This window comes from Tachypleus tridentatus, chromosome 13 (assembly GCF_004210375.1).
Source record: "Tachypleus tridentatus isolate NWPU-2018 chromosome 13, ASM421037v1, whole genome shotgun sequence".
Classification (NCBI taxonomy): domain Eukaryota; kingdom Metazoa; phylum Arthropoda; class Merostomata; order Xiphosura; family Limulidae; genus Tachypleus; species Tachypleus tridentatus.
The window spans coordinates 53041945-53316196 of NC_134837.1; the positions used below are offsets into that span (position 1 = coordinate 53041945).

A 274252-nucleotide genomic window follows, 5' to 3' on the forward strand; every position below is an offset into this window, starting at 1 on the left:
AAGTTTATACTCCGACCACCGCCATAAGACTGTTATGAAGAGCCATTTCTCGAGTTATACCTATTTCCTACTTTGATATGTGACCTTTAACTTCAGCCTCTAACACTTTTTTTTTTGTGTGTGGCCTATGATCGTAAATTAATTACTTGAGAGCTGTATGTCGAAAGGGTCGCTACGATTTTTTTATTTTATTTTGCTACATCTTCCTACAAAATCACCCAAACCATGGCACAGTATATATTATGTTATAAGTATATACATTGAATTCTTAAAGCTTATACAACTCTTTTGGTCGAGTGATAATACGTTATTTTTAAACCACATTAGTTAGGATGTTTGTGTTATTTATCATAGTAACCACTCCCTTCTCGTCAACTGTCTTCCGTAACAGGGGACTAATGAAAGCCACGGATAATTCCGGACGATTATAAAACCCATATTCGATATCCGGTATTATTATTATTTTATTTTTTTTTAGAAAATGCATGCTAACTATTCTGTTTAGTTTATAAATAAAATACAAGTTAATTTCAAAGGTAAGCAGACAATGGCTATCAAATCTGTTTTAGACAACAAAGATACGTTTATACTCTTTATATAAACATTTTGCCCACAACACAGTGAGGTCATTTGTTCCTGTTTGACGCATTCACGCGTTAATATAGCAATAGCGATTATGGTTTTTGTATTATAATTCGTTTCGGATGAGTCTCCAATTTATTATGTTATGCACGTTACATATTACCATTTCAAATTGCTGGAAATTTTAATATGAGTTCAAAAGTTAATTGAATATCGATATGTATTAAATTTATGACATTTGCCAACGAGATCGTTACACACAATTTTTTCTCATCACAAATATATTTTAATATACAAATAATACAATAGATATTGGCGATTACTACAGGTAATGGTTTATATACAAGTTTTACATATTATACTGATCTAGAACTGAATATTTTATCGACAGTACAGGCCCACGACAAGCGAATCAGTAATGTTTCATGCAACAGCTATAGGCGCCCACAGACATATTTTAGGAGAAGGGCAAAACACGTGTGTAGGGAATTAGCTTTTACAGTGCAAGTCAACAGGCTAAAATAATGTTTCATGTGCTTAATCCCAAACATAAATTTACAGTTGTGGTAAAAATAACTAGAAATACATTTTTTAAAGCACATTTTGGCCATGTTTACCAGTCTTATCTTTATAATAATAATAGTTAGAGTACCCGTCCGTTGGACAGGGCGAAATAAAAACTCACTCATAAAAAAATGATAGGAAATTGTACTTTTATTTTTTTCATAAACATTATAAGTGCCATATTAAACAGAAAGACACGCTGTTTCCAAGAATTTTATCAATATGAAATTAGATGGAGGTCCAACCCTCTCTCGCGTCATCTTGTATCAAGTTGGGTGCTGATTGATAGAAAAATATGAAAATAGATACATACGTACATATTGATAGTTATTTACATAGATAGGGAGTAAAACATCTTTCATATATTATCCTGTGTAACTGTGTAAAGTTTGGTATTGATTGATCTACAAACGTGGAATCGTATAAAGAACAGATGGCTGAAAGACGCGAACAAACAAACTTAGCTGTATATTATATTAGTGACATCCAAGCCTATTTATAATTTGACTAAGTTATAATGTGCAAATGTGTGATATGCATAGTTTCTGAGAAAATGAACAGGAAGAGACAGATTTAATAAACGTTACAATATTTTAATATAACCTTTCGAAATCAAATAGAATAATATATGACATTATAATGAATTTCAGAAATTTGGAAAATATTTTTCCGTGCAGTCGTGGCCGAGTGGTTAAAGCGATGGACTCGAAATCCACTGGGGTCTCCCACACACAGGTTCGAATCCTGTCGACTGCGAAAAAGAGCAACTTTTACGCATATTCCACCTTACTTTCTACGAGTTTTTGAAAAAAAGCTACCATTCGACTTATTTTATATTGGCTGATTCTGCCATCTATCGGATATATTTTGCGAAAGGTGTATACAACTGTATTTCCGGTCCCCGAAAGTACATTTAAAAAAAAGAAAGAAAATGAAACAGAAATTAAGAGTAACAAATATTTTTATCTCTAGCTTTTGAAGTTCATAAGTTATGGTGTGTTCTGGCCTACAGGGTGCATAATTCTTCTCGTGATTCATAGCATGTGCTCGTTTTATTACAAATTCCAATGTTAAGCGTTTAAGTGACGTCATTTTACAGTCTATGGACTGACTGACATCCAACACACTATTGTATGGTTGTGCAAGTGGTCAGAACAGGTGACTCCCTCCAAGCGATTTTCGACCTTCTTTTAATCAGATAGTTTTCTACCTATTATATATTTGTTTCTGCATTAAGTATAGTAAACAAGAACTACTAATATTTATAGTGATAGTAATTTATTGCATAGCCAAATATCATACAATAAAGATACCAACACATCGCTATACTTTGTTAAACTTAAACTGTACCTGCTAGGGAACAAAAATTGAAGGCACTTATAAGAAAACGAATGCAAATACAACACAAATGTAAGCTATAAAAGTTTCGAGATTGGGTTTATGTCTAAAATTATGATGTACACATCGATACACGTGTCACTTTTTATTCAACAGTAAGTTTGAATAGCACATTCACTTATATCATTAGTTGCATAAATACATCTACACAAAGTTCACTCTTTTCCTACATTATATATGACTTTACATTATAAATTATTAGGTAATTAAATATCATAACTTAAAAGTTTAAGTGTAAATGAAAGATTTTTTCATTACGTTGGTGATAGTTTCTGTTGGTTCTTTCCATCAGGGTCTGCCAATAAGAAGTGCTAAACATAATCCTATGCTATGACTTGTTTCATTGCTAACATATTTCAACACGTCATATCTTTGTACAATGTCCACATTGTGGTACACGTTTTTAAAATACAAAGGTTGCCTAAAATCACAAACATAATCTAAACATTTACATTAGTAAACTCTAAATACAACTGAACAATAAACTTTCACAACTTTAAACATCATATCTCACAATAAAATTATGGAATATAAATTTCATGTAATAAGCACACATTCTGCATATTTAAAAATAAAGAGTATATTTCCATGTTAACTCTTACAAGTAAGATGGAAATCACATACCTTACTCTTCTTTTATTCTTTAACCTTTATTAACATGTTTGAATTAAAAACAATTTAAGAGTCTAGATTTCATATGCAAAGCTTAATTCAAAGTAAAATAAATTACAAAAATGGTGAAATTTCTAAACAAGATATCTAAAATGATGATTCAACAATACTGAATGATAATTCCATTTAAAAAACAGTCTAGCAACATGACAAAGTTCATCTGAAACTTTTAAGTTTGAGAAAATATATCACAGGATCCAGGTCTACAAACATCAAGCATGTCATAACTGTTTCTCTATTCTATTGGACGGAATGTTCAGGTTAAAAAAAAAAAAAAAACAGAATAAGGAAGCTCACCACCATTTCACTATTCCCTTCAAACAAACCTCTGACATTTAAGAACTTACTCGCATATTTTCTGATTACTATGTAAAGCTCAAAAGTACTCCTATGTACAATAATCTCACATTGGAAGTAATGATACTTCATAGAAAGCTGCTATGACAGACAAGTGTAAAATTGATAATGAGATGTACACATCTGCAAAATATGTTTCAACATGTGGTGTGAAGTGAATAATAACCATATTTTTAGTTTTGCTTTTACTAATGCTTGTATAGCATGTGAGCTTCAATAAAAAATATTTCATTCCCTCTCCATTCATATATCCTTATTACGGTAACTGTTTTGATACCAGATGATGCCAAGTTAACTCTGCTGATAGATGGAAATTGCTTTTGGTACCTCTTTATATTCCAACTTTAGCTGACTTTTTTTTCATTTCTAAAGTTGATAGGATATCTATTTATATACTGTGGTATATTATTTATCTCCACACAATCATTTATGGATCATTTCTATAGTAATAAAGAATGTATTCAGATACATAAGAAACAGAAAATAAAAATTGTATTTTACATTTATCAACAGTACAACCAAAACAACTTTTATAAGACCATGTAGTGCAAGATGGTTGGTGTAATTAATCTACACAAGTTAACAGAAGCAACCTTTTGTAACTGTGTAGAAAATTTACAGAAAGTAAACAAAAATTTGGGGGATATTTTTGTCAATCACTGAAAATGAAATACAGTATATAACATGACATTTAAAGTAAATGCAAATCTACTTAATTTAGATCTATTTGGCTGACAATACATTCAAATTGCAGTTTTGAACCAATAAATCACATAACAAAATTTTAAATATTCATTCTACTTTCAACTAATGGCTTTCTTTCATATAAATGAACCAGATTCTATATTACCACCTTCTGTATGCTATAACACATCATTTCAAAACTGCTAACAGAGATAAACAACAAAACTAACAACTTAGTTTCAAACAAATCTTTTCAATGAAGTTTAATTCCAAGTTACCATTTCTGATGAAACCTTTTAAAATGTAAATAATAAATATTTAGCATTAACACAAATACTGATTTGTTTCACATCCATGATTCTAAGAAAATCTTTTGAGAATCCTTAGCTTTTATAGTAAAAGCAGGATAACAATTACAAAAATTATTTGCAAAATGAAAATATATAATTAATGATAATTTTATCTTAGAAAACAATGCAAAAACTCAGAAAAGAAAGCATGACCTCACTGGTATTTACACCAGAATAAAAACACAAATAAAATTGTTAAAAAGTTGCAGAATTCCAGGAGGTTTTTCAGTGAGTTGCTGACACCATTTAGTTTTTATTCTTACATTAATACTTTATTCATGCTCAGCCACCACTACATCACATGCATACCTACATGAAGTGCTTAATAATATATATAGGCTAATGTCTGTCTGTCCACAAAATTTCTCCCACAGTTTCAGCCCAATTTTGATAAAACTTAAAAAATTAAAAAATATTCAACATCATATGTGGAAGTTCTTAACAGTTTCACTATAATTGGGTCTCATATAAAAACATTTATATACTGCATATGTGTATATATATTCTTGACATGAAGAAATACTTCAACCAAAAGCTGATGGCATCTAGAACTGCAAATCAGGTCTACAGTGAGAAGGATGTAATCCATCTACATGATACTAATCATGACCAGACCATCTCCAACCAAAACAAGACCTACTGGGAATGTACACTCATGGGATGGTAGGAAGAAGGAATGCTACAACAGAAAAAAAAAAAAAAAGGTCAGATACACAGACAGATATGGCATAGTACTACAACCAAAACCTGGCAGCATCTGGAATTGTACATCACATTTGCAGTAAAAAGTCAGATACATCAGCAATACCTGCAGAAGGTGGTATGATTCATCATTCAGAAGAACAGGTCTCTATGGTTCACCACCCCAATGGCTAGAAACTGGCAAGTGGTAAGAACTCCCATATTCCAAAAAAAAAAAAAAAAAAAAAGAGAGAGAAAATGCAGTGGAAAGTCCAAAGGAGTGCATCACTGGAGACAGTGCAATAGGTGACCATAATACTCTATTTTGAAGCCAATAAACCAAAACCTAAGAAGACCTGGAATTATACATTAGGTCCACTGTGGGAAGTCTCAATACCATGGAGGATCAGCAGTCTGTCTACTTTCTCATATTAGTCCATAAGCATAAGTCCTAGACAAACATTCTGGATGTCTTTATGGTCCAAAAAATGCAATTTTGGCATTAACATTTTAGAAATGGTTTTCACAACTTTCCAATACCTGTACATAAACAAAAAATCTTCAGACATCAATTCATTACTCATCATGTTAAAGCTCCTCAGCTCTGGATCACTGAGCTTAGAAAAGCAGGAGTGGTAAATTAAAAATTAAATATGTTAATCATCAAATCACTAGTTTTCAACATTTCAATGCTTTCAACAGAAGTACTTTAGGCAATTATAGGGCAAAATATAAACACTGTTGAATATCAATTTCTGCTACAGAAATGACTAAGTCAAACTTCCTTAAGTATCTAATGGTAACAATATTTTTCTCTAGTAAATATTTCCTTTTGGTATTAATGAAGATTATTTACACTGATGCAATAAAATATTATTTACCATCAATCCATCATATTGTTTTTGATATTTATTTCAGGCTTCACTGTAATGATTACAGACTGATTGTCAGACTTGTTATAATGTTAGTCATATTAACTGCTATTTCTTCAGAGAAAACATTTGCATGTTTATGATACTATCAACAAAACAGGCTGATCATATCAAGCTAACAAACCTGAATTACCTTCCTTTGTATCCAAACAACAAAATCCTACAAAAAAATGGCAGTCTTAAAATCCAAGTCAACAACCAGCCATCACAGAGGCTACAGTCACATCACTGCCAAGGGTTTAGTGCCCCTTTAACTGTTGTCAGTAATGCATTTTTATAACTTAGCATCACAGAGCCTCATCATACCTGCCTTCATGGAAGCATCTTAGTACGTCTATTCATCAACAGCATAACAATCGCTGCTGAAATCTTAGCTCTCCTTTCCCAAGCATCTGAGATTTGTCTCACCATGAACATATAGATAAATCAACAAATGAGATACTTCCTTGAAATGACTACACACTTGATGTCAATATATGAAATATAGTGTTGACTTGTCAACATTTTCATGGATTACATCCTGCTGAAGATATGAAACACTATGAGAATGTTGTCACATAATTTGGCATTCAGTGTAAGGTGTCATGTTGTTATAGACCATGCCCCAAATATGATCTTTTGAGCTGACCAACACAGATGATGTAAATGATGGTAATGGAAATGAAGAATTACACCCAGTGTCAGTCAGCCTTGAAACTAAACTTTCTTTCAAATCAGCTCATTTTAGCAGCTTTGCTGTTAATAATGCTGATTCTGGTGTCCCATGTGAACCACTCCACTCATGCAACTGATCTATTTGAAGATGAGGTATGTCTCCAATCAGTCAATGCAACCTGACGAAAATCTCAGCTTGAGATATTTAGATCACTCCTCAAAATGTCTGAATATACTATGCAGAAACTTAATTTCAGTGGAAAAATCAACATATATAAAACCAACATGGCTAAGATGCTGAAATTCTGACTTTCTGAATGAGCCACAGGTATGACTCAAAAAGAAAAAGTTGCATCCAGCATTGTACTCCATTATATCTGTAGGCTTCAAAATGAAAACTGGAGCAGTCCTCAGAGTACAGCAGTATGATATAGATCAGCAGCTACCTAAGTTTAACACACTAATATTCAAAGTTAATGCCACTCTCCATCTGAAATGAAAGTTGTCTGGTGTACTCCTGAAGAGGTGCAGGAAGTGAGAGCAGCTGTGCTAGCCAACATAATTGCTGTGAACAATGAAACTACCACAACTTCAAACTCTGATTGTGACAATACTACACCACCACTTAGTTCATGAAGGATGTGTCTCAACAACCAATAAATATAGAACCAAGACAAAGGCCAGATTCTGACACCAAAGTTTCAGAATATTTCAGTAGCCCATGTTTGCCTGAAGAAGCTGATCCATTAGTATTTTGTAAAGAGCAAGTAGATCACCACAATAATGAAGATGTGGCAAGAGCTACTTGTTTAAGCCTTTAGATTCCATCCTCTAGTACCTCTGTTGAATTACTTTTCTCTATTGTGGACAAAGCCTTCAAACCAAAAAGATGCAACACAACTGTACAACTGATGTTTACTCAATGCAACAGTTGCAGGAATAAAAATTCATATTTAAACTATTTTATGATCACTTTAATGATATGTAATTAATCTGTTAACTTATTGTAAAGTTTAATGAACAAAAAGATAGTTTGATATTAATATTTGATTTTCTGCTTTTCTTCCTTAAAAATGTAATCATAATCAAATATTGCAATTATGTTGTCATCATAATCAAACATTTGCATTCAACCCCACATCAGGGTCAGGTACTATTTGCCACAGAGTAGGATCCTCAATACACTAGTAAGAAGTCCCTGAAAAAATAAAAAAAGTTAAGAAAAAAAAAGCAATTTTTTACAGTATTAAACTGTGAAAATTGAAATAAATAGTAAAAAACAAAGTCAGTAGTGTAATGGAAAACACTGACAGATCCATGAGCAAAAAGAATGGTACATCTGTACAGTACTTTTGCCAACTGAGAAGTGATTAATGAGTGCAGATATGAATACAGCACTGGTATTATAGAAATGGTGTTGTGTTCCTATTGGGGAAGAGCTGCTGCATGATCACTTGCATGTGGATGTGCATAAGTGAGAGATAGAATGCTAGTGGCATGCACTGAAAATTTGTGTTGATAGAAGGCAGTGCTAGTTGAGAAAAGCTATTTTGTGAAGATTGGGAAAACATATATCAGAAGTAATAACCTCTTTAAAACTGAGAACACAGTATGCTACTGTTTATTTTTCTTAAGGTTATAACCTTTTCTAATCTAGGTACAAAATCTGTAATTGATGATTTTTTGTCCAAAGCTATAATTCCTTTATAACTGGATACATAAACCATAGATGTTGGTCTTCATACAAAGTCATTCCTGCATTATTCTCCACAATTGTTAGTTTTTCTTCAAAATAATTATTCTTGCCTTATTCCCTACACAATTTTCAGGTACTAATTTTTTATCTAAAGTCATTATTACCCTAATTATCTTCTAGCTATTGGTTCTTATTCAAAACAGAAGCATTGTTAAGCACTAGTGCATGGGCCTGTTTATATTTCAATTTGACAGTGCCTGAACCTTCAGTTGGAGTCTTAAGAAATCAGGATAAAAACCCATGAACAATATCATGCTCAAAAACTGAAAATTCACATAGCTATGGGCCAGAGCCATGAATCTTTAGTACCTAACAAAACCTCTGATTAAAAGTCATTACTCCTGCCTCATTCCCTCTAAAATCTGTAGATGATAATTATTACATAAAGCCATTATTCTTGCCTCATTCCCTACACAATCTTAAGATGCTAGTGTTTACATATAGCCATTATTCCTGTTTCATTCCCTACACAGTCTTTAGATGTCAGTGTTTACATAAAGGCATATGTTAGTGTTTACATATAGCCATTATTCTTCTCATTCCCTACACAGTCTTAAGATGCTAGTGTTTACATATAGCCATTATTCCTGTCTCATTCCCTACACAGTCTTTAGATGTCACTGTTTACATAAAGTCATTATTCCAGTCTTATTTCCTACACAGTCTTCAGATACCAGTGCTGATTCAAAGCCATTTCTGTCTCATTCCCTACATATACTTCAGCGTCATTTCCCAAGTAGTTTTTGGCTGTTGGTTTTTGTTCAAAGCTATTACCCTTGTTATTTCTTACAGTCTATAGTTGCTGGATTTTGTTCAAAGCCATAATTCCCATCATCTGCTTGGCTTTGGTCAAAGCTTTTATTTCTGCCTAACCAATAAATATTTAAGTTTTAGTTTGTTTTCTATATTTGATCTATATCAAATATTACACTAAGCAATAAGTTTGTTTTTTATAAATTTTAACATGCATATGGGAAAAGCTAAAAAAAAAGATTCACTTCTCAAAACAGAAAGAAAGAAACTACTATTACAATAAATGAAGCAATAATTATTCACAATCATTCCTTACCATGCTTCTCACGTGGTGCTTGCTTTAGATACTGTTACTAAGAAAAATAAAACATCAAGTACTTGGAAAAATGCATTAGACACCTAGTTTGAAGGGGTAAAAATTAAGGTCAAATATTTCTTAACATAATTTAATAATTGTAGATTGAAAAAAACTTGCACTGCAAGAAACATGTATTTAATGTTTCAAAGAAGCATTTACCATATTTTGCTAATTACTTTAAATTTGTAATAACCCCTTCTAAATTAGCTAGATGTACTTCATGTTCAGCTTCTGTTTATTATCAAGGACTAAAAAATAAGTTATTTAACAGTAAAATTGCTGTGTAAAACTTAATAAATCACCTTTTATTGTAATTCCATGATATCAAACTTTTACTTGCATTTTAATTTCATTTAGGCAGTTTAACAAATGGTAAGGAAGAAGTACAAACCACATTACAAGAGACAGAAGTAACAAAGAATAAGAAATAACCTGGGTGTAAATATGTTACAATGTGACAACACTATTGTCAGTATTCATGATTTCTTCATTAACTTCTTCAGTGGATAACACAATAGAGTGATCTCTGATTTCATCTTCATCATACTGGTCATCATCACTAGCTAATGATGTATTTGATGGTTGAGACTCATGGGAAAGTTGTGAAGATCGACCAAAAGAGCCTCGCCTTGGAAGAGACACACAACTCTGGTTTGCTGGCCTGCTAGTGATGATTAAATTGGATGAGTTAGCCACCATCATGTCTGTTACTTGATCTAACGTTTTTCCTGCAACTTCAATACCATTTACTTCCAATACCTCATCATTAACTGCAAGTAAGCCTGTACTTTCTGCAAGCCCCCAGGGACCAATCGAGAGATGAAAATACCAGGAACTTTCTCAAGACCCTGGGGTGTAACCCGCACACTTGTGCCATCTCGGATGTAAAACCCCAGTGGTTTGTCAGACCCGTGTTTAACCAGTCTTACTCGACGGCATGTCTCTGGAACAATGTCCACATCAATGATGGAAGAAACTTGACGGAAGTCTTCTGGAAGACTGATTGAAAGTTGTGGTCTGGATTTTGGAGTAGATGGGAGAAGATATTGACTTAAAAAGTTGCGCTTTCTGTTGGCATTTCTATAACCATTAAGTTGTTCCCAACTCTCTCCTACAAACATAAATTAGTACTAATTACAACTTTAATACTAAACACACTGAAGCATCACACATAATGCAAATCACAACTACTTTAATATTATACATACACAGAATTGTTATTAAGAAGATTAACCACAACCTAACATGCTTCACAAAGAATAATGATTATAAATTTAATATTAAACACTGAATGTGTCACAAACAATACTAACCATAATTTTAATACCATACACACACAAACATACCCTAAACAATACCAACTACAGTATTCGCTAATAAATTAACCCTATGTACTGGGATGGGATCAAAGTACATAAGCCACAACCCTTCACAGAATGCTGTTCAACATGGTATTATGTATGAAAGTTTTTAGAATGGATAGTAATTGCCTGTTGTGGAGACACAAGTGTAGAGGACGACGTTTTGAAGACAACTTTAAGATGAAAGGTGGAAGACTTTCAAGCATCATCCTCTACACTTGTGTCTCCACAACAGGCAGTTGCCATCCATTCTAAAAAGTTTCATCATGAATACTCTGTCTGAACAATCCATCAAAGAATGGTATGTATTTGATGCCAGTTATTAACTAGTCACTTTACCCTAAATTACGAATTTAGTAAAAGATGGTGGTAAATACCAGATGCAATACACAAGAATACTGAAAAAACTGAAGATATGTAGAGATTCTAGAGGTTATGTAAACTGTACAATGCACAAAAGTAACCTTATTCTCAACATGGACATCACTTCATACTCTGGCTTATCAGTGTCTGGGTTGGTTAGTCTTATACCTTGAGCATAAATAACTTTGTAATTCATGTGATTTATTGTGTTCAAAAGACATTTGACTAAAAGCTAGAGTTTCTGTAGATACATCCAGTTAATCAATGATCCTATTAATTAATTAGTAGTGCCCTCAAATCATGGTACCTACAAACTAAAATAGGTTGGTGGCAAATTATGGCAACCAGTTGCCTTCCCTCTAGTCAGCAGTTCTAAATAAAGATAACAGACTGCCTTTATAGATTTTCCATAAGGAAGACAAGGATAGCAAATTTGAATTATGCTTTGACTACCTGGATAGTTGGAACAATAATAAACTGGAATCTCTAATTTTGACAAGTTTATTATTTTTGGGATAACTGAGAAACACAATTCTGATTAACTGATTAGTAGGTAATCAGTTATATTGATCAAGTTGCCCAGCTCTAATATAAACCATGACTTTTAACATATATTGAAACTCAAAAACAATTACAACTACAATAGCATATACTGTGTCACAAAACAAATTACTGCTTATAATCATATTATGAATGTGTTACAAGACATACAAATCAATACTTCACAAGCATTTGTTACCTGTGTCACAAAGAATTTAAATAACTACTATGGCTAATTTGAACAAATTAACAAGTGGTATAACCTAGACAATCACTTTAAATGATAAAACTTACAGAAATATTTATTCTTAAAAACAAAGAAAAATTCTTAAATAATTTAAAGTAAGTGTTACTTAGCCTTTGAATTTAATTATTGTGAAGTTAGATGCATATTCTGGACAACATTCTATATAATTAGTGGTTAGGCATGTGCTCACATTACAGCCTCATTAGGTGAACACAATAAAATTATAAAATGAGAATGAACTGGATTACAGCTACTATGAAGAGCAGAGAGCTTTTAAAATCATTGTCTTGTCCATAAACAGTTTTGTAATTGAGACTACACTGTTCAATAAAAGCATGAGGTTGTAATGAACAAAGATTACGGAAATTTTGTAATGTATGCAATATTGGACTACATTTCCACTTCAGAATTAGTTAAATGGGGAACAATTTCATTCAGACTTTGGACAATTTGAAAACTTAGTCATATAAAGGTTGTTGTATGTTATATTAAAATGATTTTAGGGCCTCACTATGTTAGTCCATATTTCCATGTCCAGAAATGACCTACCTGATGACTGTGCATTATGAAAATAGCCTTGCAGCACAGTTTGGCAAATGCTTCATTGCAAGGTTACCATGTGCAAAGCACACAACTTCTATTTGCATGCTTTCCACATCTATTAAGTGTTTGAAGATGCTGGTTTCCAAGTTTAAGCAGTCAAGAAATACACAGACACTGCATTCAGCAACTTGATCAGTATGCCTTTGTGCAGAATAGAATTAATACCTATTTTCTTCTACACATGCTTGAGTTATGCAACAGTTGAATAAATAGCTTGGAGAAGCAGCTTGAGTACATGACTTGTGTTGTTTTTTAGACAATCTTTCTTGATCATATTATTTACCACTACTTTAGTTTGTTTGTTTTTCTTATAGCAAAGCCACATCGGGCTATCTGCTGAGCCCACCGAGGGAATTCGAACCCCTGATTTTAGCGATGTAAATCCGGAGACTTACCGCTGTACTAGCGGGAGGCACCACTACTTTAGAAATTTGAATGGTATCTATCACCAACCCTTGTATTTGTAGATTTTTATCCTGCACTTTATTTACCATGACTGAGATACAAATTGTTGCAGGTATTTCTCTGGATGATTTTTGTGCCCCAAGCTGGTCCTTATTTTATTTTCCAATGGCATCAAGTAAAAGGGGACATCTTGTATTGGAAGTACTAAATTTAAAAACTGAACATACTTTTATGGCATTAATTGTATAATATTTTTTAATGGAAAATATTACATACACCTCTCCCAAAAGTGATCCTTCAAGTTGAGCATAAAACAAAAACCAAAAAAAGTTTTATGTTGCACTCTCTGAAAGTGCACCTTCAGTTACATGCATAATAAATGCAGCAGAAGTAAAGAAATATATTAACTGTTTCAACATCATAACTTTACTTAAGAATAATAGAAATGTGTGAAAATTAACACAAGCTGTTTAGGAACATCTTCATAACTTAAATTAAAAATTTTCTGCAACATTAATGAGCTAGGTACAATTACTTTTAATTAATGCTTTTGTTAGGAACAATTAGATTCATAAGAGGATAATTGGTAAAGATTGTTAAATTGATTGATTGATTTAGTGTTTTATGACACAAAGCAGCTAAGCCATCTGTGCCAAACATCCAGTAGAAAGGTAAAATTAAAGTAAATTTAGTGAAATTCATAAGAGGAAATTAAGGTAAAACAAAACAGTTTAAAAAACACAAATAGCACAAAACTAATGTTTACATTAGTTTACAATGTTAAGAGAAAAACTACAGTAACAGAAATCGTAAAGAACTTTCTGTAGCATAATTGTAATTATACAGGTAAGTACAAAAACCACTGTCAGTCACTGAAGTTGGCCTTTCCAGGCCTGGTTCCGAGTTATTTGACGTTATGGTCATTTTTAAAAAGTAAAGTAACAAAAGTTTTAAAAGACGTGTTGCAAAATTTTAATAAGAACTCGTCAGGATGACTTATGGGTAGTTCAATCAGCAGCGTTAGTCACTTAAAGTTGGCCTTTCCAGTCCTGGTTTTGAGTTATTTAACGATACAGCCATTCTATAATTTCAAATTGAACTAGTTGTACTTTGATTCTTAAAAGGGAACCAAAAAAATAAAATGTGGCTTAATGTGATCCGAATGTTACACAGACTATACACTGGTGCATCAGTTCCAGATAAAAGAAAACAATGAGTTAAAAAACTGTGACCAATGCATAGTCTAGTTAAAAGAACTTCCTTTTCCAATCCTTACAGAAGCAAGACAGCCAAAGTTCAATATAGGGTTTTATTTGGAAAACCTTGTTTTCATGTTGCTCACTCCAAGTGGACTGCCAGCTGGTACAGTGCCCAGCCTTGAAAACAGGACCATAGTCCATGTATAGGACAGGCACAGCAGTGATAGTGCCAGAGCAGACAGACTTAGCTGCAGTGTCGGCGAGCTCGTTCCTGTGAATACCAATGTGGCCTGGCATCCAGAAAAACTGGATAGAAGTAGATGTTAAAGAGAAATGGGCCAGTCAGTTTTGAATATCAGTGAGAACAGGGTGTGAACCAACGTGAAGAGATTCATGGGCCAGTAGAGAACTAAGCAAGTCAGTATAAATAGTGCAGTGTGAATATTGTTGGCCTTTCCAGTCCTGGTTTTGAGTTATTTAACGTTGCGGCCATTTTCTAATTTCAAATTGAACTAGTTGTACTTTGTCTCTTAAAAGAGAACCACATTAAAAAAGGTTTAATGTATAAATTAAAAAACTTAAATGGCATTAAAAAGATTAATGGCCTTTAAAAACTAAAAACTTTACCAAGGTGGGCAGTGTCACCATCACCAATAACACTGTCTAATATTATGGACAAACCTTGGGACAGAACATGTTTAAAACAGTGCCATCGTTGAAAGTCGTAACGACGGCAAGAAAGTAAAATGTGGCTTGATGTGATCTAAATGTTACACAGACTATACACTGGTGCATCAGCTCCAGATAAAAGAAAACAATGAGTTAAAAACTGTAACCAATACATAGTCTAGTTAGAACTTCCTCTTTCCAATCCTTATGGAAGCAAGACGGCCAAAGTCCAATATGAGGTTTTGTTTGGAAAAGCTTGTTTTTGTGTTGCTCACTCCAAGTTGACTGCCAGCTGTCATGGAGCCAAGCCTTAATTACAGGATCATAGTCCATATATGGAACAGACACAGCAGTGATAGTGCCAGAGCAGATAGATTTAGCTGCAGTGTTAGCAAGCTCATTCCCGTGAATACTAACGTGATCTGGTATACAGAAAAACTGGATAGAAGTAGGTGTTAAAGAGAAATGGACTGGTCAGTTTTAATATTGGTGAGAACAGAGTGTGAACTAAAGAAGTGATTCCAGGGCCAATAGAGGACTAAGCGAGTCAGTATAAATAGTGCAGTGTGAATACTGCTCAGCTTCTATGTGGATCCAGGGCAAGAGAAATAGCATATAGTTCAGCACTGAACACAGAAAATGTAGAGGGGATTCTGCATACAACTACCAAACCACAACAAACCATGGCAGAGCCTACACAGTCACCTGATTTTGAATGATCCATATAAATAGGAATGGAAAGATGGTTCAAAAGATATTCAGCAAATAAAAGACTACTTTCAATTTGGAGTATCTGCTTTTCTCAGATGACTTAAAGAAAGGTAACATTTGGGGACTGTAATAAGCCATGGTGGGGATGGGCTGACCGGTGGATACAGCAATGTTATCCAAGTACAGACTCAATTCATCCAACTGCACCTGGATACGAAGGCCAAAAGGAGCAAAGGCAGACCATCTGTTCTGAAAATGTTTGATCCACCGAGGAAGGAAAACGCAACCCCAGGTGGGATACTTTGGTAAGGAATGAAGTTTCGGAGCATATAGTAAAGATAGTTGCAAACAGCAGAGGTGCAAAGAAGGTTCATGAGACTATGTATAAGCTCTGCACTGGGGAAGTGCAGAAAGCCCCAGTGCAAAGCCAAAGTCCTTGATGAAGAATGGAGTCCAGCATCATTAAGGCCGAGGGTCTGGCAGAGCCATAGACCACTGATCCGAGGAAGGAAAACATAACCCCAGGTGGGATACTTTGGTAAGGAATGAAGTTTCAGAGCATATAGTAACGACAGTTGCAAACAGCAGAGGTGCAAAGAAGGTTCATGAAACTATGTATAAGCTCTGAACTGGGGAAGTGCAGAAAGCCCCAATGTAGAGCCGAAGTCCTTGATGAAGAATGGAGTCCAGCATCATTAAGACCGAGGGTCTGGCAGAGCCATAGACCACTGATCCATAGTCGAATTTCAATCGAATAAGAGCACAATATATCTTTAGCATAGAACATTGATCTGCTCCCCAAGTGGTGGTAGAGGGGACACAGAGGATGTTTAGTGCTCTCGTACATTTGACTTGTAGCTGCTTGACATGTGGTATAATGGTCAGCTTATAGTCAAAGATAAGCCCCAAGAACTTTGTCTCAGGGACCACAGGCAGCACAACTTCACTGATACGGAGTTCAGGGTCAGGGTGAATACCCTGTTGGCAACAAAAGTGTATGCAAACAGTTTTAGAGAGAGAGAAATTAAAGCCATTTGCTGTGGTCCACTTCAGTAAACAACTGAGGGCATTCTGTAGCTGCCACTCAATATACCTCATGTTTGATGACTGATATGAGATGTGAAAGTTGTTGACATTGAGCCCATTTGCAACAGTGGGGGAGTTGTTTAGTGATGGCATTAATTTTTAAACTGAAAAATGTAACACTCAAAACACAGCCCTGAGGGACTCCAAGTTCCTGCAGAAAAGAACGGGAAAGTGTCTAACCCATATGAACACTGAATCTCCTGTATATTAAAAAGTTTTAATAAAAATGGGGCAAATGGCCACGTAATCCATATATACGAAGGTCTTGCAAAATGCCAAACCTGTTGTATCATGAGCCTTCTCAATGCCAAAATATATTGATACAAGATGTTGTCGTTTGAGAAAGTCTTCTCTGATTGATGTTTCAAGTCGAATCAGGTGGTCCATGGTGAAGTGTTGTCATCGGAACACACACTGGGTGGGCAAGAGCAGGTTGTTTAATTCAAGGAACCAAACAAGACAAGCATTAACCATCATCTCTAAGGTCTTACAGAGACAAGTCGTCAAAGCAATTGGACGGCAGTTTGAAGGAATCTTGGGATCCTTCCCAGACTTAGAGAAAGGTAGGACAATAGCATGGTGCCAGGCATCAGGAAAAACATGCTCCTGCAAGATCTGGTTAAAAACAATCAGAAGAATAGAAAAAGAAGCAAGAGATAGATGGCACAGCATGTCATAGTGTACATCATCAGGTCCAACCGATGTACTGCCAGACCGACGAAGGGACAGTTTGAGTTTCACCAGTGTAAAGGAACAATAATAGTCATAGAGACAATCAGCTAGAAAGAAAAGAGGTGATTGCTCTGCCCGAGTCTTGATGGCTAAGAAGGTGAAGAAAGAAGCAGAAGTGCTAGATACCCAGCAAAAGCTTTCATCTAGAGTATTGGAGATGCTCCTGGTATCAGCTACTTCCTGGCCATCAAAGAGTAAAATCGAGAGTGGGACAGAATTATATTGCCCACTGACCTTTCAAATCTTGTCCCATATGACTTTGGAACTAGTGGTAGAAGATATGCTGGTTGTGAACTTAATCCAAGATTCCTTCTGGTTTTGACGTCTTACCCACCAAGCATGTGCATGGGCCTGCTAGAAAGCGATGAGGTTTGAGAATGTGGGATACCTCAATAGGTATATCCCCAGTTGCCTTTGAATTCAAGAAGAGTTCACTGTGTTGAGATGTGGATGTTTCCACCAATGTCAACAGATCGAAGCTTCTTTACTGACTTTTTTTTGGAGAGCCAGCAAGTCCTTCTAGTCACTTCTGAATAAAAAAGGGGAACATTTGCTCTAAAGGTTTGTCTGAAAGAGAAAGTAGAATAAGAAAATGAGGTACAACAGGTGCTACAGATGTTAAATATTGCTGCTCAGAAACTGGACCACCCCAAGGCTGCCCATCTACAGGAATTCAAGGCCAAAGTGGTGTGTGAGGGTTGGACCTCTCAACCACCAGGATCCTATCCTCCCCTTCACGGGTCACCACGCATGACAAACATGTGGGTGGATGTTTAGATCCCAGAGGAGGTAAACTGGAAGAACAAGAATCTTCCCTGGAAGGTCTCCTCACCATGTACAGGAATCCACACAAAGGGGAGATTGTTAAATAATAAAACATTCAAGCTATAGCAAAATGTTATATCAGCAAGTGATAAATTTCGTGTTGATTTTGGTTTTCATGGTTGAAGTTATAATATTAACTTTAGACTGGGGCCACAAACTTACTCAAATGATCTAAGATGTTTTTACAGTTCCCTTTAATTTGTCGACACAATTCTCAACTAATAAACAAAATTATTTGTGTATATACACACAACTTTATATAAATATGTAATAAAACCCAGACATTAATTTTACAGTTTACCTTTCCTTTGTATTATAATTCTGAGTAGTGGTTTTGCAGCTGATACTGCTCTCACAAAGTTGTCATCATTGTTGATTGGTAGCAGGTCACCATGAATAGGATCGGAATAACAAAGTGTAAACGGCAGATCATATAGTCTATGTAGTCGCTCAATCTTTTTATAAAACTCTTCATACTTTGTCAGCTTATTGCGCTCCAAAGAAAACCTTCGAAACTCTGCCTCAAACTGTTGAATGAAGGAGTACAATTAGGTTCTTTGTTACAGTTGTATGGGAATAATTCACTTCAATTTATGTAGTTAACACTAAAATAATTTTCAAACACAAGGTTTAATCTGATGTAGCTGTTCAATATTTCAGTTAATATGATTTTTTTAGTGATGGGTCAAAGAAAGAAATGATTGAAGAGAATATTCTCACAATCAGTAGCATAGAAAATAGATTTATGTTTTTTATCTACAGTTCTCCATTATCCAATAATATTGTCCTCATTATCAGCTTACCACTTCCTGAAGCACACAGATCAATGATACACAATACTAAAAGGGTCATTCCATGTCAAATCATCCAAACTTTGGAAAATTTTCCAGGTGACCTGACCCCCTCAGAATGCCTTGAAAAAATTCACATGTGCTCATCTACCCACATAATGAAAATTGCCAAAGATTAGATCAATATCTCTAATAGTTTCTGATTAACAGCCCTGTAAGATTTAATTAATTTTGTTTTATTTTTGGCAAATTCATTTTTAGGCAACTTTGGCTGCTTAAAACTGCAAGAGTAATGGTGGTAGAAGGCTGAAATTTGCTACACTGACTGAATTAATCTTGCAGAATTAAAAAATGGTCTCAAACCAAGTTTATCTCTCTTAGGATTTTCATAGTGAGGCTGTAAAATCACCTGAAAACCCAAAATTGTAAAAAAAACATTGGTTTATTTAATAAGCCATAGCTGTAAGACTTAATGTGTTACAAAAGCTGAATTTTGTTTTTAAATTTCCTATAACATCAGTTGATAAATCAGCAATTGTTGCAATTAAAAGCCTATTAGATCTATAAAAAACTGTAGTTGCATGCAACTTATGATTTAGCTAAAAATAGCCCTACTTCAGGCCACAGTTTGACCATAACACCAGTTATTCAGCCTTTTCAGATTTTTACCATATATTCTTACATCTCTGAATATGATCTACAAGAAAATCAGGATGGTGTTCAACCTACTTTTTAAGTTATAATTTGTTAAAGTATCCTCTGACCATGCATTGTTTACTTGAAAAACTTCAATTCAGGTGTGTTACAGTGTGCAAATATATCCATACAATTTTGAAATAATTTATGAATCCCATTGAAATATTCTAATCAGCCTTTACCATATATTCTTACATCTCTGAACATGATCTTCAAAAAATTCAAGGTTGTGTAAAATGATAAATTATCAAATTTTAAGTGTCTCTAATATGTACCATTGGGCAAAGGACCACATTCAGGGCATTCAGTTCTTTCTTGTCAATCAGGAATCAGTCCTGCAGAATTGTGTAAAGTTTGATCTACTTGAGTGCTATGAAAAATACAAAACTGTGGCAAGTATTAGGCCACATCATAGCTTTATTCTACCAACAAATTGTATATGAGAAGGCTATCAGATGATGATGTGTACACAGTTGTAACTGTTGGTAGTAGCAGTGAAAGTGATGCTGCAGCAGCTCAAATAGGGTCTAATGATAGCAATGACAATTATCAGCAAGGGAAATATGTGGCATGCATATACGATCATGAATGGTATGTGGGAAACATAAAAGATAGATCAGATGAACATTCCAATGTGTTGGTGTCATTTATGAAAAAATCAGGAAACGAACTGTTCTGATGGCCTGCAAGATCACGTAAAGATGAAAGCTGGTTTCCTTTCCAACATATTCTTTGTCTGACAAGTGCACCTACCGTGCAAGGCAGTAGTGCTCACCACTATGTTCTAAGTCAAAGTGGTCTCAACATAAATTCAAATTTCAAAAATGTATTCAAGCTGTATGAACAAAACAATGTTTATTTGATGTTGTTAAGGCTAATTTATCACCAAAACAGTTTTTGAAACATTTCATTGTCATGAGTATTGCAGTTTGGTGTGACTATAATCTTTCTCAGTTATCCCCTGTTGTAGCATTGTGCTTTTTGTGTCTGATTTACCTTTGTATTTATTATATTATAAATCTTAAACTCAGCCATATCTGCATAACTGTAATGCTTACACAATATATACTCTTCAAAAAAAAAAAACGCAAAAGGCAAAATATGAGACAAATTGTTAACAAGTTTATTCCGGGTAGTTCTGTATGACATGTGTGAAACTTTGCACATTCACTGCTGAACAACCAAAGTCTGCAAAGGCGAAGTCCACGCTCACTAGTTGAAGTTTAACGTCACTCAACGTCAATAACGAGTATGACCCCCGTGAGCATCAATAACTGCTTGGCATCTCCTGCCCATGGAAGCGATGAGATGACGAATCACATCCTGTGGAATGGCTGTCCACTCAGCCTGCAAAGCTGAGGTAGAGTCTGCGGTTGAGGTTGTCGCCGTCGCAGACGTCTGTCCAACTCGTCCCAAAGATGTTCGATGGGGTTTAAATCTGGTGATCTGGAGGGCCAGGGAAGAACGTTGATGTTGTGGTGTCTCAAGAAGACAGTGGTGAGTCGGGCTGTGTGAGGACGGGCGTTGTCATGTTGAAAAACGTCGTTGACGTTCACCATGATGGGTTGCACATGGGGCCTAAGAATCTCGTTGATGTATCGTTGAGCCGTAAGATTCCCTCGAATGTGCAAAGTGTCTGTTTTGGCATTGTAGGCGATGGCAGCCCACATCATGACGTTGCCACCACCATATCTGTCAACATCCTGCACACAGTTTGCTGCAAAACATTCACCTCGGCAACGGTAAACACGGGTCCTTCCATCCTGCCTACGAAGCATAAAACGTGATTCATCGCTGAACCAAACATGCCCCCATCGTTGATGAAGCCACACCCGATGTGCCTGAGTCCACTGCAGCCGTGCTTGACGATGTTGCTGGGTGAGGATGACGCCTCTGACTGGACGTCGAGGTCGGATTCCTGCATCTCGTAGACGGTTGTGTACGGTCTGATCGGAAATCCTACACAGCCCTAGTATGGTTAAGGCAGTAGACGTTGCAGTGGTGGTCCTATCCCAAAAGTGATGCAACCGAATGTAGCGATCTTGTGCAGGCGTGGTCACACGAGGTCTGCCAGATGGTGGATGGTCACGAGTTGATCCATGTTGTTGGTGACAATTCCATAGCCTTGTGATGGTGCTTGGGTGGACATTCAGAGCTCTGGCAGCATCTGATCGAGATTCGCCTGCTTCCAAGCGACCAATGGCATTGTTGTGTTGTGCTTCAGTCAATATTGACGTAACTGTATTGCGTGTCGGTGGCTTAACACTGAGCTATGGAAACCGAGAACCCATCACTTTTATAGGAATTTTGCACATGTTGCACTTGTAGAACATACAGATCTCTCAAACAAATTTATTGGACACGCATGCATTTTGGTGAAAAATCCGATGTTTTCCTCCGATTTCAAAGTGCACAACTTTTATTGTCATTTTGGTCTGACAATCAGTGCCTTAACACGTGTAACATCACATACTCTGAGCTTGTAACATTATTACATATATTTCTCTTTAAAATAAAAAAGATATCCCTTTTGCGTTTCTTGTTTTGAATAGTATATTTGCATTGGCATGTGATTAACTAGTTATGCCAATAAACTTGTTCAGAAATGAATTACTTAGAATATTTTATTGGGATTCATAACATTCTGACAAGTATTTTTCAAAATTGCATGGATATATTTGCACACAGTAACACACCTGAACTGAATTTTTTTAAAAAATATAAAATGTATGATCAGAGAATACTTTGAAAAATGATAACTCCTTGTTTTAAACACCATCCTGATTTTTTTTGTAGATCATATTTAGAGACATAAGAATATATGGTAAAAATCTGAAAAGGCTGAATATCTGATGACATGGTCAAACTGTGGCCTGAAGTAGGGCTATTTTTAGCTAAATCATAAAAAAGTGCATACAGCTAAATTTTTTTACAGGAGATCTAACAGACTTTTAATTACAACAATTTCTGATTTATCAACTGATATGTTATAGGAAATTTGAAAACACAATTCAGCTTTGTATCAAGTCTCAGAGCTATGGCTTATTAAATAAACCAATGTTTTTTTATGATTTTACAACCTCATTATGCAAATCATAAGAGAGATAAACTTGGTTTAAGACCATTTTTGAATTCTGCGAGATTAATTCAGGTAGTGTAGCACATTTCAGCCTTCTACCACCATTACTCTTGCAGTTTTAAGCAGCCAAAGTTGCCCAGAAATGAATTTGCCAAAAATAAAACAAAATTAATTAAATTTTACAGGCTGTAAACCAGAAACTATTAGAGGTATTGATCTAATCTTTGGCAATTTTTCATTATATGGGTAGATGAGCACGTGAACTTTTTCAAGGAATTCTGTGGGGGTCACCTGCAGCCCCCTGGATGATTTGACATGGAATGACCCAAAACCATGTTACACAATTCAAAACCAAAATAATTCTACCAATACCTAATTATCTGTTTATATTTTAATATCAGACATTCACATTAATCTCTGTATACGCACGTAAATACACACAAATGTATATGCTGAGTAATATCTCAGGGATATGCTCCAAAAGGAATCATTTTACATTATTGTTAGTTCAAAATTCTGACATGAGAAAAGCCTTCTGGTTTTAATTAATAAGGTCCCATCTTTAACATGCATGTTCAAGTTTGAAGTTATCTTATCTCACTTGTATTCACAGCAATATATACAAATTTCTCCCAGGTTTGTTATTTCAATTATGGAGAAGCCTTTATGCAGAATTATAAGCAATCTTTTATCAAGGTTATGTTACTGGTTTAGACTTTAATGACATTTTCTCTGTTTCTATATAATAATTGAGTAACATTAATTTTTATTTCTACAAGACATGAAAGTAACTTCTAAACTATGTGATGTACTCGTCCAATAAATAGTAATCTTTTCAGTTTACTTGTATAAAAGGTTTCACCAACTGCTTCATAAATACAAAAATAAAAACTTAAGACTTAAAAGCATCTTATTCTCTGTGCCTTGTCTCTTCTATAGTATATTAATGCTCATCTGTGGAATAAAATTACATCTCATGTTTTTATGTCAAAAACAAAAAGTTGTGAATAAGTATTCATATTTGAAGATTGAAGATCAATTCTCTGAAGATGATTTAAAGTTGAATTCAATTTATATAAGACAGATCCAAAACAATCAGTTTACAGACTTTTTGACAAAAACAAATGAGACAGTGAACAAAATATTTTATTTCCCTCTTGTTTTGTAAAGCAAAGATATTTTTTCCTGCATTATTGACTGACTTTTAGTAATTTGAGCTAATACTGGGGTTTTGCTGCAACCCATAAATTTCTTTCAACATTTAAATATATATATATATATATATAAAATCATGAGCTTTATAAGGAAGTTTCTACATTGAAAAGTGAATATTTCCTCTAACCATTAAAGCAAGCATATACAGCATTACTGTACAATTTGTATGTTTATTCTAATGTGATAAATATTTAGTATCTGGAATTTTATTTACATCTAACTTAACTGTATAAATGTTTAAAACTTTTAAAAACAAATTCAGAGCCTTAGTCTTAGGCTGACTAAAATTTCATAATATTGCAAATAAATTTTTTCCACTACATTTTTAAAAAGTAAAATATTGAGTGCTAAATTACGCTTCACTCCCCCCTAAAGTTATATAATAATAATAAATACACCCACTGCCAGGAAAGGAAATAACTCATTTCAGCTAATTTTTTCTCTCATCGTAGACTCTGCATGCTAATTCGGTGGTTTGGTCGTCATGCTCTCACTGGTACTGGCACTCACTCGTCCATGAAGGTAGCAATTATTTTACTTTTATTTTTAAACCAAATCAGCGACTGTGCGCGATTTTTTCAAGTTCTATTCTTCCACTAACTTTTAAAGTTTTATTGTTATTCAATTTTGATACTTACTTAATACTACTAAAAGCTGAAGTAATATTGGTATAATAATAAAATACTTCTTAATATTAGACGTTCTATTGCTATAAATTGATTCCATTTATTAACACTAGTAATAACATTAAGTGATAGTGTGAATGTGATTAAGCCTTTGTCAAATTCAAAATCAAATCAACCTACCTACCTTACTTTTAATTTCCACCAAGTTCCTATTTGAATCATCGTTAGCTTTTTGACAAACTTTCGAACTTCTTAACATTTTTATGTAACAAAGTCTACTAATTCATCAGTTTTTAGATTTCCGTATGTTTAAAGTTAAATAAATTTATTTAATCCATGCGTTCAAGACACGCCATTGTACATGTAGAACTTGTCTACAACTCTCGAAGCAGTGGTTCACTAGTACAACATGAAATGTTACCACGTGACACGGGGTTACAAAAATATAATAAATAATTGTTAAAGGGGTGGTTAAAAAATTGCAAGAAATATATGTGTATTTAGTATTACGAAAATCAGCTTAATAACAAAATTTGTTTTAGGCTATTGTTAATTAATTATAATATATTTCTGTTTATTGCATGCATAAACAAAATCTAATAATAAACAGTAGAACGATGGCAGCTATACGAACTTTTGAACTTTTCATCTTTGCTGACGTATCTCTTTGTTACTGTGAGCGTTCTTGGTTAAACATGTGTCACCCAGAATACGAACCAACTCCATATAAAAGGTAAGTGATACGTTAATACTCTTTTAAAGCTCTAGTCACATTAAACAATTGTTGGGTGAAACATATTGTTGGCGTGAGCCTGCTTTGTAGTCATCATGAGAAAAACCTATACATTGGATTTCACCTATGAAAGAAAAAGTGAAGAAAAAGGGCTGTTGACCATCATTCTGCTCTTCACATTATATAACCACATAACCTCAGATATAATAAATCAACTTAGCATTCTGAAAATGATCAAAAGAACTACAGTAGTAACAACGAACATTTGATACATGTGTGTACAGTAACAAATATTTAACTCTTAAACGTTTGGAAATATATATATGGTTTCTTCACCAAGCTGTATTAAACATGGTACATTATCAAGTATAATACTTATTATCATTATAAAAGTATAAAACACAGAATAAAAGAATAAAGTAAATTAAAAAAGAATCAAATAAATAAAAATAGGATAATGAAACAATATTATGTAAATATTTAGAAATGATTTCATTGTAGCGAAGTTGTGTTAGTATTTAAAGCTGGAAGTTCGTTTACAATGGAAAACTTTGTTTAATTAAAAGGCTAATATAGGATGGTCGAGATGAGATGACTTTGAAATTTGTAATTAAGACGGGGTATTTGGTGTTTTCACAAATTCATCACTATTTTCACCACTAATCAAGAATTCCAAAGTTATCTCACCAGAATCATCCAATATTGAACATTTAGTTAAAGAAAATATATCCATTCTAAACGAACTCCCAACTTTAAATAATAACACAACTTCACTACAATTACGTCTCTTCTGAATATTTTTATAATATTATTTCATTATGCTATTCTTTATTTATTTGGTTGTCTTTCAATTTATTTCATCCTTTTATTCGATATTTTAATTACCTATTTCATAAAATATTATTTTTAAAATAAATTTTTGTGCTTCATAATTTACCATGTTCAGTATACCTTATAGAAAATGGAATATGTATATTCAGAAATGTTCAGTAATTAATTGTTTTTACTGTACAAACACGTGCCAAATGTTCGTTGTTGCTGCCGTCGTTCCACTGTTCATCATTAATATTCGATTTTCATCGAATAAGTCTGTTGCTAATATGAAGATTATTTGAAACAGTAACCAAATAACAAACAATAAACACACTATTTTTTTTCATCATTGCTGTAACGGAAGCCAATGAAAAATATAGGGCTACTGTTTTTTACTAAACAATCTTCTATGTAGTCTTTTCAAACTTTTAACATGAAAACTTTTGAATTTCTTAACATAGTTTATAAACTAAAACAATTAATATTTGTACGTTAGGGCAAAACATAGAAAAAATCCAAGGTAACAGAAAAATATCCAGCCTATCCACCGAGATAAAAACAAACAAAAAATAAATCAGTCAGCTGCAATATACCTCACAGTCATAAAATGTTCGAACAAGCTATCAATTCTCGCCATATCATCTAAAAAAACGTGTTTTTTCGTTTAAATTTTAGCCCTTTAAGTTATTTTTATAGGCACAGACTCTGGCCATAGTTTATCTATGTAGCATATTGAAAGTTTTTATTTTTTATACGTAGATGAGAGCACCAATGTTCACGTTTCAATGGATTTTCTGTTTTCAGATATGCTTAAAAACTTAAATTACGTTAAACAGTTTATTTATTTACTCATCAGTTCACAAATTCACTCACCTACTTACTCAAACATATACGAAACTGATCTGTTTAGTCATTTACTTATGAAACATTAAAACTGATGACATCGGATCACTCATACAACATATTTTCGATTTACGAAGCACAGAAAACCTTTACTTAACATTACAACTTTTCAATATAGGTTCGATTCAATAATCAAAATCTTAAACTACAACTCAGTCTATCTACAACTACAACTTACCTACCAACACGGTAGTTATACACTAATCAGTGAAACCAAATCATTCATCAAACATTCTATTTACTCAGTCCGCTGTTTTCCCCCTTTTTTTTTTTTTTTTGTAATTCGCCTAGCCATTATCTATCTTATCAAGCTATAAACTAACAGGCATTATAGCCAGTGTACCCATAATTATATTCAGTTACGAGGTTCTCTATAAACATGTCTTTATCTTTTATGCTTCGATTATTCATTAAAGCTACCAAAGAGCATAAAATTTACAGAAAAGCACGATCGATAAATTTCCAAAGGCCTTATTGAAGATCAGTTCTAACGTGTCAAGTCACAGGACCCACAAAAAATAATGAAAAATATCTGTCTTTATTTACTGTGCTATTTACTCTAGTGATAAGACTAGAGGGAAGGCAACTAGTCATCACCACCCACCGCCAACTTTTGGGCTACCCTTTTACCAACGAATAGTGGGATTGACTGTCACATTATAATGCCCCTACGGCTGAAAGGGCGAGCATGTTTGGTGCGATGGGGATTCGAACGTCGTAACCCACTTTGCCATGCCAGGCAGTAAATGTGTGTAATTAATCGTTGTCATGAAATGATAATTTTTATTTTCGTTACTTCATTCATGTAAACCTTTATATATACAGCTAATGCAAAGAACGAGGAAATAAAACTGTAAAATGTATTGAGCTTCTTTCAAAAATCTAGTGGAATATAGTCTTCAGTTTTGGTCTTTCTGTCATGGAAAATATGAAATTACTGAGATAATTCAGAAAGAGGACTCAAATGAGGATTCCAGAAGTGGAGATTCATGTGATGATAGGTTGATAACGCTTAACTTACTCTTTATAAAAAGAGAAAATTGAGGAAGATCTATCTGAATTATTCCAATTTATTATGGGAATTGATAAAGATGCATCACCTTTTGTCATGATAAGAGAAAAACAGGAGTTCACACTTTGAAATACCTGACACTTCCCCATTATATATTGTTTTATTTTTCCAAAAGAATGATGAATCTATGAAACAAACTGCCATTTAGAATGACAAAGTCTGCAAGTTTACAGGAAAGATTTGATAAATATTTGGAAGAACATGACCGCATTTAGTGGTTAGTTTGTTTGTTTTTAAGGGGTGTTGGGGGTCATGACATTCTTGATGGTCCGACAATGCCATTGCTCAATCATAATTTATTGTTGTTATTAAAACTTTGTAGTAGGGGTTCAAACCAAACTGTTTTATTATAATTGTTGATATTAACTTATATTTCATTGTTCTGTGATTTCTCCTTATATAATTTCAAAAAATGGCTAATACCGATAGAGGGTACAAATGGAAATGATTCATCAGCCAATGTTCCATGAAAACCAATTGGAGAGACCATTGAAAAATAGAAATGAAATATTTTGATGTCTTAGAATGTAGGTATATATTTTACATGTCCTTATAAAATTAATATAACAAAATATTCAAACAATAATACTACTTTAGCTACAATCAAGTTCATAAATACTTCAATGTACGGCCAATCTGCAATATCATTCAAGATAACCATTCAAGAACTTGTCTAATTATATTGTCTGTTGAATACAACAGAGTCGTTATTGAAGATTTTGTGTTATTATTTTACCTATTTGACAGCAAAGGATAATTATTAAAGAAGGTGTCTAAGAATGTTGCATGTAATAAAGCCCATCATTAAGGGAATTTGATGGAGCCTGCTCTGAATGGTGAAGTATTTTGTTTGTCAAGATAAAACTACCTACATCACATAAGTTAGTGCTACATCATTTAATTATGTTACTAAATATAAATAATTGCTTAGCACCACCACTGACTGAAAATAACTTACTTTGTTTGTTAAGTTACTCAATACTTTAGCGTAAGGCCTGGCATGGCCTAGCGCGTTAAGGCGTGTGCTTCGTAATCTGAGGGTCGCGGGTTCGCGCCCGAGTCGCGCCAAACATGCTCGCCCTCCCAGCCGTGGGGGCGTTATAATGTGACGGTCAATCCCACTTTTCGTTGGTAAAGAGTAGCCCAAGAGTTGGCGGTGGGTGGTGATGACTAGCTGCCTTCCCTCTAGTCTTACACTGCTAAATTAGGGACGGCTAGCACAGATAGCCCTCGAGTAGCTTTGTGCGAAATTCCAAAAACAACAACAACAACAACTTTAGCGTATTCTTGATGCTGAGAAACCCACTTGAAATAAAAATGTATCTCAGAACGGCTGGTATGGGTACTAATACTTTTACTAGTAAAGCAGAGAACAACGTTTCGACCTCCCTCGGACATCTTTAGGTTAACAGCTTACTGTTTGAGTCCTCTTGGCCTTACGATGGGCCCTGCATGGCTAGGTGGGTTTAAGTGTTCGACTCGTAATCTGAGAGTTGCTGGTTCGAGTCTCGGTCGCACCAGACATGCGTGTAAGGCTAGAGGGAAGGCAGCTAGCTAGTCATCACCACTGAATGCCAACTCTTGGTCTACTCTTTCATCAACGAATAGAGAGATTGACCTTCACATTATAACCCCAACAGCTGACAGGGCGAGCATGTTTGATGTGTTAGGGATTCGAACCCGCGAATTACGAGTCGAGTGCTTTAACCACCTGGTCACGCCTGGCCAATTGAAAAAAGAACTTCGCTGGGTATGGGTGCTTTTTGCTTTGGTGCTAATGACATTTATATGAAAAAAAACAAAAAAATAATCATCAGTGAACCTGACGATGACCGAAGAAGGTCGAAACGTTGTTCGCTCCTCTACATAAAATAAATTCTCAACCCAAACGAGCCGTTTTTACATATATAAAAAATAATCAGGTCAGCTTAAAGCCTGATGGTGTACTCTATCATTAACAAAGTTATCCCAGAGATACAGGCGGTTTCCCTAGAATCAAAAATTGTACACGTAAACCTGGGAGCATGGACAAGCTCTTGTCACACACTTCTGTTATCTAACAAACAGACGAAGCTTTTCCTGCCTCACCTATATGCAGTTTCTACAGTAATTTTCCTCATGGTGATTGAATGTGTTAAGCTATGTGGTAATGTCGATTTTATAAAAAAAACAAACAAAAGACACTTACACTAAAGCAACACTATATCAGCTAGTCAAAGAAGTAAAATTTGTATATTTTATTAAGCGGATAGAGAGAGCCACCATCTACTTGCTTGCATAGTAGGAAAGCGTTTCCTTATTTTGTTTGTTTTGTTTTTGAATTTCGCACAAAGCTACTCGAGGTTTGTTTGTTTGTTTTGGAATTTCGCACAAAGCTACTCGAGGGCTATCTATGCTAGCCGTCCCTAATTTAGCAGTGTAAGACTAGAGGGAAGGCAGCTAGTCATCACCACCCACCGCCAACTCTTGGGCTACTCTTTTTACCAACGAATAGTGGGATTGACCGTCACATTATAACGCCCCCACAGCTGGGAGGGCGAGCATGTTTGGCGCGACGTGGGCGCGAACCCGCGACCCTCGGATTACGAGTCGCACGCCTTACGCGCTTGGCCATGCCGGGCCGTTTCCTTATTATTAGACTGATAGACCTAGTTATATTAAAGTATACAGCTCTGAAGGTTTTCTTGCATTTATATACTTTTTTATTTTACCTTTATAACGCTTCGGGTCAGAATAAAATTTCGAAAGTTTGAAAGCCCACAATCTTGTGTCAGACATTTTGTAGAAATAAACTAAATTCTAGTTAGTAACTGTATAAAAAAGTGGCAGTAGTTATTTTCCTTTGAGAATTTATCTTTGAAATAACATTCTTTGAAAAATAAATTAATTCAGTAGTTCGGCCTAATAATTTTTTCAAACTTAATATAATTAAAACGATTGGTTGAAAATCGCCCTCTTTTTCTCACGATAAACGTATTTAGAAGCATGATAAAAGTCAAAGTCCAACAAGAAAGTGTGTGTGTGTGTCTAGTTCCTTATAGCAAAGTCACACCGGGCTGTTTGCTGAGTCCACCGAGGCGTATCGAACCCTTGCCAATAAGAAAGAAAAGACCACTCAACATATGTTAAGAAAACATTATTAGGGTGTCGTTGCGTATCCCTTTTTGTAATTACGTCTCACTTCCATTTTTACATTTATTTTGTAATTACAGTTAATACAGGTATTTATTTTACGAATATTTTAAAGTCATAACTGCCGCTGGGTACCCTTAAATTTGAATTAAACAAGGTTTGTTATATTATTTCGTAATGATACAGTTATTTATCGAGCCTGGTTTTAAGTTCTCGAAAAATTAAATATACGCAGTAATTGATCAAAAATGTTAAATATATTTTTTAAATTCTTAAAGTGGCTAAGGCAATCTGCCGCTAACCCTAAATTTGAACTGATGCCTGGTCAACAGCACATTATGACCCACCATCTACATTCCACGCTAATATCTAGATGCATCTCTTACCGCGTACCTTCAGCAGTGTGGGAAATATTTTGTGATAACGCACACATTTATATCAGGTTTGTCAGGTCCGAAATTCAGAGTTTACAACAGGGGCAACTTTAGCCTAGGACGTTTAAGATAAACATCTTGATGTAAATATAGGGTCATTCAAAAATATTTCAACATAAAATCGATTCATAGTGTATACAGAATTAGATGAAGTAATATATAGTAAGCTTGGATTTCGAATTAGCAATATTACAACTTGAACACGAGTGAAAGAAAACGATCAACATATTTTGTACGTGTGCATATAAGGACAAAATATTAAAATTTGACCTGAACAGGAATGAAACCAACGCCTTACAAGAATTCACAAAGAAAACATTCCTTACAGAACTTATGTATTTATCATAGGCTCACCATTACAAAACTTTGATAAATTCGTAGCTAAGAGATTAAACTATTCACTTGAAACAACCCCATATTTTCTCAAATATTGTCTGTATTTTGCAGTGGCTGCGTCAAGGGGGGCTTGAGCCCCCCAATGAGCCAAGCCTCCCTCAGCCCCCCAAATATTGTTACCTACATATATTCATAAAAATATGGAAAAAACAATCGTCGTTGTTGCTTAACAATTAACATCAAAGAGACATAGATCTGTAGAATTCAACGTCTTTATTAAGATGAAAGATAGTTAGCCTGATAGTGACCTTACTTTTCCTCAGAGTGTATTAACTTCACATAGGATAATTCGTTTCTGCTATGTAAACTATGTCTTTATGTTATATTTCTTTTGATTTGTAGCTTTACTCTTAATGGTATATTAAATGTTCAATCTAAGCTAATCTTGATTTTTTTTATTATTATGTATGTATTAACTTGGGTGGAATTTAGGTGACCTCCCTCTTTTACATATTTTCATAAACATATTATTTCTAATTTGTAATATTGAATTATTAATCAGAGTATGAGTTTTCAACGAAAACTGCATTAAAAACGCAGTTCAAAATAGCACACCTTTCTGAAATGTACTTTTGTATTTACATTATTATAATTTACCATCTATACTTCATATTGATGGGGCCTGGCATGGCCTAGCCCGTTAAGGTGGCGCTTCGTAATCTGAGGGTCGCGGGTTCGCGCCCGAGTCGCGCCAAACATGCTCGCCCTCCCAGCCGTGGGGGCGTTATAATGTGACGGTCAATCCCACTTTTCGTTGGTAAAAGAGTAGCCCAAGAGTTGGCGGTGGGTGGTGATGACTAGCTGCCTTCCCTCTAGTCTTACACTGCTAAATTAGGGACAGCTAGCACAGATAGCCCTCGAGTAGCTTTGTGCGAAATTCCAAAACAAACAAACAAACAATCATATTGATGGCATTTTGGGAAGACCCTCCACAGTTTACCTCAACCCCCCTCAGCCCCTCCAACGATAATATCCTGGCGCCGCCACTGGTATTTTGTAAATAGAATAAAGAAAATTCCAAAATAAGTCAAGAAATTATGTTGGTATCATACGATATAAAGTATTTATTTACTTCAATACTTGTTGAACAAACCTTATACTGTCTGAAAGAAAAACTAGGGAAGAATCCTATAAATATTAACTTATGAACTTCACGAAAAATCGCTTAAACAAAAATTATTTTACAAATGAAGGCCAGTTAAAAAAAAGGAGTAGCCATAGGATGATCTTTTTTCCTCTATTTAGTGGTCTCTACATGCCCGTTTCGGAAGAACTGTTTGGAAACAAATTCATACACACCAAGAAACCTAAAACATGGTTAAGGTACGCAGATATCTTCAAGATATGTTGACACGGAAAAGAGACACTACTGAATTTTATTCAATTCTTGAACACATTAAGACTCAATGTCATAATTTTCACACATGAAATGGAATCCAACAGTTATCTTCCCTTTTAGATGTGAATGTAAAAAGGGAAACTAATAAAATCATCACCACTATATACAGGAAGCCACATTCTAATTACCACCTATTACGAAAAAATATCTTCCTACTTCACCTATGTAAATCGTGTTATGCAACATTGCACCTTAAAAAAGCATACTTATTCAATTGAACTACCTAAAGAACAAAATACCTGAATTAAGGTTTCAATCCCAATGTCATAGATAGGCAGGGCCGCATTAACTGTGGCGCAGTTGCGCCAGAGCCCCAAGCGGTGAGGGATCTCTACTGACGATCCGGATCGTCAGTTTAACTTCCTCTCTTTTTATATACGAATCTTCACATTTTATCTATTATTTGTTGTATTGTTACCCAATACAGACTATGTCAATTTGACTGACCTCGTAACCACTATAAAAATACAAAATAAATTAAAATTGCAATTTTTCCTTCTAGAATTACTTCAAATTGTAGCTGGAAACATGTTTTAGTGTAAACAGTTTACAACTTCTTAACCTTAAACAGCTGTTTATTATTAAATGTTATTGGCTTAGTACTTTTTAACTGATTTTTAGAATTCTTGCTACAAAAAAGTGTCAAAATATGCGGTAATACGAAGCAAACGTTTTACATTCGTGCTACTTGCTTGCTGTTAGTTGTAGTGAGTGTACTTCAAAGAAATATTTTATTATTATTTTCATTATATTTATTTATATTACGTAATTAAACATTATCTAGTTTAAAACTCTCTAAGTTTTACATTTTTAGTTACTTTATTATAATAAAGAAAAGATAAGAAAAATAAGAAATGCATCACTGCAAGAAATCTATATTAAAAGAAGAAAAAAAGACAGGACATAAACAGTGTCCCATGTGAATGTGAAAAAAGGACAAGTGTCATGTTTCTTAGTAGCGAGATGTGAAGAACGCCAAGGTCATACGCGTAGAGGTGAATTCGAGATATCTGGCTTAACATGCCATCAATACGAAAGAGATTACAAGATAGGTTAGGACGAAATTCTTCTTGCACACCAACCTAAAACTAAAAAGAAAGAAACTGTTTCCACAAGTTTACACATCATTTCATGAAATTTATTCCTAATCTCAAATGCAATTGAAAATATATAATACAATAAAATTTGTTGATACAATCAATAACGCATTAGATACTTGTCATGAATTAGAATCTCTTTCAGATCAGACTAGTTCTAGGGTTAAGCATTCCCAGTTTATTACGTGTGATAGCTGTAACGAATGGGTTTTATTTGAGAACTCTAAACTACTATGCAGTTTTAAGGAAGCTAGTAGTGAGGATGGTCAATTTATATATAGAATTTGCAAGTTGAAGGAAGAATTGGAGACTATTCTAACTACACTTGGGGTAATGGATACAGATAAATATAAACTGTGTGTTTGTTTGTTTTTAATTTCGTGCTAACTCTTCTTAATTTATCAGTGTAAGACTAGAGGGAAGGCAGCTAGTCATCACCACCCACCACCAACTCTTGGGCTACTCTTTTACCAACGAATAGGGGACTGATCGTCACATTATAACGTTCTCACAGCTTAAAGGAGAAGCATATTTGATGTTTCGGTGATTCAAACCCGCGACCCTCAGATTACTAGTCGAGCTCCCTAATCACCTGCCCATACCGGGCATATAAAGTGTGGGAAATGACAGCAGGACTTCGAGAGAAGCTTAAGCTTTTACATCATCTTAGATGAACAATGACATTCACGAAGTTAGAAAGGGCAGTATTATGATTTAAATAAGTGAATTTAATTGTAAAGATCATATTCTCGTGAGCAATAGAATTCAGCCCTTGGCTTATGTAGACAAGGGACTATTGGAGGGTGAGAAAACACAATGAATAGAGAAAAATACAGATAATGAACTTAAAGAGGTTACAATTATAATTATCAATGATTCGTTGACACGGTATGTGGCTACAATAGCCTGCGGGGTAAACAGGGAGAAATAAGATTATGCTATTCTGGGGCCAAGACGGAAGAATAACTGACAGAACAAGAGATACAATGAAGGGGACTGGCAAGGACGCAGTCTTTGTTGTGCATGTAAAGGCTAATGATATAAAAAAAGAGGAAGTCAGAGAAGCAAATTAATAAACACAAGGGATTAATAAAAACATTTAAAGCTAAAGAACATAAATTAACTGTGTCAAGGATAGAGCCAAGAATTAATTGTGGAGACGAAATTTTGTTAAGTCAGTAGGGTTAAACACTAGCTTGAAATTAATGGGCAAGCGTGGTCAGGTTAGGAAGTTGGACTTTTGGGATCAGTTTAGTGGGAGAAGGGAACCTTTTTGGAATAGATGGTTTACACGTAAGTAGAAAAGGTCCTGGTGTGTTTGTAAGAGCTATTAACTCAGTTGTAAGGGAAGTTTTAAACTAGGACTAGAGAGTAGTAAGGACAAAGACACACTAAATTAAACAAAACTGAGATGTATAGGAAAATTTAGGATAGGAAATCAGTATAAATGTAGTTATAAGACTAGGCTTAATTATTACTATTATAATGCTAGAAGTATAAGAAACAAAACAGATTACCTTAGAGCACTGGTAGGAATAGATAATTGTGATATAATGGGAATAACTGAAACATGATCAACTGTAGATGATTATGACGGCAGAAATTTCCTTAAAATACGTAGTTATGTGTTATTTAATAAAAAGAGAGTAGAAAGAAAGGGGAGGAGTCGTTCAATAGGTAAAGTGTGAGTTAAATTTTAGAATATTAAGGTTAATAGCAAGGAGTTGGAATCCATTTGGGTTTCTGTTAGTGGATATATAAAAAAAAGCTCTTAGTAGGAGTTTGTTACAGACTTCCAAAAGAAAGCGATGAAATTAGTGAGAAACCTTACAGTGAGATTAAGGTTTCAGCTGTTAATAAAGTTATAATTATGGGCAATTTTAATTTCAAACATATTGATTGGGGAATGCTAGAGTCAAACTATAGAGGAGGAAGGTTTCTGGAAGCTGTTCATGATGGATTTCTTCACCAATTGGTCAAGGAACCTTGTAGGAGTAATGCTGTTTTGGATTTATTGTTAACTTCTAATACAGAAATGGTTGAGAGGGTAGAAATTGGGGAACACCTTGATACGAGTGCTGTATTAGGTTTGATGTTTTGCTGCAAATGGAACTTAGGAATGGTGATATTTTGATTCCAAATTTTTTAAAAAGCAAATTTTGAAGTGATGCAACAAGAATTATCTGTTATGAAATGGACAGCTGAGTTGTTTGGAGACTTTGAGCAAATATGGGAATTTTTCAATATTCAAAATAAATACATTTCATACAGAAATAAAAAGGTAGATACAAATAAAAAACAGGTTGACTCACAAAAGGTATAAAAGATAAAATTAAAGAAAAGTGTTACATATTTAAAAAATTTAAATTGATTTGTATCATGAAAATTATAGAAGATGAAGAAAGATAGTCAAACAGGAACTTAGGAATCCAAAACGAGCGTGGCATGGCCAAGCGCGTAAGGCGTGCGCTTCGTAATCTGAGGGTCGCGGGTTCGCGCCTGCGTCGCGCTAAACATGCTCGCCCTCCCAGCCGTGGGGGTGTATAATGTGACGGTCAATCCTACTATTTCGTTGGTAAAAGAGTAGCCCAAGAGTTGGCGGTGGGTGGTGATGACTAGCTGCCTTCCCTCTAGTCTTACACTGCTAAATTAGGGACGGCTAGCACAGATAGCCCTCAAGTAGCTTTGTGCGAAATTCCCAAACAAAGACATCCAAAAGGATGTATGAAAAATTTGGTTAAAAACATAAAAAATAACATTATCTATTTTACAAAGTAAATTGGGGGTAAACAGATGTTAGGATGAGGATACAAACCTTGAAGAATGATAAAGGAAGGTTTTTATCTGATTATTATGAAATGGCTAAATTATTAAATTCTACTTCCTCTTCTGTTTTTATTAATAAAAGTTAAGCAGTATTCCTCATTTTGAGCAACTGATAGATGAAAACAGTGTTGAAAAAAACAGTTGGATAAATTCTAAAGTTTAAAGAATGGTAAGGCTCCTGGGCCAGATAATATTTCTCACAGAGTTTTAAAGGAGGTCAAGGACTGGATTTATTGTAAGTCCTTTAATAGTGGACACGTACCAGAGGATTAAAAGTTAGCTAATGTAACTACTCTTTACAAAGGTGGTGATTAGAAATTGTCCCAGTAATTATAGACCTATTAGTCTTGAATCAATTGTGGGAAAAGTTTTGAAAATTCTGTTTATAGATGCTTTGCAAATTCATTTAATAAAGTTTCGAATTTTATCGAATAGTTAACATGGATTCACTAAGGGAAAATCTTGACTTATAAACCTTTTGACATGCTTTGAAAATGTTGCTGCATATGTAGATGGGGATAAGGGTGTGGATTTGGTGTATCTGGATTTTCAGAAAGTGTTTGGGAAGGTGCAAAAACTCATTTCCATAGGTGTGGGAGATAAGTTGGCAAATTGGATAAAAGAGCAACTGGATGGAAGAAAGTAGAGAGTTGTTATAAGTGAAGTTCAGTCAAACTGGATTAATATTGCAAGTGCCGTACCTGAGGGATCAGCCCTAGGACCATTGCTCTTATTGATTTACATTAACGACATAGAAGAAGGAATGGCCATTACATTATTAGCATGATAGTGATAATATCAAGGTCTTGAGTGTTGCCGGCTGTAAAGAGGATGCTGCTATTATACACAATAATTTAGTGAGTTGGGTAAATAAATGGTAGATGGGGTTTAATTATAATAAATACTAGATATTGCATGTGGGTTATCATAATTCAAATTATAAGTATAATTTGGGCCCGGCATGGCCAGGAGGATAAGGCACTCGATTTGTAGTCTAAGGGTCGCGGGTTCGAATCCCCGTCACATCAAACATGCTTGCCCTCTCAGCCGTGGGAGCGTTATAATGTGATGGTAAATCTCACTATTCGTTGGTAAAAGAGTAGCCCAAAAGTTGGCGGTAGGTGGTGATGACTACACTGCTAAATTAGGAACGGCTAGCGTAGATATCCCTCGAGTACTTTGCGCGAAAATTCAAAAACAAACAAAAAACAAAAACAAGTATAATTTGAATGCGAATAACCTTAAAAGTGTCATAAAAAAGGATCTTGCTGTTATGATTTTTCAGCCTTTTAGGCTATCCAAGCAGTGTGCTGTTTTCAGTTGAAAGGCAAATAGGATTTTAGGTTGTGTCTACAGAAATATTGAATACAAGTCTAAATAGGTTATAATTTCATTGTATAGATCGTTAGTTAGGCCACATTTGGAGTGTTGTGTTCGGTCTTGTGCTCCTTACCTTAGGAAAGACATTGAATTGTTAGAAAGGATTCAAAGGAGGGTTACTAAAATGGTACTTGGATGGAGGAGTTGACATATTAGAAGAGATTAAAATCCTTAAAATTATTTTTTATTTAAAAAGAAGAGTTAGAGATGATCTGATTGAAGTGTTTAAGGTTGTAAAATGAATTGACAATGTTGATGTATCAACATTTTCATACTTAACAGTGATTATTACAGAACAAGAGGACACAGATATAGATTTAGGCAAGGTAGAAGCCGTCTTAAGCTAAGACAATTTTATTTTTCAAATTGGGTGTTTTGACTATGGAATGGTTTGCCTCCGGATGTTGTGGAGGCAGTAAATTTGAGTAAGTTTAAAATAAAGCTTGATAGATGTATGAATATTAAAGTTTGGCTTTAATTTTGTTTATTTAATATTTTTAGTTTGGCTAAGAGGATGGGACAGCCGAGATGGATAAATAGCTCCATTGCTGTCCTAAACATTATCTTATGTTATTACCCAGGAACTTGCTTCTTTAGTCTCAGTTTTGGTGCACTGACCGATCATGCAGCTTCAACTTCTCTTCCCATCTTCCGATTTCTTGCTTTATCTCTCAGCACTGCTTTTCTCGGACATTTTGTTTCCACAAGTCATACCACACTTAGAAACCCCGTGACGTAGTTACACATTCCCAAGTTAATAACTCAAACGTTGTGCTAACTCACAGCCATTCAAACACCAATTTCAGAACGCCTCTGGTTTTCTTTCAGGCCTGTTTGAAGGCTTGAAAAAATTAAAACCAAAACAAATGCCAATATTGGATTGGTTCTGATTATGATTCCTCATTTATAATTTGATCTAGCAAGACGTGTGTCACAGCATGTTCTCCTTAAAAATTATAACGACTGCTCCTATTTTTTTCCTGTAATTCTGGATGTATTTTCCCTTAACGAGACTTGCGTCCGGTTCTCGTTTTCTCGTTACCGTTTAGCAAGTACTAATGGTGACTTCCTTCACGACAGAACATTCCTAGGTCAACCTTCTTCCTTCAGTCGCCTTCTCACTAAGAACACCATTCCGATCATTGTTTCCTCCTTCTTTTAAAGCTACATGCTGCTATATCATCCAATAACTTCCTACTGTACTAGTCCTCCACTATACCGATCATTTCTTCCACCTTTTTTTACAACTACATGCTGCTATATCATCCAAGAACTTCCTACTACACCAGTCCTCCATTCCACCTTCTTTTAAAGCTACATGCTGCTATATCATCCAATAAATTTTACTACACTAGTCCTCTACTACACCGATCATTTTCCCCTCCTTCTTTTATAAAACTAGTCTTCCACTATACCGATCATTTCTTCCATCTCTATTTACAGCTACATGCTGCTATATCATCCAAGAACTTCCTTCAACACTAGTACTCTGCTAAACCAATCATTTCTTCCACCTTTCTTTAAAGCTACATGCTGCTATATCATCCAAGAGCACTCTCGTCTCCAAATTCTGTGGCGGGATATTCAACTAATTTGATTAGTTGATTTTTGATCTCCTCAGTTTTTACGTAATGGTGTAAACAAACACGCCGCTACAACTAGGGTTCAGTAATACTAAAATCAGTTTATTCATATATAACAACACTTGGAATAAACTTTTGCACTTGCCAAAAACACAGTTGATAAACATGTACCTGGCCATACTTGATAGTAATGTTAATTAAGCATAGCAAATAAATATCAGTATTAATAATTAATGAATTATGGAATAAGAAAAAAGAACCAGAAGAATAAAAAAAAAACAACTAATTCCTTAAAATGCTTGCTTAGCTTTTGAATTTCGCGCAAAACTACACGAGGGCTATCTGCGCTAGCCGTCCCTAATTTAGCGGTGTAAGACTAGAGGGAAGGCACTTAATCATCATCACCCACCGCCAACTCTTGAGTTAATCTTTGACCAACGATTAGTAGGATTGACCATAACATTATAACGTCCCCACGGCTAAACGGGCAAGTATGTTTGGGGGGACGGGGATTCGAATCCGCGACTCTCAGATTACGAGTCGAACGCCTTAACTCACCTGGCCATGCCGGGCCTAAAATGCAACAGAATATTCCGAAGTACCTTTCAGTATTGACAACAATGTCAAGTGAGAAACAATAAAACCATTTTGTTCACTAATTATCTCATGGCTTAGTTTACGAAGCGCATGGCAGTGTATTTATTCACTGAATCTCGTGTAATCATAACATATATAATTTATTGTTACATTAATAGCATTTGTACGTCACTGCTAAAGAAGCTGGTGTAAGTTTCATCACACATGCATATTTACTGAAAATAAAAAGGGTTAGTTGGAAGGCTAATTCGCGTGTTAATGCATTTAAAATTCATAGATAAATTCAACGATGGAAGGAATAATAAACGAACGATAAAGAAAACCATAAACATGAAAATAAAATTTGCTATGTCACATTCAACTTCAAAAGTGTTCGTGTTGGATTTTTATGCAGGTCAAACGATGGCTGTGTGTGTTACAAAGGTCTTTATGCAGTTAAAATGTTGTTTCACATCATTAGTTTCTTGGAAAATGAATTTCTCGCCCAGTGTTCTTGAACAAATTATATAGTGAACTAAGATATATTCTACTTCTCAGCGGTCAGGGTGCTGTCAATTTTCTATAGCTTACCTGTACTGGTCTCCATGCCATATTTCACTGTAAATATTGTTCGTTGACCACTATAACGTTCTCTCATTCCCTTGTGGAAAAACTCTGTTGACTGTTGTTGAATTTTTAAAGAGTACATATTTCCAGTGTTGACCACTCTAGTGTTTGTGTATGATGTCCTTTTGATTTACTTAGTTCTTCTCAGTAGTGAGGTTCGGGCAGCAAGCTACACATCCGTTGAGATTACTACGTGCTAATGCAACTTTTACTGTTCTTGAGGTTATAGTCACACTTGCAATTACACCAATGTTTGTACACGACTATAGTCTGTCTCGTAAAGAACGTACCCTGAGTTACTTAATGTCACTATTGGAAAGTCCCTAGTTTTCTTCCTTGACCACCTCTGTTACTAATAGTGCCAGTTTTGTATATTCTCTTGCATAAGCCTCCCCCCCGCTAATACAACGGTAAGTCTACGGATTTACAACGCTAAAATCAGGGGTTCAATTCCCCTCGGTGGGCTCAGCAGATATCCTGATGTAGCTTTGCTATAAGAAAAACACACACTCTTGCATAAGCTCCGATATATATACATATTAAACATTGGGAGCCTTGCTGCAAAGATTCGCATTGAGTAACTTTGATTTCTACACACTTGCTATGAGATATTTTAATCATAAGAACTATGACTGGGTTCACACTATTCCTGCTGGGCATAGTATGACTGCCTGAATCTATTTGATGATAATCAGTCACAGAATAACTATCAAACACACGAATGCACTTTATTGAAGCCCATATACATAAAATAAATAAGTAACATGGTTATGGTATATGCCTTTTATATACTTTTCTCTTACGTCTTCATATTTATTTCCAATACTGTTATGTTAGAATACTGTGGGCCCGGCATGGCCAAGTGGGTTAAGACGTTCGACTCGTAATCTGAGGATCGCGGGTTCGAATCCCGGTCGCACCAAACATGCTCGCCCTTTCAGCTGTGGGAGCATTATAATGTGATGGTCAATCTCACTATTCGTTGGTAAAAGAGTAGTTCAAGCGTTGGCGGTGGGTGGTGATGAGTAGCTGCCTTCCGTCTAGTCTTACACTACTAAATTAGGGACGGTAGCGCAGATAGCCCTCAAATAGCTTTGTGCCAAATTCAAAAAACAAACAAACAGAATTAACGTATTAGTAAGTTCGTATATCTTCGATAAGAACATCGTGCATGAATTTCTTTTACTGACAACTGTGACATGTCATGACTGTCACGTATTCTTAGATAACGAACTTGAATTAACAATTATTTTGAAATACTTTCTGTTCTTTCTTAGATGGTGTCTCAGAATTTTGCGTATTACAATCAGTTTTTTATTTATGCCCCAGTGAAGAGCTGTTTAAAGTCTAATAAGGAAATGAAACGTAGTCCTAATATTATGTAGCGTATCCTATAAAACATTTGTAGCTCTCTCACATTTATAACCCTGACTACGCGAGTGTAAAGTACCAAAGGGAATTAAAACTCTCAAGGGCAGATAAAAATAAGAGTATTGGTACATAAGATGTTCAGAATTTAGTGGATTTATATATTTCTTATTAAACAGAACGTGGTCAAGGTAAGAAACCAATAAGGACAACGTGATCTATAGATAAAAATACTACATTTTAACAAAAACAATTAACGTATTCCAATAAAAAATGTGAGTTACTACATCACAAATACAAAGGAAGACAAAACAATACGTGAAAAATCCTAACACACATAAATTGATAATATTTTATGTGTAAAAATATTAAAATTAAAACTTTAAGTCACCCTATTCAAACCACAGAAATCTTCTAAATTAACTCTTATTGGTTCATACCTGTGAACTGTATTACTTGTAAAAATAATTTCTTTAATAGCGCCAGCAAATTTAGTGTGTGTGTGTTTTCTTATTGCAACGCTACATCAGGCTATTTGCTGAGTCTACCGAGGGGAATCGAACCCCTGATTTTAGCGTTGTAAATCCATTGACTTACTGCTGTACAAACTTGGTATCCACATATTTAGGTTAATTTTAATTTATTTGTTTGCTTGTTTTGTTGTATTTTGCGCAAAGTTACGTGACAGTTATCTGCGCTAGCCGTCCTTAATATTGAAGCGATAGACAAGAGGAAAGGCAATCAATACCACCCACCGCTAACTATTTGGCCACTCTTCTACAAACGAATAGTGGATTGACATGGCGTTATAAAGCTCCTGCGGCTGAAAGGGCAAACATGTTCAGTGACGGGGTTCGAACTCACGACCCACAGATTGCGAGACGAGTATCCTAATCACCATTTGTGCCTGCTGTTGGAATCGAGCCCTGTAACATAAAGTTTTAAATCTATACGTTTATTGTGGAGTCAAAAGAAACATAGTTGATGATTGATTGACTGCTTGGAATTAAGCACAAAGCTACACAAAGCTGTACACAAAGCACAGAAGGCTATCTGTGATCTGGCCGCAACGGGTATCGAAACCCGGTTCTTAACGGTGTGAGTCCGCAGACATATTGTTGTGCCACTGGGGGTTTGTTTTAATAAAAAAAATAAATTTTGCACTGCCTCAGGGGGTTAACAAACTATTTTTCCCCTCATAAATTTTATAGCCCTAAATTAATATTATATTAATGTGCAAACTAAGGTCATTCATAACCACAATGTAAGTTATATATACCTTTAAATAGAAATTGGTTGAGCTTCAAAATCAAGATTATATCTACTTTTAAAGACAGATTAATTATCATCTAAGTCTATGTGGTTTACACCTATAATTCAGATATATTTACATTTCACAGAAATATATTCATATTCATAAACCAGAGTAATTTACTAACATTTTACAACAAATGAACTGTGTTTTATCCTGTGGTTATGCTATTCGGTTCTTTGGGTAACAGATGGTGCCTTTTGCGATATCGGTCTGTTTCCCCACTTATATATATATTTAATACTAGTCGATTTGGTTTGGTCACTGTTAAACATAAAGCTGCACAATATGCCATCTAGTGCGCTTCCCTACTCAGGTATCCACACTCAACTTTTGGCGTCATAAACCTGTAAATTTATCTAGCTGAGCCACTGGGGAGAAATACCTTTTTAATAATACTATCACCAACAAATAAAACCTATTGACGAACAAGTAACAATTTGAACTTGTCGTTATTTGTAATTAAGCACAAAGCTTCACAATGGGCTGTCTGTTTTCTGCCCACCACGGCTATCGAAACTCGGTTTCAAGCGCTATAAGTCCGCAGACATGCTGCAGTGCCACTAGGGGTGGTACATTCTTGATCAAACGTTTGAACAGTAGAATATTACTAAAGCTTAGGATTTTAATGGTTTATTTGACTAACAGTTTGGTTCATACATAAAATTTGTCAACCATAATCAGAGTTTTCGACTAACATTCCTTCTAACGTGACGTTATTTCCAGTTCCTGTTTCTAACTCAGTACAGTACAGTTTAGACTGCACTGTACACTGAAAAACTTACTCTAAGAAAAACGCATTTGATCACAACCAAAACTACCAAGTAGACAGTTTTAGTTATACGAACATAGATACATCTAACAAATGTTTATTAACAGCTACCTTGTAGAGTAGAGATTAAACACTTGAAAATATATTCGTGTTTTATGTGTATGTGTTTCCTTATAGCAAAGCCACATCGGACTATCTGCTGAGTCCACCGAGAGGAATCGAACCCCCGATTTTAGCATTGTAAATCCCTAAACTTACCGCTATACCAGCAGGGGACTCGTGTTTTGTAAAGTAACGCATTAGACTCGACATATTCTCCAAGTGAGATTATAAAAAAAAGAAACATTATTTTTCGTCTTATTGCTCTACTGTTTAGAAAAATTCCTTTGGAAACATAATTATCCAGTTTTGAAGTATCTAGCACACCTATGGTTTAAAAATCTACTATCTAATTGTCGTGGGTATTTATTACAGGTAAGCTGTCAGTTACAGAAACTTTATTCACAAAACGTAAAGCATGTTGGTAAAAAGAAACCTTTGGTTCTGTTCTCCTTTTCATCCAATGCAGGAAACGTTCTTTACGGATCGATTATTGCCGTCATGTAGCGTTGTGCGAGAGGGTAAGGTTGACTGCGGCATTGATCCTAAACCTACGGTAGAAATTTGTAGCTGATGTTTTTTAACCTCTCCTTACCTACGGATAAATACATATTATCCTATACATACATACACATATCTATATTACAATATAAATAGTTTCATCAGGGCGATTATGTATTTTATTTTTTGTGAATTTACAATAGAAATGTTTCATATTTAAAAACATTAAAAATAAGTTTCTACAGCCGCTGTGGGAAAAGCACAGATAGCCCATTGTGCAATTACGTAGCTTTCTGCTTAACAGCAAAGAAAGAAAACAATTTTATAGGTTCTTACCTGATGAATTTACAGTGAGAACGGCCCGGCGTGGCTAGGTGATAACGGCGCTCGACTCGTAATATGAGTGTCGCAGGTTCGCATCCCAGTCACACTGACCATGTTTGCCTTTCCAGTCGTGGGGGCGTTATAATGTTACGATAAATCCCACTATTCGTTATTAAAAGAGTAGCCAAAGTGTTGGCGGTAGGTGGTGATGACTAGCTGGCTTCTCTTTAGTCTTACACTACTAAATTAGGGACGGCTAGCGCAGATAACCCTCAGGTAGCTTTGCACGAAATTCAAAAACAATAAACTACAATAAAAAAGGCCTAACAGACGCTTCACCCGCAATCTGCAGATAGCAGGTACGAAGCTAATCACGAAACGTTCCCGTTCTTTCAGCCGTAAGGGCGTTATAATGCAACAGTCAGTTGGTAAAAGAGTAGCCCAGTAGTTGGAGGGAGGCAGTTTTGACTAGCTGCATTTCACTTTTACAATAGATCAGGGACGGCCAGCACAGATGATCCTCGTATTGTTTTCTGCAAAAATCAACAAAACAAACAACTAAAAAACTAAAACATTTGCAGATTCCAACACCAGGTAGTCATTTTCGTAATTGGAGCCGAGGTGTTACTTGCAAAGAGAGTGAGAGAGAAAAGAAAGAGGAATTGTTTTATTTCTAGAAATAAATAGAGGACTTATCGTGCTTGTTAGGTAACCCCTAACAAGAAACCCTTTGAAAAGTGAACTTATGTATTGATTAAGCGCAAAATCCTTGACTGAATGTGTATATACAAATGTGTTATAACGTTCGAAATATGGCTTATAAGAATTGAAACGACTAATTGTCGATATACAGTTGTATTTTATAATACGTTATTATTAATTTAGTACCGAAATGTGTCAAGTTAAATACGATTGTTTATTCAGTTGTGGTAAACGTATTATTTATAGATGTAGTCGTAGAGTAGCAGTTCGATAAAATCCTATAGCAAAAACAGAAGAATTGTTCAGTATTTAGACACACACAACATAAAATTAAATGAATACTTAGATGGACAAAATGTACTTATTCTTAACTCTTAGTGGTAGACTTGCTAAATATATTGAAAACAGGGTTTTAAAAAAATTCGAGACATTTGTTACTGCGCCTTCTTTTGTCAACAAACTCTGGTAGTAATGGCTCAAGTTCCACAGAATCTGTTTATTCTCTTACCTCGTGTCAGGCATAGTAATTTGATTTAGGTGTAGTGTGTTTGGGTCTTACAATAAGTATCTGGTTATTGTGATGCAAAATACACACTTAGACACGGCGGAACCACGTGAGTTAGAGAAATTCTATACTTCCATCGTCCAATCCCACCATGTATTAGATATATTTCCGCTGCCCGAATAGCATGAGTAATAACAGAAAAAGTAGATACCGCAAGTTAGTAGATGTATATATATATATAACTTAAGCAAAGTGTTTCAGCATAATTCATGTAAACAAATTCAACATTTTAATTTATACTAACCCATATTTTACACATTAGTCCACACCTTAATCATATCACGCTGCACTTTATCTGCATTAGCTCTTTTTACAACCACATTAGCTCCACTGTATATGCATTAGCTCTATTTACAACAACATTAGCTCCACTTTATCCACATTAATCACCACCTTAATCATATTATGTCCCTCTCTGACCACTTCACACTATACCCTGATTGTATTAACCTTGACATTAACTTCATTTTGTTCACAAGAAGGGCCCGGCATGGCCTAGTGTGTTAAGGCGTTCGACTCGTAATATGAGGGCCGCGGGTTCGAATACCGATCGCACCAAACATGCTCGCCCTTTCAGCCGTGGGGGCGTTATAATGTTACGGTCAATCCCACTATTTCGTTGGTAAAAGAGTAGCCCTAGAGTTGACGGTGGGTGGTGATGACTAGCTGCCTTCCCTCTAGTCTTACACTGCTAAATTAGGGACGGCTAGCACAGATAGCCCTCGAGTAGCTTTGCGCGAAATTCAAAAAACAAACGAACTGTTCACAAGAAACCCTGTTTTATTCTCATTAGCCTCATTTGACCTGCATTAGATCCCTGTTTATGTATATTAGTTCCACTTTCTGAAATATTGTGTAGCATTAATATATCAGAATAATGTAAGGAGGTTAATATATGTGTATGTATGTGTGTTTTTTGTAGCAAAGCCACATTGGGCTATCTGCTGCAGCCCCGGCATGGCCAGGTGAGCTAAGGCGTTCGAATCGTAATCTGAGGGTCGCGGGTTTGAATCCCCATCGCACCAAACATGCTCGCCCTTTCAGCCGTCGGGGCGTTATAATGTGACGACCAATCCCACTATTTGTTGGTAAAAGAGTAGCCCAAGAGTTGGTAGTGGGTGGTGATGACTAGCTGCCTTCCCTCTAGTCTTACACTGCTAAATTAGGGAATACAAGGGCTAGCGCAGATAGCCCTTGTGTAGCTTTGCGCGAAATTTAAAAACAAACAAGCTATCTGATGAGTCCAGTGAAGAGTTAATATGTAATAAATATAATAAAATATGCAGAACAAGACTGAGCACATGCGCATACGTAATTAACAAAATAAAACAAGATACACTTCTGATGTTTTAAATTTGATCTTACGACTGTTGAACAGTTCACACATTAAAAAAAAATACAGAATGGTTAAAGGAATCATACCAAAACAGTTTTTCTTCTTAATTCATTTTCATTCAATAGGGACTTTTTTTTATCAAATAAAGTTAACATAGTATTAAAATTTTGGTTTGTTTTTATGTAGGTAAATGCCATAGGGTGTTATAAAAAGTGGATTTTGTCATTCGACTGTGGCATTGTGGTTTCATCAGAAGTACTGATAAGACATAGTAACAACAATAACTAAGAGAAGGACTGAAAGTTTTATGCAGAGTTAAAGTGGAGGAACAGACTGGACACAAAATTAGCATTGAAATAAAAATATAAATCTTTATTAAATATGTACAAATAAATACATTTAATGAAGTCATTCTTACACCAAATTTCAAAGAAACACTTCCTTTTAAGTGGGGAGATTTTATAATCACAGGGGAACATCTAGTAAACCTGACAACTAATGATATTACCTTCTACCATTGTGCATGTGCTATACATATCACTCTTAGTGATTCCGTAAATAAAAATTGAACGAACACACCTCTAGGTATTGCTAAAGTTGTACACAAATGACCAAAATTAGACTATGTTCTTCAACAACATCATCTGTAGGAGCAGAAAAGGAGGATGACCTATGACAGTACGTAACAAGGACTTAACAGCGGAAGTAAAGGAGGATGGCCTATGACAGTCTGTAACCAGAACTGAACAGCAGCAGTAAAGGAGGATGACGTATGACAGTCTGTAACCAGAACTGAACAGCGGCAGTAAAGGAGGATGACCTATGACAGTACGTAACCAGGACTCAAAAGCGGCAGTAATGGGGGATGACATGACAGTACGTAACTGGGACTCAAAAGCGGTAGTAAAGGATGACCTATGAGAGTACGTAACCAGGACTCAAGTTAGTCTCATGTCATAATCAGTTTTCTATTCTAAGATCTGTGCATAGAAATGTATGTAAACTTAAAAACTTTGGTAAATATAAAATGTTGTCTAATCTCAACTAAAAGAGAAAAAATTCACGTGTTTCAGATACCAATACACTTCCATAAAAACACAATACAACAACTTTCAGTATAAAGTTTGATTAAATGTTCTATTCGATAGAGTTAGCTTTATTCAATTTTATTCTGATAGGAATAAGCTGGAACCTTGCTGATATTACATGACCGAGTTTTCTACAATCAATAAAATAATTTCTTCATCTTTATTGCACCAAGTGAAGCTTTAAGAAATAATTTATTTTTGCATTATTATATTATTACTATTTTGACTTCAAATAAATCTATATATTAAAATCATGAATCAACTTCAATATGTTTAATGTTCTTTCCATGCTTAAAGCTACATAGCTGGAAGTAAATGAAAAGATAGGAGCAACACATTTGGAAGTCAGTGTTTTTATTATATTTTAAAACTTTTGCTCAATGCTGCACAAAGGGGAATCTGATCAGATTCATCCATAATTTTGAACTAATTTACTCTAAAGAAATCAGATTTTTTGATAGCGCTAAGACAACTGTCTCTTAAGGTATCTCTTAAGGTACTCTTGTGCAATTGAATAGTAGGATTTGGCCAATAACTCTTATAGTTCATCAAGTTTTTGAAATATCTGCCAAGAATTAGGTGCTGTTGGACTTACAGCTTTTCAGCTGCTCAATGGCACAGTGGTATGTCTGTAGACTCACATCGCTAGAAACCGAGTTTCGATACCTTTGGTGGATAGAGCACAGATAGCCCATTGTGTAGCTTTGTGCTCTATCCACCAAAGGTATCGAAACTCGGTTTCTAGCGATGTGAGTCTACAGACATACCACTGTGCCATTGAGCAGCTGAAAAGCAATATAAAACTTGTGTATAGTGAATCCTATAAGAAAATGATAGAAGAATAACTGATTTGTGGAATACACTAACACAAGATTTAATGATGATGAGCAGTGGGTGTTCCCTCATGTTAACAGTTCCAGTATGGGTAGGATGTTGAATAGATATAAATAGCATACAATGATTTCCCCTATTAATTCCCTTTTTTCTTGTATGTTATTGTACGTAGAAAAGATACTATATTTGTTATAAAATTGGGCACATTGCAAAGAAGTGCAAATCCATAATCAACAAGCAACAGCAGAAATATCAACATAAAACAGTTGAGGCTACCTATAAAGACGGTGTTGGCAAGAAACAAGAAAAGAATGACTGCAGAATAAACAGAACAGAGACAGTCTGTTAGGTTCACCATAAGAAGGAAATGCTATTTACATGATTAATATGTGCTTGACTGATGGTCAGCTCAAGCTACCAAATGGGTCAACAGTATCAGTGGCAATTGGAATATGTGACAAATATCGAGAGGTGACAACAAATTACAGTATGTCAGTAGACAAATGCAATGTCGGGGACAAGAAAGTGAAGACTCTACAAGATGCAGAGCGCAGTAGTGCAACATTGAAATCAGTGTAGCATCAGATGATTAGATGACTGGCAAGGTATGCTTATGTGTGCTAATTTATAGGACAGTAAAAAACTTTCCATAGTAAAAATAAAGGTGGATACTCCGTTTTACATGGAATACCTTGACGCTATGTATGTGAAGGCACCAGTCTATGACTTGACGATTGGAAACATACCAGGTAGCAGAAGTTTGGAGGAACCGAACAGAAAGGAGACTGACGAGATAGCTGCAATCGCCACAAGGGAAGGAGAGTAAGAAAGTCTCGAAAAGTCACACACTTAATGTAGGTTCACGGGAGCTGAGGGAGGCACAGTAGTTTCTTTTCTGAGAAGATGATGCTAATAAACTTCCTTATAAATAAGAAATGATAAAGGTTTGCTTTTCCTTCTGTGAGACTGACGGCTAGGATAGACTTTCTTATCATTACTAATCTTGTAGAAGTTTGTTGTCTCCTAGAGTGATGAAAAGGATAGATTTTCATATCAGTAAGAACCAAACAGGTATCAGTATTACTTCATTGAAGGCGCTCGGCTCGTAATCTGAGGGTCGCGGGTTCGAATTCCCGTAATTCCAAACATGCTCATCCTTTCAGCTATGGGGGTGTTATAATGTAACAATCAATTCCACTATTCTTTGGTAAAGAATACGCCAACTCTTGAGCTACTCATTTCCCAACAAATAGTGGGATTGACCGTCACATTATAACGTCCCCTCTGCTGAAAGGGCGAACATGTTTAGGGCGATGGGGATTCGAACCCACGACTCTCAGATTATGAGTCGAACGCCTTAACCCTCCTGGCCATGTCGGGCCGTCCTTCAAAGAGACAGCGATAAGTTAGTGAATTTACGACGCTAAAATACGAGGTTCTATTCCACACGGTGGATGCACCAAATAGTCCAATGCGGTTTTGCTCTAAAAATAAAGAAACAAACATTTCATCTTTATGAGTTGCTTGCATGTTGCAACCGTTTTTCGCGAGGCCTGTTCGCGTGTGATAATTTATTTCAGAGTAAGAGTTTTGAAATTTATTCAGGATCACTTCTTATCGGTTTCCATAACGATGAAAGTATCGAAATACTTAGAACTAAATGTCTACAGCCATATTCAACGCACCTTATTCTCACAGATTGCTAGGTTTATCTGGAAGGATTTGTAGGTCTGCAATAATCACAGCCATTAAGATTTTGTTTTCTTCTCTCTCCCTCTACGTTTTATTTCCAGTAAAGATTAGGAATGATATAGTGGGATGACAAAGACAATATTAAAATAAGTTGTGTGAAAATGAGATTCAGACATGTTAAGCGTATCAGTACAACACAGCATAATCAAACTGAAAAAAAACAACAAACAAATGTACTAAAAATCATAACGATTAAAAACAATTGTAAAAGTCTCATTCTGATATATCTTCTATAAAATACACAATTTCTTGTTTGCTGTTAGAATAAAGGAACATTCCTCTCAGTGAGAAATTCTAAATAATTCTTGGTTTACAGACGATTTTATCTATGCTTTCAACGGCATGTTCTTACAAATGGCAAGTTCCGAATCACGTACAAAGTCCTTACTAACGACTTTATCCCTGGATGCTGAAAGAAGCATGTTTAGGTAACCTGCATAGGTAAATATTGCATTCGGTGAATTCTTAGTGTGTCAGCACACTGTTTTATTTTTACGTAGTCAATACTGTTATGAGTCATTCATTAGTGATGTCGAGAAAACCCACTTGTAGAGAAATATATATGCAAAAACGGGTTGAGAAAATATTTTACGTAGAAGAGCGAACAACGTTTCGACCTTCTTCGGTCATCGTCAGGTTAACAAAGAAAGAAAAAGGTAACTGACCGGAAGCTCACCACATGTTTGGAAGGGGCTGTGTAACTGAGTGTCGGAAATGTAGAGGACGGTGTTAGATGTTTGAATATATAATTTTATTTTATTATATTTAATATAGGTATAAAGGCGTTCCTTTATATTGGTTTATTTTGGATTTAAGTTGTTGTATAAGTAAGGCTTCTTTAATTTTGCGTTTGTTTCTTTATTTAGTATTTGGGTGTTTTCTATGGTTATGTTGTGTTTATTTGACTTGCAGTGTTCGAAAACGTGTGAAGGTGACTTTTTATGTTCTTTGAATCTGGTTTCCATTTTTCTACTTGTTTCTCCAACATAGAAGTCGTGGCAGTTATCACATTGTATTTTATAAATAATGTTGGTGTTGTGTTTGTCAGTGTAGTTTTTACATAGTATAGACCTCAGTTTTGTGCCTGGTTTTTGAATATATTTAGTATTAAGTGGAATGCCATATTTTGTTACTGGTTTTTGCCAAATGTTGGTTATTTGTCTGCTGATGTCGGGAATATATGGTATGCAGCAGTACATGGTTTCGTGATTTTTTGATTCGTGTCTTTCTGTCTAGGTGTGTGCGTATAATGTTTTCTACGGTTTGTGGAGGAAACTTATTGATGTTGATGAAGTATTGTTTTATTTTGTCTAATTCATCGTTAATTTTATCTGGTGAGCATAGTTTTATGGCTGTGTTTATTCATTCATTAGCTTGATCCTAGTTGTAGTAGACGGTTTTGATCCTGCTAGTAGTTAGTATACTACAAGTAGTTTCTTATACAAACTATGTTAGGGATGTTACTGCTTTTCTTTTATGTTTATTATAATTAATACATTTGCGCATGATATTAGATTTAGCCTTGCTTAAAGGTAAGCATTACCACGGTCTGCTGTTTTGAAATAAAGCTAGTTTAATACTGACACAAAACATTTTGTTGTATACTGTGTTAACATAAATTTCCTATGTATAAACTGTAACTGTAAAATAACTTATATAACAGCTTAATCAAGTTTTAATTTTCGTGAAATCGTGATCAAAAACTTCCGTTTGTTGTACCTTTAATCACACTTTATTGCATCGTAGTTTTCGAAAGTAAATTTGTAGATTAGTTGATTGTTTACAATGATGTTTCCAGTAAAGCCTCAGTCAAAGACAGAGAAAGTCAAGACTCTGTTCTGTAATCTAATATCTGATGGATCATCCTATGTTTTTCAGTTCCCGCAAGGTATTCTGAGGGAAGTGAGAGCAAACTGACATTACAACAGTATTAAAAACTGCCTTAATTTGTCAGGAACTGTCTTAATATATAAATATCTGTAGCTGTATTAATATATCAGGAATTGTATTAAGATACCAACAATTACATTATATTAATCTATTAGGAACTGTCTTACTTTGGCATGAAATATATTTTTGAAGACTTTACAATTTTATTTTGAGTTCTTAAAACGGACTTACAGTCATTTCATCAATAGAACAAAGTAAGATAAACTTAATTAAACGTATAATGTTTCATGGTTTGGTTGCTGTTGAGCGCAAACTTACACAGTGGGATATTTGTGCTGTATCAACCACATATATCCTAATCCTTCAGACTTACCGCTGATCCACTGGGCGAGGGAGAGCGGTAAAATAGAACTAAAATTAAAATTAAGTAAACTTGAGAAAGTGCCAGTAAGAGTAATTTCTATTAATTAGAGTGCAGGAGTGTGTGTGATTTCTTATAGCAAAGCCACATCTGGATATCTCCTGTATCCACCGGGGTGGATCGAACCGTTGATTTTAGCGTTGTAAATTCGTAGACTTACCACTGTCCTAGTGGGGACCTATTAATTAGAAATAATTTATGATATTAAATAAAACATATTCAGTGAAAAACAAATTAACTCACAACTTCAATAAACTCCGCTGTTGGATTTTATTTGGCAACAACTTGAATTAATTTCTTATAAAGTTCAATAGCTTAAGAGATTTAGGCTACATATAATTTAATATATTAAGCACCAATAAAACTGCTTGTTAATAAAATCGTTTTGCGCATTAATGTACTATATTTTCTCTGTTTTAACTAAAATGGGCTCAAAAAGCGCTCTGAAGCTAGGATCGGTTTTTTTGGTGAATATGTTACTCGCTTTGAACATTATGAGTCAAGAATTATCATTCTACAGGCTTTTGTTCAAGGAAGGTTTGTTTATGTTTTAGAATTTCGCGCAAAGCTACGCAAGGGCTATCTGCGCTAGCCGTCCCTAATTTAGCAATGTAAGACTAGAAGGAAGACAGCTAGTCATCACCATCCACCGCCAACTCTTGGGCTAGCGCAGATAGCCCTCGAGTAACTTTGCGCGAAATTCAAAAATAAACAAACTTGGAGAAACACAAATCGAATGAACTATAGATAGTATTAAAGCTATTGGAAATCAAATGAGCTACATACAACATTGGCTTACTCTGGGACGGTATTTTATTATATTATTGATTATATTGTTCGTAACTTAGTGTACACACAAGCAGTCCCAACATATTTCAGAACTTGTCCACGAGTTACAAAAAAAAAAAAAAAAACACGAAACAAAATTTGTCTGCCTTTTGAAAAAATTGACGGTGCTCGAACAAATATCTGTGCACTTAGCTAAATAAAGCATTTTTTCAGAAATACATAGAAACAAACTGTAGTTTGAGAATAAAAAACATACTTTATTTAAAATATACACACAGAAACGATATTTGTCTTCACTGTATATTCATATTTTAAAAATTTAGAATGTTTCTTACTGTGGAAATTTCATTCTCGAGTCCATGAATTTGAGATAAAAAAGATTAGTAATGAGTATGACAAAGCAAATTTTGGATTTCTTTACATAATCAATTTATTGGTGATAAATATGACACCTACGTCCAGCAACAGTTTAAATTTAAGTACTTATTAAAATCCATATATTTTTCAATGCCGTCAGAGCGTTATAAATTATGTTTTTAACTTTATATTGGCATTTTTAAACCTGAACGACATCTTATGTGTATATGGATTAAATGAGCCAGATTAGGGACACCACAGCTTTCACGCCTAACAGACTCTAGATCTAAACAGAGAGAAGGTAACCAACCAGTAGTGATAGCCGCCATAAAGGTCTTGAAATGTGTTTGATTGCAACTCTTATAATTCACCCAGAGCTCAAAGTGTAGTACAGGTTTAGCGGCACTGCAGATCGAACTTTGTGGTCCGAGATAGCAGCCACTAAGCCACGTGTGACCCTTAAAGTTAGGAGTACACTTGGTACAAAAAATAGTATAGGTATTTACAGTAACATGGCCCAGCATGGCCAGGTGGTTAGGGCGCTTGACTCGCAATATGAGGATCGCAAATTCAAATCTCCTTCACACCAAACGTGAACGCCTTTTCAGCCGTAGGAGCGTTAAAAAGTGACAGCCAGTCCCACTATTCGTTGACACAGTAGTAGCCCTAGAGTTAGCGGTGAGTGATGATGAATAGCTGCCTTCCCTCTAGTTTTAAACTGATAAATTACGGACGACTAGCGCAGATAGCCCTCTTGTAACTTTGCGCGAAATTTAAAAGAACCGACCAATTTCCAATAACGCACTTACTATCTTTTAACAATAAATTATACTTAGTTATTTCTCAACATGAAAAATTGTACACTTTCTTCAGAATTAGATTTGTAATCACAATATATCTTGTGTATTTAACTGGCCTGTTACCTGTGGCAGAAATAAACAAAACTCACATCAATAAACTGTGGCTCCCAGTGGCACAGCGCTATGTCTGCGGATTTACTTAGAAACCAGATTTCGATACTTATGGTGGGCAGCGCACAGATAGCCTATTGTGTAGCTTTGTTCTTAATTTCAAACAATAAACTGCCAAAATATTAAAATTCTGTTTCATGGTACAATTTTCGAGTTTCCTCAGCCATTTGCAGAAAATGTCAAATTACTTTGATGAAACCATAGAAGTGATACATTAGTGACGTTCCTTGGGAAAAAAAAATAAAGTTATTATGTTTGTGAGGTAGTGATGTTTTTCTTCCTCATCACTTCTTATGACTGAGATATATTTATTCCCTTTAATCGTCTGTTTCGCTTGTATGTTAATTCCTTGCAGCTTTAATAAGGGAAAACACGTTAGTCTGATTTTAAGGTGGCGAAACGGTCTTATAACTGCTAATCATCACTTACTGTAGCTGAGTGGTAGTACCGAACTATATTATCATTTGCCATAGCACGTGCTTGTACTTTAGCAACTTGGTTGACCTCAGCTGTCGACTAACTCTGAAATAATACCCAAATACTGGTTTTAAGCACTAGAAAAAGGTAAGCACGTGCTTATCATAGACACATTTCCTCGTTTGTTTGAATAAACCTTCAAATTACAAAATGTTTAATATCGTTTACTAATAGTTGGGTCCATGTTACATTATATTGATTAATCTAACATATATTTTGTTTTGTTGCTACACTTGTTTAAAAATTTGTCGAAACCACAGGAGACTCCTAAAAAATTAATTGAATTATTTGCATTATTGACGTTGTTTTTGTTTAAACTTTATTATAATAGTCACATGTTATTAAACAATCTGTAACCAACAAATTCATGGGCCGTAAACAGTCTATTGCTTAAATAGTTAGAAAAATGCCTTTGAAAAGCTGTTGAGTTACTTGTTTATGGGTTAAGCTGAATAACGAAACCAAGAAGTTAAAATCATATTCTGCTATAAAGAAAAACAAACAGAAATAAAATAGTTCCAAGAAGTTAGGAGCTTTCAGTTTAGTTTTGTGATATTTATGTTCCTTATTAGTTGTTTCATTATTATCCGCTTCGTGTTATTTTAACTGCTTGTTAAGGGCGTGGCTGCCACTGTTAAGACAGGCTTCGAAGTGCATACATGTGTGTGTGGGTGTATACACACATGTACATTGTGGCAGAATGTGGCATGAATACACGCGAAGCGTTTGTAATTTATGGAAGTCATTGTTACCTAAGCCAAAAGGTCATGTTACTGTTTGGTTTGGGCTTCTGTGGAAACTAATAATAACTCTTTAGCGATGAATTACGTTCTCGTTGGTAAGGAACTCAACCAAACTGCCAGAAGTTTAAAAAATAGAGAAAAATAAAATACTCGTATTAACCAAATAATACCGTATTAGTTGGATAAACTCTTGCTGGTGTTAAAATTTTCGATCATGTTTGATATATTTACTAACGAAAGTACCCGGTTATGCTCGGTTAATTAGGTTGATTTATGATCTAAATGACTTTGCTAGTGTGTGTATTCTGAACCTATTTTAGCATAGAAGAACAGTAAAAAACTTTGTAAATTTTTTATTCCATAGAAACACAAAAAGTCGTAAAGGTGTAAAGGTACTGTAATAATAAGATTATTATGAATAATTACAGATGCCACTATACGTCATATTATCCAATCTTGTAAGTGTAATTAATGTAGACATGATTTACAAAAATTAATAAATCAGCCTAAAGTAACGACGAAGTGTGAGATCAACTAGCCTAAAGCTAATTCCATAAAATGTACTATGAAGGTAAAAATATAGATCCAATTTTAAACTTAAATCGTTTCTTAATTTAATCACTAGAGACTCTAAATTAAGTAATCAGCAAATATTTTTCAGTTTTGTAGATTATATATTTTTAATATATACTTTTAGTATATAGACTAACAACAATATTAGGACATACTTTTCTTGCTAAGTAACGTGACAAATGCCATCTTTGGAATGCATTGTTACCAAAACGCACTGGCTTTTCTATATGTTAAAAGTTGTTATATAAAGAACCACTCCTTTTCTTTGTGGTTTTTCTCTAGCTTGCCTCATTAAAAAGATGTGTGCACCTACGTACACACTTCTTTTCTATCTGGTTTATCGCATAAAAAATAATAATACTCAGGTACAAACCTTCAGGGTTCACTTAATATGGGTGTAAAATTTAGGTTTCTAGGTTCTTTCCTCTTGGAGCTATGGTGGTCACATCTACACAGATATACGTGCGTCTCTGTGATTTATATACGTAATATAAGAAACTACATCTTTTCTACATGTTTTGCGATAGCTTACCACACTAAAAAGATATACGCATGCAAATAAGGTAAGTAATACCCAGGTGCACGCCCTCAGGGTCCACTTAGTAAGTGTGAAGATTTTCAGATTTCTAGGTTCTTTTCTCTTGAAGCTATAATGGCCACTCACACACAGAAATAGCCCTTTTATTTTTATATATTTGTCTTTTTGTAAACTTCACATTCCTGAATTTTAAATAATGTTCGATTTTAATGATATTTGTGTGTGAATCATTTTGTTTCAGATACAGATCACGAGACGTGAACAACAATGCTCACGAATATTTATAAAGTTTCTTGTTTACTTATTGGTCATTGACATACATTGTCGCTTTTCTTATGTGTATATTTTCATTGAAGTTTACAGTTGTCTAACACATGTTCAATTAAAAAACTCGAAACTCCAAAGGATCATAGTTCTAAAAGGAGGTGTTATAGTACAAAAGCAGTAGTATTTAATATTGTATTAGGGACATTAGCCAATAACGTTTTGAAGCATATATTATTCCAGATATTCATATTATTGTTACCCCTAATAAAAGCTTTCACATCTTTTGAAATCATTGTTAAAACTCTTATAACAATAATTGTATCATCATTGTTATTGTAAAATACAGGATGTAAAAGATGAATATCAACAAGAATAATAAAGTAAAAGCCACTACTTGTGACAAAGCTAATATACCGTACAACGTGTTTTTTCGCTGAGTGAGTAATTTTGGTTGAAATAATATTAAATGTAGTCCAGGTAAAGATATTCAACTAATTTATTTAGTAGGTGAATAATGGTTTAAAAACTTTCAACAGAACTTCCTAAAACTAACGAACGCCTATCTTACTTGCACTATTTCAATTCCAGAAGCATTAACCATCATTGTCTAACTCTTACTAAATCGCTACTGAAATATCTCTATCCGTCAAATTGCACTCAACAACACCATTTGTGGAATTTTTAGTCATTTTTAACTCCCTGTACAGTAACGTAAACTGATATGGGTGTGTGATTAATATTTTGGTATTATGCATAATTTATTATTCGATATTTCTTACGTATTATAATTTATTTCCAACGAGTCTCATATTTATTATGTTAGGTATGTTGTTTATTACAATTTCAAGTAAACGGAAATTTGAATTTGAATTTAAAAGTTAATTGTATGTCGACGTGTATCAAATTTATGATATTTGCCAAGGTTGATATACACAATTTTTTTCTTAACACAAATATATTTTAATGTACAAACAACAATAACATTTAAAATTGCATATATTAAAAATAGTTATTGCAAATAATGATTTATATACAAAAGTTTTACAAACTTGCAAGAAATACTGTGTCTTGAATCTTGTCTGGAATTGAATATTTTGTCGACAGTTCAATTCTAGTTGATAAAGTAGCTAGCTCTCTATTTTTGCTGGCCTCACAACGTTTGTAAGCTGACTTTTTTCCGACAACGTTATGTAATGTCCTCGTAGAAATACTAACGTCCGAATTTAATTCACTGAAGTTGAACGGTTTTTAATGTTCAAAATCTATAAACGTTCCTGATCAAGTATCTGTAATTTTCCGATTAATAAACGTTAATCATAATTATAGCTTTCGAGGTTTGTAGTACACTAGCTGTAGTAAACCAACAATATTCTAAAACTGTTTCTGACACTTCGATTTATAAACTTCAGGCGAGGTACCTGAAAGTTCAATTGTACCAACAATGCTCGTATTTACACACACACACACACACACACATATATATATATATACGCTGTCGATTTTTACGCTGGAAAATTTTCTACAAATTTAGAGAACAGGCGAGATTTAAGTTACACACATTTCTAAATATACATTTAGCTAAAATAAACATCGATATTAGAATAAATATGTATTAGTAAACTTGTTACATATTATACAGTAAACCAACTGTTTACTGATTGTATATTATAATTTCTTTTTTCTTCTCCAGAGATAAAAGTTGAAAATATAATATTTGACATAGAGTCAGTCTAAACAGAGAATATAAGCAACAGAATGCAGACACATCAGTAAACCTAACTCAATGGTTACTTATTAATTTATTGTTTCACTGCTTCTCATATTTAATACCGAATTCGCTTCCTGTCTACTATGATATTAAAATGTTAAAAATGTGCTTTATAACAACATAGTTAGTGAATGAATTTCCACTTTCTCTTTTTAGATTACACATCACATTTACACACAAAGTACTACACAAAGCATACTACAATACCAATACACGCTCAATACAACATAATACACAAACGCTATCACATAACACCAGCATAATACAACATTATTTATAAACATGATCACATAATACATATACATAATGTACATACATTATTAAGCAGTGTTATTCATTCATTACAGTATAACAAAAGACATTTATTAAACTTGATATATACACTAAGAACACGCTCGATTCATCGTCATAAACATGCGAAACTTCAGGCACACTAATGCTGTTCTTCCTAGTGTTCTTGACGAGGAGGTTATGTCATCTCGACGACAGAAGAAATGTGTTGTCGAATGCTCTTAAAATGATTTACCTCAATGCAGAACACGCTTCGCAAACAGTATTTTTTTTTCGCTTTTCTCCACAAAGTATTGACTGAATAATAATCATTATACCCACTTGAAAAAATGAGTTATCCCTAAAATAAATATTAAACTGTTTCATCACATTTGCCTTCCTGTTCCTGTTCACTCTATACGTCTACTGGAAAATAACATCGTCATAAACGAAATAAGAATACCCTATGAAACAATACAGACACAGTAAGATAGTATACACTCAATACAATACAATACAGGGATATTAACACAGAATACATACACACTACGACACAATAGTACAAAATACACACTCCTTACAACAAAATATAGACACAGTTACACAGAAAGCATACACACGACAACGAAATACGGGCACATTCACAGAAAATCAGACTGTTAAAAATACCGTGTTTTGCTTGATTGTTGGTCACGTGATATATTACTGTGTCAACTGTAAAGAATGCCACAATGTTTTGTCTCTTTACCTTAATCTTTTCTAATTGCTTTTATTATCAGATGATTAAATTATTGTGGTTTGTTTTTGTGTTTTTCGTTGAGGTCTGGCATAATCAGGTGGTGAGGGCGTTTGATTCGTAATCTGAGGGTCGGTAGTTTATATTCCTGTCAGGATTCAACCCAAGCTTTGATGAACACCTATCATGTACCAACGAACGAGCTAAATATCTTTTCTTACGTTAATTACAATGCTGATTATATAGCTTAATGCTTTACTAACCTTGGTTTTCTTTTCCAGCGACTTCCGGGCACCGATAGGGTAAATTAATTCGACACCCTGTCTCTAAAAGTGGGTTTTCTCGGGGCACTCCTGTTTCTCCCCCCCCCCAAGCAAATTATGAGCACTAGGATTTATAGATCCCAGCCACCTCAGCCCTGAATACGGGACGTTTGAGTTAATTTTCGTTGACTTGCTTCTTTTCAGTCTTCAGTCACTGACCTGAACTGCCTTGTCTCTGCCGCCTTGGGCTGGCCGGACTTTTTCATTTGCTTTTCTCTGAAACCACTCTTATTACTTCAGCATCCATCAAGTTAAGTATTAACAAGTCTGATCGAAGATTTAATCTAAGCTCCCAATGCTTATGCAAAATTCTATCACGAGTGGGGCGAAGGGAGATATAAATATCCCTGAACACCCCAGTTGAGAAGTGCATCTTCCTGCAAAGCTAAATACCTGCCACGGAATCCCCGTCACAAGAAATATGCTCACCCTTTCATCCGTGGAGGTGTTATAATGTTACGCTCAATAACATTATTCGTTGGTAAAAGAGTAGCCCAAAAGCTGGCGGTGGGTGGTGATGTCTAGCTGCCTTCCCTCTAGTCTTACACCGCAAAATTAGGGACGGCTAGCGCAGATAGCCCTCGTGTAGCTTTGCGCGAAATTCAAAAACCGAACCAAACATATGATTTGGTAAATTTTCCAGTTTTGATTCTGTATAATAGTTGTTACTTATGTGTTCCATCACTCCGAATTACTGCTTTCTTTGATTCAAGTGACCCTAATATTTCAACGGTAAGCTTCATGACTTATAACAGTCAGCTTATTATGTAGCTTTACGCTAAAGTAAGCAAATTCTTGGTCTGTTTTAGTTAGGTAGAACAGTGATCTGTTTAAAACTGTGTAGGAAATTAATTGTAGTGGTTATTAAAAGAGGTGAAATAAAAATGTTGTAGGTCAAACCATCAAAAAGTTAAATACAAATATATATATATACTATTGCCGATACGTTTCAGGCAATGTTTTTATTTTTGAAATATATCAAACCATCAAGTTAACCACAGATATATATATATATTAATAGTACATGCAGATATATATATATATATATCTGTGGTTAACTTCTTTGTTCTTTTTTCTTTCTTCTTTCTCTGATCTAATTAGTTCTAATTAGTTAGATATCATTCTGTTATGTAAGATGTAGTTAAACAGAATAATGTTTTCTTTATTTAGGTACGAAACTCATCTGTTTATTTAAGTAGAATACTGGTCTGTTGCGTTAGGTAGAATACAGATCTGTTTAGTTTGCTAAAATACTGTTCTGTTTATTTTGGTAGAATATTGTTGTATTCAGTTATTTAAGATGCTGGTCTGTTTAGTAAGATAGTATACTGATGTGTTTAGTTAGAGACGATACTCTTCTGTTTAGTAAAATAGGATAGCATTATGTTTAGTTAGACAGGATACTGATGTGTTTAGTTAGGGACGATACTGTTCTGTTTAGTAAGATAGGATAGTATTCTATTTAATTAGATAGGGTACTGATGTGTTTAGTCATGGATGATATTGTTCCTTTTAGTAAGATAGGATAGTATTCTATTTAGTTGGATAGGATACTGTTTGAGATTAGTTAGAGACGACATTGTTTTGTTAAGTATTATATTGTTGTGTTTAAAGATACTGTATGTCGTATTATTTTGTTTTATATCGTAGTTTGGTACGGTATTTTTCTAATTAAGAACACAGTTAAATTCTAAATTATAGACTTGTTTTTATATCATTGACTACCAGTATCGTCCACCTATTATGAAATTAACGCAATTTTATGTTTCTGCTCGTAAAAACACTGAATGCAAAGTATTGATCCAAAATAATTGGTTTGTTTATTTATTTGAATTTTGTGCAAAGCTATACGAGGGCTATCTGCGCTAGCTGATAGCTAATTTAGCAGTGCAAGATTAAAGGGAAGGCACTTAGTCATCACCACCGACCGCCAACTCTTTTACCAATGAATAGTTGGATTGACCGTAACATTATAACATCCCCACGGCTGAAAGGGCGAGCGTCGTTGGTGTGATGGGGATTCAAACCCGCGACCTTCAGATTACGAGTCGAGTGTCTTAATCACCTGGCCCAAATGAATTGGTTTTTCTAATTTATTGAGTCAAGCAAATATGGAACTACAACAGTAATTAATGAAATTAACTGCAGTATGGATGGTATTTTTATATGATTCATACATAGTTAGGGTTTCTTTAACCAAAAAACTCAGTAACCCTCCAAACAAGGTGGTGCATCTATTGTTTGAAAGAAAAATGTATTTAAAACTCTACTATGTTGAGAATCATAACATATTTCATATTTGATCATGTTGGATAATATTATTACAATATTTATGTAGCACGATCTGGTTGAATATTTACAATATTATTATGTCAGGGAAGGTACGTAATTCATAAATACATACAATCTATAATTAACGTTCGCTTATTAAGGCTAGGACAATACTTGTCTATGTTTTTCAATTTTGTAGACCTATTAAAGAAATAAAGCCATTATTTAATAGTATGCGATAAATATTTAAAAATGAGATTGCAGCCAGTTTTACGGTATTTCATCTTTATGCATTAAATTATCTATTTTGAGCCTGAGAACAATCTAATTTTAATGTATTTATTGTGTACTACTAAAAAAGTTCATTTCTTTAATACATTTGTCATATTGAAGGTTTGCTATCTCTCCCTCTCTCTTTTTTATTTTAGGCTTAAGCAGTTACATTAAGCCTCACACGAGTAGTAACTTGTTTTTGTCATTATTTCAATTAAATTCACTTGTTTAGCATTTTACCTTGTGTGTTAATTATTTTTCTGACAGAGTTTCTAAAGTTACGTTCAATTAAACTGAATTGGAGATTGAAGCAAAACTCTAAAAATGTTTATAATATTCATTGTGGAAAATAAGTCTCGTGTTGGAGAATGAAATTGTCTGTATCTAAGCGAACATTTTTAACGAACTTTTTAAGTCTAAAAGGAGCTCATATTCCTAATCATTCGTGCACTCACGTTTTTCCGCTGCTATTGTCTGAACCTTTTCCACTAAAATGTCTGTCACTTCCGTGAAATGGGTGGCTATTAGTTGTAACCTTTACTTCTAATAGCAAAGGCGTCACATCTGTATTTCTAGCAGAATTATATAAAGATGAAATGTTATCGCGTCTCTGTATCGTATTTTGTATTTATTTCGCTCATGTATTCGTAATTTTGTGGCTAAACTCTCCTGTTGTTAAAATGTTACTGAAACGTATTGCTTACCACTAATTTTCGTGAACTTATGATTACGTCACGATTCCTTTTTTTTTATCCATGTTGAGCTTAACATTTTTTTAACACAGTAAGAGTAGAAGAAACCAAACTGAGAACGATTTATTGCAAACATCTCTTCAACAACAACAAAAAATTATGTTATACTTCTCGTAAGTTGAAACTGTTATTTAATATTGCAAGCTTTTGAAATGATTCGAATGCGATTTGATTTGAATGAATCGGGAAATGTTACCCTGCAGTACCAATAACTAACAGGCTCAATGCTCTAGCACGAAACTGTGTTTCACTGTCTCATGAGAAATTCTCTTTTCTCAATGATGTAAAATTAAAAAAAAGTATTTAGAATATGGGTATCGCTTTTTTGTACGTGTTTTTTTAACTTTCTTTGTTGGCATAAGTTATCTGAGGAATAAGTATATACATGTGTGTTTTTGTGTGCGTGTACAATAAGTATTTTGCTATGATTATGTTTCCTCAGAAAATAATGATATATTTAGTTTCTCCTAAACAAATATGTAAAAGCTCTTGCCCAACATTTTGGACCCTTGGTGAATTTGGGGCTTATAATGCTAAGATTAGAAGATCGTCTTCGAGGTGGTTTGTTTGTTTTGAATTTCGCGCAAAGCTACACGTCCCTAATTTAGCAGTATAAGGCTAGAGGGAAGGCAACTAGTTATCACCACCCACCGTCAATTCTTGGGCTACTCTTTTATCAACGAATAATGGGATTGACCACACATTATAACGCCCCCACGGCTAAAAGGGGGAGGATGTTTGGTGCGACGGGGATTCAAACCCGCGCCCCTCAGATTATGGGTCGATTGCCTTAACCATCTGGCCATGCCGGGCCCTCCGCGTTGGATAAAGAAAACGTAGCTCATTTTACAGCTTTGCTCTAAAAGAAAGAGTACTTCCAATAGTATAATAATACTTTAGCATCCGTGGCACATAGTTTACATTTCCTTGAATTTGTTCTTGTTTTAGTGTGCATACATTTGAACTCTATGACACTTTTTATAGTACCAATAGCTGATATCTACTAATATACATACCGCTAATATTTTCAGAATTAACTCATTCCTCCCCCACTTCGTTATGGGTTTACATAACCGCCAACAATACGAGAAAAAAAAAAAAAGAATTCATTGATTCGCTTACTGCCATTGATATTCACGGTGTTCGGAATTACTGATATCCATATTTACCAATAGTGTATGTGTTTGTGTTTTTCTTATAGCAAAGCCACATCGGGCTATCTGCTCAGCCCACCGAGGGGAATCGAACCCCTGATTTTAGCGTTGTAAATCCGGAGACATACTGCTGTACTAGCGGGGGGCTTACCAATAGTGCCTTAATCGATTCCGGTATGATATTGGGTTTATTTATAACTAGAAAGTCTTTGATGTAGAAGTAACATACGAGTACAATTACTCAAGCTACGGATGCTAGTACCTTAACTCTTAACAATATCAAAGAGCTAAGCTTCATCAAAATATTTGTGCAGGCTAAAAAATATACAACTCTATCGTTCAAAACCAGCTTATCAAACACACTTAGATGTACATGTTGTTATTTACTATATAAAATAGTGTTTTTATATTCCGGGAAAAACACGATAACACGTATCCTGTGTCACTTCTCTTCCTCTCAGAGGTTTATTTAGTTTCTAACTATAACAGGAAAACTTTATGTCTTATAATCCACTGGAAAGCTATAATTGTTACTCAGCGTGTCCGACAGGCTTCGACAGGTACATCTCACCGTGGTCGATAGGGCGCATGCGTAATAGAATAACCATTTCTGCGTTAGAGTTGGGAAAATCGGTTAATATAACGTCAGGCTGGCGCAGTAAGGTTTAACTATCACTCGGCACGTTAGGGTAGGCAGTCAACATATTCAATCAGAATAGTCCACGTAGTACCTTATCTACCTGTAGCTAGCGCTTAGTCGAGCACTTACAACCGGGAAATAGAGAAGAATGGCAGAGAACGTGAAGGCAGGAGGAAACTTCATGAGGCAGTTCCGGGACAAAAACACGAGGGAAATACAGAACTTGACCGCTACTCAGTTTATGGAAGTGTGGAGTCATTATGACAGAGATGGTGAGTTGATATTTTTTTCCTGCTGTTTACGGTGGTGTATGCGCCTCCTTCTCTTACTCTGGTTTTAAGAAATGAAGCTGTTAATAATACACCGCTTCTGAACATATGATGTAAATCCCCTGCTTAATACGTGTAACATGTCTTGTTTCGCATATATTGTTGCAACGAAATCCTTAAGAAAAAGTGATGAGGCAGTGGTTGCATTGTTTAACTCTGCGATAACTGACGATTTCATTAACTATATTAACCTCACGTTTAACACTTAGTATTATGTACAAATTTCTCTGTAACCATATTGACCTCATCGTCCAAAACTTAGTCACGTGCACAAGTATCTCGTTAACCATAGCAACTTCATTCTTTAGTAATATGCTCAAGTCTCCCAGTAACTATGGTAACCTCATTATTTAGCGCTGAATAATTTGTACAAAATTTCCGGTGGTTATAGTAACCTCATGGTCTAACAATTAATAGTTTGAACAAATATCTCAGTAGCTATGGTAACCTCGTCGTTCAAAACTTAATGATACGCGCCCGTAACTTTAGAAGCATCATTCTTTTGTGGCTGATGTTTTTTCGTAGTGAGTCTTGAACTAGAGTTTCCATTTTATTCACCTGTTAATCCAAAGTGACACCTGTTAGCTCGAGGCACCACCTGCAAAACGAGCATTATTTACAGTACTGGAGTAAAAGAAATACAGTGACATTTCAGACGACTTAACATGTGCTATGTTTAAACCGCTGTTCGTCGAATATTAATTGCAGTTACGTGGTATTTGTAGGTCATATTCGCAGTAAAACAATGTCCATTAAATATTACCTACAGTCACATGTGATATTTATAGGTTATATTCACATTAAAATAGACTACAGTGAAGTCATCTTGTTAACAACACCTGCCGTCAACCTTTTGGTACTCTTCTCTGTGCGAATAGTGTGATTTCTCTGTTGCTCCTATAACTCTCTCCGTCACACCACACATGTGCGTCTTTCAGCCGTGGGGGCGTTATAATGTAAAGGTCAATACCATTATTCGTTGGCAAAAGAATAGCTCAAGAGTTGGCGGTGGGTGATGATGACGAGCTGCCTTCCCTCTAGCCTTACACTGCTAAATTAGGGACGGCTAGTGCAGATAGCCCTCGTGTAGCTTTGCGCGAAGTTCAGAAACAATCTTTTAACTCGTCCAAAGTGCAAACGCGGTGTTTTTGACAACTGGACGCGAACCTTAACCTATTCCCTAACACTTCGAGCATGCTAATTACTGGGTCATATCAGGCATTCTTAAAACGATAAATATTCCATACAAGGAAAAGAAAAATACTGAAAAGATCTACCAGGTTTTGAGTGAAAGTTTGATTCGAATTAGCTTATCACCGCCTGTGCGGTGTTACATTACTCTTTCTGAAGTAAGCGCTGGATGATAGCGAGAAGTAAGATCGTAATCATGGTACTAAAGTAGGACTATTATTGATAATATCCTAGCGGTAGGAGAACTGTGCCTAGTAGTGCTATTAAACATCCTTCATACCTACAAATGTGGGTGCGTTACAAAAGGTATAGACAATCAAGCGAGTTGGTTACGAGTATCCGCCTGAGGCGGCCGCTGCTCCCGACTAATTTCCTTCTGTCTGGTCCGCAGATAACGTCTATGACTGAACCTGTTCGTTGAGTGCGTTGTGAATTTGATAAATAAACAAAAAGACGGTTAAAACAATTTAATGACTGGACTAAATATTACCGATATGTTAGGAGGTGAGTTCAATCATTACTTCAAAAGTAGGGACATCTAGCACAGATGGTCCTCGAGTAGTTTTATGCGAAATGCAACAAACAAATAAGTAATATTTTTGAAGTTTTAATAATTAAAAATTAATTGATGAGAATAATCATTCCACAAAATAATTTGAGGGATTTCAGTTTGAAAATGTTATATATATAACAACAATACGACATTCCAATAAAAATACGTAAGATACAGAAATACTTGATTCCAGTAAATTTTCTTTACTAATCCAGATGGTTCATCTCGTCTTGAGCTTGTCCCTCAGTAGACCAGTCTTAGAACTCGCAATGTAAAAATGTGATGTTTGGTCTTCCCTGAAAAATTAACTCCCCACCCCCAGTGGCACAGCGGTATGTCTACAGACTCACAATGTTAGAAATCGGGTTTCGATACCCGTTGTGGTAGAGCACAGATAACACATTGCGTAGCTTTGTGTTTAATTCCAAACAACTAACCAACCCTGACAAATTATAACGCTAAAAACTGGGTTTCGATACTTATGGTGAGCAAGCACATATACCATATTGTCTAGTTTGTGCATTTCAGCAAACAAATAAATACGATACTAAAAATCCATGGTTTGAATTCCCATGGTGTAGCGTTGCTATACCAAATATTTGCTTCTTCCCAGAGGACAGAGCGCAGATAATCAGATGTGAAGTATTGGGCTAAGAAAAAAAAAATATGAGAAGAATTTTTATACACTGTCTTGTGTAACGGATGTACAGATAGATATACGTTTATTTTAATACCACCATTTGTTTCAGTTTCATGGATGTGATGTACATTGTTGGATTGTATTGCAGAGGTTCGGCCCGTTTTCTAAATTTGTAAAAGATTTTTGTGAGCAAGAATCAACAATATTTGTTTTACGAAAATGCTAGCGTGTTATCGAACACTGTTGAAAGTTCTAGAATCTCTCGTGATTCATATAAAAACAACTAGACAAGAGATAAAATATCATTGGTCAGATACAGTCAGTATACCAAAAGCCTCAGAAAGTATAATTGTGGTTATCGTGTATTAATCGGAAAAAAACTACAGAATTTGACCAGGAACTTTTATACATTTCGAACATTATAAACTATTTAACTTCAGTGAATTAGCTTCGAACATTAATATTTTTACGATGACTTTAAATATCTTCATCGGTAAAAAGTCAGCGACGTGAAGCCAGCCAAGGTAGCTTGCTTAAACGAGATCACAATATCAAATCAGAATTATTTACTCGTCTTGGACCTGAATCATCGATAAAATATTCAGTTGCAGACCAGGTAGAAGACTCATTATAATTTGTAAATTTGCAAAACTGTTGTACATAAACCAGGGGTGGTCAAACTTGCTTAACGTAAGAGTCGCAAGGTATGAACAAATATTACACACACGTTTTTATTGTTGGATGCATATTTTGTTATATCAATGCTAATAAATACATTACGTAATTATATTTATTCATATATGTAGGTTTTAAACTGTTAATTTGTATTAGTTTGAATAATCACAAAGTACACACAAATATATATACCAAATGTTTTCAAAATCCTTGCTGATTATTGTTTTAATGATATTGAGCGTATTTAATAGGGTAATGAACTACGGAAACGTCTAAGAAAAATATGCATTTCATTAACATAAAATAAGACTGCCAAAAATAAAAGGGTAAAAACAGATATTTTTAATGATATTTATTTATCTTAGTAAATATCTGGTGAAAACATAGAGGAAACTACGTAAAACAATAAAGTTAGAGATATTTTAACCAGATACCACCTTACAAAATTTTAGTCTTATCATATTATTTTTCTGACACAATCAGACATTATTGATACAATTATCAGGCTATATACTGCTAGTAGAGGTCTTGTGAGTTTCCATCTTGGTTGTGAGTCGTTGAAATTCCGATTGATATGTTGTCAAGGCTGTACGAATTAGCTCCATCAGATGTTGATTTGTAAGGATTGCACAATGCTTCGACTTCAAACTTCATTACAGAGTACAGTGATTTACAGCAGTATGTTGTGCTGAAAATTGAGATGAGTCGCATACTGGTTTTCTTCAATTCAGGATATTTTATTTCTGGAGTTTGCTTCCAGAACTCAGTTGAAGAATGGGATTTATGGATAATCTTTAGACTCAGGTTCTCCTGTAGTTTTATTAGTTCCATTTCCACAGCAGATGATTCTGTAACTTGTTCGAGAATTGGACAACCATCATTGATCACATCAATCATGAATAGATTTACAAGAAAGGCGAAGCAGGGCTTTAGCTTCGGCAAGTTCTCAAACCTGTGTAGGAAATTATCAAGCAGTCCTTGTAACTTATCTTTGTATTCTTTCATTTTATGGTTTTTTATTTAAATATAAGGGAATGTATTTACTATTCTTTTGAGATTGGGAAAGTAACTGAAATTTCTTGACAGTATATCTCTTTGAAAATGTCTTATTTTATTCTGAAAGCTGAAAATTGTCTGAGTAAGATCAGAAACAATCTTATCCCGTCCCCAGGAGTGCCAAGTTAAGAGGTTGTAAATGATTCATTATATCAGTAAACAACATTAGATATTGCATTCATTCATCACTTCCCAGTTGAGTATAGCATCTTTTCTTTTCTTCAAGAAAAGTAATAATAGGCTCCAACAGATCCACAAACCTATTTAAAACATTGCTGGTTGACAGCCACCTCACAATGTGGTAGAAAGAGACATCACTGGGTTTATCTTCAAGCTTCAGTTCTTCAATAAAATTTCTGAACTGTCGGTGGGTCTTCCCATTTAAGCGTACGAAATTAACTGTTTCAAGAACAAATTTCATAACATCTTCATACTTAAAGTGTCTGGCTGCCAAGTATTCACGATGAATAATGCAATGAACAGGGAGAAACTCTGGAAAGGTGGGATCACTTTTCATAAGTGTAATTAATCCTGCATTTTTCCCACTATTGCAGGTACTTCATCTGCTGCAACACTGACGAGTTTATCCAGTAGATTATCAGCATTTGTTAAAGGTGAATTTTACAGAAAAAAGAAAAGTTTACGGTCAAAAGAACTACTCATACTGATTAATTTTGCAGGTTCACATTTTTTATAAATAATATATGCTAATAAAAGAAACATAGAACTTGGTGCAGAAAGAGCCCTTTCCGAGCGGCAATCCGAACGTTTTAGTTTTTACGTTTACCGCTGGGAAAAGTACTGTGACGTAATAATTGTCAAACAAACCGCCAACGTCAGCGCGTTGAATGCAAATAAACATGGCCAGTGCATACGGAGAAACAGAGGTGGAGTCTGTTTTGACTTTGTGTTCTGAACAGTGTCGAGTAGCACCATATCAATTCGAACCTACTCTGAACGAACCTGGAACAGTTACTTTTTACACAGATCTGACAACTTCTAGTCAGGATCAGCACCTTCATCACCACTCATATGAACATCATCAGTATCATCAGCATCTGGCACTTGTGATACAGAGGACTTCTTAGCAGCAGGTGATGATTCTGCAAAAATCAGTGAAAGAATTAGAAGTATATGAACAATGTACTATTTACCAGCAATAGTTTATAATAAATATTCAAAATAATATTAACAAGACTATTCTGACTATTGAATATTTTTAAATCATGAATGAAAATTTCATATTCAAACTAACTTAGCAGTACCACAAGCAGAATCTATCGTTAGAAGATTTTCTGTCTGAGTAGCTACATTCTTCAAGCCAGATGGGAATACCTGTACACTTCTGGAAACAGAATACCAGCCAGTTTGTGTCCCTCTTGGAATACTTGGGATAGGCTAAAACAATAGGTTTTCATTTAGGTATTGAAATAATAACATTCTTTCACGGTTAGATTCAAATTAATGTAAATAAAATTATACATCAATTATTGCAACTTATGAATGTTTAATCTAACAGTCATGATCTACTTACAAGAGTCTGAACAGACACACTCTGAAATAAGTCAGCTTTAGAGTCTTGGCAGTCATCATCAGGGGTGGGCTGAATCACAACTTCCTCTACAGAAGTAGGAACTGTGTCATCATCAGCACTTTCCTCTAAAAGCTGAAGATATAAGATTATGTATTAAAACAACATGCTTTATGAGGTTTATGAGATTTACATTTAATATGACAATGTCAAAGTACTGTGTTAAGATTAATTTTATTATGATGAGTTATGGAAATATGTTATGGAGCTTATATTTGATTTTTACAAATCTACATTTTTTAAAATACATAACATGTACTTCATACTTGATTACTTCAACATGTTCAAAACAGTCTTATTTCAATTTATCTTGAAATGTTAAATTTGCAAAAAGGAATTTTCAAACTTTTCCATATTTAAAAATGATACAAAAACATATACAGAATGATCTACCAGCTTTTAAACTTGGAATATACTCTATTTGGGATAGATTTGTCCACTGTCTAGACTAGAAAATCAAGGTTTCACTGACTTTCACGTGCCACAAATGCAAAACATGCTTATGAATGTGAAGTGTATGTCTAGTTACATTCTTCAAAAACTTGAACATTTTAAATTATTATATTATACAAGTTAATGTTTATCGCTTTATACTGCACACATACCTTTAAGTTTGTTCTTTTCGTGATGGCAAGGGATGGCTTTAGAGGGGTGGAACCTGTACACAGCAGGCTGAGATCAGTCCTCAGCTCTACACGAAGAAAGATGGTGGGGACGATCCTGTCTACTGCCGATGTTTTTTCAATCTTGATCTGCTTGGCTTGAAACCCACGGAATCAAAAATAGTGCGATACGACATAAAACATGAGCATTCAAAGTGATCTTTACAAAGCTTTGCATGGTGTGAAACGCAGTAAAGCATGTTATCATAAAACAAACAACGTGTTTGGCAACTATTACGTCATAGTTGTAAAACGTCACGGAAACAGCCAAATGACCGAGGGGAACGCGAGTTCGAGGACCCGCATATTTTGTTTCATTTTTTACTTAAAAACAAGTGTTTAAAAATATGGCAACCACACAGGATATATACCTAACTAAAGTACAGTTTCTAAGGCAATTATTAAATTTGTTGAAAATTCACCTTTAAGGCTCTGTCAAATGCATTTTTAATGTCAACATCACGAGTTGTTTCTTTTAGTGTCACAAAGTCCAACATCTTTTCTTTCATAGCTACATTGGAGGAAACATAACGAACAAATACCGCCAGTTGTGGGTTGACTTGTATGTTTGTAGATTCGCCAAGGGCTAAGCTGAATGCAAGAGAATTCTTTAAATCATCTTGCATTTCGCCCGAAACATCAGCACTGATCTGGTAGATACATCTCTCTGTAGTGTGGCGTGAAGCTGGTGTTTGTGCTATTAGTCGCTGACGTTTTGTGTTATTTGGATCTAATCCTGCAATAGCTTCAGCTATATTCTTCCTAACAAATTCACCATCAGAATAAGGGCGTTTCGCACGAACAATATTCTATGATATAACAAAACTAGCTTCAGTCGTTGTATCAACTTCCTTACTGAACGTTGTTAACAGTGTCTACTGGCTATCTAGTGGTGATTTTAACTCAGTTAACTTGTTTTTCCGTAATTCTGATTTAAGTGGATAATCAGACGAAAAGTTTGTGATTTGTTTCATGGTGGCGTTTCAAGTTACTGGCTTTGTAATGACTGAGTAACAAATTTCAGATAAGACACAAAGATTTACCTCCTTTAACGGTGAATGCAAAATCTTCCTCCCACTGTGGCTTAAAATTTCTGTTTTCATCTTCGTATTTTCGCTTCTTACAATTTGATGACGTCAACTTCCTTCACAAAATGTTCACAGACACGTCTAAAAAATTATAGTAAAAAGAAACAATAAGCTCCAACACGCGTAACACAACCAAACTCTTCAGCGCCCAGTATCACACTGACACTCCGCTAAATTCGCTGCCCGCAACACAGCCACATACGCCACAATCACGCGATCGCAAGCCACGCCCACTAAAACTAACATTGCCAGCACCGGCTTGTACGATTACTGATTCTCCAGCATAATTCCTCTGTAATCCTTGTTGTTCTGAAATTTCTTTAATCCCTGCATCAAATCTAGCTTTAAAATTAGGATTTAAATTCTTAAATATATTTACTCACCATGAACATTAATCTTACGTTTTAATCCAGTGGACTCTCAGTTTATACCGGTAAATAAAGCTTGAATTTTTATTTATTTATCTTATAGCCCCCCAGTGGCTCAGCGGTATGTCTACGGACTTACAACGCTAAAAACGAGGTTTCGATAACCATGGTGGTCAGAGCACAGATAGCCCATCGTGTAGCTTTGTGCTTAATTCAAAACAACAATTTTTCTTATATATTAATTGTGATGCAAAAAGGAGTTCAGCCAACATATTTCCGCAAGCCGCACATTATATGTCAGAGAGCCGCATGTCACTCGCGAGCTGCGGTTTGGCCACCCCTGATATAAACCAATATTTGTAATAAGTATTTATAATAATCGTTATTATAAATTGTGTTATTCTTTGCATATTAAAGTATATTTGTGTTAAGAAGGAAAATTGTGTGTATCTTTCTTGTTGACAAATGCCATACATTTGATACATATTAAAACTTGATTAACTTCTAATTCAAATTTCAGGCTGTTTGAAATCGTAGTACGTATAATAAATCGGAGACTCATCCGTGATTAATTATAATATGTGTCACTTGTCACTTTAGGTACGAGCTGTGATGCCAGGGGTGATATTTTAGCATTGTCAAATTACAAATACAAGCTGTGACGTCAGGGGTGATATGTTTAGTACTGTAAAATTACACATACAAGCTGTGTTGCAATGGTGAAAGGTGTAGCAATGCCATATTACAGATATAAGCTGTGACACGGGGTGATATGTTTAGCACTGTCAAATTACAGATATAAGCTGTGACTCCAGGGGTGCTACAAGAGAGATTATATTTTGTGTAATTATTAAAAATGGGTATTACGAAATTTATTTTGAGCATTTATTTTATGTTGCGTGTGATATAAAGAAGTTTTTATTCATTGTTCATTTGTTTATTTTCATGCACGCTAAATCTACTCAGACTTCAATATTTTATACTCTTAATTTTGTGTTCCTGAATTAACACTAATTTACTCCCCCGGTTTTTACTATTGTGTTTAGTTACATGAGCAGTTTGTCCTCTCCCATCATTTTCATTGTTTATGCCTTATATTTTTGTTCGTAAAGATATTTTATTGTTCTACTTTTTATTTTTTATTTTGTAGTTTATCAAGCGAAAGAAATGCATTTTATTTTGCAGTGTTTTTATTAAGAGGAGAATTTTATGACCTATTTTAGTACGTCCTTTATAGTCCCAGCATATAATAATTTTACGAATCATTTATATAGACTAATACACGAATATTGTTGTTATACGTATAAAAGCACGACTGAATTGTTGGTATTTTGGGTGAGTAAACTCTTTTATGTGATTATTGATGTACCATTTTCAGTAAAAAAATCCCAGTTCTTTACCTGATATTTCTAAGGAAACAGTCTGTCATGTCGAAGTGTTCAGCATAATAAGAATGAAATATTAAAGCGCCACCTCTATTTTTACTGTGGGGAAGGAACAGCTGGTATATATTCTTCGTTTGTGTTATATCGATGTAAAACTGAATGATTATACCTTGATAACAAAATTTTCAAAACCAGAATTTTATAACTGCATTAGCATCATCCTTATCTTTCAGACGATAGTTTGGGTTGTGTATCGTGGTAATGAAAGGGTTTTACAAATCCGGTTTACAAAAAAAAACAACATTTATATATGCATAAAACAACAATACCCGACTTCATATTGTTAAAGTCTAGTATGTAATTATAATAATTCATCAACCTACCGATCTATGTAATAACAAACAGTAATTGAACTGTTAGTCGACGGCCTAATTTAGGTGAATAAATAAAAAAATTATTACGTTTAAATTGAGTATACACGTTTTGATGGATGACACCTTTAGATGTGGATATGTGAGTGATATTGTTAATACACAGAAACTGTTTAATACTTAGTCCGAAGAGAGAGAGAGACAAGTAAAATGTAAACTAGGCGTGTTTTGTTCCATATTTTATGTTTGTTTTCTGGTTTATTAAAATTCTGTGTTAGCTTTTAGTAATAACACCTACGTCGGCTCCCTAGAAGTAAGTTTTCTGTTTTAACATAAGCCTTTATTATATAAATTAAAGTAAACTTTACGTTTATAAAGCGGGTAGAATGTAAATAGGGGACCTACGACACATTAATATATTGTTTGTAGTCGTTATTGCATCCTATAACGTAAAGCGTCAAAAGCAAAATTTTGTATATTTATGTTGAAGCCAATTGCAGTGGAAGATTCATGAAATTAATCCGTAAAAAAATAAGGTAAAAACAACTTGATAACAGGAAATAAGATAAAATGTTATGTAAGAAAATATGAAAAAAACAACAATTTAATAACTGAAGATAAGAAAATTTTTGTGTATTATACATGACAATATATAATATGGTAAACCTTTAAACAATTTTGAACCATTGTTAAATGGCTTGTTTGTTGTTGATGACAAAGTATATGCTTTAAAGAATTTAATTAATTTTTCTTGTTGATGTTATTTTATTTTCTTAAATTTCTATATGAGAAGTTTCCACAAAATAATAATAATATTTTCATAGTAACTAATATATTATTTCCGTTTAATACAGGGTGCCGAAAATTATTTTTCCTGTTTTAAAATCTAGTAATTAAATAACTAAAGAAGTATAACCATACAATTTTTAGCAATTTGTATTCAACTGAAACAAATTTTTATTGACATGTCAGTAGATTTCTAGGTGTGGCTTTTAGAATGTCTAACCAATATTCAATTTCAGTCCACGTTCGTTGCAACATGCCCACAGTTACAAAGATGATGGCATCCGTTATCCGGGTCTTTTATTTCATAATGGGTGTTATAGGTGTGCGATACACAATGTCTCTAACATACCCCCAGAAAAAGGAGCTCCAGTGACGTCTGACGAACAAAAGCTAGGGAACTGGCTCACCTCTACCAGTCTATCGCATTGAACCTTTCCCTGCACGGTTGCTACGTTACAAGGTGACATTATTCAGAGTAAAAACAAACAAATAAACAGGAAAATAAAAACTGTTTGACTTGGGCTTCTGCAAAATGTTCAAAACTGCCTGGTTTTATTTCTTTAGTTATTTAATTATTAAATTTTAAAATAGAAGAGATAATATGGGACCATCCTGTATACTACAATTTAATTTGTTTTATAACTTATAGAAGGAAACACAGAAGATATTTGCCTGCTTTGTCAAAATTCATTCATTGCTTCTGTTTCTCTACAAAGAAAGATGGAAAGCCTGAGGACTGACAACATCGAAATTGGTTATAGGCATAGCGTAGATAGCTTACTGTGTAGCTTTGAGCTTAAAAACGAGAAACCAAAACAAAGAATAAATTAGATTTAGCGCCACTTTTCTAAGTACTTTATTGAAAAATTCATCAGCTGTTTCAATTCTATAAATGAAATATTGTCATATAAGTCATTTAACATTATAGCCCATGCTTTTGTGTTACAAAGGTAATGTGGAGCCAAGTATATAATGATTAAGAACATTTCATCAAAAATCAGAACATAAAAATAATGATACACGAATTAATCACTATAACATGATAAACTAATCACAATAAGTATTAATAATTCAGAATAACAGAAAGAAATGTTTTATAATTATTAAAGTGCACTGAATCATAAGGTGGGTTTGGTTTAGTTTGTTTTGAATTTCGCGCAAAGCTACTCGAGGGCTATCTGCGCTAGGTGTCCCTAATTTAGTAGCGTAAGACTAGAGGAAAGGCAGCTAGTCAACACCACCAACTTTTGGGCTACTCTTTTACCAACGAATAGTGGGATTGACAGTAACATTATAACGCCCCCACGGCTGAAAGGGCGAGCTTGTTTGGTGTGACGTGGATTCGCGCCTGCGACTCTCAGATTGCGAGTCGAGTACCTTAACCATCTCGCCATGCCGGGCCTCATATGTTTGGTACCATCGTCAATAACAGTAGTTTCGATCATAATCCTAATAATATCCCACGAGGTGCAAATAGGTTCGGAAATCTGTGTTCGACCCTAATTCACATATTAAGCCCATAATTCAAATAATTTTTTTATAAGAGTAAAAAGCTAAAAATATTTCAAATTATTATAAATGATTAAATAAACAGTATGTAAGTAATCTGAATCTTCTTCAAGAGATAAAAGTAAAACACTCAAAGCTATTTATATAAATTTATATGTTTGCATTTGCCTCCCTGAAACTTTTCTCCCAAAATTTCTCGATCAAACGCTACAAACCTCGTATCGTTAAAATGCCTTTATGGAGGAGTCTGGATTGCATATTAACTTTCCGATTAAGAATCGCTTTACCCTTTTTAGTCAAACCTTATAATGCAATAAGTATGGTTCACGATGACACAATGCCGATGCTATTACGTGACTCTTGGCTTTGGTTCGCTTTGATTTCAACTTTAGTTTTTAATTTGCAAAGTATTTCACAAAAACAACACTTTTTAAATCGCATGTAATTACCTTAAAAATAAACATTACACTAAATACAATTTTTATGGTATTCCTTAACTTATTTAGGTCTAAAATATGCATGCGCAATTCGTTCAAAACCATACGCTCGTCACTTTCTGAATACGAATTCAGGTGTTTCTGCATAATTAGCTATGTTTCCCTTCATTACCACTTTATTTTACAATAATTTAGCTTCGATTCGCTTCATAGGCTGCTATAAACACTTTTTAGCTTCGTTTTTTTTAGTTTCTTTGATCCAACTCATAAAACCGTGTCATAAATTGAAGGCTTATAATCGTTTCTTACTGTGTACGTTATTATAAATATTATTACTTTATTATTTACTTTATGTGCAGCTTTATTAAATAAAGTTTCGTCTAGGTGAGTTTGTTTGTGTGACCGTGCAAAATGTTTTCAAATGGACAAGGATTCATTGATCTATTTGCAATAAAGCGTGAAGGCCTGGCATGGCCAGGTGGTTAGGGCGTTTGACTCATAATCTGAGGGCCTCGGATTTGAATCCTCGTCACACCAAACATGCTCGCCTTTTCAGCCGTGGGGACGTTATAATGTGACGCCAATATTATTATTCTATGGTAAAGGAGTAGCACAAGGTTTGGCGGTGGGTGATGATTACTGTCTACCTTCCTTCTAGTATTACACTGTTAAATTAGGGACGACTAGCGCAGACCGCTCTCGTGTAGCTTTGCTTCAAACAAACAGAAAGCGTGAAAATGATAAAATAAGGAAAATGTAAGCAAAAGACATGAAAATTATGTCAGATATGTTGCGGGTCGTGACGAGTCACAACTAATATAACTAACAACTAACAATTAACAGAAGTATGCTATAAGTTTATAAAGAACATGAAGATTCCAGTGAACTGCTAATTTGATCCACATAGCTGAACAGACAACAAATGAAACCGCTATAAACATCAGCACATTTCAAAGAGCACACGGTAGAGTAGACGCTTGTTTGCTCCCATTGGAGTGAAGTCAAATGCTTTGGAAAGCAAAATACAATGACATTTCTTCTTTTTTTCTTTTTATAGAATACGCTTATAAAATAAAAACAATATTTTCATAAACATTTTTCTGATGAATACCATCTAATTTATTGATTAAGTTAAATTGACGGAAGTATTAAAAATGTCAGTTTCTTAAAAATAGTAAATAATATTTACATTTAATAACAAAATTTGTAGGCCGGATATTGTCTACTAGTTGATATTCTTGAACTATGTATTTGAGAATTTATAGTTTGTGGCCCATTGATGTGAAATAGCGATCCGCATTTCGGAGTTTTAGATGCGTTATAAGAGTGATAATCAAATCGCACTCTTATATCAGGTCATCCCTTAAGTAATGTCCGATTTTAGGTTCAGAGAAAGAGAAAGGATTTCAAACGCTTTTAGTGTTATTTAATCAATAATGTATGTTCCATTATTATTAATTACTTCCTGCTAACGATTCACAAGCTTCTGAATGCCACTTCTATAAAATTCTTGGGGTTTGAAGGAAAAGAATGTAGAGAGGGTAGTTTTGACATCTTCTTGTGTTTCAAGATCCTTTTCATCAAGATAATTCTGCAAACTTCGGAATAGGTGATAATCAGATTGGGTAAGGTTTGAAAAATAAGGAGGATGTGGAAGTATTTCCCAGTCGAGCTCTTCAATCTTTGAAGATGTGATCCTTGCTGTATGGAGCCGTGAATTATCCTGGTGCAACACAACACCTTTATGATTGATCAAAGCAGGCCTCTTTTATTTCAGTGCAACGTTCAAGCGCTCTAACTGTCGACAATAGAAGTCTGATGTAATCGTTACATTGAGTGGCAGCAACTCAAAGTGGATCACACCAAAAATATCCCACCAAAAGCTTAACTTTCCTCTGATGTAGGTCCATTTTGGGCTGTGCTTAGCCAGTTTACCTGCACTGAGCCATTGTTTGCGGCGCTTAACGTTTTTAAATATGTGTTTATTTTTCATCTCCAGTTACTAATTTGTCCAAAAACGGTGAGTTACGTTCACGAGAGTGCAGAGAAATGCAAATGTCCACTCCTGTTCCAAGGTTCGCTTCTGTTAAATCATGGGCCATTTCTAAGTTTGGACACCTTTCCAAGCTGTTGCAGATGATGGTGAACTGTTGAATGGGTTGAATTGAGCTTCTGTGCTAGTTCTTCAACTGTTACAGCACAATATTTATCAAGTGCAGCCAGTAGCAAGTCATCATTAAACTCAACAGGACGAGCTAAACGTGGCACATCACTTAAGCCGTAGTCACCTGAACTTCTGAAACCACCTTCGACAGTTTTTTTCATTGAGAGTCTGCGCACTGAATGTTTCGTGTAGTTTCTGCTGCACTGTTTAAACTCTCAAAGCATTATATACCTAATGTGCTCGTCAGACACATCCATCTTCATAAGTATTTATTTGATAATGATCTGAAAAAGTGGAGTTGGGTTAGTTTCTTTTATTTCTCTGAACATTTTTATACATGTTCTGTTACATATTTTAGTCATTAAAGTTTTCTAAAGAGACAGAAATGATGATGCACTTTCTGTACTCAATTTTCGGACGTTACTTATGGGATGACCTGATATTAAAGTAACTCTAGAGCTAGTAGTGGGTGCATTATAAGAGTAACTGAGAAATAGCACTATACAGTTAGTGGTGGGAGCTGTTAAACCAGTTGTCTCTTGGTCATGAGGTCAAAATTAGGAACAGCTACACTCAAAAGGATCTTATGAAGCTTTGACCGAAATTTCTAAAGTAAACAATCAAAAATATAATTTGCGCTACCAATGATACTTTTTATTTTATAGACTACAGAGTTAATTACAATGAGAAGGGACATCTTGGTTAGTTTGTGTAACGAATTTCACTTCTCACCATAATTTATTTTGTATTCGTGGCTCAGCGGTAAGTATTAGGGCTTACACAACTAAAAACTTGGTTTCGATATTCGTGATGGGCGGAACACGAATAATTTATGGTTTGGCTTTGCGCTTAACAACAAACAAACAAAGTCTTTGTAAATAAGTGTAAAATACCAGGTTAGCGCTTGAAAACTTTTCGTATATTGGTTTGGTTTGTTTTGAATTTCGCGCAAAGCTACACGAGGGTTATCTGCGCTACCCGCCCCTAATTTTGCACTGTAAGACTAGAGGGAAGGTAACTAGTCATCACCACCCACCGCTAACTCATGAGCTACTCTTTTACCAACGAATGATAGGATTGACTGTCACATTATAATGCCCTCACGGCTGTAAGGGTGAACATGTTTGATGTGACGAGGATTCAATCTCGCAGATTACGAGTCGAGTGCTTTAACCACGTGTCCATGCCGGGCCTTTATGCGTGTAATTAATTGTTGTCCTTTATCATGAAACCAACAGTGATGAGATGCTTTTAATTAAACAACTCTGCCATGGAAGACAACTTGTTTGTAATAAATTATTGTCCATAAGTTAATCTACCACTTTTCTTGAGTAGTTCAACATTACAAGCTGAATCTGAAATTGCTCGTTCGAATGATGATATTAAATTTTATACTCAACATTTTTGGTCGTGAATTTCTTTGTAACGTCATGGAAAACAGTAGTGAAAGTTACATTATTCATAAATCATGTAGCTTCCGGTTTTGAGTAGATTAATGCCTCTTGTATATACATGTATATAAATATTCTCCCTCCTGTGTCTTTGAAAAAAAAAAAAGAGACAACAATAAATTTGGGTTACACGTAATAAATAGCATGAATAATTTTGATTAGAAAAATATGGATCACACGTCAGTAGATTATCCTAATTGTGTAAAAATAGCGTAGAGAAAATTTACCATTGTGTGCTCCATACCTGCAGTATATGTTGATTGATGTACAACATGACACGATATCTTCTGTACGTGTAGACTAAAATGATTTATGTCCATCACAGGAACTTATCGGTGTGCTTTATATTTGCAATCCACATTGTTTGGTGTCCATCACAGGACTTTATTGCTGTGCTTTATATTTGATGTCCATAGAACTTTATCGTTGTGTTCTGTATTTCCAGCCCTGACTGTTTAATGTTCAGCAGGGCACTTTATCGTTGTTCTCTGTACTTGCAGTTCACATTAACTGATATCCATCACAGGACTTTGTTAGCACAGTGTTCTAGACTTAGAGTTTGGTTGTTTGATATCCAGCACAATGATTTACTGTTGTGTTTTGTACTTGCAGCCCTGACTGTTTGATATCCAGAACAATATTTCATCGCTGTGCTGTATATGTATAACCAACAGTGTATGATGTTCATCACAGATGTTTATCTCTGTTGTCTATATTGGCAGTACTAATTGTTTGATATCCAGTAGAGGACTTTATAACTGTGCTTTACACTCGCAGTTCTGTTTGATGTCCAGATGGGATATTATCGCTGTGTTCGATACTTCCAGTCATGGCTGATGTCTATCACAGGATTTTGTTGCTGTGTTCTGGACATATTTTACCCAATGGTGGTTGAAAAGTTGTCACCTGATAATAGTTTCACTTGCTGAAACGTTTTAACCTTATAACAGAAAAACGAATCGTCAAAATTTTGTCATTGTATAATGGCTAGGTAAGTTGCTGAAACATTGTGAAATATCTGTTTTATGTGTTTTTAGTATTTTTATAAACACGTTTGTTGTGAAAAGTGAAATATATTAGATACGTTGGTATAAAATGAATTATTTCAAAGATTTCACAAGATATGAAGAAGAAAAGACAGAAATAGAAGGCTTTATAAATGCTGATGATGTTGAGAAATGCATGCTTTAAAATATGCGGATAAGCCTTCTTTTAGTACGTTGTTTTATAATCTTTAGTAAAGTTAATATATAGATAAGGCTTTTTAAGTGCGTTGTGTTATGGTCTTAAGTAAATTTATTATATGGATAAGACTTCTTTAAATGTGTTCTGTTATGGTTCTTAGTGAATTGAATATGTAATTAAAGCTTCTTTATGTAATTTGTGTGGTTTTTTTCTGGTTTCTATCAAAGCTGGTATACGAACACACGTAGTACACTGTTGTGTGCTTTAATCATGTTTTTTTACTCTGTAGTAGAGAGTTTTTTTTTCTGGTAAAGACACTTTTCTAAAGTTCATTACAAATTCCAAATGTAAACAACCAGAAAAATGTAAATGTGCATTTTTTACGCATGTTGCGTAATCGGTTTCGACACAGAACCCTGACCGCAGTGGTTCAGCGGCTGTTGGAAAGATGATAACGCTAAAAACTATGTTTCGATACCTGTGGTTGGCACAACACAGATGGCACATTCTGTACTCTTGTACTTGACTACAAACAAACAAAGGCCCCTAGAACTAAAGTATATCCGCTCCTTAATTTTATCTACAGACAAAATGACTGGCCGCCAGCACGACAAAGCTTTTATGACCGGTTCATTAATCACAGGAGAAAAATGGATTGTTTGCTGTAACACGTAATGAAATATTCATACACATAGAGTAAAACTGTACCAAAACGACAGTTAATTATAATTGTGACCTAGGTTTAATATATACAATTATTTCATAAATTAGGCAATTTGATTGATACTTGCTATTACACTGTATGATATGAATGTTTTACTAACAATGACTGAAACATTTTTATTCAACAAGCGGTAACAATCAGATAACGAAGCTAGCTATCGATTTCAGTACGTCCTTCTGAAAGAGAATTCTAACTATACGAGATACGTCACAATTGGTTTATTAAATATTTAGAAACCCTTTTAACTTACGATCTAGGTCCGGCATATCCAGGTAGTTAAGGCACTCGACTCATAATCTGAAGGCCGCGGGTTCGAGTCCCCGTTACACCAAACATGCTCCCTTTTTCAGCCGTGGGGGGCGTTATAATGTGAGTGTCAATCCCACTATTCGTTGGTAAAAGAGTAGCCCAAGAGTTGACGGTGGGTGGTGATGACTAGTTCCCTTCTCTATAGTCTTACACTGCTAAATTAGGGAAGGCTGGTACAGATAACCCTCGTATAGCTTTGCACGAAATTGAAAAAAACAAACTTGCGATCTTAGATTTCTAAAAAGATCAATGTTTTTGTTGAAAACTTGTTGACAAACAATAAACAGAGTGTATTTTTAGCAGTGAGCCACCTGTTCTGAACTGGCTATAAATATCAAAGCACAGATTTTTAGCATCATAAGTTCTCGGAACCACCAGTAATATAAACAGAGAATTAAACAAACAGTCTTCATACTGGTATAGCCAAGTTAAAAGTTGCATGTCGGCTTGAGCTGTCATACTTTATAAAGGTGTTTATATTTATTTATTTATTTTCTGTGTAAATTCTGATATGTTATACACTTTATGCCTAAATGATCTGAGCTACACATTTACTTTTGTTTAATCGTCTCTGCTTTATATCATGTTTCTGTGTAGCTGGCACTGCTCTTGTTTTCTAAGCTACAGTATATCTCTCTTCATTATGTTACCGTGTTGTAAGTGATACTGTACTTTATGTTAGTGTGTAAAATGAAACATTTTATATTATCTTAATGCGATAGCAGACCACTGTACGTCACATTAATGTGCAATCGGTGCCGCGTTAAGTTATTTTGTAAGCGGTGTTATTCTCTGTAATGTTACTGTGAAGGTGGTGCCACTCTGTGCTATGTTAATATATAATCGGTGCCGCGTTAGGTTATATTTATTTGTTTTAACTTTTCGCGCAAAGTTATTCGAGGGCTATGTGCGCCAGCCGTCCCTAATTTAGCAGCGAGTGTAAGATTAGAGCAGGGGTTCCCAACCTTTTGGCACTCGCGACCCCTTACCTAAAATTTTGAAACCCATGTGACCCCCTTCTTAGGGCTTACTATCAGCAGCTTAATTTTTCTTTTATTTTCTGTGAAGGAGAGGGAAAGAAACATCTAAAAATATATTTAAAAATCTGTAATTATTTATTAGCAAATTAAATCACATTGGTCCAACCTGAATTCACAAAAAGAACATATATTTCTTAAAATAATATTAACATAGTTTTGAATAGCTATCCAAACCCAGCTAGTGAGATGCCTGATGTTGCATTTCAGCAGCAAGCTTTGAAATTCGTGGCCGAACGTTTGTTAGAGCCAGTCTCATGTCATCTCCAATATCCAATCTGTTCCAATTCTTTGTTTTTATATTGACAAGAGTGGAAAATCCTGCCTCACACAAGTAGGTAGAAGCAAATGGAACAAGGACACGTAAAGCTATCATGCTGACTTTGGAGTATGACTGATACATAGCGCACCAGAACTGAGTCACGGATTTCACCTTGAAGAGATCACGAGCTGAATAGCTCTGGATCGTTCCTTAGATCCAGAAATTCATCTTGGATATCATCTAGGATGCTGGATACATCAAGTTTAGTACAAAATGGGTTCCTTACCAGGGCCTCCTGTTCCTGTGATAGCTCAGGGAAGTAACGCTCGACTTCCTTTTCTAGAGACTGAAGATGTTCGGTAATCTCATCCTTGAGGAATTGATCCAGTTGGATCTGAGACTCATCCGTCACTCCACAAAGTTTTTCAAACATAGCGATGCTTCCAAGATTGGTTTTTTGACGCCAGTTCTGCAGTTTGGGAACAAAGGCCCGAAGACTATCTTGAAAAAGGAGAACATGTGTTTCCATTCCTTGAAGCTTCAAATTGAGCTTGTTCAGCTGGTCAAAAATGTCGGCTAGGTACGCAACCCTTTTATTCCATACTTCATCTTCGAAGTGAGCTACAAAATCTTTTCTTTCTTGAGTCTCCAGGAATAGCTTTATTTCATCTTTCATTTCAAAGACACGATTAATAACGTTTCCTTTCGACAACCAACGTACTGCTGTGTAGAAGAGAAGGACTTCGTGGTCAGCATTCATGTCTTTGCATAGTTTTTTGAATAGGCGAGTGTTGAGTGCTTGAGTCTTCACATAATTTACAATTTTGATTACAGATTCAAGCACTTCCTACAGAGAGGCAGGGAGAGTCTTACTGGCGAGAGCATATCGGCGAATCATGCAGTGGATGCCCTTTGCTTGAGGTGCTAGCTTCTTCACTCTCGACTGGAATCCTGATTTCGATCCCAGCGTAGCCGGTGCCCCATCCGTACAAACCCCACACACGTTTTCCCATTGAAGATCTTCGTCTTGAAAAAAAGTTGAAACGTTTTGCTTTGCACCGAAACAAAAAAAATGTAAGAGCATGAATATTTAATTGATGAAATAAAATTAATGTTATCCCAAGCTACTTCTAACAAGGCTACGCGACTCCCCTGCCAAGGCTTAGAGGGAACGCAACTAGTCATCATCACCCACCGCCAACTCTTTTACCAACGAATAGTGGGATTTATTTCATCAACAAATATTTATCAACCTTTTATCAATATCCGAATATTGAAGTTTTTCTTCAGCAAAAATGTGTTAACCAACCTGAAAAAATAATCCGAAATCATTGTTAAAGGCAAAATATGTTGCAACAACAAACAGTTGTAAACTGTTAGATGAACACGACTGTTTCTGTTTAAGTTTAATGCGAGTATTATAATTTAAATAGTTTAAGTATAGTGTGGGTGCTAAATTTAGTTCTCTTTAGAAACATTTTAATCTTTGCATTGTTTATGTAACTGTTAGTGCAGGTGAATTGTTGTGAATTGGCGATTTTGGTATTATTGCATAATTTTACTAGAACCTTCTGGGTTTTCTCGTTGTTTTGCTTGAGTATTATGCTTCATTAGTATCTCGAAGTGTGTGAAACATTCGAGGCCTCTGTTGGGCTATAAATTCCCATCAAAAATGTAGTTCGAGCTTAGATAGATAGATAGTGAAATTATTACAGACTGTATTGTAACAACATAGTAGATAAGAATAATTTGTCTTATAAATTTGTTCTAAATAATTGAACTCGCCTGTGTGGATTTTGACGAAAAAGAGATAATTATTTAAAGCCCTGGATACAACTGTGGTAACCAGTAGTTACACTGGCGATTTTAAAACGAAATTATCACAGACTGTATAACAAAAAACGTTTCAGGGCAAATATGAAACGTTCTGTAATTCAGACTAAAACATTATACATACATGTATTATTATAGAATATTCCATACTAAAATATTCCAAGCCTTAGAAGTTAACGTTATTTCCATGCTCTTATCTAAACATTGTAAAATATCTCACACTCTAAACTATAACATTCTACACTCCAAACAAGAACTTTCTATGTTCGAAAATATAACATTCCTTACTCTAACATAAAACAATTTTCACTTCTATCTAAAACATTACGTACTACAAATTAAAACATTATACACTCCCCAATTTTTCACACTACTATGTAAAATATTCCAAACTCTCATAGTTATTTTACATTTAGAATTTCTATCTAAACAATTTTTGAAATCCAATATAAAATATTTTAGGCATTACGCTTCAAATTTGAATTAAAACTTTCTTCGTACAAAACTAAACTTTCTAAGGCATATAAACATCTTGTTTCGCTAAACATTTAGAAACATACTTTATCAACGTGTTGGTGTCACATTTTCCTATGGTTTTACCATAATTATACACATATTAACAACACTTCGTAAGAATAATAGTTGCATTTGATGAATGTTTTTACTTGCCAAAATAATCAAGTATAAAGTGTTCTCTGCAGGTAACAAAAATTATGGTTGTGCGAAACACGAGCCACGTAAATCGTGGTTCAGTGTTTACACTACTGTGGGAAGACCACACCGAGTAAACATCATAGCTTGACAAACAGATACATTCTTTAGAGTATGTCAAATAAAGTAAACAGTCCTTCTTCTCTGACATTACTTTATTTCTGTTCCTCTAGAGTTCGGCCTACAACAGTAAACACTTGTAAACTAGGCTAAAAATAGTGACCACCACTTTGGGTTATCTATATCCTGCTAATAAAACCCAAGAGCCAACTTAAAGTGCAATGGATTTCGGTAGTTTGCGTAGTATTCGTGTGTCAGCTATAAACAATAATCGTTATATATATTTATTTTTCACTTTGTAGTTTTTCTTCTCTTGTGAATTGGTTGACTAAGGGTTAGTCTTTCGTTACAACAATGATCGAAATCTACTCACTTAACCCTAACAGGAATATTTTATAATTTTAAGAAACTTGTAAGTTTGGTTTAGGGCTTGAATGTTTAGAAATCTCTTTGGTCATAATTCTGGACTTTTTATTTACAATTTCTCTTTTGATGATCGTGGATCACGACTTAATTGGGGTTTTTGTTGTTGTTCATGATGACAAAGCTATCAAAATTATTTGCTGCCGTTACAGTTTTCAACTGCCGAACGCAAAGAAGGTAAATGAACAGTAGCACTCGTCGCCTCCTTGTGGGTTAGTGTCTGTCTACTAATTAATAATGAAATGGCGTGTGACATTATAACAACATATAGTTGAAAGAAGAAGCATGTTCAGCGCCGGGTTTTGATCCTACACAAGTCGAGTGCTTTAATCACTGGGTAATGCTAGGGCGACATCACAACTGATCCTGAAATTAAATTTGTAAACTACTGGTATTTCTTCAGCACAACACCTTCAAGATTTTATCATAACGGTACGCACATTTTCAAAGTGATAGAGAAAAAAAAGGCATGGTGAAAATGTGAACTATTTTTAATCTAAGTCGTATATTAATTGACAAGTAGTAGTAATTCATGCAACAACATAGTTTCTAGAAAATGCATTTTTGTTTTTTATTTGTTAGTTTTACTCTGCTCTTTTCAAGTCCAAAAATGCAAATTGTTTCATATTTTAAAACTGGTTCTGTCCTTTATAAATCAAGAGTTTAGTGGTATTGTACGATATTGCTAACTTTACCCTCTCCTCTTTTAAGCCAAAAAATGATTATTGTTTTTTTTTTAATTTTCCATTGCTAACTTTACATTTGTCTCTCGAAGTGAAAAAGTAAAATTTCGTTATTATTGGTTTTATCTCAGCTATTTTAATCTCAGTGTTATTGTCATTTCTCATGATTTTCTTTCTCTTACAAATAACTAATGCATCTTTTCCATTTTCTTTAGATTTTTTGTGGATCTGTAATAAGAAAACAGCTGACATAACTGTTATAATGGTGTTTTCAATCTTAACAGTTAGTTTAGTCGAATATTTACGACACCATAAACCACTTTCACGTTTTCAATGTTTAGGGGACTATGCTTTTCTTGGTTTATTAGAAAAACGTAATTTATTTTTTCTTTTAGTCCAGTAGCTTCTTCATCCGAGTATCGGACATTTGAAAGGAGCTAGCATTCTCCAGAAGAAAGTACTTGACTTTAGCCTAAAATCATACAAAAGAACGCAGATAAACTAAGCATTTGGCTTTATAATTGAGAGTAACTCATTTCAAAGTAAAATCCAACAAGTGAAAATATGTTGTCCTCATGCCCGAACTCACTGATCTGAAAGTTAACTTAGTTTTAAAAATCTGGTATGAAAGTGTAGCTAATGGAAAAAGATTGAATACTTATACAACGAACCGAGTTTTCAAATTTTTATCTAATAAAAATAACCTAATATGTTGGGTTTAACGCTACCTCCCTCAGTGAAATCAATACGAGTGACTATCACGCCAATTCTATCGTAAAAAGAACAGTTCTAACGTTAAATTGAAGTATTACTTTAAGAATGTCGTTTTATCAATATTATTTATACATGGAGTATTGATTTGAAGCCTTATTTTTTTTCTCGCAAAGTAAAATGAAAATTATGAGGTAATATTGAGGAAGGGAATTTTTTCTTAACTTGTTTGCTTCAGGGCAAAGTGAAATAATGGACCGCCTAGATTATGTCCGTATCGCCGATCGAATCCCCGAAATTATAATGATTTTAGAGCCTCAAACCTTTTGCTCAGCCACCAGCTATTTTTTAAAGAGAAATTGTTTTTCGATATTTATTACAATATTACATAAAACTGGAATATATAAATGTTGATTGTTACAGAGGGATAGAAATGGGAGAAAATAGAGTGAGAAAAAAGTGCTTCTTTCTGTAGTCATATACATTAGGAAAAAGCTGATAATAAAGGATAGATATTTAACCCTGAAATATACATTTCAAAACATGATATTCCCCTTAAAACTAATGTAGGCGAGGCCACTGTAGTCTCGTTTATTTGTATATGCAAGATCACACTGGACTCGGCGGGAACGAAAACGTGGTCGAAATAAATTATAGAATCATAATTAGAAAGCCATACCTTGTTAACTGAAGACTAGTAGAGTTATATTACTAAGGAGTTCATTTTTGATAAACCTACTCGTGTGGCTTTAGTGGCGCTATTTTAATGATGAACTGGTAAAAATTAAGTTCATAACTTACAAAGTTTATCTTTGTAACAAACTCACTTTTAATAAACCTATCCGTATGAGTTCAGTAGCAATTTTTAGTGTTGAAATGTTAACTACAGTTCTAGTGTGTTCAGTATTTCTTTCCGCTTGTCAATATGAACACGGTAAGATTTCATAGACTAACAGGAACTTGTAAATCAAAACACTTAGAACGGTCCACCCGATTATGAAACATTAAAGATATTGAAACGCATTGTTGTTACGGGTTCTGTAATTGAGGGATTCAATTTTCATCGCTCGGCATGGCCAGGTGGTTAGGGTGCTGACTCGTAATCTGAGGGCCGCAGGTTCGAATCCCCGTCACACCAAACATGCCCTCTCTTTCACTCATAGGGGCGTTATAATGGCACGGTAAATCCCACTATTCATTGGTAAAAGTGTAGCCAACGAGTTGGCAGTGGGCGGTGATGACTAGTTGCCTTCCCTCTGGTCTTGAATTGTTAAATTAAGGACGGTTAGCGCAGATAACCTTCGTATAGCTTTGCGCGAAATTAAAACAAACAAACAAAGAAACTTACGATCTTCGATGGCTTAGAAGATCATACATGCTTTTTGTTGAAAATTTGTTGGTAAACAAAACTTTTCATTATCCAATAGTAATAATGCGAAGTCCAGTATAGTTTACGAGAGAAAAGCGTTTTCTACAAGTTCAACAAGCGATATCTTGAACTCACAAATAAAACAAATTAGTCAGTTGCTTATTAAGTTTCCCTTCCTATTCTCTACATAAACTTAGAATTGGTTGATTAACACAATCATTAAGCGATCGATAACCTTGTAACTTAGTCACTAATTAATCAACTTACTGATTAACTAACGCACTCAACAATAATTTTTTGCTGTCTTTATATTATTGAAGTATTTTCCCCGCGTATTTAGAAAATTCGAGTCCTCTTGCCAAATCTAGACATTCAAATCCTTTTTTGGCTTCACTACGTCATGCCAAAACCCCATTTGGAAAGCAATATCTGGACTGAGAAATTCCTTGAACAATTCTAATGCACGAATGAAGCAGTACATTAAACCTAAAATTCAATCATTAACAAGAAAATAGCTGTTTAAAAGTATTAAAATTAACGTTCATATATTTAATATTACATGTATTGATTTGTTTGCTTGTTTTAAATTTCACGCAAATTTCTGCGCTAGCCGTCCCTAATTTAGCAGTGCAAGACTAGAGGGAAGACAGCTAGTCATCAACCACTCAGAACTTACTCTTTTACTTTTACCAACGAATACCGGTATTGAACCTAATATTATAACGCCCTCACAGCTGAAAGGGCGAGCATGTTTGGTGTGACTGGAATTCGAACCCGTGACTCTTGGATTGCGAGTCGAGCGCCCTAACCACCTACCTGGCTGTTATTTTGCGGCTTTAATTAATTCAAGTTCTATTGACAACTCGAGAGTTTCCTTTAAAGACGTACATCTACTTTACTTTAGCTTAATATGCATATCTTCTTCCATTATAACATCTATAAATTGGTCATGTAGTAAAGACACTACGTAGAACATGAGGATAACATGACTAAGCAAGCCTGTACAAAACATCTTCAATATATTTGGCTAATATCTTATATCTCCTTTTCACTCTGCTCCCGAGCTTTGTTTTGGAATTTGTTTTGTTGTTGTTGTGTCACTCAACATATTTGACAATGCAACCACCAACGCTTGATCGTTTATACTGAGCTAGAGGGTTGCTAGATGATATTGAAGGTGGTCATAAGCAGTATTATGAATAGCTTCATGTCTCTTATTCTATTGAAACTGTTGTTAGTACGCCTTCCATGATTGCGCTCCCTCGTAATCTGTTGGTTTCTCAACCAGTTGTAGACTAAATGGGGTTTCTTATTCACTATTTCACAGTTAATAGTATTTGAAGTTAGAGTGGCTGGAATGCTCCTTGCATTTTCTAATTCAGTTTCTCAGTATTTGATCTAGAGTTGATATTCTTTCCTACACTTCCTATAGATGCTTCATATTTAATGTTATAGTCCTTCTGTTCGCCTCTGTTTACTTCATTCGTGTCAATCTGTACATTTTCAGATTTGTCATTACAGTCTTTCTATATTGCACAAATGTGTTTGTATTACTTCAACTTTGTTTTTATAGGGTTGTTAAGTGTGACATCGTAGTCACGTGATTATCCAGCCGCCAGTTCCTGACATAAAGTATTTTTTCCAGATATTTCTAAGATTCCAAGTCCAAACGTGAGCCGTTTCCGTATGTGTGTTTTCTATAGCAAAGCCATGTCGGGCTACCTGCTGAGTCCACCGAGGGGAATCGAACCCCTGATTTTACCATTGTACATCCGTTGACTTACCGTTGTACTAGCGGGGGATCCCTGTTTCCGTGTTCCGTATGCAGATTTTCAGGATTCCGGGTTCTAACAAACTATCTTTCCACAGGTATCCAATTGAAGATATTGGGAGGTTGCTATGGTTGAAAACAATCGGGTAAGATTTGTGCTGTGGATAATGAACTAGAACCAGCGAAATAATTTTCGTAACATTCACTTGGCACAATAATTTCTCACTTTTAAAGGTTATTTTATATGCATACAAAATATCACAATGCTTATTACATCATAAGTCGTTCTTTTAACATTATTTTGACACGTGACCAGTGATGAATGGCCACAAATATAGATTCACACTAATACACTATTTTGGGAACAAATTATATTACACTATGACACACACATAACTCCTTTACTGTTTAAAGGCACACACATAATTTCTCAGCTAGTGCATTAAACACATCGAATATTTGACACCTGCACCATATTTTGATATGAATTTCAAAATTATAGTTTAGTTTAAGTGTAATTTAAAAACACAACTAGCCTTTTCAAGAGATTTATATATACTTATTAATACTTGCTTTATCTGTATTAAGTATTTCAGAGATACGTTCTTTTTATCCCTTTAGGTGGGCACCCAAACAGAAAGTGTAAACATTATATACGTTGTGAATTAGACATTTATATGCAAATTGTAGGGCATAAAGAATGATAATCTCTTTCACAGATCAGTGGAATCAAAGACTTACTGTACGAACGAAATGTTCATACGCCTATTGTCATATACTTCTGTTGTTACATAAACTTCCTATTTTACTGCCATTGCGGTTAGGACTAACTTATCTAAGAGTTAGTAGTAATTGAGCTATATTCAGGGCTACCGTTGATTGAACAGGTAAACATATCTCCACTTTGTAGCTCTTCTTCATCAAAAGTTTGCCCTGTGCTTGTAATTATACTTCTAGACTGAACGTGTACTATGTACATGCTGAGACTAATGACTCATCGTATAGAATGTTGCTGGTTCCATATTATTCCCACATGTATGGAATTCACGTGACAAGCGATGGCAGGATTTGACAAACCGAGGATACAGGTCTGCAGTGATTTTATTGTCTTGAAGTTTTTACATGTTCTACGGTAATTTCAGTATGCTAAATCTGAAAATTATATCAATTTTTCTGTATAATTTACATATTTCTCACAAAACGTCATACGTACTTTTACATAAGTGAATTGTTTTTATTGAAATCGGGTCACATTTTATTATGCTTAAAATATGGAGAGCCACTGGTTACAGATTCCTTTCGACCAATCATGATGGAAGAGTCTCATTCCTCGTTCTAAAACCCACGAGAAACACATCGCTAGTATATAAACGCATCACGTGTTATTTCTGACTAGTATTTGTTTGGGCGAGCACTTTGACATTATTTTTCTTTTCAATATTACTTATTCGTTGCTATAACAACAAGAGGCTTTGTAAATGACCCAAACATATTGTATTATATTTGTGACAATTTTGTTGAAATTTGAACTAAGTAAGTTTTTTCTTTTCGACTTCTGAATAAAAGTCTTACGTTGTAGAAAAAAATCATTTTCTAAATCTGTATAGCTGAATTACGAAAAATTCGTTATTAATATTAAAACAACTTTTAGAAAGTTTAAATTCCTAGGCCTGAGTAATTATCCTTCACACATCCAATAGTATCTTCGATCTTCTCTTCAGTCAAAGGTATTTTTATTTTTAAATCTTTCTTTTAACTTCTTTCTTAGTTTCCTGTCTCTTGTCTTTTGACTGACTATCTGTCTCTTTCTTCTCAATCTTGTTTTTATTGCTCTACTTTGTCGTTGTAAAAAAACATCTCTATGCGTGTGAGGGAAAAGTTAGATAATTGATAGATTATTGGCTGGATGGAAGAAAGCAGAGGGTTGTTATAAACGATGTTCAGTCAAACTGTATTAATGTTGCAAGTGGGGAACCTCAGGGCTCGTTCTTGAAACATTTTCTCTTTTTTATTTGCATTTGACATAAATGAAGGAATAGTCAATAAATTAGTTAAATTTACTGATAATTTTAAGATCTTGAGAGTTTTTAGCTATGAAGAGGATGTTACTGATTTACAAAAGGATTTAGATCGTTTATTGATTTGCTCAAACAAATGTTAGATGTGTCTTAATTATGATAAATGCAAGATAATGCACGTGGGTTATCATAATTTGAATCACAAATATAACTGGGATGGAAATGACCTTAACAGTGTCATGAAAGAAAGAGATCTTGATATAATGGTTAATCAGTCTGTTAAGTCATCCAAGCAGTGTACTGTTACTAGTGGAATGGTTAAAAAGATTTTAGATTGTATCTACAGACATGTTGAATACAAGTCTAAATACGTTATAATTTCATCGTATAGATCACTGTTAGGCTACATTTGGAGTATTGTGTTCAATCTCAGACTCTTTACTTTAGGAAAGACATTGAATTGTTGGAAATAGTTCAGAGAAGGGTTACTGAAATGGGACCCAGGATCGAGGGGTTGTCACAAGAAGAAATGTTAAGATCTCTGAAACTGTTTTTTATCGATAAAAGAAGAGTTAAAGAGGATCTGTTTTGTGTGTTTAAGATAGTTAAAGGAACTGATAATGTTGATGTATCGTTTTTATTTGTACTTAATGGTAAGAACAGTAGGATTAGGGGACACAGGTATAAATTTTGACAAGGTAAGAGTCATCTTCAGGTAAGACATTTTTTTCTAACGGTGTGGTTAGCGATTGGAATAGGTTTCCTTTGGATGTTGTGGATACAGCAAATTTAGTGAGTTTAAAAGAAAGCCTGATAACTATATAAATAATAAGGGCTAACTTTTAGGTTTATTTATTTACTTTCTGTTCAATAATTGTAGTTTAATATAGAGGATGGAACAGCCTAGACAGACCAGTAATTCTCTTTTTGTCTGTCCTTAAACATTATATGAATATATTTCCAGTAAATTTTCAATTTTATGACGAGCAGGTGTCTCCATCCTGAAGTTAGTTCTACTTATGCTTATTAATGTAACCTCACTTCTGACATAAGTTTGCTAACCCTTTTTTTCTGTCGTTGGGAAAGCTCTTTTTTAATTATTCTATAAAGCTAATGTGATTAGCAAAACAAAAAAAAGTTTTATTCAATCTACCCCAAGTTGTACAAAGCGATAGACTTAACTCACAAATGAAACTAAACAATAACATACTTGTTAAATTCACTCGCGTATCTACAGCACAATACTGAAATCTGAATGTCTAACACACTCGCTAACTCAGTAATCGGTCCGGCATGGCGAGGTGGGTTAAGGCGTTTGATTCGTAATCTGAGGGTCGTGGGTTCGAATCTCCGTCGCACCAAACATGCTCGCCCTTTCAGCCGTGGGGGCGTTATAATGTTACGGTCAATCCCACAATTCGTTGGTAAAAGAGTAGCCCAAGAGTTGGCGGTGGGTGTTGATGACTAGCTGCCTTCCCTCTAATCTTACATTGCTAAATTAGGGACGGCTAGCGCAGATAGCCCTCGAGTAGCTTTGCACGAAATTCAAAAAATAAATTAAATAAATAAACTTAACTAATCAACAACACTGTAACAGACCAACTAACTCCGTAATAACTCGCTGATGTTTTTTGTTATTACGATATCCTCCAAAGTCTCTAGAAAATTCGAGAAGTCATGTTAAATCTGAACACTTTAGTAATTTGTAGACATCACATATTGTCGGCAGTGCCCTTCCAAAACTTCCTGTAACGAACAATATAAAACATTTAAGTCAAAATATTAAAATGAAGAACATATCTTAAAGGCTAACACTAATTTTTAAAAATGAATCTTTAACTCTTTTTAGGTCCCCAAAATTAACTTTTTAGCTTGCAAGCACGAGAATTAAAGTTCGAAAACCCATCATTTGTGCTTTGACATTCAATAAGGTTGGATATTGATTCAAAAGAAAAAAAGTAGTAGTTAGTAGAAAATTGAAATAAAACAAATAATTAGACAATTAGAATAAACCAAAAAATTGAATTATTTAACTTAGAATGTAAGATGAAGTCAGTGTTTTAATTTTTGCCTATGAAATTTGTTTTATTTTTAAAAATATTTTTGTTAACAGAAACATCAACGAAACATGAATATGATCACGTTCAATAAACTGATGTTCACTCATTTTTGCATAAAAGTAATACGTAAATTACGAAGTTAACAGTAATTTAGGATTTTATTTTATTGCATATATCTGATAATATTTTCTATACTTTGTGGGGAAGGTGAATATTTTCATATTTATCACGTTTTTCATTTATCTGATTCCACGGCCCGGTTTTTGCCAGATGGTTAAGGCGCTTAACTTGTAATCTGAGGGTCGTGGGTTCGAATTCCCCGTAGCACCAAACATGCTTGCCCTGTCAGCCGTGGGGGCGTTATAATGTTACGGTCAATCCCACTATTCGTTGGTAAAAGAGTAGCCCAAAAGTTGGCGGTGGGTGGTGATGACTAGCTGCCTTCTCTCTATTCTTACACTGCTAAATTAGGAACGGCTAGCGCAGGTAGCCCTGGTGTAGCTTTGCGCGAAATTCAAAACATACCAAACCTTATACCACAGTATCTGTCTCATTAGTGATTATATGGATCAAGATTCACTGCACAGTATACTAACAGCTCTGGTTTTCAAATGAGATTCAAAACTCGAGCGCTTTCGAATATTTCACTAATCTTCTTCAATAGAAAAAAAAGTCTGGCTTAAAATTGTTGTCTATGAATGTTACACTAACCCTACCTAGAGTTTATTGAATACATCAAACATTTTTCCCAAGACACATATAGATCTATTATAAAAAACATAGCACACCAGTAACTGCGACGCACTTTGCAGAGTGGAAAAGTAGCCACACCTGACAAGCAGTCAGTGGTAAAACAACTGGCTTATAATCGTTTATTTGTAAAAGTGGATATTTTGCGGCACGACCTTAGTTTTCTTGAGACACACCCTTTGAAAAACATTGCCATAAACTTCATTCTATATGCTATTCGCGACAGAAGTTCAGGTGAAAATGACAGTTTCAAACAGAAGGCTTGAAAATAAATAAAGCAAAAGATATAATAGGAAGAAACCTAATAAAGAAAAGTATGTAACTGAGGTATTGTTTTAACTTTTAAAGTTCTTTTTAATATCTCTTCTGAATATCATCCTCTTTAAAATATTTGTCAAAGGGTATTTCTTTGCCTGTTTTTAAACACAAGGGTGCATAAGGGATATATTGTTTTCTTTCAAATACAGATATCGAAACGCGATGCCTGGCGTTATGAATTCTCAAACTTACCACTAAGTCACCAGAGGGCAAAGTTATTTTGTTATGGGTAACTTCCACTGAAGCTAGTGCAAAAACCATTATTTAATAAGCAAATCAGTGAGACAGAAAATTCTTCATAGACACTTCTAATGTGTCATAGCTTTCCATGAATCTTATAGTTTGAAAACAATTAATAATATTAATGTTTTAACACATGCTGAGAAACAAATACAGAGTCTGATTTTGTTAATAAGATCTGCCTTAACTCCTTGTCGAAACACTTAGTACACAGGCGAGTCGAGCACAAATCGACCGGAAGGCGTTCTTAGGTTTGAGACAAGAACCATTAAGAACGGAAGCAAGTGGCGTGCTGGAGGATTTTGTCAGGTGAGTGGGGGCGTGGCTGTCGAGCTTCAGTTTTTACCACAGGAACAAAGATCGCAGTTTTGTTCTGTTTCAATGTGCTGTCAGAGAACAATATCGGAAAGATAAATGTGTTAATGTGAAACGATAAGCTTGAACACATTTATATTACGTGCACACTGGAGTCCCTCGGTTATTCCAAGTATATTAGAATAGCAAAACCACATATGAAAATAGTTTTGACACTACATAAAGTTTATTTTCAAGAGATACCCACTTAATTACAGAATATCAAAAATTTGATTTTTGTTGTTATGGTTAATAGCTTATGTGATCACTTAAATCCAACTATTAACTATAACTTTTGTAACTAAATATTAAGTACTAATATTTTTTATCCCATGTTTTAGTTGCTATTTTTATTTTCTCCCTAAAGAAGTTCTGAGGACTGTTAAAATGTTAGAACAGATCTGATTTCAGTTTTCCTTGGTGGAAAGCGCGGTGCATTATCCATTCGTCAAGTCTTGAATCAACTAATTACTTGAATGTTTTCAAGAGGGGTAACCAGGTCTTGCTGACTTCTGTGCTAGGTTGAATATGTTATTAATTAAAAGAGTGTAGAAAACTATTTTTATGTTCATCTCATAAAAAGGGAGAAAGGTTGTATTTCCTATGCCTCTTTCTTCTTTTTTTTTTCAACAATTTTTGTGCCGTTTAGCTTAAAAAACATAGAGGGTACATAGTTTATTTTTAAAATAATTTATCACTTAGGACAACTAGTTCATTTTTCGTTTGAATTTCTTAACAGTCAGTGTTTCTTGTATTGTTTTATATTGTTCGTTGATGGAACTACATGTTATTTTTTAACATGAACTTCCGATCAGAGCAAGATAGCTATTTAAAGCAAAACGAGTATAGCTGATTAAGTATGCGCTTAGAATTTTACTTGCTTGCCCTCAATAGGACAGCGATAAGTATACAGATTTATAACGTTAAAATAGGGATTCGATTCCCCGCGATGGACGCATCAGATATCACAAAATGACTTTGTTCTTAAACTAACAAACGTTCCTACAAAAATTATATTGTTTTGTCATCTGATTAGCACTCTCGTTTTTAACGGTATTTTCGGTCATAAACTAAATAATGTGTCATAATGTTTGGCGAGATTATGAAATTTAAGTTAACATTGGATACTTTTGTACAAAGCTGACAATGCAAATATATCTTTCATAAAAGTATAATAGTAAAAATTAAATAGATATAATAGAATTACATATATTAAACATTTTCACCAATAGTATTAATGAATGTAACAAAGAATTAATAGTGTTCTTTACTTACGGAATACTAAAACACTAGCTATTGAACGAAATACTGTTGTAGATTCATAGTTCGATAAATAACGTAACATTAATATGAAATGAACTTTACGAAATCCTCCCTGAAAACATCTCGTGAACATATAAAACCTACTTGTGTAACGTTAGAGGAGTGGAGCATCTGCGATACGTTGCTACGACAAACACCGTTACTGTTAAAGTGTGGAGTGATGTCACAGGATTTTACCAAGAATACAGCTTGATTCTTCGTAAATCTTGCCAACGTAGAAAAACAATAATATTGATAATAACATAAGAACGTTAAAGTTTATTAATGCTGTGTTTTATGGTTGCAGATAGCCGCGTCGCTTTGCGTTAATAAACCACAAATACCAACCAACCAACCAAGTGTTCTTTATCTTGAAAGAAAGAAAGTTCTCAATTCCCAACACTGATTTTAACACAATGAAGTCTGTGGATAGTTTGATTTGTACACATCTTTTATTTTACTTCTGAGAATACAAGTGTCTTTACCTATAAATAGAAGCCTGACCATAAAATAACAGATTGAGTACATGCAAATTCATTTCATCAATGTGCGCAGGCTTAAAACCAGTCATGAAAACAGAAAACTTTCAAGATAAAGTAGAAAATTATCAAACTTCCACAGAATAAAGCAAACACACATGAAATATGCGTCTTTCTTATAATTTTATAGGGGCCAGAGAAAAACTAATTTACGGATTTCGGTTTCTCATTTTCTTATGTTTCGAAAAAATTAGATGAGGCTTTGTACAACTAAAACTTGCAACCTCTTTCACAAATTAAAACAGACAGATCTGGAATTTGTATCCCGTTCTTGCGATTTTACAGAGGATAATGTTAAAAACATTTCTTCTCATTGGGCTTTTTAGCTGGCCATTCAACCAATACCTTAAAGTATTGCACAAAGATATGTTGTGACAATTATCACAAACTTAAACAGACATATTTGCAAACCCTTGTTTTTTAAAAGCAAAACAAATCGTTAAGTCAGAGTTTTTGGTCTTCTAGTTCTTTATTATTTCGGTGAATCCAGGTAAGACTCCACACAGATACACTCATGTGAAAAAGTTAGGACACCCTTTGAAAGCCTGTGTATTTTTGTCACATTTTTGGATATATAGATATTTAATCTCAATTTTAACAATACTGAGAGATAATAGGAATATAACTAAACAATTAAAACTAAAGAAAAGAGTTTTCAAGATCTTCTGTAAATGTAATGCTACAAAAATGCATATTCCAACTGAGGAAAAAGCTAGAACACCCCACATTTATTCCCATTTAAAATGGCTCACCTCACACATAGGTGTATCACACCAGGTGCACATGATTAAAAAATCGTTACTCAGCATTTTGAATGAGGCTTGCCCTATTTAAACCTCAGACATTTAGTTTGATGTGCTCCTGACTGTTGAAGTGAGAGTGAGCACCATGGTGAGAGTAAAAGAGCTGTCTGAGGCCTTCAAAGAGAAAATTGTAGCAGCTTATGAGTCTGGTAAGGGATTTAAAAAGATCCCAAAAGATTTTGAAATCAGCCATTTTACTGTCCGGAAAATAATCAACAACTGGAGGGCTTTCAAAAGAACTGCCAACATGCCCAGGTCTGGTCGTCCAAGGAAGTTCACCCCGAGAGCAGACCGCAAGATGCTAAAAGAGGTCTCCAAACACCCTAACATGTCATCACGGGACCTACAGCAGGCTCTGGCTACTGTTGATGTGAAAGTGTATGCCTCTACATTCAGAAAGAGACTGTACAAGTTTAACTTGCATGGAAGATGTGCAAGGAGAAAACCTTTGCTCTCTAAGAGAAACATCAAGGCCAGACTGAAGTTTGCCAGAGAGAATGTAGACAAAGACCAGGACTTCTGAAATAATGTTCTGTGGACGGATGAGTCCAAAATTGAATTATTTAGACACCAAAACAGAGGACATGTTTGGCGTAAACCAAATACAGTATTCCAGGAAAAGAACCTCATACCAACTGTGAAGCATGGAGGTGGAAGTGTCATGGTTTGGGGCTGCTTTGCTGCAGCAGGACCTGGACAGCTCACAATCATAGAATCCACCATGAATTTTACTGTGTATCAGAGGGTGCTTGAGGATCATGTGAGACCATCTGAACGAAAATTAAAGCTGAAGCGGAACTGGACCCTGCAACACGACAATTACCCAAAAATTACCAGTAAATTCACCAAGGACTGGCTGAAAACTAAGAAATGGAGAGTCCTGGAATGGCCGAGTCAAAGCCCAGATCTTAATCCCATTGAGATGCTCTGGGGTGACTTGAAACGGCCTGTACATGCAAGAAACCCCTCAAACATCTCACAGCTGACAGAATTCTGCATTGAGGAGTGGGGCAAACTTTCTTCAGATCGATGTCAGAGACTGGTAGATGGCTACAAGAAGCGTCTCAGTGCAGTTATTTCAGCCAAAGGGGGTAACACTAGTTATTAGGGGGTAGGGTGTCCTAACGTTTTCCTCAGTTCGAATATGCATTTTTGTCATGCATTTTTGTTGCATGACATTCACAGAAAATCTTGAAAAGTCTTTTCTTCAGTTTTAATTGTTTATTTATATTCCTATAATCTCTCAGTATTGTTGAAATTGAGATTAAATATCTATATATTCAAAAATGTTACACAAATACACAGGCTTTCATAGGGTGTCCTAACTTTTTCACATGCCTGTATATCCTATGACAACTTCTAAAGGCACAGAATCTTATCGAATGAAGTAAATGGAGAAGACACGTTGCATTCTACTGCGAATGTTGACCTTTCTATGCGTGGTTCATGTACCATTATTTTAGTAGAAATCGTATGTTTTCTTCGCTAGCATGATAAACGATTGCAGAAAAGATCGATATTACCAAATCTGGTTTGTCTATTATGTTTTTTGTTAGTATTTTTGTTTTTTCCAGTGTACAGGAATCCACATGCAGAGTGAATGCTAGAAATAGTGTTTTTCCTCTTTATAGAGCCCAGCATAGTTAAGGCACTCGACTCGTTTCCATATTGAGTGCGTACATAACTTAGCGTTGCTATGATAAACTTTTATTCTCTGTTATAAAGGTTTAGGGTTTGATTAATTAAAACAGCATTTCCAACAGCAGTTAAACATAAATTTTATTTGAGGGAGAAAAGAAACTCCCCTAGTGGCACATTATTATGCCTTCGGACTTACAACGCTAGAAACCGGGTTTCGATACTCGTGGTGGGCAGAGTACAGATAGCTCAGTGTGTAGTTTTATGTTTAATTGCAAATAAACGAGAAAAAAATGTGAATTAATAACTCAACAAATACGATAGACAACTGGACGAATTGAAAATAGAAAGGCATTTGGACAACTCAATCTTCGTAGTAGCTTTAGCGATACGGAAGAGCGCGTAAAGTACAGAGCTCGGCTGTATTGACCAAAGAATCTCTTCTTTTTTTTTGTTAGCCATTCTTGATAAACGAAACTCGGAGAGTTGAGCAGGAATATCTCTTTCTTTTACACAACTTAATCGTGAGATAACTTCAAGTCAGGGTCTGCTGCTGTTTTAATCAAACTTTCACTCTGTCATGGGACTTCTCTTACCTACTGTTAACTGTACAAAGAGACTACTGAAAATCCTTTAAGACAAGTAGCCATAATAAGTTATATAAAATGAACTACCGTTCTAATGTTAGAAGAAGTATAAATAATACTTTCATCTTTGAATATAGTGCAACTGCGTCGTCATATATATATATCAGAAATAGGGCTTAGTAAAATACGGTAAATTATGTTCTCACTTTGCATATGAAAAACATAATAGCTTTAAGCATCTTATAGTAATGAATTTAATCTCCGAGCGCCAAAATGAATGAATATAAAATAATTACATTACTTCAGGTCTGCTTCACTTCTATGATAACTTTCAAATATTTTTTCTGAAAAAAACAGGCGTAATATTTCACAATGGCATTGTATAAGTCCCAAACGAAACTGTTTACTAACTTCGCTCTATTTTTCAATTATAATTGCGCAGAGAACCAGAACGTTTGGTGCTTATAATACATTGAAACTAGAGTAAGCAAGCTATTATTTTAAGTCGAGGGATTCCTCACAGAGGTTGAACGTAAACTGATTTGCTTATAAATGACCACTAACCAAAGTCCTACTCATTACTGAAATATTTTACGCGTATTCGTTTTAGCACCTAGGAATGTATTTTTATTCAAATTTTTCGTTTTTATTTTATTTTTGCTTACGAAAAACGTTGCCTGTTTAGTTGCAGCACTGTTTTAAAAACAGCCGTGTTACAGTTTTTTACCGGTTTCGTGCGTTTAATCTGCTGTGGTATAGGCCTAGTGCTTACGTCCGCACTGCTTGTAAGAAATTCAACGAACTATTTCCTCTATTGCAAAAAAAAAAAAAAAATTGTTTGCATCCGATTCAAATCAATTCTTATATCTATATCGTCGTGTAGAAAAACAAAGTATGCTTATTTTAGAATTTTGCGCATAACTACTTCTAATTTTGAACGGGTAAGCTGGAAAGAAAGCAGCTAGTCAATAGCGCTCTCCGTCAATTCTCGGGCTCCTCTTATCTGCCCAAGTACTATGACTGGACTGTCATAATATTTCCCGCCCATGGCTTTACACTGCGCAGCAAGTTTTGGAGGCGATGAGACGCGAACGTTTAATCATCGTATTTACAGTTCTGACACACTAAATACTAAACGTAATTAAGTGCTTCCATTTTGCACTATATATACATATATATGCTTCTTTTATTTGTCGATATTTTAATATTTATAGGAATATTCCTCGATCTAAGCGCTCATCCTTCCGACACAGCGAGAAGCTTATTCTACCTTAGTGGAACGAAAACACAGACGTTTAGATTTGTCACATTTCATAATGGCGGGCAAGTGACACATGTGGCGGTTATATTTCTTCTCGTATACGAGACTTTTGTTTGTCTTACTTCTGCCAAGTACTAGATAAAGGATGCTATTGTTTTGTACATTATAGGACCGTTCAATTTTATCTTTGAAGTGGTCGATATCTTAATACCCCAGAATTTTAGAATCGGTGAATTATTATAGTTAGGCCTAATTCCCAGTTTCTATGAACTTACGTGATATTTATTGAGTAATTACAATAGTCCAGTTGAATCAAGGATAAAAAGTATTATGTTATTGTTATATATGCTAATTTATTTCTTTTCTTTGCGTATTTGATAAGTCTGATCACTTTAGCTGTTACAATAGAAGAAGAGTTTACAATGTTCAGATAAATATGGCTAACACATTTGGTTGGTAGAATAAGTGTTGAATAAATTCGCTTGTTATTGGTATTAAGCCTAATGGATGAATACGGTCAAGTAATATCTGGTTGAATTCTTAGCGAATATATCCGGTTGTTAAGTAGTTTATTTTGGTGTCAAGCTACACATTCAGTTATCTACGCCTCGTTCACCTTGGAGAATCGAAATCTAAATTTAATATTTTAAGTTTGAAAACTTATCTTTGGTTCCTTGAGATACCAGTTGTTAAAGGTGAATTTTCAACAAATTTAATAATTGCCTTAGAAACTGTACTTTGGTTAGGTATAATTCCTGTGTGGTTGCCATATTTTTAAACACTTTAGTTTTTGAGTAAAAAATGAAACAAATTATGTGGGTCCTCGAACTCAAGTTCCTCTCGGTCGTTCGGCTGTTTCCGTGACGTTTTACAACTATGACGTAATAGTTGCGAAAACACGCTTCGTTGCGCGCCGACCATTGTGTTCCTTTCAGTGCTTGGGTTTTATGTAAATCTATCAATGCTTTTTTCGAATTACATAATTTGTGAGACTATTTTTTGTCTTGATATTGCTACTTTGTTTGTTTTATGATAACATGCTTTACTGCGTTTCACACCATGCAAAGCTTTGTAGAGATCACTTTGAATGCTCATGTTTTATGTCGTATCGCACTGTTTTTGATTCCGTGGGTTTCAAGCCAAGCAGATCAAGATTGAAAAAACATCGGCAGCAGACAGGATCGTCCCCACCATCTTTCTTCGTGTAGAGCTGAGGACTGATCTCAGCCTGCTGTGTACAGGTTCCACCCCTCTAAAGCCATCCCTTGCCATCACGAAAAGAACAAACTTGAAGGTGTGTGTGCAATATAAAGCGATAAACAATAACTAGAATAATATAATAATTTAAAAAGTACAAGTTTTTGAAGAATGTAACTAGACATACACTTCACATTCATGAGCGTGTTTTGCATTTGTGGCACGTGAAAGTCAGTGAAACCTTGATTTCCTAGTCTAGACAGTGGACAAATCTATCCCAAATAGAGTATATTCCAAGTTTAAAAGCTGGTAGATCATTCTGTATATGTTTTTGTATTTTTAAATATGGAAAATTTGAAGAATTCCATTTTTCAAATTTAACATTTTAAGATAAATTAACAATTTAGACTGCTACATCTAGTTTTATTTTATAGACAGAATTATGATGTATAATTGAAATTCATTTTGTTACGAGTCATAAATACCCGGTACAATGATTGTGGAAAGGCCGAGTATTAGTTACCATAGTCGGCAAAGTATAAACAAATAAAACCCAGTCTGTGATACCAATAATTTATAAACACCAGACAGGTTTCTAGCTGCTTAAAATTGCACGTGAAATAATACAGACCATATTTGTTGTCATGACTTAGGCTTACCATTCTTCCGCTGGAGGTATGATCGACTCGCAACCGGCCTGGGCGCTATCAATATTACTCACAGTAATCTCGCTCATGGAACTGTCCTCATCACTAGAACTTGTCAGATCTGTGTCAAAAGTAGCTGTTCTAGTTAGTTCAGAGTAGGTTCGAATTGATATGGCGCTACTCGACACTGTTCAGAACGCAAAGTCAAAACAGACTCCGCCTCTGTTTCTCCGTATGCACTGGCCATGTTTATTTACATTCAACGCGCTGGCGTTGGCGGTTTGTTTGGCAACTATTATGTCACAGTACTTTTTCCAGCAGCAAACGTAAAAACTAAAACGTTCGGATTGCCGCTCGGAAAGGGCTCCTTCTGCACCAAGTTCTATGTTTCATTTATTAGCAGATATTTTTTATAAAAAAAATGTGAACCTGCAAAATTAATCAGTATGAGTAGTTCTTTTGACTGCAAACTTTTCTTTTTTTCTGTAAAATTCACCTTTAAGTATGTTTTGTAAACTTAATGGTGTTATATGGCCGACAAATGTGACTGGCAGAATAGTTGTTGCATGAACTCAAGTGTTATTGTTAGATTTAGTTATTAAGCTTAATGGGTAAATCTAGCCAAAAAAGTTCAGCTGGTTGAGTACATGTATAAAACTGGATGTTAAATATGATTAATAAGATAAACGCTGGAGATATATTTAATGTACAACCGAGATTTTAAACATGTTTTGCAAGAGATTTATGTTAGGTAACGCTTTTTAAATACAAAAGGAATGCTTATAGATACAAATATATTAATAAAAGCACTGAGGCTTTCATGTATGAAATGTTAAACTTGGAATTATCTATATGGAAATGGCCCCCAGTGGCTCAGCGGTATGTCTGTGGACTTACAACGAAAAGTAGCTTTTTTCCGTTGCCGAACCATTTTTACAACCATAAGCAACGCAGAAAACCATGTTATCATAAAACAAACATAAAGTAGCAATATCAAGACAAAAAATAATCTCACAAAGTATGTAATTTGAAAAAAGCACCGATAGATTTACATAAAACACCAGCACAGAATGAAATAGTCGGCGCGCAACTAAGCGTGTTTGGCAACTATTACGTCATAGTTGTAAAACGTCACGGAAACAGCCAAATGACCAAGGGTAACTTGAGTTCGAGGACCCGCATATTTTGTTTCATTTTTTACTCAAAAACTAAAGTGTTTAAAAATATGGCAACCACACAGGATTTATACCTAACTAAAGTACAGTTTCTAAGGCAATTATTAAATTTGTTGAAAATTCACCTTTAAGGCTCTGTCAAACGCATTATTAATGTCAACATCACGAGTTGTTTCTTTTAGTGTCACAAAGTCCAACATCTTTTCTTTCATAGCTACATTGGAGGAAACATAACGAACAAATACCGCCAGTTGTGGGTTGACTTGTAGATTCGCCAAGGGCTAAGCTGAATGCAAGAGAATTCTTTAAATCATCTTGCATTTCGCCTGCAACATCAGCACTGATCTGGTAGATACGTCTCTCTGTAGTGTGGCGTGAAGCTGGTGTTTGTGCTATTAGTCGCTGACGTTTTGTGTTATTTGGATCTAACCCTGCAATAGCTTCAGCTATATTCTTTCTAACAAATTCACCATCAGAATAAGGGCGTTTCGCACGAACAATATTCTATGATATAACAAAACTAGCTTCAGTCGTTGTATCAACTTCCTTACTGAACGTTGTTAACAGTGTCTACTGGCTATTTAGTGGTGATTTTAACTCAGTTAACTTGTTTTTCCGTAATTCTGATTTAAGTGGATAATCAGACGAAAAGTTTGTGATTTGTTTCATGGTGGCGTTTCAAGTTACTGGCTTTGTAATGACTGAGCAACAAATTTCAGATAAGACACAAAGATTTACCTCCTTTAACGGTGAATGCAAAATCTTCCTCCCACTCTGGCTTAAAATTTCTGTTTTCATCTTCGTATTTTCGCTTCTTACAATTTGATGACGTCAACTTCCTTCACAAAATGTTCACAGACACTTCTAAAAAATTAAAGTAAAAAGAAACAATAAGCTCCAACACGCGTGACACAACCAAACTCTTCAGCGCCCAGTATCACACTGACACTCCGCTAAATTCACTGCCCGCAATACAGCCACATACGCCACAATCACGCGATCGCAAGCCACGCCCACTAAAAGTAACATTGCCAGCACCGGCTTGTACGATTACTGATTCTCCAGCATAATTCCTCTGTAATCCTTGTTTTTCTGAAATTTCTTTAATCCCTGCATCAAATCTAGCTTTAAAATTAGGATTTAAATTCTTAAATATATTTACTCACTATGAACATTAATCTTAGGTTTTAATCCAGTGGACTCTCAGTTTATACCGATAAATAATTATAAAGCTTGAATTTTTTTTTATTTATCTTATAGCCCCCAGTGGCTCAGCGGTATGTCTACGGACTTATAACGCTAAAAACCGGGTTCGATACCCGTGGTGGGCATAGCACAGATAGCCCATCGTGTAGCTTTGTGCTTAATTAAAAAAGAACAACAACGATATGGAAATATATTTATTTTGCGTTGCTAAAGTATGAACGGTCATTAAGTAGTGAAATATTAAATGTTTCATTAATTTGATGTTTCGTACTTCTTACTGATTGTGAAATTCGAAGAAATTTGTTTTTGTTTTGAAGTTCACCCAAAGCTACACGAGGGCTATCTGCGTTAGACGTCCTTAATTTATCAGTGGTGTAAGACTAAAGGGTAGGCAGCTAGTCATCATCACCGCAAACTCTTGAGCTACTCTTTCATCAACAAATTGTGGGTATGGTTTGGTTTGGTTTGGTTTGAATTTCGCACAAAGCTACACGAGGGCTATCTGCGCTAGCCGTCCCTAATTTAGCAGTGTAAGACTAGAGGGAAGGCAGCTAGTTATCACCACCCACCGCCAACTCTTAGGCTACTATTTTACCAACGAATAGTAGGATTTACAGTCTCATTATAAACCCCCACGGCTAAAAGGGCGAGCATGTTTGGTGTGACGGGGATTCGAACCCATGACCCTCAGATCATGAGTCGAGTGTCTTAACCACCTGGCCATGCCGGGCCTGTTGGTAAAAGAATAGTCCAAGAGCTGGCGATGGATGGTGGTGGCTCTCTCACTTTCCTCTAATCTTTCTTTCACAGCTAAATTTGTGATGGGTAGTACAGGTAGTACTCCAGTGGCCTGCGCGCGAAATTGTCCCCCGGTGGGGCAGCGGAAATTCTACCAATTTGCAACACTAAAATCAGAGGCTCGATTCTCGTCGTTGCACACAGGAGATAGCCTGGTGTGTCTTTAATATAAACAACACACACACACATACACTCGCACGCAAAATTAAAAAAAATAACACCACCAAACTTTTATGGTAATTTCCGAATATTGAATGATTGCTAATTAGGTCACTTCAAATCGTTCTAAGACTTTTTTGTTTAAAAGAAATAAGTCGAATACTATATTATGATGTTTTGTAATGTGCAACAATGAGGTATGCTATCATAGGACGTAATTTCTGCTCTAGACAACACAACACTACCACAATAAACTGGCGAATTTAATGGAGAGCACGTGCCGATTTCATTAACTTTGTTATGCTTTTCGTTCCTTGCAGAGATATTTCGGCCTTACTTTCATACATTTATTTATATAATGCTTTGTTTTCTCTTTATGTGAAAAGTGAGTTATTGTGTAAGGAATGATTTTCGGGAAAGTTGTATGCCATTATCTAGGTACACGCTATCGACCGCATCACCTAATTAGATTTAATTTTGGAAATTGTATAATACGACTACCTATGAAAATTACAGCAAAAAATTTCGTCTTCATAAAAAACGTGTCGCCATATTGTCTAGGTTGTTTCACCGGAATTACAATATTAAAAATGATGTAACTCACACCCCAGTCTGTTTACTAATTTTACTATCAATACTACTGTTGTCTTAGTATCGAGTTACAAGATGGACTAACTATGTCCACTGCGTGGAATTGGACCCAGGATTTTAATGTTGTGAGATCATAAACTTACTGTTGACCGTATGTGTGGATGGGGGGGGGGTAGTATTTAATGCAATGTTACTTTTATTATAATTATTAAGTGTTTTTGAAAAGTAAAAAAAATAGATCAGAATATATGAATCAATTTAGCATTCATCTCCCAGATTTTATTTTTAAAAGACAAAAATTATGTCATATTTCATACTTATATGAAAATGAATTTGCCTATTTTTTTAAAATAAACTGTTACATCTGATATAATAGGTTAACGTGTAGTTCCTATTAAAATGTGGGACGTTGTGATCTTGTAAGAATGTTTGTTTATGCAAGGCCAGAGTGTGTGATCTTATTGTTTAATTTGTGTTGAATATCGACTGGTAAACGCTTGTTTGGTTTGAATTTCGCACAAAGCTACACGAGGGCTATCTGCGCTAGCCGTCCCTAATTTAGCAGTGTAAGACTAGAGGGAAGGCAGCTAGTCATCACCACCCACCGCCAACTCTTGGGCTACTCTTTTACCAACGAAAAGTGGGATTGACCGAAACATTATAACGCCCCCACGGCTGGGAAGGCGAGCATGTTTGGCGCGACTCGGACGCGAACCCGCGACCCTCAGATTACGAAGCGCACGCCTTAACGCGCTAGGCCATGCCAGGTCCCTGGTAAACGCACATAATATTAAATTTCAGCTTTGCGTTCGCCACTAGATGGTGCTAGTGTAGGAGATTCAACTGATATGCTATACAAATTGTAAAAGAACCCTTGAGTTCTTTCGAAAAATTAACTTTTACTTATTAATCAGAGCTATATACCTTTCATGATGATAATTTCTTGTGTTAATCTTGCGTATTTTAAATAATATAACTTATCACACACGTCAATCAGTTACACGTGAATATCATTCCCGAACACCAAAACACTGTACAACAAAAAAGATAAACACAGGTTCAGTTTGTAATAAACTGAACCTTGCAGTGTCGCTATTGTTTATTTCCTCCATACATATGACGTAGACGAAATACGCAAGTGCTTATTAAAAATACGTACTTAATGAACATGGTCAGCCAGTTTTACTGAATCTACAATATTTATGGTAATATTACCTCATCAAGTGGAACGTGAAATATGACATTCGACACGCAATAGTTAACAATCGGAGAACCCCCAATTCTACACTTAGCTATATGTGTGCATGTTTGAGTACCTAAAGAAACTGATATTTTTTATTTCATGTCTTTCTCTCTAAGATCTTGCGGTTCGAAGACATGTTATAAGTTTATCAGTTATACTTTATATAATAGTTGTTTTTTTTAAGTGAACGTAACTATTGAACATTAATTCGTCTGTTTAAGTATTGAATAATTTTCTAAAAGTTTCTCTCTGTGTGTGAGTGTATAATTTAAAGTAAAGCCACATTAGGCTATCTGTTGTGTCTACCGAGGAGAATCGAGCTCCGGATTTTAGAGTCATAAAAACGGAGATATACCGTTTCACCTAAAACTTTCTCAAGTGCTTGTTCCCGGTGAGACAGCAATAAGTTTACGAACTTACTGTGTTAAAATCCGGGGTTCGATTTCATGCAGTAGACACAACAGATAGCTTAATTTGGCTTTGCAATAGAACAAACTTTGATGTTTGTTTTAGAAAGATGTAATAGTCTCTGAGACATACGGTACTGCGCAAAAGTTTTAGGTGAAAGTCAAAATTAGATTTCTGAAAGGTAAATCAGAGGTGAAACATCAAACTTTTACTAATCTACATATTTAATACAGCAGAAACCCAATGGAAGTACTTGAGTTACGAATTATAATTTGTTTCGGACGAGCCTCCGATTTATAGTATAACGTATTGCTATTTCAAATAATTTTAAATTTGAATTTAGTAGATAATTAAATGTTAATTTGTATGAAATATATGGTATTTGCCAACAAGATTGATACACACAATTTCCTTTTTTAATACAAATATATCTTAATATATAAACATAAAAATAATACAATTTATAATTATGGTCATTACTAATAATTATTACAAATGAGGGTTTGTATGCAACAATGTTTTTTAAACTATACTGAGTCTTCTACCTGGTCTACAACTGAATATTTTATCGATGATTCAGGTCCAAGACGAGTAAATTAATTCTGATTTGATATTGTCATTCCTCGTTTAAGCAAGCTTCCTTGGCTGGCTTCACGTCGTTTACTTTTTACCGATGAAGATAGAAATACTAACGTTCGAAGCTAATTCACTGAAGTTAAATAGTTTATAATGTTCGAAATCTATAAATGTTCCTAGTCAAATTTTGTAGTTTTTTCCGATTAATAAGCGTTAATCACAATTATAGTTTCTACGGGTTTTAGTATACTGACTGTAGCTGACCAATGATATTTTATCTCCTGTCTAGTTGCTTTTATATTAATCATTAGAGATTCTCGAACTTTCAAAAATGTTCGAAAACGTGTTAGTGTTTTTGTAAAATAAATATTGTTGATTGTTACTGTCAAGAATCTTCTACAAATTTAGAGAACAGGCGGGACTTGTACAATACACATCCAACAATATACGTCACATCCATCAAACTGAAATACACGGTGGTATTTAAATAATTGTATATCTGTATATCTGTATTGTATATTTCAGCATTGTATTTATTTGTTTCTTGTTATGCACAAATTAGACAATATGGTATATGTGCTTGCTCACCACGAGTATTAAAACCTAGTTTCTAACGATGTGAGTCTGCAGGCATTCCGCTGTATCACTGGAAGGGCCTAATTTTTCAGGGAAAACTAAGCCTCGTATTTTAACATTGCAAGAGTTGTAAGACTTACCGCTGACTGACTGAGAGGCAAGCTCAAGACGAAATGAATCATCTGTATTAGTAAAGAAAATATACTGGAATCAAATATTTACCGTACGTATTTTACTGGAATGCCATGTTGATGTTTTTTTCAAAAGATATAATATAACATCTTCAAATTGAAATCATTCAAATTATTTTGTAGAATGATTATTCTCATTAATCAATTTTTAATTATCAAAACTTCCAAAATTTTGCTTATTTGTTTGTTGCATTTCGCACAAAACTACTCGAGGGCTATCTGTGCTAGCTGTCCCTACTTTTGAAGTGATGACTAAACACACATTCTAACACATCGGTAATGATGACTTGTATACAACAGTTTTTTTTAACAAACTGATAGACAATACCGAATCTCATATCCGGTTTAGAAATTAATATTTTATCGATGGTCCAGATCCACGACGAGTAAATTAGTTCTGAGTTGATATTTTTAGGACTTGTCTAAGCTAACGCTGTTTTTTTATTGGCTGACCTCCTACCGGTTACAAGCTGACTTCTTCCAGCAAAGATATTTAATGTCCTTGTAGAAATTATAACGTCAGAAGTAATTCACTGAATTTTAACGGTTTGTAATGTTCTAAATCTATAACGTTCTTGGACAAAGCCCGTAGTTTTTCAATTAATAAACGTTAATCAATAGCTTTCTAGACCTGTAGCCCACTGATTGTAGGTGTACAATAATATTCTCTTACGTCCCTCGGCTAGCCGCTTTTTATACTTATTACGCAATTTTCTCAACGATTGAACAATATTCTAATACGTTTTTGTGAGCAAATATTGTTTATTCTTACTTTTACGAATGTTCTACAAATATGGAGATTAGACTTGCACAATACACAGCCAAGTATATAGGCCGCATGCAAAGAAAAATAGATAGAGAGAAAGCTATACGAGAACATCCGTAGCCTTTTTTGCTTTGTTTTGTTTTAATTTCGCGCAAAGCTACACGAGGGCTGTCTGCGCTAGCCGTCCCTAATTTAGCAGTGTAAGACTAGAGGGGAGGCAGCTAGTCATCACCACCCACCGCCAACTCTTGGGCTACTATTTTACCAACGAATATTATAACGTCCCCACAACAGAAAGGGCGAACATGTTTGGTATGACGGGGATTCGAATCCGCGACACTTGGATTACGAGTCGAGTGCCTTAACCACCTGGCCATGCTGTGCCCAAGTGTAGGCACTAAAGTAAATGTATAAGGATAAATCCGTTATATTCAGCATACAGTTACATTTTTTGTCTCTTATTTGCTTTAATAACTACAGACTATATTTCAGGCATTGTTGCGATATATTTAATCAAAGTGTCGTATGGAAGTTTACTCCAAATATGTCTAACACATCTCCATTGAGTTTCTTTGGAAGTAACATTTGATTTGTCAAGTTTTTGATCTGTTGTTTGTTTGTTTGTTTGTTTTTTAATTTCGCACTAAGCTACACGAGGGCTATTTGCGCTAGCCGTCCCTAATTTTGCAGTGTAAGACTAGATGAAAGGCAGCTAGTCATCACCACACACCGCCAACTCTTAAGCTACTGTTTTACCAACGAATAGTGGAATTGACCGTCACATTATCACGCTCCACGCCTGAAAGGGGAGGATGTTTGGTGTGATGGGGATTCGAACCCGCGCCCCTCAAATTACGAGTCGAGTGCCTTACCCACCTGGCCATGCAGGGCCTTTATGATTTATTAACTCCCAGATATGTTCAATTGGGTTGAGACTTAAGATCTGTGGAGGGTCATTGTATCATTTCAATGACTCCACCAGCTTATTTCGTAACTAAATAATTTCTACATATTGTGATGAATGTGGTCATTATTTTTTGGTAGTAGAATCCTTTGCTAACAATACACAAACCACTAGGTATACCATAACGGATTATTATGTAAATATGTCCTGTCACCTCAGCAGAAAAACACCCCAAACCATCCACTGCGTCCGCCATGCTTCATGGTAGGTTGCGGTATATTTTTTCTGCCAGAATACAACGTACATTTTGAACCCAGTATTTTAAACTTGGACTCGTCCGTGTATAACACCCTTTTCCAATCATCAACAGTCCCGTTTTTGAACATTTTAGCAAATTTAAGTCTCTTGACAATATTTGGAGATCGAAGTAAATGCTTTTAACTTCTACACAACCAAACATTCCATTCTTGTTGAGTCTCCTTGATACTGTAGATCTGGAATTAGTCCCATAAAATGGAAATAATAATAATATCTTCTCTTGTCCTAACACTTTTACACAGTATTGTGTGAATGGGCTTTTATCATACTCGAAGTAAAATGAAAATCACTTTGTCAATTTTTATCATAAACGTATGGAAATAAAACTAAATGAAGAATAACCATTATGAATACCATTCTCTCCTCCTAGGAATATTAACGTGATTGGGTGTGGAACTGAAGTTCCATGGTTCGCGTGTCGCACTATGGTGCGGTGAGTTTGTTATAACAGTGAGAGTAGAATCCAATTATTTTAATAAGAGTAGCCAAAAAGTTGGTGGTGGGTGGTACTGACTAGCTGTCTTGCCTATAGTCTATTAGTTCAGTACTGGTAACGGCTGATGCAGGATAGCTCGTGTAGCAAATAACACCCCACCTCCCCCAAACTTCAAGGTAGGCATGATAAGGTGCCTACAAGATAAAGTGAGTGGCTTAGCATAATACAGGGGTTCCCAAACTTATTTGAATTGTCGACACCATGACATACTTTTAAAGTTGTCATCGATTACTAAACTAATATTTTAAAGAAGAACAAAATAAAACAAATAATTAAATTAAAATTATTTTTTAAAATAATACGTATATTTCATTACAGTGTGAATTTAACCACTGTATAATATTCGAGAAAACGAACGAATGTCATTTCCTCGTTGTTGCTACAAGGCGTAGAGCGGTTAGTAGCATAGGCCAACCTTACCCTACGGTCGATTTTAGATCTCTTATCGCCCCTAGGTCTTTATTCGCTCTCTTCAACAGTCTCATCGACTCAAAGGAGCCCACAGTAACCACCTGAAATCTTGGGGTAGTATAAATAAGGTTACCCAAAGCGGAGAGTAAAAATAGCCAATTGTGTGTGTGTTTTTCTTATACACTGCTGGCCAAAATCTTAAGGCCAATGAACATAAAGAAAAACTATGTCTTTTGCATTGTTAGACTCAACCACTTATTCGAGTAGAGCTTCGAAAGATGAAAATAAGAAAAGGGAAAATAGTTCACCGAGGGGAATCGAACCCCTGATTTTAGCATTCTAAATCTGTATACTTACTGCTGTACTAGCAGTTGACAAGTAGGAAACTTCAAACATTTTAAAAATCACTGCTTAAGGCACATAGGACTGAGATGAGTGTAAAAATGACATTCTTCTCAAACATAATAATTGGACAGTGTCTATCGTTGAATCTAAGGCTGCTGTTGCAACGATGTTATTCAGGAAACTGCGGTTAATAGTCCAGTAGATGCCGTTCTATAGTAACAAGAGTCGCTTTTCTTTTATCTAAATAACACAGCCTATTAGAAATGTGAAGGTTATGTTTGTGTAACATATGGTGAATGATATGTCTCAAAGTTTCTACATCACCTAGAACTGCTTTTCAGCCACACAGATTTATATGTTGATCACCATTTAATGACAAATGACGTAATATCACTGTGATGTACCAACTCGAAGTTCCAATCGAATTATGTACTAGATGTCTGATGTCATCTTGCTTGGCAGCACATTTTTCAACCTGAGTTTGCTAGCAATGCTTACTTATTTGATGTAACTCTACTAGAATCTAGTAATAGCATGCTATCTATTTGGAAAAAAATGACTATTTTAAATATACAGACTCGTGCTTTTTTATTTGTTTGCTTGTTTGTTTTGAATTTCGCGCAAAGCTACTCGAGTGCTATCTGCTCTAGTCGTCCCTAATTTTGCAGTGTAAGACTAGAGGGAAGGCAGCTAGTCATCACCATCCACCGCCAACTCTTGGGCTACTCTTTTACTAACGAATAGTGGGATTGACCGTCACATTATAACGCCCCCACGGCTGAAAGGACGAGCATGTTTGGTGCGACGGGGATGCGAACCCGCGACCCTCATATTACGAGTCGCACGCCTTAACCCACTTGGCCATGGCGGGCCTGCACATTTCTCAACATTACTCTCACAACAGAACGTGTTTAATCATTTTTCTCACTGCCTTACTACTTCAACATTATTTTAAGGATTATTATACTATTCCATTATTCTCACGGGTTTAACCACCTGGCCATGTCGGGCGTTATTTTATTATTTTCTTTTTAAACTTATCTTTAATAATTTTCAGGTTTACTGCATGAGACCTCTAACAAAACGAACAGAAAATCGTATTCGAATGTCTAATTTCCCCATAATTTTTTAAGTTTTAATCATCTTTGAGAGGTAGACAGATGTGAGATTAAATTAACCCTTCCTAGATAGACATATTGACAAACACCTTAATAAATATATGAGTAACAAGTAAACTGTAAACAAACAGGTAGATAGAAACAAAGATTATTTACATAACGGGATCTATAGGCAGATGAATAGATAGGTATAGAGATGAATGAGTGAATGTATATTCATAGCAATATGTAAATATGCAGGTGGATAGACGGGATTTCTGGAAGATGGATGATAAAGAGTTGAATAAATGAACCGAGGAGTTGAAAGTTATGTGAAACAAAAAAAATGGGTATTTTATGTGATAACTACTGAACTGTAATTAATCAAACCGAGCAAGAAAATCCGACGAGCGCTACAGTTCAGTCTTAACACCAATATACTCAAAAGAGTGTCCTAAGTCCATAATCTAAGTTACGTTGAATACCAGGCAGTCTTACTCTTTACACAGTTCACCATTATTGTTCTTAAATAATTCTAAATACTTTGTTATTGTCAGTTTTATTTTTCCTTTTTCATCTATTGTTGGCTACTTTCATAGTGAAGGTGTTCAGATCTACCAGTTATTTCATTGTTTGTACGTGTATTGTTTGCAAGAATAAAGGTATTTTTGAACAATCGATGGATTCATCTTGTTTCTAAATCCATGCAAGAGTGAAATATATATATATATATATATATTTCCACATTGAATCAGATCCTCAATATTTACAGCTGTGATCGACATTTTGAAACAACCGTTGAAAAGAACTGTAAAACAGTTACAAATCTTTATTTTATTACAAAAGAACTGTAAAGCAGTTACAAATCTTTATTTTATTACAATTTACAGCTTTTACAGTTAGATAAGTTTTGAGAACAAGTTCGACATTTCGATTACTGCTGTGATCAAGTAGACAAGTTTTTACAGTAAAAGAATTTAGTATTTAAATATAACAGTGTATTAATATACATATAAATACATTGAGTTTCAATGTTTATTTAAATACTGAAACGTTATTTACTGTAAAAACTTGTGTACTTGATAATGATCGCAGCAATGATTGAAACGTTGAACCTGTTCTAAAAACTAATCTTACATACTGTAAAAGCTGTAAGTTTTAATAAAACATACTTTATCAGTAAGTAACCTCAAAACGCAACTATTAATTACATACCTTGTTACAGATAAAAAGCAAGGATTTTTTTAAATTAAGTTTTTTTTATCACAGCCTTTCCGAATAATGAACACGGTTCGAAATCTAAGCCTAGCGGAACATTCACTGTTCAAAATAAAACTGTAGGAAGCACTTCGAAACAACTATTTCCAAACCCTCTTTGTTAACCTGAAGATGACCCAAGAAGGTCGAAACGTTGTGCTGTACCCACATCAGCTGTGTTACTTGAGATACATTTTTACTTCAGTGAGTTTCTCGTTATCGCGATTTCCACGTTGGTACAGCGGTAAGTCTGCGGATTTACAACGCTCAAATTAGGGGTTCGATTTCCCTCGGTGGCGTCTGACGTGGTCAGGTGGTTAAGGCTCACGACGCGTAATCTGAGGGACGCGGGTTTGAATACCCGTCGCATCAAACATGCTCGACCTTTCAGCCGTATGGGCGTTATAATATTACGGTTAATCCCACTATTCGTTGGTAAAAGAGTAGTCCAAGAGTTGGCGATGGGTGGTGATATCTAGCTGCCTTCATTCTAGTCTTACACTGCTAAATTAGGGACGGCAAGCGCAGATAGCCCTCGTGTAACTTTGCGCGGAATTCAAAACAAACCAAACCCCTTGTCGGACTGCGCAGATTGCCCGATGTGGCTTTACTATATGAAAACACACTTGTCGTCGCGAAACATATATTTGATTTTGGTTGGGTTTAAAAGTACAAATTATCCAACTAATCATAATAAAACGACCTTAACAACTGGGCGTATCAACCTGTCGTCATAAACCTGTATCGATAAAGAAATATAAGATGAAAATACTTTGTTACAAAATAAGTTAATAAAGCCTTTAGACGACATATTTTTACGAGCGTGAGTGTGTGTTTGTATAGAAAATAGTGCAAAATTACAATCCTTCTCTCAAACTTTTATGGACTTCGTAGTTGCAGGGGTTAAAGCTCAGCAAGTTTATTGGGTATTCTAAAGTCACACGTGTATTAAACTACTGTCATATGTGTATTAACTTTGCGACTTACTGACGCTACGAAACTGATTACGTTTTCACAAAAATATCATAGTTTTTTTTAACTTTTAAAAAAATTATTGAAGTGATTTTAACGTTACTATATATATAGATCATAAAGGAAAGAAAATATCGTTTTTTTTTCTACAGCTATTCTCTTGTGCCACAGTATTTGTATTTTTGTGATCATAGTTCTTCTCAAAACATAAACACTCATACAAACGCATACGCATAGATCACTATAAATAAGCAGTTACATAGAATTCTTAGAGAAACGTAGAAGTAATACTACACTGTAAAATAATATATATAATGAGAAGTACATAAAACAGTACAGAAATTTGTCATTTGTAATTAGTTTACAGAACAAACATTCAAATACAGTCATTTCATTGTAAAATCCCTTTACTTCTTGGATTGACCTGACTTTATACTGTGAATCTAAAGATCCTTTGTTCGCGACACACTACCACAGAAACGAACTCCGCACTTTAAGGCAGTGAATACTTTATTATAGTTATGGTCATGTTCCACTATTCGATCACAGAAGAGTGAATAATGTTGACTAGTTATCTTTCCTCTCGGCTATCTTCAGAATTAAGGACCGCTAACATGAACTGTCCTTTAGTATATTTGTGCGAAAATTCTGAAATTAACAAAGCTCGTTTATTTCCATAAAGTGTATAGTGAATTTGTCAGTTTGTTATTTACTTGTCTACAAGTAACCTCTTTACTGAAAAAAAAGAAGTGTAGAACATAAATTTAACATTATGTTTACGTTCAGATTGTTTTATTTTCTGTACTTCATACATATTTATTTACTTTCAACAAGAAGTGAAATATACTACTGTACACATTAATTACTAGTTGTACTTGTACAGAATCCCCAAAATTAAGAGCAACAAATATCTTTACTTTTTGCTATTAAAGTTCATATGTTATGGTGTGTTGTAGCCTACAGAGTGCATAATTCTTCTCGTGAGTTATGGCATGAACATGTTTTACTGACATTACGAAAGAACAAAATGCAATGTTAAGAGTCCTTTATGTGACGCCATTTTAATGTCTACTGACTGACTGACTGACAACACACTATTGTTTATTGGTGAGAGTAATTAAAACAGGTGACTCCTCCATATGAATTGGATTCCTTTCGAGGAAATTAATTAACTTCAGGCTAGTTTTTATTTGTTTAAAACATTTATTTATTCTAATCTACAAGTGAATATAGTCACCGACACTCCTACCCCATCTTCACCCTATTTATCGTATTTATAAATGTATAACGAACACTAACATTAAATAAACGTCTCCAGCTTTCATCGATTTATTTCTGTACGGCTTTTCTGTCTTGGTATAGACAAACCAGGCTAGGTGAAGACCATACGTATAGTGTTGTTCTAGGATTTTGGTCCACTTCGTTAGTGAAGGTCTGTTTTACGTAAAGAGCCGGTCAAAAGTATCTTCGTACTAATGTTTGCATATTTAACACTTCTACTAATTATCTTATTTATAATTTATTTCAGACCAGATATTCTAACTATGGTTTTACGGTGTAGCCATGTGAGGACTTACAAAAAATGCAAATAATCCTTGCTTAAAAAACAAACAAATAGAACCCTATATATCAACAGAAGGATTTTTCCTCCTGATGGCTTTTTTCGAATATTTTATATGCTGTTCCATAGGTTCTTAGCACAATCTCTGAAAACATACTTCAACAGTGCCTTATGGAGAACGTTTTAAAATAATTCGAATTGAGAAATCATGGTGTTATTTTTTTATTTTTTAACATTTGAAAGAAAAATCTTTAAGTGAATGTATTTTATTTTCTTTCCCCTCTATTAGTTTCCCTTTGGGCCTACAACCAAAATATTTCATCCCGACAAAAGATAATAGGACTGAAGTAGTCTTGAGCTGTTCAGATTGTTTTAGAGTGGGATTTGTTAAAACTGAGAACCACAGCTAGTATTTTCAGCATAATAATCTTTACAAAGAATTATACGTGGTTTGAAGTTTTCAGACTGTTCTTGAATTGGATTTTTTGAAATTGAGAACCGATTTAGTATTAATAGCACGATAATATTCCCTGAGAGCTGGAGATATCTTGAAGTGTTCAGGCTGTCTCAGAACTGGATTTGTTGAAATTGGGAACCACAGCTAATATTATTAGCACGATAACTTTAAAAAGAGATAGGAGTGTCTTGACGTATTTAGATTGTTCTAGAGCAGAGGTGAACACACAGGAAATAAACACAGTTTAATTGTTTCTGGCATTATTGAAAATGGCGCGTGACTGGAAAAACGTGAAACGAGAATTTAATGAAAGTTGGGAGTTGATATTTGCAGTGATTGAAGCAAATAATAAGTCAGTGTGTCTTTTGTGTAACAAAGTTTTAGAAATAAAAAAGTATACAACCTTAAGCAACACTTTAACAATTTTCACAACGAATTTGATGTAAAATTTTCAGTTGATAGCAAAAATGACTAAAATTAGTCGTCTGAAAGCAAAACTTCATGAACAAAAGGGAGGCCTAAAAAGATTTTATCATCGATAGAACTAGTTACGTTAGCTAGCTATAAGGTAGCTTGAATTCTAGGTAAAATAAATCATTTTCTGATGCTGAACTAGTAAAAGAAATATTAATTGTGGTCATTGAAACTCTGTTGGAGAATAACGATTCAAAAATAAAAGATGATATTCTTCAAAAGATAAATAATTTGCAATTAAATCGAAGAACAATTGTCCGCAGAATGCTAGAGTTAGCGAAAGACATAGAAAATCAGTTGCTTGAACAACTAAAAGACTGTTTGTATTTTTCTGTAGCACCAGATGAGTTAACACGGTTGATATTTTGGGTTCGATATGTAACTTCAGATCTTCAAGTGAGGAAAGGAATGCTTGGCCTTTGTAGATTACGAGATCGAACATGTGGAAAAACATCTTTGAAAAATTTCTTGAAATGTCAAAAAAATTCAATCTGGATTAAAAAAAACAAAACTGGTTTCTGTCACAACAGACGGTGCTCCCACTATGACTGTGGAGAAATTAGGATTTGTTTCTCTTTTGAAGTAGCGTTTAATTGAAAATAATGTGAAGTTCACGCTGCCATCTTTCCATTGCACCTTGCATCAGGAAAATTTGTGCTCAGATGTCTAAAAGTGATGAATTGAAAGAAAAATAATGATGAACATTGTTATAAAAATTGTGAATTACAGTCATGTGAAAAAGTTAGGACACCCTATGAAAGCCTGTGTATTTTTGTAACATTTTTGGATATATAGAATTACATTTACAGAAGATCTTGAAAAGTCTTTTCTTCAGTTTTAACTGTTTAGTTATATTCCTATAATCTCCCAGTATTGTTAAACTTCAGATTAAATATCTATGTATCCAAAAATGTTACACATTTTCACATGACTGTATATGGGAAGTGGAAGATTTCTGATTCATCGACAGTTTGTTGTCTTTGAAGAAAAACAGTGACTGTACTTTTGATGATCTTACTGATTTTGCAAATGTAAGATGGTTAAATAGACGAAAAATCTTGGAACGATTTACTTCCTTATTTTCTACAATAAAAGAGTATCTTGTTGAAAAAGGTAAGACTGAAAATTTCCCTGAAATTGAAACTATGTCATAGCAGTGTGATTTGTATTTTCTGTACGACATGATGGCTCACTTGAATAATTTGAATACGAAGCTTTTGGGAAGAGTTAAAATAATAAGCGAGCAATCTTAGTCTATTAATGAATTCCAATTAAAGCTAATCCTTTTTGCTGAACAATTGCAAAAGAATGATTTGACGCATTTTGCAAAGTTGAATAGTTTTCTAGAAAATAATGACTATGATTTCTCAGATGCTAAAGATGATCTTTATGTAAACTGGAACAAAACTCTGTTTCAGAAATTTGAATCACTTTATCCGAATTTAAAAATTTGAAATGTGCCATGCAAAATTTCAAATATCAATTTCAGTAAAGTAATTACATTTTTTGTTCTTGGATAAGTGTGGATTTGAAGACGAGGTGCCTATCCTGCAAAGTGTAGAACACATAAAAGGTAAACAACAATGTTTTATCAGAGAGATGTGGCTCACTATTCTGATAAATTAGAACCTTCTAAATTTAAAGATAGTAATTTTCAAGTGTTTGGATCAACATGGGTGTGTGAGTCAACATTTTCTACGCTAGACTTTCTCAAGTCTATATTACAGATCTCGGCTTACTGACACAAATTTAGAGGCAGAGCTAAGATGCTCATTGAACATAGATATTAAGCCAAATTTCACGAAATTTGTTGATGAAAACCCCCATCAATTTTCACATTGAACGTTTGTTGAAATGCAATTATTTTGCTTAAACTAACATCTTTCAATTTTTTTAAATAGTGTGGCCAACGTTGTTTTCATTGGCCACAGTTGTGTCCACTATGAAAAATAAATTGCTCATCTGTGTTCTAGAGTGAGAGTTGTGGATACATCAGCGTTTTTCTTTGGCTTCGACCAGTTCAAGTATTTAGCATGTATCTGACAAAGAATGCTTTCGACATAAATAGAGAATAACGCCTCTCGAGTCGACTAAGACAGGAATTGTCAGTAAGACCAGAAATTATTGAAATTTAGAAGAATGTTAAACTTGTGCCCACAACAAACCTAGCTGTTAACTAGTAGATATTGCTGATGAAGTCTCATACACACACACAAGTGCATAAACTGAAATAATTCTCTATTTTGTTTTACAAAACAATATACAATATTCTAGAAAATTGTTTATTTCCCCAGAAAATTGCTGAAGGTTATATATAAGGCTTTTGCCTTATTTGACCAGAGGATATATTAAAAACCAAAACCTTCACTGTAACCTGATCCAGAACAACTATTGCAAGCTGCTCTGATTATTGTTTATTAAAGGATGTTATATAATATACAGACGGATATACAATAATGATGTTGTAAATACTAGATTGTGTGGAAAGTTATATTACTGTATAATACTGATGTTGTGAAGGTCAGATTATGTAGAAAGTTACATCAGAAGATGTGAGGAAGCCACGTTACTATAGACTGCTGATAGATTTTAATCACGAAACTCTCATTTGATGGTTGTACCAAACAGAACAATATTCCTTTATCTTATTACTGTGTGAAAACAACACCAAGGTCTTCTGCCAATAGCAATGCTCAAGTAACCGACTGAGCCAGTGCAGAAAAAGAAAGGAGTTACATGGTATGTCTGGGTAACAATGTTAATGTTATAGATATGCATTCCAGCTGAATTTATTAATCGTAATATTCTGTGGTAAAACCTTCTTTTGACATAACCTAACAATAGACGAAAAGTGTTTTTTTAACTGCTTGTTACTGGATAGAGAGCAAATGGGTTAATGCAGTCACGTGCTTAGAATCAATCGGTTTTCTAGTATGATGTTCCTTCACAATATGCATCTTCAAAGGAAATCGAACTTCTCGGAAAATGAAGATTCTAGAAGTGATTATGTTTTTGTGACTACTTATTTAAATTATAGATTTTCATTTCTGGGTAATGGTATTTCACTTCTGCTATTTTTAATCAGTAATATTGTAATTGTTGATGTAACGTGTTTATTGATTGTCCTCTCGCTTCAGGAGTTTACAGTAACGAGGCCTAAGTTTTAGGTTTTTTATTTCGATTTGATAATTTTTTATATTTTCCAAAGAGAAAGATGTTATAGCAATAGATAAACAATCTTTTTTTTTTGTAATTTTCAGGAATTCATAATATTATATAAATTATTAGAGCATAAATGTTTATTGTTCCCTCATCAAAACCTCCTGACATGAAGTAACTTTGAGTAATTTTGGTAGAAAAAAATATATATTCCATTAAATAGTTCGTCTTTGCAATTTCAGGATTTAATACTGTTTTTATTAACCTTAGTCCAACATTGTTTTTTACTCTGATAAATACTTATTATTCTTTGCTTTGGTAATAAAACGTGGTGATAAGCAAAAACAGTCACGCCTTTTTTATCTATTTGATAACTAATTAAACTTTTTCTTTTCATGTTTATATCTTACATATATAAACGACAAGTTCTTTTCTTCAGGCAATGGTTATATTGAGGGCAGAGAGTTGGACAACTTCTTGAGAGAATTCGTGTCCAGCGTCAACGTCACAGATGTGGGGTCTGAGGTATGTTATTAAAATTCCTTTTCCATTTTTTTTCATACTTGGAGATAACAAAATATTATCTAGATGAGAAATAATTTGACATGTATAAATAAATTGAATATCTGAGTATTGTCTTCTTTACCTTCTAGTGTTTTAAAACATTTTTTCATCATTCTATCGTTTTTTTTTGTTAGAAGAAGAGGTCATGATGTCCCTCTAGTGCTAAAGCTCGAATCAACAGAAATAATAAAATTATTATAGATTTTTTTAATTGTCTCTTTTCTTTTACTTTTGCTTTCATCTTGCTCATCTCCATGCACCCACAAAACTTTTCTTTCTATTGTGGTAAAATTGCTTATTAGTTATTAATTACCTTTAACTTCGTGTATTTAATTGTTTCCTCCTGGCCAAGTATGGTTGACAGACACCAAATTTGTAGTTGAAGTTAACTCGATCTTGTTTTACAGTTAAATCAAGTTACTTAAAAATTTACTTTGAATATTAAAGTTTGCAAACACTTTACTCCTACGAAGATCTCGAGATATAAAAATATACAATCAAAATGTCATTTAAAGTCGATAGAAGGGCTGAGTATAACTTACTTGGCCTCTTAATCTGAGGGCACATGGTTTGGGACTCTAACTAACTAAACCACAAATAAAGCGCCCTGCTCTTTGAGGCTGGGTGTGTATGTGTGTGTGTGTTTGTTATGATAGTAAAATTTGAATTTCATTATTGAATAAGAAAAGATTAGTCCAAAAATTGGCTTAGTTGCTGTTGATAAACTGTCTTTCGTCTAGCTCATTAGCTCAAAATTAGAAACGTTTATTTACATATTGTTATACCATAGTTTTACGCGAAAAATCATAAAAAAACAAATAATTATTCAGTGAGAAGTTTGCTTCCATAAACGTTATAAAATAATTTAAGAACCTGAACTTGCATAACGAAAAAATATATATGTATTAGTTTTTGTGATTGTCACCTATTATAAATGATCTCCAACGAGTCTCCTATTTATTATGTTATGTACGTTATGTGTCACGATTTTAAGTAGACAGAAGTTTAATTTTAACTTAGAAGTTAATTTAATGTCTATGTGTATTTGCCAACAAGATTTATACACACAGTTTTCTTTCTAAAACACAAATATATTTCAATATACAAACAACAATACAATTTATTGTAACGGTATTTACAAATAATGAGTTATGTACAAAACTTTACAAACTCACAAACAAGACTCAGTCTAGATCTATTCTTGGTAGCTCTCACGCAGTTTAAAAGCTCACTTTTTACCGAGGAAAAAATTTAATGTCCTTGCAGAAGTACTGATGTCCGAAGTTAATTCGGTTAATTCTCTAAAGTTGAACGGCTCGTAATGTTCAAAAGCTGTAAAATATCTGTATTTTGCCGATTAATAAGCGTTTATCACAATTTTAGCTTCCGAGGCTTATAGTGTACTGACTGTAGCAATCTAACTAAATTATATTGTCTCCCCGCGTTTTGCGATAGCTACCATTTATACTCATTAGACGAGATTCTCGAAACTTCATTTGGCAACAATACTCGAAGATATGTTAGTGTTTTTGTAAAATATATATTGTTTATTTTTACATTCGAGAATCTTCTACAAATTTAGAGAACAGGCGGAACATACGCAATACACATTTAACAATATAAGTTACATACATTTCAAAATATATATTAATCTAAAACAAACAAATATTAAAATAAATGTATAACAGTAAATCCGTTACAGTGATTAATAAACTTAATTTTTACAAATCGTTTAAACAATTGTAGATTGACTGACTATAGAAGATACTTTCAAAGTACTTGTGAAACTACGTTCATTATTATTGTTGTTGCTGAATACAGTGGTCAACCAAATATTCACAAAATCTTGTGATATTTATTTTCCACATGATTTATTTATTTATTTTAAAAATATTACACCATAGAATTCTGTATGTGAGTTTAAAATATATTCAGCGTTTAATAAGTGTCGGAAGTTTGGTCAGAGAACTTTCAACTATTTTATAAAACAAAATTAAAAGAAAAAATGTTACGATATTATAAATAATAAAGATATGTAACCTTACGTGTGTATGTTTTTAGCTTCACTTGTACTTGCTTGTGTAGAAACATCGAAGAAACTCTTGTATTAGCAATGATGCCAAACATTTTGATTCTGATTGGACAACATCATTGGATATGCATTCGAGGGAAGTCGAGTAAGCATTCTGAATATAACGACTGTTATGCGTCAAAACGTTTGGACCCTGTCTTTTTTTATTAGTTTAATTATTTTATGTTTTTTAATTGCTTTTGCTCCTCTTCACTTTCTTTTCCAAAGAAGACTCACATATTCATAATTTTTTTTTAAGACTGTGTCTGAAACAATGATGGCTGAACTGAAAGAATCTTTCATGGAAGCATATGATGACAATAGAGATGGAAAAATAGAAATAAGAGAGGTAGGAAGATTTAGATATTCTCTCAAAAGCTGTATACATATAAGATACAACTTGGGGATTTTTCTATGAAAGCTCAAAATACTTCGATTACCATTTGCTTTTCATTTTTCTGCCTTATATTTAAATCAGCAAAAATTAAAATATGTTAATTTAATCAGAAGTAGAGTCAAATAAGAGCACAATTGTCTCACAAATTAAATAAGCTCCCGATTATACGAAAACAGTATCTATACTTCCAAATAAACATTATGTAATTTGTGTTTGACATTCATTTCACTTCAGCATCTCTTGAGAACGAGTACCAACAGATTCTTTTGTAGTGGTCTTGCTTTTACTAAAATTATTAGGGTTTTAGACATGTTTATTTAATTCTTTCTGTAAAATTTTACAATTGTAAAGTAAAAATGAAGTATTGAACAAACTATAAGCACAACAAGAATTAATGCTGGGACAGTGTTTAAGTTGTACCGTCAAATATTATAATGCATGATCTCTATCCAAATTTTCAGATGAGTGACGTCACCATTAGGTTAAAGATTTCATATTCAAAGCCAACTTTCTATTTATATCTGAGACTACTCATGTCTGTGTTAAATTAAATACCTATACATTACCAAGAGAAAATATGTAATGCAAAAAAGTAAAAACAAACAAACAAAAAACAAGTGGGTATCACTAACATTAAAATAAAGTTTAAGAACATTTATTTCTAACTATACAACAGTATTGACAACTTTCACTTTTTAATACTTTGCACACTTCCTGTTATGTCAACATGAATAACTCAAAATAACTTCGTTGTATATTATATAAATAATAAACCCTTTTGAAATGTGTACATTTTAAATGTACAGTATAATTGTAAAAGGTATTTCATTAAGTGTTTTAATATCATATTTGTTTGTCTTAATTACCACATGACATACAAAAAAAATTTCACAATTTTAACGCTTTGACACATGCTGTTGAGCCGGATTGGTCGCATGGTGTCTGACGCCATCTCCTGGGGGGAGAGTGAGAAAGTGTGTGCTGGGCAGTCTGAGAGAACTACACCAGTGGACAAGGGGGCGGGGCATAAACAGCCAGAGTGTTATCTGACACTTCGAGAGCTTAGTTACAAAAGACACTTAAACTGAATAGCTCATTTTAATGTATAAACATTTTTAGTTTTTGAAGTGTCGGTACTCAGCTCCAATTTCAATTGCCAAAGTGGCAATCTGGTGCACTCCGGCACCACTACATCTCTAGAAGATATGAATGTAAATCTTCACTTCAGATCCTTACTATAGATCAAATGAGATATTTTAGGTTTTATTCTCTCTATTAAAATGCAAAAAATTAGGTTAAAACCGTACACATTAGCATACTTTGTTTTCCTATTGCTGAAAATGCTCATTTAGATAATACACTACTATTGTTAAACTTCTACGTTTTGAAAGCTAATAATATTAAATATTTCGCACAAGATATTTTTCATTTTATAACTAATTTTTCATAGTTTTTAACTTAATAAAACAATATTAAGAATCAAAAATAAAAAGCCATTTTTGGAACAATCAAATATAAAATTTTTATTAGATGCATCAGCTTACTAGTTCCGATAACACAGTTATCATCGTATTATAACAGAATAATATAATAAGAGAATAGTACTGGGATATTGGCGTCTCATAAACAAATAGTTATATTAGTTTATTTTGTAATTATTAAAGTAACCTATGATGGTTTGTTATGATTATAACTTTCAATTATCATTATTTGTTTCAGTTATAATGCTAAATTATTTGTAATTATAACATAAAAACACTGTCATTTGAAGACTATAACAGTCAGTTGAGGCTAGTTATCGTAATGTTGTAGCCATAATTCGTAAGCTTTTTATTAAATATATCAATTTAACGTTAAAAATATCCTTTGAACAAAAAGTAGTTTAGCTGTAAAAAGTTACCATGTAGTTGGTTTTCTTTTGTTTTTTTTTTATAGTCACAAGTAAACATTGTTTTTACTCCGAGTGATTGGAAAGCTTGCCTTTTCACATTGTTAGAATTCTCGTTGATCTTAATCTGTAAGATAGACACAGAAAAATCCGTATTTTCCTTTCATCACAAACGATATATTATTGGTTAATTCTCAAAAAGGTGTTCCGAATCAAACACAGTATCGTAAGTGACAAAAGAAGGCTGTTCCGTAAATTAGTTTGTGACAGAACCTGACATAGTATAAGAATTGAAAACACAGTTGATGTAAAAAATAAAGAGAGAAAATGTCTTTTTAGCTTATTGAGTCAATGACATTTCTAAGATTGCTAGCTACATTTGAAGACCAGGACTGGAAAAACTGGAGCTTAAGAGAAAGTAGGTTCTGAGGTCACCATAAACTTCAATAATAAATGATAAACGAAGAACTGATTGGGAAACTGATTAATGATAGGTTGATGAATTTAACAGCCTTGTTTCATGAAGGTTTAATCAGTTCTTTAAAGTTATTTTTGTCGAAAATATTTATTGATTGATTTTTTGAATTAAATTTCTCTCTGTTCAGCTGGCTCAACTTCTACCACTTGAAGAAAGTTTCCTGTTATTGTTTCGATTTGACAACCCTCTCGAATCCAGTGTGGAGTTTATGAAGGTATGAAAAAAACAAACAAACAGTATGACGTAGGTTTTATCATAAGTATATGTTAAATACATAAACATATAAAACTATAAAAAACAATGTATTTTCTTGAATAAAAACACAAGTTAGATCATTTATGGTTAGAACTAAAAACACATTTTTCAAGAGACGTCTTTCCCGAATTTCAAAGATGCACCGTTTGTTAACTGAAACGCCTGTCCTGATAAATTAAATATGTTCCTACAATTATTACATCTTTTGCCTCGTATTCACGCGTGCAGTTAATTTCTAGAACGATTTTTCTGCTTTTGTATAATTTTTACGATAGGCTTAAGTCAAACGTCTTTATCCCGATTTTACGAAACTTTACTTTCTACGGTAGTTGGAACCTATTTTACTTGACTCAGATCATCACCGATACTTTTCTGAAATAACTATAGGCTTAAGTAAAAACAAAATCTGAGCTTAGTCATCAAGATCGTTTCCTGCATCTCTTAGTGACATATTTTACTTAAACCGGACCAGCAAAAGCATTTTTCTAAAATATTTATATAAGTCTTCGATTTATTATGTTACGTACAATATGTATTAATATTTTAAATAACCAGAATGTTTAATTTAAATTCAAGTTAATTGAATGTCAGTATTATTAAATTTATGATATTTGCCAACAAGATTGATAAACATAATTTTCTTTCTTAACACAAATATATGTTAATATGCAAACAACAATACAATTTATAATAACGGTTATTGTAAATAGTTATTACAAATAATGGTTTATATCAAGAGTTTTACAAACTTAAAAATAACATTCAGTCTTCAATCTGGTCTGGAACTGAATATCGACGGCCCAGGTCCACGACGAGCGAATTAATTTTATGTTGACACATTTCACTTGGTGGGAATGCTAACTAGCTCTATTCTTGTCTAACCTAACGCGGTTTACAAGCTAACCTTTCACAGAGGAAGATAGATATTTAATGTCCTCGTTGAAATACTAACATCCGAAGTTAATTCTATAAAGTTGAATGGTTTGCAATGTTCGAAATCTATAAAAGTTAAATATCTGTAGTTTTCCGATTAATAACCATTTGTCACAATTATAGTTTCCGAGGCTTATAGTATATTGACTGTAGTGAACCAATAATATTCTATTGCCTTTCCGCGTGTTGCGATGGCTACCTTTTATACTCATTAGGCGAAATTCTCGAAAATTCAGCTGGCAATAATACTGACAACCACTAATAGTCTATATGCATCGTACATTGGATTCTTACACTCGAGAATCTTCTATAAATTTATAGAACAGGCGGGACTTTCACAAAACACGTTTAATAATATATATTAGATGCATTAAACGGAAACAAACATAGGTATTAAAATAAATGTATAACAGTAAATCCATCACAATAACGTTAGGTTCAAGTCAAGTTGTTTGAGCCAATCCTTTGAAACTTTGTTTCTTACAACAATTATTCTATTTAACTCGTTTCAGATGTTTAAGAGTTTGTTTTATGTTTTTTCTGTTTTTTTAATTAAGCACAAAGCTACTCAATGGGCTATTTGTGCTCTGCCTACCACGGGTATCGAAACCCGGTTTTTAGCGTTGTAAGTCCTCAGACATACCGCTGAGCCACTGGGGGGCATTAAGAGCTTGTAATAACAATTGGACCATGCCAAGTAGCATGAGTTCAGTTTGAAACTTTGTTTTCTACAGAAGCTACTTGAGCCATGTTTGCCAACATCAGTAGTTGCTTAGATATTTTAACGATTTCAGTTTCTGTTCAAAACATGTGTCCCCTTTTTCTGCATACTGCTTTTCGTAAAGATGTTAAGCTTAAAGAAAACTTCCTGTGGTTATTTCGCCAAATGTGTAGTTGTCTGCTTGCAATTGTTTTAATAAAATAGTTATAGCGATATTCGTCTTAAAATATAATCATAGAAATATCTTCGGTAAAAAAATAATATAAGAGTTTTATCTTATTGCATTAAAAAAAAAAGACAATGCATAAAGAACTGGTGAAAGCAATGTTTCTTTCTTTTCAAATACAACTGGTATGATTTTGTTTTGAATTTTGCGCAAAGCTACACGAGGGCTATCTACGTTAGCTGTCCCTAATATAGCAGTATAAGACTAGAGGGAAGGCAGCTAGTTACCAACGAATAATGGGATTGACCGTCATATTACAACGCCCCTACGGCTGAAAGGGCGAGCATGTTTTGTGTGACGGGAATTCGAACCCGCGACCCTCAGATTACTCGTCGAGTACCTTAACCACCTGGCCATGCCAGGCCCAAATGCATCCGAAACAAGTAAATCAATATCGATAGACTACTCAAGCAGTATGTATTAGATCTCAATGGTTATTATACGTTTTTAAATTAGATTGTTTGTGTAATAGTACACGTTCAAGTTTTATTACAGCAGCATCTCTTATCTCATACAAAAAAAAAATCCATCTTTTGGTCTTAAACGTCTTTATTAACCTACACAAGGAAGAATGAAGGATTAGCTTGTGAATCAGAAGAAAAGAAACTATTCTTTTCAAGCAATACGTGTTTTAATATGATTTACTCTGATTTAGCCTAAACTGAAGCAATGTTTTTTTTACTGAAGGAATATTGGGTTTCATTGCTCCAACGTTCAAAGACTTTGTTGTCATGGTTACACTATCTTCTTCCGTGTTCTCTATTGCTTCCTTTCTTTTTGTTATTTGTGACGTGAAAAAGTAGAAGAACGAAATTAAATTCGTTAAATTCCCTGTTGTTAATGGTTTTACTTTTACAGGTTTCATCTCACATTATCACTGTTTTACATTTAACATTCCATAAAAGGCAAACCCATGAAAATCTCGGACTATCCTCCTTCAATGAACTGACCTGTGAATTGTTAAAACACAAGCACCATATAACATGCTAATGGTTACATCAACAAACAAAACTCAGCCGTTTCCTAAGAAGTTGTCTCACATCTCTCTGAATATATATATAAACATTTACTGATTCTTCTTATTCATTTTCTGAGAAATATCTGTGTTAGGAAAGTAACTTTTGGTGTAAGAAACGAAGGATTGTCATGTTTTGTTTTAAGTGCAGTAGAAAACAATATCTTAAAACGTTCTGTAATAAAGTCATCCTATTTTCTTAAAGCGTGCAGGTAAACATGTATCATGTCAAAAAAAGACAAAGTGACGTTGTCTCATCAGTTAAATTGAATTTCGAATAAGTACTTTTAAAAATGGAAACAAACTAACGATGTTCACCCAAATCCACAGTTTTTTACTTTGTTCCCAGTAATTAGTTGCCAAGTGTCGTTAACTAGACACTTTTCTGCAGTAAATAGCAGCAGTATTAGTCATGCTTAGTTTTGTTTATATCTATTCATCCACATTTTATTTTCAGTTTTTAAGATTAATTAAAGTTTTCAGTGTTAGTTACATCTCATAACACTTGTTTACTAAAGTTTTCCTACTATTAAATATTGTTGGGCAAGAGTTGTTACTTCCAACTACGTTATAAAATCAATACTAGCAGAAAGCACGCTGTATCGTCTCTCATCAAGTACTTAGGATGACTGGTTCTAAACGACCATAGGTGTAGAGGTTCTATTTTCATGCTGTTTATTTGCTAGGCCATTTGCTAAAGATCCCGTTGTTTGCACGCCTAAATTCTAATAGATTAGTAAAACTATATTGATGAAGTAAACCTATAGCTAAAGGTTTAAATAAATGTTAGGTGAGATGTTTAAATAGTTGGATGGGTCAACACTGTTGAGAAACAAACTGTTCACTTGCGTTCTGAGGTATGGATACATGTGTAAGAAATAACAGTAATGAATGTCTGTAATAAATGGAAATATTGTTATTGTAGAAAACCGTTAATTGATTAAAGGATAATCCACCTTAATTTTTTTCCGTCTGCAGCTTTTTTAAACAAAACGGTTAAATATGGAAAAAATTAGCATCGGTTTTGTACGCTTTAAGCCTCTGCCTCACTATGAACAAGTGATTTATTGTTGAGTTTCTTTTAACCATTATATTTCCATTATGTGCTATTGGACAAACAAATATATTTATTTGCAATGGGTTGCTCCTGGCAACCATGAACATTTTACTGCCGTAATAAGAAAGTTTATGAATTCGTTTCCCTCCCTGAACAACCCATGAAAGGTTTACTAATGTTGTCTATTGATATATTCGTTGATCGTGTTATCCTTATCAGCCACGGATACTTTACTCCTTATAGATTGATATATTCTCTGATCGTGTTATTCTTAGTAGCCATGGAGACTTTACTCCTTATAGATTGATATATTCTCTGATCGTGTTATTCTTAGTAGCCATGGATACTTTACTCTTTATAGATTGATATATTCTCTGATCGTGTTATCCTTAGCAGCCGTGGAGACTTTACTCCTTATAGATTGATATATTCTTTGATCGTGTTATCCTTAGAAGCCATGGAGACTTTACTCCTTATAGATTGATATATTATCTGATCGTCTTGATCTGACAACCACTGGGATTTTGCTTATATTGTAAACTATGAACTTGTAGCCGTGAGCAACCACGAAGGTTTAACTTATGCTAATTACTATTCACTTCCTATCAGAGCAAGCTATGTACTTGGAATGTAATTAATCAGTGTAACTAATTAAATGCTCTTTTCTTATCGTTCCTCTCAGAATGCATTATTTCGGCCATAATCTCAATCCACACTGAGACATTCTCTGAATGTGTCTCCCTGAGCAACCAAATGTTGTACATTAAAATATTCCTTGAACGTGTTGTCCTTGAGGTTTACGATATTTTAGTCTATATTATACAAAACGTATCTGTACTAGTGTCTCTTGTGTACAAAAAAAATTGTAATCCATTCAAAAGGAGCCATTGACTTATAATATTGATCGGTTGCCGAGTTAGGCGTTTATAATACGGATGTGGACAGTCTTCTACATGTTTGCTTTCAGCTTTTGTTAAACATAATGAGAGGCAACTATGTTAGAAATATACAAACAACACGTGGAGCAATATTATTAAAAAAACAATCTCAGTAGGCGGTTACCTCATGAGAATGACATTATTTGTTTATTGATGTTCCGAGGTCTATAGTTTCTTGTTATAACAATGTTTATTGTAAACTTCATTTTTTTAACAGACATCCATAATATTAAAAAGAAAGTGTTTGTTTGTTTGTTTTTGAATTTCGCACAAAGCTACTCGAGGGCTATCTGTGCTAGCCGTCCCTAATTTAGCAGTGTAAGACTAGGGAGGCAGCTAGTCATCACCACCCACCGCCAACCATGGGGGCGTTATAATGTGACGGTCAATCGTCACATTATAACGTTGGCTGAAAGGACGAGCATGTTTGGCGCGATGGGGATGCGAACCCGCGACCCACAGATTACGAGTCGCACGCCTTAACACTCTTGGCCATGCCGGGCCCGAGAAAGTTTTTACCCTTAGTGTTTTGCACATTGTTTGAATAGGAACATGCCGGAAATTAGAATGTTTGTTAAGGATTTTATTAACGAACTAGAACGTCATTGGAAGTTACTAACTATCTGTGTTCCAAGAGTGTTTCTTGTACATTTAGTGAAGCTCATTAGGTTCCACAGATGGTGGCTGGGCTAATAAACCTGGTGGCAAGGGGAATTCCGCAGTTCTCCATGTGGTGAAGATTAGGCTTTTGGTACTGTAATGTTCTTGTTAACGTTTGAGTTCGGGAGGAAATAGGGTAGACGAACTCTTTGAATCGAGGCTGTCAGACATTCGTGCTTGTTTTATTTCGTTGCTGTAAAGGAAGGCAGTGGTTCGTCGTTAAGACAGTTTATTTTATTTAACATTTTCTGGGAACACAATGCATAGGAAACATAGCAACTATTCATCGTTTCTAAAAATAAAATATTATATTGTATATGACGTATACTACCATTGCTAATTAAAATGTTTTTAAAGATGCCATCTGGTTTCTATTTAACGTGATTGAGTAAAGGTTTAATTTTCAATACTTAGTTACTAAAATAACAATAATATGAAGTAATTCTAAGAACTTAATGGCGAGAGTAAAAAAATTTGCTTGTTTGCAATTAAGCGCACAGCTACACAATCGCATATCTGTGTTCTGCCCGCAATGGTTATCGAAACCCGGATTTAAGCGTTGTAAGTCCGCAGATATACAACTGCGCCAGTCAGAGGGCAATTAAAGAAGACTGTGTAATAATATGGCAACACAGCATGTCTGTTATATCCAATCCTGACGAAGCCTTTCGTTTAATACCAAAGTTCATCAGGCCGGCTGGAATACAACAGACACAGTAATGGCTAAGACGCTATTTATATTACCAAACTGCACACTGTTGTTAGAAAAATAAATATTGGCATATAACGTAAGTTCAAAAGAAAACAATAAAAATCTAAATAAAAATGCTAAGAATATCAACGAATGATGGCTTATAAAATTAGAAATTTCTAGACTTTTATGAAGTTTTTGTTAAGAAACATTACGTGCATATTAATGTATAGATGTTAGAGGTGAAAACGGCGCAAGTTTACTGTTGTCACAATGAGTTGTCTATACGATCACCTAATCCGCATATTTATTATCTCGCGTTTTGTCAACGTTACAGATAATTCGATGATTCTTTACAGGGATAAAACCTTCAAGTACACTACGCCTTTGTTCTATAAATCCCCTGAGTACACAGGAAATTAGATGGTTTCGAGGAATTAGTAACAGACCGTGAAGGCGGGAAATACATCTCAGTGTTAGATATATTACATCAAAGTAAAACATCGAAAGAAACATAACGCTGTTGATGTGAATAAATAAGATAATACGTTTCTTCTACATTTGTTCATTTAGTCATTGTTGAACTTGGTGTTCTAGTTATAAATAAAACTGCACAAGATACACGGTCACACACATGTATATATGTGTGTGTATAACTTCTATTATACGTTTGTTAGGTACTATTACCACAAGTTTCAATCTGTTATGACTATAGATGATTAACCAGGAATGGAAACTCATTAAATTATTGAACGTATATACATATACTTGGATTTTTTTTTTTTTCATGTTGGAGAAATAACATCTCATTAACGAGCGATCTCTCATTAACTTTTTATATACATTTGTTTAAGACTTGAGGCAACACTCTTTGTTTAAACAAATTAATATTTATATTAAGCTTCTCAGTATTGGTTGATTGATTTATTTACTAGTTAACGTATGATTTTTTTTGTAATGAAAAGGAAGACTGTTCGACCCCGGGACGCACATTCAACTCTTTGTTTTCTGTGATCACGTTCAAACTATTTTTGACCTAATCTTGTAAAATAGATGAGAGAAGCACCTTTAGGCTTACTGACCTGAAAGGCAAGATATTAGTAAATCTTAGTGAGTTTAACTATGAGGGAAAAGTAAACCCATGAGATGAGTTAAAAAGAATACAAAAAGTAAACAGGCTCATGTGTTTGTTTGTTTGTTTTTGAATTTCGCACAAAGCTACTCGAGGGCTATCTGTGCTAGCCGTCCCTAATTTAGCAGTGTAAGACTAGAGGGAAGGCAGCTAGTCATTACCACCCACCGCCAACTTTTGGGCTACTCTTTTACCAACGAATAGTGGGATTGACAAACATTATAACACCCCACGGCTGAAAGGGCGAGCATGTTTGGCGTGATGGAGATGCGAACCCGCGACCCTCAGAGTACAAGTCGCACGCCTTAACACGCTTGGCTATGCCGGGCCCAGGCTCATGTGTGAGAAGTCTATTAATATTTTGAAGTTTTACATTTGTAACTGCGTATATTACTACCCTCTTGTGTTACGTCATTCCTTTCTTTTGACGTTATAAGTCGAAATGAAGTAATTTGTTTATCTGTTATTGGTTGTTGGAAATATTCTTCGATAATTGTCTTCTAGGTTATAATGAGCACTGTGTACGTTTATTAATATTTATAGATGATAAAGAACCTTTTAAAATATGTATAAGTTGATATGTTTATAACCTTATACAGAGTAACGTATAAAAATTTCATTACGAAATAACAGACAGTAGTAACGTTTGTCATTCTGTGACGAAGTCTTGTTGTCAGGAGCAATACAAAGAAAGATCTCTCCAGGGGCAACTCTGCTCCGAGAGTGCGAACAGGTTATAAAACCAATGTACTAATTGTACCTTTTGTCAGAACCAAAGCATGTGAACTTGCTACTAATTAACTTTACTCTTAATTGTGAAGAAAATTAAGTTTATTTTGGCATGTTTTAATTAGAATTTTCACTTTTATAACACACATTTATTTAACAGGTGTAGCTGTGCTAGCCATGACAACGAAATTAGAAATTATCTTTATGAAAAATTCATTCTAAACTTTGACGATTTCCACATTACATTTAACATCCTTTCTATTTCTTATCGTACTATTATACTCAGGTGTACACAAGTTACCATTGTACAACGATTGCACTTTTCTGTTTGTTTATTTTAATTTCGCACAAAGCTACTCGAGGGCTAACTGTGCTAGCCGTCCCTAATTTAGCAGTGTAAGACTAGATGGAAGGCACTTAGTCATCACCACCCACCGCCAACTCTTGGGCTACTCTTTTACCAATGAATAATGGGATTGAACGTCACATTATAACGCCCCCACGGCTGAAAATGCGAGCATGTTTGGTGTGACGGGGATGCGAACCCGCGACCATCAGATTACGAGTCGCACGCCTTAACCCACTTGGCCATGGCCACTCTCATAACAGTACGTGCTTAATCATTTTTCTCACTGCCTTACTACTTCAACATTATTTTAAGGATTATACTATTCCATTAATATCACGGGTTTACTATGTCAACAGCGTTTTCATTGTTGTACTATTTCACCATTGTTTTTACGACTTTACAATTTCAACATTATTCTCTCGGCTGTGCTATTCCAACATTAACCCCGCCTTTGCAATATTTAAAGGTTATTTTCATGGATATATATAAATTCATTATTAATAAAGTCTAGGTTCGAATCCACGTTGCCGAAGATGTTTGGCTTTTCAACCGTGGGGACGTTATAATCTGACGATCAAGTACATTAGTTGTTGGTAGAAGAGTAGCCTATGATTTGGCGATGGGTGATGTTGACTAACTGCATTCCCTATATCAAGGCAAATAAGGGACAGCTAAAGCAAATAGTCTTCGTGCAGCTTTACGCAAAATTAAAAACAAACCAAATGAATCAACATTACTTTAACGGTTGTACCATCTCAACATTATCCTCACATTTGTTGTATTTCAACGCTAATTTCATCTTTTACATTTTAAGCATTATTTTTACGACCCCAATATTTCAATATTATTCTCACATCTTTAGCAATTAAATATTATTCTTACGGCGTTGCTTTTTCAACATCATTTTCACAGCCGTACTATTTCATCATTATTATCACGGCTGCACAATTTCAACATTATTCTCACCGCTTGCACTCTCAGTGGCGTAACGGGACGTCTGTGGACTTCCAACACTAGAAACCGGGTTTCAGTACACATTGTAATCAGAGCACAGATAGTCCATTGTGTAGCTTTGATCTCAAGCACAAAATCAAAATTTAACATTATTTTTACCTCTGTACTGTTTCAACATTGTTGTTTTATTTTCAAATTATTTTCATTTCTTTACTGTTTCGTTATTATTCTGACGAATATATTCTTTCAACATTATTTTCACAGCTACACTATTTGTATTTCTTCCACATTCTTATTATCGTTGTACTGTTTAAATATTATTATCAACACTTTATTATTGCAACATCATTCTCACGACTCTGTTATTTTATTATAATATTTTCTCGGACGTACGTTTTCAATCTAAGCGTACTATTACAACATTATTCTCACGAATATACTATTTAACAATATTCGCACGGATGCACTAAATCAATAACATTGAAAATTCTTCAGTAATTTAATATTACTCACACAGTTTTACTATTTCAGTATTATTCTCGCTGCTGTACTATTTCAACATTATTCTCATGATTGTAACGCTACTATTTATATATTATTCTCACGGCTGTAATATTTGAATATTATTTTTACACTATTATTTCATTATTATTATCAAGACTGCACTGTTTTGAACATTTTTCAAACATCTCTACATTTTCAACATTATTCTCACGGCTCTACCATTTCAACATTTCAACATTATTCTCACCTCTGTACTATTTTAACATTATTTTCATAGCTCTACTGTTTCAACATTATTCTTACAGATGAATTACTTCAAAATTATTCTGACGATTTTACTGTTTCAACATTACTTTCACATCTGTAATAAATCAGTTTCATATTCGTACTATTTCAACATTATTCTCACAACTGAATTATTTAATTCTCATTGCCAAAACTATAGTGTTTCAATATTATTCTCACGTCTTTTATTTTTTCAACACTATCTCCACAATTGTTCTGTTTCATTATTACTGTCATGGCTCTACTTTTTCAACATTATTATTACGACTTTGCCATTTTAACAGTATTCTCACGGTTGCATTATTTCAACATTATTTACTCACTCATCCTATTTAAACATTGTTCTCACGACAGTACTGTTACAGCATCATTCTCACGGTTGTATTATATTAACATTATTGTCCTTGCCGCAGTATTTCAAGATTATTCTCATAGCTGTACTATTCTAATATTATTTTCACGTGTGTAGTATTTTAACACACTACACTTTTTTAAATTTTTACTTGAGAATTTTAGGCCCTCTTATCGGTTAACAACATACTATCAAAAACATACTCTTACGTACCTTTGACGGCTTTATTGTCTTAACAGTACACCTAAATACATCTATTTAGCTGCACAATTGGAATTTTTCCATTAAGGGAAGTGATCTGAGAAGATTGGTTAAAACCTAGAGTATTTCTTTTCGAATTCTAGTTACCATTCGGAAGGCAGATGTTCGTTTGGGGAGAAAAATAAAACAAAAATTAAGGTTTTGAAGTGTCAGTTTATACAGTCACAACTTTCTAGGTTGGTAATGTAGAGAAATGTGCGATTTCATCTATCCCTATGTAAACCTGTTATATACAAAAACATTATTCTATTTGTGCTAGTGGTTACTGTAAATGGTAGCCAAGTTTCTATGATATTAGTCATTCATTTTTTTACCTTTTATTGTTCCATGAATTCCACGATTTTTTCTTTTTCAACTGACACAGGCCCGACATGGCCAGGAGGTTAAGGCTCTCGACTCCCAATCCGAGTGTCGCGGGTTCGAATCCCTGTCACACAAAACGTGTTCGCCATTTCAGTCAGGGGGGCGTTATAATGTGAAGATAAATCCTACTATTCTTTGGTAAAAGAGTTGTCCAAGAGTTGGCGGTTAGTAGTGATGACTAGCTACCTTCCCTTTAGTCTTACACTGCTAAATTATGGACAGCTAGCGCATAGTCCTCGAGTAACTTTGCGCAATGGCCCGGCATGGCCAAGCGTGTTAAGGCGTGCGACTCGTAATCTGAGAGTCACGGGTTCGCATCCCAGTCGCGCCAAACATGCTCACCCTTTCAGCCGTGGGGGCGTTATAATGTGACGGTCAATCCCACTATTCGTTGGTAAAAGAGTAGCCCAAAAGTTGGCGGTGGGTGGTGATGACTAGCTGCCTTCCCTCTAGTCTTACGCTGCTAAATTAGGGACGGCTAGCACAGATAGCCCTCGAGTAGCTTTGTGCGAAATTAAAAAAAAAAACTTTGCGCGAAATTCCAAGTACAAACAACAACTAACACCAATCAAATGTAAACTGTTTACTTTCATCCAGATCTTTGTTCTTTCTTAAGATTACTTAATACAAACATGAATGCTAAGCTTTTACAAATAATTTATTTTTTAAATATGTTTAAAAATAGCGATCAGTGGAATAACTAATCCAGATCCGACTATTAGCTTTTACGTATTAGCTTGGTAACGATTTTGTTATGCTGATAAATATATAACGTATTTATATATTTTGTGCTCAAGTATTATTTTGTAGGAAAATAATAATTATGTTTCTTGAAAGGCTCATGTTGTTGTTTGCTCGTTAAACCTGAAACCCAACAAAGTTTTCCCTTAAGGGAAGTGATCTGAGAAGTTGGGATAAAATTTATTGTTCAGAACTCTAGTTACCATTAGGAAGACAAATGTTTACATAGTGGTAGACAAAGACATCGATATTTTCCAAGGAACTTTTCGTTCGTTTAGGGGGGGAGGAACAAGACAAAAACGAGAGGTTTTTTTGAATGTGCCAAATATATGATCACAAGTAGTCTGGCGAAGAACTAATTATGCTAGGAGTCTAGCTGGTAAAAACAGTGGAGCATCTACAGATAACATACTAAAAATCTATAAAACATATATTAGACCAGTAATAGATTATGCAGCTCCAGCATGGATAACTGTGAGCAATAAAATAATTAAAACCAAACTACAAACAGTCCAAAATACACTCCTAACAACTGCATACAGAGTTCCAAGAACCATATCATCCCAGTTTATTCACAAATACTCGAATATACCAACCCTACCAGATAGACTCCTACATAGTACAATAATGTACTTTAATAAGAATTGGATGAAAAACGAATTACTATGCGAACTAGACAGGTACCTCATACATGATGAAGCTAGTCCTAAATATCTCTCCCCAGTTAACTTATATTTTAAATATAAAAATAAATAAAAAAAAAAAAAAGTTATATAAATTTAAATAATAAAAAATTAATAATAATAATAATAGCAAAAAATAAATAAATAATAATAATAATAAAATCTTTCTACTATATATATATGTATTAAAAAAAAAGCCACCAACAAACTTGACATTTCTGCTGATAGAATAAAATAATCACAGTATACGAGCCACAATACATGGACATTGCCCTGAAAAGGATCAAAATAATAGTCAGTTCCACAGTTATAAAATTCGTTAAGAACATAAGTACGGGGAGGAGGAAGAGGTCATAGAGAACCTGACCCTCCAGGGTATGAACTTTTATTACCCAAATACCGACGACATTCTTCTTCGAAGTCGTTAATGTAATAGAATGTATATTTCACTTTTGAAGCGTTTCTAAATTCCTGTGAAACTGCCATGTTTCTTAGCTTTCAAATTATCGACTTGTCTGTATGCCATTTCATATCGGTAGAAACACATAAAATTAACTTCATTCCTATATATCGCTCAGTATTAGTAAATTCTATATCAAATAACCGGCTTCTTTTCGTACAATTACCAGATGGTGGAGTCCAAATCAAATTACAGGCTTTTTTACCCTCCGTTTACACTACTGTTATAGTCAATATCAAATTATCAATTTGTTTAAATAGCGTCCATTACTGGTAGTATCTATATTGCATTATATTGAGTGGTTTTGTTTGTCATAATATTCAGTGTGAAAATAATCCCAAACAGTTTAGGCGCATTTCCTCGTGTTTGTGTAAGATATGTAGGATATCTCAGCAGTAATTAATGGGATTAATTACGATACTGATGATATTTTTATGTCATTTTTGGTATGACTTGTATGTTTGTGGGGACTGTGTACGTAATTTGGTGCGTAAATATTTCGAAATAACGCATTTAAGGCTTATGGAGTCTATAAACCCCTATCAGTAACTCTACGGTTAAACATTTCGTTGAGCGGTAAAAAAAAGATGATCATTTTTAAATTCCTTTAAGTTACAGTTCAGACTTTAAACTACGGCTTTTTAGGCTTGCTACATCGAAGATGTTGCAGCGTTCTGTTTCCACCCACTGTGTCAGTTTACCAACAGATAGTGAAAGAATCCCGTTTAAATTCTTGAAATATAGTCATAACAAACGTGCTTGATTTCCTATGTAAAAAATAGCGGGAGGGAAAATTATGCTCCTGAAAACTCCTTCGCGTGATGAAAGTGCTTTGGAACCGCGTGAACTTCAAACATTGACAGCTGCACGTTCCTTCATTCCACGTGATACTGAACTGCCTTCGAATTTTAGTATTAATGATGAGATTGTTATAACATGGTACTTTCATGTTTTAACAATAGTTTTATTTAATTCACTGTTATTTAAAGCAATTGTTTTAAGCAGCACAAAGACAGTTTTGCTACTTTGAAAACTGAAAAGTTTATAATGTTTGATCAACCAAAACCGAAGCTAAAGAAGGAAGTTTCGATTTATGTGAAACGTTGTTGCGATTAAACGATTCGGCTCTTCATACTTGACTCAAGATATTGCTGTTCGTATTTCTCAAGTTATGTAAAACATTGATATTTATACCTGAATGAAATGACATATATATATATATACAGTTTTATCGCGTATTTGTTTGAGGATGAAATATAAAAATAGTTTTATTAATTTCAGTGTAGAACATATGTATAAAGTTTTATAATGTATTGATTTTAGAATTGAACATGTATACGTGTTTATATATTTTTTCAGGATTAAATATACGTACAGTTTTATTTAGCATTAGGTTGAAAGCTGTTTACTTTAGGCTTCGTTCAGGATGGAACATACGTGTAATTTTATTACCTATTATTATTGTCAGAATAAATTTCACACAGTATTGTATCGTAAATGGAATTGAACAGAAGTTTCAAAATGATTGTGTAAACGAAAGAAATTCATACGCTATTCAAAGTTGTGAAAATCACGTGTATATTTATTTAGATTCCGTAACTCAGACTACATATGGTTATATTTTCTCATAGATTTGGCGGGAATACGACACAGATGGAAGCGGGTTTATAGAAGCCGACGAACTAAAGGTTTGTTTGTTTGTTTGTTTTCTTATAGCAAAGCCACATCAGGCTATCTGCTGAGTCCACCGAGGGGAATCGAACCCCTGATTTTAGCGTTGTGAATCCGTAAACTTACTGCTGTACTAGCGGGAGACAAAGGTTTGTTTCTGAATCGTTTCTTCCAGCAGACCGATTAACAAATAAAAAGAAAAGATGAGAGACAGAGGCTGATTTAACTCTAAATGCCTTGTCAGCTAAAAAGAAGGGAGGGGGGAACCCGGCGGGCTCTATTCTTACCAATATTATACATCAAGTGCAAGAAAGTGCCCGGTCAGCTTTACCTAACAGTTAAATACGCCCCTGTTGGGAGCTTCAGTATAAACATGTATAAATAAGTAAACAAAAACTACTACATTTTTCTACTTGTTTCTCCAATATAGAAGTCGTGGCAGTTATCACATTGTATTTTATAAATAATGTTGGTGTGGTGTTTGTCAGTGTAGTTTTTACATAGTATAGACCTCAGTTTTGTGCCGGGTTTTTGAATAAATTTGGTATTAATTGGAATGTCATATTTTGTTACTAATTTTTGCCATATATTCCCGACATCAGCAAACAAATAACCAACATTTAGCAAAAATTAGTAACAAAATATGACATTCCAATTAATACCAAATTTATTCAAAAACCCGGCACAAAACTGAGGTCTATACTATGTAAAAACTACAATGACAAACACCACACCAACATTATTTATAAAATACAATGTGAAAAACTACTACAGTTTATGTGCACCTAACACTAACACATTGAATTATTAATCAATCAAAGTTTTTAACTGTGTCAAGTAAAGACATATTGCTCATTAAAACTTAAAGGATTTCTGCAAAAAGTATATAATTCATCAAATATTAGGACTATCAATTATTGTTGAGAGAGTACAGAGATAAATAAAATACACTAAATAATAGGTACTGGAAGGTGGTTAGTTTGACAAAAATAATTTATTGGAACTGGTAGTGTTTCGTCATGTCTGTGATTTCCAGAGAGAACATGGAATCATTACGTAAACTTTATTTTACTGCGTGTTTATCATACCTTATCCTTTAACGAATTCAATCAACTTATCTAAGTGTAAAGGACATTATAATTGTTATATTATAATCATACTTTATTTGTTAATATTGCTGTTTAAAACATGCCAATGACGAATCTTCTTTAACGTGCTTTTCATACCAGTGTATTTTTAAGTAGTGTTACTAGGATTGTTGTAGTAGTCCCTCGCTGGTAAGTCTTCGGATTTACAATCCTAAAATCAGCGGTTCGATTCCCCTTGGTGGACTCATCAGATAGCCTACTGTGGCTTTGTTATAAGAAAACGCACACACATATTGTTGTAGTAAATATTTATATAATACTATAGAATTAATATAACTGATTTTATCCATTCTAACGGTTTTAGTCGATATATAAAGTTTTGTGCCTACCGCAAGTTAATAATGATTTCATAAGTTTCTCCACATTTTCATCCAAAACATAATTTTTGTACACTGCTATATTAGTTCTTTTAAAATTCCATTTTTAATTACTTTCAAGCGTATTAATAATTAATTGTTACCACCTTGATTAACTACTGAGAGGCGTTAATTAATAATTAAATGTTGTTTATTTCTCCTCGAACGTCATTTTACAATATGTCAATTTAGAAAATGCTATTAGGTTAAAGTCGCTAATTAATACTGGGGTTTTAGTTGATGTGTGAATTGTTGTATACTATTGCAGAATTTTCTGAAAGATTTATTGAAGGAAGCCAAAAAGCAGGAATATCAGTCAATAGACGAAGATAAACTTATCGAATACACTGATACTTTGGTGGGTATTTTAATACTTTAAATAAATATCAGTTCATTCTTTTTATTCTCTCTAAAGTTATCTCATAAATCATAAAGTTACTCAAATATAAATTGTTGTAAGTTATGTTTTAGTATGGAATATTGTGTTGCTTACTAGAGCGAGTTTCGGTCTGACGTGGTAATGACGTGTGACGCCTGGACATTTCGTGAATATCTGGAACACTGTTGAATATTATAAGAGGAAAAGTTAAGCGGTTTGGGTGTTTTGTGAATTTCAGGCCAAGCTACACTAGAGCTATCTGCGCCAACTATTTTAGCAGAAAAGACTAGAGGGAAGGCAAGTAGTCAATATCACCTACCGCCAACTCTTGGGCTACTCTTTTACCAATGGCTGAAAGGGCGAGAATATTTGGTGGAACAACGATTCGAATCCGCGACTCTCGGATTGTGAGTCTTGTGCCCTATCCGCGTCTAAGTTAAGGTAGAAATGTGCTACATTTAATATGTATTTTAGTGAGGCTAGAATCGCAGGATTTAGGTTCTTGAAATAATGTGAACCTTCGACGTTCTTTGTAGTGTGAGTTGTGAAGTTAGACTTTAGATTCGGTGGTGTTTGTATCGTGTTGAGTAAAATATAGAAATCGCGTTCCATTCATCAGGTGGACTGGACACTGCATTATATTTTATTGAATGATCAGAAAGAACCAACCTGAAGATAGAAACTATTACAAATGTGTACAATTAATAATATACGTACAAATACAATACATTTGTCATATCAAACTTAACATCCAAGAGAACGTGAGCATGGTAAAAAGCTTCCCCTTTTTCATGATTTTTACTTCATTTTAAACAATTAAAAATACATGGCGAGAAGGAAACAAACGTCTCGTAGTTGGAATTGTATATGATTGAGGGCTCTCATAGTGAGAGGTGAGAATATAGATTATATTCGCAAGTCTCACAATAGATCACATATAAAACGATTATTCACCATCTTTTATTTTAATTATTCGTATATGTTTTGTTTGTTTAAAATCATAAATTCACCTGTTTTATTATAGATATGCCATAATGTTCTTCGCTGAATACAAGTTGATGTTTTCACCGATGAAGTTATGCAATATTTCCGTAAAAATTCTAACGTTCATTGTTAATCCGCTGAAGTTAAATGGTTTGTAATGTTCAAAATCTATAAATGTTTCTGATAATATCTGAAGTCTCCTAATTAATAAGCGTTAATCAAAGTTATAGCTTTCGAGGTTTATAGTGTATTAACTGTAGCAAACTAAAAATATATATTGTCTACTGGCGCGTCAGACAAGATTCTAAAAATTTCAGATAAAACAACCATACTGGCATTTACATACACATATACATTATTGATTCTTACACTCGAGAATATTCTACAACTTTAGTGAATAAGCAGGAGTTTCGCAATACAGATTTAATAGTATAAATTATATGCATTTATAAATATATGTTTAAGTTTGTTTTTTTTGTTTTGGAATTTCGCACAAAGCTACTCGAGGGCTATCTGTGCTAGCCGTCCCTAATTTAGCAGGATAAGACTAGAGGGAAGGCAGCTAGTCATCACCACCAACCGCCAACTCTTGGGCTACTCTTTTACCAACGAATAGTGGGATTGACTGTCAAATTATACGCCCCCACGGCTGGGAGGGCGAGCATGTTTAACGCGACGCGGGCTCGAACCCGCGACCCTCGGATTACGAGTCGCACGCCTTACGCGCTTGGCCATGCCAGGCCATATGTTTAAGTAAAACAAACATCCATATTAAAATAAACATATAATAGTAAATCCGTCACAGTTTTAATTAATTTTCGATTTCATACAAAAACAACTGCTGTTTCTCTATTAATTAACCATTACTCCAACAAACGACTATGATGGTTTATTTAACTAATACTCACTCAAACAACTATTGTCTTAATTAATTGTTACTCAAACAAAAAACACTGAAAGTTTTAATTACATGATAATTATTCCTACAAGTAACTATTAAGATTTTATGAATTAACTAACAACAGCTAACGACTGAATATTAATTAACCAATATTGTCATAAACTTCTGTTGATGAATATTAATTAACAATATAAAGTCTAATGACTGCATAATGATTAAGGGATCCTATCATAAACAGCTAATGAACTGTGCATTAGTTAACCAACACCTACTGGTAAATGTTAATTAACAGTCTCATGTTTATAATTAACTGTTATGCTCACAAACAACTAGCAATTTTTATGAAAAACAGTTGACTGCCTGTTTATTTGTTACAAAGTGCAAAGCTACACAATGGGCTGTTTATGCTGTGCACAGTGAGGATATCGAAATCCGGTTTTTAGCTTTACAAGCTCCCAAACTTACTGTTGAACTGCGGGGGAGATAAAGTCCTCCTGGTACAGCGGTAAGTCTACGGATTTACAACGTTAAAATCAGGAGTTCGACTCCCCTCGGTGGAATTAGCAGATAGCCCGATGTGGCTTTGCTATAAGAAAACACACACACTGACGATATAAGTTTTGTTTGTTTTGGAATTTCGCACAAAGCTATTCGAGGGCTGTCTGTGCTCGCCGTCCCTAATTTAGCAGTGTAAGAGTAGAGGGAAGGCAGCTAGTCATCACCACCCACCGCCAACTCTTGGGCTACTCTTTGTACCAACGAATAGTGGGATTGACCGTTACATTATAACGCCCCCGCGGCTGGGAGGGCGAGCATGTTTGACGCGACTCGGGCGCGAACCCGCGACCCTCAGATTACGAAGCGCACGCCTTAACGCGTAGGCCATGCCAGGCCCTGACGATATAAGACGACAACTAATGGCCTGTTATTACTCACAACAACAATTATCGGTGTCTTCTGGGCGTGGTTTGAGAACTAGTTTCCTGGGCAGCAGATAAAATAGTCTGGGGATGTCGCTGAACACTCTTACAGGTGCACAACAGAATTATCAGTCAATATTTAATTGAAACAGCCACCCAATATTCATGTAGCTGCTGGTATTGTTGGCTGGCTGGCTGACCTCTCGTTATTAGCTTGAAACTAGGGATGTTGCCTCTGTCTGAACCCTATAGATCTCTGTACTGACTGTTTAAATCACGTGTACATAAAGTTTGGTTCAGTTTGTTTTGAATTTTGCGCAAAGCTACACGAGGGCTATCTGCACTAGTCGTCCCTAATTTAGCAGTGTAAGACTAGAGGGAAGGCAACTAGTCATCACCATCCACCGCTAACTCTTGGGCTACTCTTTTACCAACGAATAATGGGATTGACCGTGACCCTCAAATTACGAGTCGAATGTCTGAACCACCTGATCATCCCGAGCCTGTACATAAAGCGTTGCTCACTTTTAATGTCTTTACTGTTTTTATTGAACTGTTAATATTTGTGTAGTCTTTATTTCCAATATCCTTGTTGAACTGTCAATGTCAATGTAGTCTTTATTTCCAATGTCTTTGTTGAACTGTCAATGCCAATGTAGTCTTTATTTCCAATGTCTTTGTTGAACTGTCAATGTCAATGTAGTCTTTATTTCCAATGTCTTTGTTGAACTGTCAGTGTCTAAGTAAACTTTATTTCCAATGTCTTTGTTGAACTGTCAATATGTAAATAGTCTTTATTTCCAACGTCTTTGTTGATCTTCAGTGTCTCTATATTCTTTGCTGAATTTCCATGTATTTACTATCTTTACTGAATTTTTGAAGTCATTGTAGGTTTTACAGGACTTCAGAATTTTGTGAAATGTGTTTTTTATAGTGTTGTTTTCTTGATCTTTAAGTGTCTTCATGTTACCTGCTGTTCGTCAAGATCTTCGTATTTTGTGTAATATTTCACTGCCATTGTTACTTCTGTTATATGTTTCTAATTCTTATTGGTTGGAATATGTGTTAATAACTATTTACATGTGTTATTCTGCAGCTTCACATTTTCGACACCAACAAAGATGGAAAACTGCAGCTGAGTGAAATGGCCAAGTACGTTGTTTTCAGTTTTTTTTTTAATCTTATATTTAAATAAGCATCGACTAATTTCATGCAGACATAAATATGAAAGAGGTTATAAAATTAATTTACCTTAACTTCAAAATAATGAAATATAAAGGGGAAAACACACAAAAAGACAACATAAATATACAAAGGCTTTAAACTATAGACGGGTATATATTATAGAAATAGTTAAACAACGCGAACGTTGTTGTAATAGTTAATTAAGCGGAACTTATGTTTCATAAAACGATTTGATATTTTACCTTACACACATCTTCCAGAAGATAATATATTTCAGTAATTACATATTTACATTTGCTGATTGATTGCGATGGATGAGAAACATTATGTTTTAATATATTTATGTTTAGCTGTGGTGATTTCCAGTGAATTGAAAAAGAGGACAATTATTACAAACATTCAGGTTTGATGAGTAATCAGTATCAACAGCAATTCCATCCTATTATATTATTCCTTGATCTGCTAAATTTACCAATCACTTGTTGAATATAGAAAGGAGAGGAATAATGTATCAGGTTGGTTTTTAGAAGCTGTTTGATTTATCAATCATTTGTGAACAAGGCTGGTCCCTGGAACCTGTTTGGCTTAAATCAGCCACTTGTGAATCAAATTGGTTTCTGGATCTTTTTAGTTGAATCATCCATTTGTGGGTTAGATTGGTTACTTCTAGCTGTTTGGCTTAAATCAGTCACTTGTGAATCAGTCTAGTTCGTTGGAGCTATTTGATCTGAATCAGCCATTTGTGTATGAGACTGGTTCCTGGAAACTGTTTGGTTTAAATGAACCACTTTTGTATCAGACTGGTTTTAAAACTGTGTATGATTTAAATTAGCCACTTTTGTATCAGACTGGTTTTAAAATACTGTTTGGTTTAAACCAATACTTGAGTATCAGACTGGTTCCAGAACACTGTTTAATTTAAACCGGCTACTTGACTGTCAGGCTGGTTCATGATTGCTGTTTGGTTTAGAGCTGCTACTTGTGTATCAGGCTGGTTCATGATTGCTAGTTGAATTAAGTCACCCTTATTGCATCTGGTTGATATTAATTCCTGAGTCCCGGCATAATTTGGAGTTTTTATTTTGAGTTAAGTTAATACTTTTTCACACAGCAAAAATATTTTAATAATATTTAAAACTACTCTGCCGATGAAAAGAAGAGCGCTATAATATAATTTTTTTTCTATCATAAGTTATTATATAGTGTTTCTTGAAAGGTTGTTCCGTAAGTCCAAATAGTGGTTCTTCCGTTGTTAGGGTGTTATTTTAAAGTAAAACTCGAGGTAACTACACGTCTAAATTAAGGAAAAATCGTTCTAATGTTTTTAATTTCACTTATAAAAATGGTCATTTATTTGTTTGTTTTATGTAGACTTGTTTTCCTGTCGTTTTAGTGGTACCAATGCGCGATTTGTACAAAGTAAGTGAGTTGCCATGACGATACGTCATTGTATACTGTAACATTACTAAACATCAGAACTCGTGGTGCGTGCCATATCAACTTAAACCTTAGGGACGACTTTTATGGGTAACAAATAAAACTTTATTACAAGCTTAACGCAGCGATAAATGTACAACATTTCGACAAAGCTTCATCATCATTAGATACCTAGTTCAAGTCATCTATACAAGTTTTTAGTTTCAAAGACGGTTCCTTGTAATAAAATTTGCATTTATCCTAGTCGTATGAATTTGTAGAATATAATAGAGTATGAAGTAGTGGTGAAAATACGCCAACTTATTACCCATTACATATGAATTTTTTTTTTTAGTATTTAGATTTCAGTTAGGATTAAAATATTATGAACCGATACAGGTAATAATGACCGATCTGTTGTTCGACGATCAAGAAATAACTTATTATAGGCATCGCTCGTGCTTAAAAGATGTAGGTCTCGGGCCCATAACCTCCCCCATCCCCGAGATCATAGTTTTCTGTTTTGATTTTTCAAGACAATCATCTGAGGATTCGGGGCACAGGCTTCGTGTGCCAGTGCCTAGCTAGCGACGCCTCTGTAATTCATAACTCTATAAAACTCTTACTGTGAAAAGTTGAAATAAGTAAACGTTGGTCAGTTTATCAAAACTTAAGGCGAAACACAGATGACGAGGCGAAGATAGTGATATTATAAAACCCCTAATTTTTAAACAGTAAGCATGGATGGTTAAGCCCCCCTTACTGCCTTCTATAGATCTTCTTAATAAAATAGTCCATTGTCAGTCTGTTTCTGTTATCACGTACTTGTTAATATTGAGACGTTTTATGCTCATAGATTTCATTTGCTCTATTAATCACTCTTGGTGGTAACAAATATTTATTACTAGTGAATATTTTAGTGTAATGATAATTACCAGACAGGTAGTATGTTAACATATACGTAAATAGATATATAAATAAATGGAAAGACTGGTACAGAAACATAAATAAACAGAAGGACAAATGGTAATAAACATACAGATAAACAAAAGGAAAGTTGTAGATACTGACATGAATAAATAGAAAAACAGGCACTGATAATCAAAGATAACTAGAATTATAGAAATATAACTAAACAGAAAGATATATTCAGATATGTCACAAAGAACAGATAAACAGTCAGTTATACAGGCTTAAATACTCACAAAGATAGACAAATGGGCAGCTTCAGATATTTTTATAAATAAACAGAATGACAGGTGATGATAAACATATAGACAAACGGAAAAATAAGACTGCTAGATGCATAGATAAACGGAAAGACAAGACCGGTAGACATATAGATAAACGGAAAGACAGGTGATGGTAGATACATAGATGAGCAGAAAGGCCGGTACTGATAGATATATATTTAAAGTGAAAGAGAGATTCATATAGATACATAGATAAACAGAAAGACAAGGCTGATAGAAATATGAATAAACGGAAAGATAAATGATGGTAGATACATAGATGAGCAGAAAGAGAGAGACAAATACAGACATCGTTAACTAGAAGAGATAAAGATATGTTATTGACCCTATATTTCAACCTTCTTCAAGACATGGACATTTTTGGAATGTAATTATGTAGGTGCTGGAGAAAAATGTTATTTCATTATTTAATTTGCTTTTGATTACTGGACTTGTTAGAAATAAAACAGAAGATAAAGAAACACTTCTAATTTGAACACTGTTCTCGTGTGGCCATAATTATATCAATCTATCTCAAGTTCACGAAATGATTTTGTAATTATGAAGTTAATAAGTGTATGATTACAGGTTGTTAAGTGTATTTTTGTTGTTGTTTTTTTCTGGTTCCTTAAACAGGTTACTTCCGGTTAAAGAGAATTTTCTTTGTCGGTCTGCTTTCAAAGTAAGGTTCATTTTATTTTCATGTTCTCTGAGAAATGAAGTTGGCTTTGTTAATTTAACATTTTTTTAGGGTTAACTAACACTTCCTATCACATTTAATGAAGTTATTGAAGTGGTTGTCTTATTTTATGTTATTTAAAAATGCTGAATATCCGAAAAATTTCAGTTTACCAGAATACAGACTTCGCCAGTATGTAATATATATATATATATTATATATACAGAAACGCTAAATTTCAATTTCTGTTGTGACAAATATATTTATATATGCTTCTGTTACGTCATTTGAAATACATAAGTATTCAAGAAAGACCCCTTTCAGTGCTTTGGTATATCTGTGTTTTAATTTGAAACCGTAACATTTCTAGTTTTGACTCCTTTTAAATTAAAATCATAACTTCTCTTTGTTTGTTTCTTTACTAAATCATAATGCGTCTAATAAGTCGATACTCAAGGTGGCAAATGCAGTGTCTTGAATTCTTAAATTTACCCTTTTTAACTTGAAACAGAGAGAGACGTTTGTGTGAAATATCAAAAGAAAAAAATATAGAGAAACGAAAGTCAAACCTAGTAAATTACGTTCATCAATTATTGTGAAATAATGCTTGTTTGAAGTGAGCAATCATAGATTACCTGGCTAATTAATCACTGAGGGCAAGAGGTATTGGTTTTGCTTGTTTAGAATCTCGCGCAAAACTACATGAGTGCTATCTGCGTTAGTCGTCCCTAATTTAGCAGTAAAGACTAGAGGGAAGGCAGCTAGTCATCACCACCCACCGCCAACTCTTGGGCTACTCTTTTACCAACGAATATGAGGAGATTGACTGTCACATTATAACGCCCCCACGGCTGAAGGTGCGAGCATGTTTGGTGTGACAGGGATTCGAACCCCCGACCCTCGGATTACGAGTCAAGTGCTTTACCCACCTGGCCATGCCGGGCCGGCAAGAGGTAACGATACACAGACAGTCTTTCAGTAGGTAGCGGGACTCCCTCCATAAGCAAGATATAGATCATCCACAACAAATGGATTGTTTGTTTATTTCGAATTTCGCGCAAAGCTACATGAGGGCTATCTGCGCTAGCTGTCCCTAATTTAGCAGTATAAAACTAGGGGGAAGGCAGTTAGTCATCACCACTCACCGCCAACTCTTGGGCTACTCTTTTACTAACGAATAATGGGATTGACCGACACATTATAATTCTCCCACGGCGGAAAGAGCGAACATGTTTGGTGTGACCAATATTCGAACCCGCGACCCTCAGAATATGAGTCGAGTGCCTTAATCACCTGGCCATGTTGGGCCTGCAACAAGTGGAATCAAATGTTATATAATTAGACGATAGGTGGCGAGCAACAGAATTACGAAGTAGTTTTAAACAGTATGATATCATCTAGTTCTTAACAATGGAGGATAAAAGGCTATGCTCATAAACTGCACCACGCGTCAAACTCCTGACATACAAGTAATTGTTATACCTCATATTGTTGATTGTACGACGATTCTTTTTCCACAAAGTCCTGACCTAGAACTGTGTGACTCTCACACTTTTTATTCTGATTTATAGAACGACACTTCCTGTTGTTATTACATCAGCTGTGTGCAGTTAATTCTTATAATACCTCACTTGTGTTTACCAGCTTGGAATGATGAATCTTAAAAGTGTTTGAAGAAATAGCAATATGATATTTAATGAGGACTTCGTTGAAAATTATGTCTGGTTACTCACATCCTCAGCACTGTTAAAGTCCGTTTTAATTTACTTTGGTGACAGAAAGTAAAGTGTCGACCTAAAGGATCACAAACTCAGTTTATCAGGACAGCAGGCTTGTATTAGACCATCTACTCCTATTCACATTTACTGTGGGTAATATGTAAAATAATCAAAGAACATTGGAAATGTCAATCTATGCCAAATTTTAAATGTATTGTGAAACAGAATCATAAATTTGATGTCAAATCCACCACTTGGGACTGCAGGTGTGTAGAGAGGTACTTTCATAGCAACTTAATCATTTTGCTACATCCGGCCTTGTCACTAACGTATTAGAACCTACCCAATTCATGCTTTCCTTCGATACACCGTTTGTACATGAAATCCGTGAACGATAGATAATATTTAACAAACACCAAGTAACAATAAGTATTATGTGCAAAAATTACTGAATGCCAGTCAACAACACCCATGTCAAGTTATGGGCCACTCTTATAACGTACTCCCGGTCACATAGCACCGAGTGCGATTTTGTGACAGGAGGGCACGATTTATTCATGTTGAGATTCACACTCTAGCTCGCTGACCACTAAGCTTTACATGACCTACCCTAATTTTAATTGAGTTATTCCGTGACGTTTTAGAAAGTTGTTTAAAATCAGAGTCCAAAGATTCATCACGGTTGTTTGTAAGAAACTACTAATCGGTTATTACTCATACTTGGTGTTCGAGAGATAGAAACAAATTGAAAAGAAGCTCCAAAGAAGAGACACCACATATATTCCTCCTTCTCAAAATGTGCTGTCCCTATATCTGTAGTATATATATTGTCTTAGCAAAAGGGTTTTTCTGATTTTAGTTAGAATTCTTTAATACTGGTTCTTTCTTTATAACTGGCAATGTGTAAGTTTTTCACATGCATGTTATGCATTTTATTTATTGTTAAATCTTTGCATCAGTGATTGTCGCATCACGTGATGTATTAACTTACTGACATCTGTATTCATCTATGGATTCTCCATAGGATTGTGTGGTAAACATTAGTAATTTTGCTTCTTACATCAGGGCTGCAGTAAACTGACCAGGGAAGACATTGAAAGAGTATTTGCTCTATATGATAGGGTAAGTTGTTGTAATGCATTTTTGTTATCTAAATTACTTTTAAAATATTTCAGAGACGCATTTAATGGGATCATGTGTTATTTGTTAATTACACAAACTTCTGAACAGATCATAGGATATTTGTTAATTATACGCACTTCTCAAGAGATCATGTATTATTTGTTAATTACACGCACTTATCAAGCGATCATGTATTATTTGTTAATTATACGCACTTCTCAAGAGATCATGTATTATTTGTTAATTACACGCACTTATCAAGCGATCATGTATTATTTGTTAATTATACGCACTTCTCAAGAGATCATTTATTATTTGTTAATTATACGCACTTCTCAAGAAATCATGTATTATTTGTTAATTATACGCACTTCTCAAGAAATCATGTATTATTTGTTAATTATACGCACTTCTCAAGAGATCATGTATTATTTGTTAATTACATGAACTTCTCGTTTTTTGCAAGGTCGAACTTAGTGAACAGGAATGTTTTGATATAAAACATCTTAGGCTTTGTAACTAGAAACGTTTTATTAGCATTATTTAGCACAAACAAAGAATAATTAACAGTTATGAGTCACAAAATACATCATGATACCAAAAAGGTCTGTAACAGTCATCATAATATGGAATAGCAAAGATCGTGGCAGAGGGGCAGTTTTCTTTGCTAATAATATTTTCCATGGACACACTTATGTATGATGAATGCATGAGGAACGCCATGAGAATGTATGAACTTACCAAGTATGTCAGACAGGAGTACATTCGCTGTCACGATGTTTACGAACACTATCCATTTCAGTGGATACTATAATATGTTTGTTTTTCCAGAAATTCGCGCAAAACTTTACAAGAGATATCTCAATACAGTCATCCATACTTTAGTACTCAGAGACTGGAGAGCGAAGACTGAAAGATTACAACATCCAACGTCAACTTTTGGGCAATTTTTTCTAACCAGATATTGGAATTTAGTCGCCACTCTTATAACACTCAAAACGCGGAGTGCGATTTTGCGACAAGAGGTCACGAATCACGAAACATTGGCTTCACAGTTTGGGCAAATTAACCACTAGGTCACACTCAGTCCTATCATTTGGGTATTGGAGTCGCCCCGTTTTATACTTTCCTTGGGCACACTGTATATAACAAACAAAATAACAATAAGTGTTATACAGTCACTGAAAAAAAATGTATCTTTGTGTGATTCCTTTTATCAACATTTCTAATTGCTTCTGATCCTGCGATCTTTGTATAAAAACTTTCCAGGTACTCATTAATAAGAAAACGTATAATAAACTGCAACTTCTAGTATAAACAGTATTCCATTTTTGGCGTGTAGTACCGAAAAAAAATTGACAGTTAAATATAGCAGCGAAACGTAAATAATGATGCTAGAGCTAAGTGATAATAATAGAAAGGCTTGATCCTCCTTTTCCTGTGTTTGTAACAGGATAAAAATGGCACCATTGAGAACGAAGAATTGAAGGGGTTTTTGAAGGATCTCTTGGAGCTTGTCAAAAAGGTAAGTAATAATAAACTTAATCATTAACCATTTTACATTTATCACATAACTTGTTGTACGTATATGACTCATATAAGCATGAGGAACAATAAGTTGTGTGGCATATATATAGGTGTCGCTGTATGTAAAACTCCTAGCGTAGAATGACCAATGTTTACATTTTGTACTGAAGAGTGTATTGGATTAAAAAAACAAAAAACAACTGTCTGTGACACTGAAAAAATTCACTTACGATCCACATTCTTTAAACTGTAAGAATCTACGCGACGTAACTGACTGCAGTTTGATAATCAACTATATTATATGAAGAACTGTGCTGACTAAACTGTAAGTTTGTTTGTTTCTTTGTTTAATTTCACAAAGCTACCCTAAGACTATCCGCCCTCTCTTATTTTGAAGTGACAAACTAGATGGAAGGCAGTTAGTAAACAGTACCCACCGCAAACTCTTGTGCTACTCTTTATCAACAAAAAGTGTGATTGATTGGCACCTAATATAATAATTTACCCACGGCTGGAAGAGTGGACATATTCGGTAACAAGCTTCGAACCCGCACATTGCGAGTCGGTTGTCATAACTACTACACTGTGAAACAAAGTATTTCATAGGAAATTCTAATGTTACTGAGGAAAACTTTCTATACTTACAAGAAACAGCCTTGAAAATACAAAAAAGATGATTTCAAATATCCTAAAGCTTATAAACGACAAACCAACCAGTCTTAAGCTCAGAGAAGAGAATAAAAACTGCCTCAAAACGTATAAAATTATCAAAAAGCCACTGTTAAACGAAAAGAACAAATCTTCAAACCAACCTTAACCATAGAAAAAAACATACTTTACTCTTGCAGATATATCAATGTGTAATTAACGTTCTGTGTGAAATGAACAGAAAGGTTTGCTTTTGCCACCGATCTTACCAAATGTTAGTCCAGTAGCAGGTAGCATTAGTTATTCTGGTAGATACATATAGATGAGTGTATATATACGACTAAACTATTGAAGACCCGGATGTTGTTTTCTTATTTAATATCTGCACCGTGTAGCAATCACATTACACATCTACAACCAGGCGGCGAGTAACATTATTTCAATTTCTACAACTACTGAATCTTTCACATGTGTTCTACGATATTCCTTCCACCAGGGAGCGAGCACATTTTCGAAACTTGCAACTATGCCGTCCAACTATCACGAGTGATTGTAGCGTCATCTATATGAGCATCTTATGGTATGGTTACAGCTGAATTCATTGCAAGCCGTTCTTTTTCAATTCCGATACAATTATTACCTTGTACAGATAAGAATAACACGCCATATTAACTGATGGTAGTTTTAATGATGTTGCGTCTAATTAAATATACTTTAGAATATATATATATATATCTATTTTTCAGCTTCTCTATCTCTCAGCACTTCCAAACTTTTAAGGATTAATTAGTATACCAAAGAGGGATCATAAAATCCCTTACTTTATTCATTTTTTTTCATTTTTATCAGATTTAGAGCCATTTATATTTTTCATTAATACCTATGAATGACACCGACCTACGGAAACCAAATGTTAGTCCAGTAGTAGGTAGCATTAGTTATATTGGTGGAGAGATATATATGAGTATATGTATACGACTAAACTATTGAAAACTCAGATGTTTACCTAGTGTGCAGCTGTTCACAAATTGCACAGCTGTGAATATATTTGCACAGTTCAAATAAAATTGAATTCTATGGATAAATATTAAATTAACATATTTAAGAGTATAAAACTCCATTCCAGAGTTGATAAATAAATGTATTTGCTAGAATATCCTTTATTTTGTGTATCACTTGTTACTAGGCTTGTATATATGAAGCGCAATAAGGCGCCTTATATTAAAAAAAACTGATGAAGTTAAATTATAATTATGTAGTTAAAAATCCTTAGGAAAATCACTGCGAAAACTATTGAGAACTAGCAAGGACGTTATAAATATTGTAAATATGACCATCTGGGAGTTGGCAGTGTTGAGCATGGTCTCGAATGATGAACATTAGCGTGGCTAACAATTAACTATAACTAACCTAGCCACAAAAATACGACATCGGGGAAAAGTGATATAACTATTTTAGAGTTTTTGAATTTTTTTCTTTTTTTAAAACAAAATATTTTTACATTTATGCTACCGTAAACCAGAAGAATGTTCATATTTGATTAATTTTTCAATCTGCTTTCCAGTATACTTTTCATTCTAAAAGAGATTTTTAAAATGAAATCAGAGAAATCAGACTTATATAACGCTACATAAGAACCACCTGTGCATGACAGTCCATAAGTTTGAACTGATAGACTAGAAAGAAGGGAGCTAATCAAACCACATCTCGCCAACTTTTGGGCTATTCTAATCAAATGATCCGTTTTGATCGTTACTATCATAATCCAACTAAAGTTCGAAGTGCAAAGCGTAGATTTCTGTGTGTGTGTATGCGAGGATGAGACACGATCCACGAATATTTACACCACCAATCTACGTCTACTTTTAAGAAGTATTGAAGGCCTGGCAAACATTCAGTAAGGCTAGGTAATAGTTGAATGTTTTATATTTCTGAGTTTAAAGGTTTTGTTTAATAGAAGGAGGCATGAAAAACGTATCATAATTTAAGCTGGGTTCAGGAAAACAAAAATGGTAGTCATTGATATTTCTTTTACTAAATATTAATTTTCCTCACGTATTTTGCTTGTAAGCAGGCTAAGTTTGTATTTTGCTAAGTTCTTCGCTTGCACACTTTTCGTTACACATTAATTTTGTAAGAGCACTATAGGAGGCGTACATCGCATATAGTGTTGAATATTACACAGTTCCAATGTTACACCTGGATTTTATTCATCTTTCACTGTTATCGCAAGGGGACTCGCAACATTATAGCATACTATTCAATATTTTGTGGTTTCGCTTTTATTTTAGGGTTTTACCAACAAGGGGAGGGTGTGATATAGTGGTTTAGATGTCGGTCTATGGATCCAAATGTTCATCGATCGCGTTCTATTAGTTTACTCACAAATTCTACTCCGTTCTTTGGGATCGTGAGTGTGTTGTAAAACCAACGCAAGAGTTGGCGGTCGGTGACTTTGAAACTTGATCAGCTACTTTCTCTTCAGTATATCAGCTCAAAGTTAAGGACGACTTGCTTGCTTGTTTGTAGTTAAGCACAAAGCTACACAATGGTTATCTGTGCTCTGCCCACCACAGACATTCCACTTTGCCACTGATAGCCCTTGCTTCACAATAACACGAAATTGATATCATAATATCTATATTTAACGATGATTTAAGTTTAACTTCGATTGTAAACCAAACTCTGTCTGAAAATAAAATCATTTTACAATCGCTTATTATAAAAACTTCGGAAAATCCTTTGTTGACATACAACATTTAACTAGTATTCTTCATTTCAGCCATCTTTACTAGGGTATGAAATGTGGATAGATAAATCTAATTCTCTTCTAATATTATTTTAGGATTATGACGCCCGAGATTTAATGGAATTCCAAGAAGCCATCTTACGGGGTTGTGACTTTAACAGAGACGGGAAGATCAACAAGAAAGAACTAACTATGATTCTCATGGCACTGGCTAAACACCCACCAGATGAGGGTTCTAAATAAGCTAATCAGAAACAGCCACTTGCAGCATCTTTTACCATGGTTGGCTTAAATCCTTTCTGTCGCAATATCTGCGCTCTAATCTTCATTCTTTTTGCTCAACTATATATATATAACAGTATCGAAGTATACATTTTGATGTTTTTGGCCGTATTCCTTGAAGATTTTTGATAACTGACTAAGGATAGGAATGGTTCTCAAATCGATACACCTGTTCAAAATGTCTTTGTATTGGTAAATAATTATTAATAACTATTATAAACTAAATTGTACAAATGTTTTAATTTCTTAAAAAATCGTCAGCTCTGATGTCATTAGTGTTCAGTACTATTTTGCTGAAAGTAAAATATGTAATGTGAAATATACAAAAGCTAGAACGTTCATTAGTGAACATTTGGTAACTAAATAATGTAAACGTGAACAAAAGCAGATCTAAGTGCATCAGAACGGCTGATACGGGTATTAACACTTTTACTGACAAGCGAAGAACAATGTTGTTCTTCGCTTGTCAGTAAAAGTGTTAATACCCATATCAGCCGTTCTGAGATACATTTTTATTTCAAGTAGGTTTCTCGTCATCAAGCGACCGATAAGCTTAAATGCTGCTCAAGCTAATGACATTAAAAATTTAAACTACTGCAACATCAAAACAAAACAAAAAGTTGCTAACAACGTTAAAGCTAAGGACAGTTGTAATTAAAACTCCTAAAAGTTGTAAAAGAAGAGAAATTCAAGTTGAAACTAATGACATTAAAAATTGAAACTACAAATAATACCTCAACAGAGGACAGTCAAAATTAAAGCTACTAAAAGTTTTAAATCTAATGACAATCAAAACTCAAACTATTAACAGTAATGAAACTAATAATATTCAAAATTATGATTAATAACAAAACTGAAAGTGGGAAAGCCGAAATTAAAACCACTAGAAGCTGTAAAACTAAAAGAAATTAAAATTAAAGCTAATGGCATTGAAAAGTATAATCACTAAAAACATTAAAATTAATGGCATTTAAAACTGAAACTACCAACAACATCGAAACTAATATCATTCAGAATTGAAACTAATAACGTTCAAAATTCAAACAACTAGCAACACCGAAACTTTGGAATTTAAAACTACTAACATCATTGAAATTAATGGCATTCAAAACTTAAACTCCTACCGATACCAAAACTGGAGACAGTGAAAAGTTTTAACATTGTTGAGTTTTAAAATAGAAACTCTTAACAATATTCAAACTGAGGAGAGTTGAAACTAAAGGTACTAAAAGCTGTAAAACCTATAATTGAAACTGCTAGCAATACCGAAATTGAAGATAATAAAAATTAAAGCTACTAAATGTTGTAACATTGTTGAGATTGAAAACTGAAACTACAAACAATACTGAAACTCAGAACAGTCGAAATTAAGGCTGTATATTCTCGGATGATATACGATTTTTTGATTAAATAATAAAAAATTGTCCTCTTTGAGTTTGATTTATTATTATTCTATACAGTATATTCTATCACATCAAATACTTTATAAATCTAATAATAAACGTTATTACTTTGGATGATTAAATTCATCAACGAAACTAAAGCTACTAAAAGTTTTAAAACTAATGGCATTCAAAATTAAAACTACTAACAATATCGAAACTGAGGACAGTCAAAATTAAAGCTACTAAAAGTTTTAAAACTAATTACATTTAAAATCAGAATTATTGAGGTCAAACTGGTGTATCAAACTTAAATAATTTAACACCATTCAAACTAGATATACACGAATATCAGCCCACTAACACCACTACAACTAGGGATATTCGAAGCTTATAAAGCTATCAATACCAGTAAAACTTAAAACTAAAGCTATAAAAGTATTATAGTTGTTTATCTTCGAAACTAGTTTTAAAAGTGCAAAATTAGAGTCCACTTAAGAATATTCGAAATAAGACAACAAAGTTCAGAATTACCATTCAAAACTATGGGTACTGAAAACCGTAAAGCCAAGAACATTTAAACGTATCTCACTATTATTAACATTAACACCATTATATTGCTATAGTCAAAGGCTTTACGAATATATATGCATATATATGCACTTTTGTACTGAAATATGTTGATACATATACTATTGTATTGAAATTTACGCATTGGCAGTAAAACTGTTTATGTGCACTCAATGGACAAAACGAATAAGTGGGTAAGAAAGCAAGGATATCAAATGTGTTATGAGGATTTCTGGAACATCCAGTCGCTCGGAGTTTGGAGGATGTAGAGGATAGTAAGTGATAAAAATTGTTAAATTCTGATAAACTTGTTTGTGGAACTATTTTTTGTCTCTTTTTATTGAATAACGTTAGAGTTTTTATGTGTAACTGCTAAATAATGTCCGCTTCCTGTGTAATAGACAGTAAAATACAATTTATCTGACTTTTCCATATTCTGAGAAACATATTCATTTACACTTAAGTAGTGAATATTTTATTAAAGAACCTCGACAATTTAACTATCGTGTTTTTGTCCATTACATTCATAATTTACTAGATAGCTTACTCGTAAGACTTGGATAAAGCTAATTATAATACCTAGTTTTCAAATTTTGAATAATATTCTATCATAAAAATCTAAAAATTAATGTTACATTTTGTTGTTTCAAATGTGTGATCTATCCAAGAGTTTATTGGTGGTTTTAAAAAATATTTGTGAGTTGATCGTACGTCGCACGTTCTTTTTGTGGTTTTTTGTTAATGTGAATCGTTTATTTATATTACTTTACATACGCGTAGTTTTAATAATTAAAATCATTACAATATTTTGTTGTTTATGCAATTAGTTTATTTAAATAAGCGGATTTTGAGGTTTTGCAAATCTTTGAGGTGTATGTTCTCAGAGGATATACGATTTCTTCATTAAATAATACAAAAGTTGTTCTCTTTGAGTTTGACTGATTATTATTTTATATAGAATATTCTATCACTTTAAATACTTTATTTGTTTTCAAAATTCTTGCTATTAATGTTCATTACTTGGATTGTGGATGATAGAACTCTTCAACAAACTGCTCAAGACGGATATTATTTCCTGTGACTGAAATCAAATGTGTCAGAGAGCTGGGAGGAAGAAAAATCTCACTTTATTTGATTAACGTTTTCGTACAACATACTTCCTGAAAAAAGAATGGCATATGTGATGCCTTCCAGATAAGCACGCTGGGGGAAAAACTTAATAGTTACAAACTTCTGTTTTGGCTATCGAATTAGAAAGACGGCAGTTAAGAGAGTTTGCACATTAACTGAACAACATAATCAAACTGTTGAGATGTTGAAAGTGTCTCCGTCACATTTCCACGATTTATCTTAAATTCTCAATTGACACTTTTAATCTTATTTGTAAGTAAAATTAATGTATTTTTTTTATCCGCTGGTCTGTATAATCCGTTTGCGTATCTTACAGCATCAGCTTCTTTTTGTGTTTTTTTTTCTTCGGGGGTTTCATTTGACTGTGTCATTTATTTTCCCACTGCTACAATTATCTTACTTTTTCCGGCCCAGCATGGCCAGGTGATTAAAGCACTCGACTCGTAATCTGAGGGTCGCGGGTTCGGATTGCCGTGGCACCAATCATGCTCGCCCTTTCAGCTGTGGGGGCGTTATAATGTTACCATCAATTCCACTATTTGTTGGTAAAAGAGTAGCCCAAGAGTTGGCGGTGGGTAGTGATGACTAGCTACCTTCCCTCTAACTTTACACAGCTAAATTAGGGTCGGCTAGCGCAAAAAGACCTCGTGTAGCTTTGCGCGAAATTGAAAAACAAATTTAACTTTTTCTAAGATTTTTCTTATTTTGTCGTATCAGCCATCCATTTTTTCTTTCTCTTGTTAAGGGCGTTTTCTTTTCTTATTATTTCTGAACTTTTTTAGTTCTATTCAGAATTTTTTCATAATGAAAACCTGAAGTGCCTTCATTCTGTAATAACATTTTGGCTCGAATGTTAACCATTATTTCATATCCATAATTTAATTGAAATATCTTACTGTAAATATGATCATTTATTTAAAAAATAATCAACATTAAAATATCCCTTAACGTGGATTTGAACTCGGAACTTCCTGTAACTACGGAGCTACTTTGATATCCAATAATTGAAGTTCAGTGTTCATGAATATTAATTAAAATATTGCCGTATTTCTGGTTTTTCCTAATATTAAAAGAGGCTTCTCCAAACACGATCACTTATTTTAAAGATATATTTCGTATAAAATTCCATCTGTACTGGTATCTGAACTTGATTTTAAGGGTGAGGTTCTGGCATTTTAACTCCTGAAGCAATTATATATATTGCGAATCATGGTGTATGTCCGAGCGTTCGTTTGCTCCCCATTTACGACGGCCGCTTCCCGCACTGCGTTTGAAACGCTGCGCACGCAAGTAAAGCTCGACATTCACCTTTGAAGTGACGGGATAACAGGCATGAATAACGTTGATACCTAATTTTATTTTGTAAACAAGATATTCTTCACTAAACTGTTAGGAATTAACCAAACTATCATTAATATATCAATATGTTAACTTGTTAAAATAGAAATGTAGATTTACCGTAGGCGGTATAAATAGCTTGGAGTTTAGGCTCTGAGTTAAACCAAGAGTACAAGACTAATGACTGGTAAAATTTTTATTAAAACACCAACAAATCTAATGATTACATAGTCATTAATTATAGATATCTAGAACTTATCAAAACACGTAAATGACAAAAAGTCGGCAAAATTACTTATTTATATTCGACCCCATGTTACGAAAAGAATATGGTTCTTAAAAGAAACCTGGCAGCACGAAATTCCGTAACTTTAAATTTATTTTCCCATTGTCTCTCACGTTATATCAGTCTATATGCGTTCTTATGGATATTTTTTGATTCACAAAAATAATAAAAACACAAATATGAATATAAGAAAACATTTTAAAACAAGTGTCAAATATGACTGGCACAGTTGAGTAGTTTTGCTCACCAAAAATAATATAATAGCAGGTTCATAAAAACAATTAAATTTTACACAGAGAGGGAGGCTTAGCTCTTTAGAAGAAGAACGGGTCGAGAGTTGTTTGCTGTTTCTACTGCATCTTCTTGTCATTACTACTAAGGATCTGCACCACTTCTTCTATGAGGTCAAATGATTGGCGTAAGTGGTTGATAGTCAACTAAAGTTTGATGGGTGGTGTTTCAATGATATCCTCCTCTTATACAGTTATAAAGCTTGCTCTTCTCCAACATTATCAGATCCTCATTCGACATATCTTCTCCATCGAGCTTCAGTAACTAAATGTAGGGGAGTTACTGTTTAATATATTTTAATATCTACTTTTGTTTCAGTTTAATGAACGCATGTAACTTATATTGTTAAATGCGTATTGCGCAAGTCTCGCTTGTTCTTCAAATTTGTAGAAGATTGTTGAGAGTAAGAATCAACAATGTATGTTTTACGAAAACACTAATGTATCTTCCAATATGGTTGAACTTTCAAGAATGTCGCCTTAAAGTTCATAAATGCACACGCCGAGAGAGTAATAAAATATTGTTGATTAGCTACAGTCAGTACAGTATAAGTATCGGAAGTTATAATTGTGATTAACGCTTATTAAACGGAAAATTATAGATATTTGACCAGAAACTTTTACAGATTTCGAGCGTTATGAAACGTTCAACTTCAGATAATTAATTTTGTACGATTATATTTCTACAAAGCTCTCGCATAACCTCAGCAGAAAAAAAAAAAATGCAGGTGTGAAGAATATAGCTAACTGGCATTCCTGTCAAGTGAAGTGTATTTGTTTGTCAAGATAAAAGCAATTTACGCCTCGTGGACCTGAACCATTGATAAAGTATTAAGTTCCAGACCAGATGGAAGACTGAATATTGTTTGTGAGTTTGTAAAATTTCTGTATATGGATCATTATTTGTAATAATTGTTATTATAAATGTATTATTGTTTGTATTTAAAATATCTTTGTGTTAAGAAAAGAAATTGTGTGTATCAATCTTGTTGAAAAATGCCGTAAATTTAATACATATCGACATTCAATTAATTTTTCAATTAAAATGTCCAGCTATTTGAAATTGTAACACGTTAACATATAAAACATAATAAATCAGAGTCTCCTTCGCGATACATTATAATGTGTAACACTCAACATCATTATCTTTGATGATAGTTTCAAAATCATCCTATTTTGCAAGTGCCGCAATGTCATTCGAACTTTTCCAGCACTTTCTGCTTGGAGAAACCCTGTAAAGACGCTGGTAAGTTCTGGTCATGTACTTTTCCACACATCATTCATTTCTGACTCCTTTACTTCATCCTGCGACTTGGGGATGTTTTTTATTGCATCCATAATAATATGTTCTTCCAGAAATCCGAAACTATAAGTGGTTGATAGTCAAATGAAGTGGTGTGGGTGGTGTTTCAATAAATTCCTTTTCTTCTATAGCTTGCTCTTGTTCCAACGTTATGAGATTCTTATTCAACATATTTTCTACATCGGACTTTAATAACTCAACCATATCATCTTGAACGATCTCCTCAAAACCAGCCTGTCTTGCAAGTGTTACAATGTATTGGCGAAGTTTCCCAGCACTGTATACTTTGGGGAACTATGTAAGTGCGTTGGTACATTCTGACCATATGTTTTTCTAAACATCATTCGTAGTTGACTTCTTCACTTCGTCCCACGGCTTCTTAATGTTGTCTTTTGCATCCATACTGTTATATCTCTTTCGAAAATCAGGAACTGTAGGTTTATTCTCTCCATTAGTAGCTTAACTAAGTTGTTTCAGAGATAGCACCTTGATTCATTGGCTAGAGCAATAGAGCTGTGTTCTTGGGGATTTACTGAATTCTTAAATTAACAAAAAGACCATTCAAGTTGACCGAATAGCTTGGTTCATTGCCTAAAATTAGTTCTACTTTGTTGGTAATATTATGTTTATCACAGTGCCTTTCAACAGCAGGACAGAAGAAATTAATAAACTTGTTTGTTTGTTTGTTTTGAATTTCACGTAAAGCTACTCGAGGGCTATCTGCGCTAGCCGTCCTTAATTTCGTGATGTCTAGAAAACCCACTTGTAGAGAAATATATATGTAAAATCGGCTCGTTTGGGTTGAGAAAATTTTTTTACGTAGAGATTTGAACAACGTTTCGACCTTCTTCGGTCATCGTCAGGTGAACCTGACGTGTTAAAAGTTTTAAAACTTATACCAGTCGTTCTGAGATACATTTTTACCTCAAGTGGATTTCTCGTCATCAAAAATTGCATGACCTTATGACAACCGTAACAGAAGTTTTTTGCTGATATGAGCAATACGCGCGCCACCTACGCTACTGACGTTTGAGAATGTATACTGCGTTATTAAAATAAGAAAGACAATTTCGTCAAATTGTTTTTTGTTATTGTTGTTTTTTATGTTGTTTTACATTTGTGTTTACATTTTTTTATATTTACTCCAAAATTCCGTAAAGGCCAATTTTGGTCCGTACCCCGAATTTATTGGCCACGCTTTATAATTTCTGCATGGGAAAAATTCAATAACCAGATCCCCCGTAACACGAGGTCAGACTGTGATAAGATTCAGTGTCAGCATGTGTTACGTAACTTCTACTAAACCACTGGTTACTACTGACTTCTAAGTGTTACTACACAAACCTTCACAGCCTTGAAGTTTGCACAAAGGTAAATCTTTTCACTCAGTCCATTAGAGAACCCAAGAATTTCAAGAAAACACTTTCACAAAGATTCTCCGAAAGCGGGCCCCAAATATGACATTAACTCATACTAACAAGAAATTAATGCAAGTAAATAAAAAAGCCTATTAATTACAACTCATAAACTGGTTACAGAAATTAACTTTGCATTATAGTAGCAGTAAACATGAAAACAAAAAAAAAATGTAAAATAGTATTTCCAGCGTTAAATTTGCATCATATCAATCCTTAAATGTGGGTCATAGGTCCTCGGATACGCTGGTCTGTTCATTATTATTAATGTAAGAACATGACAGTGTGATAAGTCTATAAAAACAGGTACGTAAGAGACTTTTTGTCAAATCACAATATGAATAAGTTTCAAGAAACGATTTATCGAAATTACCTTAATTTTTGGTATATAAGACGCACTTTTTTTGCAAAAAAAAAAGGTCTCAAAACCCCCATGCATCCTATACACCGAAGGTAAAAACATTTTGCCTCTCTATGGCGAGAAAGCAGTTTTTTGTTTCCTTAATGTTTAAAAGTACCAAACCTTTTTTTTCCTCCTCAAAGTGTAATAAAGGTGTTTAAAAATGTGATGTGAGCGGTTGCCTTTATGGCACCAAAGATGATATTGTTTAAGGATAAGTGAGAGAACTTGTTTTCAGTGATGCAAAAGAAGATTTTGAAAGTTTTCATAATGAATGAACAATGTTTTGATGTAAATGTATGAAAACAACCATATTTTATTTTATTATGGACAATACTTTTGAAGTGTTCTAAAGGATAATAAAAGAGTATTCTGATGTTGAACATATAAATAAATGATAACTGTGAAAAATATTTTATCCCTGAAGATGTTTTGAAAATAGGGGTGCGTCTTATACACCGAAAAATACGGTATTAATTGAATGAAAATAATGAATTTAGATAAGATTTCTAAATGACAAAGTTCAAATTAACCAAAAATTATACTTCAATGGAATAATGATATTTTTAAATACTTTATAAAGCTAGGTTGTTAACACCTCTGTCGTCAGATTCTAATATCTTATTTTGCTCCCTTACAACAGATTTTAAGAAAACACTTAGGTTAAAAAAGAGTGTGTGTTTGTGTTTTTCTTATAGCAAAGCCACATCGGGCTATCTGCTCAGCTCACCGAGGGGAATCGAACCTCTGATTTTAAATCCGGAGACATACCGCTGTACTAGCGGGGGGGCGGTTAGAAAAAGAAAACAATAGATCTGAAACATTGAGGACGGGTCACGAGTTTGTTCATATTTCGTGCACAGAGTTCTTATGTGCCAATTATTAAAAAGTTGAATTTGAAAGGAGTCAGACGCGTTTTATTTTGTTCATAACTCAACTATATTTTTATTGTGTATCTGAAACTTGCAGGTTATGAACATGAACCCGCCTAGTAAATTCTTAAAGTGTGGTATCTTGTAAAACATTTTCCTATATGCAGTGGAACTGCACAAAACTTGTATATGTATTACTTTTCATTTATTTTCCTATGAGCAGTACAAACTATAGGTTCTAGTAAATTTTTTTTCTTGTAGATGAAATGAACACGGGGAGAACCCCACATAAAAATCTCCCCAGGAGTATTCCTTGTACCTTTAGATGATGGACCAGGTTCGTTCCTCTATAGTTTCCTTGACCGTTCTTTCGCTTTGTCAGTAATCCATTCTCTTGCCAAAGAGAGGTGGAACTTCATGTTGTTTTTTTCTGTTCGTGCAGGGTTTTGTAAACTATATATGAATTGAAAAGGCCATAATGTAATAGATAAAATACTGCCTATTTTTTCCATTTTACTATTTTCCTGGGAATGATGTAATATGAAGGTGCTGATTTGCATGATCAACATCTTTCATGTAGACATTATATCAGAGAGCATTCACATGTTTTTAATTTCTTCCCCAGTTATTCTATTTTTCTTTCCTGTGGTAGACAAATATGAGCTATGGATGGTTGAAGTTATTTTCAGTTCTCTCTTGTCTTTCAACATGGAAACGACAATGCCACCTTTTCTACAAAACGCTGTTTCACCTCTTTCACTGTTGAAACTTCGGAGTTAGTGATGGACCATCTATTCACTCTTATTATTTCACAAACTATTGTTTTATGTTATAGGAGCAGACTTAAAATGGAAGTAGTGTTGTAATAATTGTCCTGATATATATTGTGCCACAAGCCAAGATTAGGAGCAAGAACTGAAAGAACAGTTTCCTCCAATTTTCCTCTCACCAGTATAATCCTCTATGTTGCAAGTATACCCTCTGTCGCTCTCACACACTATTCTAATCAACAGGTCATATTTTACAATTTTTCAAAGTTGTATGTTCGGAATCTTAAATGACCTCTCCATGGAATCATGCCCTCATCCAATATCAACTATTGATTTGGTTTGTATAGTGTCCTAAATTTATTAAGGAAGTATCTAATACTAGTTGAATTTTGAAAAACCTGCCTTAAGACCAATCTATTTTCTGATTATCATTAAAATTCCAAAATATCCAAATTTGTTCTAAGCTGTTTCGGCTCATTGTCTGTAAAAATGTTGGACTAATCAAAAAAGAATCTGTTGAGCAATAATATTTCCAGTTATATTACCTTGTTTTACGCATTAGTCAAATCAGGTCAATGAATTTCCTTATGTCTGCTGGTCTAACTTCAGGCCATTGATGTTCTCTAGATGACAGCTTATTTTTCTCCATAGTTTGATTATGGAACGTACACATTTTCTAACAAAATATTTCAAACAAGTCATCACCAAAGATGGCAGCAACACTTTGGGTTCGGATAGAATTGTAGTGACCCCTAGATTTCCTTCAAACATTTCCAAGTTTGGTGAAATGTCTGTTTCTAACCAATTATCATTATCATAACAAGGAACCAAATCACTAAATAGGAACATCTGTAGAATCATCATTACTTTCTGATCCAGAATCAGTTGAGAGCAAAAGAACTTTACATGTATTTGTAGGTCTATCAACGTCACTATCAGAATGATCCACAAACACATCCACATCAGAATCTTCACATTCGTTTGGAAGATCTGACAAATTATCATCAATTAATTTAGTAATTATCTTGCCCTAATTCAACACGTTACGTTTTCTGCGAGAAGCGATTTATAAAAATATGAGTATTGTAAGCAAGAATCAGAAAAATAATTACTGTTTGGAACAATATAAAACGCGTCCGACTCATCTGACGTTCTGCACGAAACACGAGTAAACTCGTCACCCGTCTGTAATGTGTTAATAGTATATTATTATGTAAATAAAACGCATAAACTTTAATGTGCAAAAATGTATCACAAATCTAGAAGGTTAATCAAGTACCGGAAATCTTTATAATGTGCCAAAATAGTACAGATATACCCTACTGTGGTAACAGTGATGAAACACGACTTAATAAAGTTCACTATGAATGAAATGTCACGAAATAAATAAGCTTATTTCAGATCTATTCTGTATCTTCTATTATTTATACATGTATCTATCTTATAAAGATAAACTTTTAAATAATACTTTAACACATCTATTATACACGAACTTAAAGAAAGTAAGATTGAAATACGTTCTCGTATTGTTTCGCTCTCGTTTTGTTTCCATCGTTTGTAGTAATTCAGAACAAGTGGAAAATATTTTAAAAATTGAAAGTATAGGAATGGGTGCAAGAATGAATGGAGTAAACAAGGTCGGAATAGGCGTGTGTAATGAAATTTCCTATATACAAAAGTAGAATAAAACTACGTAACACAAATTTTGTTCCTGGATAGTATGTGTTATTTCTTAATTGCTTATGTTGTAAAAGTACAGAAAATGGCCATTATCCCATTCAAACTTTGCTTTTGTGACCTGGATAATGAAATTTAAAACTTAACCTATTTTCTATGTAAAAACGGGCAAATTTGTACATTTTCATTTACATAAGATCTGAATGAAACAACATATGGATCGAGATTTACATGTATTTATAGAAAAGCTGTACAAAAATGAACAAAAATGTTTAGAAGTGAGTGGTTTTTCAAGATTAGTGACTGTAATGTAAATCACTTTTACGTATCAGCCTCCAAATATAGTCTCTCATCATGTTTTCGTTATACGCTCCTTCATAGCGGCGTTCAATGTCCAGTATATCTTGATGGAACCACTCACCTTGCTCCTCTGAGTATGCTCCCATGTTTTCCTTGAATTTCTTAAGATGATCGTCAAGGATATGGATTTTCAGGGACATCCTGCAGCCCATTTTGCCGTCGTTCTTCACCAAAGCCTTAACCTGTTCTACATAATTCTCGGCCTTGTGATTGCCCAAGAAGCCCCGAACCACTACGACAAAGCTGCCCCAAGCTTTTTTCCCCTTCCTACTAAGCTTCTTGAAGAATTCTGTGCACTCCAGGATCTTCTTTATTTGTGGTCCAACGAAGACACCAGCTTTGACCTTTGTCTCAGACAGCTTAGGGAAGAAGTCTCAAAGGTACTTGAAGGCTGCAGACTCCTTATCAATAGCTGTGACAAACTGTTTCATAAGACCCAAATTTATGTGCAATAATGGGAACAACACATTCTGGAGTTCCACTAATGGCTCACACTTGATATTGTGCCTCCCCACAGAGAACTCGGTCCTTTGTGGCCAGTGCTTTCTGTTGTAGTGCGCTGTGGTGTCCCTGCTGTCCCAAAGGCACATATAACAGGGAAACTTGGTAAAGCCTCCTTAGAGACCCCCCAGGAATTACACCATTTTGAAGTCTCCGATAATCTCCCAGCCATACTCATCCTATTTCAGGGCTTCTATCAAGGTCTTGACGCTGTTGTTTTCCTCTTTAAGGTACACCAATAACTATTTAAAATTTAAAAAGTCTAAAATTTGTATAATATAAAACCTTACTATTCAAGCAAGCAAAAATTGTCCGTCTTACCTTCTAGAGTTTTTTGCAGTGCTTGCAGGTTTGTCTTGATCCCCGAAATGCATACCGAAATATGTCTTCTAGGCTTCACACATTTTAGCAGATGTTGTCACAGAGTACGTTTTTACTCTTGTCTTTACAAATTGACCACATAGATAGTAGAATGCGTCTGAAAAATGTTTGTAGCTGCCATCTCTGATAAAATCAGATAGGTCGATGTGTTCACTTAGGCAGCTAAAACTAAACTGAAGTGGTGAGTGATGAGCCCCTGCATATATATTACTGTTGAAAGTTCTAGAAAATTCTTAAAGGTTCTTGAAAATTCTCGTAAATTCTACAACATTCGAGAAAATTCTCTATCAGCTACTCATACTGAATCTATCTGGAATGTTCTGGAAAATGGGTAAATTTGAAAATTTCATTACCTAGGTCACAAGAGCAAAGTTTGAAGAGAAAAATAGGTTATTTCCATTTACTTTAGACACAAGCAATTAGGAAATAATACTTTCTGCTCAGGAACATGAAAAAATTTTCTTACACAATGTAATTATAGACAAACTTTTATGTGTACCTACATGTTGTATAATATCTTTAAAAAAATCGAAGTAGACATGGAACAGGTGTTGAGCACGCCTCCTTGTGAAACTGTAGAGAGGAGGTTTTATCACGCCACTGCCATTCCTACCTTGTTTCCTCACTTTTTGGTGCATCCATTCCTACACTTTTCAGTTTTTAAAATAATTGTCCCACTTGTTCGTGCAGTTTTTCTTCATACTAAATGACATGATCTATACATCATTTATTAATTTGTGTTGATATTCTGTACGTTTATCAACAGTATGACTGTACATAATAATGTTATGGTATGTGCCAATAATGGTATGTGTTATTTGCGTTCTCTTCACTTATGGTGTGCATATACATTGTGAGTAAGAATGTATGTTGTACGTGTAATGAATGGCACACACTTTACAGTATACAACATCATTTGGGTGATGTAATATGAGTTGTGGTTGTTTTAAAATACTAATGATTGATAATTAGTTGATTATTTGGTGATGTTTAGCAAAACACTAGCTCTAACATGAAATCCCTGTGCTGTTGTTTTATTTGTTGTACATATGACTATGGTAACTCTGTTTGTTGCACAAATAAAAGCGTTCAGTATGTCAGTCAATCAATAAGATCTAGAAAGTTGTGATTTTGTGAAATTTTTGTATCTGCCCTATTGACTTCTTAAAGCGGTTCTACGAGTTTTAATTTTCTATGTGGTTTATTTATCACTTAAGGGTGTTTATCAAATACTTTTAAAGATTTGTTAGTTGGTTATTAAAGGTGTATATGAGTAAATAATTTATATTGCATATATTATGTATCATGATCAAGTAGTTAAATCAAGTAGTAATCCGAGGGTCGCAGGTTCGAATCCCCGTCACACCAAACATTCTCACCCTTTCAGCCGTGGGATGTTATAATGTGACGTTAATAAAAGAATAGCCCAAGGGTTGGCGGTGAATGGTGATGAGTAGTTGCCTTCTCTCTAGTCTTACGCTGCTAACTTAGAGATGGCTAGCATAGATAGCTTTGCGCGAAATTCAACACAAACCAATATTATGTATCCGTTCCTTTCCTACTGAAGTGTATTAGTACTTTCGTAATTATCATCAGGATGTCATAACAGCCTTACTTTTATGCAAGATGTGTGGTAAATAGTCTTAATTACCCTGCATCATACACAACTTTTCAATAATAGCTGTTGGTTGAAAGAAAAAAAAAATTAAGAATGGTAGTTAATTCTAGCCAGCTATTAGAAATAGGATTAGCTAAATATTTTCAATGGATTCGCTAAATTTGTCACTAAAGCCCTTATTTTGACGTAGGTTTATAAAGTTCGTTATGGTTTGTTTGGTTTGTTTTGAATTTCACGCAAAGGTACTCGAGGGTTATCTGCGCTAGCCGTCCTTAATTTGACAGTTTAAGGAAAGAGGGAAGGCAGCTAGTCATCACCATCCACCGCTAACTCTTGGCTACTCTTTTATCAACAAATAGTGAGATTGACCATATCGTTATAATGCTCCCATGGCTGAAAGGGCGAGCGTGTTTGATGTGACGGGGATTCAAACCCACGACCCTCGGATTACGAGTCGAATGCCTTAACCACCTGGCTATGCCGGCCCATCATATAAATAAAGTAATGAATGGAATTAGAGAAATTTGATTTCCTTAAGTATTATTTTATTTTTACTTATTTGTTTATTTTTACCTCAGTGTGGTCAGTGGTTGGAATTTGAGGACAATGCACTGCTACCCGGAGGGCGCACTGACAATCGTGCTTTGATTTAATCATTGCCAAGGTCCTGTGACAACTATAATATTAAGTAAAATATGTAATTGCAACTACTGGCATTACTAAACTCTTTATGGATAAATAAAACAATTAAACTCTAGTTTCTAATACATTGTCTCCCTAATAATGAAGATGAATACAGTTGACAAAATACAAAACATTTTGTTTACAAAGTTCGAACGTTTTGGTACACATTTATTTCATCTTCAGAGAAATCTGAAAATTGTATCACAATTTTATATCGGAAAAACTGAAAAGAAATTAACCTTAGAACCTCACATGTTTTTTAACATTTCAAAGAAACAAAACATATTATCACTGAAAACAAGTTCGAAATCATCTGATGAAAAACCAAACATCAACAGGAGAAAACACATCTGAAAAAGTACTGATAAAGCCATCAGGGCCAATGCTAATTAAATATCTAGACATCTCTTTATATATTAGAATAATACGCTTGCGTTTGTCTTTCTGGAACTTTCCTCTCTAGTTTCTCGATCAAACACTATAAAATTCGTGTTGCTAAAAAGATTTGTGTTCGAAAAGTCGGACTACGTATTGGTTTGTCACTTCAGGATTACATTACATGCATTCTTATTAAATAAAGTTACATCTACGTGAGTTTGTTTGTCTGACCGCATTAAATGTTTGCAAACAGACCAAGATCTATCGATCTAACACATAATGCCTGCAAGGAAATGTTGCTTAAGTGAATGAAGTACGTCAAAATGATAAAGTAAATAAAATTCAAGCAAAGAGTACGAAAATCACTGCAAATGTTTTACGGGTCGTGATTTATCTATATTAATATTTTATTCACTTTTCTTAAAAAACCGGGTTTCGATACCCATAGCTGACATAACACAACTAATTCTGTAGCTTTGTGCTTAATTCCAAACAATCAATCAAAAATCAAACTAATTTAATGCCACTTTCAAACTTGTCGTCACCATCAAGAGTCTGTAACGTTCTTTTAAATTTAACTGTCTTTTCGAATGTAACTCTTACTTGTTGATGACTGGAAAGTATAGGTTGGAACGTTCTAATTATTAAGATTCAAACTTACCTTCCTTAAAAGTAGCTCTTATTGTATTTTTAATTAATTATTCAGTTCAATAGGTTCCTCTTTAAACATTAGATTAGTGGTAACTTTTCGTAATTCGCTATTAATTTCGTACACTATTTCTGTTGTTCTAACAGTGTTTCATTGAAGTAAATACTGATTCGTGATTTGTGTAATTAAATAAAACTTCAGATATTTAAAATAAAATATATTTATATTTTTAAATCGGTCTCCGCTAATTAATCTTTAAGCGCTACAAAGTAAATTTAGTTTTCGACAAAAATCTCCTTTTAGATAGCAGGTTATGTTAGCTGGTGAAGAATAATAAGTGCCATGGGCAGCGATTATTTATTTGTTCGTTTTAGCGCAAATGTACACAGTAGGCTGACACGCTTTGTCTACCGAATATAATCGAACCCAAGACTTTATTTAAAATTAAAAGTCTATACACTTACTGCTGACTTATCAGGTGACCTGGGCAGCTATCTCTGACTGACAGATTTTATTGTATGTTTTATATCTGTTGTTACAGTTTGTTGTTATTACTAGCAACTGGATAAGTTACACGGCGATTGAAAAAAATCTCGTTATGTAAAATTGAATCTAAACTTTGTTTTTCATTTCTTCCTCTAATACTTTATACCAATTTTACCATATTATTTACTTCAGTCGTTATATTTTAATGTTGCTTTGTGATGCTTTCTATTCTTAGGTATACAAATATTGTTCACTTCATTACCAGTAACATTTAAAAAGAGAGAGAGAGAATTAATGTAAATTTGTTTTAAATACGTTTTTAATTTGAGTGTAACAATACACCATAAGGTCAACACAGAACAGCGCACCAAATTACCTATGTCATTTAATGATGAACAAAACATGTAGTACGCAACAAATCTGGAAGAAATTATAATTAAATATGTTTTCGTGATCAAATTCTTGTTAAATAATGACGAGTCTTTTATTTTTATTTTAGAGTTTGCAGGATTATAAGTGGTTTTTGCTGAGTTACTTAATCACTTGACGTAAAAACTTCTATCAAGTGAAGCAGAAAAAGTAACAAAAAAAAACTGTTTCCTAACCAATCAACTCTAATGCCTCTTCTGTAAAGAACTGAGGTGGCAGCACAAGTCACGTAATTGCCTTGAGTGTAGTACTATGTAAATCCGCTAGAGGACAGCATATTAGCCACATATGACGTTTTCCCCTCAGACTAGATTTGATAGAAATACTTATTAAATACATACTCGTGTAGAATTATAGGAAAGATTGTGGTGCGATGGCGGCAATGAGCAGAGGAATTATTGAAACTGAAACACCATCGTTATTATCCAGTAATCAAGAGGATCGTATTAAACTTCTATATCCAATGGTAAATGAAAATGAAACTCCTTTACCAAGGTATTGGAGCTCTAAAGATAAATACGCATTCATAGGACTTTCACAGAACAACTTACGAGTTCACTACAAAGGCAAGTGAAAAAAAAAAGTTTTTAAGCCTATCAAGGAAAAACAGAAATGAGTAGATTTAATGAATTACGTCTCCCACAGAAACTTAAGCCTAACGTTAATTGTGTTAAATTAAATATATAGCCATATGTAATTCATATTAATTGTGAAATATAATTTAAGGAATATAAACAGTTTTTTTTCTTATCCTTCAATTTTTAATCCAGTGTTACGCAAGATGATTTAGCAATCGCTTATGAATTATTGTTTGATTCAGTGTTTAGTACGGCATTAAGTCAAAATTTTATGATAAATTTGAATAAAATTAAAACTCTAATAATTTTTGGATACTGCTGTTGCTAATGTTAATCTTTTAAAATTTAATTGATAAGATCTAACTTGCTAGACAAAATGTACAAGTGCTGAGTACATTGTATTTATGTTATGTGTGTACTATAGTTGCTAATGCTAGTCTTGATGTTTATTTTTATAAAATTTAAAAATATTTTAACAGAAATTTTCAAAATATCTATTTTCTAAAATATATTATTTGAAAGAAAATACCATGATTGTTGGTTGTTTTAAAATTTTACAAATTATTATGGTTGTATGACAAATCTGCTGCTTCCTTTTAAATTTAATAATCCATTTACAGTTATAACTACAGGTTTGATCATGATATTCTTTAAAATGCTTCAATATGACAAAGGTCATTTAACACACGTACTGAGACCTTGGATGCTTCTTTGTAAATGAGATTTTGTGTAATTTGGTTTAAAATTAAATGCTTATTATTTTTGTCAAAGTTTATTATTAAGCTTTCAGTGTTAATAATATATTTTCACGATAAAGTTTTCACATACTTTCATTTTTCCAGTTTAACAATTCTTAATATTTTCCTGAGATATAACCATCACATGTAAAGTATTTGCTTTTGTTGTATTTGTGAGGCACTAAACATTTTCATTTGTAAAAACTATTTCAAATGTATCGAATAATTTAGTTGATGGTGTATCTTTAAAGAGGAAGTTTGCAAATATGTAGCATGTACTACTTTTTCTTCCTATTTGCCATTTTATAATTATTGTAGGGGAAAGTATATTTAATCTCAGCAAACCACTTCAGGATGTGCAAGATAATGTTTGAAACTCTGTAAGTCTGCTACACTGTAAGCCATTCTCCTGTGTTAGCCCTTTGTTTATGTTTGCCTAATTAGACTATGAAAAATAACTGACACTGCCACTTTACTTAATCTTCACATGTCTAATTCTCACAGTTGTAAGATTAAAACTTGATCTGTGCAGTTGCCTCTATTAATATCATCATTATTAGTTATGTTAAAGCATGCCAATCTTATCAAAGTCGTTTAATCTTTACATAAAAAAAATTACTTTGAACTACTGTCCAAATAAGATGGTTATGTATGGTTCAGTTAGTTTTCTGTGGAGATTTCTTTACAAAACATAAAATGTAATAATATGAAGAATATTAGTACTCAGTTGTTCATGAACAATTCATCTTTAGCCATATTTATTTATTACTAAGACCAATATCTCAACTGGCACCATCTGTAGTAAGATCTTCATAACTTACCACAGTCTTAACTATGTTTTTATTATTCTGTGAAGAAGACAGATTAAGTTGGTCAGCATCTTCATAATTAGTGTCTGATAGTTTTTATTGGCAGCACAGTTAATCTGTCTTCACAGTGATGTTAGTGACCTGAGCTGGAAATCTGTAGTGAATGGTAATAAGCATCTTTCTTTTTCCTTTGGTACATCAATCCAAAACACACACACACACACTCCACACTTCCAAACTGCATCATAACATGTAAATTCATTATGGATAAACAAAAGCTAACACAGTTTTATTCGTAAGATTTTTATAATTTATCATATCTTAGTAATACCAATGACATCTAATGTGCTTTGTGGTAACCAGAGCTTTTAATTCAAGTAACATTTTGTGCTTGTATAAAATAAACAGTTTTATTTTCAACTTCTATATTACCATGCTTAGTCAATCTGTTTGATTGATGTTTCCCTAAATCCATGACATGGTCTCTAAAGTTTAAAGTTTTTCCCTTCACTTTTACTTAAACTGTTTAAACAGATTCTAATAAAGTAACTTAGTTTCTCCAAACTTAGACTTTTCCTACAGATCTAAACAGATTATCTGTTGTAGTAGTTTGTGACTTATCATTGTACACTGCTCAAACTTTCTCAGCCACACTTAACACATTTTTCAAATTTGACTTAGGCTAGCTTCTTTGTCCCCACACATTCTTCCACTGGGCACAATACAGGTAGTAAATTCAGTATTTTCATGGTTTTCCTTTAAAAGAATACTAACTTTAACTTTTTTCTTAATTTTTTGTCCAACCTGTATCTTACTTTCTGATTCAATTACTCCCTCCAGAGTGGCTCAAGTCTCACCTCCAAGAAGAAAATCCTATAAAAAGAATAAAATTCACTATTTCTCTCTTAGCTTCTTAAAAAAACCACATGATTGGATTATTTTCAGAAATAAACCCCATTTGCTTCTTCACTACTCTTTACCATACTAACCAAGAAAGTGAAAAATCCACAATTTTAGAAGTAAGTATAAACTCAAAGGAAAGACCTCAAAGTAGCTGAATAGAAAATAATGTTATTAAAATAGTTTACTTACTTTAACCATATCAACTCTATAGTAATTTGCACTAAACCTCAAATAGTAACTTCCAAAATCTAACCAAAATTATGTGTTATAAATATAGTAAGTCTAGTATTTTGCTTAAAATTGAGCTTAGAACTTGTCATAAAGTTTACTATTTTAATCTATGCTTGAATAAAAAGTAAAGACAAAAACTTGTAAGAGAAATCAAGATGAGTGAAATAAATTGAGGTTATAAAATTACAGAACTGGGAAATGTGTTCTTATCTCAAAGTGTTCCAGGGAGTGGACAGTGAGACTTTGTTCTTGATGTGATAACAAAAAGTTGAGAGAATTCAAACTGTTACACAAATTAACAGTTGTAATAAAAACTTGATTTTAGCTAGGAACAAGCTTGAATCTATGTTTCCCTGTCTTGTGCATTTTGCCTTTAATATTTAGGTTATTGTAGTTGAATTTCATAGGTCATTTTCTCAGGTAACTTGTTAAACCTACTACAAACAAGACCTAAATTAAGCCACTTCTGGTTTTTTATGCTCCAGTGATAAATATAATTGCTTAAGCTTCTCCATACAGGTGACTTATTTTTTTTAAAAACAAGTTATTAGTCTAGTACTCGCATTGTACCCTAACATATTAACATTTGTTTCAAAATAAGAGAAGCCAAACTGGACAAAGTGTAACCACATTCTTTTATGAATGACATTAATCTTCTCAATTTCTAAAGATGAGTCAGGATTGGTTAGTTCTGGTCCCAATAGCCTTCATAAGCAACTTAGTTTTGATTATCAAATTTAAATGTTTTGTTCTCTTTGTTGCTGACAATGCTTTTCTTTCAACTGAGTTTTTAGAATTGTCAAGTTGTTGTTTGTATTTGTTTCAGATAGACTAAACCACTACTGGTAGTCCCTCTCCATGACTCATGTAATTGTTGAAGTCTTACCTTCCTAAATTTCAAAAAGTATGTTTTTTGCCTAATTCTCAAAAACATAATCACCATGACCTAAATACACCTAACCAGCAAGTTTTCTAACCATATTTTCTTTATTTGTAACAACATTTGAAATAGAATTTTTCTGTTTAGGTTAGTTAACCTATTAAGAAAAAAGTTGTCAGAAATTGTTTAGCCACTTGTGAAGATAACTTTTCACTGTGATATTATGAAATTTAGTCTATGTAACCTTTTATCTAATAGTAGCAAAAACCTTACTTTTTGGACATATTAACATAGGGTGTACTGTTTAGAAAACATGGGACCATTTGGTCCTTCAAGGCTGAAATTATACAAATCCACTCTTGAGAAAAATAAAAATTTAAACTCATGCTTTATTTCTCAGATTATCTCCTCTTTCCTCTTGATCAACTCGTAAAATGCTAGCCTACACAACTGCTGATGACAATTCATTCCATAAGGCAATCACAAAAATATTGTTACCTTTTTCAAATCTTGTCCCGTCATCCTGTTAGTTGTCTCAGGATAAGATCAGTAAATCAGAGGCCTTTATGTTAATGATCCACCAGTAGACTTCAGTGAGATTACATCTTGCCCTTACTAAAAGAAAATAATTCGAGATAATAAGCTGTCCTTCCAAGATAACTTCTATTCCCAGAAATTTTCTAATATACTTTCTCTGAATCATTCCTAGTAAGTCCATAGCCTTTCTTAAATAAGGTGGCCAAAACTTGCACAGTAATTCAAGTCAAACTTAACTGATGATTTACATAAGAGGTAATTACTTGTGTCTTGTAGGTAATCTATATTTAAATACACCTTAAAATTATATTAGCTTTACCACTAGGACAAATGTCTTTGACATGGATAATTTATCTAGCAATATGTCAAGACTGTTTTCTTCCTTTCTCATCTGTATTTGTCTATCTAGTTCATGGCTCAACTTATGATATTCAAAATGCATTACTTTGCACATACCATAGTTAAAGATCATTTGACAAATGTTTGTTCAATTTAACAGTTCAGTTGATTCAGATTATTCTTTGATACATCAGTACAGCTAGAAATAACTGAATTTAATGTCATCCTCAATATTTTTACTACTTTTTTTAATTTGTAAGCAATCTGCACTAAGTCTATAATTATACATCTTGAAAAACCAAAACCCAGGTGTTGATCCCTTATGAACTTCACTAATAACTAGGGTCTAGTTTGACTGGATTCTATTAATAACAACCTTTTGCTTTGTCCCATCCAACTGTACTACAGTGCATTTAACTAACCTTTTCCCAACCTCTACCAGTGTGATTTTCTTTTCTGCAGCACTCTGTCAAAAACATTTTTTAAAATCTTAAGTACACCTAGTCTGCACCCTTTTTACTGTCTAGATAACATGTAATATCCTTGAAAAAAATTTTTTACAATGAAACCTAAACTGAACATGAAAGTGTGTGTAGAGTTTTGCAGTAGTTACCACAAACCTGAAATAGGATCAAATGAAAATTGAAAATTTAGATTATTTTTACCTAAACCTCATACAAACTTCATAGGTTTGATTTGAAACACATTCACAACTTTCTTCATCTACTGATCAACAAATCTGTTTAAGTTATGCTGTAGGTGATATTGAAGGGAGAGAATAATTTGTCACTTACACACTGGTTCATATCCCTTGTTCTCTAGATTTGTGCATTTCAATAAACTATAGTATATCTATTTTAAGTGTAAGTATTTCATGTTTAAGGAGTTTCATTCTATTTTAGTTATTTTCTCTGTAATTATGCAAGTTCTTGTTAAGTGCCAAGCTAAGAGTGTATTGCTACAGACCAAGTTTAATAATAAACTGACAGTGTAGGAGATGGTAGTATACATGTACATAAAGTAGGTGTAGTACATACACAGCTGATCTTGCATATAAAGTGTCAGTCATCCCCTAGCTACTTGTACACAAGTCTGGTAAGGCCCTCTTTTTTTTTTAACTGATTGTAGGGAGGGAGTGAAGGCTTATTGATAGGCTAGAATGAATAAAATAAATATTGTAAAACCTAGTATTTTGTAAGCCCACTTTTGCAGATATTTGGTTTTGTATAGATTATAAAGCAGGTTACAGTTTCTACTTAAAAGCACTGAAATTCTGTAACAATGTAATTTTGGTAAAAGCAATAAAATATAACTTCAAATTTATGTTTAATAAGAAATGGGTTATGTGCAAAAAAGTATGCAACTTTTATTGAACTTTTATCCAGATTTTACCATATGTACACTTTTATTTTGGTATTAACTGTCCAAATGATTGCATCTTAAGCAGTACTTCTATACTGCACATTGAACATGGACTCATTACCCAGTTTCAAATTATTATTAGCAAGGAAACCATGTATGTGGCACAGTTGTGAAAACATTGTATTCTACTGAATTGTACAGATGTGTACTGATAGATAAGGGTTAACTTGTTTATAGCATACAGAAATGTTTAAATCAGCATTCTCAAGTACATGGATGGACACACACACACACACACACACACACACACACACACCTGTATGCATTTTCTAAAGATGTGTATTTGTATGTGGAAACGACTGAGGGTTATTAAACTTTGTGTTATTTCAAGGGTATCCTTGTAAGTGTAGGACTGTTAACTCATTATTTAAAGATGAAATAAGTCATCTTATGAAATTTTTATGCAACTAAAACTGGATGATTAAATCAATATAATCCATTTCTTATTAGCATAGGTTATTAATTAGTGCCAGATAGTAATTAATTAATTGAAATGTTTAATGTCATAAAAATAACTAATTCATGTTACCATTTTCATTTATTCCAACTACCCAAATAATTGAAATATTGCTATTATGATTTATTCATTTTTTTTATTAACTGTCATGTTCAGGTAAACAGTTACTGTTATGACTTCTGAAAGTAACAAACTAATCAAATTAATTTTCATAATTTAATTAATACTGAATATTTTAGGTATTTCAAGAATCCAAGGAAACTGTACAAATATGTTTTCTCTTTACTATTTCTGATTAATTCAAGTGTGCTGCATTTAAGTGATCATTTGTTTCTAGTTATTACTGGTTTTGGTTATCCCAGCTATCCAAATAATTAAAATATTGTCATTATAATTTCTTTTTTTTTATTGATTCAAGAGTTTTAAGATTTGGTATAGTATGGCCTAGTAATTGGGGAGGAGGGGTTACCTCATGATTGAAATATTTAATTCATTTTCCATTACATAGGTTTTTCAGTTAAATGAGTATAATATTTGTTTTTGAGATGAGATAAAACTGCTAAGGTTACCTGTCACCATCCCCAATTTTGAACTGCCAGTCAGAGTAAAGGTAACTAAATTGTAGTACCTACTGACAACAGGTCACTTTAGTATTTAAGAAATTTTTTTTTTCATACATTGTATTGTATATATACTTTATAATTAGTTTTTTTCAATTGTTGCATATGGTGTAAAAATTACTGTTTTCATGTTGTGTTGCATTGTAATTTATATAATTTGTGTAATTGTTTTCTTTATTATTAGATATACTATGAATTTACCTTTCCTATACATGCTGTTTGCAACACAATCTTTTTCCTGAATATGTATCACAGTGGAAATTGTGACAGACACTGGCATGTCTTGAACCCATGACTGATCATGGGGGAAATACTTGCAAAGGAGTGTTCTTTATAAGAAAAAATTTAAAGACAACAAAGGATCTGCAAGTCTACATGCTACACTAAATTGTAAAAATAAGTATTGAAAAATTACCTTGTATCATTCAAATATTTATTAAGCCCTCCCTAATTTACCTTTAATACATCCACCATATCTGAAGACAAACCATTCCAAAGACCAACCACACCCTGTAAGAAAAATAAAATGGTCATATATGAATAATCTTACCCTACAAAACTATTTTGTATTCCATAGTCATAACTTTTTCACCATTAACTATAAAACCAATGATGCATCAACAGTATCAATTCCTTTGACAGTTTTAAATACCTCAAACATTCCCCTATAGCATTTCTTTTTCTTTAAAAAAACAACAGTGTAGAGATCTTAATTGTTTTTGTATAACAGCCTTTCCATACCAAGTATTATTGTTCTAGTAGCCCTTTAAACCCTTTCCAATAAATCAGTGTTCTTCCAAAGTCATGCCAGTCTTCTAACTATAACATAAATTACAAAGACAAATGTATGATCTATTTTCAATAAACAATAAAAACATCAATAAATTAATATAGTATTAAAATTTGCAAATGTCAAACATCATATTACAAGAAAACAAAAACACCAAATAAATATTTTTGGCTATATTGTGCTCTGTTGTGTAGAATAATAATATAAAACCATACTCCATGATTAATTATGTACAAGTGGATTGCCATTGCAATGCAGCTCTCATAAAGATTAAGAAAAAAAGTTTCCAGTAGCTTGACTTGCCCTGTGAGAAAGTTTTATGCCATTTCTTTCAAAAATATGCAGAGAACATAAATATTTCATTATGGGCTGGGATGAATCTACTTATTCTGTAACCCACCAGAGTACCCATGAAAATATTTGTACTATAATTTTTGATTATGTATATGTAAATTTTGCCAATTATCAGTAACCACTACAAAATATCGGGTTTTTAAGTGAGTTTTAATTTCTTTCAATTAAGTATTTGCTTGTGAATCTTTTCTTTTCCAATGTTAACTATCCCACAAAGCTGTATAGGCTAGATTTTCCACAGTTATAGCAATTAACTCTTTCTGGTAACTTTTGAGAGATCTTTTCCATACAGGTCTTTTCTTGCAGTTACTTGCAATATGTTCCTTTACATTATACTGTAAACAGTTATTGCCATTTATTTCTTCTTTTCTGTGTAAAAACCATATAATCAGTTTTCTAAACTATTGTTAATGGAAGTTGATGTTGCAATACTGTAAGGTTTATACTCCCATAACTTCTAGATGGTGCATTTGTTGGCTCAACTCTGACCTTAATGGATTACAGTTCCACCTGCAACTGTAGAGCTTCCTTTAAGGATGTAGGCCTGCTTTGGCTCAACCTAATTCTCATATCTTTGTCTACTGTGGCATCTGCAAATTAGTCACATGCTAATGAATCTGTTATTTTATGAATAGCTTCTGTGTAAAATAAATGGGTAAGACTTTCCAAGTCTTTAGTGGGTTTACATAATCTGTACTCTTTTCTTTTTATCTCTAGATACTTTTTTCTGATGCAACAATCCAAATCTGTTGAAGAAGGTGGTTATAAATCCTTGATAATTGTGGTTCCTCAACTAGAAGGTTACTTAATGTTGTCAAATATAGACTTTTAAGATATAGGGCTTGTTCTTTATTTTAATTGTTCAGTCTGGAACATATATCACACTGAATCTGATACGACTTCCTTGATACCTTTCCATAATATTCTGTTGGTTTTTCCATACAATATTTAACAAGCCAACAAAATTCTAGAAGTGGACTTAGTAATATCATGGCTAGAGAAGTCCAGGTAGATCTTTCAGTAACAGATAATTTAGTAGTGTTAGTAATATGTGTAGACCCGACAAGTTCTTCTGTTCCATACAGTAGATGGAGTTTTGGTTGGAACCATTAATTCAGTACAGAATGAGGTGTGGGTAATTTAGTCTGTATTTAATAACATTTCTTAGGCATTTTTATTCTGTCATTCTACTAATTTTTGCTAATAAACCTTAATGGAAAAATTATTGGATTTTGTTTTCCAGTATTTTTTATATATATGTTTCATTATTTTGTTTTCCCTAGACAATTTGAAACAGGTATCTTTTGTTTTATATGTAACATATAGTGAAAAAACAGCCCATGGGTAAACAACCACATTTTGAAGATTCTGACCAGTGATCTTCAACATCTATAACATCTGTACCTGATTTTCTTATTACATTCTCTTTCAGACAAACCTATAAGCCAAATGCCTCACTTTTTTTATTCAGAAGTGACAAGAGGGACATGCAGGCTCTCCAAAGCCAGTCGCAAAGATTTGCTCTGGTGACATATAGGTGGAAACATCCACATCTAAACACAGTGAATGTCTCTTATATTCAAAAGTGATTGAGGTTATGCCTCGTGATACTTTGAATTCATCATGAGGAGTTATTGTTGAGAGACATTTGAAGAACATTCCAGAGTTAGAGATTCTTGCTGGTTTCTCCACCCAAGGAGTTTCTACAGTAAGGTGTATCTCCACTCGCAAAGGTGGAATTATGATGCTGACCAATGTCCTTATTCTGACATTAACATCACCACGTCCACCTGCCACCTCAAGGCAGGTTACCTTAATTGCAAGGTATGGCCATACATTTCAAACCTTCTCGTATGTTTTCAGTGTCAGCAGTTCAGTCACTTGAAGACGCCGTGTCGTGGTTCCTTGATGTGTGCTTGTTGCAGTGTCAATGACCATGATACCTGTGAGTGTGAAACATGACTCTCATTGCATTAATTGCAATGGTTCTCACCAATCCTACTTTAGTTTTTGCCCTAAGTGGTTGGAAGAAAAAGAGGTGCAGCATTTGAAAATGATTGAAAACATTACTTACCCTGAGGCTCAAAAGTTACTGTCCACCACGACATCTTGGACATGAGCTGCTGCACTTCATTCTAATACTGCAGTAGGAGTGCAGATGGATCTCTCTGTGCCTCCAAAAGAATCATTCTCAAACCGTATGAAAATCTTTTGGCCTCCATGGTTAAAAACAGTTGATGAATCAACATCAACACCCATCTCTGTCCCAAACATTTATTTCAGCAAACCTCAAGATCCACTTCCTTTGGTTCCAAGTATGAGTGTTTCATCATGTACACCTTCTTCTTCCATCCAAAGATGAAAATGATCATTCTTTCATGTCCTGAGGTGCAGATAGCCCTCGTGTAGCTTTGCATGAAATTCAAAACAAACCAATCATGTCCTGAGTCGCTGGACTCCTCTTCCAATGACAAAGACCTATCCAATCAACCAAGAGCAGGATCCTTGGAGGTCGACAGACACCCCTCGAAAAAAGAAAGCAAAGAAAAAGACATGGTCAAAAACAGAAGGGCTCTACACCCAGTTCACCTGCACATAAATAAAAATGGCCACCTTGGTACGATGGAACTGTCGAGGTTTGTGTTTTAATCTGGATGATATCAAAGCACTGATTGCTTTCTACCATCTTGTATGTCTTTTCTTACAGGAAACATTTCTGAAATCTACTGATACAGTCATCTTTTGGCAGATTTCATTGTACAGAAATGACAGGTTGTGTGATGGTCAAGTGCATGGAGGGGTGGCACTGTTGGTTGATTAGCATGTGCCCACCCTGATTTTGCAACTTAACTCAAACCTATGGAGACCATAACCATCTGTGTTTCCTTTGGTCGTACCATCACTGTTTGTTCTCTCTACTTGAAAAGACCTATTATCACTCAGACTTTGATGCTCTCATTTAACAGTTGCCATCTTCCTTTTTAATCCTCAGGGACTTTAATGGCCATAATCTCCTTTGGGGAAGTGCTGATATTGATGGGAGGGATCTCTCCATGGAGCATATGCTCACAGATCACAGCCTTTCTCTTTTCAATACTGGTTCTTCTACTTATTTTCATGCACCCTTTACTGCTATTGATCTCTCAGTTGGCTCCCCTTCACTATTCTCCCACTTTTTATGGAGGGTTGGCAATAACCCACGAGGCAGTGATCATTTTCCTGTAATTTTGAGAGAGACTGGCAGTGATCAATGCCATCCAACTCGTGCCCAGTGGAAGCTGGATCAAGCAAACTAGCCCTCTTTCACAGCTCTTGCAGAACTTGATTCTGCCATCATGTGTGAGCCTTCAATAGGCCACTGCACGGCAGCAGTGACTGACTGACTATTATACACGCAGCTACTCAACGTATTCCTAAAACCTCCACAATATTCTTGTCTGTGGTGGAGTTCTGCCTGCCACATGGCACAGAAGAATCAAAAACAGGGCTGAGATACTTTTAGTAGGTATCCCACACTTTCAAACTACATTGCTTTCCATCAGGCCCATGCACGTGCTCGGCAGGTAAGACATCAAAGCAAGAAGGAATCTTGGATTAAGTTCACAACCAGCATATCTTCTACCATGAGTTCCAAAGTCATATGGGAAAAGATTTGAAAGGTAAGTGGGCAATATAATTCTGTCCTACTCTCAATCTTACTCTGATGGCCATGAAATAGTTGATACCTTGAGCATTGGTGATACTCTAGGTAAAAACTTTTCCCGAGTGTCTAGCAATTCTGCTTCATTCTTCACCCCCTCGGTGTGGATTCCTGTACGTGGTGAGAGGACCTTCCAGGGAAAGGTCTGTTCTTTTTGGTTACCTCCTCTGGGATCTAAACATCCACGTGTTTGCCGTGCATGGTGACCCATAAAGGGGAGGAGAGGATCCTGGTGGTTGAGGGGTCCGACCCTAACACACCACTTTGGCCTTGAATTCCTGTAGACGGGCGGCCTTTGGGTGGTACCCTTGGGTCAGTTGGCTGGTCTACTTGGGCTAGAGTCAACCAAGTACCAGTGTTTTCAACGAGTGTTGTGCACATTGTGTCTGATGCTGGTGTTTGGGTATAGTGCTCACAAAACCCTGGTGTTGCTGCAATGTCCTTCATGGCATTGTAGTGCATTCCCTCGTAGGGCTCCATGGTGGGTGGAGTCAGTTGGTACAGAAATTTTCCTTTTTACCTATGGATCCTCCTATGAAATGTTTATATAACATAGTGAAAAAACAGTCAATAGGTAAACGACCATGTCTTGAAGACTCTGAGCAGCAATCTTCAACATCTGTAACACACGCACCTCATTTTCTTAAATTACATTCTCTTTCAGAAAAACGTTTAGGGCTAATGTCCCCCTTTTTTATTCAGAAGGGACTAGAGGGACTTGCTGGCTCTCCTTAGTTAGTAAAGAAGCTTCAACCTGGAGACATTGGTTGAAACATCCACATCCCAACACAGTGAACTCCTCTTGAATTCAAAGGCAATGGGGGATGCACTTATTGAGGTCACCCCTTATATTACCTTGAATTCATCACGAGGAGCTATTGTTGAAAGAGATTTGAAGAACATCCCCGAGTCAGAGATTCTCACTGGTTTCTCCACTCAAGGGGTTTCTGCAGTGAGGTGCATCTCCACTTGCAAAGATGGAATTATACTGCCGACAGATATGCTCATTTTGACATTTACATCACCACGTGCACCTGCCACCATCAAGGCAGGTTATCTAAATTGCAGAGTACAGCCATACATTCCAAACCCTCTCTGATGTTTCCAATGTCAGAGGTTCGGCTTGTTGTGGTGGCAAGGACCACAATGTGTATGAGTGTGACACAGACCCACATTGTGTCAATTGCAATGGTTCTAACCCTTCTTACTTTTGTTCTTGCCCAAATTTTTTGAGGAAAAAGAGATGCAGCATTTGAAAATGACTCAACATTAGTTATCCTGAGGCTTGGAAGTTGCTGTCCACCACTTCATCTTGGACATATGCTGCTGCACTTCGTTCCACAACTACAGCAGGAGTGCAGACAGATCTCTCTATGCCTCCAAGATGATAGTTTTCAAAACATATGAAAAGCCTTTTGTCCTCCATGGTTAAAAAGGTTGATGAATCAGCTTCTACACCCATCTCTGTTCCTTCCATACATTCCAACAAACCCCAAGATCAACATCCTTTGGTTTCAAATACAGGCATTTCTTCAGATACCTATTTTTCTTCCACCCCAAGATGCAAAACAATCATTCGTTTGTGTCATCAGTCACTGGAATCCCATTTCAACAACAAAGACCTGCCCAATCGACCCAGGGCAGGATCCATGGAGGTTGATAGACCTCCTCTGAATGAGGACAGTAAGGGAAAAAAAGACGTGATCATAAACAGAAGGGTTCTCCAGCCACTTCGCCTACGGGTCATTAAAAATGGCCACCTTGATACAATTGAACTGTCGAAGTTTACATTCTAAGCTGGATGACATAAAAACACTGATTGCTTCCTACCATCCTGTATGTCTTTCCTTGCAAGAAACATTTCTGAAACCTGCCGATACAGTCACCTTTCAGCAGTTTTCTTTGTACAGAAATGACAGGCTGTGTGATGGATGAGTACATGGAGGGGTGGCACTGTTGGTTGATCAGCATGTGCCCAACCTGTCTTTGTCTCTCAACACACCCTTGGAGGCTGTAGCCATCTGTGTTTCCTTGGGTCATCCCATCACTGTTTGTTCTCTCTACCTGTTTCCTGGAGAGACATGATCAATCAGACCTTGATGCTCTCGTTGAACAGTTGCCGTCTCCCTTTCTAATTGTGGGGGACTTTAATGGACATTAAAGTGCTGTTATTGATAGGAGGGGTCGCTCTCTGATCACAATCTTTCTCTTTTCAATGCTGGTTCTTCCACTTATTTTCATGCACCTAGTCAGTCCTTTACTGCTATTGATCTCTTGGTTTGCTCCTCTTCATTATTCTCCAATTTTTCATGGAGGGTTGACAATAATCCACTAGGCAGTGATCATTTTCCTGTACTTTTGAGAGAGATTGGCCATGGTCGATGCCACCCTACCTGCGTGCTCCGGTAGAAGCTGGATCAGGCAGACTGGTCCACTTTCACTGCTCTCGCTGAACTTGATCCTGCCATCATGAGTCAACCATCAATAGACAATTGTGTGGCAGCAGTAACTGACTGTATTACATATGCAGCTGCTCAGTGTATTCCTAAAATCTCGACACATTTTCCATGATATTCTCATCCGTGGTGGAATCCTGCCTGCCACATGGTACGGAAAGCTCAAAAATGGGCCTGGGATATTTTTCTGTAGATATCCCACACTTTCAAACCGCATCGCTTTCCAATGGGCCCATGCACATGCTAGGTGGGTAAGATGTCAATGCCAGAAGGAATCTTGCATTAAGTTCACAACTAGCACATCTTCTACCACCAGTTCCAAGGTCATATGGGACAGGAATCGGAAGGTCAGTGGGCACTACAATTCCGTCCCCTTTCGATCTTACTCTCTGATGGCCAAGAGGTAGCTGATGTCCAGAGCATCACCGATACTCTAGGTGAAAGCTTTTGCCAGGTATCTAGCACTTCTGCTTGTTCCTCCACCTTCTTGGCCATCAAGACTCGGGCAGAGCGTTCACCTCTTTCCTTTCAAACTGACTGTCTCTTTGACTATAATCGTCCCTTCACACTGGTGGAACTGAAAATGGCCCTTCATCGGTCTGGCAGTACATCTGTTGGACCTGATGATGTACACTATGACATGCTGTGTTATCTCTCTCCTGCTTCTCTTTATATTCTTCTAATTGTTTTTAACCAGATCTGGCAGGAGAATGTTTTTCCAAATGCCTGGTGCCAGGCTATTATCTTACCTTTCTCTAAGCCTGGGAAAGATCCCAAGATTTCTTCAAACTAGCATCCAATTGCTTTGACAAGCTGTCTCTGTAAGACCTTAGAGAGGATGGTTAATGCTCATCTTGTTTGGTTTCTGGAATCAAACAACCTCCTCTCACCCACCCAGTGTGGGTTCCAATGACGCACTCCACAACGGACCACCTAATTTGACTTGAAACATCAATCAGAGAAGCCTTTCTCAAACAACAACATCTTGTATCAATATTCTTTGACATTGAGAAGGCTTACGACACAACACAGAGGTATGGCATTTTGCAAGACCTCTAGATATATGGGTTACGTGGCCATTTACCCATGTTTATTAAAAAAATTTTCAATGAACAGGAGATTCCAAGTTTGTGCAGGTTCAACACTTTCTCGTTCTTTTCTACAGGAACTTCGAGTCCCTCAGGGCTGTGTTTTGAGTGTCACACTTTTCAGTATAAAGATAAATGCCATCACTGAACAACTCCCTCTCACTGTTGCGAATGGGCTGTATGTCGACGACTTTCACATCTCATGTCAGTCGTCAAACATGAGATATATTGAGCGGCAACTACAAACCGCCCTCAATTGTGTACAGAAGTGGACTCTGGCGAACGGCTTTAATTTCTCTCTCTCCAAAACTGTATGCATGCACTTTTGCTGTCGACGGGGTATTCACCCTGATCCTGAACTTCATATCGGTGAAGTTTTGCTGCCAGTGGTCCCGGAGACCAAGTTCTTGGGGCTTATCTTTGACTGTAAGCTGACCTTTATACCACACTTAAAGCAGCTAAGGGTCAAATGCACAAGAGCACTGAACATCCTCCGTGTCCTCTCTACCACTAGTTGGGGGAGCGGATTGATGTTCTATGTTAAAAATATATCCTACTCTTATTCGATCAAAACTCAACTATGGATCAATGGTCTATGGCTCTGCCAGACGCTTCGGCCTTAAAGATGCTGGACCCCATTCATCATCAAGGACTTTGACTCTGCACTGGGGCTTTTCGTACCTCCCCAGTTCAAAGCTTATACGTAGAATCTTATGAACCTTCTCTGCACATTTGCAACTGTCTTTACTATATTCTTTGAAACTTTGTTCCTTACCAAAGCATCCTACTTGGGGATGTGTTTTCCTTCCTCAGTGGGCCATACGTTTTCAAAACAGAGGATCTGCCATTGCTCCTTTTGGCCTTTGCATCCAGGTGCAATTGGATGAATTGGGTCTGTCCTTGGATAACATTGCAGAATCCACTGGTCAGCCCATCCCACCATGGCTTATTACAGTCTCCAAATGTGACCTTTCTTTAAGTCATTTGAGAAAGGAAGATACTCCCAAATGGAAGTACTGTCTTTTATTTAATGAACATCTTTCAAACAATCTTTCCATTCCAATTTATACGGATGGTTCCAAATCAGGCAACTCTGAAGGCTCTGCCATGGTTTATTGCAGTTTGGTGGTTGTGCAGAATCCCCTCTACAGCTTCTGTGTTCACTGCTGAACTGTATGCCATATCTCTTGCCCTGGATTATATTGAAGCTAAGCAGTACTCTGGAACACACAGAAGCTGAGCAGTACTCAAATTGCACTATTTATACTGATTCACTTAGTTCTCTACTGGCCCTGGAATCACTTCATGTTACTTCTCACTCTGTTCTTGCTGATATTCAAAACTGACTGGCCCATTTCTCTAACATCTACTTTTATCCAGTTTTTCTGGATACCAGGCCACGTTTGTATTCACGGGAACAAGCTCACCAATACCCCCAGCTAAATCTGTCTGCACTGGCGCTATCACTGCTGTACCTGTTCCATACATGGACTATGGTCCTGTATTCAGGGCTGGCTTTGTGCCAGTTGGTAGTCAACTTGGAGTGAGCAACATGAAAACAAGCTTTTCCAAATAAAACCCTCTATTGGACTTTGGACATCTTTCTTCTGTAAGGATCAGAAAGAGAAAGTTGTTCTAACTAGACTACGCATTGGTCACAGTTTTTTAACTCATCACATTTGTTTATCTGGGACTGATGCACCAATGTGTTGTCTGTGTAACACTCGGGTCACATTTTACTGTTTTGCCGTTGTTACGACTCTCAATGATGGCACCATTTTAAACGTTTTGTCGTAAGGATTATCTATATCATTAGACTGTTATTGGCAATGGTGACACTATCCACCATTTCTAATGCTATTTTAAGTTTTTAAATTTATACATTAGACCTTTTTTAATGTGTTTTCCTTTTGAGAATCAAAGTACACCTTGTTCGATTTGAAATTAAAAATGGCCGTAATGCAAAGTAACTCAAAACCAGGACTGGAAAGGCCAACTTCAGGTGACTCATGCTGCTGTTTGAACCACCTGTCAGTCATCCTGGCAAGTTATATAATTAAAATTTTGCTACAAGTCTTTTGAAACTTTTATTACTTTCTGAAAATGGCCATAACATCAAATAACTTGAAACCAGGACTGGAAAGGCCAACTTAAGGTGACTAAAGGTTTTGTACTTACCTGTTAGTCTTTCTGGCAAGCTATGATAATTACAGTTATGCAACAGAAAGTCCTTTACAACTTGTATTACTGTAGTTTCTCTCTTATTGCTGTGAACTAGATATAAAAATTACATTTTGTTATTTATGTTTTTAATTCAAATATTAAACTTCATTTTGTTTTACCTTAATTACTTTTTACAAATTTTAATAATTTTACTTTAATTTTAACTTTTTACTGGATGTTTGGTGCAGATAGCCTAGTTACTTTGAGCTATACAACACCAACCAATTTCTCAGCTAAAACAACAATAAGAACAACTATCTGTCTAGACATTAGAGATATATTTTTACTATTTAGTATTGTTCAGAATGTGTAGGATCTTTATAATATAGACTTGTTATAAAATCAGTTTTTCATTGATTAGAATTAATTTTCTCATGAGAATGTTTTTCCTGTTGTTGGTGTCAGAAATAGTGAAACTGCAAGTAATGTGGCTGTGTCAGTAATGAGTTAAAATGAATTAAAACAGTCACCCCATTTAGAAATGAATGTTATCATATTTTTCTGAATATCAGTACAAATAATTATAACTATTTAATTGTAATTAAAATAGTTGAAATGTTTGTTTTGAACTGTTTTTTTTTTTTATATCAGTCACATTACCAGAAATAAAGATATGAGCTCGAAATTGATGGACCTGACTGTGATAATCATTTACAGAATATATTAACATTAACTTTGGCCTGTGTAGGTTATTTTATGACAGTATAGTTTAAATTCACAAATCCAAAATACTTTGTTAGTTTTATTGAAGAAGTCTTTTTCATTTAAAAAATACTGAAAATTTGTGTGCAGTGTTACACAACTAAGTTTTTAAACGTTAGCTAGTATCATATCTTCATTATAAGTATGAAACATTACTGTGGAATAATTAAATATTGTCCCTTGTCAACACAATAATAATATATTCTAGTTTCATTCTTCTTCATTTCCAAATTATTTTCAAACTATGTAAAATGAAGTTACACCTGTCAAAAGGTTTACAAAATAAATTGATATTCTGTTTCTTTTATGTTGACTGCAAATTTAGGCTACTTGAAGAATAGCTAAAATACTGGGTTTGTTTACTTTGGCTAAGTTTGCAGAACATGATAAATGAAATGGGTTATTCTTCTTTTTTTTGGGTGAATACAAAGCTTTTGAGTAAATGCATATTTTCAATTACAAAACAGGAGATAACTTGATATGATAATCTTTTACAATTTAGAGTAAAGTTAAATTAATATAAAGACTATTTTATTATAAGTTGAATACAGTTTACCTACGTATGGGTATGGGAATATATATATATATATATACAGTATGAAATAAAGAAATGACATAAGTGGAGATTACCTATGACATTGTAAAGATACCTCGATATTTGTATCAGTAATTATAATCTTGACAGTACTGCTTGCAACTTGAGAGAGACTTTCTTGTTAATTGTCTGAATATTTTAATGACTTGTGCATTGACGTCTGCCATTTTCACTATTAGTTGGAACAAAGAACATTTTCTGAATTTCTGGTCATCTTACAAGTTGTTTTTTATGCACCTAGGGAATATCTTATCAAAAGAAAAATTAAATCCAAAATCACTGTTTTACTTCTATTTAGTACCTGGAAAAACTTTATCCATCAAACTTACTTGCCCACCTTAAAGGATAACTAGCCTTGTATAATATCATGTTACATAGAAATATACTTACAGGCCAAAGATTTAGGTTTCAAAAATATTTTTCCTGAAAACTGAGAAGTTTAAGTTTTTGTTTAATTATTAAATTAAACTTTTAAGTTTAACTAGCATTATTTTCCTAAGGCATTGGAAAGAATCACAAAGATGCAGCTAGTGTCCGAGCCAGCCACCCAATACCAGCTGCGTGTGGACTTTACTATTTTGAAGTTAAAATTGTTAGTAAAGGAAGAGATGGGTAAGTTAAATATTTATCTTTCTGTATTTTCAAGTTACCTAAATAAAACTACAGAAGATTTTTGGGGTTTGCTGATGACTATATGAAATATGTTTATATTACAATGTAGTTTATGGGTCTAATACTTAGGTAAAAGTACATTTATCTGTTTGGAAGAAAATTTATGGGAATGCCACTTTAAGGACAAAATACACAGGGTAGGGTTTGGAAATATTATACAATAATTGTTTTAAATATTTTAGTGGATAGTTAAGACTAAATAGAAGATGGATGTATGAAATGTGGAGAGGGTAGTTTAGAATTAACTTAATTTAGAAATGATTGTCTAAAATCTGTAAAGAATAGATCAGAATTATCTAAACTAAAATTAAGATATTGCAATACAGAGTGATCCACCACCATAAGTCTAATATCTGCCCTTTCTAAGATCTTTCTAAGTTATATTTTATTGGATGGGATGTATTAATCTTGAAATGATTTTAAAAGTGGTCCTTCTGTGGCATTTTCTTGACATTAATGATGCATATTTTGAATAACTCTAAGGGCAGGACTTAAAATAATAATTGAGGTACACAATTATTGCATCACCATGTAGAAGATATGTAGTGGTAAGATTATGATAATCTAAAACAAAAGAAAGGACAATATAAGATATATAGAGGAAAACTTAAAATTATCCATTATCATTCTATAATGGAACTCTTGCTTATGTGATACTGGAAAAACTTTTTATTATGCAATGTGCAACCCCCAACATCCTGAAATTCTTATCGTGTCTACATGTAGATTTGCAATAGGGGTAACAATTTTCTTGCTGTGTTTCTGTTTCCCATCATGGAAAATTTTATTATTCTCCATTCTTAGAGTGCAGATATGATGTCATGAATATGCCACACATGGATCTAATGCACTGGTGCCCTATACATAAATATAACAGTACTGTCTGTTGCATGTCCATGTAAATACCTTGGAGGGTGTGGATGGATATTCACCAAATTTGGTGAAAATCCATCAACATGGGGAAAGTAATGGTTAAAAAAATTATAAAAACTGCAAAATTGCAAAGTTGTGTGCATCTCCCCATGGGTCTGATGAACCCTCTATGTTAGATCCATGAGGAGATGCATGTAATTTTATGGTTTCACATTTTGTTTTGCTGTTTTTATGGGCATTTTTGGGTTTTTTAAAAATTATGTATAAAGGAAACAACTTTTCATGTACTAAGGTAATCTTTCATTAATTGAATTTATATAAATTCTGCCTAGGGTAATGGTACTCCATCTTGTCCAAACTAATAGATAACTGTACAAATGTGGAAAGTGTACCTTATGGCTGTCTAATCCCAAAGATGTCTGTATAAATGTGTAGAGGATAACTTAAATTAGTATCTGAATGCAATATTCTGTTTAAGACAGTTTATTATTCCTTTAAAGCAGGTTTTCTGTGATATTATTTAATTCCAGTTATCAGTGATACTCAACAAAATATATTTACTTTGCATTTATTGAGAAATTTGTCCTTATTTGATGTTACATACCCTAATGAAGAATGATGTATTCATACTTTTAACAGTGGTTTTTATTGTACCTTCTTTTTTGCTAGGTGTATACAAGTTGTTTATTTTATTGAAACAGTTTGTTTTATACATGTTTATTGTGGCATGATGGAAATTCTTTGGCAAAGGTAAAACTTTGGTAAGTCCTGATTTTGGGTTTATGTCTAGTGTTTTGGAAGCAGTAAATCTTTGATCTGTCTCTGGAGAGTTTCTGTGGACAAAGTGTGTAGTTGGTTGTATTAAGAAACCTTATTCACGTTAATTACAATTTTTCACTTCATACCACACAGTTTGGTCATTGAAAAAGTATTTAAAAATGGAACAAATACCAAATACAGTTGTTCACAAGTTTTTATTTGACAACCACAATTTCTTCAAGACATTTTATATCCAAAGTGAATTATTCTACCCATGTATCTTGTTTATTGCATATCTTAAGGAAACACGAGGAAAAAGTAGATAAATCACAGTAAAAGAAAACAAAGTATTGCTTGAAGGTAGAACTCCTTATTTAGTTTACTTATATTGTTTATTTCAGGTACATGGGAATTGGACTGTCAGCACAGGGAGTTAACATGAACAGGTTGCCAGGTTTGTACATCAAATGTTTATTGATAGAGGTTCAGGTGATAAAAATGCTGTTTGGTGATAAGATGACCATCCATTAACACTCATCAATCAATGAGTATGCAAATTTTACAAAATTGTGTTTTTTTGTTTTTGTTTTTTTACACTTTGATATATTTGTGTGTCTGACAATGAATGTTCCTTAGTGGACATGTTGTCAGTGAATTGGAAAACTTTTATATTGCTTGATTTTGTCATCAAAAAATTGTGTTGTTTATTTTTTAGGTTGGGACAAGCATTCCTATGGTTATCATGGAGATGATGGTCACAGTTTTTGTTCCAGTGGTACAGGGCAACCATATGGGCCTACATTCACCACAGGAGATGTGATTGGTTGTGGTGTCAACTTGATTGACAATACTTGTTTTTATACCAAAAATGGAGTAAATCTTGGCATTGCTTTCACAGATCTTCCCGTAAGTATGGCATATTACACATACTGTATAAAACATTATCAGCTTCCTCGTGTATAACATGAAATATTGAAGATTATGGTAATTAAAAAGTTAAAAGAACTGTGTATGCCAAATTTGAAGAAATTGAAACCTGTGTGTGAATTCCTTCACTGCCAGTTGTGCTGCTATATGAATGTTCATTTACTCAAATATATTTTGAGTGTTGTACTTTTTTGTTTAATATGCTCATTAAGAAAAGTAGTTTCTTATAAGATACCTGTTTTAAGAAAGGATGAAGATGTAGTTTGCATCGTTTGCTGGGTACTTGATGACAACAAGACATTAAAAAGTTTTAATTTACATATGTTTAACTGTATGTTCAGTATGCATAGCTCAATAACTTGCAGTTGAATTTGCTTCTGGTATTAAATATATACTGCAGGAATTCAGCATAAGAATTTTTGAGCCCCACTTGTAAAAAATAAATTTGGACATGTTTTTTATTTATTTGGAATTACTTTTTCCTGGTATAACCACAATATGCATCTTTATTCTACAATGTAGTGAAGGTAAATAAGGTTTTTTGAATGTAATCCTAAACAAATAATGAAAGATAATGTTATGTCTGTCTTATAGTCTTCTTTAATATTAGAGGTTTTGAACCAGAGATGTGCATTGATAACATGTCAGCCACACCATTCAGTTTGTATGGTTGAGACTGTAAAATGTTATACACTCTTCTAATTATTATGAAATTTTCATTGATTAATTTTAAAATACATAAGGTTAAAAATAAAGTATCTAAATATGGTTATTATAACTTTTGTATAAGTAAATAAGTTCTATTTTGGAACATTTTTTTGGAAACATCTAAACAAATGTTATATATTCATAACTGTCATAACATGTACTACATTTGCATAGTTCTAGAAAAGTCCTAAGAAACTAGGTAAAGAATGTAGAGTTTAGAAGTGTAATGTGTCTAATACTAATAATTGTGGTCATTATTTGCCAATTTGTTAAAAAGCGTGTATACCATAATATTTCTTGTATCAAAAAACTTGTACAGATAGTTCTGACCACTGCTGTCTGTTTTACCCCAGCCGTTTTGAAGAGCTTTGAATTGAATGAAACATGCCATTGATAAAGAGTATAACAAATAATGTGGTTGAAATACTATTATTCTAATTTTTAAAGGTCTAAATAAAGAATGTAGTGGTTAAAAATGCAATAGATTTAATACTAATGTATTATGACAATTTTAATTGTGAGAGATGTCATTTTTCTTCAACGACTTTTTTTTATTCTGTGATTATGTTAAAAAACAAAGGATAATGTGAATCTGTTGTGAAGTTATGGTTCCTAAATACAAAAAAAAATATTTTTGAGCTGAAAAATGCTATTGCAAAATGAAATGGTAACATATTTAAAAAAAAAAAGAGAACTTTGTTATAACTGTATTTAACTTGTGAAAGTTCTGTAGTTGATGAGTGCCGAGTAGATTTTTAAAAAATCATAAATCCAATTGTTGGTTGGCTGTCGGTTGGTAATGCTCAGTTTCTCTGAATTTTGTGAACTACACAAGTCCAATTTCACTTTTTCTCCTATAGTAATTCTTTTCATTGCCACTTCTTGTTTTAATTGAATTCAATTGCTAATATGGGTATAAATAGTTCCTAAATTTTGGCACCTTTTCTGCTATATAAAAACCTGTTAAAGAGAGTTTTTATACTGAGGAATTTATTTAGTACTGAGTGAAATTAATTTACCATTTGTTATGAAGGGAATGTTTTGAATGATGATTGAGTAGTTAAAAGAAAGGTAGTTTTGAGAGAATAATTTCAACAATGCATTTAGTGTGATAAGAAAATACCTGTGATCAATGAATGCTGGGAAGAGACATACTCTCTACGTAAAAAGATGTTCTTCGTGATAGTCTTTGGTTTCTTGAAGCAAGACGGCTCTTTCTTTTTCTTATATCTGTTTACAGTTGGTAAACTTGCAAATGCATATCAAGGATTCAAATTTGGTAGGATTGGATTTCCCATCATTTTTGATGGGATTTAATACTGTTTATAAATAAAAATCCTGTTAGAAGTTTTCTCAATACAAATCTGGTAATGATTTGTGATTTGCTATGATACATATATTGTAATGGTTGGTAATACATTGTGTTATAGTGTTTACAGATTTCTTTATTACATCAAATGTTTCATAAAATTTTCCATTTTTGGTAAGGAGGAGGGAAGGCAAGAGGAAGTTTTACTTGCTTAGCTGGTAAAACATTTCTAAATTTTTTAAAATACTTTTAAATGCATATGTAATTAACTATAAACACAAAGAATGACATGACTGTATGTAAATAAAACCAAATGCTTGTTTATCAAATCCATTATTTGTTTTCTTTATAGAACATAAGTGAAGTATCATAAATAGCATACTGAATCATGTGCACAAACACACACATATCCACAATCTTAAGTTTTAAGATTAATAGCACAGCTTAGATGGTGTTTCTGGATTCTAAGTGTAATTTTGTCAATTACAGTCCCAGTTGTACCCAACTGTAGGCCTGCAAACTCCAGGGGAAATAGTAGATGCTAACTTTGGTCAGTATCCTTTTGTATATGATATACAGGACATGATGAAGGTGGGTGAACAAGGACTTCTTTGACAAAGTATTGAATAAACAATTTAGCATGAGCATGTGTTTAATGTTGGTTGAGTATACAAAATGGCATATTTTGGTTTATTTAGTGTAATTTATTTTTCTTGGGTTTAGATGTGATAGTGTTGGGTTAAAAATAAGGCTTATAACTTGTTTACTAAAAATATAAAAAATAACTAAAATAAACATTTTGTTTCATTATGAAAATTTAAAGTATTAATTAATGAATTTTAAAAAATCACTTCAGCATTTTTCTTAGTCTTCAAAGAAATGTACAATTAAAAACAAAATTACTAAACTCAACAAAAGTCATGTTAGAGGAGTGTAACATCATTATTTTATTAGAACTCTATATTTACTGATGTGTTTAAGTTTTCTCATATATGTACTGCATTAAGAAAACTGTTTCATAAAGAACTATTGTGGTAAAAGAAATATCTGAAGAAAATGAAAGGTTATGAAATAACCCAAAATTATTAAACATTTTATGAATACTTCCAGGAACAAAATAAAAATTCCAGTCTGTAAAATGTTAATCAGTAAGTAATGCAAATGCTATTTGAATATAGTTTTGGCTACAAAAAACATGTTTCAATTCCTTTAATGAAACAATGAAAGAATTGTAATGTCATCAGTTCGTCAAATATGACACGTTACTTGTTCCATAGACCTTGGAAAAATGTGAAAAAATCTTATTGCATTTTGTGTTTTGTTTGTTTCATTTTGGAGGAGGTGTTATTTAACAGTAAATACTTTTTTATTTTAACAGTGAAATTATCAACATTTTATTATTGTATAGATGTATTTCACTTTAAGCCTTTCATATGTTTCATGTTTGTAGGTTATAAGTGTGTTAATGTGAAAGGCTTACCTAAATGCTCTGTTATGGAGTTTTTCAAAAATTTATACTACCATTTTAGTATTAGTCTGATGTAGAACCTAAAGTGTACAATAATTATAGATACTGATATGAGTGAATAACAGAAATGTGTGGTTTTAGGAATTGCAAGTTCGAACCCAAACCATGATACGAAGCTTTCCGACAAATGATAGTCAGGGAGAGTGGCAAACAATTCTACACAGGTTATAAAGTTTTTTTTTTTTTTTTTAAGCTTAATGGTAAAAGCTTGGATAATGATACTTGTGATTAAGACACTGTCATAGGACACTTGTTAGTATTCCTCGTACATTTTGCTGTAAAGAGTTTTATTTGTTCAACTTGAATTTAAAAAAATGTTCTTAGAGGAAAAGGCACCATAATTTGTATCCCAAAAATATGAAATTAGGGAAAACAAGTATAATTTTTAGTATATTTGGATCTAGGAATTAATGTTGTGGAGTGTTTTGCCTTGATGAATGTGTTTGGAATCTTTTCTTGTTCACTTTGAACAAAAACTAAAGGTTGTTGGTATGAAGATTGATTCTAGAAATTAGTGCCCATGTTGTAGTTATACGTGCATGTTTTTAACATTGGTTTTGGAAAAGGATCTAATATTCTTTGTATGAATGTGTAAGTTGATATGTTAATGCTAGAAAGTTTCTTTCCCTTAAAGTATACTGTGAATATAAATTTACTGTTGATTTTAGATTGTGATGATGCATATTGTTTCCTGTTACTATTTTGATGTGGCAAATGAAACTGCCAGATTTTACCCTTAAATAATTAAGTTCAGAACATACTTATTTAGGTATATTTAGGAATGTTCTTAAATTTTTATACAGGTATCCAACTGTTTTTTTAACATTTTTAGAATAGATTGTTATTGGTCATAAACTTACCTCAGGCAACTATTATGCAACACTTTAGTCATTTCAGGTTTACGTAATCTTTTGAATATGTGTAATGAGAATGATCCTGACCTAGATAATAAAATTATATTGAAGCCAACTAGGTATAAAAGTTATATTGAAGTGCTAGATAAATATTTTATTTTGTTGTGCACTATTAATCTTTTTTATTGTACATGTTCAATATATTTCCTGCAATTTTTTTTTTTAGTTTTCTGTTTGCAGAGTTAATATGTAACTGTTTGTTCCAGTTTAATTTGAGAGAACACTACTTGGGTTGAATATAAATAGTATGATCACAGTTAATATTAAACATGTTTCAGTTGTTGATCTTAATGTACATTATAATATGTTAATCTTAATTTTGTTAATGGTATCCTTTAGTTTCACTGAATGGTATGTAGTAACCTTTTTTTATCATGCTCATAAAATACATTGAAATGCCAAATAGATTTGTTTCTTTAATTTGATTAACAATTTATATCATTAGGATGGTACTAATTTTACTTTTTGTACATGAATATACATGTATTGTTTTGTCAGCAGTCACTTTATTTTTATTTCATTTCTGTCCAGAATTCTCCAGACATATTTGGTACATCATGGGTATTGTTCTACAGCTGAAGCTTTTGCTAAAAGCACTGGTCAGGCTTTCCTGGAAGAAGTGAAATCTATCAAAAACAGACAGAGTAAGTTGAAATATTACACTGATTGTTTTTTGAAAATAACTTGTTCATACATAATGTTGAATTCATTTTATTTAGATTTAATATGTGCATTGTTTGGTCACTTTTGTCTATAGAATGATGAATGGCTACTTATTCAGAAGTTATAACTAACTTTAAAATAATAATTTTTTTTAAATACAGGAATTATAAAATAATTTTTGAAATGAAACTTGCTATATAAAGTGTAATTACAGGGAAAAAAAGATTGTGCATTTATTATTTCATATCTGTTATATATTTCCACATTTCTTGATCAATCAGCACCAGACTTGATACAGGATGACAGGAAGAAGGTTATGAAAGGGGTGAGAGGTAGACCCAGTATCTTCTATACAAATAAACATTAATATGTTTATGTATCTGTTCCTTTCATGTTTCTACATTCCTTGATCAATTAGAACCAAACTTGACACAGTGATATAGAATGACATGAAGAGGGGAGAAGGTTAGACCTCCAATCTAATTTCTTATTGCTAGAAGTCATGAAAACAGTATGTCTCTTGAATATTGGTATTTATTTTTATTGCAATTTAAGTGTTTATTATGTTAAAAAAAGAAACACTATCTCCTCTTTTTTTAAGTTTTTATTTGACCTATCTAACAGGTGGGTATTTCAGCTAGTGTAGGAATAAAAAAGGCATTTGTTTTTGAACACTGACTTTTTATATTGCAGAATAATGTCAACAAACTTTTCAGCCAACTTCTGTTACATGTAGTGTATTTATCAAGCTAAATAACTGGGTGATATTTATAATAAACCATTTACGGGAAAAATCGTATACATTTTATAAAGTGGTGACTAGCTTTAAATACATTTGAGTCTTGATAAGTATGAGTAAACTTAAATAAAGAAAAATAGTTATATATTGCCCCTTTGTTTTGTAACTTTACAGATTTTTAAGAAATTAGTTTTCACAGGTAAAACAAGTGTCCACAAAACTGTAGAGTTTAATCCATCTAGTTGTCCTAAAACAAGATCAAAGTCAACTAGCATTTTCTGCTTTTAAGTTTGTTCTAGTATTGTTACAAAAGCTGTTCCACTTGAAATGTTATTTCATGAGTAACCTAACCTAGAAAACAAATGACCAAAAATGACATTAGTTATTGGAAAGTAGTTCTATATATTTTGAAAATTATCTCAGTTATATGTTGAAGAGAAGATCTTTCTTTCATTTGATGTTATTCTACATTTAAATTCAAAACCACGGTTTTTATAGGCAACTAATATGAGGCCTGGCATGGCCAAGCATGTTAAGGTGTGTGACTTGTAATCTGAGGGTCGCCGGTTCTCATCCCTGTTGTGCCAAACATGCTCGCCCTTTCAGCCGTGGGGGTGTTATAATGTGATGGTTAATCCCACTATTTGTTGGTAAAAGAGTAGCCCAAGAGTTGGCGGTGGGTGGTGATGACTAACTGCCTTCCCTCTAGTCTTACACTGCTAAATTAGGGATGGCTAGCATAGATAGCCCTCAAGTAGCTTTGTGCTAAATTCAAAAACAAACTAACAATAAAGGAGAAAAAAAAGAACTCAAATAACAGGTTTAGTCAATTGTATATTTTCCATCACTTTCAGTAACAGTCTGCCAATGTTTGAAAAGATTTTCAATACCATGCTTGTAACAATCAGGTGGTTTTGAGACAAGAAAGTTAGAAAGGCTATTTTTTAACTTGCCCATAGAAGTAAACTGTTTTTCATTCAGATGATGTTGCAAGCTTCTGAAGAGATTGTAATCTAAGGAGCTAGGTCAGGGCAATAAGGGGAATGGGGAAGTTTCTTCCAGCCAAGCTCTTCAGTTTTTCTGGAAGTGATCCTCTTTCAGCAATGATTCTGATTTGGTTGTAATGACTCAAAATATATTACACCACCTTTATCCCACCAAACACTAAGCACAACCTTCCTAGAGTACAAGTTTGCTTTTGGCTGTGGTATAGCTGATTCTCCTGTACTAATCCACTGCCAGCAGCACTTAACATTTTGATAGAGTACCCATTTCTTATCTCCAGTCACTAGACGGTTCAAAAATGAAGCTTGAAGTTCATGATAGTGAAGAGATATAGAGATATGTCTACTTGTTCTCTCAGGTTATCCCCTTGGTGTGGATTTCTGAATGTGGTGAGGGGACCTCCCAGGGAAGGTTCTGTTCTTTTGGTTTACCTCCTCTGGGATCTAAACATCCACCCACGTGTTTGCTGTGCGTAGCAACCTGTGAAGGGGAGGAGAGAGTTCTGGTGGTTGAGGGGTTCAACCCTAACACACCACTTTGGCCTTGAGGTGGCCCCCTAAGATCAGTTGGCTGGTTTATTTGTGTTAAGGTCAACCAAGTTCTAGTGTTGGATGTTCTCAAAAGTGTTGTGGACATTGTATCTGATGCTGATGTTTGTTTATAGTGCTTGCAAAACCCTGGCATTGCTGCAGTGTCCTTGTTTGGCATTGTAGTGCATCCCCTCATTGGACTTCATGGTGGGTGGGGTCAGTAGGTACCAAAATATTCTTTTTTTTATTATGTATCCTCCAAATAAAAACTTGAATAGCGAAAAAACAGTCCATAGGTAAATGACCACATTTTGAAGATTCTGATCAGCAATGTTCAACATCTGTAATACATGTACCTCATTTTTTTATATGCATTCTCTTTCAGACAAACCTTAAGGGCAGATGTTTCCCTTTTTCATTCAGAAGGGACTAGAGGGTTTTGCTGGCTCTATAAAGTCAGTCAAAAAGATTTGCTCTCGGTACATTGGTGGAAACATCCACATCTCAACACAGTGAACTCCTCTTACATTCAAAAGTGATTGGGGATATACCTATTGAGGTTATGCCTCATGCTACTTTGAATTCATCATGAGGAGTTATTGTTGGGAGAGATTTGAAGAACATCTCTGAGTCAGAGATTCTTGCTGATTTCTCCATTCAAGGAGTTTCTGCAGTGAGGTGTATCTCCACTCACAAAGATGGAATTATGATGCTGACCAATGTCCTTATTCTGATATTTACATCACCATGTCCACCTGCCACCTCAAGACAGGTTACCTTAATTGCAAGGTATGGCCATACATTTCAAACCTTCTCGTATGTTTTCAGTGTCAGCAGTTCAGTCACTTGAAGACATTGTGTCGTGGTTCCTTGATGTGTGCTTGTTGCAGTGTCAAGGACCATGATACCTGTGAGTGTGAAACAGATCCTCATTATGTCAGTTGTAATGGCTCTCACCCATTCTACTTTCATTCTTGCCCTAGATGGTTGGAAGAAAAAGAGGTGCAGCTTTTGAAAACATTATTAACCCTGAGGCTTGAAAGTTACTGTCTACCACTTCCTTTTGGACGTATGCTGCTCTATTTCGTTTGGCTACTACAGTGAGGGTGCAGACAGATTTCTCTGTGCCTCCAAAAGAATCATTCTCAAACCAAGTGAAAAGTCTTTTTAACCTATACATAAATACATATACATTTGTCTATACATAAATAAAAATGGCCACCTTGAGACAATGGAACAATTGAGGTTTACATTCTAATCTGGATGACATCAAAGCACTGATTGCTTCCTGCCATTCTGTATGTCTTTCCTTTCACGAAACATTTCTGAAAGCTGCCAATACAGTCATTTTTCAGCAGTTTTCATTGTACAGAAATGACACGTTGTGTGATGGACGAGTGCATGGAGGGGTGGCACTGTTAGTTGATCAGCATATGATCCCCTCTGGGGAAGTGCTGATATTGATGGGGAGGGGTCACTCCTTAAAGCGTATGCTTTCTGATCACAACCTTTCTCTTTTCAATAGTGGTCCTTATTCTTATTTTCATGCACCTACTTACTCCTTTACTGCTATTGATCTCTCAGTTTGCTCCACTTCACTATTATCCCATTTTTCATGGAGGGTTGACAATAACCCATGAGGTAGTGATCATTTTCTTATAATTTGAGATAGATTGTCTGTGGTCTGTGCCATCCGACCTGTGTGCCCTGATGGAAGTTGGATCAAGCAAGCTGGCCCTCTTTCTCTGCTCTTGCAGAACTTAATCCTGCCATCAATAGATAACTGTGTGGCAGCAGTAACTGACTGTATTATACAGACAGCTGCTCAGTGTATTCCAAAAATTTAAACACATTTTCAGTAATATCTTCGTCTGTTGTGGAATCCTGCCTGCCACATGGCATGGAAGGCTCAAAAACAGGCCTGTGATACTTTTCGTAGGTATCCCACACTCTTGCACCACATTGCTTTCCAGCAGTTGGTAAGACGTCAAAGCCAAAGAGTTCTTGGATTAAGTTTACAACCAGCATATCTTTTCCCACCAGTTCCAAAGTCATATGAAACAAGATTCACAAGGTCTGTGGGCAATATAATTCTCTCCCCCTCTTGATCTTGCTCTCTGATGGCCAGGAAGTAACTGATACCCTGAGCATCACTGATACTCTAGGTGAAAGCTTTTTCCAGGTATCTAGCACTTGTTCTTCATCCTCCACCTTCTCAGCCATCAAGAGTCAGGCAAAGTGATCACCTCTTTCCTTTTGAGCTGATTGTTGCTATGACTATAATTGTCCTTTTACACAGGTGGAACTCAAACTGGCCCTTTAGTGGTCTGGCAGTAAATTGGTCAGACTTGATGATGTACACTCTGAAATGCTGTACCATCTATCTCCTTCTCTTGCTCTTCTGATTGTTTTTAACCAGATCTGGCAGAAGAATGTTTTTCCTGATGTCTGGTGTCAGGCTATTGTCCTACCTTTCTCTAAGCCTGGGAAGGATCCCAATATTCCTTCAAACTACCATTCTTTTGCCTTGACAAGCTGTCTCTTTGACACTTTAGAGAGGATGCATATGATGCTCATCTTGTTTGGTTCCTTGAATCAAACGACAACATCTCTCCCATGCAGTGTGGGTTTCGATGACAGTGCTCTGCCATGGACCACCTGATTAGTCTTGAAATGTCAATCATACAGACTGCCCTCAATTGTTTACTGAAGTGGACCACAGCAAACAGTTTTAACTTCTCTCTCTCTAAAACTCTTTGCATGCACTTTTGCTGCCAATGGGGTATTCACCCTGATCCTGAACTCCGAACCGGTGAAGTTGTGCTGCCTGTGGTCCCTGAGACAAAGTTCATAGGGCTTATCTTTGACCACAAGCTGACCTTTATACCACACATCAAGCAGCTATGGGTCAAATGTACAAGAACACTGAACATCCTGGGGAGTGAATTGATGTTCTGTGCTGAAGATATATTGTGCTCTTATTCGATCAAAACACGACTATGGGTCACTGGTCTATTGGTTCTGCCAGGACCTCAGCAAAGGTGCTGGACCCCATTTGTCATCTGGTACTTTGGCTCTGCACTGGGACTTTCTGCACTTCCCCAGTTCAAAGCTTATACGCAGAGTCTCATGAACCTTCTTTTCACCTTCATAATTTGTAACTGTCTTTATTGTATGCTTCAAAACTTTGTTCCTTACCAAAGCATCCCACCTGGGGTTATTTTGCTTCCTCAGTGGTACATGTTTTTTCAGAACAGACGATCTGCCATTGCTCCTTTTGGCCTTCATATCCAGGTGCAATTGGATGAATTGGGTCTGTCCTTGGATAATATTGCTGCATCCACTTGTCAGCCCATCCTACCATGGCTTATTACTTTCACCAAATGTGACCTGTCTTAAAGTCATCTGAGAAAAACAGACACTACCAATTGGAAATACTGTCTGTTATTTGCTGAATATTTTTCAAATCATCCTTCCATTCCTATTTATACAGATGGTTAAAAATCAGACGACTCTGTGGGCTGTACTATGGTTTGTTGTGGTTTGGTGGTTGTGCACAGAACCCCCTCTCCAGTTTCTATGTTCACTACTGAAGTGTACACCATTTTTCTTGTTCTGGATCACATAGGAGCTAAGTACTCAAATTGCACTATTTATACTGACTTGCTTAGTTCTCTACTGGCCCTGGAATTGCTTCACCTTAGTTCTCACCATGTTCAAAACCAGCTGTCCCATTTCTCTAACATCTACTTCTCTCCAGTTTTTCTGAATACTTGGCCATGTTGGTACGAGCTGGCCGACACCGCAGCTAAATATGTTTGCTCTGGCACTATCACTGTTGTGCCTGTTCCATACATGGACTGTGGTCCTGTTTTCAAGGCTGGCTCCATGCCAGTTGGCAGTCTACTTGGAGTGAGCAACATGAAAAGTTTTTCCAAATAGAACCTTCTGTTGGACTTTGGAAGTCTTGCTTTTGTAAGGATCAAATAGAGGATATTGTCCTAACTAGACGATGCATTGGTCACAGTTTAACTCATCGTTTTTGTTTATCTGGGACTGATGCACTTATGTGTTGTCTGTGTAATACTCGGGTCACAATAGGTTACATTTCACTGTCTTGCCATTGTTAGAGCTCTCAATGATGGCACCATTTTAAACTTGTTTTGTCCCAATGTTTATCCGTATCATTATAGACAATATTATTGGCAATGGTGACACTGTCCATCTTCGAAATGTTTTTAGTATTTTAAAGGCCATTAATCTTTTTGATGCTGTTTACGTTTGTTTTTTTAATATATACATTAGACATTTTTTAATGTGGTTGCCTTTAAAAAATCGAAGTACATCCAGTTCGATTTGAAATTAGAATATGGCCATATCATCAAATAACTCAACCAGGACTGTAAAGGCCAACCTCAGGTGACCTGGTGTTGCTGTTTGAAGTACCCGTTAGTCATCCTGGCAAGTTGTATTATTAACATTTTGCTGCAGAAAATCCATTACAACTTGTATTACTTATAGTTTTTCTCTTACCGCTGTAGACTAGACGTAAAAATGGGAATTAATGCTATTTATGTTTTTAATTCAAAAATTAAACTTTTTTGCCTTTATTTCCTTTCATGAATTTCAGTAATTTTACTTTCATTTTAAATCTTTACTGGATGTTTGCAGATAACCTGGTTGCTTTGCACCATAAAACACCAAACCAACTAACCAACCAATCTCTCAAATTATCAACTGACAACTCATGGTACCCCTTTTCCATACTTTGAAACTCTACCAGGTTGCTACAAATGTTGATGGACAGTGGAAGGAGATGAACTGAGTTTCTGGGTTAATTCTTCAACAGTTATAGCACAATCCTCCTCAAGTGTTGCTAGAAGCAGCTCATTATCAAACTCGACAGTGCGAGCAGCATCTGTCAAACTGAAGTCACCAGTTCTAAATTTATTGAAACATCTTTGACACTTTCTCACGTTAAAAATGTCACAGCTGTACATCTCTTGAATGCTTCACATAGTTTCAGTAGCACTTTTTCCTTTTCTGAACTCATAAAACATTATATGCCTTATGTGCTCCTCTGACACCTTCAGGATAATTGGAGCTTCTAAGAGAAATAAAACTAGTAAAGAAATGAACTGGCTTACACTCAATGTTATCAAGCCATCCCATGTAACTTATATGACTTTGAGAATAACTTCATTTAGCTAAGAAATATGCATTTGAACATGTCCTATTTCAAAACATGACATAATTTATGGGATGACCTAATAACAGTATTTTATGAAACTTAACCATATCCAGTGTTACAAAGAGTAACGCTATGTGTTTTTGCGAACAAATTAAATGTGTAGTTTAAATGAAACATTTTGAAAAGGGTTGAAAGTACTTCACAGATGTCTGTCATGTTTTACTTAGCTGCTGATGTAATTTGGAATGCCTGATATAATGCATATATTTGGACATTTATAAGCTAAAGGGCCTCTTGAATTTGGGAAAGTGTTGAAATTTAGAAAAGTTAGTCAGTCATTAATAAATGTATTGAATTTGTGGTCCTCTTTTCCAACTAACTGAGGAAAATTGTAGTATTTTAGAACTTAATGCAGCATTCACTTTTATTTTCACTACATTTTTATCCAAAAGAAAATGAAAACATTGTTATTTCTCCTCATTATTTCTTTAAATTTTACATATTCTGCAGAAAATATCAGAGCAAGTAATTATTTTTTATATTGATAGAAGCATATCTTACTGGCTTCATGTTTACAAAGACTAGCACCACTTGTTTAATATAACTCATAAAAGTTTCATTAATTAGATCACTATTCCAATACTTGTATATTTCTGTAAATATATAATAGTGCACTCTAGAAGATAAATAATGAGGTTTGGTCAATATTTTTGTGTCCTATTGCCACCAAATTGTTTTCCACACTTTGGAACTATCAGTATGTGATAAGTGTTCAAATCCCACCATACACTTGGTGGTGGGTGCTGTTAACTGCTGCTTTTCCTCTAGACTTTTGTGTCATAATTAGGAAGAGCTAGTGCATATAGCCTTTTTGTAGTTTTGTTAATAGTCTGAAACAAGTAAATAAATCTATTGCTGTAACAAGTATAGAATTTGATACATGTTTAAACTGTTAGATTAATCCTGCTGATTTCACATGCATAAACACCAATAGTAACCTTCACACAATATAGAGAATAAACACTTGGGTGTTTCATTATTCATAGTGCTTGTTTCATCACTTTTTTGTTTTATTGTTTTAGTAAATGAAAGTGTACCACAAAATATATATGTTCAGCTTATTCATTCCATGTTTTTTTTTATTTTGACTCCACATGTTAATATTTACTGAAAACATATTTTTAATGAATGCAATCACTTCACATTCAGTCTTTTCTTATTTGTTTTCAAAGTGTAAATGTTAAATTTCTCTATCTCTGTGTATAAAAATGAAATCATTAAATCTACTTTCAAATACTTGGATCATAAAAGTTTGAATATGTTTCCGGAAATGCTTTATAAACTTTTTAGCATTAGAAATCCAATGCTTCATATTTTGTGCATTTAAAGTGTCAAGTGATTCACAAATGGTAATGCCCAAGTCTTGAAGTAAAGACATCAACAAAAACAAAAGTGGTTTACAGTGATATGGTTACGGTAATCTCTGAAAAAGTCAAGAAAGCAAAGTTTAAACATGTTAAAACCATATTACACGAGATAGTTATGTTGTAAAGCTATATGTGTACTAATTTTTTTGAGTAATTGTTCAGGATCAGTTCTTGGTACAAATATCTTGTGAATAATGACTAACTAAAATCCAATAGTTCCTATCACTTCATTTCTTTGACTATGTTTTAAATATGTAAATGGCTTAAAATTGTTATAACTGAGAGATAGTTCAAAATAATTAGTAAATTATAAAAACCAAATTGACTTGTGGTATAATTTTTTTGAGTAATTGTTCAGGATCAGTTCTTGGTACAAATATCTTGTGAATAATGACTAACTAAAATCCAATAGTTCCTATCACTTCATTTCTTTGACTATGTTTTTAAATGTTTCATGTAAATGGCTTAAAATTGTTATAACTGAGAGAATATCCTTCAAAATAATTATTAAATTATAAAAACAAAATTGACTTGTGGTATATTTTTCATATTCTGTGTTGGATAGAGATACTTAAACTGGTGCTAGCTGGAAGAATTGGAGAAGCAATAGACACCACACGTAGTCTGTACCCAGGTCTTCTGGAAAGAAATCCTGATCTTCTCTTCCTTCTCAAATGTCGGCAGTTTATAGAAATGGTAAATGGCACAGACAGTGAAGTCCGTCCCACTCGAAGTCCTATTTCACAAGATAACTCTCCTGCCAGGAGTGCCAACAGCTTGATTCCAACTCCAAGAAGTGCTCACACTAGCATTCTGAAATACTCTAGTAGTTCTCCGATGTCAACTAGCCCCACTTCACAAGTGATATGTGACAAATCTCCAACTCAATCACATGCTGACTGTAGTTCACAAAAAAACAATCGTATTTCTCCAGTGGAGGAAAAGAATATTACAAACAGTGCACTGTCAAATGGAAATGTGCTTAATGGTAATAAAGATACTGAAATGTCAGAAAATATATGTGATGATGTAGAAATGGACAAGGGAGATAATCTAGCTCTTGAAAATGTTCAGAATGGAAGGACTATATCTATGATAACCAATGGAAACATAGAACATTCTGATCAAAATTATCAAAATGGTAATAGCCAGGAAAGTAGCAGTGATGAAGATGAAATGGGTAAGTACTGTGAATGTTCTCATTGTGGTACATGTTTGACTGTTTCTTTACTTATAAAATTTACAAAATATTTTTAAAGTATTTTTGTATTTAATTTTTTTCCCATTTATCTTATTGAATCTAATAAATTTCTAATTTTATATAAATGTAAAAAAAAAGTGTAAAAACAATGAATTTTTAGTACTTATATATGGATCTTGTTTTGCTACCAGTCTTGATAAAAGTTGAACCTACTTTTTGGTGTGGTAGTTGTGAGTACTTTTTTTTTAATTTCAAGTATTCAGGTAAATAATCCAATAGTATAGTAGATGTTAGTTATTGACTTTTTTTTTTTTGAAAGACAGTATGTGATGGAAGGGCAGGGTATGCATACTTGACCTTCTGGTTTTATCTTAATACAGTAAAGTAAGAAGATTATTTTGTTTAAATTAGATTGTCTTAGCAATATCTATGATTATCAATATAAAAATCAATAATTATTTAGTAATTTATGCTAAACTCAGAAGCTAATATTCAGGGAGTTGAAATATTTAAAATGGGTAATAGTGAAGCATGATCTGATATATCAGGGTAAAAATTGAGAATGTATCTAAATATTTTCTTCTGAAATTAATGAATCAAACTAAAACAGTTTATAATTTGAATTTTTAAATTGTTTTAATGCAAACATTATTGACATGTTTTTATAATAAAGTAATTACATTTTGTATGTAACTAGTAAAAAAGTAATGTACATTTTGACCCTCAAATATCCATAGTATTAAAAAATTGGTAATTAGCTATTTATTTTTTAGCCTGTGGATATATTGTAAATTCTCTGCAGCAAACAAATTGTAAAAGTCGTAATGACGAGAAACCAACTTGAAGTAAAAAATGTATCTCGGGACAGCTGGTATAATAAAACAGAGAACAACATTTAGGCCTTCCTGCTTTGTTAGTATGTGTTAATACCTGTACCAGCCATCCTGAGGTACAAATTGTAAAGTATTCTCCACAAAGTAACAACAACTTTGTATGCATGTACAATCCTTTCAACAACTTATATTAAATGATAATTTGCTTTAGATCAGACAGTAATAACATTTCTAAAAAAAATAGCATTTTCTTATCTTTCATGGTGCACTACATTTACAATCATTACTTCATTAAGACCTCTACATACTATTTTACAGTTATAGTAAACACTTCAGTAAGAAAAATCACTGACAAACATAAATCTCACACCATAATACAACACAGCTATCTCAAAATTAATGTGAATAGTTCTGTAAAAAAGATCTTGAACAAACAGGGATGTCAAACCAGTAATACAACATGTCTGTCTCATAATTAAATTAAATAGTTCAGTAAGAAATCAGACAAACCCATCTGTGTGAATTCCTGTACCTGGTGAGGGGACCTCCCAGGGAAAGTTCTGTTCTTTCAGTTTACCTCTTTTGGGATCTAAACATCAACCCATGTTTTTGCCATGCGTGGTGACCTGTGAAGGGAAGGACAGCATCCTGGTGTTTGAGGGGTTCAACCCTAACACACCACTTTGGCCTTGAATTTCTGTAGATGGGCAGCCTTTGGGTGGCCCCCCTTGGGTCATTTGGCTGGTTTACTTGGGCTAGGGTCAACCAAGTACCAGTGTTGGATGTTCCTAATAGGTGTTGTAGACATTGTATCTGATACTGGTGTTTGGTTATAGTGCTTATGAAACCCTGATGTTGCTGCAGTGTCCTTATTTGGCATTGTAGTGCATCCCCTCGTAGGGATCCATGGTGAGTAGGATCAGTGGGCACCGAAAATTATTCTTTTTTGTTATGGATCCTCCAAATAAAAATTTAACTAAAATAGTGAAAAAAAAGTCCATAGGTAAATGACCATGTCTTGAAGATTCTGATCAACAATCTTCAACATCTGTAACACATGTACCTCATTTTCTTGTACTGCATTCTCTTTCAGACAAATCTCAAGGGCAGGTGTTTCCCTTTTTCATTCAGAAGGGACTAGATGGTGTTGCTGGCTCTCCAAAGTTAGTCAAAAAGATTTGCTCTGGTGACATATTGGTGGAAACATCTACATCTAAACACAGTTAATTCCTCTTGCATTCAAAGGCAATTGGGGATATACCTGTTGATGTTATGCCTCATGCTACTTCGAATTCATCATGAGGAGTTATTGTTGAGAGACATTTGAAGAACATTCCTGAATCAGAGATTCTTGCTGGTTTCTCCACTCACAAAGATGGAATTATGATGCTGACCAATGTCCTTATTCTGACATTTACATCACCATGTCCACCTGCCACCATCAAGGCAGGTTACCTTAATTGCAAGGTATGGCTATACGTTCCAAACATGTTTCCAGTGTTAGAGGTTCGGTCACTCAAAAACATCATGGTGTGCTTCTCTTGCTATTTATCTGATTGTTTTTAACCAGATTTGGCAGGAGAATGTTTTTCCTGATGCCTCTTAGCATGAGAAGGATCCCAAGATTCTTTCAAACTACCATCCAATTGCTTTGACAAGTTGTCTTTGTAAGACCTGATAGAGGATGGTTTATAGTGTGGTATTCATGGGAATGAGCTTGCCATCACCACAGTGAAATCTGTCTGCTCTGGTACTATCACTGCTGCACCTGTTCCATACATGGACTATGGTCCTGTATTTAAGGCTTGGCTCTGTGCCAGTTGGCAGTCGACTTAGAGTGAGCAACGTGAAAACAAGCTTTTCCAAATAAAACTCTATTGGACTTTGGCCATCTTGCTTCCATAAGGATCAGAAAGAGGAATTTGTCCTAACTAGACTATGCATTGGTCACAGTTTTTTAACTTATCATGTTTGTTTATCTGGGACTGATGCACCAATGTTGTCTGTGTAACACCCAGGTCACAATAAGCCACATTTTATTGTCTTGCCATTGTTATGACTTAACAATGGCACCATTTTAACTTTCCTACAAAAAGTGGGGCCTAATAGGCCCCAGAGCAACTTGAAAGGTTATTAATATTAGGCTAAGAATTTTGTATTTAAATGAAATTAAATCAAATCAAATGGCAATTTCATTTAAATACAAATTTATTAGCCTAATATTAGGCTAAGAATTTTGTATTTAAATGAAATCAAATGAAATGGCAGTTTCATTTAAATACAAATTTATTAGCCTAATATTAACCTTTCAAGTTGCTTTGGGGCCTATTAGGCCCCACTTTTCGTAGGAGTGTCAAACATGTTCTGTCCCAAGCTTTTTCTGCAAGTTAGTGTTATTGGCAATGGTGACACTGTCCACCTTAGAAATGTTTAGTTTTTAAAGGCCATTAGTCTATTTAGTGCTTTTTAAGTTTTTTAATTTATACATTAGACCTTTTTTAATGTGATCCCCCTTTAAGAATCAATGTAAATCTAGTTCGAATTGAAATTAAAAAATGGCCATAACATCACATAACTCAAAACCAGGACTCGAAAGGCCAACTTCAGGTGACTAATGGTGGGTTTTGAACTTACCTGTTAGTTGTCCTGGCAGATTATGATAATTATAGTTATGTTACAGAAAGTCCTTTACAACTTGTATTACTGTAGTTTTTCTCTTACCACTGTAGACTAGATTTAAAAATTGGATTTAATGCTATTTGTTTTTAATTCAAAATCTAAACATTGTTCTGTTTTATCTTAATTTCCTTTGAATTTTACTAATATTACTTTTAACTTTTTACTGGATGTTTGGTGCAGATAGCCAAGTTGCTTTGTGCCATGAAACACTAAACCAACCAACTTAGACAAACAGGAATGTCAAACCAGTAATATAACATGGCTATCTCAAAATTTATGTGAATAGTTTCGTAAGAAAGATTTCAGACAAACAGGAATGTCAAACCAGTAAAATAGCATGGCTATCTCAAAATTTATGTGAATAGTTTAGTAAGAAAGATTTCAGACAAATGGGAATGTCAAACCAGTAATATAGTACAGCTATCTCAAAATTAATGTGAATAGTTCAGTGAGAAACATTTTGAACAAACAGGAATGTCAAACCAGTAATATAACATGTTTATCTCATAATTAAAGTGACAGCTCAGTGAGAAAGATCTTGGACAAGCAGGATACTCATATTATAATTAAAAATCTTGCCCCAGGTATCCTTCACTGAGTATGTCACAAAGTTTTAATGTCTTACATTCAAAGTTTTATTGAACTATTTTTTGTTTATTTTATACCAATTTGTATAGTATAATCTTAACTATTTCAGTCCATATTTTAATAGTATACAAGTTTTAAGTTCTTAATCTGTATAGCAATATTAAGAAAATCCTAAATTTCCTCTAATTTTTTCATGTTTTCATTTATCTAACAGCCCTTCAAAAAAGTACAAAAATAAATATAAATTACTCACTATAAATTGTCATTGTTCAGACAAACCATAATTTTTAACCTTCAATTTATTTGGTTACAGTTATCAAATAGAAAGTCAGACCCCCTTCTGCCAAACCCACCTGTCACATTCTCTTTTTCAGAATTTGTTAATAGTTCTCTTACATGTAATTACATATTACTTATGACCAATAAAAAGTCAGTAGTTTAATCTATCAAATGACATACTGTAGTACATTGTGTTCTCAATAGATAAGTGTAAATTTTGCTTATAATACAACATCAGTTTCCACAGGAATCATAACAGCTAGCTTGGATGAATTTATAACAACTGTTGCATAGTTAGAAAGCCAGAAAAATTGATTGTTTGAAGAAATTTTTTTTTTTTTGCATATCATTAGTCGTTTGTGTTCTATGTTGCATTATTTAATTAAATTAAATTTATATTTTTCATTACAACCATTAGTATAAAAATAGGCTTAAATTTCACCAAATATCAACAGCAAGAAACAAGAATTTTAGGTATTTTATTTTTTGTTCTTCATACTTGTTAATATAAAATAATTAAAATGAAAAAATAAGGATCTTTGCAGATTAGTTAAGATTATTTTATACAAAATAAATAATAGTAATATAAAAATATTTCATGAGGCTCATAAAAGTGAGAAGCTTGTGGATAACTTTTAATTGGATAGCATAACACGAGGTGCACTTGCACCAAGTGATTTACAACTTATATTGGCACAGGTAGTACTTAGAAATGGTTCAAATGGTGACAGAAGAATAACATTTACTTATAAATAGATGTATACTATTATAAGCATAAAGCTGCTTAAGATAAATGTAGTTTCATGTTACAATATGAAGTCGTCATAGAAAGAATAAGAGTAATTTAGATTTTTTTGGTTAAATGAACTGATTCTCCTGTTTTAAGATATGGTAGAGTAAATAACAGATAAAATATAAAGTTTTATTGAAAACCAAAATGTTTGAAATGAGTTTGGGAAGTTTTAGGGTTTACACAAAGGAAATTTGAGATTTTAATCTTAACATGAAAATTACAGACTATTCAAGACATGCATGGTATATTCATGGACATATCTTTATTTTAGTTTATTAAATCTATTAATACTTTAATTGAGCAAAACGATGTCATGTGGTCAGTCAAATTGGCCAATCCCATATTGAACAAGTTAAACTGAGTAATTCAGTAAGAAAGATCTTGGGCAACCAGAATGCTCACACCAGTAATACTACATAGTTATCCTATAATTAAAGTAAATAGTTTAGTAAGAAAGATCTCTGGAAAAGAGAAATATCACACCAGTAATATAATGCAGCTGTCCTATAATTAAAGTGAATAGTTCAGTAAGAAAGATATCTTACCAGAAATATCACACCAGTAATGTCTCACATCACTTCAGAGCAACTTTTAAGATAAATTGCTGTAATTCCATTCATGTGCATTGATGTTTTTTAAATTTTTTTCTATCATTTTACTGAACTTAACATTTGAGTTGTTTGAAACTTTTATCATTGGTTTTTCTTATAAATATCAGTGTTGTTCTTTCTTGTTAACTGATTTGAATTAATTTAAGTTACAAATTCTTTCCTTGACTTACGATAATCTAAGTAAATGTTTAAATGCCTGATGGATACTAGTTTAAATGACAGTTTTCTTGCATGGTTTACACCAACTGAAATTGTAGTTTCTCCACCTTTTCACTAGTATATATCATTTTCGTTTCCCAATGTACATAAGTTTAAATTGCAGTTTCTCTGCATTTAGGCAGAATTTATCCATTACTTGATTTATTGCTAGTTTTTGTATTAGTTGTGCATAACAATATTTGCTGGAGACCTAAAAGCAAATTTAATGCATCTTATATAGGATACAACAGAAGAAACTGAATTAAGTTTCCTTTCATAGGCTTTATGAAGTGAATGTAAAATAAGACAGCCTGTTTTTATAGCAAAATTTTGACAGCAATAATAAAACGATGCATCTTATAGTTATTACAAAATATTTTCTATGATAATGACTGTACATGTAATACTTTGAAATTATTTACATGTGAGATAGAGAAATATATCCACTTACACAATATGGTAACTGTAAGGTACATACTGTATGCAGCATGAAATTTCAACATGTTTTGATGGTTTGCATGAGATGTGGCTATTATCTGTCATTAATAAGAGCATACTTGTTATACCTTGTTGAACTACTGGTGTATGGGCATGGTAAAAGATACTTCAGTTTCTCTGGTTTTGCTAATTGTGATCTTTTTTTTTACAGAAACAAATTTTTGGTTTTTTTGTTCAGTTACATATAAAGTATACAATTCAAACAACTTCTACTGAAATGTTTTAACACTGAAGTTTTTCCAAGTAACTTGAAGGTTCAGTCATAATCTTATTGTTTAACCCAAAAACTTATCCTTGCATCATGTTATAATATAAGTAGTTTTTTGAGAGAAATTGTTATTAATAACAACACTTAAACATTGACCAAATATGTTAAAAGACACACACACACACACACACACACACACACACACACACAAAATCTATAATAGGGAGTCCGAGCGAATAAAGCTAATAAGAAGATAGCAGAGACATTTTTGCAAGTTTGAACCTCAATTGTGTGGACATATCCATGATTGAAAACTTCATGTAACATATCTGTTGTAAACTACTTTGGAGTCATTGTCTACAAATGTATTTCCATTGTTTTTCATGCTGCAACACAACTTGTTTAGATTTGCATCTAAACGTTAAAGCTAGCCTTTAGTCAGCTCACATTCTAGTGTTTAAAGTTATTTGCACAACTGTTTCAACAAACAGACCTCAAGATGAGAACTGCAGTCAACAGAACTCTGATCTACTACTATTATCAACAGTGTAGTTCTGAGGTAAATAGTTTAAACAAACTAATGCAGTTCTCTTCATGAATATAGGGCTTATACCCTCTATCAGGAAGTAGAAATAAATGTCAGTTAGGTATTGTTATTAATAATAATAATAAAAATCTAAGTTAGTATATTACCAAAAATATTTAAATACCTGTTCAAACTATGGTGACTAATTATCTTTCCCAACACCTCACACTTCATGAGGAAACAAATCAATCAATTTTATTTTGACAGTTTGTGGGTGTTTTTATAAGTATGAAGAAAATAAAGTATAATTTTTAAGACTTGTGATGTCATATATTTATGGCTTTCTCAGCTGGTATATATTATTGGGAGGTAGATAAACAGTTTCAGTTCTTGTTGATTAGTGTTTTATTTTAAAGTTGTATGTTTTAAACAATAATTAATCCTTCCCTCACCACTGGTTTAACACTAATAAATTACAGGCTTGAGTATTTTTAAGTAATTCATTTTTACATAACTAGTTTTACATTGTGTGATGCTTTCCCACCCCATCATTGTTTGTCCAAATGTCTTAATTTTTACAGAAACTGTTTATAGATTGTTTGCTTTCCCTGAAATACCTCAGAATGTTTGGCTATAACAAAAACTACACAACAGTACATGAACATATTTGTCTTTTATGTATGGTTAATGTAAATTTGTTTCTTGAACACAATGGATTTCTCACCACCCTTACGCGTATACAAAATATAAGATTTGGCCATTTTAAAATGAATATTCTACTGTGTAGTTTTAACAAATGCAGCTGTTTTTACTTTTACAGTACTGTTCAGCAGTGTTTGTACAAGAGAATATTTTGTCATTCTTTCCTTTTTATAGGACTTCACTAATCCCTGTTGACAGGTGAATGAGCCAGGATTAAAATACTTAATCATTCTATAGCATTTTCACATACTTGTACTAAGGGTGTGCCATAAGGGTTCTGCTTGAATGAACATACTGATCAAATTTAGGATCTGAAATAACTGTCATGATGCCTGATGTAATGTCTTTATGTAGAAATAAGCTAGCATATGGTACTGGTATATGCTAGAAGAAATCTTTTTAAAAGCACACCACAAATAAACCTTGATTTAAATAAAAAAAACAAAAAAAAACAGTGTTTAACCCTGTATATTAAGTTTGGTTGTCATGCTGCATCCCAAAAAGCATAGAGAATTAACAGTAAGGAAGAGCATTTTAATAAGAGCTTTACGTGATACTAGTTGGACTTTCCAACAAATTGCTGTAAATTTAATCTTCCCAAACACTGTCTTACAAATCTATGGTGTACTTAACAGACTGGCATATCTGAAAATAGGTTAGGTGGAAGCAAAACATCTGAACTGAATGATACTAATGTTAAGACTGACACTTATCTAAATGAGATAAACAATCATGTACCAAATGACAAAAGTGTTCAGATCTACAGTATCAAGGAGACTCAACAAGAATGGAATGTTTGGTTGTGTACCAGTTTAAAAAAAAAAAACCTTTACTTCAGTTTCCAGATATTGTCAAACACTAAAATCTGCTTTAAAAAAAAAAAAAAAAATCTGTACTGTTGATGAGTGGAAAAGGGTGTTATGGACAGACAATTCTAAGTTTGAAATATTTGGTGTGTGAGCTACAAAACCACTAACACTGAAATGCATGGAATAACTGGGTACAAGTTTACTACAGCCAAAGCCTAAAAAAAAAGGAATTACAGTAAATCAATAGAGTAATATTTTACAATTTTACAATACTTGATTTTGTATACAAATCATTTGTTTGTTTTTTTTACAGTAAGTTGCTACAAATCAAAACTGATTTTATTACAGTGAAGTTTCTGGTCTCAAAGTGCAGTAATCATTTGTGTGTTTGAGCACAATAATTTCATTAGGCACACAACTTTGATATGAGGTGTCTTGACCACAGTCACTATTTACTTGGGAAGATAGTCTTGGTACAATATCTGAGTTGTGGTTATTTTCATAAGTGGAAGATAGGTGAAAGATACCTCAATGCATAGCACCTTCCATGAAGCATTGCAGAGGCAGTGTAATGGTTTGGAGGTGTTTTACTGTTGACGTGACAGAAGATATTTGCAGAATAGATGGAATAATGGACTAATGCAAGAACCATCAGTGATGGTCCATCATAGTGTACCCAGTTGTTAGCATATTATTAATAAAGGATTCTACTAGTAAAATAATAATCCTAAACATTTGTCCATCCTGTGCAGAAATTACTTGGCTAAGAAAGAAACTGTGTTAGTCATTCAATTGATGCAAGGCCTTGATCTCAACACAGTTGAGCAGATCTGGGACTTGATATATTAAAAACTTGACAAATCAAAGGTTATTTCCAAAGAAACTGGATTGTTTTAGACATTAGAAGTAAATTCTGAAAGGATACTTCTATTAAATATGTTGCAACAATGTCTGAAAGACTGTCTGCAGTTATTAAAGCAAAAATTGGACATACAAACTATTAACTGCTTGCTGAATTCAAGCACTTCCATTAAGTTTCTGTTCTACTAAATATGATGATTAATAAAAGTTGATGTTTCACTTAGGATTCACCTTCCATTGTTTTTATAAAGTAGCTTGAAATTTAACTTTTGACTTTGTCCTAGCACTTTTGCACATTGTTGTATGTTTATTGAGTTAATGTTTGGAACCGTAGTTTCAAAATTTGTAAAGCTTTTCAATAAGATACTTATTGGAATAAAATATGCTGAATTTTGGAAGGATTAGTATATTTAAATTTGTATATTTGTTAAGATTAATATCATAGTATACTTTCTGCTTGTTCTGCAAAATACATATTGATGAAGTTGGATACTGAAACTTAATCGACATCAAACCTGTTAACCTGCATGATCAGGAAACTTGAAAATTGAAGTTTATTTTTAATGAAGTCAAGGAAAAAAGGTTTTATTGGTGTACACACACATACACATGTATTTACTTATAACATTGATTTCTACTCTAGAATTGTGTTCTTGAAATAGATGCGTGTGGAATTGCAAATAAAATTTTTATCTTGTGATTTTACTACGAAAGATTTAACAAGATTATTCAGAACTTGTAATTTTTATTTACACTTTCTTTGGAAAGTACATTTCCTGAAAATTTTATGATTAACTGAAATCCTGTATTTTAGATTTTCACTGATTAGACAGAACATTGCATTGTATTAAGTAGATATTCACTGATTTAACAGAACACTTTCACTGTGTACTGTAGATTAGACTTGTAACAGATATAGGTTATGATACAATAATAGTTATTTTCAACTTTCCTCTGACCTAACTACCCACGATTGCATGTGGTATAGCTGTGCTGTAGCATGCAAATAATCTTGTGACAATCCTCCACCGGTAGGAGAGCAATACAATCTCATAGCATGGCTGATTTCCTTTATACAATAGAGCATTATCATTACTTCTCAAGCATCCTTTATTTTTATTGTAACAGAGGTTTTTCTTTTCTTTTTCACATGTTGAATCTTCAATTTAATGATACTGCAACACCTTCTGATATGTATTCTGTCACCCTTAATACAACTGTAGCTTTGAGCTTTAGACTTTTAATGGCAAAGGTCTTTGCCTCAGTGCATTGCAAGTTAGTCTGTCATGCAGTCTGTAATGTCTTCTGAGCCTCAGGCAGATATTCAGTTTCCTGGGGAATCTGTTCATGACGATGAAGGCTTGGACGGACCTTATTCAAACTTTTGCTCTTCTTGTTTCTTCCCATTCAACCCATCTGAATCTCCCTCATCCTTTTCTTGAATTTCTGTAAATGATCAATGATGATGTCTCTTTCCCCTGTTTCTTAACTCCTTCACTACCTTCTTCATTCTGGCCTAACTTCCAATTATTTTGTTTTCCTCTCCTCCCCTGATATATGGGTCCATGTTGAGCAGATCTTTACCAAATTATGTAGAAGTATCAACATTCCTTAGCCATTATTTTTGACTGATTCACATGTTTTGAAATATCATTAGTCAAAATTTCCATTTCTGGTTTCTCAGACCTTGGAATTGCAGATTCAGGCATGGGACTCTGATCTGGCTACTATCCTATGTTTCCCTAGCCCAGTTCTCTCTTTTTTTTTTCTTACCCTTACTACTATCCTCCATTATTTCTCATCCATTCACCACTTTTCTGAAACTATATATCTACCACTGTCTTAAGGGGGTTTTGGCAGTTATATACACATCTTTTTCTGCTTCCAATCTGGAGGATTTTTGATTGGCTTCTTTCTTGTGCTAGTCTGTTTTTGGAGATAACTCTGATACTTTAGTCTCGTGTGGAAGCTGTGCATCAACATTCTTGTTTCCTAATAATCTCTTGCTCCTATTCCAGTGGCTGCATCTTCTCTACCAGTATCACCTTCTCAAGTTGTCAGATTAACCATAATTGCATTTTTGGATGCTAGTATTATCAGTTGATTACCTTTTAGGTTCTAACATGGTGGAGCACAGTGGTGCCTTTTTGACACAGATTCTTGGCTTTTTCAGGTTGTAACAAGAGGACTATTTCTTTGTTTTCCATTCCTCTTCCTTTATCTCCACCTCTGCAAGATCTACATTCTTGCCGGTGTCTCTCAGATGCAGTTTGGGATCTTTTCAGGAATAATGCTAGAGAACAAATGTTTCACTCTTCTCTAGTTTTTATTTCTACCTGTTCATTGTTTCCAAGAAGATCAGGGATTGGTGTTCTGTCATCAGCCTCAACTACTTCGTGGAGTCTTTCCTTGCTCTCAGATGGTAATTCACTCCAGGTCTGTGGATGATCAAAGCCATTGTCTCAGATGCTTTCATATCCCTATTTATCTTGTATTCAAATGTTTACTTTAGTTCACAGGAATTGAGTATTTCAATTCTTTACCATTTGGTCTAGCATTAGCTCCATTCATCATCTATCACATAGTCAGAGCTTTTGCCTTCCATATTTATGAGTGGATCTGCAGTTTCACCATTATATTGATGACTGGCTCTTTCCCAAGAACATCTTGCAACCATACCCATTTTCTCCTACAGGGGGTAGCTGATTTGGAATTACTTGTCAATCTAAACTTGTCCCATCTTGCCCCCACCCACTATATTATACATCTTGGGGTGTTTTTCATTGCCTACCTCAGCTGGACATAGCCTTCTCCTCTACACTTGAGGGGTGTGGAGCTCTTGATGTATAAGGCCAAGACTTCTTTTTTTTCATGTGCTGCTCAAGGTTCTCTCTTTTGGAGACCTGGGCTTCCAATAAATCCTTCATCACTTAGGGTCATGCTTACATGTTGCATTCAGTGAATGTTGTACAATCAGTAGAACCTTGTTTAGAATCCCTTTGCTTTTCACTTTTTTCCTTTCCTACAGACCAGTTTTGCCTGATTGCTTCACAGGGACAGCACCATGGGTGACATTCCTCTGCCTCTCCCCTCCGGAGATCCCAATTATCTCTTTACAGATGCTTTTCCAATGGAATGGGAACATGTTTCAAAACTTGGGTAATAGAAAGTCATTGGTTGAGTCTTCTCAGTACATCAGTATTTTGGAATTTGTGGGTGTTATATGAGCATTTTATCCTTTACTGGGTTTAGTATTGCCCCCCCCCCCTATTCATGATCAGTTCTGACATTTTGAATGTTGTTTCTTTCAACAATCATCAAGAGGGTAACTAATTTCGTTTGCTCTATTTTTGAACATTGGATTTCATTTTTGGGCTCAATCTTAACAAGTCTGTCTCTGTGTCTGTCAGATCTCTGATTCTCTGAATCTTTTGGCGGATTAGCACTCTCATCCAGACAAGATTCTACCAACAGAATGGTCCCTTGCTCCTTGTGTGTTCCAGTGGTTATGCTCCTAGCTGGATATCTCCCTTCTAAATGCATTTGTGACCCAGCCCAATACTAAACTTCCTTTCTTCTGGTCCTCCAGATTTGCATCTTTTTGCTCTAGAAGTAGATGCATTCATTCAGGATTGGACTACTCTTTACCTGTAAGCTTATTCTCCCATACACCTTCTTCCCCATATTCACTCTCTTGTGCAATCTGTACCAAGTCCTTCTTATAGCCCTATTATAGCCTGCCACCTGTTGCCATTCTTCATGTCCTATGTTGGCGCTGACCAGGTAAGTTATGTTTTCTCTTGCATTTAAGGTGGCTCATTTCTAATTTCTTGGATCCTGCTATTTGAGTGATACTTACCAAGATATACTTTAAATCCACATCATATAGCTATTTAGGTCTGTAAAGCTTACTAAAGAAATGGGGTGTTCCACAAGACTTTGAGGTTGACTCCCAGTATTTGGCTTCATAAATAAGGCCTGTTTCAGACTATTTCAACTCTGAGACTATCATGAGTAAAACTGTGTTGGGATTGCTACCAACTCTTCCAGTTCAAATTGAATAAAAACTGGGACCAGTCTGCTTTTCATAGTAGGATTTTTGTGATCACCCATTGCACTGTTGTACAGTGCTGCATTTCTCCATATTCCCTACCACATTCTTACCCCCACTTATCAGTGGAGTACAGGAGTTCTTGCCACTTATCAGTTCTTAACTTCTTCCTAAGTGTGGCCAATTCCACTCAGTTTAGAGCAGGATGGTGTTCTGTTTGTTCATAAGGAGATTATTCTCTTCCTACCATGGACCAGAAAAAAATATCTGCTGCCTGGTTTTGGATTGAAAGGATCTATCACATGCAATTCACTCCTTTCAGTCTAGGTTTTCAGTCTAGGGAAGTGTTAAGTTATGGCATTTGAACATTTGTAACACATTGTCAAATGGAAATTCAAACTTTCAATAGTAATAAGTTGCTTAATGTACTGATTACATTACCATAACTACAATTTTATATTTGATTGAAAATCTTATGATTTTACATATTACTAATGTAAATAAAATGAAACATTTGCATGTAGTTTATAAATTTATTATAATGAATTATGCCCTTAAATTTTTATAAAAAATATACATTGTTTATATACACATTTGTTGCTGTGTGAAACACTTAGTTACATATGGTACTGTAAGGTTACATTGCAAGAGAACTGTTTTGTGCAGCCAAGTAAAAGAAGTGCAAATGATTTAGGCAGAATAAAACTTTAATAATCACCATTTCAAGCAGAGTAACAGTCAATCTTAAGATTGTTGATTGGATATTTCTCAAAAACATACTAAATAAACAGCAAAGTTGAAAAGAGTGGCATAAGAGTTGGATTAGAAAATATTGGCCATCAGCTATAACAAAAATTTTCAGCATTAAAATTACTAGTGTTATGCTATGTTGTATGTTTCATATTTAATCTACTAAAACACTTCTCTGGTGTCTTACAGTAGGCACTCAGCACAAAGCAGGGGCCAGATGGTTAGGGAGCTTGACTCTGTCTGTGGGTCACAAATTCAAATCCCTGTCCAACCAAACATGCTTACCCTTTCAGCCATGAGTGCATTATAATATGATGATGAATATCGCTATTCATTGGTAAAAGAGTCAGTGGTGACATTTAACCCATACACTGCACCTGGAATGTATAATTTCTGAACCCCCCCACTCTTTCACACTACAACTAGGACAAAAGTTCCACCTTGTTATTGCTCTTTATGCCTTGCTCTGCTAGATTCATATTCATAATTTTAACTATTGTTACTAGATGGAGAGCTAGCATCTTGTCTCATTGCCTCTTCATCATGCACTTGAATACCATTTGACTTGTTTTCACTGTTTTAAGTTATGTAAGTCAAGAACTTTAAGCATATTTACATGGGAATTATAGTTTTTACTTGCTATAGCAGTGTGGGCACAGTTGGCACACAGTTTTATCGTACATTCTGCTTAGGCATCTTATTGGTTATTCAAGGACTGAGTGGAAAACATCGAGGGAAACTATGTGTCAGTATTAGGTGAGATGCCAATAAGCCAACTATGTCATGCGAGGCAATATTGAATGACAATTGAAAACATTTGTCCCAGTTACAGCATGAGGGATTGGAAGCACTGAGAAATATACATCCTAGATAGAGTGAAAAGGATGTGTTATTTCTATTCAAACACTGTCAGATAGTTTCTTTTAATAACAGAAAAAAGATCTGACACTGCCTGGTGAACTGTCAAATGTTTATAACTATCTTCACACACAATCTCTGCTGTAGGTATTCATCAGGTAAACAGGACACTAAATTGTGTACTGTAGATATTGAGTAAATGTAACAATGCATTGTATTTGTGAATTGAACACTGCTGTAAACTGTGGATACCATGTAATTAACTCTGGATATATGGGTAGGTTGAAGTGCACATGCCATAATCTTTTTAGTTACATTCAAAATTTAATCTGTTTCACTATTTATGTATATTAATAAATTTGACAGCAAAATGTATTTGATAAACCAAGTTGCAATATTGTGGTTTAAGTTCAAATAAAAGTATTTAAATAATTTCTTGACATTTATTTTATCAGAGTTCTCCATTTTGGATAATGCTAATCCTCTATGATGTCCTGAGCTTAAAACAATTATAAATTTATAGTATAACTTTTGTAGGTTTATATTGTAGGTTATTTTTGTTAATATTTAATGCCTTGAATTGTATATTTGAAATAAATTATCTTGTGCACTGCTATTGCTGTACAAATAAAAGGTAGAATTATGTTTCATCACGGGCTAATATAAAAAAACAAAACAACTAAAATGTATTGGAAACTTGTTTCAACAAGAAAATATAAATTAAAAGCATTAAATAAAAATCATCTCAACTTGAGTGATGTGATCTTTGGGTGATTTATAGCTTTATGTGGATTTAGTAGTTAGACACTATTCAAAGAGCATTAAAACAAAATTAGTTGAAAACAGTTGTAAACTACTACAAACCTGAGGTTGTTTGAGGTAAATGGTTGCAATTTGTTATATTCTACAATCCTTCTAGAAAGAAAAAGATTATATTTCCTTGTTTTCTGTGATGGTTTCAAGATTTATTAAATGTACCAAGTACACATAGTGTTAAGATAGAGAAAATAAATGACAAAAATTTCATTATTATTTGAAAGATGAAAAACATGGAAGATATAAAATGTCGTCCTTTACATTTGAGCTGTACAAGCAGATTGTATAGTCGTCAATATAATTTCTACAAATGTTCCTCTAAGACAGTTAGGACCCATTTCAGTCAAGCCAACATGAATAATTCAATTTTTAGTTTTAACATGAAAATCTTCCTGTATTCAAACTAATCAGTCACTGTCAGAGTCTGACTCCATAAATTCACAGACAAATCTTTAGTAGAAATATTAAATCTAATCTTTTGTGTACAACAGGCTTATAATGTTTAGTAAAACTTATCAAATTACTTGAAGATACACTTAGTAAGTATAGTTTCATGATTACTTGATGGTTGAAAAGTTAGTAAAAATGACGGTCTGTATAAAGAGTTAAACTGAATATTGTACCATTTATTCTAGATAGTTTTGTTAGATTCAACTCTTGACTGTGTCATATTGTTTGGTTTAAGTAAGCATTCTAGAGTTTATTACATAAACATGGTTTGATTAAACTAATCACCATACTATGTGTTTTAGAATTTGTTTATTAGGATGTTTAATTGTTTTGTATTATTTTAGTGGGTTTGATAACTGTATATTTTTCAGATGTTGACCCACCACGAAAATTGATGTGTGGTGGTAGTCAACTAGCTTTAGAACGTATGCTTCAGTTTGGTCGAGAGCTGCATTCTTTTAGTGTTCAACTGAAAAGGGAATTTGGAACTAATGAAACCAACAAAAAAATGCTACAGGTGAGTTGAACTTAACCTGCAGTTAAACATTTGTACATCACAGTGCCAGGAACTTTCAGAACTTGAAGACATCAGAAGACTGTGATAGCTGAGTTGGGTCTTCAACTTTAGTTGTAATCCATAATAACTATAAAAAGTAAATACAATAAATTCCAAATTAAATATAACTAAATTCTGACATTGACATCAAAAACTCGTTTACAGGATCCAGATTCAACATACTGAGGTCCACTTGTTTATCATTACAACTCATTACTGTATTAAGTTGTTTAATATTCATTCAGTGGTACTTTGAGCATACTTAAATTGTGTTTTGTGAGATGTGTGCTGTTTTAGTATTTCACAGATATATTTCTACTTTGTGTACATATTACTCAAGCTTATCTTTGTGTGTTTCTCTTCCCAGGATGCCTTCAGTCTTCTAGCCTACTCAGATCCATGGAATTGTCCAGTTGGGTATCAGTTAGATCCAGTACAGCGAGAACCTGTCTGTGCTGCTCTTAATGGTGCAGTTCTAGGTAAAACTTTGGATATAAATCTATTAACATTAATTTGTGCATGTTATTGTGTAAGTGTTTGGGACTCACTCTTTGCTGCATTTAGGACAGTCTGACTATTACAAAAGAGGGTATTGAGGCTCATGATAAGCTATAGAGCATCTGTTTCTAATGCATTCAAGAAGCATGGACTACTCACTGTTTATCAAGGCTATTAAGGATATTGCCTAGTTTAATCGTGGTAAGAATATTTCAGTTCCTTCTAGAGAAAGTTTAAATAAACAAACACCATTAGATTAATTTCTAAATCTAGAAACTTGTTTCAAAAGAACTTGCGTAAGCATATTTTTAAAACAAACAAGTTTTCCAGCCTTGTTTTTTTTACTTTAAGTTTATCCATTGATAGCTCACAGTTAAACTCCATACTTTGCACATATTTGATATTAACCATCAATTGAAAAAACAAACAAACTTGACTACAATAAAAATCAACCCAATAAGTATATCCAAATAAATAAACTTTTTATGTTCTTACTAATAAAGATTAGATTTGTTTCATCAGTTGTATGCCCTTGCTGTTAAAAGCTACTCCAAATTGATCATCTGTAGAAACTCTTGCTATGTCTTGATTTAACATACACACTGTATGTACATATTAACCATGATTTTATATATTCATGCTTTTGGTGGATGTACAACAACAGAATTGAAATTAAGAAACCCAAATTAAACAAGAGTAATAATATTTGGAGAATATTTTAAAAGCTAGTGATGTGATTAAACTGAGAACATTTATTTTGTCACTGTATTTCCTTTCTAAAAATATAGATGTATCCCAAATTCAGTGTTAGTTTTATTTCATAATAATGATAAGTTTCTCAAATTTCTTTCTGATCAGTCTTATCTCAATTTGCATATATTTTCAGACCCAAAGTAAGTATCCACTGATAAAAAATTGTGGGTGAAGCCTAATTACAGCTACATATTATTAAATTTTCATGAATTTCATTGTGCTTTTTTTAACAATGTAAATATATCTTGAAACATGTTAAGTATATTTTTTATCCAAATTACAATGACACTAAAACTAAGTAAACATATATGCTTTGTGTATGTGTAAAGTGAAGCAAGACTGAGAAAGCGTAGTTTGTCTTTGCATATGTTAATTGTATGCTATGACTTTTTAAAGGAACTTGCAGATGACTAAGAATGATTCTTTCAGGTTTTTAACAAGCTTTGTTTCATTTTGAATTATTGTTAAATAATGGTCCTGATGAAGTGTGTTAGTTCTGCAGGAGAAGTAAAAGTAAATATTTTGGAAATCTAAGATGGACAAGAGAAAAACACAGAACAAATCCAGATTTCTCATTTTGGTCAATAGCAATCTATATGTCTAGTGTTTGAAATGGGTTATGGGAAAGGGGTGTAATTTCCTGAAAAATGGGTTGATTGAGTAATATGTGACAAGTTTAAGAACTTAATATTATTTATACTTATCAGCCACAGATAAATAAATGTAGTCATTAGCTTTTAATATACTTGAGCTAATTCTTATGTTATACATTTTACTGATGAGAAACATATTATTAAATAGGTCTTTTTCTTTCTTCTAGAATCTCATAATTTACCACGTCAACCACCACTAGAAGTTGCATTAGCTCATGCACAAGAAATAGTAAGACTCATGTCCAGTAATGGACTTGGCTCCAGTGCTTTTGCCAACTTTGAAGCTTTTCTGCATTGACTATTTTCCTCATTTAGAACATTTTGTTTTCATACAGTCTACTGAGTTCCCTAAAATTATGAATAATTTGTGTTTAATTCGACTTTGTAGAAGTAAAATGTGTATATTTTTTTCCTAAATTTTCAGTATATATAGAAGAGGTCTTACTCTTCAGTAACAATAAAAAAAAAAAAATACTGCTTCACTTTGAGAGGTGGTTTTTAAGTTGTTTTAGTTACCTGAGCTTTTCATGTTGGTCAGATATGTGTAAAAATAGTTGGCAATTCATAAATGAGGGAAGATGTAGCAATTTTGATAGTAAAAGTTTCAATTTGAATGTGTCTACCTTTTGAACTAAGAGATTCCACAACACATAATTAAAACTAATTTTAATTGGTAGGACTATTTTGTGATTAGCACATGTTTGTAATCTACATATTAGGTTATGTCTATAAGTGCTTAAGATTTGGTTGTTTTATCATTAAAAACATGACATTTTTTCTTCATGTACAATTTTAAAATAGAGATATTGAGTAATAGATACTGAAACAGTCAACATAAAATTGACCGTATCTACTTCTAGATGAATGGTTTGGTGTTAAATGATTGTCTGAATCACAGTAGTAGTAATAAAGTCAAGTCAAAATCCCACTACTTGCAGTAAGTTAATACAGATCACGAAAACAAAAGAAAATTTGTCAATAGTGATAGTTCAATTTTTAAAAACTTGAAGTCAGTTTAACAGTGAAAACTAGCACTTCATTTTTTTTTTTTTTTCATAGTGAACTTTTGGAAATTAAATACATTTTATTTAAACATTTATCAGCTGAAAAGGTTATTCTGGAAAACTTTTCTTGGGCAACAATGCAAGTGTGCCCATTTTCAGATTACAATTTTAGTATCAGATAAACCCTTGTAGTCATTATGGTTTTGGTATTATTAATCTGACTTATCACATGTCAGATATTGAAGAATAAGGCTTTACTAAATTTGTGTATGTTTTAAAAGTTTTGAATCTGTCTTCATTGTTTTTTGAGTGTGGTTTATTCAAAGCTGGAAAAGAGAATGACTTAATTTCATAGTGTATGTGGCAAGCTCTGTTCGTATGCAAACACAGCAAATGTATTGTTACAATAAATATTTTGTGTTTTAAAAATACATTTGGTATGATAAAACAACAGTGAAAATTATTCCTTTAATTGTATCATGCAATTTTTTTGTACCTGGTGTATGTTTGTAACTAGCAACTCTAATCTGATATAAAATCTGAAGTGGATTAAAAGTGAAGACAGTTTTTTTTAATTGGTTTAACTTTAAACTTTTCAACTACATTATTGTTATCTACCTTCAGGACTGACAATAGTAGTAGTTTATATAAAAATTTAGTAATTGGCAGAAATTTGGCAAACTGAGAAAAATGAATCTGGCATTTCTTTGTACTAAGTAGTTTTATAAACATCTTAAGCCTTATAAGTAATAATTTAATATTCATTTGAAATGTTTATGCTCCAAGATGTATCTGTAATCAAGTTTTTTATTTGTAATGTATTTTCAGTTTAACATACAATGTTTTGAGAAGTGATTAAAAACTCGTTGAATTGTACATTGTGATATCTATCATGTTAATGTTTGGAATATTATATTTTTGATCAACATCACAGGTGTGGTGTGATTTAAGTCAAAAGAAACATAGAATAAGCATAAGAAGCCATGATGAAGGTCAGATAAGTTACACGTACTCTGTTTTTTGACACAAAGTTCTTTAAATTCTTTTAATTGTATTTAATTTCACCAGCAATTCAAAAAGTACAGAACTTTGAAATTATGGTGTAAATGGTGTACTTATCTCACTACTAAAATTTTACAGTTTATCTTTTGAGAACTTTGATCCAAGTAAACTCTGTAGCGAGATGATATCCTTAACACATAGTGTGTTCTACACGTATTAATGACTGTTCAATATTATATACATGTCTTTACTAGAATAGCAGTTTACATGTTTGTTTAAAACTTCAACAGTGTAAAAAATGATTGTATTGAGGTTTGCTGGTTTGTTTGATCTCAATCTTTTTTTGTTTATAAGGATTTTTACTAAAATCAATATGAATGTAAAGGTCTCTTAACAAAAATAAAAACTGCACTTATTGCTAAAAAGATTTTTATTTGGACATCGTCTTTTCAGATATTGTTTGAAGTACAAGTACCAACAGCTACTGTTCAGGCTTTGTTTTTGTTTTTTTGAATTTTGTGCAAAATTACATGAGGCCTATCTGCTCTAGCTGTCCTTAAGTTAGCAGTGTAAGACTAGAGGGGAAGGCAGCTAATCATCACCACCCACTGCCAACTTTTGGTCTACTCTTACCAACAAACAGTGGGATTGACCATCACTTTAATTATCCCATGGCTGAAAGGGTGAGTATGTTTGGTGTGGTGGGGATTTGAACTCTTGACCCTCATATTACGAGTTAAGTGCCTTAACCACATGGCCATGCAGGGCTGTTCAGGTTTTAAACACAGCTTGTAAAATTACAACGTGTATAATGTGAGTAAAACATTAAAATGTTTTGACTACAAAGAAGTCACAAAACTACAATGTAATCTTTTTTCTTAATCCTACATTTTCTGAAACCTGTATTTCTTTTTAAAAAATATTTTAGGTACATTTCCACTGTGTGTTTTAATTCTCTGATAATGCCTTTCACTCTTCTCATAAAGCTATCCTCCTCAGTGTGGATTCCTGTACGTGGTGAGGGGACCTCCCAGGGAAGGTTCTGTTCTATCTGGTTACCTTCTCTGGGATCTAAACATCCACCCACGTGTTTGCCGTGCGACCCATGAAGGGGAGGAGAGGATCCTGGTGGTTGAGGGGTCCAACCCTAACACACCACTTTGGCCTCAAATTCCTGTAGACGAGCGGCCTTTGGGTGGCCCCCCTTGGGTCATTTGGCTGGTTTACTTGGGCTAGGGTCAACCAAGTACCAGTGTTGGAAGTTCTCAACGGGTGTTGTGGACATTGTGCCTGTTTGGGTATAGTGCTCACGAAACCCTGGCGTTGCTGCATTGTCCTTGCGTGACTTTGTAGTGCGTCCCCTTGTAGGGCTCCATGGTGGGTGGGGTCAGTGGGTACCGAAATTTTTTCCTTTTCCTATGGATCCTCTAAAAAATTTAAATAAAATTGTAAAACAACAGTCAATGGGTAAGTGACCACATCTTGAATACTCAGAACAGCAATCTTCAACATCTGTAACACACGTACCTCATTTTCTTATATTACATTCTTTTTCGGAAAAACCTTTAGGGCAAATGTCCCCTTTTTTTTATTCAAAAGGGACTAGAGGGACTTGCTGGCTCTCCAAAGTCAGTAAAGAAACTTCGATCTGGTGACATATTGGTTGAAACATCCACATCCCAACACAGTTAACTCCTCTTGAATTCAAAGGCAATTGGGGATATACCTATTGAGGTTACACCCCATGCTACCTTGAATTCTTCACGAGGAGTTATTGTTGAAAGGATTTGAAGAATGTTCCCGAGTCAGAGATTCTCGCTGGTCTCTCCACTCAAGGAGTTTCTGCAGTGAGGCGCATCTCCACTCGCAAAGAGGTAGTTACACTGCCAACAAATACCCTCGTTTTAACATTTACTTCACCACGTGCACCTGCCACCATCAAGGCAGGTTATTTCATTTGCAGGGTTCGGCCATACATACCAAACCCTCTTGATGTTTCCAATGTCAGAGATTTGGCCACTCAAAGACAACTTGTCGTGGTTCCCTGACATGTGCTCGTTGTGGAGGCAAGGACCACGATGCCTATGACTGTGACATGAACCCAGATTGTGTAAACTGCAATGGTTCTCACCCCTCTTACTTTCATTCTTGCCCAAAATGGTTGGAGGACTAAGAGGTGCAGCGTTTGAAAACGACACATAACATTAGTTATCCTGAGGCTCGGAAATTGCTGTCCACAACTCCATCTCGGACATATGCTGCTGCACTTCATTCCACAACTACAGTGGGAGTGCAGACAGATCTCTCTGTGCCTCCAAGAGAATCGTTTTCAAAACAAATGAAAAGCCTTTTGACCTCCGTGGTTAAAAAGGTTGATGAATCGACTTCCACACCCATCTCTGTTCCTCCCATACCTTCCAACAAACCTCAAGATCCACGTCCTTCAGTTTCAAATACAGGCATTTCTTCCGATACATCTTTTTCTCCCACCACAAGAGACAAAACAATTATTCGTTCGCGTCCTCAGTCACTGGATTCCCCTTCCAATAACAAAACCCTGCCCACCCGACCCAGAGCAGGATCCATGGAGGTTGATAGACCTCCGACTAAAGACAGTAAAGAAAAAAGACGTGGTCGTAAACCGAAGGGTTCTCCAGCCACTTCACCTACCCATTCTTAAAAATGGCCACCTTGATACAATGGAATTGTCGAGGTTTACGTTCTAATTTGGATGATATCAAAACGCTGATTGCTTCCTACCATCCTGTTTGTCTTTCTTTACAAGAAACATTTCTCAAAACTGCTGATACTGTCTCCATTTGGCAGTTTTCTCTGTACAGAAATGACAGGTTGTGTGATGGTCGAGTACATGGAGGGGTGGCACTGTTGGTTGATCAACACGTGCCCACCCTGTCTTGTGTTTCACTCAACACACCCTTGGAGGCTGTAGCCATCTGTGTTTCCTTGGGTCATACCATCACTGTTTATTCTCTGTACCTGTCCCTGAGAGAGACATGATCAATCAGATCTTGATGCTCTCGTTGAACAATTGCCATCTCCATTTCTAATCCTAGGTGGATTTTAATGGACATCATCCCCTCTGGGGAAGTGCTATTATTGATGGGAGGGGCCGATCTGTACAGCGGATGCTCTCTGATCACAATCTTTCTCTTTTCAATACTGGCTCTTCCACTTACTTTCATGCACCTGGTCAGTCCTTTACCGCTATTGATCTCTCAGTTTGCTCCCCTTCATTATTCTCCCATTTTTCATGGAGGGTTGACAGTAATCAACTAGGCAGTGATCATTTTCCAATCCTTTTGAGAGAGACTGGCCGTGGTCGATGCCACCCTACTCACGTGCCCCGGTGGAAGCTGGATCAGGCAGACTGGTCCACTTTCACTGCTCTCGCAGAACTTGATCCTGCCATCGTAAATCATCCATCAATAGACGACTGTGTAGCAGCGGTAACTGACTGTATTACACATGCAGCTGCTCAGTGTATTCCTAAAACCTCGACACGTTTTCCACGATATCCTCGTCCGTGGTGGAATCCTGCTTGCCACTTAGCACGGAAGGCTCAAAAGCGGGTCTGGGATACTTTTCGTAGATATCCCACACTTTCAAACCGGGTTGCTTTCCAAAGGGCCCGTGCACATGCTCGGTGGGTAAGACGTCAAAGCCAGAAGGAATCTTGGATTAAGTTCACAACCAGCATATCTTCTACCACCAGTTCCATGGTCATATGGGACAGGAATCGGAAGGTCAGTGGGCACTACAATTCTGTCCCCTTTCGATCTTACTCTCTGATGTCCAGAGCATCACCGATACTCTACGTGAAAGCTTTTGCCAGGTATCTAGCACTTCTGCTTGTTCCTCCACCTTCTTGGCCATCAAGACTCGGGCAGAGTGATCACCTCTTTCCTTTCGAACTGACTGTTTCTTTGACTATAATTGTCCCTTTACCCTGGTGGAACTAAAAATGGCCCTTCATCAGTCTGCCAGTACGTCTGTTGGACCTGATGATATTCATTATGACATGCTGCACCATCTATCTCCTGCTTCTCTTGATGTCCTTCTGATTCTTTTCAACTGGATCTGGCAGGAGAATGTTTTTCCTGATGCCTGGCACCAAGCTATTATTTTACCTTTCTCTAAGCCTGGGAAAGATCCCAAGATTCCTTCAAACTACCATCCAATTGCTTTGACGAGCTGTTCTCTGTAAGACATTAGAAAGGATGGTTAATGCTCGTCTTGTTTGGTTCCTTGAATGGTGGGTTCCGCCGACAGCACTCCACCACAGACCACCTAAGTCTTGAAACATCTATCAGAGAAGCCTTTCTCAACCGCCAACATCTTGTATCAATATCTTGACATAGAGAATACGACACAACATGGAGGTAACTGACCTCCATACATATACCATCTACTCATGTTTATTAAAAAAATTTTAATGAACATGAGATTCCAAGTTTGTGTGGGTTCGACACTTTCCTTCTTTTGTACAGGAACTTGGAGTTCCTCAGGGCTGTGTTTTGAGTGTCACACTTTTCAGTATAAAGATAAATGCCATCACTGAACAACTCCCTCTCAGTGTTGCTAATGGGCTGTATGTCGACGACTTTCACATCTCATGTCAGTCGTCAAACATGAGATATATTGAGCGCAACTACAAACCGCCTCAATTGTGTACAGAAGTGGACTCTGGCTGAACGGCTTTAATCTCTCTCTCTCCAAAACTGTGAATTCACCCTGATCCTGAACTTCATATCCTCCCGAGACCAAGTTTGGGGCTTATCTTTGATCGTAAACTGACCTTTATACCCAGTTCGGTCAAATGGGGCAGATTGCTGTTCAATGTTCAAAGGTATATCGTGCTCTTATTAGATCGAAACTCGATTATGGATCAATGGTCTATGGCTCTGCCAGACCCTTGGCCTTAAAGATGCTGGACCCCATTCATCACCAAGGACTTCGACTGTGCACTGGGGCTTTCCATACCTCTCCAGTTCAAAGTATATACATTGAATCTCATGAACCTTCTCTACACCTTCGCCATTTGCAACTATCTTTACAGTATACTTCGAAACTTCATTCCTTACCAAAGCATCCCACCTAGAAATGTGTTTTCCTTCCTCGGTGGGCAGTACCTATTCAGAACAGACGATCTGTCATTGCTCCGTTTGGCCTTCGCATCCGGGGCGCAATTGGATGAAATGGGTCTGTCCTTGGATAACATTGCAGATTCCACAGGTTGGCCCATCCCACCATGGCTTATTACAGCCCCAAAATGTGACCTTTCTTTCAGTCACCTAAAAAGGCAGATACTCCAGATTGGAAGTACTGTCTTTTATTCAATGAATATCTTTCAAACAATCATTCAGTTCCCATTTATACAGATGGTTCCAAATCAGGTAATTCAGTGGGCTCTGCTATGGGTCAGTAGTTGCACACAGAATCCCTTCTACAGCTTCTGTGTTCACTGCTGAACTGTATGCCATATCTCTTGCCCTGGATCATATTGCAGCTGAGCAGTACTCCAACTGCACTATTTATACTGATTCGCTTAGTTCTATACTTGCCTTGGAATCGCTACATGTTAGCTCACATCCTATTCTCGCTGATATTCGAAACTGAGTGGCCCATTTCTCATTAGCAGCTATCCCAATCCAGTTTTTCTGGATACCAAATATGTTGGTATTCGCGGGAACGAGCTTGCAGACATGGCAGCTAAATATGTCTGCTTCAGCACCATCACTCCTATGCCTATTCCGTACATGGAGTATGGTGTTGTCTTCAAGGCTCGGCTCCGTGCCAGCTGGCAGTCCACTTGGAGTGAGCAACATGACAACAAACATTTTCAAATCAAACCAAAAATTGGACTTTGGCCATCTAGCATCTGTAAAGTTTGGAAGGAGGAAGTTGTTCTCACTAGGCTACGCATTGGTCATAGTTTTTTAACTCATCATTTTCTTTTATCTGGAACTGATGCACCAATGTGTAGTTTGTGTAACACTCAAATCACTATCAGCCACGTTTTACTTTCTTGCCATCGTTACAATTCTCAACGACGGCAATATTTTAAACATGTTTTTTCCCAGGGTCAGTCTGTAACATTGGACAGAGTTATTGGTGATGGTAACTCTGTCCACCTTGATAATGTTTTTAATTTTTTAATGGCCATTAATCCTTTTAATCTCATTTAAGTGTTCCATATTTATTCATTACACCTTTTTAGTTGTGGTTCCTTTTTTACAGTTTTAATCTCTCTCCTTCAATTTGACATTGGACAATGGCCAGAACATTAAATAACTCGACACCAGGACTGGAAAGGCCAACTTCAGGTGACTAACGCTACTGTTTGAACTATCCGTTTGAACTACTCGTTAGTCATCCTGGCGAGTTGTTATACTTTTGCTGGATATCATTTCACACTTGTACTACTTAACTTTTTAGTACTGGCCATATTGACTCATAACCCGGAACCAGGAATGGAAAGACCAACTTCAGGTGACTGACGGTGGTTTTTATACTTACCTGTTAGTCTTCCTGGCGGGTTATGATCATTACCATTTTGCTAGAGTAAATATTTTACAACTTTGAAGACTGGATGTCACCATTGGTTTTTACACCATTTTCTGTTTTAATTACTGTTTTGTTTTTACCTTCATTTACTTTTACAAATTTTACTCCATTTACTTGACTTTATCTTTTTCTGGACATTTGGTTACTCATTGTTACACTTTTGCTATCCATCTTTTAAAACTTCTATTCTTTTACATTTTGATACTGGTTGCTATGACACATAACCCGGAACCAGGACTGGAAAGACCAACTTCAGGTGACTGACGGTGGTTCTTGAACTTACCTGTTAGTCTTTCTGGCGGGTTATGATCATTACCTTTTTGCTAGAGTAAATACCTTACAACTTCTTATACTCTGCCTTCTATTTTAACATTGTAGACTAGGTGTCAACATTGGTTTTATACTTTTTTGTTTTACCTTCATTTCCATTTATGTCTATTACTACATTTATTTATTTATTTATTTTTTACATTTTTACCGAATGTCTGGCGCAGATAGCCTCGCTGCTTTGTGCCATAAAACACTAAATCAATCAATCAATCATAAAGCTATCTCAACTGTAAAAACCACTGTTTCATCATTTCTGTTGGTTTATACAAATTTTGTGATTTATATATTCCACTATAAACATTTATTCATGTGTATTTTTAGTTGTTGCAATGTTTTGTTATTGTTTAATGATTCTACCCTGAAAAATTGATAGGAAGGAAACAAAAAATGTTTTGAATGTATTATTAATGTACACAACACTAAAAAAGAAACAGCTACTAACTTAAGTTTTTCAACCATTACTAGCATAAGGAAACTAATGCGTGTGACACATTTTGCATATTCATAAGTCATGAAATTAGTCTGGTTGAGCAAATCCACCAATATTGAAAAAATATTTAAATATTAACACTAGTTGGTTCTTTAACCCTTAAATGGTGGCCATTATCAGATGATGTTTTCCTAGAAAAAGGCAGCTATCATTAATTGATGATTTTGTTCTTTCCACTCAATACAGCTATCATCAATTGATGACACAAGCTAAAAACATTAGTTGGCAACCCCTTCACACTGTAGCAACCTTACCCACTCAGTGTTCCTTCTGAGTCATTCTCAATGCACTGTGCATTGAAGAATGTTTTTGCAATTTTCATACTCTGAAAAACATTTAGACTTGTAATAAGTCTTTATTATGCTTTTCATATTTTGTTCAAAATTCATAAACAAAATGCTAATGATTATGTTTTAAGAAATTTTTTTCCAAATTTTTTATATCTGTGATGAGCTGCTACCTATAACATTCCTGCTGTTTAAGGGTTAATACTAATAATGAGAAAAGTTTAATTTATTGGATCTTAAACACTATGTATATGGATGATAATATATCTACTTACTAACTAATTACGAGTGAGTGAGAAGGAAATCAGAAGTTAACTTGCAAAAACTGTGAAAATTAATATAATCTGGTATATGCTGAAAAACACGCTTCAATACAGAAAGTATTTCTCAAAATTGCATTTAAAATTTTGTAAAGTGTCCTTAACAGTAAGTGTTCTGTTTATATAAAGTGATGTTAATGAGTATGTTCTTATTTTATGATATAAATATTAGGTCATATTTACTGCTCATTTCTTACGTTTATAAATTCTTGTGATGCTATTGAATAATAGTGAAGGCAGGTGTGTTTAAAAAAGTTTAAAACTGAAAAATTCAAAAAGAGTACGGAACTTTTCAAGACATGGGAGCAAGAGGTTTTTTTCATGCATGGGTAGAGAGAAGGTTCTGCCATATATTTGTTATGCTCAATTATCCCAAGTGGTATAATTTGAATAGGAACCACAGTAATGCAAATGTTGATTTCTCTAACAGTTTCTCTTTGAAATCTAGAAGGTAAGAAGAGAAATTGCCATCTGAAAAAAACGGAATATTTGAATTTGCTGCAAAAAATCGTTGTGTTCTGTGACCAGAAGTGAAATTAATACAAAATCATCATACTAAGTAACTAAATTTTAGCTCATAGAGTGAAGCAACTTATTGATACAGAGTTAGTCAAACAATGTATTTTAAGCCTATAACACATCATTTTCCAATTTCCTGAACAGAAAAATTTGCAAGGAAATTGGAAATCTGCAGTTGTCTGACATAATCTGTGCAAAATGAACAGATCTTCCAGATTATTTTCTTTTATCATTGATGAACTTAAGTAAATACCAATGTCTTAATTTGGTTCTGAACTTCTCAACAGATGTAATATCAACGTCATAATTAATTTTCTTTGTATAGTATTGTTCAAAAGAATGATTTATAAAAGAAGAAACTTCTAGCAATAATACTAATGACAGGTTAAACTCAAGGAGTAGATTAGTGCAAAATCCCAAGATATTTTTTTAAAAAACATAGATCTGACTGGAACAAAATTTTAACTGAGTGCACTGATGGATGCCTTTCCATGACCAGCACAAACTTTGGTTTTGTTTTTCGTCTTAAATAAACCTAACTTATTAAGCTACCACTATATTCTTTATCAAGAAAACTTGTCATTAATGTTTCCTGAAAACATCATTAATACAATTAAACGTTTTCTTGTTGGGTATAGTGCAAGTTATGAGTTGTACAATGTTGAATTCTGATATAAAATAGCATCCCTCACAAATATCAAACTGTTCTTTTGAAAATAAATTGATAAAACAGATGACTACCAAAGTTTATCTATTTGCAGAGAAACTTAAGATGTACACTAAATCAATTTCGTTTAAGGATATCACAAGCTTTCCAAACTTCCACCTTGTTCAAGACAGTCCAGGAGAAAGTACTGGTGGGACATATCCAGTTGTTGATCCATCTGTAGAAAGAAATAGACTGTAGGTTCCAGGACCTTAGAAAGTCACACCAAACATGCTCGTCCTTTCAGCCGTGAGGGCATGATAAGTGACGGTCAATCCCACTATGCGTTGGTAAAAGAATATCCCAAGAGTTGGCGGTGGGTGGTGATGACTAGTTGCCTTCCATCTACTCTTACACTGCTAAATTAGGGACAGCTAGCTTTGCACGAAATTAAAAAAAATACAAGCAAAAATAGTAGCAATCCCATTTCAAAGCACTTATCAAGGAATAAATAATATTTTAATAACAATCTTTATCTTTTCATGATCTTTTAATTTATTTATAACAATCCGACCCATACATTTTACAGCTGAAGCATTTATTTGCATCTTTCTCAGCCAAGGACTATGAACACTTTCTCCAGTCTGCATTATACAATTTTAATATGTTATGGAAGCTCGCTACTTTGCTTGGCATTGTATAGGAAGTCAATTTTCAACTGTTAGACCCCACTCTACTGTGTCGTGGGATTTAGTATTTAAAATTTATTCAAGGCTACCAGCAAGATCGTTGTTAATTGGAAAATTAGAACAAATCTCTGAATCTTTTCATGTGGAAAACTGTAATCAAAAACTTTAAAGTGCATTTTAAAATTGTTTATCACGATTTGTTTGCATACTGGGTTATACTATACCTATCACAGTGTGTTAAAAGCATAAATATGTATATTAATTATCAATAGTATAGTATACCGGTTTCTTTACAGGTATACAGGTGTCGCTATTGTAGAAAACAGGATCAATGGTGAATTAATTATCAGATGTTGCAGATGATGTAAAATAATAAGTCAACATTAATAGCTTCTATTAGTTTAGTCGAACCACTTTTTTACACACGTTTCAATTTCACAACATCATACATATTACGATATACAATATAAATACCTAGCACATAAAACGTAATTCATTACTTGAGCTAAAACATAAAACGTGAACGACGCCCATGTACACATTAAAAGAAAATCGTCTTCGTGTTTAAACAATAGACTTACTATTTAGGGTTCATATCAAGCATGATAGGTAATACTTATCGACCTTTGTGAGCCTACTTGTGTGGTGATTCTATTAAATTTACTTAGGATGTGTCAGAACAACTGATCAGCTAGCCTTGCAACCGGTGCATGTATCATAACTTGGACGCAATGTATAATTGTATGGTATTAATTGTGTAGAAAATATTTTTCTTTACTTTTCCGGTTTTCTTTATAATTTAAGAGAAATAGCTTGGCCATTTATATTTAGTACAAAGAAACTGTAAAAACAGGTAAAGAAATAGGTGAATTGCTCATTATTCAACTGTGATTTTAAATATTTATCAAAAACTACTAGTTCACACGCCTGGCATGGCCAAGCGCGTAAGGCGTGCGCCTCGTAATCCGAGGGTCGCGGGTTCACGCTAAACATGCTCGCCCTCCCAGCCCTGGGGACGTTATAATGTTACGGTCAATCCCACTATTCGTTGGTACAAGAGTAGCCCAAGAGTTGGCGGTGGGTGGTGATGACTACTTGCCTTCCCTTTAGTCCTACACTGCTAAATTAGGGCCGGCTCGGTGCAGCGGGCTAACAACCTACTCACTTAAATACCTGTTGAAGAATCCGCAAGCGATTGCGGCCCTATGTTCTTTGATGGAATCTAATGGTGATAACTAACTAACTAACTAGTTCACAGCTGGGAACGCTGTAAGTGGATGGATTTAGAACAATCTAACCTGCTGTTCGATTCCCCTTTGGGGACACAACAGATTGCCCAAGGTAGCTTTGTTCTAAGAAAAACATACCGAAAATGCTTAACAGTACTTTTTTGCGCTCAGATGAGTGAGGAACAAAAATATAGTTTATTTTTTCACACAGTATTGATAACTGAATAGGGGATTAACTCGTCTTTGCAAACGATGTATATACTTAAATCGTTTAACTTCTAAAACATTGTGTAGGTCAAAAGGATGTTATAAACGTGATTGAATACTTCATCTTTCGCATGTGTAGCGTGTGCTGTGCCATATTAGTCGATAATATGTATATTATTTTATTTACATATACAGCATTATCAATTCGTATGCTTTCTATATGAGAAGGACATACGTATTAAATAGATAAATCCTTTAAATACTGCTATTGTTGTGTTATATAGTTGAACATGAATGAAACAAAATCCTACTAAACAGAGTATGTAGTTGTTGTGTTTAGGTTTAAGGTGTGTTTTCTTATAGCAAAGCCACATCAGGGTAGCTGCTGTGTCCACCGATGGGAATCGAATCCCTTATTTTAACGTTGTAAGTCTGAAGACATGCCGCTGCCCAACAGGGGGACTTATGTTTTAAAGTAAATAGCTCTAAAAACATGGAATGACTCTAGCTTAAATTTGTCTCTGTAAACGACATTTGTTTTGTGGATACTTACCACCTTTCACGAAAATATTAAGATTTTTCCCATCATAAAATGACGTTATAAAATAATGAATTCTTAAAATTATAGTATCAATGTATTGTGGACATTAAAATCTATTTCTGTAGCAAATTTTATCTTTATTGCTGTGAATATTACCACATATATTTATTGGGATTGTTTGACCTTTAGTTCCATAAACTTCGTTCAACTAATTAAATAAAATAAATGAAAAATTGTTTTGGCGTATTGGATTAAGCTATAATCCTGTCGAGGTTCAAGTCAATCTGCAAAGAAATGAAGGAATAACGGTCAGTTAGAAAAGTATTTGAAAGAAGAAGAAACAATAGGAAAACAGAATGTTTATGCAAAGAAAAAACGTATACTATAGTAAGAGCTTGAATAATTAATCCTGACTTTGGATAATTTTAATATCTTAAATGTCTTAGTTCAGCAGATTCTTGAAAATAAAAAATGATCAAATGTGATGGCTTACAGGTGGCAGTACATAATTAATGTATAGCTACTGACAATATTCATAAAATGTAACCCAAAATGTTTTTGAAGTTATTTGGGCCAGGACAAGAGGCAGTCGGGGTAAAAACTATTAGTGCACGTGATAATATACAATGGATACAAAAGTATGCACGCAGACTTTTAGTGATATATAACATGAATTATTATGAACCAACTACATTACTACTTCTAAAAGAATATTTTAATTATGAAATTGTAATATTTGGCAGACAGCGAACTTTCATAGAGCAAAAAGAGTAACAATGATACTTACACTACACCCAAGAAAAAACACAATTTTACCTGTTGTTTTATGGTAAGTAAAGTGTAATGTATTTCGATTGTTTTAAATTGAAGTGTTTGACTATGGAAAACGATCAGTGGTATATGAAATTCGCAAACAATTGCTTAAATATCATAATAAAAATGAACTTGGTGCACTCAATGTTTTATTTGGTTGTAGTAGAATATTTTATCATGCAAATTGAAATATTTAGAAAAGCACAATTTTGGAATATTTTCTTAATATTGTCTCAGCACAAGGAGCAGCGCAATATGCGTGAAAATACAGGTTGTAAGTATATTAGAGAAAGATATAAAGTAGTGACACTGTGGTGAAATTTTGTAATTTGCACTATTTGTAGCACTCAACGTGTAACTGAAAAAAAATAATTAAGGAGAGATAATAAAGATTTTGGTGAATACTAAAGTTCAAAAAAGTTTTGTTTGTTTTGTTTGTTTGTTTGGGAATTTCGCACAAAGCTACTCGAGGGCTATCTGTGCTAGCCGTCCATAATTTAGCAGTGTAAAACTAGAGAGAAGGCAGCTAGTCATCACTACCCACCGCCAACTTTTGGGCTACTCTTTTACCAATGAATAGTGGGATTGACCGTCACATTATAACGCCCCCACGGCTGAAAGGGTGAGCATGTTTGGTGCGACCAGGATTCGAACCCGCGCCCGTCAGATTACGAGTCGAACAACTAAACACACTTGGCCATATATATACTTAGATAGATAGTGAAGATAAATACATTTTAATGAAATTAAGTAAGCCAAATTACAAGGAAGAACTGCGTTAAAAACAGCAAATCCAAACTTTTGACTAATTATATTAGTTTGTTATATCTTAAAAAAGAACAAGTTGAAACTAAAATAAACAAAAAAATGCTGCACTAGTTGAAAACATCCCAGGGTACAAGCTATATTGTGGGATTATAAGATGTACCCTAGGTTTTGGAGGTGACTGCGGAAGTAGGACCCACATTGCGGTGGGGATACACTGTCTATCAGTCATAACATCTATTTGCCAGTCTCACATAAGAAATAAAAGAGTGATAACAGATATAGAAATTAGGAGAGCAAGATGTGGGTGCTCAAGCCCACAACGTCCCGCATTTATATCACCCTTTACTGCCACCACTCATTTACTTAGTCTACTGTGACTATCATGTTCTAAACAAACCTTTATATGTGACAAGGTGTACATCCGCATAAAGTAGTGCCAAGTTGTTAAATTACCTTATTCATAATTAAAAATCATAAGTAAAATTTCTCTAATTTTATTTCTTTATATTTATTTCAGATTTTTCAAATGTTATAACAAACTGATATATATATATATAGAGATATACATATTGGTGAAGTGGAGACCAAATGGCCCTGTATAATGCATAGTACCTAGTAAACAAAGATTCGTATTCTACAGGCAATTAGAGCATGAGTACTGTGAACACCTTAGATGATTGCTCTGCCTCCAAATGTAATTTTTTTAGATAAAGGTAATTATTATAATCAGGTTACTATGAGACTCGCGCAACCTACACATCTCGCTGGTCTTTTTACTAATTAGAGTTCACTTACCTTGCATTTTCATTGTGCATCTCCAATATTTAAGGTCAAGACCAATCTGACTATTTTGTCTTCAATTTGCTAAACTCCAAGATTCCAAAGGCTGGATTGACATTCGATACAGAGGTTCCTATGAAAGAAGATACATTGCTTGCTGATGCATTTGACTTAGTAGACCTCTCTACATCAGTGATTAGATCATCCCTGAGACTTCCAAGGGCCAGACAGCCCCATTGACTATGAACTGTCATTAAAAACCATGGTACTATAGATGTATTAGCACTGGCGACCAAGATGCCAAAAGACTCGAATATACTGATGAAGCCCACTATGCAGGTAGCATAACAACCAATGGGTACATCGATGATGTGTACATCAGCCCCTGTGAGACAATAATTCGAACAAGAATTGATGCAATGATGCTTTCTTTTCTTTAGTGTCCAATCAGAGGGTGTACAATCATCTCAAGAAAGCACTACTAAATATAAGTCCACTTTACTACATAACAAAGATGAAGGAGTCGACTTGAGGTCCAGATGGGCTTGAGAAAAATGCTTCAAAACTAAAGGATCAGGGCCAAAGTGCATAAAAGGTGACCTTACTAGTAACCACTACCTATATTAGTCGAATAGCCATCTTTAACACAATTATGATAGAGAAGCCATCACCATCTATCGCACCAACAAAATCAATATAAATGAAATTTATGCTAACAAAATAAGTGTCAACAAAATTCATGGTGAATGAAGGGACCTCTACTTCATTGGCTGTTAAGCCCTGCATGACACATGATAGCCTACCCATAACATACCATCATTATTCAACTAACCTTACAGCAAATTCTAATATTAAAGTGGCAATGCCAGGAAATGACAGTTAAGCGAATAGAGGCCTGGATCTTATTCAAACGAGAAGAGGAGTGGTTAATTTAAAATGGCACTCTGCCATCCCCAATAGAAAAAGAGATTTTCAGCAATTTGCACAGATGATGCAAACCAGCAAGATCTTTGCTCCGACCAGACAGGTAATAAGTGTTATTGTGACAGTCAGTCATTTGGTCAACAGCTACCTTAAAGAGTCTGCTGCTGAAATTGAGATAAAGGGAGTTGGGCTTCGTGCTTACTGTTGGGTAATCGTGTGTGTATATATATATCTTCATTCTATTTTTTATTCCTATGGGCCTCAATTTTAAACTAATAGTTTCGTTTTGAGTTTACTTACTGATTTAAGTATTATTTTATTACAAGTTATAAGAACCTTCTTTACTGTTAAAACGTGTGCACTTGAGAACGAGGCCCGGCATGGCCAAGCGTGTTAAGGCTTCTGATGGTCGCGGGTTCGCATCCCCGTCGCGTCAAACATGCTCGCCCTTTCAGCCGTGGGGGCGTTATAATGTGACCGTCAATCCCATTATCCGTTGGTAAAAGAGTAGCCCAAGAGTTGGCGGTGGGTGGTGATGACTAGTTGCCTTCTCTCTAGTCTTAAACTGCTAAATTAGGGACGGTTAGCACAGATAGCCCTCGAGTAGCTTTGTGCGAAATTCCAAAACAAATAAACAAACAAAAACTTGAGAACATCATGTTTAGAGTAGACCTAAAACAATTTACAAGAGTTTAAACTCGTAAAAACTGTTAACATTGGAAAATAATATGTTCTTGTCAGGTGGACTGTACTTTAAAGGTGTCGCTAAATGCGTAAAACTTTAGGGGCTCAGGTCCATAGATGTGGAAACCTTCTGCGTTACAGTAGATTACGATTTTATATTTTGATTTTGCAAGACACCAACTGCAGATTCGATGCACTGTCAAATAGAGTCGGGGTTGGTACTCCTTAATGCAATGCTTAACGACGTCTTTGCTATACGTTAAATCGTTTTCAGAGATAACAAAATAATTTACCAAAGAAAGAACAACGAAACCGCACTTGGTGTCAGGAGTATGGTATTACTTTATTGAGAACAAACAAGAACTTTCAATATATTGGAGGTATTCAACTGTTAAAAATAGGAGTACATGGGCACAAAGTGAGATAAAGAACTTGCTAGACATAAAGATAAAATCACAAAATAAAACAGAGCGAGACAAAAATAAAGGAATAAATTTACAGGGTGGAAAAATATAAAATCAGGAACCTAAGAGAATATTTAAATAAAAGAGACGTACTACTTAAGGGTAAATGAAAATAAATCTGGTTGTAGAAAAAAATTGATGAAACTACTGGAGTTGTACAGAAAAGTTACAACAATAATATCAAAGAAGCGTGGAGAAGTTGCAATGACAGAACTGAAGAAGTATAGCAAGGCTTTAACAATAAAATCGACGAAGTAAAAAGCAAAGTACAAAAAGACGTGAATGAAGTAAAGAAATACATTAAAGAGGCATAAAGAGAACTCAAAGAACAAAGTAGAAAAGGGCACCATAGAGAGTGAAAATAACATTAGTTACATAATTTAACGTCTGGGAAAAGGAATTACTAAATATAAAGATTAAACAAGTCACGCCTCTTTTTGCATTGATCCAAGAGTTGTAATCTAAAACCATCATCTAACCAGATTTAACAGACCCGTGCGCAAACCTTTGAAAGGGGGTTCTGTTTTGTAAGAACTTATTTAGTCTACATCTATTTCCACTACCGATGTTATTGAAGGACTTTCCTGGAAACTCCAGCCATGACATTACCAAATTCTTTCTTTGTTAACCTGAACATGACCTAAGAAGGTCTAAAGGTTGTTTTGCACTTTATTTTAATTAAAGTGCTGGTATCCATTCTAGTTCTCTTGAGAATACTACCAAATTCAGTTCTATAATTCACCTGGTCAGTTCAGTATCAGCCAATCGCGAAACCAACGGAATATGATGGAGAAATACCATGGGAGTTTGTTTGTTTGTTTTTTTGAATTTTGCACAAAGCTACTCGAGGGCTATCTGTGCTAGCCGTCCCTAATTTAGTAGTGTAAGACTAGAGGGAAGGCAGCTAGTCATCACCATCCACCGCCAACTCTTGGGCTACTCTTGTACCAACGAATAGTAGGATTGACCGTAACATTAAAACGCCCCCACGGCTGGAAGGGCGAGCATGTTTGGCACGACGCGGGCGCGAACCCGCGACCCTCGGATTACGAGTCGCACGCCTTACGCGCTTGGCCATGCCGGGCCAATCACCATGGAATTATAGCAATTATATTTTCGGCAGACTCACAGTATGAAATCATTTTCGTTTGTTTGTTTTTCAGCGAAAAGTTAACTTCAAAAAGAAAGAACGTTGGTGACAATATTCTCTGTAGAATGAGAAGGGTTTGGGGTTGTGAGTAAAATTGGGCATGCTAATTTATTTTATTTAATTAGAAATAGTTACTCCATTGTCATCTTCTATGCACATCGGAAATTATAAAAGGCCTTATTTACATATTTTTCTACATCTTAGATTGTTAGTAAAAACATCCATTAAAGATAAACGACTCCATATTCCACATTCACGTTGATTTACAATTGTTTAAACTTTTAAATAGCGAAACAATGACAACATAAAAACAAAAATACTTATACTTTATTTGAGTCATCAACTAATATACCATAGGGCCATCTAGAAAAGAAGAAACTCTTTCGTGAACTGGGAAAAAGTTTACCCGAACTTCATTGTGATTGGTTAATGCTCAGAGAAAATCTCAACTTAGCGAATCACAGATAAGCTGAGAGTAAAGGTCTTTTTTTTTTTTTTTTTCTTATTAACATTATTGGTTAAGTTGCGTGTTCTGTATTGTGAAAAGCATGGTTACGTTATTACTGTTATACCGATGACAAAAGTATCAACATGGAATTTCAGCAAACGGTTAAGTATAAATTTTGTGGTTTTTAGTAATACATATCATATATATTTTATTACTTTTTATTATAACTAAAATGCAGGTTTAAATCATACATAAAATCATGATAAAACGTTTATTGAACTACACAGAAGTGTGAAGTTCTTCGTCTGTGATATCGCAATATACAGAACCATTTATAATATAGAAATTTAGGCTTAACTGAGCAATAGTGTGGCGCATTTAGCCTACCGGTAAGTACTGCGTCATTAATTGAAGTTGAAAATTAGGTTTAGCGTTCACGATTTTATGACAGATTGGTTTTAAATTGCTTATGTTTTAATTAGTATTAACTATTGATAATTATGTGACTATAATATTTCGCTTTCGGAATGTTAAGTCTACACTGATTTTAACACTATTCATCGTATTCTTTATGTAAGCAGTAAACTGTTCTAATGTATTAAAAGCAACATTAAAATAAAAACTAGACTGGATTAAGTTATTATTATTAAATCAAAAAGCAAAAAAAAATAATCAGAAATTAAAACTATTTATATGTGTACGTTAAGAAGAATGAAATGCAATACACTTTTCTTGCAAAAGTAATTTCATGGTCTCATTATTGTGATAGTGAGTGAGTGAGACTTGTAATTTTTGCTTTGATTTGCTAGGGATGTAATGGTTTCAATTATCGGTGTGTTTTTTTTAAACAGTCATCCCTCAGTACAGTCACTGCTTTCAGTAATTGTTTTTGATACTTATAGATACTTCATGTTATCGTGGGTAACACAACTTTATAACGATAGTATACTTAAGTTTCTAATGAGTACATTTAAAGAATCGTAATGTAAGATTAGGATGTGTTAAGGGATTGGACAAAAATAAGTACTTAGATAGTGATACATTTCAGTGGGCCTATGCTGTATAATGTAATTATTCATTTTTAAGGTAAACTGTTTTTGAATGAAGTTTTGTTTGCTGCATGCTTGTAGATATAAATTGTGCTTCTGGATGTACCTAATGTGATTTAAATGAGTTCATTAACTTTTATAATGTTTTTTCTTTGTTTCACATCGAATTTTGACAATTTTTAATTTAGTAATTAACAGCAAGTTTAATTTTTTCAGGATTTCCAGTTTCTAGATTTAAATGATATACCTGAAAAAGAAGCCAATGAAATATGTGGAATTCTAAACTGTGCTGGTGATAATTTGCATGTAGAGGTAAGAAACCTTTTCTTTGGGAGAAAAAAAACACCACCATAAAACCTTCTGAAGATATCATATATTTGTAATATTGCCATGGAAGTTATTATTAATTCTAGTTTATTAAGAAAAGAAAAAAATTGTAAAGTAGAATTGATGGAAACGTAAGTTTTTAAATTATGTTGTTTTGGTTTCAGTGTGTTTGTTCTTAATTTACTTTGTAGAATTACTCATTTGCTTAATTAATCCTTTTACAACTGGTTATGGCTTGTATTTAAACTTTTATTAAACTACTAAATTATGAATGTCAGTAAGTTTGAAATCAAATTGCAGATTGTAATTCGAAATTTAATATATCTGAGTTAATATATTAATTTAAAAGTAAATATTAAAAGAACACATCCAAATATAGATTTTTATTGAGTCACATGGTATGATGAATGCAGCACTGTTCAAAATGAACTGTTTGTGATGTCAAAAATACTAAATCTATTTTGTACAAATTAGGAACTTGGATTGATAATATTGTCAAGCTGGAATATAAAATAATATCATATCTTTTTATTTTGCTGAGATGTGGCTCATGTACTAAATCAGGCATGGTGGCCCTGTTCATCTTTTCATTTTTGAGAACAGCCTCTTATATACACTTACTTCAATATAAGGCATGAGGATAACCAATCAACAGGTTAGAATGTCCCCAGAGTGATTTTATCAGCTATTTTAATCTGTGACAAGACTACCATGTTCTTTTCAACCAAGATTTCAAAGAGAAAGGTTGTCTTTAGTCTGCTCAAGTTTAATGCTTTTAGATCTAAATACAGCTTAGTTACTGAGCTTAATAAATTATAGTGGAATTCTGTGGTATCAATACAGTTATTTATTTTTGTTCATTCAACTGTATGTATAAAACATGAAAATTTTTTTGTTTGATATCCTCCACATGCAAAATTTTAAAAGGCTTAGCAACCTATGTTCAACAGCAACCATGTATAAACGTTTTAGTGAGAGGAGATAATTGTTTGGTTTACTTCTTGATTTATTGTTCTATATTTTAAGAAAGCTAAATTTAATAATTAATTTCTATATAGCAATAATCTCTATCCATATATAATGTATAATAATTAAAATATGATTGTATATTACAAAACACTGGGAAGACTAATGGTCAGTTTTATATTAGTGGGTATGTAACTTGAGTGCACGTGTAGTAAGTCAGTGCAAGCCACGTAAGGTTATATAGGCATGACTGGAAGGCCAGTATAATAAAAAAATATATGTAAATATATAGTGTTATGAGACTTAATCTACTGAGACTAATCTTTTGTTTTCTGTGTTATAATATGTAGTCATCCTGGCATGAAAAAAACATTTATTTCATTTTTTTTGTAATTTTTGAGGTTGGTCAAGTGACAGACCCCACATATAGAAAATAAATATAAAGTTTTACTGAAAACAAAGGTTTGAAATCTATTTAGAAGGTTATAGGGATTATGTAAATAATATTTGGGGTTTTGGGAATGAAGAATAAGTTTTTCTCCTCTCTTTTTTTAAATCATAACATGAAATCATTTTGAACTTAGACTAATAATGAAACGCTATTTTGAAACAAATCTTTAGTAAAAAAATGATAAAATTCTGATTTTTTTCTATACAAAATACTTGTAACCTTTACTAAAAGTTTACCAAATTTTCTGAAGGAATATACACTATCAAAGTTAGTGCAAATACTTAACATCTACAAATATGTAGACAAACTTGTATATTATACTGAACCCATAGCAAAAGGGTTAATAAATGATTTGACAGGTAATTTCTACTTAAATAATTAGTAGTTGGAATGAAAAATGTAAATGGTTATGTGAAACACCAAAACTTTCCTAGCTAGCATGAATTTCTTTACAGTAGATGTCAGTTAAAATTTGTATGCATTTTTTAATCAAGCTAGAAGATGGAAGTTACTAAAAATTATCATTGTTATTGTACTATTTTTTTTATTGAAGTATACTCACTTTTTCATAACAAGATTACTCAAATAAATAAAGTTGTTTTTATTATGTGTAACAACTATTTTTATTTTTTTAGCATCCATATTAATTTTTATTAAGGATTTTTCATGCAGTGAAAATTCAATATTGTAAATGTAAGCTGTTTGGGAAGCTAACTACATAGAACTAGATAATTAAGTATCATAGATGTTTATTGATTATAACTGTTGTAAATGGGATCATTGAAAATATTATGAAATAAAAGTTGAAAATCTACATATTGTAAATGAGAAAATTTAAGTGTGTGGTTGTTGAAAATTTTCAGTTAATGAAACTGCAGAAATTCAAGTTGATCCTAGTTTTTTAATTTATAAAAATTTTATAAATAATTTTGATTTATATTAAGTTCTTCCATTATTTAATCAGGATAAGTAAATGACAATTATTCTTTAAATTTTTTATTGTAAATATTAATGTTTCTGAGAGAGCGTAGACTTCAATGAGAAATTCTGAATATAAAACAAGGAAAGAGCTAAGTAACCTTAACACTAAAGTAGACTTTGTTTGTTTTCACCCTTTTGTGATGAACTCATAAAATGGACTGGTATTGAGTTTGAGATTTCACCTGTACAATAAACATGGTAACAGATGTTTTATAACTAATTCCAGCTATTATCATTAGTATAGAAAACAATGAAATAACTAATATTAGGAAATAGAGAAAACAAAATTCCTGTTGTTTGAAGAATGTCTTCAAGGAGTTTTCTTAACTTCATAATTTCATCTCTTCTCCTTTTCACCTATAGCCAATGCTTAATGTTTTAATTTTCCTTTCTTGTATTTTACAACTTATTCATCTTGACACAAATCAATGGTGTCCTTAACACAGTTTCTTTGGTTACGTGCAACACTTTGTTAAAATGTTTATTTAGTAAGTAATATCATAAGACAAATGTAAGTATAATGTATATTTAAAAATAATGTTTAAACCTTCTAATTATGCATTTTAAAACATAATTAATACAAAATTAACTAAAATATAATAGTTAGACCTTAAATACAATTTAAACTGTACATCTAAATATTACATTTAGGTGAGAAACAACTATAAGTGCTGTAATCAGTTAAGCACCCAACAGTTCATGTACTGTGTGACAAATACTTGATGCCAATTTTAAAATAACCATTATTAGTTTATACTGTAAAATGATCTCTTTCTTACTATTGTATATGCACGTATGTAACATGTACATGGAAGTGGTAGGGCTCAAATAAATCTGAAGGTGGGCATGACATTTCTAAACTGTATTCATTCAGAGAACTTTGAAAGGAAAGAGTCCAAAGCTTGTGTAAGCATCTTAGTGGCTAGATGTACCTCTGCTCTACCTATACCATTGTATTATTGAAGATGCAAAGCTAAAAGTAGAGATTTCTCATAGCTTGTTGATCACATTACAATACAAGTAGTTATTCAAAGGTTTATACTGTAATAATGGGCTTACAACTTGAATAAAATAACTTTTGAATCATAACACACATTATAATAAATACATTCACATACATTGATATTAATGGTGCTTTAGTTATTTTGAACATAACACAAGTAACTTGTGCAGAATAACATTTAAAGTGCTTCTGTTGTGAAAGTGTTAAGAAGCTATGTATAATATGATTAATGTTTATATGTATTTTATTCTTGTTTCTTGTTTTCTCAATTGTTTAATTTTGATCAAAATATTTTTGAAGCTTCCTTGGAAGGATGAAACACCTATCAGTAATTTGCCATCAGCAGCAGGTTAGTACACAATGTTTAGTAATCAAACTAGGGATAGAAATTACCTGTAAATTACATTTCCTTGTGTAAAAGTTGCATTTCTTCATGTATTGTTTTTTATTTAATCCATGCAGTATTTTCACCTTTATTGTTCATAATTAATATGGATAAACCGTGCATTCCGATCAGGGTAAACAGCTGAAAATATTAACTTTCTCAGTAATATGGAAATTTACTATTTTGATCCCTGCAAATACAGTATCTTAATAGTAATAAAAAGTTGGTTTCTACTTAAACTTGTACTGTGTTGAGCTTTGTTCTTTTGTGACAATGAATCTTTTAGTGATTTCCAAGTTGTTTTTTTGATTTTGATAAGGCCTTTATTCAATTGAAATAGTGTATTAATTTTGTACGTTGGAGAGACTACGTGGATAAGTTTTACTATGCATGCTTGTTTTTCTTGCAAAGATGTACATTTCTTTGTACATATATTACTATTGTAAAATACAAAGTAACAATTTACACTGAACTAACAAGGTACATGTATTAACTCATTACAGCTTATTTTCACATACAGGATTAACAAGTTTAATAAATATTTTGTTGATAGTTGTACATTAATTATAAAAGTTGTTGAACTTGTATACATTTAAAACGTTAAGATCCATTATTATGAATTAACAAGTTTATATGAAAACATGTTTTAACACTTCTTTGGTCCAACTTTTGCATGTGTAAAAAATTTTATAAGTTTCAAGTTGTGCTGGTTTTAAAGGTGTAAGAAAAGGATTCAGATTTAAGTAACCTTCAGGGTGTTAAAGTTTGGCAACCTTTAAATTAACAATTTTTTTAACAGTGATGTCGAAACCCACTTGTTGAGATTTATATGCAAAAACGGCTCGTTTGGGTTGAGAAAATATTTTACGATGACCGAAGAAGGTCGAAACGTTGTTCGCTCTTCTATGTAAAATAGTTTCTCAACCCAAACGAGCCGTTTTTGCATATGAATTTTTTTAATACTTCTTTCTGACATGATTTTTAGTTTAATGTGTTATTTTGACTGATTTCTGGTTGATTTGATGATTGTGATTTTGCATATCAGCAACATTTGTATGAAAAAAGTAAAATATTTGATCTGTGCATTTTTAGTATTATGGCTTTAAAAAAACCTCTCAGAAACAGTGGTTTCAAAGTTATTATAATTTTCCAAATGTATACAGTGTATTAATTTAGTCAAACTAATTTTTATTGTCTAGGTAATGTGGAACATGTAAATGAAGATCTCTCTCTTGCATGCTGTACTGGTCATGATACCAGAGTTTTTCCTCAGGTTTCAAATGTCAACACTACAATGACTCAACCTTTCTTACCAACTGTTACTAGCATTTCTTATCTACCAGAAGATCAGTCGTACTTATTTGTACCTGCATAATTATCCAGTTATTCCTCAGTATTTAGGTGTGCCATTATTCACACAGAATATTCCTCAACAAGATTTAAATACTGGGCAAGCATACCATTATCAAATTCCATATCCTCAGCCCATCTTGTCTGGTAACAATTTTACAACTGTGGCTTGTGGGTCAGATAGTGATAAAGTTAGTGATGGACAAGATTTGAAACAGAATGGACAAATTTGTGAAAAACAGTATCCTCGTAGGAACAGAAAAAAGCACCCTTTTAATTGCTATTCTTTGGAAATGTGCATGAATTCTGATCCATACCAGACAGGATCTATGATTTTTGAAAACCAATTAACCAATGTGATTCCACTGAATGACTTTTCAATCTTATCACATAATCCAGTAGTGCCTTTTAATGTTCCACCCCCAAATTATTCATTAACCACTGGAACCACACCTTTGCCTGGTATAGTGTCAGATTACCCAAATGAAATTACAACAATGCAGTATTCTCCAATGGTTCATCCACAGGCTGGACCAGCACCAGTTTTCTGTGTTCCTGTGATTTCCTCACCCTATCATGGTTATATTAATCTCCCTACTGCTCTTCCTAGTGTACATCAAGTTATGGATGGTAGTCAGAACTATGATGTGTATTTACCTCTCGTGTCAGTTTGTGTGACTGCATCAGAGGTTTATAATGGCTACAGTTATTGTGAAACAACATTGAGCAGTGATACTAAAACTACAGTAGTTAGTATAGATAATTCTGTAAATAGTTGTATAAAGGAACATAATATTTATGACAGTGCAGCTAAATCACAGACAATGCAATCTCAGAAGATTGAAGTAGAAACTAATGTTATCCCAGACTCAGAGTGGAGAGCTGGTGGACAGTCTTTTACACCCACCCCAATTACATCAGAGCCAGAAGTTGAGGTAAAGACAGACTGCATGTTGGGTGATGTAGTTTGTTCTGATGTTTCTTCCTGTTCATCAGAATTATCAACATTAAGTGTTAAGTTGACTGAAAAAATTGTGGTTCTGTCTGACAGAAGTGATGTAGAAAGCAAGACCTGCAAACCAACATCAGAAACAGGTTATATGTCTTCACCTATTTCCACAGCATTTGATGAGGCTCAGTCAGTCAGTACTCCTGAACACCTAGATCAAGATTCAGGAGTGTCCTTGCCTAGCAACGATGAAGTAGAAACATCAGTGAACAGTGGTCTTCAACAGCGTCAGTCATGGGCAGACCTTTTTAAAATGATGAGTTTAGAAAATAGGACTATTGGAAAGGAAAACCCTGTGAATGATATGATGCTATCATCAGTTATGAGTCACAGAACTTCAGATGTTACTACAGATGTTAAAGCACGTAAAATAGCAAGTATGAATGTTTACATAATTTTTTAATTTGTTTAGTTCTACTAAGTGTATTTTTAGCAAAGTAGGTTGTTGCAGTTGGAGTTATATTACCATTTGTATCTGTACATTCACAAGCTTTTATTTAAAGAATTTGCAATTTAAATATTAGCTCTACAAGCAATTAGGCATGATTTATTATGATAATAGACTAACGTTAAACCAGATGAAGTTCAACCTTTAGTGAACAGGTTTATTTATATACACATCTGTTTCTCATTAATATTTACCATAACCTGCATAAAGTAGAACTAAAAGTTGGCAACTGAAATTCATAGTTTCTTGAAGGTTTTGTCTAGGTATCTTGTTTTGGTTGTAGTAACAGTTTTACTGATAGGTAATTTGCTGTTGCATATTTCAAATCATTTTCAAATCTCATCACTTGAATTTTGTAGAAATATAGATTTGGGAATATATGGGAATATGCATAGTTTTGTAGTGTACACTTTTGTCAGTAGAAATAAATTGTACTGAAAGGAAATTTCTCTTGCCTAATTAACACAAAAAGCAACTTTTATAAATTATCATTTGAATTCTGATATATGCATGAGTGTTTATGAATTGTATGTATTTTTTAAATTTTCATATAGTGGTTGGTTTTGAAACTTGATGGATATGTTAAAATAATGTAAACACAAAATTAACATTTTGATTATATTTTAATATTTGATTATTAAACAATTTGTTGTAGCTGCTAATTGTATTATTTTTATGAATTTTAAAATTTAATAATTTACCAAGAACAGAAGTTAGTTTTATAGTATAGTTAAAAAGAATTCATATTTTGTTACTTCCATTCATTAAATATGTATGCTCAAGGTGATATTTTTTTAGGAATTTCTGTAATTTGTTTCACTCTTTATAGTTCTTAGTTACCAAATAACTACATAATGCTCAAATATGAGCTTGTTAAATTTTGTTTTCAGATTTTCATTGAAGTATCATGGGTTGCTAAGTTAAAAGGTCCATATTTTCAATGAAGCTCTCCCTTCATACAATTTTCATATTCTGTGTAGCTAAAGTCCAATATAGCACTTTTAGTGTGTGAAATAAGGGGAATAGTTTGAAATGCTTCTGCTTTTAAGAAGTAATAGCTCTTAATATTGTAAATTTAACCAAAATATTTAATGCACAGTCATAGCCAAACAAAACTTAAATGTAAATAAAACAATTTGATGTAAATGCTGTTTTCTTGTTTGAGACTATAAAGTTTCATTGTTCTGGGATTTCAGAAATAAGATAATGAGAACTTGAAAAATTGTTCGTCTGCACGTCTGGGGTAAGCAGATTTTTTTGGAGGATGACTATATTATCAGATTTAAATATCCGCTTTGTCGAGTAAAAATTTCAAAGCTTTATATGTTAATTTCTGTAACAGTAGCACAATGTTTTGAATAGAATACCTGCCGTGTCAACATAAATTTGAAGTCTGCTGTGAAGGTGAGACCAGTTATTTGAATAGAATTATTATCTAAATAATCAGATAAATATTCAAAAACAGTAATGTCCAAAAGAAAGAAGAAATTGTGCTTAACAAAAGTGTGGAATGTGCTGCTGCTGTTATTAGTGATGTGTGAAAATAGAAGTTTTCATTACTGCTGATTCTGGGATGATCTTAGTCTTTTCTTTTTCCTTTTAATAAAGTTGTAGGGTTAACCTTTCTTTCCAGCTTCTTATTTTTGTATTCATATATCATGCTTTTATTGTATTATTGCAAGATATGAAGTTTATTTTAGTTATAAACATTCTGGATGTATGAATCATTCGCAGACTAGCAAGCTTGTGATCATGTATGGTAGGCTTAGTTTCATATTCATAACTAAGTTTATAATTTTTTCAGAATTACACTTTATAATTTGAAGTTTAATTATTTACTTCAAGTTTCTTGATAGTAAAATTTTTTGTTTAACACCAAAATTGAGAGTAAGCATTATTGAACAGTTTGAGTCCGAAAAATTGAAACATCCTTATCTACAGACATAATTTCAATGAGTTATAATAAAAGTTCTGTAATTAAATACTGTTTTCTACTTTAATGAATTTGAGTGCTAGTGAAAGCATGGAGTAAGAGATGATTGTGCAATATGCCGATAGTCGGAGAGATTTTATGCTGATTGTTAGGTAGTGGTATCAAAATGCAATATGTCTTCTAAAACCATCAAAACAAAAGCTAGTGAAAGCATGGAGTAAGAGATGATTGTGTGCCGGAGAGATTTTATGCTGATTGTTAGGTAGTGGTATCAAAATAGCAAACAGTATATATAGTTGGAAGGTAAAGACAATCAGACAGATCAAAGCAAGCATTACTGTAGATTTCTCACAGACAGAAGAATCTGAGACAAAATCACACCATCTCGGACTGTTGCTATATATATATATATATGTATATATAATGATGATGCATCACAATACATCATGTTATGAGAGTATTGTAAAATTTCCAAACTTGCTGCTATAGAAAGGAAGTGATGATAGTAAACAAGGATTTTGAAAAAAAAAATAAAATTCCATCAGAAAAGTAGAGCACATGTAAGATGCAATGCAGTCATCATAGCAATAGCTGCATCCAAGTTGACTCCCATGGTCAAAGTTCCAAGTAGCATGACTAGGGTTAAAAGTTTACTAATTTGTTCAATGCTGCATGATATATAAATGTTGCTGCAAAAATTTTAGACCCTTTGTGAGCTACAAAAAATAAACAGTGTATATATGTGCAAAAAATATTTCAGTGACCATAGTTGTAAAGATTTTGTGATGTCATTAACAACTGAATGTTAGAATAGGTTGTTGCAGCAAAATATTTCTTACTTGATGATGACTCCACAGATGCTATAATAATTGAACAGTTGTATGTTTATTTTGTGCCTTATGCTATTCACAAAATTAGCATAGCTCATTGATTTTGGTTCACGTAACATTTGTGTAAGCATGTATAAAAACTGCTCCTTTCATTGGATCAAGTCTGAGCCTTGTTTCAAAAACAGACTGGCTTGAACCTTGATGTAATTATTAATGTGGACCAAATATCAGGAGTGCAGGTTTTAGAATGTAATGAAACCCTACACATTCGTCTTTCATTGCATAAATCACAACCAGGAGCTTGCTGTTTTAGATGTGGAAAAATAAGTCTTATTTGGAAAGATTTGGTGATATCTTCAAACTTGTGTTCAAGTTCTACTACTACTTGTCTAAACATAGAACTGTTTAATATTGCTGCATTTTTGGCTGATAAATTGGTACAATATGGAGGCATAAAACAAGTTGGATTACTTGCTCGTCAGAAATGTACCATAAGTCTTTTCTTAGAATTCCAGAGAAACTTGTGCAGTTGGAGAACATTGCTGGTACTTTTAATTCAAAAGACAATTTTGAAGTAAAGGGACTACTGGGGTATGTTCAAGTGATAGTTTTGCAGGTTTTTGCTCTTTACTTTGATTATAGTGCTGCTTTCAGTACCACATAACAAGCATTTCAAGCTCAAGATGTGCTCAACACTGAAGTGATCCCAAGATTAACAACTGCTGTGTATTTCAAAATGGCTGGTATGGGTATTAACCCTTTTATTGATAAGCAGAGAACTTTTTGACCTTTCTAGGTCATCTTCAGTCAACAAAAAAACTTAACCTAAAAGATGATCTAAACAGGTAAGTCTCAAATGCATATCAGGTCCAAGTCTGAAATCTTTTTTGAAGAAACATAACTTAAAACTCGAACGAGAATTGGGTGAAAGAGACTGTGTAAACCTCTGTATGCTGAAGCGATCAATGGAAATATAATATGTATTAATGTAAAGTTTGGGAAAGTACAAGATTCCAAAATTAAGTAATTTAACTGAAACATTTAACTTAATCACTTGGCCACATGACACACAGTAATTAGTTAACTATGGAACTGGAGAGTTGGAAGAGATCCTAGACCATTTTACTCCCTTTTACAGGGAGGAACAAAGTAAAACTATCTTCAAGCTGGATGTGTCAATAATAACTTCATCTTAACTTAATTTGGGTGATGTTTTATTGAGAGAAAAGTCTCCTCAATATGCCAACATTACACGTTTTGAGATGATGGCCATTCCAGTCAGCACAGATGGTGTTGAGATTTTCAACCATCAATATTAAGAGACTGAACATACCAAAATAAACAGGGCCCACTGAATACCATTATGGATATTAATGTGAATGGTGCCAGTGTGAAATAATTCAGTGCTCTATCTGCAGTGGAACATTAATTGGATTTTGGTTGAGGCCATGAACATGTAGTATCAGTCAGTGACTAAGTTACTCTGAGTAATGAAACTGTTACTAATTTAGATTGAAGAGTTACTAAATTTAAAGGTTCCAAGCCGTGCCAGTTGAAAACTATATTTAATAGTCATTGTAAAATATGACAAAGATGTTTAGTCAGACTGTTAATAATTTTGATACATTTTAAATTACCTGGTTAAAATAATTTAAAAAAATTAAGTACTTATCATACTAGTCTAGCAGAGTTAATATTTATAAAGTGAAACGATGGTTAAAGCTGTAGTGATACAGGTTCAATCACTATTTCTTTTAATAGAATTTGGGCATTTTCCATCTGTGAACAAGTAAGTATTATTGTAATTGTCTTCCTGGACAATTATTTTTTTAATTTTGTGCACTCTGATAATAATATTATGGAGAAATATTTCTGTAACTTGTGTCATGTGATTTAATTTGTCCCCAATTTTATTATTCTTTTCTTTGTAGTAAGTCATGTTGAATGTTCATAGTTTTGTTCTTGTCCAGGTATTATTTAGAAACTATGCAAATGTTACTTTTATGAAAGAGTATGCACATGTGTGAAGATATGTTGGCTGTTTGTTAAAGTATTGTTTTGGTCATTTTTGAAGGTTTGTGATTTTATGGCAGTGTATAATAATGTATGAATTAATGACAATTTCCCTTCTCAGTGATCAGTACTTAACACTAGAAATTCTCTTAGGCAAGGCTAGAGTAATTTAATCTGAGACCTTTTTATTATCTATATTTTTGTGCATTATCAACGTCAAGCATAGGGTGTGTATGTACCTGATTCAATTTTATTACACACTAGGATCTCTACCAGCCTACCCTCAAATTGAAATTATTTTAGACAGGATTAGAGTGAATTAATTAGACTTTAAGTGGAGTCAAATACATCAGTCAAAAGGGTTTGATCTCCAAGTCCAAAACTTTAATTAGATCTTAAATCAGTGATTTAAGGAATGGGGTGAAAGTTTGTACTGAACTCAGTCAATCTATAAGACATTGTGTCAAGACTGAAAACAGGCTTTATCTTCACTAACAAGCAAAATGTGCAAGGCATTAAACCACAGTGTGAACTGTTTATGGATGTGCAAGAAATATTCTCTCTAGAGAGAGGAGGGATTATTCAGACATTAATAGATTTTATTTTTTGTTAGATCTAACAAGTTTTAATTTTTCAAGTTGGATTATGACTGTTGCAAACAAAAACATTTTCAATTATAAGTGGTGTTATGCATTATAAAAATACTCAAGTTTTTTAGTATATAAAGCATGGCAGAACAACTTTGTAGTACTATAGATGGACTCTATGTAAAAGAAGTGAAAAGCTGTATTACTGTTTAGTTGTGCTTTATGGATAGAAAGGCAAAATTTACAATAAGAGTAAAAAATAAAAATCCTATTGTATAAGATATGTATTACGTGCAATTTACTTAGGAAATGGGAACATTTAAGTATTGCTTATTTACCTTTGTTAACAATTATAGTTCAACCCTTGTTGCTCCTTTTATTTTCTCAGAAATACTAACTAGTCTTCGTTTGAATCATGCTGCTCCATTTCTGATACCTAGAGGGTTAATAAATTGTAGCAACTGGTGCTGTGTGAACGCTGTATCCTTCTTAATGGTTTTTAGAATTTACAGGGTGGTTGACATGGTATTACAGATCTTGTATAGGACTGTACAAATAATGATGAACTTGTCCCAACATAAACTCAGTACTAATTTGTATTCTCATGACTGCTGGTATTGGTATTAAAATTTTAATAGAAAGAAAGTAAATAAGAGTTTTGACCTTCTTAGGTCATATTCAGGATAATAAGGTCAAAATGTTGGTCTGTACTTTATTTTAATTAAAGTTTTAATACCCATACCACCCATCTTAAGAATATATTTTACTTCAAGTGGGTTTCTTGTAATGATGAATTTGTGCTGATTTATAAATTTAGTATAAATATGCTATTAGTCAGTAATTTGTGCTACACTTTTAACTATTTGTATTTACATGATACTGAAATTATGTTTTATATACCTTTTTCTGATGTGATGCTGAAAGCTTAACAAACTTTTTAACTGTCCAAGTAAATAAATTCTCTGCTGTCTGTTTTATTTTTGTCTTATATTAGACATTACATAATAATGCTACAGTACATTTTGGATTTTTTTTTTATTGCATTCTCTACAAAGTTATAAGTTCAGAATTGAACAGTGGTAAAAATGATTTTTGATGTGATTAAAGCTATTTGCAGTGAAATATTCTTAATTTTGCTTAACAAGACTTCTAGATTTTACAAGCACTATTGGTATGCCCACCACTTTACAATCTGTTAAAGAGGTTACCTCGTGATGGCTCAAGTAGAAGTGATTCTTCCACCCTAGTCACTGACAGCTTGTAAGTATTTTAGTGTTTTAATTTTGATATTTCAACTATACATTTCTTTGCAGTGAATATTTCTTGAATTCACTTATCTTGTGTATGCATGTGTGTGTATGTGCACGTGTATGCATGCACATGCTACCACACGTAAAATATATCTTATTGACTTTTTTTGGGAAAAGAAAATGATTGTGAAAGATGTTAGAATCATAAATAAAAACATATTCAGAAACATGAGTATATTATTAAATCTGTGATGATACAATCTTTGCCTTCAAGATGGTCCCTTGAATTCTCAAATATAGACTGTCCATTTTATAGTTGCATACCAACACATGTGTTTATTCATTGTTGTCCATTTGTAGGGGACAGAATATCTGGGTTTGCATTGCAATTTGAGAATCAAAACTTAAATTGTGAAGCATTTACCTCTTTGCTTAGCATGATGTACAAATTGTTCTTTTCTCTTATATGCTCTCTCCAAGACCTCCATCAACACA

At 34.2% G+C, this 274252-nt stretch overlaps 5 protein-coding genes, 1 long non-coding RNA gene and 1 other non-coding gene across 10 annotated transcripts; 5 read left to right on the forward strand and 2 right to left on the reverse strand.

Moving 5' to 3' along the window:
* The first annotated feature begins 1819 nt into the window (after nt 1-1819).
* TRNAS-CGA (transfer RNA serine (anticodon CGA)) lies at nt 1820-1902 on the forward strand. Its single transcript has one exon. It is a non-coding gene; the product is annotated as a tRNA-Ser (tRNA).
* Nucleotides 1903-2407: 505 nt separating this feature from the next.
* LOC143236034 (partitioning defective 6 homolog beta-like) lies at nt 2408-25269 on the reverse strand. The gene is given in 4 exon segments (XM_076474264.1): nt 2408-10538; nt 10541-10852; nt 18784-19009; nt 25074-25269. Coding segments are annotated over 4 exon segments (963 nt in total). The 5' UTR covers nt 25149-25269; the 3' UTR covers nt 2408-10188.
* Nucleotides 25270-67530: 42261 nt separating this feature from the next.
* LOC143236035 (calbindin-32-like) lies at nt 67531-168414 on the forward strand. Its single transcript, XM_076474265.1, has 11 exons — nt 67531-67998; nt 128354-128439; nt 130809-130898; nt 133440-133526; nt 148253-148309; nt 150065-150154; nt 154077-154132; nt 157450-157495; nt 160276-160332; nt 161786-161857; nt 165353-168414. Exons 1-11 carry the CDS (start codon nt 67875-67877, stop codon nt 165497-165499), a joined length of 912 nt encoding a protein of 303 aa, XP_076330380.1. The 5' UTR covers nt 67531-67874; the 3' UTR covers nt 165500-168414.
* Nucleotides 168415-182687: 14273 nt separating this feature from the next.
* Nucleotides 182688-241726, forward strand: LOC143238776 (ran-binding protein 9-like). 4 transcript variants are annotated; one of them, XM_076479316.1, is made up of 13 exons: nt 182890-183024; nt 186547-186620; nt 202380-202491; nt 204585-204637; nt 204899-205089; nt 207617-207718; nt 208737-208819; nt 210101-210213; nt 210514-210564; nt 219690-220304; nt 237207-237352; nt 237759-237870; nt 239463-241726. In XM_076479316.1, the coding sequence occupies exons 4-13, from the start codon at nt 204589-204591 to the stop codon at nt 239591-239593; spliced, it is 1593 nt and encodes a 530-aa protein (XP_076335431.1). In that variant the 5' UTR covers nt 182890-183024; nt 186547-186620; nt 202380-202491; nt 204585-204588; the 3' UTR covers nt 239594-241726. The 4 variants fall into 4 exon arrangements, with proteins under 4 accessions (XP_076335429.1, XP_076335428.1, XP_076335430.1 ...); XM_076479313.1 differs by lacking the exon at nt 186547-186620 and having other exon boundaries at nt 182729-183024; XM_076479314.1 differs by lacking the exons at nt 186547-186620; nt 210514-210564 and having other exon boundaries at nt 182688-183024.
* LOC143238777 (uncharacterized) lies at nt 184782-188276 on the reverse strand. Its single transcript, XR_013020753.1, has 3 exons — nt 188138-188276; nt 187095-187211; nt 184782-185455 (listed from the first exon to the last, which is right to left on the reverse strand). It is a non-coding gene; the product is annotated as an uncharacterized LOC143238777 (long non-coding RNA).
* A 17499-nt stretch (nt 241727-259225) lies between the features above and the next one.
* On the forward strand, nt 259226-265712 carry LOC143236139 (uncharacterized). The gene is made up of 4 exons (XM_076474425.1): nt 259226-259336; nt 260441-260536; nt 264253-264301; nt 265537-265712. The coding sequence occupies exons 1-4, from the start codon at nt 259319-259321 to the stop codon at nt 265710-265712; spliced, it is 339 nt and encodes a 112-aa protein (XP_076330540.1). The 5' UTR covers nt 259226-259318.
* Nucleotides 265713-265718: 6 nt separating this feature from the next.
* On the forward strand, nt 265719-273810 carry LOC143240836 (uncharacterized). The gene is made up of 3 exons (XM_076484002.1): nt 265719-267073; nt 272896-272987; nt 273661-273810. Exons 1-3 carry the CDS (start codon nt 265981-265983, stop codon nt 273769-273771), a joined length of 1296 nt encoding a protein of 431 aa, XP_076340117.1. The 5' UTR covers nt 265719-265980; the 3' UTR covers nt 273772-273810.
* Nucleotides 273811-274252: the final 442 nt, after the last annotated feature.

Bases quoted from the DNA above. Each gene is read 5' to 3' on its own strand.
- LOC143236139 (XM_076474425.1), top strand. The intron at 260,537-264,252 runs GTAAGAAACCTT...ATATTTTTGAAG, and splicing joins GTGATAATTTGCATGTAGAG to CTTCCTTGGAAGGATGAAAC. The intron at 264,302-265,536 runs GTTAGTACACAA...TTTATTGTCTAG, and splicing joins TAATTTGCCATCAGCAGCAG to GTAATGTGGAACATGTAAAT.
- LOC143240836 (XM_076484002.1), top strand. From the start codon at position 265,981: ATGTGCATGAATTCTGATCCATACCAGACAGGATCTATGATTTTTGAA. The intron at 267,074-272,895 runs GTATGAATGTTT...TTATTTTCTCAG, and splicing joins TAAAGCACGTAAAATAGCAA to AAATACTAACTAGTCTTCGT. The intron at 272,988-273,660 runs GTATCCTTCTTA...CAAGACTTCTAG, and splicing joins ACTGGTGCTGTGTGAACGCT to ATTTTACAAGCACTATTGGT.
- LOC143238776 (XM_076479313.1), top strand. From the start codon at position 182,832: ATGGCGGCAATGAGCAGAGGAATTATTGAAACTGAAACACCATCGTTA. The intron at 183,025-202,379 runs GCAAGTGAAAAA...TATTTTCCTAAG, and splicing joins CTTACGAGTTCACTACAAAG to GCATTGGAAAGAATCACAAA. The intron at 237,353-237,758 runs GTGAGTTGAACT...TTCTCTTCCCAG, and splicing joins CCAACAAAAAAATGCTACAG to GATGCCTTCAGTCTTCTAGC.
- LOC143236035 (XM_076474265.1), top strand. From the start codon at position 67,875: ATGGCAGAGAACGTGAAGGCAGGAGGAAACTTCATGAGGCAGTTCCGG. The intron at 154,133-157,449 runs GTACGTTGTTTT...TTCCTTAAACAG, and splicing joins CAGCTGAGTGAAATGGCCAA to GTTACTTCCGGTTAAAGAGA. The intron at 160,333-161,785 runs GTAAGTTGTTGT...TGTTTGTAACAG, and splicing joins TATTTGCTCTATATGATAGG to GATAAAAATGGCACCATTGA.